Consider the following 243793-nt stretch of genomic DNA (forward strand, 5'->3'; position numbering starts at 1 on the left):
AGTTTAAAACAAATCAAATAATGTCTGAATCAAAGATAAAATTATTTTAGAAATTATAAAACGTTTGAAATTAACAGCGAGATCATTAACCATGAGATAGATCAATGTGTGAAATGCAACTAATATAAATTGCTTAGAGGTCAACGTTCATAACCTTAAATATTATGCTAAGCAACTTCTAAAATCGTTCCGCAGAATTCCACCTCCTTATATTTGGGTCCTTGCATAATCTCTTCCACTTGAGTGTGAGCTGGGCCTGATGGCCTGTTAGTAATTAATAGAATATGGTGCACATAAGGAGATGTCACAGAGGCCAAGGTATAAAAGATGTTGACTTCCACCCTGCATGTACTTTCTCGAACTCTTCTTCCTTGCCCACTCTGTTGAAGCTGCCATGAGGGCAGCTGCCCAATGTAGAGGCCCCTGTGGTAAGGAATTGAGAGCAGCCTCCAATGAAGACCCAGCAAGAAGCTGAGGCCCTCAGTCCAACCACCCGTGAAGAATCGAAATCTCCCAATTACCATATGAGCGAGTGTGGAAGTGGATCCTTCCCGTGTCAAGACTTGAGATGCCTGCAACCCTGGCTGGCACAGATTGCAGCTTTTTGGAGCCACAAAACCTGAGGAACCAGCTAAACTGAGCCCAGACTCCTGGCACTCAGAAACTAGGAGGTTACTGAATGTCGTTTTCAGCCATAAAGTTTGGGGGTAATTTGTAATGTAACAATAGATAACTAACACTAATGCATTTATAGGAAATAACAAAAGAATTAAAAATTATAAGCTAAATATCCAACTGATGAAGTTATAAACAAACAAACAAACAAAAGCGAAAGAAGAGAGTAAACCAAAAGAAAGTAAAAGGAAGGAAATAATAAAGATAATGGCAGACATAAGGGAGAACAAACAAAATCAAATAATTTGGTTTGAGTGTTTTTAACTTTTTATTTGAAATAATTTCCGACTCACAGAAAGGTTGCAAAAATATCACAGTTTCCCTATATTCTTCACCTGCTTCACCTAATGTTTACACCTTACATAAATATAGTATAATTATGGAAACCACAAAATTAACTTTTTATCTTATTTTTTATTTCTTTTTAGATTTAGGGACAGGGTCATTCTGTCCCCCAGGCTGAAAGTGCAGTGGTGTGATCATAGCTCACTGCAGTCTGGAATTTCTGGATTTAAGCAATCCTCCTCTCTCAGCCTCCTGAGTTGCTGGGACTACAGGCATGTACTACCATGCCCAGCTGATTTTTAAAAATCATTTTTATTAGAGACAGTTGCACTATGTTGCTCAGGCTGATCTCATACTCATCTCAAAGCAATCCTCCCACCTCAGCCTCCCAAGTAGCCAGAATTACAGGTACAGGCCACCATATCTATCTTAAAAATTAACATGGATATAATACTATTACCCACAGGTATTATTGGAACTTTGCCAATTGTCTCATTCTTGTTTTTATTTCTAGCCCCAGAATTCCACATTTGATTTAATTGTTACGTTTCCTTGGCATTCTTCAACCTGAAACAGTTGTCCTTTGTCTTTCATAAACTTGACAGTTTCAAAAAATACTAATGTTATATTGTAGAATGTCTCTCAATTCGAATTTATTTAACATTTCTTATATCTCAATTTAGTTCTGTATTTTTGGCAAAAATTCCGCAAAGAAAATATGCTTTTCTCAGGGGATCATAACGGCAAGTACATTATGTTAACACATTTCATTACTGGTGATATTAATTTTAATTACTCGGTTAAAATGATAATTGCCAGGTTTCTCTAATGTAAAATTACTGTTTTTATCTTGTAATTAACAAATATCTTGTGGGAGAGACTTTAAGACTATTCAAGTATTCTATTGTTATACTTTTATCCATTGATTTTAGCATTAGTTAATTCTTGCCTTTAGTTTATGACTGTGGTGATTGCCAAATAGCAATTTTCTCTTCTATCATTCTTTCAATATTATATATAATATTATATAATATGTAATCACTATTATATATATAATTAGTTATAATGATTCTCCAAGGAAGAGCTGTCCCTCTCCTGCCATATAAGAGCTGCTTAGTTGTCTTGACAAAAACTAATAAAATAGACAATATTGGGCAATAATGATAAAGTAAAAAATGAGAAAGCACAAACAATATTGGGGATAAAAATGTGAAGAGTGTCAGAGATGCAAAAATCATAGCACTTTATAACACCTTATGCCTGTGAATTTGAAAACAAGTTTAAAATGCTGTTGTATAAAAATATAAACAAAATATATTTATTATTATATATTATATATAATATATTATATGTTATATATTATTAAAAATAGAAACAAAATATATTTAATTTAATGACTTCAAATTAAATATATTAAAATTTATATTATAGATATTAAATACATTAAAATAAACATATTAAATTAAATAGTGTATGATATATTAGGGTATGGAAGGATGGGAAAGGAATGGGGATGGTTTGAGCTGTATTTAAAGTGTTCAATTTATTTTAGTGCAAAAGATATTAGAAGCAAAAAATACAATGAATTTTATTTTTCTTTTCAATTTTTCAAAGGTCTAATGGTTCCATTTTCATTTCTTGCTTTTCTGTCATATTCTTCGATATTTTTGTTCCATGGCATTTATGTCTTTTGAAATTTTCTTAAGTTACTAGTACTGTCTAAAATTATTTTTTCTCATTCTTCAAAAAATATTCTTAATCTATGTTTTGCAGCCTTTTTTCTAATTTCTCTTTTTAAATTTTTTCTTTTTTTAACTTTTATTTTAGGTTCAAGGATACATATGCAGGCTTGTTATACAGGTAAATTCAGGTCACAGGGGTTTGTTGTACAGATTATCACATTACCTAGGTACTAAGCCTAGTACCCAATAGTGATGTGTTTTTGATCCTCTCCCTCATCCCACCATCCACCCTCCAGTAAGCCCCAGTGTCTGTCGTTCCACTCTTTGTGTCTACGTCTTCTAAGTGAAAAAATGAAGTATTTCATTGTATGTTCCTGCATTAGTTTACTAAGGATAATGGCCTCCAGTTCCATTCATGTTTCTGCAAAGGATGTGATCTTGTTCTTTTTATTGGCTGCATAGTATTTCATGGTGTATATGTACCACTTTTTCTTTATCAAGTCTACCACTGATGGGCATTTAGGTTGATTCCATGTGATTGCTATTGTGAATAGTTCTGCAACAAACATATGCATGCATGTGTCTTTATGGTAGAAAGACTTATATTCCTTTGGATATACACCCAGTAATGGGATTGCTGGGTTGATTGGTAGTCCTGTTTTTAGCTCTTTAAGGAATCACCAATCTGCTTTCCACAATGACTGAAGTAATTTGCATTCCCACCGGTAGTGTATAAGCATCCCCTTTCCTCTGCAACGTCTCCAGCATCTGTTACTTTTTCAGTTTTTAATAGTAGCCATTCTGACTGGTGTGAGATGTTATTTCACCATGGTTTTGATTTGCATTTCTCTGATGATCAGTGATATTGAGCTTTTTTCATATGCTTTTTGGTCACATGTATGTCTTCTTTTGAAAAGTGTCTGTTCATGTCCTTTGCCTACTTTTTAATGGGGTTGTTTCTTGTAAATTTAAGTTTTTTATAGATGCTGATATTAGACCTTTGTCAGATGCATAGTTTGCAAAAATTTTCCCCCATTTCGAAAGTTGCCTGTTTACTCTGTTGATAGTTTCTTTTGCTGTGCAGAAGTGCTTTAGTTTAATTAGAATCCACTTGTCAATTTTTGCTTTTCTTGCTATTGCTTTTGGCATCTTCGTCTTGAAATCTTTGCGGTTCCTATATCCAGAATGGTGTTGCCTAGGTTGTCTTCCGGGGATTTTATAGTTTGGGGGCTTACATTTAGGTCTTTTATCTATCTTGAGTTGATTTTTGTGTATGACATAAGGAATGGGTCCAGCTTCAATCTTCTGCATATGGTTAGCCAGTTATCCCAGCAGCATTTATTGAATAGGGAGTCCTTTTCCAATGGCTTCTTTTTGTCAGCTTTGTTGAAGATCAGATGGTTGTAATGTATGGCCTTATTTCTGGGTTCTCTGTTCTGTTCCATTGGTCTATGTGTCTTTTTGTACCCGTATCATGCTATTCTAGTTCCTGTATCTCTTTGGTACAATTTGAAGTCGGGTAACATGATGCCTCCAGCTTTGTTCTTTTTGCTTAGGCTTGCCTTGGCTATTTAGGCTCTTTTTTGGTTCTATATGAATTTTAAAATAGTTTTTTTTTTTCTGGTTCTGTGAAGAATGTCATTGGTAGTTTGATAGGGATAGCATAGAATCTGTAAATTGCTTTGGGCAGTATGGCCATTTTAACGATATTGATTCTTCCTATCCATGAGCATGGAATGTTTTTTCATTTGTTTTTGCCATCTCTGATTTCTTTGACTGATGTTTTGCTATTCTCATTATAGAACTCTTTCACCTCCTTGATTAGCTGTATTCCTAGGTATTTCATTATTTTTGCGGCAATTGTAATGGGATCGCATTCCTGATTTGGCTGTCAGCTTGGCTGTTGTTGGTGTATAGGAATACTAGTGACTTTTGTAAGTTTATTTTTGTATCCTGAAACTTTGCTGAAGCTGTTTATCAGCCAAAGGAGCTTTTGGGCCAAGACTGTGGGATTTTTTAAATATAGGTTCATGTCGTCTACAAACAGGGATAGTTCGACTTCCTCTTTACCTATTTGGATGCTCTTTATTTCTTTCTCTTGCCTGATTGCTCTGGCCAGGACTTCCAATACTATGTTGAATAGAAGCGGTTAGAGCGGGCATTCTTGTCTTGTGCCGGCTTCCAAGGGAAATGTTTCCAGCTTTTGCCCATTCAGTATAACGTTGGCTGTAGGTTTGTTATAGATGGCTCTTATTATTTTGAAGCATGTTCCTTTAACACCTAGTTTTTTGAGAGTGATTATCATGAAGTGATGTTGAACTTTATCAAAAGCCTATTCTGCATCTACTAAAATAATAACATGATTTTTGTCTTTAATTATGCTTATGTGATGAATCACATTTATTTATTTGCATGTGTCGAACTAACCTTGCATCCCAGAGATAAAATCTACTTGGTCATAGTGGATTAGCTTTGTGGTCTGCTGCTGGATTCAGTTTGCAAGTATTTTGTTGGGGATTTTTGCATCAGTGTTCATCAAGGATATTGGCCTGACATTTTCTTTTTTTTTTATTGTGTCTCTGCCAGATTTTGACATCAGGATGATGCTGGCCTCATTAAATGATTGGGGAGGAACTCCAGCTCCAGTGGTTTTTTGTGTCTCGATCTCCTTCAGTTCCACTCTGATTTTGGTTATTTCTTGTCTTCTGCTACCTTTGCAGTTGGTTTGCTCTTGGTTCTCCAGTTTTTAAAATTGTGATGCTAGATTGTTAATTTCAGATCTTTCTAATTTTTTGATGTGGGTGTTTAGTGCTATAAATTTCCCTTTTAACACTGCATTGCTTGTACACTGATTGAATCTTTTCCTTTAAAAATGAGTGGCGTGGGCCAGGTGCGGTGGCTTATGCCTGTAATCCCAGCACTTTGGGAGGCCAAGATGGGCAGATTATCTGAGGTCTGGAGTTCGAGACCAAACTGACCAACATGGTGAAACCCCTATCTCTACTCTAAAAATACTAAAAAAAAAATTAGCTGGGCATGGTGGTGGGTGCCTGTAATCCCAACTTCTCAGGGACTGAGAGAGGGGAATCGCTTGAACCCGGGAGGCGGAGGTTGCAGTGAGCCAAGATTGCGCCATTGCACTACAGGCTGGGTGACACAGTGAGACTCCATCTCAAAAAAAAAAAAAAAAAGAGTGGTGGTATGGGGGCTGGATATTGGTGTTTGAGTTTAATCACTTACCTGCTTGTGGCTATATGAGGAGAGAACTGGGACATAGAACAGCCACAGCTCAAATGCCCCTGGGTGGAATTTCTGATCTACTACTGCATTTTAGCCTTTTCTTTAGTGCATTGTTTTCTTTTCTGAGTAGATTATATCCAGTAGCTATAAAACTGATTGTAGCCTTTCTGTTTCCTTTATCTGCAGCTCTTCAGTCTGCCACCATTCTCTTGGGAAGCTCATCAAGTAACTGAAAATAAAAATAGCTTGGGGCTTTTAGGTCTCTTCCCATGTTGGGTAGATGATGGGATCCAAGCTAGATGTTTCCTTTTCCTCCCCAGCTAATTTTTCCAAGCATATGGTTATGTGCTTAGTATTTTATCTTAGGTCAGTTTTATATTTAAATTTTTTAAAAGTCTAATACATTCTGATTCTCATCAGTTTGCTTTATTTTCTTCTCAAGGATACTTGTAACTTCTTTGCTTAATTTTTCATACCTGATTTCTTTCTCATTTTTGCATCTCTTTATTAGTAATTTTGTGATATTTGGAAGTATTTTAAATTCAAGTTGGCATCAGATTTTTATTCAAAATGGAAAAAGATATTAGAGTAATGCCTGTAGCATCTCTACATTCAGTCAATATGGTGTTTTTCTCTGGGAACAACGGAGAGATATTCTCAGACATGTAAAGTGTCTGGATATATTTCATTACTATATTCGTGATAAAAAAAAAAATGACCCAAAGAAATATTCCACAACTCACTGAAAGTAACCAAGATAGGAAATTGGAGCATTGGCACCAAGAGCTCCAAAAGAAGAAGTAGAGATCAATGGAACCTGTTAAATATGGGAGCTGTCTAAATACACATGGTACATGATTTAAACGGTCATATTTTACCAACAAGCACCAGACGTCCTCCTAAAGTAGAAACTACTTTTGTTTAGAACAATGCTTTGATAAGCAGTTTCAGATGGAAAGTAAAGACAATTATAAAACATATCTTTTTTGACAATTTACTCAGTGTTTTATTTTGTTTTTGTTTTTATTTTGAGACGGAGTCTCACTCTGTCACCCAGGCTGCTGGAGTGCAGTGGTGTGATCTTGGCTCACTGCAGCCTCTGCCTCCCTCGTTCAAGTGATTCTCATCCTCCTAAGCAGCTGGGACTACAGGTGCACGCCACCACACCTGGCTAATAATTTTTTTTTTTTTTTTTTTTTTGAGATGGAGTCTCACTCTGTCGCTCAGGCTGGAGTACAATGGCATGATCTCAGCTCACTGCAAACTCAGCCTCCCGGGTTCACACCATTCTCCTGCCTCAGCCTCTTGAGTCGCTGGGACTACAGGTGCCCGCCACTACCCCTGGCTAATTTTTTATATTTTTAGTAGAGATGGGGTTTCACCGTGTTAGCCAGGATGGTCTCGATCTCCTAACCTCGTGATCTGCCCACCTTGGCCTCCCAAAGTGCTGGGATTGCAGGAGTGGGTCACTGCACCCCGCAGCTAATTTTTATATTTTTAATAGAGGTGGGGTTTCACCACATTGGTCAGGCTGGTCTCGAACTCCTGACCTCATGATCTGCCCTCCCCAGCCTCCCAAAGTGCTGGGATTACAGGCATGAGAATCTATGCCTGGCCTACTCAGTGTTTCTCTACTTCCGTTTTCTCACTTGTAAAATGGGGTTAATAGTACCTACCTCATAGGTTGTGAAAGCCCTAAGTGAACAAATAGCTAGTGCTTGATGATGGTTAGCAATTGTTATTTATCAGTGAGTAGAAATTTAAGTATGAAGATTGGAGCAGAGCAGTAGGAGGGAAGGGAAGGGAAGGGAAGAAAAAATGCTGAGCACCTCATTGAGAAGCTGGAGCTGAGCGGGTACAACTGAAGCGTCACAAGAACATGTATTTAAGCGCATGGTTTTAGCTCTCCACTATGACACTGAAATGGACCCAACACTACCTCCCACCTCCCCACCACTAACTTTCAATTTTACACTCCCAAGACTTCAGGAAACATGACACCTACTCCTCCCTCTGTGAGTGGCACTTTGAAGGATGGCTGAATTAAGAAGAAGCAGTCTTTTTTATGTCTGGGAAACACTGGGACAGAAATGTAAAATGAATTTTGAAAATTCAGCAGAAGACACGACTCAGAGCCATGGGTAACTTGGATGAATGTACACTGCTGAAGATTTTTGAAAATCTTGGTAAAACTATAGAGTTTCTATAGATTAGACTTTGAGGAGATTCTAACAAGATCTTAAAGGACAATGATAACCCCATTGACATCTGGTATTGCAGCTTGTCAATACAAATGACAAAAATAATTACTTATGAGATAAGAAACAAGCATATGGATTTAAAAGCTTTGATTATTTTAACAAAAACAACAGACTTAGAAGAAGTAAAAACATACTACACATATCATCCTACACAGTATATAGATGATAGTTCATGCTTCACATTAATAGAGAAATACAAGTTTAATCCTGCAAGACAACACATCAGACTGAGGATTGCTTGAGCCCAGGAGTTTGAGACCAGCCGAGGCAGCATAGCAAGACCCCCATCTCTACAAAAAAAAAATTAAAATTAAAATTAAATTTAACTGGGTGTGGTGGCACACGCCTGTAGTCCCACTACTTGGGTGGCTGTGGTGGGAGGGTCACTTGAGCCTGGGAGGTTGAGGCTGCAATTAGGCATGAGTGCACCACTGCACTCCAGTTTGGGTGACAGAGCGAGATCCTGTCTCACACACACACACACACACACACACACACACACACACACACAGACATCAGACTGGTCCACTATCTTAATGACATATTTTTGAAAAGATTTGGGTTGGTGAAAGGATCAGGAACCCTAGATGACTCAATGACCACAGGCATGCTGGCACATGTGGGTAAATCTCAGAAAGTACATGATCCTGCAGGTGACCGGAAGTTTTTGAGCATTCAGCATTCTGGGGCATGTCAGGATATTTCCTTCAAAGTAAAGAACAGACTGCTGCCACTGTCATCCCCTATTCATAAAAAGAGCCAAAATACTTGATGGGCATCTTTAGGTATTAGATATGTGCTACCCTAACTCATTAATTGGATGATCTGAAAAGTTGCTCACTTGGTATAGACCACCTAACAAGAGAAGACTCTGTGGCTGTTCCATGGGGCAGGGTGCATAGATATTCCAAGTGGGTGCTTTTCTGAGGAACCTAACTGACGCAGTCATTATAATAAAACCCTGTGGTAGACTAAACCAGAAATCAGGGTTTGTGACTGTTCTAGGATGATAAGATAAAATATCAGCGATATAGCAGGAGAAAAATCTAAGAGTTTGAAATCTGTTGCTTCTGGGGAGCAACACAGGAAGGAACAGCTATTTCTCTCTACTGTTGACTTTTTAACTATACACTCATATTTTTGTGATACAGGTTTTTAAATAATTTGAAAATTGATCATTTTTATTAGTAAATTAATCAGCCAAAACATCTTATTCTTAAAAATAATTTTATCTTTTTAAAAATCTAAATGTTCAATACGAAAGTTTGACAGGGGAAATTTAAATTTATTTTTTCCTTTAATGTACAACATTTAATCAGGCTTTCATTTTTCTAATGATGACATTACTGAAACACACTTCTAGGTAATACATGCTTCCTACGCCATTTCTGTTCCTCCAGCAGAATCAAGGAAATAATGTGTTCACTAAGTTAAAACTCTGATTCTATCAAAGAAAATGTGCATGTTCTCCATTGAACTCTATGTGGTATGCTTAATGTGGATAGGAGTTGCAATGTTGCTATTTGAAAGAATTATGAAACATTGTTTAGAACTTAATAAGATAAAAACAAAAATTTTGTACTTTATTACATATTAATTATATATTTAGATATTTAATATGACATATTTTGCACTTTACATGTTTCAGTACTAAAGGTTTAGACACATCTTATGTTACACATTTTATACTTTGTTACCTATTTAGATATTCTTGCAAAGGAGTGTTCATTCACAAGTTAATGGTTTGGTGAGTTTCTTAAAACTGAAATCTGTCCTTTGGATTGCATAATCTGTAATCAATACTGGCATCATTGCTACTCCTAGTCAGCTGAGTGATGGACAGCTAATGACTGGTTTTCCAATAACACCAACCTCAAATTCCCCTTTAGATAGAGTTTTGGCTAGAGTTCAGAAACATCTTGACTTCTTGTGCTGTTTTTGCTTTAATGCAGTGGAGAGCTTTGAAATACCTTTAGAGCTTTAAAGCCACACTGTTTTTGGTCTGGTGAAGTTTCTATATCTTGAGTATTTGACCTCTCAGGTAAATTTTAATATGATGTGGCCTCTCAGGTAAGGCATTAGTTATTCAAAACAAATACGTTTTTTAAAAAAGAATAGGAGACTTTCCTTGGAGTTGGGAAAAAAAGAAAGAACAAAAATTTCTCAATCTACAGGGTCACCTTGACTAGCACCCTGCTTAAGTTGTGCACTGTCCAACTCCAGAGAGTGCTAGTCACAAAAACTGTGAGAATGGAGCTCCAGAAATGTGCATCACAGTGGCCTTGGAGTCTCCAACAAAGACAATGGACTCCCAGATCGCAAGGTGTATCCTGCTATTCAGCAGGCAAAGGTATTTCAACACTTAAACATAGTATAATTCTAATCTCCTTTTCAGGCTCAATTTAAAAAATGTATTATCTCCTGAAAAGCACAACCAAGGGAATAGAAATCATCAGAATTCTGTCACTAATATTTCTGTTAGAATTACATTAATTTTCAGATAATTGACATCTTTATTACATTTTCAGTCACCTAAGATCCACACATAATTCATTTTTCTTTTCTTTTTTTTTTTTTAAGTTTCCTTTAAATGTTGTAATTTTCTTCTTTTGACTTCCTCACAACTTTTGCCCCGTCTCTGGTTAGCTTTTGTTTTTGGTTCTTGTTATGACCAGGATCCTTTTTGAGATATGTAAATCTTCAGCTTTTGGATATATTACACTCTTCTGAACTCTCCAAAACTCATGCTGTTTACCCGTTCTTAACTTTATCCCTTGATTCTCTACTTCTGAACCCTGAATATCTACTGCTTTCTCAGTACCTAGAGGGAATCCATACATCAAAATAAAACCTTTGATATTTTATTATTTCTTGTGTTCCAACCAGAGCAAATGATTAACATTGTGTTTGAAGTTGCTGATGCTATTCTGAAAAATTCTGGTCCAAGACTTCTCTTGCTATTTTACTCAATTATTGATATTAAAGGCACAGTTCATAATACATGGCAAATCAGTACCATTTTCCTCCAAATGAGACATCCAACTTGTTAAAGAACCCTGAAACAAATTTTTCACTGGATTTTCAGTTTGAATAATGTAATTGCATTCAACTTGAGTTCCTTTAAGCATATCCTGCTATCAGTACTTCCAATGCTCCTTCCTCTATGGGCACAATTATGTCTCAGTGAACAGCAGGCAGAAAGTACATCAAAGAGAAGGACTATTTTAACAGTTCAACACAGTGAATTGGATGTCAAGAAATCTTAGTTTTGCAACAGCTAACTGGGACAATAGCATTTGTCTATAACTATGTATAAGAATCTGAAAGTTAATATTTCCGACACGAGAAAATATTTGCAATTTCAAAAATCCTTGTAGCCTTAATGTTGGGCATGGTAAAAAAGTAAATTAAGAAGCAGAAGAATCGGCAGGGCACGGTGGCTCACGCCTGTAATCCCAACACTTTGGGAGGCCGAGGCGGGTGGATCACCTGATGTCAGGAGTTCAAGACCAGCCTTACCAACCTGGTGAAACTCCATCTCTATTAAAAATACAAAAATTAGCTGGGCGTGGTGGTGGGTGCCTGTAATCCTAGCTACTCAGGAGGCTGAGGCAGGAGAATCACTTGAACCTGGGAGGCGGATGTTACAGTGAGCCGAGATCGCGCCATTGCACTCCAGCCTGGGCGACAAGAGCGAAACTCCATTTCAAAAAAAACAAAACTAAACAAAAAAAGAAGCAGGAGAATCCTCCAAAATTACATTTGAAGGAAACCTTTGAGGCCACCCATCTCCATTCCTCCAAAAGAGAGAATGTGATGCACAGATGCCTTTTTAAATATGAGAGCAAGTCAATACTGTAGACAAAAGCCAGTCCACAGATATCAACTAGAACTTAGCTACCTAATATAACACGTGATCCTGTAACTTTATTAACTACTGTTGCTTCATGAAATGTACTTCAAACCGATAGTCTACAGCATAGGAAGTTAAATGCCGTAGAGGTGTATTTTTCCTACCAAGCTCATCCATGATTAAGGGCAAAGGGAAATGTTCTCATGCGGTACTCCTCTACTATTTCAGAATTAAAAAGCCACTTTGGACTGTCTGCCAGTGGCTTCTCCACGTGGTGTAGCTCCTGGAAAATTTACTTGACACACATTTGAATATTGACATGATTACCTGAAGGTAATAAAAGTTAAATTTTAAAAAGTAAATCACAACATGTCACGTCTCTGTATTAGTTTGCTAAGATTGCCATGAAAAAGTACCACAGGCTAGGTAGAGACATTTATTTTTCATAGTTCTGGAGGCTGGAAGTCCAAGATCAAAATGTGAGCAGGGTTAGTTTCTTCTCAGAGCCTGCACTTCTGTGTCTCCATATAATCTTCCCTTCTGTGTCTGCACCCTCATTTCCTTTTCTTATAAGGATACCAGTCTTTGGATTAAGGCCCAGTCATTATTGCATTTTATCTTAATGAACTCTTTAAAGGCACTATCTCCAAACAGGTGTATTCTGAGATACCAGGGATTAGGGCTTTGGCATGAATTTTGCAGGGAACACAATTCAGTCCACAATGGTTCACTACTCGAAAACTTTCCCTGACTAGTTTTGAAAACTCTTCCCTTGTAGCTCTCCCTCTTGCTCACTAATCTCCAGTTGAATAGGCTTCCGCTCAATTACTAAAATGTGCTGAGACCTTTTCTGCAAGAGCTTTGCAAACACTACATCATCTTCCTGGAATGCTGTCTCCTCAGCTTTGCCTTACTAATTTCTTACTGTTCTTGGGGTCTCACCTTAAATATTTCTTCTCCAAAAGGTAGGATATCAAATTAGGCATAAAATATGATGATAGAAACATATCCATATATGTAAATAACTGTAATTACTGCAAAACAGACTAAATGATCCAGGAAAGTAGACAATATTTTCAGATTAGCTAAAAAGATCAAATTCCAGCTCTGTGTTATGTATAAGAAACATAAGTCTGAAAATGAAAACACAAACATAACCTATGCAAATTATAATCAAAAGAAAACTGAAGTGTCTCTATTAATTATCACACTAGACAGTTTAAACACAAAGAGGAAAAACCAATTGTTATGAGTGATAAATTCTATATCAAAATTGTGACCTTCCATTTCCCAAATTTCACCAATAGGAAAGTAAAATGACAAGCCACAAAATGGGAAAAGATGTTTTCAGAACTACAACTGGAAGAGAATGAAAATCTGTAATACATAAATAACTTTTTCAAATTAATGACAATGAGAAAAAACAGCCCACTAGAAAATGGGGATATCATTTCAACAAATAATTCACAAAAGACAAAGCTTACGAAAAGATGCTTATTATCATTAGCAATCAAGGAAATGTATTTTAAGTCACAGATGCCATTTCACATCTTCAGATTAGCAAAAAGGAAAAATGTTAACATTTTCAAGTCTTGCAAAGATGTAGGGTACCTAGAACTCTTCTAAAAAGCAAATTGGAGTATAAATTGATATGACTTTGGAAAACCACTTGGCATTATTTATTCAAGTAGAAAGTAGATATACACTTAACATGACTCAGCATTTCACTCTTAGGTTTATAATCTGGACTGGGGGGGCAATGAGCTGTGCCCCGAGGGCCCAATCTAGCCCAAGTCTTGTTATATTGCAATATATACATGTCCATTTGTTTATGTAGTGTCTATGGCTGCTTTCACAGTATACAGGCAGAGTCAAATAGTTACAACAGAGACCATATGGCTCTCAAGCGAAAAATATTTAATATTTGGCCTGTAACAGAAAAAGTTTGCCAACCTTTGGTCTAGAGAAATTCTTGCAATTGTCCACCAGAAGACATTTACAAAAATGTTTATGGCAACACTGTTTTTAACTGCAAGAAACTGGAAGCAACCCAAATGTCCATCAATAGTAAATTATTACACAGAATAAAAATATGAGTTAACTAGAGTTTCACATAACAAAATGATGCATCTCAGAAGCATAATGTTTAACAATAGAAATAAGTCTGAGAAAAATTACAGTATGGTTCCATTTACATAAAATTTATTATAGCACCTTATTATTTAGGTGCACAAACATGTGGTAGTATTATATGTAGAAGGAAGACAATGATAAATTCAAAATTCAAGATAATGGCTACGTCTGAGTGGGAATATAAAGGGAAGAGATTGTGAAAGGGTAGTGGCAGGTTTTTGAAGTTAAGGTAGGTAATGCTTTCCTCCTTAAACTTGGTGGTGGTTTCCAGGTGCTCATATTATTTTTCTTTGTATCCTATTGTTATAAACAGAATTGTATCCTCACAAAATTCGTATGTTGAAGCCCCAACCCCAGTGTCATTCTATTCGGAGATAAGGCCTTTATGGAGGTAATTAAGGTTAAATGAAGTCATAATCAGGGGGCCCTAATACTGTAGGACTGGTGTCCTTATAAGAAGATGAGGGGACATCAAAGAGTGTGTTTTCTCTCTCTCTCTCTCTCTCTCTCTCTCTCTCTCTCTGCACAGGCACAGAGGAAAAGCCAAGTGAGTACACAATGAGGAGTTAGCTGTCTACAAGCCAGAAAGAAAGTGCTTGCCAGATATAGAATTTGCAGGAACTTTGATCACGGACTTCTATCCTCCAGAACTGAGAAAAATAAATGTCTGTTGTTTAAGCCAGCCAGTCTGTGGTATTTGTTATGGTAGCCTGAGCAGACTAACATAAACGTGAACATGTTTATAAATATTTTATGTATTCAATATTTTTATTAAATATTATGATAGTAGTAAGACCTCTTGAGGGGATATTTAAGCTGAGTTCTGAAGAATAAGTAAAGGTATTATATCGAGTACAATATTTGTATCTCTCAAGTGATTGAATGTATTGGCACTAATTTTATCCGGTGTCAGTTTTGGTATTCTGTGTCTTTAAAGGACTTATTTAAATTATCCAATTTACTGACATGTTCATACTATTTCCTTATGATCCTTTTAATGTCTATAGGATCTGTAGTCATGTCTCTCTTTCATTCTTGATATTGATAATTTATGTTTTATTTTCTTTTCTTTATGAGTCTATTTAGAAATTTATTGGGCTTTGATCCTTTCAAAGAACCAACTTTTGGTTTCACTGATTTTCTATTGTTTATTCATTTTCCATTTAATTAAAAATTCTGTTATTATCATCTTTATTATTTCACTTTTTCTGCTTATTTGGGATTTTACTTTTCTTTTGAAACTTCATTAAGTGCAAATTTAGATTACTGATTTTAACCTTCTTTCTTTTCCAATATAAACATTTAGAGATAAAAACTTTCTAAGGACTGCTTTTTGCACATCTCACAAAATTTGATGTTTTCAATTTCATATGAAATATTTTGCAATTTCCCTTGGATTTCTTCCTTGACCCATTGATTACTTGGAGTGTGTTACCTAACTCCCAAATATTTGAAGACTTTTCAGATACCTGTTTTTTTTTTCTGTTCTAATTTAATTCTGTTGTGGTTAAAGAACATATCTTGTATGATGTCAGTCTTTTAATGTATTCAGACTTGTTTCATAGTCCAGCATATAGTCTACCTTGTTACACATTCCATGTACACTTGAAAATAAAATGCACAGTTGACCCTTGAATAATTCAGGGGTTAGGGGCACCGATCCCTCACACAGTTGAAAACCTGTGTATAACTTTTGACTTTCCAAAAACTTAACTACCGATAGTCGACTGTTGATCAGAAGCCTTATCAATAAAATAGTCAACTTACACATATGTTGTATGTTATGTATATTGTACACTGTATTCTTACAATAAAGCATGCTAGTGGAAAGAAAATGTTATTAAGACAATCATAAAGAAGAGAAAACATATTTACTATTTATGAAGTGGAAGTGGATCATTGTAAAGGTCTTTATCCTCATTGACTTCATGTTGAGTAAGCTGAGGAGGAAGAAGAGGAGGGGTTAGTCTTGCTGTCTCAGAGGTCAAAGGGGAGACAGAAGAGGCAGGCACACTCAGTGTAACTCTTCTTGAAAAAAAACCCGTGTATAAGTGAACCAAGTAGTTTAAACCCCTGTTGTTCGAGGGTCAATTGTGTTCTTCAATTGTTGAGTGTAGTGTTCTTTAAATGCCAATTAGGCTAAGTTGGTTGATAGTATCATTGAAATCTTTTATATCCTTCCAAATTTTTTTGTCTACTTACGTTGGAGACCAAAATAATGAGGGTCGTGACCAACTCAGTATACCACTGGAGGATATATGAGCAAACAGCAAACTATTCTCATGAATGCAGGTTGTTGGCAAACTGACAAGCTGCATCTGCCATGCAGAAGGAATGCTGAAGGCCGTTACCCCCCAGGGTCAGTGTTTCTTGTGATTATCTACAGGCACAACTGAAGCTTGTTAGCAATCATGTGAACTTGTGATCAATCAAGCAACTGACAGATCCTTACCTCCTCCTCCCTGCTCTTTCTACCCAACAAATAGGAAGGGCTGTAGAAGCTCAGGGCTGCCTTTGCTCACTAGAAACAAGGAGCCCCCAACCCCTTTTTAAAAACAAATCCTTTTTTCTTTGTTTTCATTTCTGCATTTGTCCCCCTTTACTCAGTCCTGTAGTAAAATTCACATACTTAAGCTTTTATGAAAAGGTTATTAAATTACCATCAGTAATTTTGAATTTGTCAATGATGTAAGTTTTTTTCTTGTGCATTTTAAAGTTCCGTTAAGTATATATACATCCACTATTGTTATATCAACAAATATTTTTTCTCTGATTTTGCTCCATATTTACTCATCAGGGAATGGTTAATTTTTTTTTTTTTTGAAATGGAGTCTTGCTCTGTCGCCCAGGATGGAATGCAGTGGTGCAATCTCGGTTCACTGCAAGCTCTGCCTCCTGGGTTCACGCCATTCTCCCGCCTCAGCCTCCCGAGTAGCTGGGACTACAGGCACCTGCCACTACGCCCAGCTAATTTTTTTGTATTTTTAGTAGAGACAGGGTTTCACTGCATTAGCCAGGATGGTCTCAATCTCCTGCCCTCATGATCTGCCCACCTTGGCATCCCAAAGTGCTGGGATTACAGGCATGAGCCACTGTGCCCAGCCAGGTAATGATTAATTTTTTAAAGAAATTGTATAAACAGTAATTTCTCAATGTAAAGAATTATTTTTTAAAATACAGAGCAAAACAGTAAAGCCTCTCTACCTTCAACTCCTCACCCTCCTCCACTTATCCATCTCACATCTAAAGCTATTAACATTTTGATGATAAAATCCAGGCTTAAAAAAGCTTTCTTAAGCTCCCACCTTCAAGCCATAGTTTTAACCCAGGGAAAGTTTGAGACTGAGCTGTGTGTCTTGGTCAGATGTTCAAAGTGATCATTTTGTATGCCCTCCACCATGAATCAGGTTGTAAAGGGGAGCTGTGTAGTAGTTAAGGTCAGAGAAAAGAAACTAGAGAATTCCTCAATCTTGTGGAGACTGGTTTTCAGGACATGCTTTAGCTGTTGGTGATGTGCAGGAATATCCCGGCTGACTAAACTAACACAGGAACAGAGAATCAAACACTGCTTGTTCTTACTTGTAAGTGGGAGCTGAACAATGAGAACACAAGGACATGGGGAAGGGAACAACACACACTGGGGCCTGTAGGGCAGTGGGGTCAGGGGAGGGAGAGCATTAGGAAAAATAGCTAATGCATGCTGGGTTTAACACCTAGGGGATGGGTTGATAGGTGGAGCAAACCACCATGGAACACATTTACCTATGTAACAAACCTGCACATCCTGCACACATACCCCGGAACTTAAAATAAAAATTAATAATAATAATAAAAGAAATATGCTGGCTGACATATGTGACAGGCATATGTGCATGAGTTTTTAAAATTAAAAACCACTTTGTATCATTCTATTATATTCTAGATTTGGATACTCTATCAATGGAATTAGTATGTCTCCAATACTTAAGAAGTAGACGGGTACTCATAAATTTAAGGGATCAGGGGACTCTTTCGTGAGTATTCTGTTCTCTAAATACCTCTTTTTAAAAATTCTGTGTCTGCTATTTTCCTCTCCACATTTTGACTAAGAAAAGTCCTCATGTGAAAGTTAACTACCAGTAAAAGTTCTTAAATGGCCCTAAAGTCACTTACCACTTGCACGCCCTAGTTCTATTGCTAAAGTTTGTTTTCCCTTTCCCTTAGCAAAACAAGTGATGTGGAATATTTCTCACATGAAGCTGTATCAATAGTCCAGGACATGAAAAATAACATAGAATTTTACTTTGCACTCCCAAAGATTGAGTGCTAGCTAACTAATTTCACCATTTATTTCAGGATGAACTTTCAAGGTGAAGATAGCAAAATCTGGTGCTCTGAATCTGACCCATTTCCTCTAGGGGAGAGATATGAAAGAATGATCCGATCTTATAAGTAATAGGACTCAGATATTTATGTTCTAAAACGTACATAATCTTCATTGTGGAATATAATGGTTCAGTAGGAATAGGTTTATCTTTTGAATCTATTTTCAATTTTATGAGGCAAACTTTAATGTAATGTTTCCTAAAGTCGCTGCCCTCTCAAGTTTCTAAGGATAGCTCCTCATTCTCATGTGCCAGAATTGGATAAAAGTCAATCATTTCTGTGTATCCATCGAGTTCATTTATTATACATTTCAATGTATAAATAATAATAAGTAATATGTTTGTATAGTACTTTAAGGCTTACAAGACAGTGATATTAAATGTTTCACTTGTGTCTCATTGACTCAAGCATTTTACATTTTAGCATCTCTGAAATCAGGATACATCTTACAGTTGATGGTGTTATAGTTTAACTGGTAGTGTTTTTTTTCCTTAGTTGTACATAAAATAATGTGTGTCTTATAATCAATCATATGCGAGAGTCTATGAAGCAGAGTAATTCTGACCAAAATTTTCAATTCGATGTGATAATTTTACTGATAAAAGAATTGAGGCTAAAAGAGGTAACATGTTTTTCACAAAGATAACATAGAAGATAGTGGACCTTGAATTTGAAATCTGACTCTTAAACCCATTTGTTACTACAATGGTATTCATCCAGGGTGGTCAGATGGTGCAGAAAGAATACTGGCATCAAAGAATGGTGTAGACAACAAACTGTAAATGAACAATAGAATGTGAATCATCTACTTCACATTTTTACCCAGAAATCTTTGCAGATCTTCTCCTGCATCCTCTGCCTCAACATACCCACTCAGATATTCATCCACAAATATCTTGTTTCATAATTTCCAGTCTTCCCACTTCTGTTTTAAAAGCCACAACACTAAATGTTTACTCAGATTTAGTGTATTAAATTGTCCTCCACCTTGTAACTAACACATATCCCATGCATCACACCCCAACATTGGACATAACTTTCCCTGGCATTATTTGGATTATATCATTCACATCCTATAAACTCAACCGAGCTTCCAGTCCTCCTTTTTAATGTTCTGTGGGTGCTGAATTTGTAGGAACCTTGAGTGTACCTATAAGACAAAAACAATCAAATTTTATAAACAAACAAATAAACAATACAATCAGTGTAGTGATTTTGTTTTTGTTTTGAGATGAAGTCTCACTTTGTTGCCCAAGCTGGGGTACAGTGGTGTGTTCTCGGCTCACTGCAGCCTCCGTCTCCAGGGTTCAAGCGATTCTCCTCCCTCAGCCTCCTGCCTCAGTAGCTGGGGTTGCAGAGGCATGCCACCACTCTCAGCTAATGTTTGTATTTTTAGTAGAGACAGGGTCTCCCCATATTGACCAGGCTGGTCTCGAACTCCTGACCTCAAATGGTCCGCCTGCCTCGGCCTCCTAAAGTGCTGGGATTATAGGTGTGAGCCACCGCTACCGGCCCCAGTGCAGTGTTTTTTGACATGTTAAAACCCAACTAAGATCAATGGAGAGTTCAAAATGATCAGTGACCTATAGAACAATCATAACACCTTGGAGTAGATGCCGAAAAATGATTTGTTGATGATTAAACTTTTGTTTATAAGGCAAACATGGCTTCCTCAGAATTGGAATCTAAGATTGGACCTTACCAGAATATCCACAGCACAAAGAAGTTTATTGAGATACATGTTAGAGGAAGATGTATTTTATGATCTCAAAACCATCTTACTAACTTTTGGAAGGATGCCGATGTTGAATAAAGACTAATCAAATTCCATGAAAATCAATAGTACTTACCTTCCTGCTAGCAAGAGCTTAATATGGCAGCAACTGTCTTTTCTCTGTGTGTCTTTAACACAGTGCCAGACCCATGGTCCTGGACAGAGCATTAAGATTCAGCAGCTATGATTTGTGTTATGATCTTGCTTTAAACATCAAGTCATTTAGCATCAAAATATTTTTAAATAACAGCATATTTTTAATTATGGGAAGAATTTTGCTCCTGTTTTTAAAAAGTAAACCTCCAATGTAAGAAAGCAATTTACTTTATTGGTTAAATAAATAAAAATTCCTTGAATAAACAAACTTCCTGCATTCGCGTACAGTCAATGTTGGATGAAACTTTTCCCAGTATTTTGCTATAAGTTCAAGTTGCTTAGTTGTCTAAGACAAAATGTGACAAACAGATCAGCTAGATGTCAAAAGATGCATTCTAGGTTTGGATCTGCTTTTATTTAATACCAGCTTCTGGGTCTAGAAGTCCCCAAGTCTTCCAGTCTCCTGGGGTCACTCTTTCCTTTAATATCTGAAATAAAATGGCACCAGTCTATCTGATATGCACAGCAGGAAGTTCAAGCCTTCCCTAAGATTTTAGGGCATTCCTAGAGGGACCTTACCAGTTCATGCACACCTCCCATTCTGGATTTATGCTCCTTCTGGATTCTCAATCACTGTACTTATTGGTCAATACCTGGGCTGCTGTCCTCTCTCTGAACTTCCTTACCCCATACCCGACCCCACCTCTCTTCCCTCCTTTTCTCAAAGGACCACTAACCACAGCTGTTCTGTGTAGCAGACATTTTATTGAAGGCTTAGGCTAACAGAAGTGAATTACATACAGAGAGGTTAGAATTGGCAACCACATAAAATTGAGAATTAGATATCACTGTGCTAAGATCTGAAGGTCATCTCTACTGCAGATCATTTTCTGTGGGTCCTTCCCTCCAAAATTCACTTGCTTCCATCTTCCTGGATCCTCTCCCTCAGCCATGACACGTCTTTTCCATCCCTCCCTTTCTGCCTCCCACTTCCACTGTCAGATTAGATTCTCCCAAAAACTCTTTTTATCCAGAGGAAAAAATTTCAGTTACTTCGAAAAGCAACATAATTAACTTCATTGGCCTTGATCTTAACTCTTCAGGCCATGCCCTACCGACTTTTAGTGCCAAATAGGTTATTTGCCATACAGAATCAAAAATTTTACCCTAAGAGGAATTTGGACTTTCCACCAGGTCTGACAGCTTAAACTGAAAATAAAAAGCAAAATAAACAAATAAGTAGGTTTACAAGAACATTTCTCTCATTCCCACTAGTGTTGTCATTAAGGAGTATATTTAATACAGATCATTTTAGAGAAAGGGCCAAAACTCCATTCTTCTGAAAGTTTTTTTTTTTTTTTTTTTTTGCATGAATACTATTTGGAGAAACAGAAATGTTATCAAAACTTTGTATATCTTCATTTACCTGTGTAACAAATCTGCACATCCTGCACATGTACCCTGGACCTTAAAACAAGAAGAAAATTTTTTTAAAACCCTAAAAATCTGTGTATTTCTTATAGCCCTGTGTTATCATGTGTATAATTCATTTAAAAATACTTTAGTACAGACAGCATGATATAAATAAATGTGTGTATTAATTTTAATCTACACCTTCAGGGCTGTTACTTATCCTAATTAGAAATTTATACAGAGAGAGAGAGATCAGCTAGCATTTAATCAGAAAGGCCACAGTTACCCAGGGGCTACACATGTTTATCTTCAACCAAAACTAGAAACTTTGCTAATTTACATATTGAGTATTGAAATGACTTTGTGTTTATGAAATTACTGACTTGATAATTAGCGTAAAGAATGCTAGAAATGGTTAGATTAGTTAAACAAGCGGCACTGGAGATATGTGGATTGAGTAAATTACTTTAGATATATAGGCCACAATTGCATGCACCTGCAAGCCTTTGAGATGGCACCAAGGACACAACTCCAGTACCAATTTTAAAGGCTAATGGTTGACTGTTGCCAATTACTAGGTAAACTAAATTCTATTTATTTATTTATTTATTTATTTATTTATTATTATTATTATTATACTTTAAGTTCTAGGGTACATGTGAATAACGTGCAGGTTTGTTACATATGTATACTTTTGGACTGTTGCTATACTTGCTTCCAGTGAACCCTCCATTCAAGATGTTTGCAGATGGCACAAAAGAACCAAGAACTAGGCCTTTCTGGAACTCACAGAATGAATTGTGTGATAGTTTATGCACCTGTTTGCTAAAAATGTTTGCCTAATAAATGTATACATGTAACAGAATTTGTTCTTAGACCTTGATTTCTTTAAAAACATATCCAGGGCCGGGTGCAGTGGCTCACGCCTATAATCCCAGCACTTTGGGAGGCTGAGGTGGGCAGATCACAAGGACAGGAGTTCGAGATCAGCCTGGCCAATATGGTGAAACCCCATCTCTACTAAAAATTCAAAAATTAGCTAGTCGTGGTGGTGGGTGTCTGTAGTCCACGCTACTCAAGAGGCTGAGGCAGGAGAATTTCTTGAAACTGGGAGGTAGAGGAGGTTGTATTAAGCCAAGATCATGCCACTGCACTGCAGCCTGGGTGACAGAGTGAGACTCCGTCTCAAGAAAAAAAAAAAAAATCCAGTTGGGCAGAGTGGCTAATGCCCACAATCCTAGCATTTTGGGAAGCCGAGGAAGGAGGATTGCTTCAGGCCAGAAGTTCAATACCAACCTGGTCAGCATAGCGAGACCCCGTCTCTAAAAATCAAACAAAAATAAAATAAAATAAAACAGATCATGGAGGATTAGCTAAAGCTCTGTAGGAGCTTTGATTTCAGTGAATACTAATATCTACCAAAAAGAACCTAAAAGTTGCACATGACTAAACTGATTCAGATGAGTTCCAAACTCTCTTGTAGCCAGAGCTCGACTGTGGTAGGGTCACCATGTGCTCCTGCAGCACATTGTACAGGGTTAGACATATGCATGCTTAATAAATGTAGAATGAATGAATAACTGGGGCATACCATATATCCAACTAGGTTACTGAGGAGACAAGAATGAAGAAGAAGATGCATTGTTCTTGTTCATTTCATCATTTTGGTGTGTCATGTAGAAATTTAGATATGGACACAATAGAAGTGAAATCAGCCAGGCTGACTATATCAGGACAGAGCCTCTCAGAGGAGTACCTGAATTATACACTCTTGTCAGCATGCAGGGGTGATCAGGCCCAAGAAACTATTTTGCAAAACTAAAGTGTTTGAAAACTGAGATAGGCACCAGAACTGTCAATTTGTTGCTTTATAACGAGAAATAAAAATAACATGAGCCAAAATTCTAGCATCAATGAGGCCAAAGAAGCTCTAAAAAAGACGTTAATGGACAGATAAGTCAAAATAAGAGTTACCTGGTAAACATGGGTGTTAAGCAAATGAGCTAGTAAGTCAAATGTTTAACAAACATTATATGGTTTTGTCTTATTTATCTGTACATTAGAGATGCAATATTGACAATAGAGCACAAAGTTGATGGCCAGGCCTCCTCTCTCCCTTTTGTTGTTGTTGTTGTTGTTGTTGTTTCTTTTTGTTTTTTTGTCTTTGTTTTCTGAGATGGGATCTCACTCTGTAACCCAGGCTGGAGTGCAGTGGCGTGATCACAGCTCACTACAATCTTGACCTCCTGGGCTCAAGCAATCTTCCCACTTCAGCCTCCAGAGTAGCTGGGACTGTAGGCATGCACCGCCACACCCAGCTAATTTTTCAAATTTTTTGTAGAGATGAGGTCTCACTATGTTGCCCAAGCTGGTCTTGAACTCCTGGGCTCAAGTGATCCTTCCGGCTCAGCCTCCCAAAGTGCTGGGATTATAGGCATGAGCCACCACACCTAGCTATACCTTAAATATTGTTACCATTGAATTTTGTGAGCCTGTTACTTTGAATTTTGTGAGCCTGGATCCATTGTGAGTTTGGGTAAATTTTGCATTACTTTTTATACATACCCCCTAATCTTGGTAGTAACAGCAGATAAACATCGCCCTTGATTGTCAAAGGAGGGAAACACTTATTACAAGATCCTTCACAAACAGCCTGCTTTACTTTGTATATGCTTTTGATAATCATGATGATCTGAATGATAAAGCTTGAAGAAATATCAGACGACAGTCTGCTGTAAGTGACCTTTCCTCCTTAGATAAAACATCTAAATTATTCCATCCACATTTTGTAGGGCTCATTATTATGAAAACGTTACATTAAGCTTCATGGACTATTTGAAAGAGGAACCAAAATCGTAGCCCTACTCATGAGAAGTCTTAAATTTAGTTAGGAAAACTTGGTTCAGATACACAGCACAACTAGAGAAGAGTTACTCTGAGATAGTCAGGTTGGTAGATGGTCTAGTTTTGAGTTTAAAAGCTTTATTCATTGAATGAATGCTATAATAAATGCTACTTTGTCCCTGGAACTGAAATTACAAAAGGAAAATTAATGAAATAAGCTTATAGAAATCAGCATGGGATGGAATATGGCAAGGAGATTTTATGCAAAAAGGGAAGTGAATTCTATCTCATTGGATATTTAGAATGGGTAAAATAGGTGGGGTGAACATTCTAGACTAGGGGTACAGCAAGAGGAAAGGTAGAGGATTAGAATGACCACAGTGAGTGAAGAGAATGAGAACATATAGTCAATTAGTGAGGCAGAAGCTAAGTGACTAAGGTACTCACCAAGAGAGGAGAGAAATAACAGGTCGGATCTGTACATTATGGATTAAATGAGGTCTCACAAAAATTTGGGAGGAAGGTATTAATAACCCCATTTTACTGAGGAGACTAAACTGCACACACAGACTCCCCACAGCTACAAAGCCTAGAACAAAACTCTAGGAATCAAGTACTATTGTTTCTCGAAAACAGTTAAGCAGACTGCTGTGTTCTTTTCAGGCTAAGGGACCCTGACATGACATTAAGCAAGGGTCACACATTGGAAAGTCACCAGCTACATCTTAATGACATACTCTGACCCACAATTTTTGTTTCTGTTGTTTACTTTTGTAGTTGTTCACGTCTGAATAAAGGAACATTTCTCATAAGAACACTGACTGTGTGACCACACGGGGTCTGCATTCCAGCAGGGGTAGCATCTGAGGACGAGAGCTGATCACCAACTGCTCCTTCCAGTGAGGCCAGCGCTCTCCAGTTCTCACTGTGACTGACTCCAGACACACCACTCACTTGTGTCCACTGCCTGACCCCTTTGGGTATTTGAGTTTGCAAGTACTGCATTCAGATAACTCTACTGAGTAAAACATTATGGAAGCAACAACAACAACAAAAGAGGTGACCTTACATACGTGTTTCCCAAAAGGCTCTCTGTCCTCAGAAAGTCCCTTCCATCTCACACAATTCCCAACTCTGTGAGAAATCAGCCTTGGATGGAGAAGAAACACAGGCTCTTGGGCCAATGTATTTTGTTTGCATAATTTTTCTTGAAATACCTGTCACAGAAACTGAGCCTGGTCCGATAGGCTTCTGTAAAGACAATGTAAATGAGCATGGGTAGACAAATTAGAGCTATATAAATCCTAAAGAGTCACATTTGTTATACTCACAGGCATGCCTATTTAGGGAGGCAGGAAGATGCCAATGCCAAGTCTTAAATACAAAACAAATGGGCCAGAATCACAGTTACGTCATGGAAACAGGAAAATCAGTGGTTAGAGGACTGGCATAGCTGTAATTCTACTGTTGTTTTAATGTCATTTTTAGTTTCTGAACAGAAGAGTTTTTGATTTTTATTTTGAGATGATACAAAATTGTTCCACTGATCTTAAAATTGACTTCAAAAGACATGAGATACTACATTTTAGTCCTAAAGCAGCTGGTACACAATGCAGAAATTGCCATATACAAGTTTCCTGAAACCTTTGCGTATATATTCTAGTCAAAAAGACGTGTATTTTTGTAAGTAGAATAATTAATTTTCTCTTCATCACTAAAAAGCGTATTTTAGCATCTAATTAAATCCAATGCTGTGCAAGGCACTTTACAAAGAGAATTGCCTGTACTGGCGGAGGTAACAGCAACAACAAAAACCCACACCTGTAATCTCATCCCATGATCAAAGAATGATCCCTTTTTTAAAGTACCACTGACATTTTTCATATGGACAGGTATTCATATCATTATAATCCGAGACATGAGTCTACGACTAACTCACACATGTTTGAGATAAATAAATTATAGAATAGATTTGTTTTATGAAAAGGAGCTAGCAGTTCTCTGCTTTGAGACTCCTGACTGTGAGGCACGTCCAGCCAGCCGCGTGTGCCCTGACATTGTTCTTAGCTACTGCCCTGCTCCTTGCTGGTATTTGCAAACTCTTAACTATCTTGTTTTCTCACCTAAAATGCAGTTCCGCCACTGATCTTCTCTACTGGGAGTATAAACTAAGTCTACACAATATTTAGTCCTCAGCCATATCCAAGAGGGTTTCCCTGAATTCACTCTGGTGTTGGGTGTTCACATGATAAAAATCAGTTTCCTATATGTCAAGCAAAATATAACAATTTTATTGTTATTTTAATTTTACATTTCTGTGAATACAAAATGTTACATTTTTTTTCCCATAGGTTTATATGGCAATTTCAAGTTATCTTTTGTGAATTTTCCCCCTTTCCTTTGGAATGGTTTCCTACTAACTTGTGAGCGATCTTTTTAAAGATTAACACTTTCTGGTAGATCTGTGGGATTTTTTAAAAAGAGTTTTGAATGCACATAATTTTTACTTTTTATCAAATCTATCCTATCTCTTTTTTATGTGCATATATAATTAGGAAGTCCTTCTCCATAGTAAGACTAATTAATTGCATTTACCTGTACCATATTGCATTTAATTTTTTAATGTTAAAAATTTCATTTAACTCTACTTGTATTGTATTTTGTTGTACTAGATAAGAGATAAAGACCTTTGTTCTGCATTTTCCAAATAGGTAACATACTGAACATGGACTTTAATCTTATACCATATTAAAAAATTAACTCAACAGGAATGAAAGGCATAAATATAGAGCTAAAACAGGGAAACTATCAGACAAAAACATAGGAGAAAAGCTTCATGACATCAGATTTGGCAATGATTTCTCAGATATAATACCAGAAGCACAGACAAGCAAAGGAAACAGAATAGATAAATTGAACTGCATCAAAATTTAAAACTTATTCATGTATCAAAGGATACAATCAACAGAGTCAAAAGACAACTCATGGAATGGGAGAAAATATTTGCAAGTCATCTATCTAATGAGCGAGCAATATCCAGAATATACAAAGAACTACAACTCAACAACAAAAAATAACAGCCAATCAAATTTAAAAATAGGCAGATGACTTGAATAAACACTACTCCAAGGAAGATATACAAATGGCTAATAACCACATGAAAAACTTCCCAACACCATCATTAGGGAAATGCAAATCAAAATCACGGGGAGATACCACTGCATGCCCATTAGAATGGCTACTGTCATCACACACACACACACACACACACACACACACACACACACAAACAAACAAAAAAGAAGATGACAGGTGTTGGTGAGGATGTGGATAAATTGGAACCTTTGTGCATGGTAAGTGGGAGTGTAAAATTTTGCAGTGACAATGAAAAACAGCATGGCATTTCCTCGCAAAATTTTAAATAGCATTACCGATTTCACTTCTGGGTGCATACCCAAAAGAATTGAGAGCAGGATCTAGCCAGGTGCAGTGGCTCACGCCTGTAATCCTAGTACTTTGGGAGGCTGAGGCGGGTGGATAACCTGAGGTCAAAAGTTCAAGACCAGCCCGGCCACCATGGTGAAACCCTGTCTCTACTAAAAATACAAAAAATTAGCCAGACATGGTGGCACACATCTGTAATCCCAGCTACTTGCTGGTCTGAGGCAGGAGAATTGCTTGAACCCAGGAGGCAGAGGTTGCAGTAAGCAGAGATCACGGTCCAGCCTGGGTGACAGAGCAAGATTCTAAAAAAAAAAAAAAAAGAATTGAGAGCAGGATCTGAAGAGATGTTTGTACACTGATGTTCACAGCAGCATTATTATTCATAGTAGCCAAAAGGTGGAAGCTACTCACATGTCCATTGGCAAATAAATGAAGTGTGGTACATATACACAATGGGAAAGAAATTATGACACACAAAGGTAATAAAATATGACACATTCTACAACATGGATGAACCATAAAGATGTTACGCAATGCCAGGCACAAAACAAAAACAAAAACAAAAACAAAAAACAAAAAAAAACAAATACTGTACAATTCCACTTACATGAGGTACCTAGAATAGTGTAACTCATAGAGACCAAAAATAGAATGGTGTTTGCCAGGGGCGAGGGATGAGGGGATAGGAGAATTATTGTCTAACGGGTATAGAGTTTCCATTTTACAAGATAAAGAGTTCTGGAGATTGATTACACAATGTGAGTGTACTACCCAGAATTGTATTCTTAAAAGTGGGTAAGATGGTCAATTTTACAATTAAACAATTTTTAAAAAATTGGATAGATGGAAGACAAACGAGGGTGGGCAGAATGAAAGGGCAGGGGAGATGTGCCTGATTCTTCTCACCCACAGTGTCTCAGCTTCTGCTCCTGCCAGGACACCAACCTTTCCCTGCGTACAGTGTGACTGCAGTGCTGCGGGGTTTTTCTGGTTTGGTTTGGTTTAATTTCATGGATACTTCAGTGGGAAAATGAGGCAGAATGAATCAGTCACTGTTAGCTAACCATAATTTTAAGATCCACCCTCCCTTTAAAAAACATACATATAACGTTTTACAAAAATACGCACGTCCAAAATCATGTTGGATCACTGCTGCAGGAACAGGAAAGAATGCACATTTATTTGAAAGCTAACAATATGCCAGGGCATTTTTGGTGCTATTCCTTTTCATCTGAGATCTTCTGATTCTAAACCTGGAGATCCATTTTAAAGTGCAAACACCCATATATAGAGCAAGCATCCAGGGACAGGACCGTGATTGAAGGCATTGTCCTAAGAACGCAGGCTTAGGTTAAACCCCTTTCTTCCAGGAGCTCTGTGTGTGTGTGTGTGTGTGTGTGTGTGTGTGTGTGTGTGTGTTGTAATTGCGTCTGATTCACCTTACTGGCAAATAGGGGATCTTCTCCGTGAGGATGGGAACTTGTGGTTAAGTGATTCAAAGTTGTTCCAGTTTTACCAGATATCAAGGCAGCACATAACGTTGAAGCTTAATTTTGGTCCTCACACCACTGTGTGTGTGTATGTGTGTGTGTGCGCACATGTGCGCTGGGGTGAGGTGGGTGGAGGTGTGTAGAGATGTGCAGCCATTGAATGTTTAGGGAAACAGGACACTGCAGGGTAGACTGGGGCCACAAAACCAAAGGACAAGCACTTTTCTCTTTGCTCTTTTGGAGCACACCAGGGCTCCTTGAGTGTGGTCCACAGATCAGTGCTGGTCTGCAAAGTACTTATCACCCGGATGTAATGCAATAAGTACAGAAATCCAGAGTAAGCCTTTAGACGCTTTTACAGCGATTTGACACAGATCTAATACCACACAATTCCAGGCCCATATTTGAAACAAGCACGCCACCCTGGTTGTGGTTTCACACCAAGCAGTGTTCAGGCATGTTGCCAACCAAATTGGAAGCGTGAATGTTGGTCGAGAGGAGTCTTATTTCATTAATGGTTAATTCTGCTCCTGTGCTCCTATCCCCACTCCAATTAAGTATAAAATACACATTTCAAGATTTGATGCCAAACCATAAAGGCTAGAGACAAACCTTGCCAGCCAGCAGTAAATATGAAGGGAAAGATTTAATGTAAACGGCAGACTATGGCAGTGCTGATGATTTCTCATAAACTACATGGACTAATTTAGAAAGAAAAAAAAAACAGAGAAGCCTTCAAGGAAGTAATAACCCAGAGGTAAAAAATATTGATTAGGGAAAAATATTATCTTAATCAAAATATGTCTTTTAGCTGGGAGTTGTTTGGGCTTCAGAAAGAGAGAAGAAAATATGTGTCTAAGACGCACATTTTTTCTGTGGTTTTTGTTGAATAATGAGCAATGCCATCACTCTTACTGAAGTCTTTGCTGTGTAAATCAAAAGGAAGGCTTTAATAATTCTATAGGCAATCTTATTTATTAGTGTGATCAACAGTAAGCAATATTAACCATTTTTACAGTTAACTATTTTAAAAATCTCAATATATAGCCATGAATTTGGGTATTTCTTAATGTTAGATCCTGATAAATTTTACAGAGCTTGCCATATACTATATTTTCTTCTAATGAGAGCTTGTTATGTCTGATCTCTTTTTATCTGTCTTTAGAAGCAAATAATTAAAAATAACTTGTTTCTGCTAGCATTTGTTTGGAGCTCAAGCAACTTCTTTTTAAACTCCTTTCAAGTTTAGAGCTTAACCTTTTAAACATGAAAATCAAACAATATTTGAATAGGCTACATGTTGTTTTATTTTTAGGAGTTTTCTCAGTTGAAACTGAATCTGAATCAAAGTAGATAAGAGTTACTTTCAAATTCTAACACCTCCCTAGTTTTTCCTTGATCTTATAATGTATGACTGTTCTTAAAATTTTATATACCCCAAAGTGTCATTATTATTTTCATTTGCCATTTTGACACCAAGAAGTTTATTCTTAGGAGAAACTGTTGGTGGGAATACAGGATTCCATTCTGCATCCTATACATGGAGCAGCCGAAACTGAATGCTAAGAGACGCTCCAGAGTAACGGGGGAAAAACAAAATTAGAACATATTTTCTGACTATTCACTCTGTGTCCACGAGCACAAAGTGAGAAGTTGATAAATTGTCCAATAAATTTAGTCATTATAGCCCAGAAAATTTAGGTGTAATTGATGATCAATGACCCAAATCATTCAGGCACCCAAGTCCCTGGGAACTTCAAATCCCCATTTCATGTATAAATACCGGCTCTCCCCAAGGCCTCCTTCCCTGACCTAGACATTTCCTCACGTTGCTTCTGAACACATTTGCAAAACCTTTGTGTGTGAGAACTATAGTCTTTACTTTTGCATTGAAAGTAAAAGGAAAACTGAAGATTATTTTGAATCCAATCGTTTTTCCCCTCATCAAAATATGCAGTGAGCACCCCCTGTTGGCTGCCTAGCAGCAGGCAATACACAAACACAGCCTTGTTAGCACACAAAGAAGGAAGTAAACCAAAAGAGCCAATGGTAATTTGGACTCCCGTATCTAAGAGGGGTAGAGGTAGGGAGGGATGGAGAGGAAATCAATATTTGCTTAATGGAAAAGGACAACATTGATAGGGAAGGAAGTTTTATTCCCAAGCTTTTAATAGGGTATTACAAGCACTGGGGAGGAGAAAATTCTTTCTTTCTTTCTTTCTTTTTTTTAAGCTTACAGCTGTATTTTTTTTTTCACTGTTAGATAAGTAAGAGTTTCTGAAATTATAGTGGGCAGAAAAACCAAACAAATATATTTGCTTTTGCTAAGGCCACACTTGGCTTTTTAGGTTATGCCTTTTCTCTATTCTATTTAAGTCAATCACTAAGAAATCTACTGTAAAATCTAGGCTTTCCACCATATTTTCAGGTATGTGATCTGGGCATTGAAGGCAGGAAAAATGGTTAGGAGAATAATACATAAACACATGCACACACATATATTTTCATTCTGATATCCTAAGGATTGAGTCAATAAACATGGGTTTCCTTTATATTTACTTTAAGTGTCTTAAATTTCTAACCCCTTCTAGTCTACCCGCTAAAATCTAGCTTTACTAATCTACAGGGAAGAATAGATTTTATTTTAAAATCCTGTTTAAAAAGTATGATAGTGGGTTTAAAAGTAAAATGGATATTTTTTAAATCCATTATTCCTCTTATTCCAACAACAGAGGAATAGATGAATTTTTCTCCAAGAAATCTCTTCTCTGACAGGGCACGGTGGCTCATGCCTGCAATCCTAGCACTTTGGGAGGCCGAGGTGGGTGGATCATTTAAGGCCAGGATTTCGAAACCAGCCTGGCCATCATGGCGAAACCCCATCTCTCTACTAAAACTACAAAAATTAGTCAGGCGAGGTGCCATGCGCCTGTAATCTCAGCTACTTAGGAGGCTGAGGCACAAGAATCCCAGCTACTTGGGAGGCTGAAGCACGAGACTCACTTGAACCTGGGAGGCAGAGGTTGCAGTGAGCCAAGATCACACCACTGCACTCCAGCCGGAGCAATAAGAGCAAGACTCTGTCTCAAAAAACAACAACAGCAACAACAACAACAAAAACCTCTTATTTTAGAAAAATTAAATATTCATGCTTTTATTCTCAGTTATATCTCTCCCCAGTTATAACTTTTAAATATATGGTTAGTGCATGGCATAGCCAACACACTAGACTAAGAATCAAAGGATCAGGGTTCTATCCTGGCTCTGCTGCATTTCATCCCTATAACTGTGTGGCCTTGTAACTTCCCTGAATTTTAGTTTTCTCATCTGAGAAATGAAAGTCATTAACTTTATCATTGATTCAAGATATATGGGGATGCTAATTATGTACCAATGCACTGCCAGATGCTTAACTCTAGAGGCTGTGTTGGAGAGGGATTCATAAAACTATCAATAAGCTAGATCCTAATTGCTGTAAATTTCAGTGACTTGACCCAGCAATAGAGAGGCGCTTGACTCTGGTGTCAAACAGATTGGGCTCTAATCTCATCTCTGCTCTTTTCCATTTGTGTAAACTTGGAAAACTAATTGTTTCTGAAACTTGGTTTCCTTATATGGAAACATTGAGTTGGTTCTCCCAAGTCACATGAATGAAAAATGGCAGAGACAAGACAGGATAACAACCGTGCCCTTGAGGACCACTCCTCTAGAAGGGAAATGAACACAAATAAAAAATTATGTCACCAAGCAACTTGGTTCCTTAAATTTTTATTGTACTTCTTGAAGGGACTTCAATGACATGCCAAAGAATTTAGACTTTATCTTGTGGAAGAAGGGGAGTTAGTAGAATATTTTAAGTAGGAATAGGGTAGGATCATGACTAACTCAACAGGATGTTAAGAGAATTTAAGAAACAACCATATGTGAATGTGATACATTTGTAGAAATTTTTATGGCTATATTTATCGTGGGTGATCATGCAGGGAAAAGACCCAAACACTGTATCTCTCACTCTGATGCTGGACATTTGTGTTCTAATATGATGTCCTACGGGGATAAAGTAAGACTACTCCTCTATAGGAAATTAGAACTTGGAAACTTAGCCTTAATTAATGGCTGCAGATCAACCTTTCCTGTTTTCACTCATCTCTTCCTTTGATCTGGATTCCAAGAAAGCTTGACAACTGTCTACATTGATGTGGAAAAATGGCCTCTGCCAAGAGAGGCAGCCAGGGCTGGACAGCCAGTCCTTCCCATCTAAATATTCTCTCCTCAGTGTCAACCTTGGAACATAGCAAGGTGATAAAGTTGCTGCCAGATATGTGAAGAGAATAAGGTTAATTTTGTTGTCTTAAAGGAGAAGCGCCATCCAGTGTTGCTATAAAGCAAATATAAATCAATAAGGCACTCAAATAAGCTCAATATCTAGTCCTTGACAATCAACAGGAATATGTTCCACTTAATATGACATCTCACCAGTTAATTTATTGCCAAAATGTGACAGGGTTATGTGAAACTTTGGTTATAAATTCCAGTGCATGTAGTTCCTGATATCTAAATGCTCTGCTTTAGAGTTCATTTTGGGACTGGGGGTGTGGAAAGATAGAGCATGCTTATTAAGAGAGGTCAGCATGCGGTGATGACAGTATTTCTAAATCTGGGTCATGGATTTATAAAAGGCTTATGATCCATCAAAAGACCTCTCTGAGTCTACAGAATGAAAAGAATGTAGAAAAACTATTGTTCAGGGAAATGCTTTCCCTGTTATCAAGATGTGGTCATTTCAATTATTAACTTATTCTGTAATGCAATCACCCAACTACAATTCTCTACTTAAAAGTGTATGTCTTTGGAATGTTACATAATCTTTTCAAAATAGTATGTCTTCCGTTTCTGAAAAATTCATTTCTCCAATGGATTAGGAAGCTGAGTCACTTTCCTAATCAGGACAGGCCCCTCCTCCAGGAGTGCTGTTCGGCTCCATTTTAACCACCCTGGCAGGTGGCGGCCTGGTTTTTAATTCCTTGAAATCTACAAATATACTCTTCACTTTGGAAGAGGCTCTTAGCTCAAAATGCATTTCTTTAGAAGATTCACTAAGAAGAAGTAGGGGAAAAAAAAAAAAAAAACCACCACAAAGCCATGTACTTAAACAGTCTCTTTCAAGCACCACCTAATGGTGTGGAGCTGAACTGAAGAGATTAGGATTTGACGTCTGACGTAGTCACTCTGTAGCTCCATAATCAAGGGCTGTCCAAGGGTGAGTATGGGGCCTTGGGTCTCTGCGTTAGTGTCAATTATTAAAGGAGTTTTGGGAGAAAAGGAGGAAATAGGAAGGGCAGCCTATTTCTGTGAAGAGGAGAGGATTGATACCAGCACTGGAGTGGAAACTGTAATGAAGGAAGTGGCTATCTGGTTGGCAAGGCGGTGATTGAAGGGGTCAGATCCCGTGGAGAGCACCTGCAGCAGATGGGACCCACGCCACACTTTTGTTGGATTTTGTCAGTGGGGATGGGGGGAGGTTTAGGGGAGCGCTCTTTCAGAGGCTCTTACGTGCGTCATTCACTCTAGGGGTTTGTTTTGTTTTGTTTTGTTTTTGAGACACGGTCTTGCTCTGTCACTCAGGCTGGAGTGCAATGGCACCATCACAGTTCACTGCAGCCTTGAAGTCCTGGGCTCAAGCAATCCTCCCACCTCAGTCTTCCCAGTGGCTAGGACTACAGGTGTGAGCCACTGCACCTGGTTTTTATCTGTAATTAATGCCATATTTTACCCTTCAGAAAATAGTATAGGAAAACTCCTTCACTGAACTCTGCAGGTTGAATGTTTATGGCTAAACCAGAATGAAAATTATCATAATGCAGGGTAATAGTATCAAACAAAAACATAAAAATTCTCCAATGATAGAAGGGGCCTTGGGAGGCCATCTAGGCCAACCCTATTCCATCAGCCCTTTGAACCTGACAGCACTTACCATATACAATGGGATAAGCTACATGCATTTCTGCACTCCCTGATGCATGGTGAGAGTCACATGAGGACAGGGAATCTTGGGCTGTCTCCTTTATATTATCGGTGCTTAGCATTGGGCTTAAGTAATATTCGTTTGATATTTGTTGAGAAACCATGAAACAAAAGTATATAAAATAGTGTAGTACTAATGGACTGAATCCCTATTTAGAAAAATGTATAATAATCGAGTGTGAAGGTGGTGGTGGTCATAGTGTGTGTTGAGAGTGGGAGTGGAGTTAGAAGTCAGGTAGGGTTTTTTATGACTACCTAGCCTAGAGAGATTTCTGGCTGGTAATAAGTTGTTTCATCGAAGTCTGTATGCAGTGGACTTTAATGTCTCCCTGTGCGTCAAAGGCCTCACACTGTACTTCAAGGGGCTTTTATGCATCCTGGTGGCTGCTGTCTACCCAAGGTTAGAGGAGATACTGGGACACCAGACACTCAGCAAGTGATGTGCTAGCTGCTGTTGCAAGAAAATTCTTACTGAGCCTCAATGCAAAAACAATTAACAAAATTCGTCAGCACGGGGGATGCATGGTCCTCACCTGAATGGAGTCAGGAAGTCCCCTAGGCATTAACATTGGACTCTGTTCATGGGACAAGGAGCTGGAGCAGAACAGGACAGCTTTGCCTCTGGCTTCTCCCAGCATTCTCCCACTTCATGTTCCCTCCATCCTTCATACTCCTCAACCTAGGGATTCCTTTCTGGTCTTAGAATTACAAAGATTTTTATTCATCAAATCTCTTTCATGTGCTCCTGAAGCCTGGGCATTTGAAAATGAAAATACAAGACTTTGCATTTCTGCCGTACCTTTTCCTTTCCTGAGGAAATGAGTAAAGAATGCCAAGCTGACAACACGAGAGAAGACAAGGGGTAGAAGAACTGGTGCAGGAGGAGGAAAGAACATATAAATTGATACTTACACTTTTTAAAATATACTATCCCGTCATGTAAGTGACTAAGCAGCCCATTTTCTCAAGGATGATAGAAGGGAGACAGAAGATAGCCTTTATTAATATTTTCAATATGGACACAGGTACGTGGTCTTCCCACTCACATCACAAATATCAAGCCCTCTGTGTCCGTCTCTGTTACCATATTTATCAGGACTCTTACACTTGGCAAGTAAGAAAACTGAAATTAGCCAGGCGTGGTGACACATGCCTGTAATCCCAGCTACTCTGGAGGCTGAGGCAAGAGGATCGCTTGAACCTGCAAGGTGGAGGTTGCGGTGAGCCAAGATTGAGTCATTGCACTCCAGCCTGGCGACAGAGTGAGACTTCGAAAAAGGAAAAGGAAGGAAGGAAGGAAAGAAGGAAGGAAGGGAGGGAGGGAGGGAGGAAAATTAGATTGTCTCATGTACAGGTTGCTCAAGCATTGATCCCAGGGCTCTCTCTGTCCTTGCTAGTCCTCATCAGAGCAGTCCTGATTGACTTTATTATTCAATCAGGCTTTCTCCACACAAGCAAGATGAAGGTGGCGGCAAACAGTGCAGACTCACATTCTCTCAGGTTGGTGAGCCCAGAAGAAAGAGGTTCTCTTCCACATTCATTTCAGTGAAGAACTTTTGATAAGCACACCTTGAGTTAAAAGGCCTTATCTAGGACCGGGTGTGGTGGCTCATGACTGTAATCCGAGCACTTTGGGAGGATAAGGCGGGCGGATCACGAGGTCAGGAGTTCAAGACCAACCTGACCAACATGGTGAAACCCCGTCTCTACTAAAAATACAAAAATTAGCCAGGTGTGGTGGCGGGCGCCTGTAATCCCAGCTACTCGGGAGGCTGAGGCAGGAGAATTGCTTGAACCTGGGAGGCAGAGGTTGCAGTGAGCCGAGATCACACCATCGCACTGCAGGCCTGGGCGACAGAGAAAAAATCAGTCTTTAGGAAAAAAAAAAAAAAAAAAAGTCCTTACCTAGAAGAATTACTGTTTCCTATAGGAAATGTATTATAATTGGTTCAACTTGCTCACATGCTCGCCTTGAAGATAGGAAGTCCTGGTAGTTGAGCCCAACCAGCAACAACTAGAAATTAAAGGTTAAAATGTCTTGAAAATGTTCCAGAAAGTAAAAAACTAGTTATTTCACTTACCTTGTTATTTTTGTATTTTTTAAAAAAAAACATGATCCAGTACTTTTCAAATTGCAGATTGTTGCCCAATTACAGATTATGAAATCAACTTAATGAATAGTGACTAGAATATTGTAGGGTAATATAGAACAGAATAGAATTTAAAAAATTAGCAATGTCAGTTTGCATCACTTATACTAAATGTAAGTATTATTTCATGGATATTTTGTTTCAATTATGTCTCTCTGTGTGTGTATACTCTTTGAATATACATATCAATATCTAGGTTATGATATAGAACAAATTACTTACTGTGGGGTGCAGTAGGTAAAAACGAAACAAACAAACAAAAACCTTTAAGATACACTGAGACGATCTACCTACCAGTAAGACTTTCAAATACTCTTAATTTTTTGGAGGATAAAATTAATTCTACTTAGCACTTGGAGTGACTAACGTCTTCTGTTAAGAATCCAAATTTGTTCTACATATTTAATGATAATATGCCAGTTTGTTTTCTAAAGGGTTTGGCCATGAAAACAGTAAAACAAAAAGTCCTAGGGACCTAACAATAAGGGCGTATAGTTTGAATGTTCTGAGATTGGCACTGTAAATTCAGAAAATAGAACCTCAAAGGCAGTTCATATAAGGGGTTGTAGAACAACGTAAGTAGCATACTCTAACAAATGACTATAAGAGTCTGGGCACAGTGGTGCCTGCCTATAGTCATAGCTACTTAGGAGGCTGATGCTGGAGGATGGGTTGAGCCCAGGAGTTTAAGGCTGCAGTGAGCTATGATCACACCAGTACACTCCAGGTTGGGCAACATAGTGAGACCCTGTCTCTAAAAACAAACAAACAAACAAACAAAAAACACTTTAAAACAACTGTAGGGAAAGCAGCATTAGAGTTGAATGTCTTTCACAAAGCAGGTCAACAATTTGCAAAGATCCAAGAAAACTAGTTCCAAGAGTCAGAATTGTTTTGAGGGCTAAGTTATTTTTTTAAGTTATCTATAACTTACTGATGGAAGATACATAGTAAAATATTAAGCTGTTTTCATTGTCAAATGGTAGCCTGGAAGCAGGAAAAGTTGTTATAGGCAATATTAGTCACAGAAAGCAACTTGCTCAACTCAGAGTTAAATCGTCACATGCTTATGGAATAATACCCCAGTGGCTTAAAAGAGCTCTAGCTTCCTGGGGTCCTGATTCCTTTCCAAAGACAGAAAGACCATCCTATGTTTGCAAAAAAATGTTATAGTCTCATTGCCACCAGGTATAGATACACCGGCAGCTTGAACTGCCTAAAATCTTAGGGAATTCACTACAAATACAAACCAAAAGTGAAAAGTATAGTTCCTTTAGAAGAGATTCATAGGCAATTTGTTGTTGATACATAATAATTGTACATGTTCATAAAGTACATGTGAGATTTCAATATACACATACAATGTGTAATGATCAAATCAGGATATTTAGGATATCCATCACCTCAGATGTGTATCATTTCTTTGTGCTGGGAACATTTCAACTCTTCTCTTCTAGCTCTTTTGAAAAATACAATAAATCATTGTTAACTAGTCATCTACTATGCTGTTGAACACTGGAACTTACTTCTTCTATATAGCTGTATGTTTGTTTCCATTAAGCAAACTCTTTTCATCCCCACCATATACTCATCCCAGACTCTGAGAACCATCATTTCTACTCTCTACCTTCATCAGATCAACTTTTTTAGTGCCCACTCATGAGTAAGAACATGTGACGTTTGTCTTTCTGTACCTGGCTTATTTCACTTAACATAATGTCCTCCAGTTCCATCCATGTTGCTGCAAAGGACAGAATTTCATTTTTTTATGACTGAATGGTATTTCATTGAGTATATCTACCACATTTTGTTACCATTTCATCCATTAATGAACACTTAGATACACAAGCTATGAATGATTCCCTATCTTGGCAATTATGAATAGTGCTGCATGGCAGTGCAGGTATCCCTTTGATATACTGATTTTCTTTCCTTTGGATAAATATCCAGCAGTGGAGTTGCTGAATTGTATGGTAGTTCTAGTTTCAGTTTTTTGAAAAACGTCCATTCTGTTTTTCGTAATGGCTATACTAACTTATGTTCCCACCAACAATGTGTGAGTTCCATTTTCTCTGCATTCTTGCCAGCACTTACTTTTTGTCTTTTTGATAATAGTACTTGTAACTGGGGTGAGATAATACTGCATTGTAGTTTTGATTTGCATTTCCCTGATGATTAGTAACACTGAGCATTTTTTCATATAACTGTTGCCCATTTATATATCTTCTTTAGAGAATATCTATTCATGTCCTTAGCCCACTTTTTAATGTGATTATTTATTTTACTGTTCAGTGGTTTTAGTTCCTTGTATATTCTGGATATTAATCCCTTATCAGATAAATAGTTTGCAAACATTTTCTCCCATTCTGCAGGTTATATCTTCAGGCTGTTTACTGTTTCCTTTGTCATGCAGGAACTTTTTAGTTTGAAGTAGGTTCATTTGTCTATTTTCATTTTGATTTAATAGGTAAGTTTTATTGCCATTGTTAAGGCAATAATGAATGACAGTTCTGAAGCCTGAGGCTTTATCAATCAAGTATGGAGTGGGATGGCAGAGAGGGGACAGTGAGATTCTTTTAGATAAAGCAAACCCTCAGAAATTAGAGATAGTGGGACACTTAGGGCATGCCAAGTGTTTCTGTGTGGCTGGAGAAGAGAGTGGCGGAAAGTGTGGTGGCATATGAGGCTGGAGAGGTAGTGAATATAAATCAATTGTATTTTAACCTAAGAGCAATGAAGAGTCAATGAAAGATTGTAGGCAGAGAAGTTTACAATCAAATATCTTTTCTAAAACGTCACTCTAGATGCAGCATGAATAAACAACGGAGAGGAATGGGGATGGAGAGACCAGTTAAGAGGTTGTTATAATAGTCTAGATGAGGGTCGATAGTGCATTGAACTAGGAAAGATGTGAGAATGGAGGGAAAGGTACAGAGCCACAAGTTAACAGGTGAAATTAACAGGGCTTGGTGACGTATTTGGATTTGGGAGTATATATGAAGGAGATGCAGCTGAGAAGACTCCCACCTTTCTGACTTGGGCATGTAGGTGCTGCCAATCATGAAGAAAAGAAACTCAAGAGAAGATTTTAAAGAATGGATAATGAATTCAGTTTGGGATCCATCCTCAAAAAGGAGAGAAGAAAAGAGAAAAATATACAATAATCAATGACAGCAATCAATTTGAGTCTCTGTGAATTTAGTGAATATTCTTACACTGTATGTTTAGTTGAACTGTCTCTCAATCTTTGCATTCATGTGTTTACCCTTAGTAGATGCTAATTGTTAAATAAATGAATACCATCTGTGTAAATGAGTAGGAGAAAACATGCCTTTTGAAAAATCTTCAAAATAGATTACATAGTAATAACGTGTCATTAGCATTTCTGAAAGGGAAATCAGGATGTTGGACACATTTCATAAATGAAAGAATCCAGTAAAGGGCCCAAAAATTAAATCATGGAACCTCCAGGAAAAACAGCTGCCCCATATAATCTTTTGCATAGGTGAAATAAGTCTTCCCAGAAGCCTTCCTGCTATAACCAGTGAAAAAAAACATTTAAACAGACTTTACAATGGCAATATTAACTACATGCCACCAGCTTTAGTGCACATGAATGCTCACAGTAAAGGATAGCTTCCTAACACGTAAGTGGGGGGCGATGTCAAGCAAGGAGCCAAAGATTCTTTGCTTGGCAAAGAATCCTTATCCTATTTAAAGCTGAGAGAAGACTTTCTGGTTGAAATACATGATATCCACAAGATAGCACAGATCTTGACAGTGGAATTGGGAGTCACCCTGACATAATTTTCTTTTCTTTTTTTTTTTTTTGACTCGCTCTATGGCCAGGCAGGAGTGCAGTGCTGCAATCTCTGCTCACTGCAACCTCTGCCTCCCAGGTTCAAGCTATTCTCCTGCCTCAGCCTCCTGAGTAGCTGGGACTACAAGTGTGAGTCACCACACCCAGTTAATTTTTGTATTTTTATTAGAGACAGGGTTTCACCGTGTTGGCCAGGCTGGTCTCAATCTCTTGACCTTGTGATCTGCCAAACTAGACCTCCCAAAGTGCTGGGATTACAGGCGTGAGCCACCGCGCCCAGCCTCTGACATGATTTCTAAGAGGTTCGATGAGGCTAGCTTAATTCATAGAATTTAATATGTGCAAACACAGAAAAGAGCCATTATTGTAGGATGAAAAGACTTTTTGGGTTTGTAGATGCTCTAAAGGCATTGATCTTCCAGCCATTTCCAGCAATGTGGCATTTGGAGCACAGCTTGTAACTGTTACCAATAAATCCTTTCCCAGATACAAAATTACACTGAAATTATACCAAGTCTGCAAAGAGTATCACTATTGAAGTCTGAATATTTTCTTCAATCCTGCAGTTTAGCATAAGAGTCTTAGATAGTATTTGTAAATTGTGGACCACAGTGTAAACTTAGCAACATTTTAGATCACTAGAAAGAGAAAAATCTGTAATTTATTTGTTGTTAGTAGAAAAGAACCCACCATTACAAAATGGGAACTCAAAAGAAGAAGAAATTTAATGCTCTGAGAATACACTGTGCCTTATTTCAGAAAGGTTGTATTGCAAAAAGTCATCTTCAAGTCTTGGATTTTCAGTGTTTTATTCCTTTCTATTAAAAAGCAGGAACCTTATCTCCCAACCACATGCCACTTAAACATGAGGAAACGTATTTCTTTTAACTCAAAGAATACTTATTGTATTAGGAATACTCCCAGGGTATTGCAGCTAGGGTTTTGGTTGGCTGGCTGGTTGGCCTCACGGTTTTTCTCAACATTCTCCGCTTCATAGTGATCCCACCTCCAACAAGGAGTGGGAACCCAAGGCCAGTCCTCTACTGACCTACTCCTTAAACCAGATACTTGAGCCAATATCTTTGAGGGGTTCAGTATTACAGTTTTTCCTAACTTGAAACTGAACTTCAAAATGGTGCCTGACCCTGAATCTGGCTGATCTGTGATTGCGCATCCAAATCTTGCAAAGAAGGCATTGTCAAGTCAGTTGCTGGCTGGAATTCAGCTAGAATTGGAAAAATGGCAAAGTCCTAGCCTTTGTCAGTGCCACATGCAACTGAAGAAATGTGGCAAGGGTAGATAGTAGTGGCAATTATATGCATCATCCAATGAGCAAGGAATTCAGCCCTGCTGCTGTCTCTTCTTCTTCTTTTTTTTTTTTTTTTTTGAGACAAGGTCTCACTTTGTCACCCAGGTTGGAGTGCAATGGCACGCTCTCAACTCACCGCAGCCTCGACCTCCTGGGTTCAAGAAATTGATCCTCCTGCCTCAGCTTCCCCCAACAAGTAGCTGGGACTACAGGCATGCACCACCACACCCAGCTAATTTTGTTTTCTATTTTTTGTAGAGATGGGGTTTCACCATGTTGCCCAGGCTAGTCTCAAACTCCTGAGCGCAAGTGATCTGCCTGCCTCCATCTCCCAAGGTGCTAGGATTACAGTCATGAGCCACTGCACCCAGCCTGTTTCTGTCTTTTCTAAGATACCTTTCCTTAATCTCTTAGGGCTGGAAACCAAGACTGTTTCCCTGGTTACCGAAGCCCACTTAACTAAAGCAAAGGGCAGGGAAGAGAGGATATAAAAATTGCTTGGAGAAGAAAGCCAACTTGTATGTGTGTGCATGTGTATGTGTGTGTGAACACGTCAGTTAGGCCTCTGACAGTTAGCATCAGAAAATGCATTTGAACTTGTTTGAACAAAAAGGTTCCTGGGATAGCTTATAGAGCCCAAGCATCAGGAAATAGTTTGACCTTTTTCAGTCTTAATTCCAAAAATCTCAGAGAAGGGATGAAGATCAATAAACTATATCTAGGAAGTGGAAGCCTTTGCAGGTACCTTGTGGGTGGTGGGCTGGTGGCATAGGGTGGTAGGGAGATAAGTCCTAAAGAATGGGTGCTAGACAGACAGTCCAATAGATGGTCATTACAATATATCATAAATGATTAGAATAGGACTTCTGCAACATTAGGCCTTCTCAGCTGCAATAAACAGACCCAGGATGGAAAAAAACAGGAGAAAAGAGAGGTCCATTATCTATATCAGCTGATGAAAGCCCATGACTTTCTTACTCCACACCCAATCCTATCAAAAAGGCCTTTCCCCATCCTTCTTTTCACTTATCTGCACCAATGACAGGCACTGAAGCACAATGACAAGATGGGAGGGTGTCTCTAGAGCAGGGTAATGGAGAAGGAGTAGGAACGAGCTTGTGAGAACAGCAAGAGTGGAACACAGGATCTACAGGAAGCAGTGTGAGGGAAAGGCATCAAAGGAAGAGCATTTCCAATGGCCTTCGGAGGGAGTGGGCATTGGGGTAAAGGTGGGGGAGTTTCTCCAGTACTTTCCAGTCATTTATGTGTCAGAGAAGAAGTTCATGATACATCAGCTGGTGATGTTAGGCCTTGGGTTCTCGTACTGCCATGTCAGTATTTTTCTCCAGCAGTTGTCAAACCAGTTAGAAATATCACCCAGGAGTCTAACAATGATGTTCTTCTTTCTTGGGTTCTCCTGGGTATGCTCCCTTCTTGAGGGGACAAGTCTTCCCTATTAATGATTAAAGCCATTTTCTCCTTAAGGCAACAATCTAAAGGTGATAACCTTGGCATCGCATGCAGTTCTAAGTGGAAAAAAAAAAAAAAAAAAAAGCCAAAACCTAATTTCTGAGTCAGGGGCTTGCAACTAAGGTTGTTTTTCTATGATAAGAATGCCATCAGTGCTGGATAAGACCCCAGGTTGTCACAGTCCAACATAGCTTATATAAATGAATGGAGTACAGCAGAAACACAATAAAATATAAAACATAAAACTATGGTGATTAAGTTTGGTTTTCTTTGTAAACTAATGTTCAGGTAAGTACAAAACTATGAAATGGACATTATAGGGTATTTATTTTATTTTATTACTGGTACTGCAATGGCAATAGTTTGTACTATTTCTCATATCATGTATAGATTCAACTGTATTAGGGATTAAAAAGCTTTCTGGGTCAGAAATAAGGTACAATTACTGTTTCTACAAAAATGTAAGTATTAAGATTTAATCCATTAACATACTGGTTGTGTTAAATTTCGGAACACAATTGGTGACTGCCATTGCTTTCACTTAGTGCAGCAAACCCTTCTTCTTCTTCTTCTTTTCTTCTGTTCCTCTTCTTTTTCAATTTTTCATGTCTTTATGTTAGAAGAAGGCTCTTGTGCCACAAACGTACCTTGAAATTGGACTCTTGCTGAAAAATGGATCTTGTTTTGCAAATGATATTTGGATCCAATGGCAGGATGTGTTTATGTATTTTGTTACAAAATTTTGATTGAAAATGAAAGATTTTCTATGAAATAATACACTTTTCTGGAACAGCTAAACATCTGGATACTGAGTAGATTGAATTCATGCTTTAAGTTAAAAAATTAGTTTTGTGCTTTTCTGTCAAAAATATGAAAGAAGTGCAGTAAGTGGATTGCACATAAGCATTCTATATCTGGGGAAAACTCAAACAGATGGTCTTTGAAATATTCTTTTAGTAAACATATAATAGTAATCCAAAGGATGAATAAAATATTTCCTGCATTATTCAAAATCACCACATTAGAGTATTGAAGAATATTTTGTTTTTGTTTTTGTTTTTGTTTTTGAGATAGGGTCTCACTCTGTCAGCCAGGCTGGAGTGCAGTGATGCAATCTCAGCTTACTGCAAACTCTGCCTCCCGGGTTCAAGCGATTCTCCTGCCCAGCCTCCCAAGTAGCTGAGATTACAGGTGCGTGCCACCATGCCTGGCTAATTTTTTATATTTTAGTAGAGATGGGGTTTCATCGTGTTGCGTTGGTCTCGAAGTCCTGAGCTCAGGTGATCCACCCACTTCTGCCTTCCGAAGTGCTGGGATTACAGGTGTGAACCACTATGCCCAGCCCTGAAGGGTTTTTTCTTTTTCTTTTTTTTAAGGAATTTCCTGATATTTCCAAAGAACTTTTAAGAGAATTTCAAATGTTTCAGTGACCAAACTATTACATTTCTACACATTTTTACAAGAAAATATTTATAATTTGGAGATATGCACAAGATGCAATGTTCATCACAATACAGTTTATAATGGTGAAAACTAGAAAGCAACCTAAATATTGAAAAGTAGAGGAGGATTGGTCATATAAATTACAGAAATCAACTCCATGGAAGACTATATAAGCATAAGTAATTATGTAGCTCTATATTATGAGAAATTACATTGTTGATGTATTAATAAGTTTTTGTTTGTTTGGTTGGTTGGTCGGTTGGTTGGCTTTTTTTTTTGAGATGGAGTCTCACTCTGCCACCCAGTTTGGAGTGCAGTGGCAAGATCTCGGCTCAGTGCAAGCTCCGTCTCCTGGGTTCACGCCATTCTCCTGCCTCAGCCTCCCAAGTAGCTGGGACTACAGGCGCCCGCCACCATGCCCGGCTTTTTTTTTTTTTGTATTTTTAGTAGAGTCAGGGTTTCACCGTGTTAGCCAGGATGGTCTTGATCTCCTGACCTTGTGATCTGCATGCCTCAGCCTTCCAAAGTGCTGGGATTACAGGCGTGAGTCACCGCGTCCGGGCAATATGTTTTTTAAAGATGCCACAGAACTCTAGAGTGTGATTCAAACTATGTTTAAAACACACAGAGGTAGCCCTTGTATATATATATCTGTGGGAAAAAAATCTGGAAAAATATCCCTCAAAATACTGCAACGAATATAAAGACCAAATTCCTCCTAGGGTCTCTTCTCACTCTCGTTCATTACTGAATAATATTGGATAGACCATTTATATATTGCCTCTTTCTATTTAAAAAGACATTAACCTTCTCCATTAATTTCTAATACTTCCCATCTAGACATCTGTAAATGTGAAGTATTAACATACTCTGGAGTGTTTTCCAATACTTACAATCAACTCTCGAACTCACTGGACACCAGCTAGGTGTTCAACAACTTAATTCAATTCTGATACTAACCACCCAGCGTTAGCACAGACCCTACAGCTTAAGAGCTCAGTCCCACAAAACTGCCCCCTGCTTCAAATGTCAGTTGCAAGTCCTGGGCCTCCTGTGCTTCGGGCCAACCAGATATAAATGGGAGCTTCCTATGAACCCCTCCTAAAGTTCCATAACTTGTTAGAATGACTCACAGAACTCAGGAAGACACTTTACTTACATTTACCAATTTATTATAAAGGATACAAATGAACAGCCAGAAGAAGAGGTACACAGGCAAGATCTGGAAGGGTACAGGGCACAGCAGCTTCCATCCCCATGGGGTACTCCATGCTCCCACTGCGTGGACGTGTTCACCAAATTGGAAACTCATCAAATCTCATTTTAAGAGTTTTTATAGAACTTAATCTCCAGTCTTCTCCACCCCTTCCCTGGGGGACTGGAAGTTCCAGCCCTATAATCAATTGGTCTTTCTAGTGACCAGTCCCATCTTGCTGCTATATAGGGGTCCCACCCTAAGTCACCTCATTTGTATAAACTCAAGTGTAATAAAAAGGGATTCAATAACAAAACATACTCCTATCACTCGGGAAATTCTGAAGGATTTTAAGCGCTCTGTGCCAGGAACCAGAGATAAAGACCAAATATATTGCTTATGATAGCACACATACTTAGAAGGATGATCACTTATGGGAAATTGTATAGAAAAGGGTAACTGGTAGCATTTTCTAACCTCACTATGAGTACGATACAAGTCCATATTCTCTGTAATTGTACAGAAGCTAACATTTTTGGGCCACACTCTTTCTGTATCTATAAGAGATCTCTTGAGAGATTGAGTAAAGGGGGACTCTGTACATTCCTCCAAATTTCTTTTCTTCCTTTTATGAAAACGAGTAAGACTTGAGAGTGGTCCTGTACCTCCAAATGAGGATCATGAAAAATGGAATGTGAAGAGGAGACTGCAGTGTTCCTTATGTGTATAGTGAAGTGCAGGAAACAAAATAGCAGTACAACAGTGATAAATACAACTAGGCCCCAGCCTTTGGCAAGGACCTTGATGTACATTTTCTCATTTATTTTTTGCAACAACTCTGATTGGAAGGTACTTTTAGTCCATTTAACAGCTAAGAATACTGGACTTTGGAAAAGTTAACTTGTCCTAGATTTATTATAAATGGCACACACAAAATTTGAATCCTGATCTGATTCTTAAGCTCTCAAATATCACAATGAACTAGAAAAAACAAAATGCAAATTGGTACCCTGGCAGTACTGTTCTTGTCCTATGTCCCAAGATTCCAAAACTTTTATAATCTGAAAGTTTGCTCTTCTCACACACGTGAGCATGTAATTGCTCCCTTTCTCCTGTGTCAGGTGGTCAAGTAGAAGAATAATAATTTCCTCAGGTGCAGTAGGTGATGTCTTTTGGCCAAGTCATTTCTATTCTCAAAACTCCTCAATGACTCCCCACCACTGTATCAATTAGGATTAATTCTGTCTGCTTGTGATAGGCAAGCTACAATAACACAAGGAATTATTATTTTATTCAAAATGAGTTTGGAGGCCGGGTACAGTGGCTCACACCTGTAATCCCAGCACTCTGGGAGGCCAAGGCAGGTGGATCACCTGAGCTCAGGAGTTTGAGACCAGCCTGAGCAACATGGTGAAACTGCGTCTCTACTAAAAATACAAAAATTAGCCAGGTGTGGTGGCATGCGCCTGTAATCCCAGCTACTCAGGAGGCTAAGGCAGGAGAATCACTTGAGCGGGTAGGTGGAGGTTGCAGTGAGCCAAGACCCCGCTGCTGGACCCCAGCCCAGGTGACAGGAGTACAATCCTGTTTAAAAAAAAAAAAAAAATTAGTTTGGAGGCAGGCAGTTTAGAGGGGCATGTTGCCTTCAGTCATCAGGGACTCAGGCTTCTCCTATCTTTCTGCTTCATCCTTGAACTTGGTTTTCATCCTCTGGGTCACTTGTGGGACCTGTATGGTTGCTGGAGAATCTAATCGCAGAAATGGTGAAAGGGGTATCCCCAGATGTCTGTTCCCCTTTAATAGACTTCCCTGAAAGGCACACATAACATTTCCACTTGTACGTCATTGACCAGAACTTAATCGCATAGCCACGCCTAACTGTGATGGAGACCAGGAAATGTCTTTTATTTAAGCATATTGTTGCCCCTAATATTTTAGTTGTTTTACTAATAAAGTAGAAGTGAATGGATATTAGGCAGGCATTTAAGTCTCTGCTACAACTGCCTATGGAATTAAACACAAATTTATATCGACAGACTCTAGCATCATCCTACCTAATTGGTCTTGTATCTGACTCTTTGGATGCTATTCCACATTTTTATGTCTCTTCTTCTTTTTTTTTTTTTTTTCCCGAGACAGAGTCTCGCTCTCTCGCCCAGGCTAGAGGGCAGTGGCGCAATCTCAGCTCACCGCAAGCCCTGCCTCCCAGGTTCACGCCATTCTCATGCCTCAGCCTCCTGAGTAGCTGGAGCTATAGGCTCCTGCCACCACACCCGACTAATTTTTTGTATTTTTGTAGTAGAGACTGGATTTCACCATGTTAGCCACAGTAGTCTCAATCTCCTGACCTCGTGATCTGCCCGCCTCGGACTCCCAAAGTGCTGGGATTACAGGCGTGAACTACCGTGCCCAGCCTATCTTTATGTCTCTTCTTATACTGTTCCCTTTACATGGAATATTTTCCCTTTCCTCTTACCATCAGCCTCTTACCTATCCTTTAAGGAACACTTGATGTGCTGCTTGAAGTCATTTCTGATCTTCCCAACTGATTTGATCACTCCCACCTTCAAACTCTCACAAAATGACTGACTTTAAACTTCCCAGACACCACTTTCTTTATGTCATTTCGCTGCTCTAAATCTTCAGTATCTTTTTATTTTCTCATAGAACATGTCTGAAACGTACTCAGGTGGCAGGGCACCAAATAGTCTCGTTCTCAAGAAAGCATCATGAATGGAAAGATGTTCAATTAATTAATTGATTCAGTCAACAAATAATTATAGTGACCCTATTATGCACATACACTGTGCTAGGTGCCTGGTACATGTTTAAAAGTAAGACGTTGTCAAAGCAAGCTTTATAGTTTCTTTCTGATTTTTTTTTGTTGGGATTTGTTTACTATTTTTATGTATTTTTATGTCTCAGTGCTTGTTTATAGCTAAACAAGAGCAAAAAATCAAAGATTTCAAGAAAGCATATGTGAAAACCCTAAATAAAATATTTTACCCATTAATCAATTGATTTCTTTCTGTGGATTGGGAAAATAAAGTGACTAATTTGATTTTACCAATAAAACCCCTTGATGCAAATCAAGGCACACTAATTTCACAAGAATCTAGCATGAGAACCACCACAGTGAGTCTAAACTTTACCCCTTCAATGTTCCCTCAAATCTGTATATTTCCAAAGATTCTCTCTTAGGTTGTAATACTACACAATACTATGCCTCAAATATCAATTAAAAGTAATGGCAAAAGCTGCAATTACTTTTGTGTCAACCTAATATATGTTGAAGATCTCAGATTATTTATCTCCAGCACCAGACTCCTCTTAGCTTCAAAACCAAATAATCAAATACCTACTGAACACTTCTTTTACAAGCCAAATAGGGAAAAGATCAACTTTCCCACAAGAGATGGGTAAAGAACAAGAGTAGAAAGGATAGAAGAAAGTTGAAAATGGCCAGTAAATTTATGAAAAACATCGACTCATCAGAAATCAAAGAAATATAAGTTAAAACAAAAATTAAAATATTAATACGATTTTCCCCAGCTAAACTGACAAAATGTGTAAGAAATGATAATATCTAATGTTTGATGGTAGGAGGGTTTAGAGCTCTCATATAGAGCTTAAGGGAGAATAAATTGTGAGAGATTGAATATATAAAGGGACAATGGCCAGACCATATATTAAAATAGAACCCAGACACACAGTCTGGAGCAAGCTGCAGCAATTGCCCAGGAAACCAAGCCATTGTCTACAATAGACAACCCAGGAATCTAGCCTGATAGTCAAACTGCCATCTCTAGTAACAATCCAGGAACCTTAACTGTAACCTCTGAAACAATCAGCCTAAAATGACCAGGACTTTATTGGTAGTTAACAACTTCCTTAATTTTTACCCCGACTTCCAACTAACGCCAACCAGAGAAAACCAAATATCCACCCCTAACCAATTACGTAGGTTGCCCCACTTCTAGTTAGCCCACCTGCAGCTTTCTCATGCCAACAGCTTCCAACCAGGGCCCACCTGAAGCCTTCCCTTTTTCCAGCTTTCCACTCTTGTGCCTGTCTTTGAGTCTCTGCCACAGCGCAAGTGCTGGTGGCTGACTCCCTTTCTAGAGCAAGCTCTGAATAAATCCTCAATGGCATTTCTCACTTGAATGGTTTTTATTTCTACAGTTCATACCATCTTGTATTACAGCATTTTCTAAAATTATGCACAGGTATGTTAATTAGATGTACTTAAAGTATGCAACAAAATATAATGATTATATACATTACTTTTCATAGGATGGAATTATAAGGCAAAATCATGTTTTATTAAAATCACGTTTTAGAAGAATATTTTGCAATGTTATTGGGAAACAATCTTGAAATATGACTAAGTAAAAAAAGTAAATGACAAAACTTGGTAATATGATCTTTGCTGGAAAAAGTTTTTAAATAAATACAGAGAGAGAAAGAGAGAAGGGAAAGGAGGAAGAGAGAGAGAGGAAGAAGAGAAGAAAAAAGAAAGGCATATATCAAACAATCATAATCTAAGTGGAGAAATCATGAGTAGTTTTAGAATTTTATTTTATAATTTATTGTATTTTTCCAGTTATCTATCATGAACACACAGTACTTTTGTAATTAGAAAAATGTAATTTAAAAAAATCTAATGTGGTTGCTCAGGGAAATTTCCAATAAACTATGTCTTAAAATGACATTTAGGATATTAGAAGGTAACAGGTTTCAGTGGGTACAGTTTTGGAAAAACTAAACTGCAAAATAAGCTGAGACAGTCCAAATTTGCTAAAGATATCATCAATATTCTTTTAGCTATTTGGTACAGTTAATTAAATAAAGGCTAAGATTATAGCTTGGAGTTAGTAGTGTAATGTGGTGTAAATTTGCTTGTCATTAGCTGTCAGACTTTTAGATTGAGAAAGGTAGCAATCTAAGAAGGAATGGAAGCTGAAGATTGGGAAAATAATCTACAACACATCCCCTAATTAGCAAGGGCATAAGAGTGAATTATTTTAACTTTCTCTTTCCACTCCGCTGATTTTTCAAGTTTCCTGAATTTATAAATGCTATTTAATAATGGAAAATATAGAAGCCATTCATATTGTTTAAGCAATGAAATAATGCTATTGTCATGAATAAAATGGCTATAATTTGAGTTAGTAAACTGTTTCAGACCTACGAAACAAGCATATGATACAGATCCTTGAAACCAGTGAGCCACTCTACAAATATAAGGTCTTAGGTCTGTTTTCCGAAGTCTATTAACAATTTTAGGTCCTATAGACTGAGAATGAGAAGTTGAATCTTACTTTTACCTCCATATATTTTTTGTTTTGTTTTGCTTTGTTTGTTTGTTTGTTTGTTTGAGAAAGAGTCTTGCTCTATCACCAGGCTGGAGTGTAGTGGCGTGGGCTCACTGCAACCTCTGCCTCCCGGGTTTGAGTGATTCTCCTGCCTCAGCCTCCCAAGTAGCTGGGACTACAGGAGTGCGCCACCATGACCGGCTGATTTTTGTATTTTTAGTAGAGAGGGGGTTTCACTATGTTGACCAGGATGGTCTCAATCTCTTGACCTCAGGGGATCCACCTGCCTTGGCCTCCCAGAGTGCTGGGATTACAGGCGTGAGTCACTGCGCCCAGCCCTTTACCTCCATATCTTGAAGCTGGGAGAGGGTGGATTGATTATGTGCAAGAAAAAAAGCAGGTGATTTGACACAGATTCAGTGACAGGCTGAGTACTCCTCAAACTTTAAAGTATATGCATATGACTGAGGGATATTATTAAAATCTAGATTGTGGTTAAACAAGTCTCTCAAAGGGCCCCAAATTCTTCATTTTTAACAAGCTCCTAGGTAGTCTTTGGACTACACTTAGAGTAGTTGGAGAGTACAAGACCACCTAGATAAGAGAGTCTCAAATTCTCACTTCACATGAGAAAATGGGGTTTGGAGTTCACATGTGAATTTCATCCTGTCCACTGGCCCATCATGAACCTGCTAGTTCACAGTAGGTTTCTTCCTCTAATCCAGCTTTCCATACCTGTGTCTCTTCCCTTTTCCAGTCTCTCCAAAAGGAAAGAGGCTGATAATATTTTATTGTAATCAACAGAGTATACTGAATGCGGAACAAGCTTGGGGAATTGAGAGTTTCTATGGTTAAATGAGCAGAGAAAAATCTGTAAACTTTGGCTATATCTTTAATAAGACCCATAACACCCTTTTTGAGAAAGAGAAAGAGAATAAACATTCTCATTCCGGAAAAGTAGAAAGGCCAGGAAGGCCCAGAGTGAATGGCCTTCAGCTTTGCTTGCTTGGGCGGCTTGACTTCTCACTGAAATAAAATGGAACCATAAAACAAAAATGCCCTTGTGGGTAAGACAGTGGCAATAATCCTCTGTTTTCCTTCTTCATCCCAATCTCATCTGTTCACCATAGAAGAGGAGATTGCCAAGTTGGAGAGGCTGTAGTCCTGTCACTCATAATGGGAAAGAGAAAATTGGAGTTTGTGAGGAAAATCAGAAAAGTAGAAGATCTCATTTTATCTCTCTTTCCCATGGATACTGGACTGAGAGCTTCCACAGTCTCTTTGGTCTGTATTAAAGTCTTTCTGGGATCTGAAGTTCACCATGAGCAATGTTTGACCCTGGACTGCTTTGTAAGATATTTCAGAAACTCTTGGGTTAGGTTTATACTTTCCCTAGGTTTATACTTAGGACATTGGGTGATTGCTTATGGATTTCTTTTTTCTTTTTCTTTTTTTTTCAGATAGGGTCTCACTTCATTGCCCAGGCTGGAGTGGCACCATCAAGGCTCACTGCAGCCTTAACCCCCACCTCAGTCTCCTGAGTAGCCGGGACTACAGGCACACACCATTATGCCCGACTAACTTTTGGTATTTTTTGCAGAGACAGGGTTTTGCCATGTTGTCCAGGTTGGTCTCAAACTCTTGAGTTCATGAAATCTGACTGCCTTGACCTCCCAAAGTGCTGGGATTACAGGTGAAAGCCACTACACCTGGCTGCTTATAGACATTTAAATGCCCCAGGGTGGTCTATCCTGTTGGCTGAGTGATTAGCCCACTGGAAGAGGAACCCCAGCAAGGCTTGGAGGAAGAAGATGGAGGTAAGGCTGTTTAGGCCCTGGGGAGAAGATAGGTGTCTCAGAGATGATGTCACCTTGGCTTCTGGGCAACTGAGGAATCATGGGTTGAGCAAGCTACAGACAGAGTACTGAGTCCATGACTTCCTACTGGGTCAGACTCAATGAGGCACAGGGAGTCAAAAATGTACTGAGGCAACCACCACATGCTGCCATTTGCGATGCCCTCTACTGGTCACTAGCTACTCCAGTGAATGGAAATTTTTAAATGTCTGTCTTTGGATAAGGTGCTGCAGATTCCTGAGGATTAAGAAGAAGAATTCATAATGTTCAGAAACATGGAGAGAGGATCACTCATTCTGAAGGCTGGAATACAGTGGTTGTGCAGATTTGGACCAAAGACAACTTCATATTGTGTCTCCACTTGAACATTTACCTATTGAATATCCTCAACAAAAGTTTAACATTTAATTTATTAAACAATAGAGATTCTTTTTTAAAATCAATGTTCATATGACAGGAGAAGACAACTTAAAGTAGCAAGCAAAAATAATAATATTATTTGTTGGTGTATAAATTTTCTCTGGCTCTCCACTGCAAAGTCTGCTTTATATTCACTGAATGTACTTAAAAAAGAGAGAGAGAGAAAAAAGGATAAGAACACTTTTAGAGTAAGCAGCATTTGGCAATCACAGAGACTTTGGCATCAGACAGGGCTGAATTGTTACTAGTTCTGCTTCTTAATAGCTGCATGACCTCTGAGCTACGGTATTCTCCCCTATAAATGGTGATGATGGTAGGAATTGCTGTGAGGATTAAATGAGATAATTTATGCAAAGCTATAAACCCAGGGCGTGATATAGTTAAGTCCTTAATAAACACTAGAATAACTACAGAAACAAGAACAACAATAAAATAAGCTATAGTATTAGCAATGGTTATGTTCAGATTCTTCAAAGCAGAACTCCATTGAGTTTGGAGAATTGGCAGCAGAAATGAGCCCCAAGAGGTCCGTCCCCTAGAAGAGATTTCCAGGCTCAGATGAAGCTAAAACTACATTTCCCAGAAGGCCCCGGGCCCAGGGTCTGGTTTCCTCTCATTTCCGGGTGTGTCATGTGATTCTCCGGTCGCGCCATGGCGGAAGCAGAGGAGCAGGTAAAGGGTGCAGTTGGTAGTTGAGGGCACAGGGATATGGAGACTAGGGTGGGCTGTTTGGGGAGGGTGGAGTGGAGTGGGTGGAGGTGCGGAGCTGCTGGAAGAGGGCAACGCAGGCCCGCGGCAGGGCGGGATGGGACGGTGAAAGTTGCTTTCGGAGAGCAGAGAGGATGCCAGCCCCGGGAGGGCACCTGGGGAAAGCGCACCGACACACCCCCGCCTTCGGGAGGCGGCCTTTCCTCGGGCCCCATCCCTGTGCCCTTTGCCCAGTGAAATTTTGGCATGAAGGCAGGCCAGGCTACCCCAGGGACTGACTGCCTGTGGGAGGCGGAAGAGAGGCCAGGTGACTGAAATTTACGTTGCTTTCCACTTGAAGTAGGACAGTAAGAACTAGGAGAGAGTAGACGATGAGTTTTGTTTTGTATCGGATTTAGGTACAGAACTGGAGCACTGTTGCGATGCAGCAGGGATTAAGTGCATCGGTTCTGGAGCAAAAATGCCTGGGGTCCAAGTGCTGGTTCCTTTTCTTACTCAATGTGTTACTTTGAGCTACTGATTTAACTTTCTAGTGTAAGATGGGGATAATAATAGGACCGTCCTCAGAGTGTGGTTTAAGATGGAGAGCGTTTATACACAAAGTTAGAGTGCTTACAACTATTGGGCTCAGTAAAAGTTAAATGGGATTATTTGTGGCTGGCAGTATCCAGTCAACAACTGGCAATGTGGCACTGGAGTTTAGCGTAGAAATTAGTGATGGGAATACGGATTATTTTCATATAGCGGTAGTGGTAATCCCACGTTTTATGAAAAGACGAAGTAAAATAAAAAAGACAAAAAAGTGAAGCAGACCAAAAGAGAGGCTAGAACTTGGGGGAGATAACCTGAGTTTCCTTTTCCAGTGTTATTTCAGTTGGATACTGTTTTTCCTCACAAGTTAACAGGGCTGTTAGCAGTGATTGTCTCTAAACAGTGACTTGATGGGCTGTTTAGTGTCGTAAGACATTTACCTAGTTCAATAATTTTTACTATTTTCAACATACTTCATTTGTTTTTACTTCATAGTGAAAATTTGCTCTGTATATGTTTTACATATGCCAATAATTGAGACATTTCACTAGGATGAAATTTGGTTTGGCTGGTCCTTGTGATAACAAGATAACAAAATCTCTTATCTAACACTAGAACCTCACATTTCCATTCTGGCAATTAAAAGGAAAACGCTCCATAAGAACGTATCATTTCATGACTGCCATTGCTTGTTTGAATAAGGGCGAGATTGTTTTTCACATTGTGCATCTATTTCATGTTGAAATGTTTGTTTCATGGTTTGATTTAAAAGCAAAAAACTGAGTTTCATATGTTCTTAGATATAGTATAATAAAAATGGAGAGAGTTGCTCTTAGAAAAACCAGTGTTTTTTCTTCCCTTGAAAAAAACCTGTGAAATATTTACCACTGTTTAGTGCCGAAGAAGAATTTGACAAAGTTGTTGGATGTAAAAATGACGCATACAAAGTTAGGGATATAATAATGTTTCACATTTGTACATTATTTTCTAGTTTTAAGACCCTTCCATATTGCATTTGGTCTTCTAAAAGAATTCTGTGAGGTAAATGTTTATTCTTTTTTTTTTTTTTTTTTTTTGAGACGGAGTCTCGCTCTGTCGCCCAGGCTGGAGTGCAGTGGCGCTATCTCGGCTCACTGCAAGCTCCGCCTCCCGGGTTTACGCCATTCTCCTGCCTCAGCCTCCCGAGTAGCTGGGACTACAGGCGCCCGCCACCTTGCCCGGCTAATTTTTTTGTATTTTTAGTAGAGACGGGGTTTCATTGTGTTAGCCAGGATGGTCTCGATCTCCTGACCTCGTGATCCGCCCGTCTCGGCCTCCCAAAGTGCTGGGATTACAGGCTTGAGCCACCGCGCCCGGCCGTAAATGTTTATTCTTATACATGGGTGAAACACCTTTGATGTTCCAGACTTTCTAGTGGCTTCTAATCTTATTCAGAGGAAAAGCCACAGCCATTACAGTAGCCTGGTTGCCCCACAGGACCTTGACCCAGCTGCCTCTAGCCACCTTTTCTTGACCTCGTTTTTCCAACTACCCTTCTGTGATTCTGCATCGACTGTACTGGCTTTCTTATTCTTCAAAAAGCCAGGCAGGTCCTACCTCAGGGACTTTGCTCATGCTGTTTCTTTTTGAGGAACGCTGACGTTTACAGGCTTAATTCCTCATTTCCTTCGTGTCTTTGTCCAAGTGTTCTTTTCCATTGCGACCTTCCCTCACCATGCTTTGAAACATTCCTGCATTATTTTTCTCTATAATGTGCATCACCGTTTGACATACTGTATTTTAAAATTTGTTGTTTTTTTTCCCCCTGTATATTGCTGTGTACCTCTCACCACAGAGCTTGGAACATCATGACAAGGATTTATTCACTGTTGTATGTCCAATACCTAGAATATTGCTTGGTACTTAATAAAATGTGTTAAATGATTGACTTTTACTGATAAGCAAATTGAAATTCAGGCAACTTGAGTAACGTGCTCAGGCTTATATCTATAATATAAATCTCCAGTCCTCTGTCTCCAAAGCTCATGACTTTTCATTAGAATATCCTACCTTTTAAAAATATATGTAGGAACCTCAATCTAAATTGTTATTTTTTAGTTTGTAAAGTAGCATTAGCCCTTTTCATTTTAATGATTTTCCCTCAAGCCATCATTCCACCTTTGATACTTTAACAGCCTAATATATAGTTGGAATGGGCATTCTCCTCTCCAATGGTGTGAATATCTTTCTTAAAAAGACCAGTGGTGGGCCAGGCACAATGGCCCATCCCTGTAATCCCAGCGCTCTGGGAGGCCGAAGTGGGGCGATTGTTTGAGCCCAGGAGTTCAAGACAAGCCTGGGCAACATAGCAAAATCTTGTCTCTGCAAAAATTACAAAAATTAGCGAGGCATGGTGGTGTGTGCCTGTAGTCCCAGCTACTTGGGAGGCTGAGGTGGGAGGATTGCTTGAGTCAAGGAAGTTGAGGTAGCAGTGAGCCATGATTGTGTCACTGCACTCCAGCCTGGACAACAGAGCAAGACCCTGTTTCAAAACAAAACAAAACAAAAAATCCCCCCCAGCAGTCTATTGTAAATGGCCGAAAGAAACAAACATTTACAAATTGTTAAGTTCTTTTTTTTTAAAGAAAGCTAGTAATTTTACCTAATCTTATCTTTTATAGATTAAAAATGGTTAAGCTTTTCTCTGTTTTTTGTTTTTTGTTTTTTGTTTTTTTTTTGCATTTGACAGTAGGAAGCCATTGAAATCTGATGGCGGTAGTAGGGCTTTATTATATCATTTTTTAAAAAGCTAAAAGTGTATAAAAATGGAGAAAATTGGGCTGGGCTGGGTGCGGTGCGGTGGCTCAGGCCTGTAATCCCAGCGCTTTGGGAAGCCAAGGTGGGTGGATCACCTGAGGTCAGGAGTTCGAGACCAGACTGGCCAACATGGTGAAACCCTGTTGCTACTAAAAATACAAAAAAATTAGCCAGGCAGTGGTGGTGGGCGCCTATAATCACAGCTACTCGGCAGGCTGAGGCAGGAGAATCACTTAGAGAACCCAGTAGGCAGAGGTTGCAGTGAGCCGAGATTGTGCCATTGCACTTCATTCAGCCTGGGTGACAAGAGGGAGACTCCATCTCAAAAAGAAAAAAAAAAAAAAAAAGGAGAAAATAAACTGTTCTATTGAACTTTTTAGAAAACTTGACATAATTTTTTTTCTTGGTATCATGTATCATGAATGCCAGTGATCTCCAGAATTAGCAACACAAAACTAAACGTCTCCACATTATCTTTCCTGAGTGGTGGTGTTTCTCTCATGATTGCTCCCCTCCCCCTTCATTTTCAGAAGAACCAAAATAGTGACATCTGCACTGAGTTATTGTGATATAAAACAGCTCAGAGGATCTAAAACTAAAAACACTTTTTAGATATGAATGAACATTTTTTTATAAGTCTTTGGGAAATCCTTGCTTTTGCCTAATATGGTAAAGGTAGTTGTCAAAAGTAACTACATATATATTTTATAGTTTACAGAAAAAACGAATACCCTGCATTCTGCCTGGAAATCTTCTAACCAGCAGTTTTACTTAGCTCCAAAACGATTTATAGTTGACCTTCATAATCACAGATGCCCAACAGTATTTGTCCATATCTTTCTTATGAATAACATTCTGCTTGAAGTCTGGTTGTTTGTGTATTTGTCTTATCTCTCCTAGAGATTGCTGAGTCTTCAAGAATAAGAACAAGAACTTACTCATGTCTGTATCTTCCACAGGGCTAGTGCTTTCTAGGTACTAAGTGTTTACTAAAGTGTTTAAATGAATTTATTAAGGGGAAAATAGCATTTCAAATTGTCAAATTGTAAATTAGTAGGATTTGCATGAAATTATTTTATCTTACTTGAACCTTTTGTAAGTTATTAATTCAGATGTAATGTGGATTACATCTCTCCTATAATGTGGATTACATTCTATACTTTCTTTACTCTTGCCTGCTCCCCAGGTATCCTTTGATCTTTCCTACTCAACCAGCCTGGACCCTGCCTGGTCCATTAAAGTATTTCCACGATTAGACCATCTATTTCTTAACCACGTAGGAAAGTTTCTACTTTGAATTCTCCTTCTGCATTTTAGAAATTAGGGGATTTCTGTCCTTATTGTAGATTACTTATGGATTATTAGATATCACATTTGTCATGTATATCCCTGTGTGATTATGTTACAATAAAAATCAAATCAATACAATTTTGCGTGCCTCAATTTTCTTGCCTGTAAACTGGGAATTTTACTCTCTCAAACTTTGGTGAGTATGAAGTATGTCAAAACTTTTGTGAGTATAAACTATGTAAAACTGGATAGGTTGAAATGGTCGTATAAATAAGACAGGTTAATCATCGAAACCTGGACTTGGCTTACGTACGCCCAATTCTTTTTCTCACAGTTTGGCTAAGATAGATATTTTAAAGGCAGCGTTACTACTAACTAAAGGAAAAATAAAACCCAAACAAGAAGTTTTAAAAGTATAGAATCAGACAGATTTTTAGAGGGCGCACTCTCCCATCATGTAACTAAAATGCAGTCACAAATTAGTTTTGCTTTACTTGTGGATTGCTTTATTAGTTTTTCCACTTATTTTCACCTGAGTTGGTCGGCTAGAGGCCAGTTCACTAGTTGATTATTAGTAGCCTCCCCCACACCCACATTAACACCTTGGAGAGAGGACACTCATCAGATCAGGGGCTTCTGTGTCTCATGCTACTTCCCATTCATGGCTGTGCAGTCCCCTGTTGCCTCTGTATCTTCTTGATGCCTGGGCCTCCTTATGGTTTTTTTTGTTTTTGTTGTTGTTAAAAACCACTTGTGATTCCAGGCTCTTATTTTAAACCTACTGAATCAGAATCTGTGAAGATGGAGTGTATTAGTGGGTATTAGCTAACTCCCCAAACTGAGTTTTGATGATTCTGATGCAAAGCCAGATTTGGGACTGGATCATCGGGTCGCCAGGTTTGTCCTTTTTTCCACGCTGGGGCAGACATCAAGGTTTTTCTTCATTTGCAGAATAACATGAGTGCAGTAGCTGAGCCCAGTGGGTGGAGTGGGCTTGGTAACCTGAGTCCTCATCTTTCCTACTCCACCAGTGTAGTCCCTGAGTATCTAAAACTGGCCACAACTCCTTTGAGGTTTTTGAAATTGAAGCTCTGTGACAACAGAGATATCACGTACGTACCACACAAAATATTTCCTCCTTCCTCTGCCTGTATCAGACAGTGCCTATATCAGAACTCCCTTTCTTATTATGCTCAGCTAGGGCACACAGTTTGTTGGAAAGAGAGAGAAGGTGGCAGTACCTCAGTGAGTGTTCACATGTACCTCCAGGCATAGATGGAGATAGATGATTTCTTGGAGCCTGGTCTCTGCTCGTTTTTTTCCTGCAACACAGAGCCAGGTGAGCCCTCCTGCAAAGTTTGGAGTGGCCTTCCTCAGGCCCCAGCCTACCATTTCTCCCCCAAATTCTGTTTTTCTTTCCCGACAGTACGTGGGCACTTACAATTCTGAGGACTTCACAACCCAGGCAAGTCCTGGATCCTCTTTCCTGGGCTGACAGTCTTCCTTTTCACCACTCCTGACCTCTGAGGCTAGCTGGGCCAAGCCTTCTCCCAGGCCACTGTCATAGGGTTCTGTGCTGATGGGAGGATTAGGGCTGGGGGTTGGTTAAAAGCCTATATTAGAGAAGTCTTCTAGGAGCTTAAGTAATTATTGGAATTGCTGCATCCTTGTTTGATGCTACTTTCCTGCAGTTCCCTTTCTGTAACTGTCCTACAGTTCATAAGCTAATAATTCAGATGTGAATCTGGAGAAAATATGCTTGTTATTGCTCATAAGGGAAAGGCAATATATGGAGGAGGAAGAAGATTGTTCTAGATTGGCAGCTTATCTCATCATCATCACCAGCAACATGTTTTTCCAGTAGGATATTGGGAGACAAAGAGGGCAAAGCCTTTGGGTTTATCCACAGCATATATGTAATGAGAACTAGTAGGACAAGGCATTTAATATTAGGTGCTAACTGAGGGGCATGGGAAGAAATGTAAAAACCAAGATGTTGAAGAGAGAGTGAAGGTCCTCAGGCTGAGTGCCTGGCAACCCCTCCCTGGGGTATCCCCGAGAGGTCCACTGAGCCTGTAGAGCATTCCATCAGGATGAGTGCAGGATGGGGCCAGGGGCCTTCTAAATGGAGGGAATGACATGAGGAAAGTAAAGAGCAAGCAGCACAAACTCAGGCAGGCAGGTGGTGGTGCACATGAGCAGGAGTGCCTTGGTGTTGGAAACTGGGAGTGGTGGGGGTGGTGAAGTGCATTCTGTCCTGGGTGTATGTTATGTGGAACTGTGGATCCTATGTAGACATACAGTCAGAAGTACAGGTTTTTATATGGAAGCTTTTTTAAAAACACCATCCAGGCCAAACAAAACACCTGCAGGCCATATCCAGACCCCAGGCCACTGATTTGCCACTTGTGGCATAGAGATACAAGCAGTGTCTCGGTGAGGGGTCCCCCAGTGTGGCTGGAGGGTCTCAGGTTTGTGGAGAAAGTGGGGAGTGAGGCTAAGGGTCTGTTGGGGGCCAGACTGAGAAGGACTTTGACTGCTGGGGAATCTGAAAGCTATTCTTCAGGCTGGGGCACTACTGAGGGTTGTTTGAGGAGGGCAGTGGCCATTTGGTCTGTGCTTTGGGAAGATAATCCTGATGGCAGATGATGAGTATATTAGGCCACATGTCAAGGCACAGAAATCATTAGGTAAAGCTGTTTGGGTAGGTGATTGGGCTTAAGGGATTGGTTGGCAAAAGAAAGGTAAAGTGAAATGTTTCTGAGTTTAGCTGTCAATCTGTTACCCAGAATTGGCCCAGCTAGACATTTGTATCACTGGGTATCTTCCAGCCTATCATTTTTGCTTTGATCAGAACAGCACTTTTTTTTTTTTAATTGTAGTAAAATATTCATAGCATAAAATTACCATTTTAACCATTAAAAAAGTTGAAAACATTTTTTTGTAGAGACAGGATCTTTCTATGTTGCCCACGCTGGTCTCAGATTCCCTGGCCTTAAGCAGCCCTCTTGCCTCAGCCTCCCCAAGTGCTGGGATTACAGGCGTGAGCCACCCCCGCCTTAATCATTTTTAAGTGTATGATTCAGTGACATTAAATATACTCACATTGTTGTGCAACCATCACCACTGCTGTCGTTTTGATGTTTGTCCACCTAAAATCTCATGTCCCCCCCAGTGTTAGAGGTGGGCGGTGTTTGAGCCATGGGGGCAGATCTCTCATGATGGCTTGGTCCCATCATTGAGACAGTTAGTTCTCTCTATGAGTTCCCACGAGAGATGGTTGTTAAAAAGAGCCTGGCACCTCCCCATTGCCCTCTTTTCTTCCTGTCTTGCCATGTGATCTCTGCATATGCCAGCTACCCTTCAACCTACTGCCATGAGTAGAAGCAGCCTGAGGCCCTCATCAGAAGCAGATGCTGGTGCCATGCTTCTGGTACAGACTGCAGAACCATGAGCCAAATAACACTCTTTTCTTTATAAATTAACCAGCCTTAATTAGGTGTTCCTTTAGAGCAACGCAAATGTGCTAAGACAACCACTCTGCCTCTCTAGAACTTTTAGTCCTCACAAACTGAAACTCTGTACCCATTTAACAATAACTCCCCGCCACATCCTCCCTCTGCCTTTGGTAACCTCTGTTTTATTTCTGTGTTATATAAGTGGAATTGTGCAATATTTGTCATTTTGTGTTTTGCTTATTTCACTTTGAAAACAGCATAATTTTATAACATATCTTCAGGATTTGAAGTTAGATTCTTTAAATGAGAGTATGAAGCTTAAAAAAAGTTTGAAAACCACTGACTCATTCCCAAATTGTTACCATTCTCGAAGTTCAGCCTTCTTGGATTTCTTACTGAGGGCATTTACTTTATGTCTTCTTGTTTGCCTTTCTGTCTCTAGCACGTTAATTAGAGGGCTTGATGAATGAACAAAGCTAAAAAATAACAGACCAGCCTAATTCTTGACATCACTCATGCATTGCTTTGGTAGGATTGTGGAAACAAGTTTTTTTTAAGGTCACCTGTCTGTGTGAGATGTTCGCAGTGGTGCTGAGGGCAAGTCTCAGAGTTTCCTAGGGTAAATGTTCTCCATCAATTCCGTAGCCAAAGAAGCTACTCTCAGGGCCCAGTTTTCCCTGAAGATTCGGATCTCAGATCTTCATGCCTCAAGGTGTCAAATTCTGGTGTGGAGAAAGAGTGTAATTTGATTTTGAGTTTTTGGATTGAAATTGCTGGTTGGAGACTTGTGTTTTTTCTTTTTTAATTTATATAAATTTAAGGGGCACAGGTACAATTTTGTTACATATATTGCATAGTGGTGAACTCTGGGATTTTAGTGTCACTATCACCTGAATAATGTATATTGTATCCATTAAATAATTTTCTTATCATCTACCCTTCCCAGTCTCCATGGTCGGCCATTCCCTACTCTTTGTCCAAGTGTACACATTATTTAGCTTCTACTTATAAGTAAGAACATGAGTATTTGACTGTTTCTGAGTTGTTTCACTTAAGATTTTTTGTTGTATTGTTTTAATTGAGACAGGGTCTTACTCTGTTGCTCAGGCCGGAATGCAGTAATGCGATCACAGCTCACTGCAGCCTTGACCTGCTGGATTCAAGTGAGTCTTCCGGGTCAAGTGGTCCTCCCAAGTAGCTGGGACTACAGGTGTACGCCACCACACCTAGCTAATATTCTTTTTATTTTTTCTAGAGATGAGGTTTCACCATGTTGGCCAGTCTGGTCTCAAACTCCTTACCTCAGGTGATCCACCCACCTCGGCCTCCCAAAATGCTGGGATTACAGGCGTGAGCCACCGTGCCTAGCCCAAATGTTTTTGTTTTAATGAAGAACATAAATGGGGTATTCACCCATTTACCTCATGTGCATACTTGAGTGGATTCTATATGAGGAAAAAAAAATTTCCTTAGGTTTAATGTAATTTTTCTGAAAAGAGTAAATGTCTTTTTAGAATTGTACATACAGGAGATAGGAATCTAAGTGTACTTTATTGGCATAGTTATCAAAGCCTTGTATTGCTGATGCTAATAACATAATATTCAGCAACTCCCAGAGATGGAAAGGATGTTAGAAGTCATTAAACTTAACCTCTAAGCCTCACTCTTCCGACCCCAGTGGTGTTAGGAAAGTTTATAATGTTGCGGGTGGTGAATGGAACATAATGAGTAGTTTATAATAGATGTTCAGTAAAGAAGTCAGAATACTGACTGTTAATGTTAAAGTGGACTATGTCCACAAGAGAAGGATCAGTAGAGTAAGGGGACTAAAACCAGAAACTGTGATGGTGAGTGCAGAGGAGAAACATTTTAGAAGGTGGAACATGATACATGTCATTAACTCTCTGGACAGCTATCATGTAGTGGAATAATTGGTTTTTTTATGTAGTGCTAAGAACAAAAATGTTACTGTGGATTATTGTAGCTTCAAATGAATACGAACTTTATGCGACTTGGATTGACATTAAGCTAAACAGGCTGCATTGAGATATAGAGGAGATTCTAATATTCATTGTGGTTAATGATACAAGTATAATAAAATTCTTAATTACAAGGAACATATCCCCATTTTACGCATGGCCTTTGAGGGCAAGGACTGTGTTGTCCTCCAGGCTGTACTTTGGAGGGTGCCTGCCACCTGTCAGGCTCTTGCTGATTTTTAATGAATGAAATTAAAATTATTTTAAACACCAGATTTACATTTATCCTGCTATCCAACTTGTATTGAGTAATATATGCGTCTGATCTTCCTTAAAATGTTCTTTTTTTTCTTGAAAATATATTAGTTATATCTAAAATGTCCTTGCCCCATTTTTTCTTGTTCTTTGTTTGTCTCATGGATTGTTGTAAAGTGCTTACATTCAGTGTCAGCATATTAGTTGTAACCTTTTATTGCTATTGATATCTATAAGTACGTTAAGTAAATCTTCATTTTGCTGACCTCTTTGAGGATGCATGGTATCAGCAGATTCTCTCTTTCACTGGACAGGTGAGAGATTAGCAGGATCAAGTCAATTTTTCCCTTTTTGCTTTGTTTCCTTCAGAGCAGCAAGATTCATTGTCTAGCAAGAGGGAAACTGTGTTAAATGGCGGAATTTGTCTTAGTGGTAATGGTTTAAAGAGTGCATGTAAATTATACAGCTAGTTTACACAGGGTCTGATAGGTACCACTGCAGGAGATTCTTTTTAAAAAGCTGTTTTAGCAAGACAATCATTTTAACTCAACCAGATTAATAGCATGATAATTAATAACACAAGAGCTTTTCAGTATAAAAATTGGCTTGTAGATAACATGAGATGGCAGTTTCCTCTTGCCTTCTGAGATTAGTGAGGCTGCTTTGCCAGATGGGTTTCCATTATTAACAAGGGAGAGAGTCTTCCAGGGCCTCAGATGACAAGTTCCTGGGGTAATTTGTTTACCTGTTAACTCTTTGAGGGAAAGCAGCAGGATCTGCCTGCCAGGGTGTGGAGAAGTTGTAGGAGACACGTGAAAGTCAGAGCATGTGGTCCTCTAAAGAACAGTTTTAGATTCTCTTCCAAAAAGGGCAGATGGGTGGTGATAGGAACACAAGGATTCTTTCCCCTTGCAAATGATTGTTATTCTTTTATCATCTCTTCTGACCATTTTCTTTTTCTGTGCTTTGTAGGAAACTGGGTCCCTTGAAGAATCTACAGATGAGTCTGAGGTAAGGTGGTGACTCAGGAGCCCTCGGATTTGTAGCTCACCACGTTGTTCTCTTGAGTTGCGCTGCTTTGCTAAATGCAACATTCGCAGGGGCTGAGGGTGTAAAGCAGGGCCGTAGGTAACTGAGCCGTGGGGAAGAGCTTTTAATATGCCAGTTATCTTAAAAAAGATTAAATGGATTAGCTTAAAAATTAAACAAGAAAAGGAACAAAAAGTTTTCATCTGGAACAATATTTTAACTTGAAACATGTTGGCAGTGGGAAAATTGATACAAAGTTTTAGAAATTTATCTCAACACTTTAACATCCCCCTTGCCTGCTTTTTAAAAATAGCCACTGTAGGTTTTATGATGTTTATTCTTTCTTTGTTCTTTTAATGAATGTGACATGTTTATTGGTATAATTTTTGAATCATTGAAATTGGAGTTTGCTTCTTAAAAAGGGAACTACCTTAAAAGTTGTTAGGGTGTTGTGATAAAAATAGTTTCTTAAGGAGAATAATATATGAGGAAGGACTTTAAAAAAATTATTTTCAAGTCTGCATAAGAAATGTTTAAGTGTAAGGTTTTTTTTTTGTTTCTTCTTTTTTGAGACAGAGTTTTACTCTTGTTGCCTAGGCTAGAATGCAATGGTGCAGTCTCAGCTCACTTCAACCTCCGTCTCCTGGGTTCAAGTGATTCTTTGGCCTCAGCATCCCAAGTAGCTGGGATTACAGGTGCCCGCCACCATGCCCAGATAGTTTTTGTGTTTTTAGTAGAGACAGGGTTTCACCATGTTGGCCAGGCTGGTCTCCAACCCTTGACCTCAGGTGATCTCCCTACCTCAGCATCCCAAAGTGCTGGGATTATAGACATGAGCCACTGTGCCTGGCCCAAGCATAATGTAATTGGCTTATCAGTTTTCCAGATGGACTCAGAAGAAGTACATTTTTCCTTTTAATATTTTGTTTCACTCAGAGAAATGAAAATGTACCTGTGATAACCTGGAAATACACACTGACATGACTCTAGCCATGATAATCTGTTACATTTGGGTTGATATTGCATAAGCTTATGTGATTTTTGTTGCTTTTCCAAGGAAAAGTTGGGCTTGTGCATGTTTCTGTAGAGAACAGCTTATATATCAGGGATGTCCAATCTTTTGGCTTCCCTGGGTCACATTGGAAGAAGAAGAATTGTCTTGGGCCAGACATAAAATATACTAACAATAGTTGATGAACTAAAAAAAATTGCAACAAAAAATCAAACAATGTTTCAAGAAAGTTTATGAATTTGTGTTGGGTCACATTTAAAGCCATCCTAGGCCACTTGTGGCCTGTGGGCCATGGGCTATATATTATGTCATTGCGTAGTCATGGTTTCTAACATTTTCATTGATAAGGACTTCCATTACTGTGGGGCTCCTGGTAAGGCATTTCTGAGTTTGCTTATAGATAGGGTATATTTGTTAATTTCTCGTAGAGTATTGAAAAGCATTTTAGGTTACCTTATTTTAGAAATCTCTGGTTAACTAAGATTCCAGTGTTCTTAGAATCATTGGTACGGAATCATACAGTGTTGGAACTCTGTCCCGGAATTTCATATGACAGGTGAGGAGGGTGTTGGCAGCCACCTAAATCTAAATCTTTCCACACATGCTCCAAATACTAAACAGCTCAACAAGGAGAGCAAATAAAAGCACACACAATCTAGGCCTTCCAGTATGATTAGCAAATGGGGAGTAACACAAACTTCAGTGCAAGTGGAGAAATAAACATCCAAAGCCAGCAGAATCGGCTCTGGAGTTGACACTGGAGCTGACAGTCAGATGGAGACTGGGTAGAAATGAAGAGAGTACAGCTGAGACCCAGCCAAGGCAGAATGCACATAAAAATCATGCTTAGTGAGAAGGGGGCCCCATTCTTAGTGGGGAAATATGAGAACAGATGTGAGACTTGGTAGATTTGGAGAATTTAAAGAAAGGAACTTGAAAGTATATGGGACTTTAGGTGACAGAGTTGGATGGTGTTGCTTTTGGGAGAGTTGGGGGCGGCATCCCTTAGAGGCTTGGCAGTGAAAGAAAAGGACAAAGCAGAGGAAATTAAGGGTGCCCAGAGACAAAGAACATCATCAGATCAGGAGACTTACTACTCACCACGAAAGGATGCCACTTAGAAAAGAAAATGCAGAAACCTGGTAAACCACACAGATGCCTCACCCCTTCTTCCCTAGTAGCATCTAGTACTGCTATCCAGGAAAATCCAAGTCATTTAAAAATGAATTGAAATGACAGGTAACATCCATAAAAAGCTGCTATAGGAAGAAAATAGAATCAGAAAGCAGAAAACAATAACATAACACTCCATCGTGAGTAGAATATCTATCAACAAGCATTTGCAGATACAATAAACTACCTTAACATGTTTTTTGTTTTGTTTTGTTTTGTTTGTTTTGTTTTCTTTTTTGAGACAAGTCTCACTTTGTCACCCAGGCTGGGGTGCAGTGGCACGATCTCAGCTCACCGCAACCTCGACCTCCCAGGTTCAAGCAATTCTCATGCTTCAGGCTCCTGAGTAGCTGTGATTACAGGTGTGTACCAACACGCCTGGCTCACTTTTGTATCTTTAATAGAGACAGGGTTTTGCCATGTTGGCCAAGCTGGTGTCAAACTCCTGGCCTCAAGTGATCTACCTGCCTCGGCCTCCCAAAGTGTTGGGATTATAGGCATGAGCCACCGTGCCTGCCCACAGTAAAGTACCTTAAATCAGATATTTAAAAACTATATTAGAAATGGACAAAGAAACTAGGAAGTTAGGGAATGAGAGTTGGCCAAACTGAGGAGAGAAATGGAAGGAAAAGGTAGTTATTTTAAGGTTGAGGAAAGTGAGACCCAAATGTGGCCTGATTGTCTAATGTCCTACAGCTGATGAGTGGGAGAAAGGGATTCCAACTCTGGGCTCTTTCCATTGTCTTGCTGTCTAGCCTCCAGTGCCTGCTGCTTTGGATAGTGCTAAAGGACTGGAGGTGGACCCTCATTTGTCACTTGGCCATACCTTGTGGTTTTTGTGTGACCTGGGCATAGCGCTTACCTCCTGTATTCTTCAGTTTCCTCGTGTGAAAAATGGGGCTTGTTGCTTGCCTTGTAGGGTTGCTGTGAAGATTACATATGATTAATATTCATAAAGCATCTTGTATAGAGCCTAGGACATGGGAAGCACTTCCTAAATATTAATGACCTTCAGTTTATATTTTAGATATTGTCATGGTGGCTCATTTTCCAACTTGGTGCTTCAACCTGAGGGCTTAGAGAGATTCCTCCCCCACTTCTCCCCGCCTGACCTCCGCACCCCCGCCGCCACTAGCTCTATGAAAGCAGTTACTCTTCTAGATACTACCGATTCTACTGAGTTTATGGACCAGCAAAGTAGTCAGAATGTTGACAGACCAGGTTTAGGCCTTGTAAGTGTAGTAAACCTGTTTGCAGTTGAGCCTTTGAAGACTTTGGAGTTTTTTTACTCAGTTTGAATCACTTTCCAGTTCCAGGAGCAATATTTTGAGACACCGCTCAGTCTGCCAGAGAATCCTCCTTCATCCATTTCTTTGTTCTCTATTATCTCTTCTCATTATGTTTTGTAACTGTTAAACTTTTTTTGAAGGACAGGCATTTTCCTTATATAGTTCTACCTTTTCCTTATTCAAGTGCTAGGATAATTTCCATTTCCATAAAGAATAATGTGTAGTGTTTTCAACCATGTAACAGTTTATATATCATTTTATGAAATGCTGCATTTCATGTAAACTGTGCTTTTATAGTATATCAGGAAGACTTTTAAGTTTATCTGAAGGTCTTATTTTGATATATGTTTGGGAAAAGAATATTGTCTACCTAAAACTGGCCATATGTTTTTCTTTACTCTTGAAAACTGCAACCAAATGAAATGAAATTGTTGAGTTAGTATTATTAATGTAAAGGAAAGTGGTGTATATACCAATATATAATACTTTAAAAATTTTAATATATTTTGCAATTAAAGTAGAAATGCAAAATCATATTACAACCAAGATAGTTAATATGTCATTTAATAGGCTACATAGTTAAGGGTCCTGCATTTACGGTAATAATTGGTTGTTGCAAAATTCTGTAGACTAACTAAACTGGTCCTTCCAGCTAGGATTTTTTGAAAAACATGCAGTGTACTGTTTATTTCACCTTGATATTATGAGCCAGATTATTTCTTAGATGGTGTTTTATTTTGAAGAGCATAACAAAGAAGTACATTATCTTCAAAAGGATTTCACTCCTATTGTGAAGCACTAAGATCTTTTCAATACTTACGGATGATTGCTCTTGTGTACATGGTAGCATAGTGAGGTGGGAGCACAGGGGAGTGAGTGAGTGGTCAGGAATGGCTTCAGTTGGAATCTTCAAGAGTGAGTATGCCTGGAACCTTGGGAGGTGAGTCTGGGCAGCGAAGCTGGGTGTCTTTGGGAAGGAGGGAATGTATGTGCAGAGACTGAGTCGTGGAAGAGTACGTATGTATGCATGTTCAGCCAACCATGAGGCACTCAATGTGGCTGTAGTGTAGGAGGAGGGTGGGAACAATGAGGCTGGCGAAGGAAATTGGTGTGGTTGTGAAGCCCCTAATGTATCAAACCAGGAAGTGTGGACTTGATTCTGCGGCCATCAGGGAGCCACCCCAAAGCTTGATTGTTGAGGGTAGGGAAGGGTTATTGAGGGTATTGTTGGTGACAGATGAACTGGAAGGAGAGACGATAGCAGGAAGACCATTCATGAGGTTCTCATGGAAATCCCCATAAGAGATAGGAGGAATGTAGGGGTCTGGGCAAGGCAGTAGCAGAAGACAAAGAGGAACTGACTCCAAGAAGATGCTTCTTGAGTCCAGTCAATAGGAAATACAGGGTAATGTGGAAGAGATGAGCTAGATGGGGAGTCAGGAAGATTCCAGTGTCTACTTCAGCCTTGTTACAGGAAAGTGAGTCCAGTGTAAACAGTGAGAGGAAAAAGATGTTCTAATCCTGAATTCTGACCCTAAAGATTGATTTCTTTTTGTTTAGATTATTCTTTTCTTTAAAGTGGTACATTGCAATCCATTGGTGACCTCTTTTATATGGTTTTCTTCAGGCTGAAACAAATAATATGCTTTTGTATTAAATATGTTTTCAAAGAAAAGCAAATAATCAAATTAATTTCTGGGATTTTATCTTATTTTTTAAGTCCTACAAGTTACTGCTTGTTAGAGGCAGGTCTGAGCCCCCTTTGGAGCAAAGGTGTAATGGAACAAGTATTGTGTGAGAAGTCTACTCTGATGATGATGATTATTACAAAAATGAACAGTTATTTAGTATGGAAAACAGTGCTGGGCACTTTGGTATGCTCTTTAGGTATCTTAATCTGCCCTGTGACTTGGCCACCATGATCGCTTCTGGTTTACAGATGAAGACACATACTTCAAGTTTTCGGAAACTTGCAAGGCTACCCAGTTGGTAAATGGATTTGGATCCCGTAGTTTGACTCCAGGGCTCCAGCCGCTAGTTATACTGCCTTTAACTTCCTTGTGACTTTCTGATTTTAGGCCAAACTCTTCTTCTGTGTACCTTTATAGAATTTGACAGGATTAAAAAAAAAATCTTTGGAATTTTCCCTATGTATAAAAATGAAATTTTTGGGTAATATTACAGATTTTGATTTGTTCAACTTGTAGGAAAATATACCAATTTCAGAATTGCTTTCTATTCTAGAGAATAGAGAATAGTTGATTTATATATAATATTAATTGTTTAATAAAGTTCCTGTTTTACTACAAAATATATAATGCTGTTTATTTACAAAACAATTATAAAAATATTTATAAAATAATGTTAACTATAAGTGAGACCTCCTTAAAAGTACTCATTTCTATATTTAGAAATTTAGCTATAAGAGCATTCATTTCTTTGTATAATACAAAAATTTGGAAACAGGTTAAATATCCAGAAATAAGAAATTGATTAATAAAGGTTTATTCATATAATCCATATAATGGATTGTTATTCTGCCACTAACTTGATTAATGGCATTAATATTTAAGTAAAGAAAATATTCCTATGTCCTTTTTCATGCTATCTTTATAATTTAAAAAGCTTTTTATAAAAATGCCATTAAGAACAGGAGTTGACAGGCGTTTTCTGTAGAGTTCTAGGTAGTAAATATTTAAAAGCTTTGCAGACAGAGGCAATATGGCACATATTATGTAGGTATGTAACTGCAGAAGTGTAAACATCATGCTTCGTTTATGGGCTGTACAAAAACGATGCTTGACTGGAATTGATCTGCAGGCTGTAGTTTGCTGATTCCCGATTTAGGATGTGTACTGGTTTCTCTCCATCCCACAAAATCCATATATAAGCAAAGGAAAAAAGCATACAAGACCATATTATCAGTGGGACATGTGCTTTTTATTTTATTTACTATCATTATCTAAATTTTCATTTTCTAAATTTTCTATAATAAATATGCATCACTTATATACTTAGCAAAATAACTTTTTTTTTTTTTAGCAAAACATATTCATCTTTATACATATTATAGGTGTCTTCTGTATTGATGTTTGGGTTGCAGAGCTCTGGAACCCAGAATGAAATGGTATGTCTTTCCTTCCCCGTCTCAAACTCTCTAACAAGGGAGTTAGGAGAAAGATTTGGTTTATTTCTTAGCCAATTTTATTGTATTCAAGATTTTCTGTTAATATAAAGCCAAATTTGTTTGTTGTTTTACTACCCTTTTTTTCCTTGAGATATTAAGTTAAAAAAATCATTTTGAAATAACTGTATATTCACATGTAGTTAAGAAATAACACAGAGGTGGGAGGTCAAGGCGGGAGGATCACTTGAGGCCAGGAGTTTGAGACCAGCTGGGGCAGCACAGTAGACCCTGTCTCTACAAAAAATTTAAAAATTCACTTGCCTGTAGTCCTGGTTACTTGGGAGGCTGACGTGGGAGGATCACTTGAGCTCAGGAGGTTGAGGCTGCATTGAACCACGATTATGCCACTGCACTCCAGACTGGACAGCACAGCAAGACCCTATCTCTAAAAGAAAAAAAAAGGAGGAAAAACACAAAGATATTCTGAATACCCTTCACTCACTTTCCAAAGGGTAACATCTTACATAACTCTAGTATAATATCACACCAGGAAGTTGATACTGATACAAGGCACAGACCCTATTTGGATTTCACCCGTATTACATGCACTCATTTGTGTGTGCATGAGTTTGTGTGTACTTAGTTCTGTGCAGTTTTGTCATGGTAAGATTCATGTAGCCACCACTCCACTGCTGTGAAAATACAGGACAGTTTCATCACAAGGTTCCCTGTGCTCTCTTTTTGTCGTCACAGCCACTCCTTGCCGCATGTCCAACTCCTGGCAACTAGTAATCTGTTCTCCATCTGTATAATTTTGTCATGTTATACATACTATATGCATCGAACCACATAGAGTGTAACCTTTGGAAATTGGCTTTTTTTGGTGCTCTGCTAGTCTTTTAACTAGTTGTAGGTAGGCCACTCACATTTAAAGTATTGATATGTTAAGGCGTAAGTCTGCCATTTTTTGGTTTTCTGTCTGTATCCTCCGTTTTTCATTTCTCTTGTTTCTCTTTCCTTTCTTTCCTGTGCATTACTTGAGCATGTTTTAGGATTCCATCTTAATTTATAATATTTTTTAGTTACTTTGTATAATTTTCCTAGTGGTTACTCTAGGTATTGAAATATATGTACATAACTTATCACAGTCTACTGGTGTCCACAACATTTTGCCACTTCCAGTGAAGTGTGGAAACCTTACTTCCATTTAGTCCCTTTACCCTCCTTGCTTTTTAAGTGCAATTGTTTAAATATTTACTTTACGTACTTTGAGCACCACATCAGTTGGTATTGTATTTTTTGGCTCCAACTATCAAATGTCGTTTAAGAAACTCATGAAAAGAATAATCTATTATATTTACCCCTATTTTCACTCATCTCTGTGTTCTCTTCTCCTTTTTGAAGTTCTAAGCCCTTTTTTTCTGTTATCGTCTATCTCCTATCTTCTCTTCCTTTCTGTATAGAAAACTCCCATTAGCTACTCTTTAAGGATAGGCTTGCAAGTGACAAATTCTTAGTAATTTGAAATTTTTTAATATGAGAGTACCCTTTATCTTCTCTTCAGTTTTGAGGTGGTTTTTGTTTTTGTTTGGTTTTGTTTTTTAACCAGATACAGCATTTGTGGTTGGCAATTCTTTTCTTTAAGGACATAAGGTATGTTGTGCCACTTCCCTCTGGCTTCTGTCATTTCAAGTGAGAAATCCATTTTCATTTGAATTGGTGCTTCCCATAAGTAATGTGCTGTTTCCCTAGCTGTTTTCAAGATTTTTTTTTTTTTTTTTTTTTTTTTGAGGCGGAGTCTCGCTCTGTCGCCCAGGCTGGAGTGCAGTGGCGCTATCTCGGCTCACTGCAAGCTCCGCCTCCCGGGTTCCCGCCATTCTCCTGCCTCAGCCTCCCGAGTAGCTGGGACTACAGGCGCCGCCACCACGCCCGGCTAATTTTTTTTGTATTTTTAGTGGAGACGGGGTTTCATTGTGTTAGCCAGGATGGTCTCGATCTCCTGACCTCGTGATCCGCCCGTCTCGGCCTCCCAAAGTGCTGGGATTACAGGCTTGAGCCACCGCGCCTGGCCAAGATTTTTTTTTTTAACTTTGGTGTTTACAAGTTTATAAGGTCTTTGGGCATAAGTTTCTTTTATTTTTCTTATTTGGGGTTTGCTCAGCTTCTGAGATCTGTATGTTTATGCCCTTCACTAAATTGTGAAAATTTTCAACCATTTTTTCTCCAAATACTTTTTCAGTCCTATTCACTCTCCCTGTGGAACTGTGATAACATGAATGTTGGCCCTTTTGTTATTTTTTTCACAGGCCCCTGATAAATTCTTTTTTTTTTAAATTATACTTTAAGTTCTGGGTTACATGTACAGAACATGCAGTTTTGCTACATAGATATACAAGAGCCATGGTGGTTTGCTGCACCCATCAACCTGTCACCTACATTAGGTATTTCTCCTAATGTTATCCCTCCCCTAGTCCCCCACCCCGCACAGGCCCCAGTGTGTGATGTTCCCCTCCCTGTGTCCATGTTTCTCATTGTTCAACTCCCGCTTATGAGTGAGAACATGCGTGTTTGGTTTTCTGATCTTGTGATAGCTTGCTGGGAATGATGGTTTCCTGCTTCATCCATGTCCCTGCAGAGGACATGAACTCATCCTTTTTTAAGGCTGCATTGTATTCCATGGTGTATATGTGCCACATTTTCTTAATCCAGTCTATCATTGATGGACATTTGGGTTGGTTCCAAGTTTTTGCTATTGTGAATAGTGCCACAATAAACATATGTGTGCATTTGTCTTTATAGTAGAATGATTTATAATCCTTTGGGTATATGCCCAGTAATGGGATTGCTGGGTCAAATGGTATTTCTAGTTCTAGATTCTTGAGGAATTGCCACACTGTCTTCCACAATGGTTGAACTAATTTACTCTCCCACCAACGGTGTAAAAGTGTTCCTATTTCTCCATATCCTCTCCAGCATCTATTGTTTCTTGACTTTTTAATGATTGCCCTTCTAACTGGCGTGAGCTGGTGTCTCATTGTGATTTTGATTTGCATTTCTCTAATGACCAGTGATGATGAGCATTTTTTCGTATGTCTATTGGCTGCATAAATGTCTTCTTTTGAGAAGCGTCTGTTCATATCCTTTGCCCATTTTTTTGATGAGGTTGTTTGCTTTTTTCTTGTTAATTTAAGTTCTTTGTAGATTCTGGATATTAACCCTTTGTCAGATGGATAGATTGCAAAACTTTTCACTCATTCTATAGGTTGCCTATTCACTCTGATGATAGTTTCTTTTGCTGTGCAGAAGCTCTTTAGTTTAATTAGATCCCGTTTGTCAAGTTTGGCTTTTGTTGCCATTGCTTTTGATGTTTTAGACATAAAGTCTTTGCCCATGCCTGTATCCTGAATGGTATTGCCCAGGTTTTCTTTTAGGATCTTTGTGGTCCTAGGTCTTATGTTTAAGTCTTTGATCCATCTTGAGTTAATTTTTATATAAGGTGTAAGGAAGGGGTCCAAGTTTCAGTTTTCTGCATATGGCTAGCCAGTTTTCCCAACACTATTTATTAATTAGGGAATATTTTCCCCATTGCTTGTTTTTGGCAGGTTTGTCAAATATCAGATGGTGGTAGATGTGTGGTATTATTTCTAAGGCTTCCATTCTGTTCCATTGGTCTATATATCTGTTTTGGTATCAGTACCATGCTGTTTCGGTTACTGTAGCCTCGTAGTAAAGTTTGAAGTCAGGCAGCGTAATGCCTCCAGCTTTGTTCTTCTTGCCTAGGATTGTCTTGGCTATGCAGGCTCTTTTTTGGTTCCATATGAAGTTTAAATTAGTTTTTTCCAATTCTGCGAAGAAAGTCAGTGGTAGCTTGATGGGGATAGCATTGAATCTATAAATTACTTTGGGCAGTAAGGCCATTTTCACGATATTGATTCCTCCTATCCATGAGCATGGAATGTTTTTCTATTTGTTTGTGTCCTCTCTTATTTCCTTAAGCAGTTGTTTGTGGTTCTCCTTGAAGAGGTCCTTCACATCCCTTGTAAGTTGTATTCCTAGGTATTTTACTCTTAGTAGCAATTGTGAATGGGAATTCACTCATGATTTGGCTGTTTGTCTGTTCTTGGTGTATAGGAATGGTTGTGATTTTTGCATATTGATTTTGTATCCTGAGACTTTCCTGAAGTTGCCTATGAGCTTAAGGAGATTTTGGGCTGAGACAATGGGATTTTCTAAATATACAGTCATGTCATCTGCAAACAGAGACAGTTTGGCTTCGTCTCTTCCTATTTGAATACCCTTTATTTCCTTCTCTTGCCTGATTGCCCTAGCCAGAACTTTCAATACTATTTTGAATAGAAGTGGTGAGAGAGGGCATCCTTGTCTTGTGCCGGTTTTCAAAGGGAATGCTTCCAGTTTTTGCCCATTCAGTATGATATTGGCTGTGAGTTTGTCATAAATAGCTCTTATTATGTTGAGATATGTTCCATTGATACCTAACTTATTGAGAGTTTTTAGCATGAAAGGCTGTTGAATTTTGTAGAAAGCCTTGTCTGCATCCATTGAGATAATCATGTGGTTTTTGTCGTTGGTTCTGTTTATGTGATGGATTACGTTGTTGATTTGCATACGTTGAACCAGCCTTGCATCCCAGGGATGAAGCCAGCTTTATCTTGGTGGATAAGCTTTTTGATGTACTACTAGATTCGGTTGGCCAGTATTTTATTGAGAGTTTTTGCATCGATGTTCATCAGGGATATTCGTCTAAAATTCTCTTTTTTTGTTGTGTCTCTGCCAGGCTTTGGTATCAGGATGATGTTGGCTTCATAAAATGAGTTAGGGAGAATTTCCTGTTTTTCTGTTGATAGGAATAGTTTCAGAAGGAATGGTACCAGCTCCTCTTTGTACCTCTGATAGAATTCGGCTGTGAATCTGTCTTGTCCTGGACTTTTTTTTGGTTGATGGGCTATTATTGCCTCAATTTCAGAACCTGTTATTGGTCTATTCAGAGATTCAACTTCTTCCTTGTTTAGTCTTGGGAGGGTGTATGTGTCCAGGAATTTATCCATTTCTTCTAGATTTTCTAGTTTATTTGCATAGAGGTGTTTATAGTATTCTCTGATGGTAGTTTGTATTTCTCTGGGATTGGTGGTGATATCTCCTTTATCATTTTTTATTGTGTCTATTTGATTCTTCTCTCTTTTCTTCTTTATTAGTCTTGCTAGTGGTCTATATATTTTGTTGATCTTTTCAAAAAACCAGCTCCTGGATTCATTGATTTTTTTTTTTGAAGGGTTTTTTTGTGTCTCTATCTCCTTCAGTTCTGCTCTGATCTTAGTTATTTCTTGTCTTCTGCTAGCTGTTGAATTTTTTTGCTCCTGCTCCACTAGTTCTTTTAATTGTGATGTTAGGGTGTTGATTTTAGATCTCTCCTGCTTTCTCTTGTGGGCATTTAGTGCTATAAATTTCCCTCTACACATTTAAGTGTGTCCCAGAGATTCTGGTACATTGTGTCTTTGTTCTCATTGGTTTCAAATAAACTTATTTATTTCTTACTTCATTTCGTTGTTTATCCAGTAGTCATTCAGGAGCAGGTTGTTCAGTTTCCATGTAGTTTTGGGGTTTTGAGTGAGATTCTTACTCCCAAGTTCTAATTTGATTGCACTGTGGTCTGAGAGACAGTTTGTTGCAATATCTGTTCTTTTACATTTGCTGAGGAGTGTTTTATTTCCAATTATGTGGTCAATTTTAGAATAAGTGCAATGTGGTGCTGAGAAGAATGTATATTCTGTTGATTTGGGGTGGAAAGTTATGTAGATGTCTATTAGGTCTGCTTGTTCCAGAGCTGAGTTCAAGTCCTGGATGTCCTTGTTAATTTTCTGTGTTGTTGATCTGTCTGATATTAACATTGGGGTGTTAAAGTCTCCCATTATTACTGTGTGGGAATCTAAGTCTCTTTGTAGGTCTCTTAGAACTTGCTTTATGAATCTGGGTGCTCCTGTATTGGGTGCATATATATTTAGGATAGTTAACTCTTCTTGTTGAATTGATCCCTTTACCATTATGTAATACCCTTCTTTGATCTTTGTTGGTTTAAAGTCTGTTTTATCACAGACCAGGATTGCAACCCCTGCTTTTTTTTGGTGCTTTTCATTGGCTTGCTAGATCTTCCTCCATCCCTTTATTTTGAGCCTATGTGTGTCTTTGCACGTGAGATGGGTCTCCTGAATGCAACACACCAATGGGTCTTGACTATCCAGTTTGCCAGTCTGTGTCTTTTAATTGGGGCATTTAGCCCATTTACATTTGAGGTTAATATTGTTATGTGTGAATTTGATCCTGTCATTATGATGCTAGCTGGTTATTGCTCCCATTAATTGATGCAGTTTCTTCATAGCGTCAATGGTCTTTACAATTTGGCATGTTTTTGCAGTGGCTGGTACTGGTTGTTCCTATCCATGTTTAGTGCTTCCTTCAGGAGCTCTTGTAACATAGGCCTGGTGGTGACAAAATCTCTCAGCATGTGCTTGTCTGTAAAGGATTTTATTTCTCCTTCACTTATGAAGCTTAGTTTGGCTGGATATGAAATTCTGGGTTGAAAATTCTTTTCTTAAAGAATGTTGAATATTGGCCCCCACTCTATTCTGGCTTGTAGGGTTTCTGCTGAGAGATCTGCTGTCAGTCTGATGGGCTTCCCTTTTTGGGTGACCTGACCTTTCTCTCTGTTTGCCCATAACATTTTTTCCTTCATTTCATACTTGGTGAATCGGTTAATTATGTGTCTTGGGGTTGCTCTTCTCGAGGAGTATCTTTGTGGTGTTCTCTGTATTTCCTGAATGTGAATGTTGACCTGTCTTGCTAGGTCGGGGAAATTCTCCTGGATAATATCCTGAAGAGTGTTTTCTAACTTAGTTCCTTTCTCCCTGCGACTTTCAGGTACACCAATCAAATGTAGATTTGGTCTTTTCACATAGTCCCATATTTCTTGGAGGCTTTTTTTTTTTTTCCCACTCTTTTTTCTCTAATCTTGTCTTCTTACTTTATTTCATTAATTTCATCTTCAATCACTGATATCCTTTCTTCCACTTCATTGAATCAGCTATTGAAGCTTGTGTATGCTTCACGAAGTTCTCATACTGTGGTTTTCAGCTCCATCAGGTCATTTAAGTTCTTCTCTACACTGGTTATTCTAGTTAGCCATTTGTCTAACCTTTATTGAAGGTTTTTAGCTTACCTGCGATGGGTTAAAACATGCTTCTTTAGTTTGGAGAAGTTTGTTATTACCGACCTTCTGAAGCCTACTTCTGTCAACTTGTCAAACTCATTCTCTGTCCAGTTTTATTCACTTGCTGGCGAGGAGTTGTGTTCCTTTGGAGGAGAAGAGGCGTTCTGGTTTTTGGAATTTTCTGCCTTTCTGCTCTGGTTTCTCCCCATCTTTGTGGTTTTATCTACCTTTGGTCTTTGATGTTGGTGACCTACGAATGGGGTTTTGGTGTGGATGTCCTTTTTGTTGATGTTGTTGCTATTCCTTTCTGTTTGTTAGTTTTCCTTCTAACCAACAGGCTAGTTAACAGAAAAGGTTAACTCAGCTGCAGGTCTGTTGGCGTTTGCTGGAGTCTACTCCAGACCCTGTTTGCCTAGGTATCACCAGCAGAGGCTGCAGAACAGCAAATATTTCTTCCTGATCCTTCCTCTGGAAGCTTTGTCCCAGAGGGGCACCTGCCTGTATGAGGTGTCTTTTGGCCCCTACTGGGAGGTGTCTCCCAGTCAGGCTACCCAGGGGTCAGAGATTCACTTGAGGAGGCAGTCTGTCCGTTATTGGAGCTCGAATGCCATGCTGGGAGAACCATTGCTCCCTTAGAGCTGTCAGGCAGGGACATTTAAGTCTGGAGAAGCTGTCTGCTGCTTTTTGTTCAGATATACCCTGCCCCCAGAGGTGGAATCTAGAAAGGCAGTAGGCCTTACTGAACTGCAGTGGGTTCTGCCCAGTTCGAGCTTCCCTGCTGCTTTGTTTACACTGTGAGCATAGAACCGCCTACTCAAGCCTCAGTAATGGCAGACGTCCCTCCCCCCACCAAGCTCCCGCATCCCAGGTCAATCTCAGACTTCTGCGTTACCAGCGAGAAAAGCTCCATGGGCGTGGTACCCACTGAGCCAGGCACGGGAGGGGATCTCCTTGTCTGCTGGTTGCGAAGACCATGGGAAAAGCGCAGTATTTGGGCAGGATTATGCCGTTCCTCCAGGTACAGTCACTCACGACTTCCATTGGCTAGGAAAGGGAAATCCCCCAACCCCTTTTGCTTCCTGGGTGAGGCGATGCCCCACCCTTCTTCTGCTCACCCTCCATGGGCTGCACCCACTGTCCAACCAGTCCCAATGAGATGAACCAGGTGTCTCAGTTGGAAATGCAGAAATCACACATCTTCTGCGTTGATCTCGCTGGGAGCTGTAGACTGGAGCTGTTCCTGTTTGGCCATCTTGGAAGTGTGGACCCTTCATTTTTAAAAGCTGGTTTTCTCTCTCTCATTCAGAGGGTATGCATTCTCTTGATCTATCCTCAGATTCAGTGGTTCTGTCCTGAGTCATCTCCACACTGCTATTGAGCCCATACAGCGAGTTATGTCTTTTGGTTATTGTATTTTCTAGTTCTAAAATTTTCCTTTTTAAAAAAAAAATTCTATTTCTTTGCTGAGATGTCCTATTGTTTCATTTGCTTCAAGAGAATTTATAACTACAACAATTTTCTAATGGCTACTTTGATATTTCCAACACTGGATTCGTCTCATGATAAACATTTTAATGCAAGACAATATTTAAATCATGAAGAATCAATTGCTTCAATATTTCCTATATGCCTCATGTTGTGCTGAGTGCTTTATGTGGATTATCTTATTTAATATGGACCACAGTCCTATCAGGTAGTATATTTGGTGGGAGAGGCTGGTTATGCTTAAGTAACAGACAGTTTCTAAATTGTAGTATCTTAACACAACATTTATTTCTAAGTAGAATTAGTAGTGCAGGGAGAGGAAATTGAGCCATAAATAATATAGAAATGTGATCATTTTCTGTAGTTTTTTTTCTATTTATGGAACATAAACAATGTGCTATGGAATACATTGGTGATAGAACTGGAGACTAAAGCAGGTCTGCTTCATGGAGATAAGTATTTTTTTTCTTTTAAATCCTGCATCTTGGCAGATCACGAGGTCAGGAGATCAAGACCATGCTGGCTAATATGGTGAAACCCCGTCTCTACTAAAAATGTAAAAAATTAGTCGGGCGTGGTGGCATGTGCCTGTAATCCCAGCTACTCGGGAGACTGAGGCAGGGGAATTGCCTGAACCTGGGAGGTGGAGGGTGCAGTGAGCTGAGATTGCGCCACTGCACTCCAGCCTGCACGACAGAGTGAGACTCCGTCTCAAAAAACAAAACAAAACAAAAACAAAATCCTGTGTCTCTGAATAGGTTCTTGGTGTATTATATATTTATAAGTATATCCCACCTTTCTCAGAAGAGTTTAGAGTATTGTACAAAGAACTTTGCTATACAAACCTCAAGTTATTAGCCTAACATTTCAAGATTACAGTTGAACAGCAGAGAGAAAAATAAGAAGGGATAAAACAGGCTAAAGAGGAGTGTCAGGGAAAGAGAAGAGCACCAAATAGCAAGTGAAATGTTTTGAGGTCTGTTTCGTACCAGATGAGGGTTCCAGAGACCTTTGATTTGTGAACGCAACTGAATAGCTAAACTAGGCTTATTCTGCCTATAGTTTGTTCCATTGAAGCAAAGATTGTATGTGCGTTTTATTACTCAGAGCCCAGGCCAAGGCAGGTAATTACAGAACAGTTAATTGGTGTAGGCCAGGTGCAGTGACTTACACTTGTAATCACAGCACATTGGGAACCTGAGGTGGGAGCATTGCTTGAGGTCAGGAGTTCAAGACCAGCCTGGGTAACACAGTGATCCTTCCTCTCTACAAAAAAAGCAAATTAAAAAAAATATATATTGTGTCACCTCTGTCTTTACAATTTTTGTTAACATTATTAAATAAGCATTGCCTTATTTCTTAAACATTATAAATACATGACATTATTAAATAAGCATTTAATAACATATTAAATAAGCGTTGCCCCCTAAACAGATGTGTATTTAGTTCTGGTTTAATTCTTCCAAATACCAGTTAGGAGTTCTTAAATATGTTAGATATATAAATTTTAATAAAACCAAGTGGACTGACAAATACTTGAAATTATTAAAATAAACCTGTATGCTATTTAGTTGAATGAGAAATTAATTTTAAAATAAAATGCAATTTCTAGGTGTATCAGCCACAAAGAGAGTTCGTTTTCAGTTTTATTAAAATGAAAACCAGTCATTGTGAGAAATCAGGAGATAGCTTTTTAAATCAGGAAATGTATCACACAAAAGTCATTTATTTATCTCACCTGGTGGGTAGAACATTTATGAATCATTTATTGAAAATTAAATTGATTCTTTATGTGTATTAATTTTAATAAACAGATTTATGGCAACTAGTAACAAAAATGGTAATGCACCCTGTTATGAGATTGATTGCTGAGAAAAATGGAGCATAGGGTTATAGTGTCCACATAGCTTCCACATAGCACTTGGCTTATAAACTTGATCTTTCATTTAATGAGCTATTAATATTAACAGGTTCTGCTGATTATTGCGTCATTCAGGCATGGATAAACATTCCCTTTGAAGCATATATTGTAAAAATTATATGTTTGAAAACTTAGTAGATACTTTCTGGGGGCAAGATTTTTGAATCTTTATTACTGCCCTTTCTTAGAGATTGAAGAAATGAAAACAAGTCCCCTGGTATGATATATATTGGAGCAGAATTTATAATTTCACTACCTAGAAGAAAATTTATTTTAGGCAGTCCAAGATTGACTGGTTGATCATTTTATTCATTCAACAAATATTTATTGATGACTTTTATATCTTGGATGCTGGGATACACAAGTATTTCATGAGGAAGGGAGACAGTAAACAAAAAAACTTAAATATGTAATAAACCAAGTGAAATAACACTAGGTAAGGGGACTACGGAGTGGTCTGAGGAGTTGCTGTTTTATGCTGGGTGGTTAGGGAAGGCCTGTCTGTTCAGGTGACATTTGAGTAAATATCTGAGGAAAAAGTCTCATAGGTAAAAGGAAGAGCAGACGCTGTGCCCAGAGGTAGAGGTCATGCTGGGTGTCTTCTAGAATGTGAATGTGGCTGGAGCAGAGTGGTGGGAAATGGTGTCCAAGAAGTAATGGGCAGCTAAGAATGTTGACCCTACAGGTCAATTTCTTGTCTTTGTTGTTTTATTTTTTGTTTGTTTTTGAGAAAGAGACTCACTCTGTCCTCCAGGCTGGAGTACAGTGGCTGATCTTGGCTCACTGCAACCTCCGCCTCCTGGGTTCAAGTGATTCTCCTGCCTCAGCCTCCTGAGTAGCTAGGACTACAGGTGTATGTGACCATGTCCAGCTAATTTTTGTAGAAGTAGAGATGGAGTTTCACCATGTTGGCCAGGCTGGTCTCAAACTCCTGACCTCAAGTAATCCGTCTGCCTCGGCCTCCCAAAGTGCTGGGATTACAGGAATGAGCCACTGCGCCCGGCCCTTGTCTTTGTTTTTTACTGTAAGCTTTGTTTTAGTAGGATCACTCTGGATGCTGTTTTAAAAAATGTCTAAGGAGGATAATAAGTAGGAATAGGGGAGACCAGTGGGGAGGCTTTGTTAAAACTCTGGGCTAGAGGCGATGAAGGCTGTAGTTGCTTTTTGTTGTTAAAGTATAGCCAGTAGATTTCCTGACTAAAATGTGGGTGTGTAAGTGAAAGGGAACAGTCAAGGATGAGCAGTTGGAACGATGGGGTTGCTGTAACTGAGGTTGGGGAGGACTCTGGCTAGAGTTAGTTTTGGTGCTCAGGGTGAAGGCGGTGGTGGCAGGGTAGGTTGGAAGTTCTACTTTGCATATTTTGAGTTGGAGATGTCAGTTAGACATCCAAGTGGAATTGTCTAATAGACCTGAAAAAGAGTAGTTCAGATCTGGACTGGAGGCAGGAATTTGTGACTCAGTATTTAGATGGTATTCAAAACCATGAAACTGGATGAGATCATTTAGGACATGAGGACAGATAAAGAGGCCTGATGCCTGGACCCTGAGGGGTGCTACCACATTTTAGAGATCTGGTAGATGAAGGGAAATCAGCAAAGGAAACAGAAGAGGTAACCAGTGAGGTAGGAAGAGAACCAGGAGAGAGTAGTGCCCCAGAAGCCAAGGGAGGAACACATCTCTGGATGAAGGGCACCATCATTGTGTCAAATGCTGCTGAGAGGAGGAATGAGATGAGGTCTAGGGATTCACTGCTGGATCTGCAAAAGTGAGGCCACTGGTGATTCTAAGAGCAGTTGTGGTGACCTGTGATGGTGGGCCTTGACTGGAAGGAGCTCAGGAGAGATTGAGTTGGCACAATGTCTTTGAGGTGCCCTGAGAAATTCTTGTACTGTGTATTACAAAATGATGCAATCTAGAATGCTTGTATGGGACACGTTTGTTGAGTGACTGTTAAAGGAGATAGTGTGTATTTGGCACCTTGTCTGGCATTAAAAGGTATTCAGAAAGCATGCTGCTGCTATTTTATTATTTTCTGTCCATATGTATGCCAGGCACTTTCATGAGGGTAGGGACCCTGTCCCCAGTATCTAGTAGAACTGCTTGTCAGTGAATAAATGAATTGATTTTATTAATTCTCTCAACAATTATGTCAAGCTGGTGTTGCGTCCTTATTTTGGAGTTGGTGAAACTAGGGCTTTGAGAAGGCCTTTGTCAAACAGAAACAAGGACCACTCCTTGCCTCCTGGCTCAACCCGAGAATTGTTTTATCCCATGCCGTGTCCTCACAGGGATCAATATTTAATTTAGGAGCAAGCAAATGAGAAGTTTTTTTATTTAGCTTTGGATTTGGCTCAGGGTTTCCAACTCTTTCGCTCACCATCATTTTTATCCTCTCTGATCCTTGTATTATTCTCCGTAACAGGCAGAATAATGGTTCCCCAAAGATGTCTACATCCTAATCCCTGGAACCTGTGAATATGTCGTGTTACACAGCAAGGGAGAATTAAGGTTGCTAATCAGCTGACTTGAGAGTGAGATTATCTGGGCAGGACCAGTATAATCCTAAGGGTCTTTATAAATGGAAGAGGGAGGCAGGAGAAAAGGCTGTGATGTGGTAACGATTGAACCTGCCTTTGCTAGCTTTGAACGGGGAAGAAGGGCCCACAGCCAAGGATTGCCGGCGCTTTGGGAAACTGGAAAAGGAGAGGAAAGGGATTCTCCCACCAGTTTCCAGGGGAGGGCAGCACTGCTGACACCCTGATTTTAGCCCAGTGAGATCTGTGTCGGACTTCTAACCTACAGCATTGTACGATAACAAATTTGTGTTGTTTCACACTAAGTTTGTGATTTTTTTTTTTTACAGCAGTGATAGGAAACTAATACAGTAAATAATTTGATTGAATGACCTTGTCTCCTTAACACTTTTCATTAGGCTGCATTTCAGAGTTTTGGGAGTCAAATACAGCAAGGAAAATATACAGAAAATGGTTGTGACGGAACTGCTAATACTGTGGGGAACTGTATTTATAAAAATGTGTCTTTTCTGATGATCGTTCAAGAGTGTGTTTAAACGATCATTTCACCTGACAATTAGGACCTGATTCTATGCTGTCAAGGCTTTAAGGCATTCCTGTCTCTGCAGGCTCAAGGAATGCTATAACAAATCTAAATAACACGAAGGCTTCTTTCATCCATGAGCTATTTCAGTTTCAGTGCAGCCGTTTTTAAATACAGAGATTCACAGGCATCCATGTCATCACAGTCGTTTACTTTAGAATATGACTGTTTTCCCCAAAGACCTTGGTAGATTAAATACGTCTCTCAGAATCGTATCAGGGAGGGATGGAAGTGGGGAAACCTCTGATAGAGCTTAAGGATTTAGTCGGTTGTCATCATTTCCATCACCAGTGTTTGGGCAGTTTTGAGGGATTTGGGCTGTAATGGGCTACTTTTATGTCCTTACAGGCATCCAGGAGAGGTTCTTGGCTTAAATAGGAGATGGTAGTATTTCCTTTTACATTCCTAATAACAAGATTCACGCTTAGATGTGTGTGAAAAAAAATTTTTTTTAAATGATGTGGTAAAACAAAAAGTAATGTATCTTCATCTTTTAATAGTTTAAAACAATGAGGTAATTAGATGAGAAGTGTTACTGTTTGGTTTTATGGTCTCGTCATGTGATAGGAAGTAACTTAGAAGGGAGGCTGTGAGTTCTGCAGTGTGAAGTTGGGGTTGTAATACACCTCATGACCGTATTTTTAGTATTTGACATTCACTGGGTATTACCAGATACTGGGCTTTGTGCTTGATGTACATTTATTACATTTAATTCTTACAAAAATCCTCTGAGGTCCAGGTTATCATTTCCCTTTCATAGAAGGCAAGGTAACTGAGGTTTTAAGTAACTTGTACAGTGTATATGCACTGCATATGGTAGAACTGGCAAAATAAAAATTTTAGTTTATTTTGTGAGTGGCTCTTGATTATAAATTTCAGTAGGATTTTGGATAATTCTCTCCTTTTTCCTTAAAAAAAAAATGGCATTAGTGACCTTTATTAAGATACTTGATTGTCCTTACATCTCATACCTTTTTCAGCAGGGGTCTCCTACCCGCCGGTCCATGTGCGCAGCAAGGGAGCAAGCATTACCACCTGAGATCCATCTCCTGTCAGATCAGCTGCAGCATTAGATTCTCACAGGAGCATGAACCATACTGTGATCTGTGCATGCAAAGGATCTAAGTTGCACTCCTTATGAGAATCTAATGCCTGATGATCTGAGGTGGAACAGTTTCATCCCCAAAACAAGACCATCACCACCACCCCCACCCTGGTGGAAAAATTGTCTTCCACGAAACCAGTCCCTGGTGCTCAGAAGGTTGGGGACCACTGTCTATAGCAGCCTCTGGATTTTTTTTTCCTGTTGTTTGAATACTTCCTCCAAAAATACGATTTAGTGTGGGAATTTGTGAGATGATTCTTCTGAGCCTTCATGAAGTGCACTTTGGGTTAATCCACAGAGGAAGCAGACCCTAACAACCATCTCTGCTTGTTAGGAGGAAGGGAGAAAATGGAGGAGTGAATGCAGCTGGCCAGTCCTCACCCCTGTGAAGCTGGGCTGTTGCTGCCCATTTCTGTAGTGAAGGGGGCAGCAAAACCAGGCACACTGGGGAGAGGCCTTTGCTGGATCTGCCAGCTTTCCTTGACCCTCATCCTCACTGTTGCCCCTGGCTCCCCACTGTGGGTCGTTTCAGTGCCTCCATAGTTTCTTACTTGGGCGTGTTAATTTCTGGAATCTCTCTTTCCTCTCATTTTTATCATGTCTTCAGGGCTGAGTTGGGAGTAGGAGACCAGCAGCGCAGGTCAGCTCTCTGTCTTGGCAGAAGCTGTGTTGTGTTCTTTCTCGTCATACTGTCTTCAAATAAGACTATACCAACAAGGATCTATTTATTATGTTTTCCATTTTCTTGTCTTTTGCCTTGGCTAAAACTTCTAAATTGGTTTTGAAAAAAGCAGAAGTGATTGTTGGCACCTGTGCGTTGTTTCCTGCTCATGATGGGAATGTTTCTCTTACTTCTTGTTCCGTATCATGTTGACTTCTGATTTCAAACGGTCATTCTTGGCTCTTCATTCTTAGCTCTTTGGTAAAGAAACTTTTTTATTTACTGAAAGCTTTTTTAAGATCAGAAACAAGTGTTGAACTTTATAAATGCTGTCTGCAGTGTCTGTCAAGATGGCCCTGTGTTTTTTTTTTCTCTGCCTTACCAAATGACGTCAGATTTCCTAATGTTCAGTCTTTGTGTTTTTGCAATATTTGATCTTCAGTGTTTTCTATTAATATATGCTGGGTTTGATTTATGATATTTAGACTTTCTACATTTAAATTCCTACGTGAGATGACAGAATTATATGTATATTTTTTGTTGTTTTTGGTGTACTCTTTGGGAGTTTTGATATCAGGGTTACAAAAATGAATTTGTAAGTTTTTATATTTCCCTCATATGGGGCAGCTTAAATAAGTTGGGAATTTTCCATTCTTTGAAGGTTTTTAATAGAACTTGCTTAGCACTAGAACAGTCTGAGCCATGTACCTTTCTGCATGAGATAGATAGTACTTTAATGGCTTTTATTTTCTCACTGTTTGTTTGTGTGTGTCATATTCAATTTGTCTTTAAAAGGTACTAATGCTTGGACTTACTAATTTTTTTTCTCTGGTTTATTAATTCATTTTAGCTTTACTTTTGTTAGTTTTCTCTGGTGCCTGCAGTGCCCACCTTCCTGCTATTAGAGGTCCTTTGGTCCTGCACTGCTTAAGGCTGGACTCCCACACCATGGAGGGCACTGCCCAGGTGATAGAGGTTTAGAGTCTCAGCCTGTGGAAGAAAGATGTAGAAAGATGGTGGTCAGGGCTAAAATGTGTGAGGATTGGAGATACAGTGGGCAGAGGCTGCAAGCACAGTTCTCCTTCTGGAAAAGAGTAGCTAAGGGGTAGGACAGGGGTCAGCTCTGTGAGGCTGGGGCAGACTCAGCCCCAGTCTTGGGCACAGAGGGTTGGTGAGAGAACTAGAAATCATCTGAATACCTTTCGCTCAGGGGGGTTATGTTTCTGGAAACAAATCAGGATATGTCAGGAATTTAGATTCAACCAATGTGTCAGTTTCTCCTTGATTTTGGTAATCATTTTAATGCTTACTGCTATAGTGAGTTTTTGTCTGATTTTTCTGGGAAATTATTGAGAAACTGGAAGAGGCTTTGGTAGGGGTGGTTAGCAAGATGCTTCTTTGCACTTGGCTTATGGGATGTGCAATTGGAAATGCTTGAGAGGTATTTAATCTCTCAAACAAAATAATTTGAAGAACTTCAGCATTGTCCTTTTTCGTATAACAACATAGATTTATTAGAAATAAGTGTTAAGTTTTTCCGACAACTGAGTTTGAAGGACCTCTATTTGCTTCTACTGCTAGAAGATGGTATAGTTCCACTTCTGTAAATTTTCTATAATTCTAGTTTACAGTATTGCAAAATTGCCAGCCCTTTCCTTCTGTTTGGTGCCTCTACCTCCTTACTCCCCCTTTTACCCCTCCCTCTCTGTGTCTGCGAAGTAACACATAGTTTAGATGATCTCTGAGGTTCCTTTGGTTAATATTCTATGATTTGGATTTTCCTGTGTGGAAATCTAAATGAGAATGTCTTAGAAAAGCTGCTTACCAAACCTGGTCTGCTGTTACTACATACGTTTGTTTTCACTGGTCTTTATTAGGTACCCACAGTTCTGTTAGGTGAAGTTCAGAACAATGAAAAGGCATAAACTCTGCTTCTAAGGATCTTGTGATCACTAAGGGATATTGGCAAGAAAGGAAAAGAGGGTTATGTTGGCTTTAGTGGCGGAAATTGTCCACCTGAATGGCATAGCTTGAAGATTGGTGAGGTTATTCCATATGGCTAGAAGGAAATGAAAAGCTTATTTGCTTTTCTCATTTTTTTCCCCTTTTCTATATATTCTTATCACTTTCCCAATATAAACTAAATGATGGGAGTTGATCCTGTTTATGGTATGTGGCTTAGGGCATGGGAACCTTCACCTTATTTTTTCCTCCTTGAATTGAACATGAAATTCTAATACTACAGGGCACAGGAGAGACCAGGGTTTATGAAGACTGCATATCTTGACTGAATCTTAAGTAGAGCTCCTCAATTATTAGGGGCTCAACTTTTTCTCAGTTTTCTGGTCACTGTGTTACGGTAAAGGAAAGCAGCTTTGAGAGATAAAAATCTTAGCTCAGTGGATACAAAGTGTTGAAGAGGATGTTGAACCATTTATTTTTATAATAAATATGTTTGTTTTAGAAAATTTAGAAAATATTGGCACTAGCTCACAACAGTGATTTTTTCATTTGCTATCTTCAATAGTTACAGCAAGCCAGTGATGTGATTTCTATGATCATCCCTATTCTACAGAGGAAGAAACTGACCTTAGGGAAATTACCATTTTGGTTTTTATTCTTCTCATCTTCCCCCCATATATGCATATACATTTCTTAAATAATATTTGGATCATACAAAGCAGGTTTTATGAACGATTCTTTCACTTAGCAAGACATTGTGAGAACATTTCTTTTTGTTATTAAATTGTCTTTGAAAACAGATTTGAATGTACATGTAATATTTTATCTTGTGAAATTTACTTAATCCAGAATTTTTCAACCTTGGGGCTACTGGTACTTTGGACTGGATAATTTTTTGTTCTGGGAGAGTGTCTTGTGCATTGTAGGTTGTTTAGCATAATCCCTGGCCTCTACCTGCTAGATGTCAGTGGCACCTTTCCCCCACCCAACTGTGACAACAAAAATGACTCTAGACATTGCCAAGTAAATGTCCCTGGGGGACAAAAATCACCTCTGGTTGAGAACTACTCATTTAACTGTATGTATTTTATGCTTTAAATAAGAATATATGGGTATAGTAAACTCATGGTGAATTTTCTGTTTGAAAAAGTAGACCCATGCCGTCCAGATTACATTTATCAGCTCCTAAAATCAGCTACTTTAAAAATTAATATTTTTTTCCTTAATAGCAATTTTGCTTGTAAGTTGAAAATTTAACAACATTATTTGCATTCATATAAGAATGTAATTGCCTATCTCTCCGCAGTCTGATGGAAAGGCATGCCGGGAGCTTTGACCACAGTTATTTTACTGTAGATGAATTCCATTATCTTCATGTCACTTTCTTAAAAAGTTTGGTCATTGAGGCAACTATAATACCTGGAGTTATTAATGGAAACCAGAAGTTACTCTTTCAGCTTATTTATGTAGTTTTCTTTATACGTTTTGACACTTTAGAAGGATCTATAAAGCCATCTTTCCTATCAGATAGTCATCTTTGTGTGTAAATAAAATGATCTTTCTTTAATAGAACTATAGCATACAGTATTAATAGTTACAGTTGTCCTTTTAAGGAACTAGCATTCTTTCTTGGGGTGAGGTGGGGTGGGCAATACAAAGCTAATTGAAGACTTTACTCTTTGATTAATTTTGAACTTTACCTTCAGGTTCTTTTTTAGGCATTCTTTTTTTCTCATCTTGGATCTTTTCTACACTTTATGGAAAACTTTAATACGAACATGACAAATTTGGAGATGTCCCATATTATGCATGTACTTTTAGTGATAACGTTATAGTTTCAAATAAATGTAAATATCCAATAATATGTAGCTCCTGTCTATGTTGCCTTTTGTGCATGTTGATAATATGTTAATATCCTATGGTAGTGACTAGAACTTTTCCTTAAAATATTATTATATATTGGCTGTGCATGGTGGCTCACGCCTGTAATCCCAGCCCTTTGGGAGGCTGAGGCGGGCAGATCACGAGATCAGGAGATCGAGACCATCCTGGCTAACACTGTGAAACCCCATCTCTACTAAAAATACAAAAAATTAGCCAGGCATGGTGGTGGGTGCCTGTAGTCCCAGCTACTTGGGAGGCTGAGGCAGGAGAAAGGCGTGAACCCAGGAGGCGGAGCTTGCAGTGAACCGATATCGTGCCTCTGCACTCTGGCCTGGGCGACAGAGCGAGATTCTGTCTCAAAACAAACAAACAAACAAGCGATAACGATATATATATATATATATATATATATATATATATATATATAGTTATATGTTTTTGAATCTCAAGATATGTTTTGATTGACTTGTATTAATTTTAATTATGCTCTTAAAAATTTGTATTTAGTACCAACTGTGTTTTATCTTTCTATTCTCTCCTCTAATAAATAGTAATAGCAAAGACATATTTTAGTTTAGGGCTTCTACAAATTGAATTATTTGTAAAGAGAGAATATTTTAAAATGCAAATTTCCTAAAATTCAAATGTTCTGATACAGGATTTTGATAGCTGTTTTTATATGTTAAGCTTGTAAGGTCCACTACCAATTTTGGATATTTCAATTCCCCATAGGTAATTAGAGTTCTAGAAAGAATGTTCTAGAGGAAGAAAACCTGTATTTTATAGCTTCATCCCCAGGGTTGGTTATCGATTTTCTTTTTATTAATAGTTGGTTTTTTTACTGTGGAAGTTCAAACTGCATGAAAGTTTTTTGTGTGTGTGAATTTCTTTTGAGGATATTAGTGTTTCCCTATTGTATCTAGCTTTAAAACATTGGATATTTATTAAAAGGATTTGCCCCTAGTCAGATGTAGTTGATGACATGAAACCAACTAAACCATTCATCTTATTAAAATTCCTGGAGGTTCAGCTGAGGTCTTTCTCAGGTGGAGCTGGAGAGGATGAAGGTCATCTCCACAGAGTGCGATGTGAATAGTCCAGGAGTGCTCCACTGGTGGTGTTTTCTACCAGCCTAATTTGGGCTTTGTAAGATATCTCACCTTTCTCCAACCAGTATATTGAGTATCATTTTATTTTGTAAAAACAAAACAAAATTGGATTTTAATAAAGAAATGTTACCCAGAGATGACATTTTAAGTTTTGTATAAGTAGTAACAGTAGAAAATGTAATGATCTTTCTCTTAACCCCTAGAATTAATGTGACAGACATTTTTAAAAAGTAAAATTCAAGTCTTCATTTGGTCTGTAACAGTGATGCCATATAAAATGTACTAATATGTGAAAAATACAACGTTTAAACAAGGTGAAGAATGTAGAATCCATTCTACACAATTATTTTTGGTTGTAAACAATGAAAAAATCAGTTTCTTGTACACAAATTTTAAATTATCAGGTGAAAAGAAATATAAAATATTCTTGTTGGTGTACAAGACCAAGTTAGGTAAACAGGACTTCCTCCATGAAAATGTACCCGATGGTAACACTGTAACAACATTACTAAACAGTTTTTCAGGGAGAAGTCTTTAATTGCTTTAATTTGTTATCCTTAAAAGTAATTTCCCTCCTCCTAAGTCCAAAACTCAGTAAGATTGACCATGATGTGACATTTATTTTCAGATAGTGTTTAGAATTCTGTAGCATGGTATAAAGGACTTGTCTTTAATTAAAAGTGCTCTACACTTAGTAAAAATCTATGTGAGTTGAGGAATTGATTCTTTTTAAAAGAAAGCCGCAAATTTTTCTTGTATGGGTAAATGTCACTCTGTTCGTATCTCCGCTTAGCTGCAAGTCAGGACTTGTACTATTCCACTAGGTTGTCATAGAAACGCAGTTAACTGTCATCTCAACTCAGACTGTTGATGGTTTTATTTGTAGGTTTGTAGGATTATTAAAATTTAACAAAAATTATTGATTTGCTTTTTATTAACACTGGGTTGTTTACCATGGAAGTCCAAACTGCATGGAAACCTTTTTTCTATTATTATTATTTTTTAGTTAAAGAGAAACTCTATAATCTACTAGATTTTTAAATGTTTTTTATTTAAAGTATGATGTGGAGTCTCCAGTAGCAGAATAACCTCCATGAATCGTATTTTTGAATCACTTTCTATTTTCTTTGTTTATAGCAAGGAGAAAAAAAAAAAAAACTTAAAAATTCACCTTTACCCTGCTTTTAACTTAACATAAAAGATACTTGTCAGAAAAGCATGAAAAGGTACATCAAATGCCTAATATTGGAGTCTTCATTTTATTTATGGTTTTTGAAACCCAGTAAGGATGCTTCACTGAGCTGTATTGTGAAAGTATTTATTTTTGTATATTTATGTGTGAGAAATTATTTAGTTTTCACTTATAAGTAAGACAGGAAAACCTTATTTACAGTGACTTTATCTAATGGTCCGTGGATGAGTGCTTTTATGCAAAATAGTCAAGAGGCTAGAATTAACTTTTCACATTGGATGCACATTTGATGTCCCGACTTGAGCAACATGTGGCATCTTATTATAAAGACTAACACTCAGGATTCAATTTGTATTTAACATGTTTACTTCAGAATGCACACATCATCTGTGCTACATTTAATATTAACTTTGTAATGATTTCTCTTTCTTGCTACATAAGTAGAAGTGTCTGTTGTTTTTTGTAGTTTTCTTTTTTCAGTGTTTTTAGTCTTGGCTAATTAGCTATTTTATATTTTCTGTTAGAAACAGGTCAGTTTTGGGGTGTAACAGCTCCTTGGTTTGGGTAGATTATCACTACCTTTTCATAGAAATGTGTAGGCCCTGTGGATAACTGTGCTTATACTTCTCTTTTGTTGCCATTAGTTCTTCAAGTTATTCTTGGAAAGTTAATAATAGGTATATCATCTTTGTTTTTAATACTTGCATCCGAAATAAACAGCTAATAGCTTATGTATAACTAGGGAATTAAATTTAAGACAGCTCATCAGTAGACATGAAATACTGATTTTAACTGAGCTTATGGCTCTTAAACTGTTATTACTGTTCTTGTAGCTAGTCTGCATGATGGCTTCCAGTGACCCTCATCTCCTATTCCTGCTCTGTGCTGCCCCTCCCACACTGACCTGTGTGATTGAAAGGATATTGTAGAAATAACAGCATTCCATCTGAGGCCGTATAAAACATGGAAGGGGCTTCCACTTTTTTTTCTTTTGGATCACTCTTGCTTCATGGACCCCTCCACAGGGCTGCTTGATCAGAACATGGCAAGTGACTTCCTTCAGAATGAGTGATCCAAGAGTGTTGGCAACTTCTGCCAACAGTGAGGACCAACTTGCCAGCCACTTGATTGAGCCATCTTGGAAGTAGATCCTCTAACCCCAGTTAGGCCTTCCGATAGTTGCAGCCCTAGCTGACATCTTGTCTGCAACCCTGTGAGAGATCCTCAGTGAACCACTCAGCTAAGCCACTTCTGAATTGCTTACCCATAGAAACTGTAAAATAATACATATTTATTGTTGGTTTAAATCAGTACATTTTGGTGACCAGGAGTGTGGCACATGCTTGTAGTCTCAGCTACTTGGAAGGCTGAGGCGAGAAGATCTCTTGAACCTATGAGTTTGAGTCCAGCCTGGGCAACATAATGAGTCTCTATCTTTATAGAAAATAATAAAATAAGTAAATCAGCAAATGTTGGCATAATTTGTTACACAGCAATAGCTAGCTAATGCACCTGCTAAATAAACATATTTTAAAATGTTTTCTAATAATCACATAGTTTATAATTATTTCTAGGTTTAGGATAGGCTTCTGTTGTGGTTTGTAGAGTCATTTTCATAGGAGATTTTGGAGTGTGTTATAGAAGGTATTGACTTTAGAGCACTCATAGCTGAATTTGAATTTTAGCTTCTCCTCTACTCACTGTATGTCTTGAAGAAATTACTTAAAATCTCTCATCACCAGTTTTTGCTGAAAATCTGTAAAACAGGACAATTATACTTAACTCTCAGTAGGGTTTTTTTTTTCTTTTAAGTCAGGTTGAAATGAGATTTCTGATATTAAGTCTCTAGCATGATGCTTGATATAGTCCATCATTTCCATTAATCCACAGATTAACCCCTTTCCATGTGAAGATATAATCCTTTGCCCCAGAGGTGAAGACTTCTGTAAGAATTTGAGTTTGCAGTCTCTGCCTAGTCTGTCCTCTCAGTCTTATAGTCTTCCGCAGGCAGAGCACTTACTACTCTACAAGTCGTTTTTCTTTTGCCTAATTTTCTTTTTACTATGATGCACCTTAGGTGTGACTTTATATTTATCCTGCTTATTGCAGAGCTTCTTGAGTTTGTAGATTGATGTCTTATCAGTTTTGGAAAATTCTGTTACTGTCTCTTTAAATGTTGCTCTTGTTCCTTTCCATTTTTCCTTATCCTTCTGGGACAGTAATGAAAAGTATGTTAGAGCTTTTCACTGTGTTCTATATGCCTAATAGATTCCTTTATATATTTTCTTTCCATTTATTCTTCTCTGGGGTTCCCTTTGGATATTTTTTTTACTCATTTCACTTATTTTGTCTTCCGTTTTACTAATCTTCTATTAAACCATCTATTGACTTCTTAATTCAGTTAACATTTTCAGTGTAAAAATTTTCATTTGATTCTTTTTTTTTTTTTTTTTACAGATTAGAATTCTGTTGAAAATTTCTATCTTTTCATCAGCTTTCTGTCTTTTTCTGTTTTTTTTTTTTTTTTTTTTTTTTTTTGAACATGTAGTTGTAGTTATTTTAAAGCCCTTTACTACTAACTTCAATGTCTAGGTCACCCATTTGTTTATTTTTATGGTCTTTTTTCATCTTGATTTTTGGTCATTTGGTCCTGTCTTATGGCATACCTGGTAATATTTTATTGAATCCTTAGTACTGTACATGAAGAATTGTAGAGGCCTCGGTAGTTTTCTTTCTCCAGAGAGGAGTCACCCTTTCCTTCACTAGACAGATATGTTGGGCGTTATATACCTCCAATCAAAGATTGAACTGAGTCAGAGCTCTATGGGAGTTAAGTTTTTGTGTCCTCTAGGGACCAGGGGTTCCGACTAAGACTGTGATATTCACCAGGATCCAATTTCCCGATGCCTCTTGAACTCTTATTCTTATCTTCTTAACACATCAAGGCAGTTGATTTGCGTTTTTCTTTCTGTTCAGCTTTTCAGCTTCATCCTGTGCCGTTTTAGAAATTGACAGTTGTCTTACAGGGAGAAGTAGCTGTGTAACAAGCTTGTGTCTCTGCCTCTTTTCCACTGATATCTTGGCCCCTCAGGTCTCTCTCCAGTTTTGTCACTCTGTCCCCACAAGTGCCAGAAGGTGTGCTGCTTTCCCTACCCCCAGCAGTGGCTGCCTTCCCAGGCAGAGCTTGGGTTCTCAGCCTCTTGTCCTACACCCAGAATTAGTAAATGCCTCCAGGAAGAAAGTGGCTGAAAAATGCCAGTGCAATTCTTTGCTGCCCTGGAATCTTGACCCTTCTAGTTGAGGTTGCCTCAGCAGCCCTTTGATGCCTTGGATAGATGATGTTGTATATTCCATTAAGACTTTCTGGTTATTTGGGTGGGAGCACTGATGTCCTCAGGCTACTCTAATATTAGCTGCAGGGTGAAGACTATGTAATTATGGTGGTTTGTATGGTGTTTTGACACTGCAAACCACGATAATTCCATAGTCTTCACCCTCTAGCTAATGTTAGTAAGTAGATTATTTTTATGGACTTCTGTTTTGGCTAGCTTTATGCCATCACAGTTTTCTGTATATAAACTTTTTGTTTCTCATTACTTATTGATGTAAAATAAAATCTTACTCTGAATCATAGTAACTTTTACAACTCTCCTTGATTTATTAATTCATGGCCATTATAGGAAATATTGATTACTAACTTTCTTCCATAAGAGTGAGGATTAAGAATATTTTATGAAGCCGTACCAAATAGTAAGTTTCAACATGTAAAGTTAGTGACAATGTAACACTAAGTCTGTATACTCTTGTTTTCAACTTTTGAATTTATTTTACCAGTGAAGTTGTAGCAATTAATATGCCTAGGCAAAATGAAATATGAAGATCTTAAACTTTAGCTGTAGTTGGAATTATTAACATCGTTGAAGGAACCCTCTCTGATTCTCTCGTAAGAAGTGTATTTTGAGGTTTTCAAAACAAAAGTGTATGACGCCAGTCATTTTTCTTTGCCGTTTGTGCAGGAAGAAGAGAGCGAAGAGGAACCCAAGCTGAAGTATGAAAGGCTTTCCAATGGGGTAACTGAAATTCTTCAGAAGGATGCAGCTAGCTGCATGACAGTCCATGATAAGGTAAGGTGGCACTTTCAGAGGATTCTTCTGTAAATTGTTTCTATTGTAAATTTGCTTGTGCTTTGGAGTCCTGATGCTTTTGGTGGTGGCTTTTTACAGTGATCCTGTCTCCTTGCCGCTACTCTCTTCCTCCTTGCCAACAAAAAACGAACAAAAAAGTCCAAATATTTTATATGTGTGTACACGCCCATTCACACACATACAACATACTCCAAGACTGTATTAAGTAGAATGTAGACAGTGATCAAAGTCAAAGATTTATATGAAATGGTTTTTGGAAACTCTATCGCTCACTTAATTCCTTAAATTATAAGGATTCCATTAGGAACCTGTTAAGATTAGAAATAATGTGAAGCTCAGTGCTTTTATAGGGGTAAAAGGGATTATATTGTAGGCGTTATGAATAGTAGAAATGCCCCAAATTACTACTTATATCAGTGAATGAATTTATTCCACATCTGGGTCCTTGCTGTAACAAAGCTCCAACCAACTTTCTGAGTGCAGGGTAAGTACTGGATAGCACCCTTAGCCTACTCTTGGACCAAAACAGTTTGTGTCATAGTCAGAATATTGGGGGGCATGTAGCTTCACCCATTGCTGTCTTCTTCCCTATGACCTTGTAAGTTTTAGTCCTTCCACAAAAAGCAAACTGCTCTTGTCTGATCCATCGCCTGGCTTTATCCTATGTTACTAGAAGTGTGGCTCATCCTCCCCCTTGCTTCCCACCCAGTTCCTTTTTACCTCAAATTTTGTTTAATTGTAAATAGAGTCCTGTACCCACAACACTTTATTAGAGTATGTGCCTTCTTTCTCATGTTTTACCAGCAGCCTTCTCCTTTGAGGTGTCTGCCATTTGGCTGCAATGCCATTGACCCCTTTTCATTGCTGCCATTGTCCAACTTCTGGTCCCTTTTCTTCACTCATTGAAGACTGCCTTTGCAGTTCTTCAACCAAATTTCATTCCAGTGACCCTTACCTCTTCCCTGTTTCATCTCCCCACTGATAAGGCCACACTTTGGATGGTGTCAGCACTGGAACTTGAGGATCTTAGCCTCTGTGACACTCTTTGTTGACCCCTGTTATTCTTCAACCTTTTGTGCTCATTTTCCCACAAGCTGTATGACTTTATGGAGTCTTGATCTCTAATCCATTCATTCTTTTTCTTTTACTTTTCTGTGCCTGTGAAATGATTGATTATCCTAACTCTATCTTACCAGCATCTTCAGTTCTTTTACATCCCTGTCTTCCCATTGTGCACCTCAGCCATACTCTCAACCCTGAATTAGTGCTTTCGTGACAAGGACAGCCATGTGCTGTTACAGACTCACACACCTAGGTAAATTTGTCACTAAAAATTATTCTGAATTATTTGTCCTTCGTCAGTTTCTTTAGTCCTCAGTCCCTCTTCTGAACCACTGTCCCTTCTTTCTTAGAGGATGATGTCATTTCTATGTAAGAAGATTGAAATTGTCAGGTATGAACAGCCTCAATTCCTGACCTCTTTTTCACACCCATTCTTACCCATGGGAGATTTTCTTTCTTTCTTTTTTTTTTTGATTTGGGTATAACTTTATTTATTTATTTATTTTGTATTTATTTATTTATTTATTATTATTATTATACTTTAAGTTCTAGGGTACATGTGCATAACGTGCAGGTTTGTTACATATGTATACTTGTGCCATGTCAGTGTGCTGCACCCATCAAGTCGTCAGCACCCATCAACTCGTCATTTACATCAGGTATAACTCCCAATGCAATCCCTCCCCCTTCCCCCCTCCCCATGATAGGCCCCGGTGTGTGATGTCCCCCTTGCCGAGTCCAAGTGATCTCATTGTTCAGTTCCCACCTATGAGTGAGAACATGCGGTGTTTGGTTTTCTGTTCTTGTGATAGTTTGCTAAGAATGATGGTTTCCAGCTGTATCCATGTCCCTACAAAGGACACAAACTCATCCTTTTTTATGGATGCATAGTATTCCATGGTGTATATGTGCCACATTTTCTTAATCCAATCTGTCACTGATGGACATTTGGGTTGATTCCAAGTCTTTGCTATTGTGAATAGTGCCGCAATAAACATACGTGTGCATGTGTCTTTATAGCAGCATGATTTATAATCCTTTGGGTATATACCCAGTAATGGGATGGCTGGGTCATATGGTACTTCTAGTTCTAGATCCTTGAGGAATCGCCATACTGTTTTCCATAATGGTTGAACTAGTTTACAATCCCACCAACAGTGTAAAAGTGTTCCTATTTCTCCACATCCTCTCCAGCACTTGTTGTTTCCTGACTTTTTAATGATCGCCATTCTAACTGGTGTGAGACGGTATCTCATTGTGGTTTTGATTTGCATTTCTCTGATGGCCAGTGATGATGAGCATTTTTTCATGTGTCTGTTGGCTGTATGAATGTCTTCTTTTGAGAAATATCTGTTCATATCCTTTGCCCACTTTTTGATGGGGTGGTTTGTTTTTTTCTTGTAAATTTGTTTGAGTTCTTTGTAGGTTCTGGATATTAGCCCTTTGTCAGATGAGTAGATTGCAAAAATTTTCTCCCATTCTGTAGGTTGCCTGTTCACTCTGATGGTAGTTTCTTTTGCTGTGCAGAAGCTCTTTAGTTTAATGAAATCCCATTTGTCAATTTTGGCTTTTGCTGCCGTTGCTTTTGGTGTTTTAGATATGAAGTCTTTGCCCATGCCTATGTCCTGAATGGTACTACCTAGGTTTTCCTCTAGGGTTTTTATGGTATTAGGTCTAACATTTAAGTCTCTAATCCATCTTGAATTAATTTTCGTATAAGGAGTAAGGAAAGGATCCAGTTTCAGCTTTCTACTTATGGCTAGCCAATTTTCCCAGCACCATTTATTAAATAGGGAATCCTTTCCCCATTTCTTGTTTCTCTCAGGTTTGTCAAAGATCAGATGGCTATAGATGTGTGGTATTATTTCTGAGGACTCAGTTCTGTTCCATTGGTCTATATCTCTGTTTTGGTACCAGTACCATGCTGTTTTGGTTACTGTAGCCTTGTAGTATAGTTTGAAGTCAGGTAGCGTGATGCCTCCAGCTTTGTTCTTTTGACTTAGGATTGTCTTGGAGATGCGGGCTCTTTTTTGGTTCCAAATGAACTTTAAAGCAGTTTTTTCCAATTCTGTGAAGAAACTCATTGGTAGCTTGATGGGGATGGCATTGAATCTATAAATAACCTTGGGCAGTATGGCAATTTTCACGATATTGATTCTTCCTATCCATGAGCATGGTATGTTTATCCATTTGTTTGTTCTTTTTTTTTCTTTTGTGATGGAGTCTCACTGTTGTTGCCCAGGCTGGAGTACAATGGCGCAATCTCGGCTCACTGCAACCTCCATCTCCCAGGTTCAAGCAATTCTCCTGCCTCAGCCTCCTGAGTAGCTGGGATTACAGGCACCCACCACTACACCTGGCAAATTTTTATAGTTTTAGTAGAGACAGGGTTTCACCATATTGGTCAGGCTGGTCTTGAACTCCTGACCTCAAATGTTCCACCCGCCTGAGCCTCCCAAGGTGTTGGGATTACAGGCGTGAGCCACCACACCCGGCCACCTACAGGAGATTTTCTTTCTCTTATTTGTGAATCTTTTTGTCCACTTTTGTTGTTCACTTCATCACATTTCCTCCCTTGTTTCCCAGCAATGCATACTATGTCATGGAGCGTACCTAATTCTACCTCCAAGTAACCAGGAATCTACCTTGTATCTATATAGAGTTGCCTATTTTTGTGTATTTCATGTAAGTGCAGTCAACATTATTTGATCTCTTGTATCTGGTTTCTTTCACTTAATGTAATGATTTTGAGCTTCATTCGTGTTGTAGCACGTATCAGTACTTCATTCCTTTTTATTGCTGAATAGTATTCTATTGTATGGGTATGCTATGTTTTGTCTATCCATTCACCAGCTGGTGGACATTTTGCTGATTCTGAATTCTGGATCTCACCTTTCTTCTCAAAACTTCTTTATCGTGACACCATTCTTTTCCTATTTTCTTGATCATTTGTGACATTCCTTTGTTTCTTTCACTTTCCTTTCTTTGCCTCCACTTTTCCTTTACATGTTGGCTTTCCTAGGATTTGGTCCATTATCCACATTTCTTCTTAATTTGTACTTTATCTTGGTTTTAAATCTCAGGATTTCTGTGACCACCTGCAGACTGACCTTCACTGGAATAGTATGCATATTTACTTATGGTCCTCTTAAACATCTTTATCTGCTGTTTGTCTTTTTACCTGAACCTCAGCATGTCCATAATGAATTCATTTTCATTTCCCTCTAAACTTGCATCTATCTTTATTCTTTATCCCATTTGGTGGCATCACCACCTCCTTTGTCACCTAAGCCACAGATGAATCCTTCTTCCCTTTCACTCAGCCGTTTCCTAAGTCCTGATGATTTTCTTACTACTCTTGCTCTGGCTTAGACTCTTATCTTCTCCTGCCTCTACATAGTAAATAAAAGAATCTCTTGTGCCTCTAATTTTTCTACTTTAAACCCATCTGTCACCTGGTTGCCAGAATGATCTGCTGAAAATACAGATTTTAAAACTCTTGTATGATTTTGCATCAACTATGAAATAAGACTTGAGCTCGTTAATGTTGTATCTAATGCTAAGATCTTGCTCCCTCTCTGTTATTGGCTTGTTGTCTTACCACTTTCTGCCATAAGTGTGGTGCTCTGGCTACAACACTTGGCTGTTTCTACTCACACCCCATTCTGCTTGATCCACACACGTCCGGAGCCCTTCTCTTCTGTTCAGGTATTCTTTATTTTTTCCTGGGAACTAATGCACATAACTGCGAACTCGTCTATTTTACTTCAGATTTGCTTTCACCCTAGTCTGTTCATAACATTCTACTAAAGTAATCTTCCAGAAACCTCAACCTGATCATGTAATCCTCCTTCTTAGAATTCTTTATTGGCTTCCTGATGACTTAATTATTTGGGCCTTCCCACCCTGATTTCCTCTACTTTCCTGCCTTTCATCTCTCCATAAATATTTGAATGCCTCTTATTAGCTGACCTTTCAACCTTATCACCTGTCTCTTCCCCGGGCATGAATTAGATGTGTCATCCATAATTTCTGGACTTTGTCCTGCATTTTATGTGTCTCCGTGCCTTTGAGCAAGTTGTATCCACTCTGCCTAAAATTGTTTTTACTACAAGCCTACCCTGTCTGCCTTAGTGTCTATTTTCTAATTTCTTTTTTAAAGTTCAGCACAGCTGTCAAATACTATGTTCCATAGGGTCTTAGAGATACTTCCATTTTAAGCATTCTCTTTAAATTTAATTGTAATTAAATTTTTATGTCTGTTTCCCTCATTATACCATAATCCTTTTAAGTCACACTTGGTTATTATCTAACCATATTGTAGTGTTTTTTGTGCATTTGTCGAATGAACCAGTGAATGGATGAAATGGAGAACAAACTTTGCCTGCCTAGAGGTCAAACTTTATTAACATTGTACTTAAACCAACTTTGCCAAAGAGCCTGATGGTTGGGAACTGTAATCAATGCTAACTTTTAGAACATGCACTCTTTATCTGAAGTCCATGTTTCTATTTAAGAGGATTCTGATCCAGTTGAGTGTTTTAGCTTTTAATTCTGGCCCTAATTCTGCTACTCATCGACTGTTTCCTGGGAAGTCTTATCAACTTTCTGAACTTACTTCCTCATGTGTAATTGAAGGCACTCCCTGCTGTAATGCTTTGAATACTATAAAACACTATGTGAAGGTAGATGATATTAGACAGTTGACCAGATTTAAAATGGTCTACTTCTTGTTTCCTTTGCAATGTCCAAAGGACTGCTTATCACCTTTTCTACTTGTTTCGTTACATAAAGTCCAATCTTTATGGATGTACATATATCAGTTACTTAAGTTACTTACATGAAGTTTAAGGTAAAAGCAGTTGTGCTTAGTGGATGATGCCCAATCTGGTAGTATAGAAAATGAGTCAAGTTTCTGTAATTAAACATGAAAGGGTCTAGTGAAATTATATTTATTCTTTGCTCATCCTGAATTTTAAGTACATTCAGGTTAAAAAAAAAAAAAAAGAAACAAAACTCAGTAGTTACAAAAGTTCAGCTTTTAATGGCTGGAAGGTGGGTAAAATTGGAGAATTTGTATTTATGTTGTCACATTTGTGGCCATTTTGCATTTTTTGTTTTATTTTAAGTAGTGGAAAGTATTAGTAAATGATGAAAATACGACTCATCCATAATATTGGTAGTTAAATAACTATCATTGGCTTATTAAACCTTTTTTTGAAGAGTATATATTTCTAAAAATGGATAGCACTGATTTATCTAATCTAATAATGAAATGTTTTCCTTAGCACAAGATAGCTTGTCAAAAGAATCCCTGAATCTTTTTTTCCAAAATGTTCTAACATAGTTTTAGTTTTAGGATGAGACTAAAGTCAAAATAATTATTTTATGTTTTATTTCTATTTTAAAGATTAAATGAATGAAATTAGTAATTTAGAAAAAAGAAGAGAAGGGATTAATATACTTGGGTAAATTACGTAAAACTTGTAACTTCCATAAAATAAAATGTAATTAGAAGTTCAAAAGTGGCCTTTACAGCGGTGTCAGAGAATGACAGCATTAAAGCATTTTAAAGATCCAAGCTCCCTTCTCCCTTAGTTTCCTAACAAACTAAATATAGTATTTATGAGGAGAATCAATATCGTGAAATACTTGGGGTGCAGTGAGCTTTTAAGACCCGTTCTTTTACCACAGATAGCCTCAGAATGGAGTATTGTTTGTTTTCAATTCTTATCATATGTGGTGTTTTTCTATTTAAATATTGTCAGTGTCACTGCAGCGGTAAAATTACAATCATTCGAGTCCTCTATTTCTGATTAGAACATTCTTTTGCTTTGGAGGAAGCATTCCTGTTTGTTTTAACTATTCAGACTAATTTCCCCCCAGAATTACCTATTCCCCTTTCCCTTCCAGCGCCCAAGCATTCTGTTTTCACCAGGCTTGCTGTCTGCCCTGGATGACTAATCGTCATGGCACCTGGTGCATTCAGGCAGGCCTGTGCAGCGGAATCGTCATACCTAGTTATGTCTGCACACCTGATGTTTTATTAACCAGTATTGATTTTTTTACCCTGGGGACTTTTTTCTTCCTGAAAAAAGGCAACCTTGCAGGAGTGAAAGGCATTGCAGGGGATGAATTTCTAATGAACTCCTTCTTTCCCTTTTTGTGACTCGTCTTTAATGTAGCTTCATATTTTAAGTGCCTGAACTGAAATTTCATTTTAAGCAATTCCATTTTGATAAATCCTTTTCAATCTTGACTTTCTGTAAGGTTATTTTTTAAAGATTGTGCTGCTTGACTGAAACACTTAGTGGTGCCTGTAAATTTGAGCGTTTCATTATGGGTTGCAAGGAAGCATGCTCACATGCAATGAAATACAGAGAATTTTGGACTATTTGAGTAATGCTGAAATAAATAAAAAGGGCGAAAACTCTCATGTCATATTATAGGTAGTCCTAAAGTTTCTTCCGGTTTATTTAAGGTTAGTTCAGATAATTAAAGAAACAGTAGGAGTTACGACATAAAATGAATATGTAGCTCAACAGTTATTTTATGACACAAAAGGGGTTTTTATTTTGCATGATAATATAAACACTAACACTCAACATTATACATTAACTTTTATAGAAGCATCCTAAAGCTAACTGATGGTATGAGTACACCTGAGATTTTCGGTTTCTCAATATGGCATGGATTTTCCATTTGAAAAAATAATTTGTTGTTTGTGTATGTGTGCAGCTTAAGCGATAGCACTGATTTACACATTTGCCATAAATTAGGGGGAGTTTCTGAATCATTCTCTTCTCACTTTGAGTTCAACTGTAGGTTGGTCGTGTTTTCACCGCTGCATTTTTAATTTACTGCCTCAGTCCATCAGGCATTGTGTATAGACTGCATACACACCATTAGTTGTCAGTAGATGAGGGTCCTCATGAGTCATTCTGACAGCTGGCTTGCACTATCACAATAAAATAGGCCCTGTTCTGTTATTTCCCTGAAGCTGGAAGCAAGCCTTCTCCAAGGAATGCATATCTTCTGAGACATTGCAGATCATTTATACATTAAGCATCTTGTCTTTAAAAATGGTTTTATTACTACTTGTGTATTAATAGTATTATTAATTAATTAACTGGCCCCTTTGTTCTTCTTACAGTTTTTGGCATTGGGCACACATTATGGCAAGGTTTATTTACTTGATGTCCAGGGGAACATCACTCAGAAGTTTGATGTAGTAAGTATTCTGTATAAAATAATGTATGAGCTAAACTTCATGTTAAGTATTTGTGTTTTAGAATATTGGTTTACCAGTTTGTTTTAATAGCATAAAGAGGATCTTTATTAATTCAGTCAGAGTGCTAAGAGTATAAAATTGAACTTTATAATGTAGTCTAAAAACCTAAAGGTGAACTTATAAAGAAAGGGGTCTAGATACATGCATTATGTATTTTGACCGGGTATCTATTATATGCAAACTCCATGTAAAAATCTATACATCTATTTAATTGCAAATTCTTAATTATAGCCATCTATTTGGCTAATTTCGGGCATTTAGAATACTTCTGTGTTCTTTTAAAATTGTGACAGTGTAGAATGTCTAGATGAATTGTTGTTAAAAGAAAAATTGCTGCGTTGTTAGTGAATAATAGTGCAAATTTACATACTCTGGAAGTTTGTGGAATCCTTAAAGTATGAACCCCCTCGTTTAGTGACTAATGTCAGTTGTAAGTACATGCCCTGTCTTCTTATTGAGATGCCAAATGTAATTGAAAGTTGATTGATCACCTTGCTGAATCAGTTTATCTCTTCTAAATATACAAAGAAAATATTTTATGTGACTCTTTTGATGCTTGGACTCTTAGGGGATTATATTGATTGAAAGCAAAGAACCAGGCTTTCTTTTTTAATTGTGCTTTGGAATCATTGAGGATGAAGATACTATTGAATTTGAAGCTTGATTTTGGTGTGTAAGGTGTACCTTAAAGGTGTCAAGAACTTCCATGGTTGTGTAAATATGACACAACCGTTTGGTATGAAAAAGGTGCTCATTTCGGGGTAAAGGTGCTCATTACTACTTTTTTGAAGAAAGCATCAGCACTTGTCAAAAGATCCATCTATTGATGTAGTTTAGAAAGGAGATTACAGTTTCTAAAGCTGACACATTGTGTGGGAAAGGAAAAGGGATGCCTTGTTTTGCTAAAAAGAAATAGAACCCTGGAATGAGGACAATCTTTGGAGCAGCACAGACAGGGAATTATGTGCTCTAATCATACTGATGCATCAGGCAAATCCCTTTGAGGTAAGAGGAATATACTTTTGACTCTCCCTCATCTTCCCCCTGGACACTGGACATGCTTCTTGATGACCAAAGCATTTGGCCTTTCAGGTGCCATCCATTAAAATGTGTACCTGGTACCGGGCCAGGGCTCGTTTTTGTGGCATTGTGCATGCCCCCTCACCTTTAAAAAGATTGGCTGTATAGTTTCTCAAATTTCCTGCTCCCATTAAATGAGTCCCTGAAACTCTGCTTCTGTCTTTTTCATATTAAATAGAAATTGCAGTGTTTGCTTGCTAAGGTTCATGGGCATATACCATTGGTTCCATTGCCAAAAGGTTCATGGGCATATACCATTGGTTCCATTGCCAAAAGTCAGTCCTTGTATCTGTTCCATATAAGCCTTCAGTTATATCTTCTCTCATGTCTGTTTTATGTCGAGTATATCCTACATCCATCCTCTTTCAGGTAATTTATGATATCATCCATAAATTTGTACAAATCTGTCTTCAATTCTTTTTTCAGTCCTGACTATATGACATCTTTGAAAATGAAGCTCTCTATAGCTTTGCACCTTTTATTTGGCAAGGGAGGAAGATAGTTTGGTGCTATTTTTGTGTGTTTGTTTACCTTACTGAAGAAGTTGATAGTCTGTTTTTGAAAGTTCTCCTTAGGCCATGGCTTCTTCGTGATCATTGGCAGAATCTACTGCAGCCAAGCGTCTGTCTGCCTAATGACCTGGCAGTTTGCACTCCTAAGTACATATTCAATAAAAATACATGCAGTGCATATGTCCACACAAAAAACAGTTTGTTAATAATAGTTTAAATCATAATAGCCTCAAACTAGAAACAACTCAAATGTCCGTCAATAGTAGAATGGATAATTGTGGTGCATTCTTAGCAAATTGAAAAGAACAAACTATTGACAGATTAATTTCATAGACTTAATGTTCAGCCAAAGAAGCCAGACCCAAATATGTTCATGTGGTATGATAGCTTTTATATGGTCGTCAAGAAAAAGCAAAACTAAATTACAGCAATAGAGTTCAAATAATGGTTTGACCTGGGAGGGAGCACAGAAGAGTCTTCTGGAGGGCTGAAAATACTGTCTTGGTGGTTTTCTCATGATCTACATATGTAAAAATCACTAAGCTATCATTTGAGATCTTTGTACTTTATATAAATTGTTCCTCAATAACACGCACATACTTGCACAAACACCTATACATGTGTGCATGTCTTTGGTTGAGCTTGAGCAGTGCTCAAATTATCCTGGTTTGTTGAAGCAACCCCTTTCTGCTACTTAATTCTGAATAATAGTAAACTTCCTAGGTTGATATCCTGTTCAGAGATCATTTTGTACATCAATCATGACACTGAGGTTATTCCCATGGCTGTATATTCTAAAGTTACATAAGAAGGTTGACAGGATTCTGTTTTGTACAGCCATCTTTTGTTAAATGAAGAATGACAACTGCTAGAGTGATACTTTATTATGCATATTAATCCTTAGTTTTCAGAATATTTGAAAGAATATTCAGCATATGTTAATTCAAACACTTTGGCCATAAATGTTTTTTTGAGATTATTTCTAGATATAGCTTTATGTTAACTCAAAACTTAATTGCTAAAGCAGTTTTACTTAACTCACAGAGTAAAATAACGTGACTTCAGAATTCTTACAGAATCTTAGATTCCTTCTAAATTCCCACAATATTTATGCCCATATAACCACATTAATCATAGTATAATCATGCGTCGCTTAACAGTGGGATGCATTCTGAGAAATGTGGCGTTAGGCAATTTTGTTATTATGTGGACATCATAGCCTCTACTTACACAGATCTAGATTGTACAGCCTACTATACACTTAGGCTGTATGGTATAGCCTGTTGCTCCTAGACTACAAACTTGTACAGCATATTATTGTCCTGAATACCTTAGGCAATTGGAACACAATGGCAAGTATTTGTGCCTTTAAAGATACCTAAATATAGAAATGATACCATAAAAATATGGTATATAAGATGACAAATGAATGATACATCTGTATAAGGGACTTACCATGAATGGAACTTACAGGACTGGAAGTTGTTCTGGGTGAGTCAATAAAGGAGTAGTGAGTGAATGTGAAGGCTTAGGACAGTACTGCTGTAGACATTATTCATCCGGTACACTTGAGCTAAACTCAATTTATTTAAACATTTTCTTTCTCCACTAACATATTAAGCTTAGCTTACTGTAACTTTTTTTACTTTATAAGCTTTTTAATTTTAAAACTTTTGGCTTTATAATAGCACAGCTTAAAGCAAGCACATTGTACAGCTGTACAAAATATTTCTTTATATATTTATTTTATAAACTCTTTTCTATTTAGTCTTTTTTTTTCTTTTCTACTCTTAAAACTTTTTGTTAAAAATGAAGATACAAACACACACATTAGCCTAGGCCTACCCAGGGTCAGGATCTTCAATATCCACCTCCGCATTTTGTCCTGCTGGAAGGCTTTCAGGGGCAGTAATGCACATGGAGCTGTCATCTCCTGTGATAACAATGCCTTCTTCCTGATACCTCCAGAAGGACCTGCGTGAGGCTGTTTTACAGGTGACTTCTTTTTTTATAAGTAGGAGGAATGTATTCTAAATACCGATAAGAAGTATAGTATAGTAAATACATAAGCCAGCAACACAGTCATTTATTGTCATCATAAAGTGTTATGTAGTACATAATTGTGTGTGCTAGACTTTACATGAGTGGCAGCTCACTAGGTTTGTTTACACTAGCATCATCACAGACACATGAGTAATGTGTTGTGCTGTGGTGTTACTAGACTGCAATGACACAGAGTGATAGAAATTTTCCAGCTCCGTTATAATGTTTTTTCATCTAAATATTTAGGAAAAGATAGCTTGTAAAGCATTACAGTCTTATGGGACCACTGTAGTCTATGATGTAAACCAAAAATAAAATTCTAAGCTTCTCAGTCTACTGAATGAACTCCTCCTCTCAGGATTCGTGGAAAACTGGTTCAGGCCATGATGGGAATGGGGATTCATACATGCCTCATGATATTCTCTTCTTTTTGGAATTCAGGCACAACTGCCCAGCATTAACATTAAGACAGAGATCTTAAGACTGACAAAACAGAACTCTTTGTAGTGTGAAAGGAAATAAGATACCAAATTCCAACCTGACTCTAATATGGCATCACGTGACAGATAGCAGGCCCTGAAAGAAGTCCAAGTATTTTACTCTAATATATATTTCTTTGACATATTTTGAAAGAGCTGTGTCAAGCTGTCTCTTTTGGGGAAAATTTACATTCTGTAGAGAATCCCCTTCCCTTTCCGGGTCTTTTTCTGATCCTGAAGAGAGTAGCTTCAAGGTCTGAATAGGAAACATTTGTCATGTGTTACCTCTAAGGGTGCCACCTATGAGACTTCTTCTGCATAGTAAGAACCTTGGTCTTCACAATTCCCTATCTTAACTCAGATATGCCTTTCTGCTGATTCTTTCTAGTGATAACTCTTTCAAGCAGTTGCCAATCAGAACATCTTTGAATCTATCTATGACTTGTAAACATCCCTCTTTCCTCTCATCTCCTCTTTGAATTGTCCCAAACCATTGGTTTTTCTGGACCAAACCAATGTGTACCTCACATGTATTGATTGATGTCTTAGGTCTCCCTAAAACATGTAAAATCAAGCTGTAACCCAGCCACCTTGGGCACATGTTCTGAGGATCCCTTGAGCTTTATTATGGGTCATGGTCCTTACATTTGGCTCAGAATAAATCTCTTAGAGTATTTTACAATTTGGCTTTTTAGTCAACAGTGGGTATATGTGGTCTCTTGTTGACCAAAACGTTGTTATGAAGTGCATGATTGTAGTTACTTTTTCTTTAATAGCCTCCAATTTATTTAAGCATTTTAATTAAAAACTTGTTAATTAAGGGTACTTAGTTTGAAGCAATGATCAAATTATTATGCCATGTCTCTGTTAAATATTTAGGAGCATTAGGCCATGTGTTTTAAATATTTATTCCTTTAAGTGTGCTACTGAGAGAGCAAAAAACTTGCTGATCAAACATAAATTTCTACTGTTTACCTTTATGTGTTTTTCTTTCTTTGCTAGAAATAGAAAATGATGAGGTTTTGCTGTAAGGCACTATGGTAAGAGACATTATATAAATATTTATATAATGGATGATTATGAAAAAAAGGGGATTAAAACAAAACAGGAGCTTAGTGGGCATTTTGTGTTAAGATAAATATCACATTTTTGAAATTAATCTCTTGAGGCAGAGGTGGGATGATGATTCACCTTGTCAGCTAGCAGAATCTATTAGTATTTCTATTCCTGTTTTTGATTTGAGATTAAACTAACAGACTGTATTCCTTAGTTGCTCACACCTTTCATGTTCATGTGCTAGTAAAAACACAGACTTCTGTCCATCTAACGGTTGTGTCTCTGAGAACATTTCAGAGTTCTTTGTTACTTCCCACATCAAGTCCTAACTATCTAGCTAAGCATTCCAGACCCTGGTCATTTGGTGAAACCCACCTTTCTAATCTTAGTTTTAATTTCTTCCCCTCTAGTAATTTTTATCTGTTCACCACCTTCTAAATTTTGCCGTGGGCATGCTTGTTTCTAAGCTTTTGATCACTTCTTTTCTCTCTAGAATGCACTTCTGTGAATCTCCATTCTTTCTGCAAAGTACCTCCCCTGGATTGTAACCCTGAGGTGTTTTCTTCCTCTAAACTCCTGTATTATTACTATTTCACTTGTAGTGTGGCCCCTCATAGTGTCAGTACCAGCCTCACATTCATATTTGAAGTCTTGGAGGATAGTTTTCATGTCTCCTGGTATAATCCTCTCCTCTTCCTCACCTTTCTCTTTTCTCTGGTGCTATTTGGTATCCAGTAAGTATATATTGGCTGGTAATATTGTTTTGAAACAAAGCCATGGAACTGGTGATTTTCTGTTACTACCTTTCAGGAAGGCCTCTGGGAGCCAGTTCTCTGTTCTCCTCTGTATTATTCCACCTTCACTTGCCCATTGGATGTATAATTAGAAATTTCATACTGAGAGCTACTGCAGACTGAATTGTTCCCCACCTCCTAATTCATGTGTTGAAGTCCTAACCCCCAGTGTGATGGTATTTAGAATTGGAGACTTGGGGGGTAATTAAATTTTAGATGAGGGCCAGGCATGGTGTAAACTCAGGAGGCTATGGCGGGAGGATCACTTGAGCCCAGGAGTTCCAGGCTGCAGTTAGTTATGATTGCACCACTGCACACTCTAGCCTGGGTGACAGAGCAAGACTCTGTCTCTTAAAAACAAAAACAAGTTGAAAACAATTTAGATGAAGTCATGAGGGTGGAGTCCTCAAGATGAGATTAGTGCCCATATAAGAAGAGACAGGAGAGACCTTCCCTTCCTCCCCTTTCCTGCTGGCCATGTAAGGACACATCAAGAAGGCTGTCTGCAAGCCAGGAAGAGAACTCTCACCAGAATGTGACCATACTGGCAGATTGAGGACCTCCAGCCTCCAAAACTAAGAGAATTTCTGTTGTTTAAGCCACTGTATGATATTTTGTTATGGCAGTTCAAGCTGGCTAATATAAGATAAGAGTCTTAAATCTTACTTTTGGAAAGTAGCCCTTATATTTAGCAGTATTTAAGTTTTTAATATATACTTATACCTTTTCTAGTTGCTATGGGTAATGTGTAAAGTCATCAAAGCGTAGAAGCTAAAGAGACTTTAAAAGATCATTCCCGGTATAAAAGGTACCAGGGAAGAAGTGTGATGTAAATTGGGCTTGAGCTGTTCTGGTTATGTATTCCATGCCCACTACTCTTCCACCCTTATCTCCTTGTACATTCAAGACCTCTGTTACGTAGCGAGACAGTCTTATTAGGGCACTTCCCTAACTTAAGTATCAAAACATGTTTTTGTGACTGGTTCCTCATCTATGAGTGATGATGGTTTCATTTTTCTCCCTGGACTTTGGAACTCAACCATCTTTTGGACTGTACTCCTGACCTTTTGTTGCTTTCTTTGACTTAGAAGAATTTATTTCTAATATAAATCAGCTCCTCTTTTCTCTTTCCTCTGGATTAATATATGAGTGTTTGGAGGATCACCCATCTCTCTTTTCATGTTTCAGCAAAAGAAATGCTCATCTTCCTTCTCTCCTCTCTCTTTGACAGTATAATCCTGAAGATTCAGTGTTCCTTTAAGCTGCTTAAATTGCATTTTTAATATTCACAACACAAACACCTTTTTTTTTTTTTTTGAGACAGAGTCTCAGTCTGTCACCAGGCTGGAGTGCAGTGGTGTGATCTCGGCTCACTGCAACCTCTGCCTCCCAGGTTCAAGCAATTCTCCTGCCTCAGCCTCCCTGAGTAGCTGGGACTACAGGTGTGTGCCACCATGCCCAGCTAATTTTCATATTTTTAGTAGAGACAGGGTTTCACCATGTTGGCTAGGATGGTCTCAATCTCTTGACCTCATGATCCGCCCGCCTCGGCCTCCCAAAGTGCTGGGATTACAGGTGTGAGCCACCACGCCCAGCCCACTTTTTTTTTTTATCCTTTACATGGCTTAATCATCTCCTTCTTTGTGTTACCTCCACTTTCCTTTTTTTTTTTCTCCACTTCTTGAACATACGGTACTTTTGTCACAATTATTTGCCTCAATGTCATTTTCCCCATAGAATGCTAATTTCCTGAGGACGGTTTGTGTAATTTATCTCTGCATCATCAGTGCTCAGCATAAAAGCTAGTGAACTGATAGAAATAAGAAATTGATGGAAGTTGGCTGAACTAATCCATAGTTCCAAATTTGCAAAGTTTCACATATTTAGACTATTTTCCAGATAATCAAGGTTTTTTTATACTTTCCTCTCCCATAATCAGGATTATTGTGTGTACATTATAGGAAATTGTTTGGGCATGACCATCTCTTTGACAGTTAATACAGATGCCATACATTCATTATTCCCCTAAACAGCCTAACTGTTTTGGGCTTATTCATAATGTGGCCAGTGTGATGTTGGGTGACTATTCATTGGAAGAATCTTTGGAGCAGATCTATAAACTTAAGCTGTGTATCCTTGAACAAAGAACCATGCTCTACTCTTGGTCTAATGGTACTCACTTATCGACCTGAAGCAAATACCATCTGTAGTATGCTGTTCTAGATGTGACATCATTAATTGACAAGCAGGGCATGTATCTTTTTGATATGATCAAAGTGGTTCATTGTTGGCTCAAATGTGCGAGTGCCTGTAATACTTGTTTAAGACTGATTGACAGGTCTCAGATTCTTGTGTGTTTAAAGAACTTGTTTTCTATATTTGAACTCCATATTTTGAGTGATAAGAGATGTGTCAAAGGAATTGAGAATTACTTAAATGGAAATCATTGTAACTTCTGATGAATGATGCCAAGGCAAGTCATATTTCCATTTGTCTGCATTAAAAAATAATCTCAAGTTTGTGGGTTAAGTATTTATAGGTAGCTCGATAATTTTGATGCATTAAAAAATAATCTCAAGTTTGTGGGTTAAGTATTTATAGATAGCTCGATAATTTTGATGGCTTCTATGCACCAAAGTGGCTAAGAAAACATGGTCAGAATTAAGGATGCTTCTCTCTTTTAGAGTAAAGTGTCATACTTACAGAATGTTTTAATGTCTGACCCTTTAATGGTAACTCCATTTAGGCGAATATGCCTTAAATAGCTAAAATTGAAAATGCTCCTTCACTGAATGAAATTACCCTGGTATTTCACATATTTCAAAGTCAGGGTTAAACTAATTTTAACTTTGTGGAACATGACTCTGAATTGGGTAGTAGACTGGGGCTTAGTTGTCTGAAGCCTTTGGATTTCATTCTTCAGTACAGGGTACTCTCAGTTCTGGTGCTTCGTTCTTTGGGGTTCAAGGCCATCATTGCAAAGTAAGAGCTTTAAAAGGATTATGAATAAGACGTAGACCTAGGGGAGGAATCTCCACTTTTGTAAGTGGGAGATGGGGAACCTGTAGAAAGTGAAATTTGAGGTGAATCTGGAAAGATGCATGTGCATTTTCCAGGTTGTTATAGTGGAGTTAAGACAGTGATAACATTCTTCTTATGAAACAGGGAATCACCAAAGGGTGAGGAACATTTACCATGGACTTTTTATCTTCATATATATTGTGTTAATTATCTAGTAGTATCTTGAGAATAAGGGAGTGGAGAGGAGAGAATGGATGGTGAGATGCAATGGGAGCAAATTATTTGGCAGGTTTCGCCAAAGGACCAAAGGAAAAAGAATGGAGTGATTTCAGGGGAGTGTCTTTGTGGTGACTGACTTTGGAGTTCAGGGTATTTAGGGAACTAAATGAACCAGAAGGATGATGGTAAATCAGATGTCAGGGACTAGAAGGCAGGGGCTTTGTATGTGAATAGGGTTTGAGTGTCTGTGCATATGGTTTAACAACAAATAATTTATACCTTGAGTTTGTTTTGTTAATAATAGACTTCTTAGTCTCTGGGAACCATGACAGGGTATATTTCAAAATGATGGTGTATGCTTCTTTCTTAAACAAGCTCTGTTTTTCTGTTTGAGTAGCTTTGTTTGAGTCACCTTCTCTAGAACTTATTTATTTGGCTATAATTCCTAATGTTTTTCATTTAATAGGATTATGATATATTAGGATAGATGAATACTTAATGGATATTTTTCATCTATCCACTCAAGACATGAAGTTCTTGTTACCCACACAACAGGTTGGTTTGATTGCTGGGCTAGGTATCAATGACCACAACCAAGGAGATTTAGTAAGATTTAGTATTTAGTAAAGGGATTTTATTGGTTGTAACAAGTAAGGAGAACACCAGGGATAGTTCTCAAAGCAGTGTCTCTTGAAGCTGGGGACTGGGTCAGGTTTTATAAGCATAGGGTAATGAGGTGTGATCTGATTGGATCTTGCAATGAGGTGATGCTGGGAGGCCTGATCTGACAGGATTCTGCCTTGGGGTAATGCTGGAGCTCCATCTGATTGGATCCTGGATCCTGTTGTGTGGTGTTCACTTCTTAATTCATCCTGCTCTTAGATTCCCCCTGTGGTTGCATGCTTGGTTCATCTGGGCATGCTCAGGTTACATGAGCTGAGGGTCCATGGCAAATGAAAACGCACAGCCTTGTTACCCAGAAGTTGAATCATGTTGTTCTGGTGCGACTATACTTCCACAACATTCTTGTCATTTGGTTGCCCAATCTTTATTTTATATTTCTATTAAGATGAATTTCGTTATTTCCATGGGCAGCTATTAAATCTTAACACTTTGACTTTTTTTTAAGTTTAATTTATAGCAAGGAAAAAAATCATATTAAAACTAATTAAAATGGAATAATTCATACCACTAAATATACCTTTAGAATGGCTGAAATTACAAAGACGAATCATACCAAGTATTGGTGAGCATGTGGAGGAACTAGAATTCTCATACATTGCTGGTGGATGTACGATAGCATAACAACTTTGGAAAACAGTTTGGCAAAATTTTGAAACATGAAACATATACCTATCATACAGTCCAGCCTTTCAAACTTAGGAAATGAACACATATACACCTATAAAGATTTCTACATAAATATTCATATCAGTTTTGTTTGTAATAATCCCAAAGTGGAAACAGTATATATGTCCATTTGCAGGTGAATGGGTAGACAAAATGTGGTATATCCAAACAATGGCCATTCAACTCACAATAAAAAAGAATGAACTATTGATTGTGCTAAGTATGGATGAATATCAGCTCTATAGTGTTAAGTAAAAGAAGGCAGATTCAAAAGGCTACATATTATAATATTTGCATTTAGATAACATTCTAGAAAATGCAAACAAATCTGTAGTCACAGAAAGCAGATCAGTGGTTGCCTGGAGTTTCATCTCAGAGGAAAAGAACTAAATGCCGTGTGGGATAGTCTAAAAATCTGATTTCATTTTACTGATGTGGAAAAAAGATTAATATATTACTCAGGGCTCTCTTCGTTGCTTGGTGGCAGACATGTGTGTGAGTCCTAACCTAATCATATAGAAGGAGTTTCTTACAGAAAAAAGCAGGTTTGTTACTGCTTTAAGCTGCCCAGGAACCAACTTTTCAGTGTCCCGTACACATAGTGAGTGATGTGAAATCTTTGGGTGGGGTTGGGATATTGTTACTGACTCTTTCCTTCGAATAAATTCTATGGAAATCACCTGGACAGATGCTGTAAACATTTTTAGGGTTCTATTGCAGATTGCTACATTTCCCTGCAGTTAGGTTACACCGAAATTATGTTCCCACCAGCAGTCTGTTTATCATTGTATCTCATCACCAACATTGGCTGTTATTATTTGAAAATTCATTGCTGCTTGGATTTCTAGAAAATGGGAATTTGTCAATTTAGTTTGTATTTTTCTGGTTCCTAATGAGGCTGTTTACTCTTGAGAATTGTTAGTTTATATACTTTGCCAGTATATGTGTAAAGTTCTAAATTGATTTGTAATTAAGGAGTTCATTGCTTATAAGCAGAAATAACATTGATTGGGGTGGCTCATGTGATGACTCAAAATCAGAAGAATTAAGTCGCTACCAAGTCAAATTTAACACTTACCAGTCTTCCTATTATTAAATAAAATCCTATGATTTGCTTTTAGGAAAACATTCAATTTCACACTGAATTATTAATATTTTAAATCTGAACTTTTTTTCATTTGCTTGTGCACTTGTTTTGATCTTTAATTTCTTTAAAAGCTTAATTAGAAGGTGTTTGTACCAAGTGTTAAGAGTATATATATTTTTGTTAAAATGTTACTTACATAAGGAACTCTTACAGATCCATAAGGAAAACCCAAACAACTCAGAATGAAATTGGGCAAATGACATGAGCAGGCGGTTCTCAGAAGAACACCAAATGCCCGGTAGCTGTGTGAAAATATCCTTGATTTCTATAGTAATCACAGAATAATAAGGGAAATGTGAAATAAGACAATATGGTACCATTTTATACCCATCAACTTGGCAAAGCATTTAAAAGTCTGATCAATACCAGATCCTGGTGCTGGGCCAGGGAATTGGGAGCTGTTCTCCAGGTTGGAAGGTATAGAAAGTCTGGACACAACTTCTTATTTGAAGAGTGACAAATATCTGCTAGTCTGTGGGCTTATCTTTCAGTTTCCCATTTATGGTGTTGTAGGTTCAGAAATTTTTTATTTTAATGCAGTAAATACGTATCAGTCTTCTCATTTAGTTTGTGTTTTTTGTGTCTTCTAAGGGAAAATTGTATTTGCTCCTACAAAGTTGTAAAGATATGATACGGAAGGCGGGCAAGGAAGTTCTGGGAAGAGAAGAGCATGTCTCTGGCTAGGGCTCCACTCCTGGGCCTATACCTAAGGACCTAGGTGAGGACAGGAATTCCTGTTTTCCTGCCCAAACATTGCATTTCCGGAGATCCCCCTGTCCTGCCACCACCGCCCCCCAACAACCTGTGCCTATAAAAACCCTGAGTCCCTAGTGGGCAGAGACAAAAGCAGCTGGACGTCCAGAGGAACACATCAGCAGAAGAACACACAAGTGGGACATTGAGAGGAGCACATCGGTTGAAGAGCATGCCAACAGGCACCAGCAGACACCGGCACCCTGGCCTGGGAGGTTGGAGGAGAGCCTGGGCTGCTGAGCGGCCAGACTTCAGGGGAAAACCATCTCCCTTTTGGCGCCCCCATCTGCTGAGAGCTACTTCCACTCAATAAAACCTTGTACTAATTCTCCAAGCCCAGGTGTGATCTGATTCTTCGGTACACCAAGGCAAGAAACCCTAGGATACAGAAAGCCCTTTATCCTTGCGATAAAGCAGTGGGTCTGATTGAGCTGGCTAACACAAGCCACCTACAGATGGCTAAACTAAAAGAGCATTCTGTAACCCACCCCCACTGGGGCTTCAGAAGCTGTAAACATTCACCCCTAGATGCTGCCGTGGGGTCAGGAGCACCACAGCCCGCCTGTCTGCATACTCCTCCTAGGGGTTTGAGTAACGGGGCACCAAAGAAGTGAGCCACATTGCCATCACATGCCCTGTGAAGGAGATAAGGGAACTTGTCTTGTTTCAATATTCTCTGTATGTCCTTCTAAAGTTTTAAAGTTTTGCTTTTTACATTATCTTCACTTTTCCTCAAGAAAAAAATTCTCACTGGACTGTGAGAAGAATTTATTCCTTGATATTGTGACAGATACTGAAGTTCTTATCTTGCCAGAAAAAAAATTACATGAAAATGAGTCCCCTGAACCTACTGATTTCCCATTTTCTTTCCTTAGCGCCTGTCCAGCCCTTGACCCTATTGCATTAGTGGAATCTACTATCCCAGATTGGATATAGAAAGAGCAGTGTTGTTGGAATGATTAGAGAAGAAACTCTGGCGGGGCAGTAATGTCCAGCAGAAGGATGGTTGGCGGGTTCTGAGGTGGCAGCACTGCATGCAGACCAGGCTTGGGGTCAGACGTCAGCCAGCCGTCCCTGCCCCATGTTCATTAGCTTGATGTGTTACCACACTTTCTTCATTTGTAAAGTGTGGATCATAGTCATACCTCTCATTTAGATGATGGTTTTGAGAATTATATGAATGAATACATGTAAAACATGTAACACAAGGCTTAGTAAACATTAGTCATTATCAGAAGGTAGATCAAGCTAAGAGTCCAATTGAACATGTTTACTACACTTCCTGAAGAACTGTTATTTTTGAATTTATTCATATGGTTGGCTTTAATAATGTTCAGTTGCATATGGGGTAGGGAAACCGAAAGGGAGGTAGGGAAGAAAGAAGGAAAAACGAAGGGAAAAAAAGAGAAGCTTCTGCGACACACCCGTTCTTACACCCATTTTGCTACCTCCCCATCCCTCAGCTCCTGTGTTTATTTGTGTTTATTCTTTTATCACATGACACAAGTAGTATTTTAAGAACATTATTAAGCTTGAGTAATTAGGTGTGTGAAGTCGATCCCAGTGCAGGTCTAGTGAGTTGACTTCCGAAATGTCTTTTCGACATAGCAACATTGCAACATGGCTTGTAAGATGCTTCTTTTGAAAAGTTTTGAGAGACTACTTGGAAAATGATTTAATGGAGATTGATAAAGCAATGTTTTCACACTGGAGAGAATTATAACAATAATTTCTGTGGTGGAAGTAGAGCCGAATTTGTGAAGTGTTCAGTGGTCTTTCTTCATCATATGTTGGAAAAATAAATTAGGCATTTTCTCTTTGATTAATAACTTGGTTTCAATTATTTAAATTATTTGTACTCCCCACCCTTTTTAGATAAGTGACTTTTACTAACGTGGAAAACAAGGGCTTTACTCTCTTAAACATTTAAATTTTAGATAAATAGAATGCATTAGCATTGCTGCAGCCATTATTAAATCAAAAATAAAAGTGAGAAAAATAAGAACACACCTTTACTCCTAACAGATTTTCCCTTCATTGTTGATGGTATCATTTACGTGTATGTTGAGAACTTAAACAGGGATATTAATGGGCCCTGCTGAGATGTTCGTAAAACTCTGCAGCCTTCGTGGATCTGCTATATATTTGGCTTTCTTTAGCTGCTTTTAGTAGTGGAGTTTGTCCTCAAATGCGTGGCATAGCAGATCCTTAGGATTAGGATAGCCTAAGGATCTGAGTCTAAGGATCTGAGACTTAATTTTACAGAATATTAACATACTTATAATTTCCTTTTTAGTTATATCGTCTCAGGGATGACAACCCCGTTTCTGCTGCCTTACTCTTAGAGAAAAAAATTTATTACACTCCTAGGGAATGTTCTCTGGGAAAAAGGAAGAATTTTGTTTTCTGGAACTGTAGTGTTAGATGCCCTGTGGACTAGGAATCTTAAGGCTATGGCCAACTACTGGAGGATGCTGTATTTTTTTTTTTAACAAACCCATTTGGATACTAAAACATCAGTGTTTATTTCTAGGCTAAATTATCATTTAAAATAGTTCAGATCAGTTGGGTTGTATGATGTATGAAAATGTCTATTTTGTGAATCACAGTTGGAATGGAAGGGATTGTCCCTTCTCCACTGAGTTCTGGCTCCACAGACAACACTGAACTATTCCCAGCAAGGTCCTGCCAGTGGGACAGCCCTTTTAATTATTAGACAGCTTATCTTTTTTAAGTCCTTGTTTCTTTTTCTGTGTGGTCTACTGGGCCAGACAAGGTGAAGTCTCCTACTCTTTTTTAATCTAAATACCGGGCCCAAGAAAAAGCCACTCTTTGCCTAGTTGCAACGACTGTGTTTCCAGACTCCTGATGAATATTATCTCTTTAGAAGGCCTGTTCTCTTCTACCCTCAGTGTTTTCTTCCATCTCTGTGACGTTTTATCCCCTATCATCTGCCTCCATTATTCCCCGTATATCCTCCTGATGCTTCTTTTAGCTCGTTCTTTCCTTTGCTGGTTCTTTATATTGCCATCATCCTTGTTCACGTCTTTATTGAATCTCACCTGGGTTATTGCAGTAAAACCCAACTGATCTCCCTGCCTTGTGTCTCCCGTAATCCCTCTTTCACACAGCTGCCCAAGTAATCTTCCCAAAGTAGTGCTGGGATTTTGTTATTCCCCTCCCTGAAAACACTCGACTGACTCCTTGATGCCTGTGGAATAAAACTTAGCTCTTCTGTGAGGCACTCAGGACTTCTGCTTTCTGTCATAACAGTGGTCCCCTGCATTGCGCCTACACTGTATCCAGACTTCGTCCTTAGGCTCTCATTGGAATGCACTTTCTTGTCTTTGCTTACGCAAATTATCGGTGTCATCTTCTCTGTGACACGGTCCTTGATGACTCCATGCAGAAGAATATGTGTTTGGTATTCATTTAGTAATTGCTACTTATTCCTTCAGCAAACAGTCTCCAAGGATGTGCTAGGGATATTAGACAGATAAAACACAGACCCTGTTCTCAAGTCACTTGTGGAACTTGCCATATAAACAATGGTTTGTAATGTAATGTGTTAGAGTATAAAATAGAGTTGTGTTCAGAGTACTGGGGCTACAGACTCTGTACACAAACATCTTGTATTCGGGCCCGGTTTTTTTTTTTTAATTCTCTTTATATCATGTTGGGTGTTTGGTACTATTAGTTGCTTTTTTGTTAAATGCTGTTATTAACGAATTCTGCATTATTCCCTTGCAGTAATCCGGTGACTTGGTCATTTCTGTGTTTCTCTATCACTCTTTCTTTTGTATCTTTGTTGGATGTATGTACAAGCAAGGAAAATATTTACTTGGTTTAAAAACAAATAATTTTTTAAATCATATTTGACACATTGTATGTCACCATTTTGAAAACTTAGTTGTCTTTCATTTGAGGTTACTTATATATGGAAAAAAAGTTTATTCTTTTTAAGAATGATATTCTTTTTAACAATGATATTCCAGTAAAGTGGATTGTTTCACAGTGATATCAGAACCAAGTGTAGGGTTTGGTTTATGGCAGGTGCTTGGCAATTCTTCATTGACAGTGCGAATACTAGAAAGAGAAACTTTGTTGGCTCCTTATGTCATTGCTCAGACTGGTTTTGATTTACATAAAAGGTCCTATTAGTTTTCTCTCTTCCCTGCCAAATTTAGTATTGTAAACAACCATTCAAGACATCATCAGGAGACCACAGTGCAACTTGTCCAAGGTGTTGATCTGAACTGTTAGGGAAATTTAACTTTCTCTTAGTAGCAGTAGGATATAGGCATTGCAGACTCCGGGGAAAATGAGCTCCAACTCTAGATTTACTGTTCATCCACCTCACTGTACAGGACAACTTTAGGATTTGTAGCATCCCAGAAGGTGACTATCTTCAACCTGAATGTATTTCAGTGATTTGTAAGCTTAATAAGGGCAAGGATCACATTTGTTTTGTGTACTACTGTGTATTTGGTATCCAGCACAGTCCCTGGCATGAGAATAAAAGAGATAATTTGTACCAAAAGCCTCTTTTTTTCCTTTTATTGAAGTAATGTTTTGAATATTTCCCAGATTGTGAATAACTGTCTTGAGTATATAGTCACTGTCTGGTGCCGTGTGCAAGCCAGGCTTCTACCATTGTCCATGGGCATGTGGCAGGCATGGGCAGAAGATGAAATTTAACAAAAAGAAAACAGCTCAAGGAATCAGCAGTATGCCAGCCTTTTAGGAGGCAAACCCTTCAAATCCTCCATGTGCTTTTAAAGGTTGTTAGGATTTAGAAAACCAACATCTATCTAATGAGTCTTCTGTAGGCGGAAAGGCCGTTCTGTGCCCCTGCCTCTGTTGAGGTTCTACCGTCCTGGTGGGTGCAAGAGCAGGTTGAATATCTGAGCCTTTTACCTGTCAGCCATGCACACAGGGCTGTTGGTCTCAGGCACAGAGTAGAGACAGCAGCCTAGGGCTTTAGGGGTCAAATGAAGTTGCAAATGGTCATTGCCTGTGGTCTCATAAGTTTACAACATATAAATGCGCTCGTGGGGGAGGTGGTTAAAAACTCTTGATTAGAGAAAAAGTTAAGGAAAAGAGTAGGGATATTTTAATGAATAAACAGAGACTGATATATAAGCATTCTCATAAATACAGAAAATTTAAGCTCCGTTGTTAAACAGGGATGACGTGGATGGGCAAAATTATTTTCTTTCCAAACAAGATGACTCTTCCTCAGAATTTCTTTCCGTTCTTCACATTCTCAGATGATTTTTATTTTTTTAAAGATTATTTCCAAGATGTTAGAGTTTAATCAAGGATGTTTATATTCTAATAGAGTAATTTGATTTTTAGATCATTAGAATGGAAGTTTAAGTGGCTAAAGTTTCCTAACAAATTTACTTTTTTCAGTCTATGTTAGAAGTTAGAGAATATTAGGGCTATACGGAGATACATATAAATGGTGCAGTCGTATATCTTGAAGTAATCGTTTTATATTATTCACTTTAATTTTGTAGCATCAGGGCACAGCTCTGATGAACCATAAAGCCACTTGAAGCACTGCAGCTAGTTTGAAATCACTGGGAAGGAATCGTCTGCAGTTCAATCGACTGTGGTATTTGGGAAACATTTGTGCACTCTTGTATTAGGAGTATAAAACTCATCGTCTCAAATAATAGACATGTTATTGTTTCGTATTATTAAAATAGCAGTATTGGTATGACTAATTTTTAGCTACTATATAACTTAAATAGATACCTTTCGCTTAGAAAGCAGCATTGCTTCTATATATAAATAGAGGTGAACTTTTTAAAGTATACATTTATAGTAGATAATCAATAGTTGTTTTTGGAATAAAAGGATATTTCAACCACATTTTCATGCAGTATATTAAATGTAACATAACCTGGCCATGCCACATTTTATCACTTACCCCTTCTGTTTATAAATTGCTGCCTTTTGAATTTCCTAATTATTTCTCAAGTTGGAATGAATTGTTACTGAGAAAGCATTATTTCCTCATCTGTAGAAACAGCAGCTTCTGTTAAAATCTGGATTATCTTGAAAGAGCTTCCATTTAATATAGTCATTCAGTTTTAAAGGCGTAGAGTCATCTTTAACACCTCATAAGAAGACTTTTTTGCATATTCATGTTAGTTCTGAAATATAATTAGTGTTACGGGGACCTGATTGCCACATGTGGACTGTCAGCTCTTCATCAGCTACTCAAATCTGATCAAATCTTTTCAGTTGAGTATTGAAAACCTTGGGTCCCAAAAGAACAGGGGCATGTCAGAAGTTAACTCTTTCCATTGAACTTAATTGAGGCTTTATCATCCTTAAAATTTTTTCTTATTTTTAAGAAAATAACATTTTAACAAAACTCTGCCTCTGCTTTTATTCCGCTCTGTAGTTGTCTTTTTCTAGAGCTTTTGTTTATTTATGTATTTGCCTGTTTTCTCGTTACATGAGATGTGCTTCAGACTCCGAATGATTGTGGTTCTTGTTCTCTCGGGAGCTTCATTGAGCTTTTCTATGCCAGATGCTGAGTTTAAAGTAGATTTCTGCTCTCTTGGGCTCACAATTAAGTGCCAGAGACAGGCAGCAAAGTGAGTTATTGTTCTGAAACAGAAATGCTTGGATAGAGACTGATGTGGGAACACACAGAGGGGTATGCCATCCTGCAGAAAGGAAGTTAGGGGCCTTCCCATAGGAGGTGATGCTTGCATTGAATCTTTTAGAAAGAGCAGGAATTAGCCAAGTGGTGGGCGACAGAGGCTGTGCATGGCCTATTCTAAGCCGAATATATAGAGTTAAAGAAAACATTTTAAAAAACCGGGATATTTAGAATCTTGTGAATCTTTAGGATCTGGCTGGAAATGAGCCTGAAGAGATAGGTGGAGCCACACAATGAAAAATGGCTTTATCAGTAGGACGACTGTATATTTTACTATTTAAATGAAGATGAAAGGGCAGCTCTTAATAATAATACCTGGGCAGCCGTGACAGACACTGACAAGGGCAAACTGGGATGTATGGTTATTCTGTTTAAAAGCCATATTAAGGAATTTACTTTAAACAGAGTAGCAACATGCGTAATTTGCTTTTAGAAGACTAACTTTGGGATTCGCAGTGTGGAAAATGGGGTGTTGGAGAAGACGAGTATATGTCAGGGGATGTGCTTGTGGGGCTTGTTTGGGGAAGTGGTGTGAATTAAGAGACCATCTGCTACAGCAGTGGGAAAAGGATGGATTTGAGAGGTATTAAGAGAGATAGAAGGATAGGACTTAGTGACTTTTGATTGCTTGTTGGGGGTGTGAGGGAGAAAAATTTCTCTGGGATGACTCTTAGTACTCTGGCTTAGATAGCTAAGTGGACTGAGGGTCATTAGGTGAAATAAAGAATACAGAAGAAGGCACTGGTTCTGGAATTGACAGTTTGACATAGAGCTGTAGAGTAGTTGTTAATGTGAATATGCAGCTCTAAAGAGAGGCCTGAGCTGGATTGAAAATACTGCGGTTTAAGAGGCAGGCTGAGGATCTACAACCTGGAAGGGTGACTGAGAAGTTGTGAGTAGAGGCCGGCTGCGGTGGCTCATGCCTGTAATCCCAGCACTTTGGGAGGCCAAGGTGGGTGGATCACCTGAGGTTAGGAGTTCGAGACCAGCCTGACCAACATAGTGAAACCCTATCTCTATTAAAAATACAAAAATTAGCTGGGTATGGTCACGCATTCCTCTAATCCCAGCTACTTGGGAGGTTGAGGCAGGAGAATTGCTTGAACCCGGGAGATGGAGGTTGCAGTAGGCCAAGATCACGCCATTGCACTCCAGCCTGGGCAGCAAGAGCAAAACTCCATCTCAAAACAACAACAGCAACAATAACAACAACAAAAGTTGTGAGTAGAAAGGCAGGAAGGAAATGAAGAGAAGTGGGTGTAATGGAAGCCAGTGGAGGAGAGTTTCAGGGGCCAGAAAGTCATGGGGACTGAAGGGCATCCACTGACTTTGAAGCTAAGAAGGCTTTAGCAACCTTTCCCCCAGCAATTTTGGTGGTGTCATTCAGGTAGAAGACCTGTTTCTTGTCTACTAGTAAATGAACATAGGGAATGAAAGGAAATAGGCAGCCATTCCTTTGTATACCTTGGATGATTGGTTCCTTGGAAGTATCTTTTCTCATCAATTGGCAAAAATGGTAACTTGAGCAAGAGAATAGTGAGGCATGTGTATATATATTTTCCACATCCACGCTCATGAGGAATGAAGTACATCTGAGGCTGGCCAGCCAGGCTTCTTTGTTGGTTAAATGACTGTGACGCAATATAAACAGTATTTGTAATACAAAAATTGGTTCTTTTTTATTTCGTAGTCTGGCTCTGGATTCTTCCTAGATACTTACTCAATTCTAAGTGTAGTTATTTTAAAATCTAACTAAATATTTTAAATTGGTTTTAAATGAGAACAAAAGGGGGAAGGAAGATGAGTTGCTGCCAACACAGTGGCGACTCTCAGCTGTTCAGGGGCAGAAGGGCGAGGTCACGTGAGAAACTTGTGTACTTCAAGTGCAGGAGCGGTGAACTGGACCAGGGAGTAGGTGGGTCTGGTCTTTTTCACTGTCTGTTCCCGGGATGAAAACATTAAATGGTTTTACTGTTTCAATGAAGGAAGTCATCTCTTCTCACTTTTAAGCGAAAGCCAGCAGTCTGTCTGGTAATTAATATGATATTTCCATTTGCCAAGGGGACTGAAATTTTCAGCGTCTTAATTTTTGTTTCTTTCATTTTACATTTAATGTTTACTTTTGCATTACTTTGTTTTAATTCTGAACTCGTTTTTCATTATATGTTTAGTAATCATTGTTTCTGTTTTTTATGTTGAACATTTAAAAATCTTCATTTACTTAACATTTATAACATATCCAGAATTTAATATTGCTGTGACACAGACTAGGAGTGTATTCATTATTTTTTCTTGTGGGATTTTTGTTCAGTCTCTTTCCTAATATTTGTGATGATTGTTCACTTGAGAGCTAAAGTCTTCTCCCCCATTTCCCTAAGGGGAAGCATATTGTAATAACTGTCATTAAATAATTTCCCCACAAACGTGTGCAATAGGTTCATGTTTTTATAGCCTATTTTTTGGTGGGAAGGAGTACTGATGTGCTAGGTAAGAATGATGGATTTTGCTTTTGTCATTGGGCCCATAAATAACAAAAATATAACAGAAAATAAAAACATAACAATAGTTTACTTATTTTTTTACTCAACAGTGTTTATATAACTCATTGTTATCAATGCTGAGGGAAAAGAAAGTTGGAAGGAAGCAGTGGGTCAGCAGCATCAGTGTCACAAAGCAGTCAAGGATGGGAAGGCTGAAAGAATTCCCCGTTTGCTTCAGCCTCTGAAGTTCTTGGCAACCTTAGGGAGAGCAGTTGGCGATGGAAGGGTGGACAGCAGCTAGCTGCCATGCTACTCAGGAGTGGCAGTGATGGGAGGCCCCGGAGCACTGAGTGGATGGCTCTCCTAGGGAACTGGCTGGAGCCCTTCCATCTTCCCTTTTGCGTTTACTGAACCTATATTGTGAGACTTTCAAGAAAGCTTCATGAGAGTTCTCCAACTTCAGGATTGATTGTTTGATTAATATATTCTCCATCTTGAATCAAAGAAGGGTTTAGTGCTGGAGAGGAAATCTTAGAGCAACTGAAAAGATTGGAGAGTTTATAGTTAAAGAATATACTGTTCTGGCCGGGCGAGGTGGCTCACACCTGTAAATCCAACACTTTGGGAGGCCGAGGCGGGAGGATCACCTGAGGTCAGGAGTTTGACACCAGCCTGGCTAACATGGTGAAACCCCGTCTGTACTAAAATTACAAAAAAGTTAGCCAGACTTGGTGGTGCACACCTGTAGTCCCAGCTACTCAGGAGGCTGAGGCAGAAGAATCGCTTCAACCAGGAGGCAGAGGTTGCAGTGAGCCGAGATCACATCACTGCGCTCCAGCCTGAGCGACAGAGTGAGACTCTTGTTTCAAAGAAAAAAAAAAAAAGGATATACTGTTCTGGTTTTAAAATAAGTCAATGAGAAAATATTTGTATTTGTTTTTGTTTTTGTTTCGTTTCGTTTTGTTTTGCAGATGTATAGAAAACCTGCTATTAGGTGTGTTTTTCATAGGCTCCTTAAATCCAGGTGGAGGTCTTGCTTCCCTCCTGGGTACATCATCAGTGGAGAGTAAAATAAGCAGTAAAATGAGCTTTTCCCAAGTATGAAAGAACAGACGTTTGCTTTTCACACATGGAGTGTAAGTGTGGTGTGCTTGCTAACTGTGACTAAAGAGCATGAAGCTGCATAGGCAACCATGTGGATGTTAGGATTGCTAACTAGTGGGTCTCTGAGAGAACGAAAATGAAATCCTGGCTTCTATTTCTTATTCATTCCTCTCTGTGTCCGTGGGGATGCAGCATTTTTGAAGGAATCAATTATCCATTTGTTAGTCAGAGGAGCCTTACAAATTATACATTAGCAGATTGATTTCTTGGGTTCACTGTTGGGGGACTGATAGCTTAAGGTGGGATGATGAGGAGTGTCAAGGGAAAAGAAGTTGCCACAAAGAACACCATTAAAAGCAGCTTTCGAAATGACCGTGAATTTATTCCTAATTGAAGAGCTGACATAATCCATACTAAGTGTATTTATTTCAAGCATCTTACATTAGGTAATTGATTATCACATGAGGTGTACATGTTGGTAATTTTGCCTTTTCTTTAAATTTAAGAACTCGAGACCACCTGTAGTGGACTTAGATTTAGAAGGTGTGTGCTAGTCCTTGCCCCCTCCTGCTTACTCGGACTTCTTTTTTTATTCCATTAAGGAAACATTTTTGTATGTTCTATAGTGTCAGCTTGACATTATTGATTTTTGAACAAACTCACTTATATTGTCCAGAATTCCAAACATGTCTCCATTAGTAATAAAATTGTAGCTAATGGAAAATACAGCTGAGGCCATTTTTCTCTGGTCTTCTTTTCTCTGGTCACTCTCTCTTTCCTATATTTATGCCAGTATTACATCTTTGCAAACACACACCCCAAAGTGTATGTTTAGATGTGATGCTTTCTGCTCATTGCTGTTATGGTGAAAGGTTTAGGAAAATCAGTCATTTTAGCTATGTAGAATCTTGTACTGGAAGTTTTCCCTCTATGTTTGGGAATATCCTGTACCCTTTCTGTCTTTCCTGTTGTTGTTGTTGTTGTTGTTGTTGTTGTTTTCCTGTCGTTGCTGTTTGTTTCTTTGTTTTCAGTATATAGAAATGACAGATGTGTGTAAGACATTTGTTTCTTTTATAGGAGGAATGATTATGGATGCCAGGCTAGTTGCATGCAACATTGACAGTTGTAATATTGAAATCCTCTTGTTTATTTGTTCTTTATTAAATGTTATGGAACTGTTATGGAAATGGAATGTGCGTAGTAATGGTATTCAGTTATCACTCAAAAATATGCATGTGAGTTCCTGGAATCCTGGTTTTAAATATTATATTTAATATCTGGTTTCTTTTTGTTTTTAGATTAATGAATTCGCTACCTTGCCATATTTTAAAACTATCTTCTGATTAGAAACAAAATAAATATTTTTTTTGTAGAAATCTAGTAAAACATAGAAAGGAGTAACCCAAACAATAATAACTTAGCACTCAGATATAACCAATGCTAATATTTGGGAGTATCTGCTTCCAGTCACATAGGTGATATACAAATACTCCAAATACAGTAATATTCGGTTAACCTGGAGTTAACCAAACTTCAAAGTTTGAGAGCACAGTTCTCCTGACAGCCAAATCTACCGAAGCCTTCTGACACACACTGCAAATTCTGGGGATTCCCAAAACCACCCTCATGTTTGATAGGTAGGAGACTCACAGAACTCACTAAAAGCTGTTGTATTAATGGTGCTTTATTACAGGGAAAGGATACAGGTCAAAAATCAGACAAAGGAAGAGAGAACATGCAGGCTACAGCATGGGAGAGTTTCAAATGTAAAGCTTTCATTGTCCTCAGGATGTGCTACCCTCCTGGTATAGATGTGTGCTGTCCAGAGAAGCTCACCTGAGCCTCAGTGTTCAGGATTTTTATGTAGACTCTATTACACAGCATGATCGATTGAGGATTATTCATGTGGTTAATCTCAGCTGCCAGGTTGACTGACACCACTCTGACCCAAAGCCCCCACCCACTACATGATTGGTCTTTTTGCTTTGTCCAGCTCCCACACTAATATGATTGGGTATGGCAGGCCTACCCTAATGTCTGGTCTGGCCAGCCCCCTGCCTTTGACTTAAGATGTTCCTGTCTGTTACACAGAAACCAAGGGCAAAGACTGAACCTCACATTGGACAAAGCCAAATACCTTAGTACATAATACCTTTTTGTTAACTTAATTTCTAAGAATTATCATTTAGATGCTTTGCTTTTAGAAATTTAGATAATTTCTATTTTTTAGTATCTTACAAAAGAAACTTGTTGTGAAAAGGCCCTTGTGAAATAATCTTTCTGCTTCTCTTTGGTCATAATAGGTAATGTATATTTTAAATAATTTTGATACACATTTTCAAATACCCTTCAGAAACATTTTCCAAATTTGAATTATTACCAGCAGCATGAGTATCCTTTTTTGTGCTTCTTTACCAAAACTGTTTTTAAAAGTTTGCTATTTCCAAAGGTAAAATATATTGTTTTGGTTTTCATTTTGTTGTTGTTGTTGTTAAATTGACTCTTATTCTTGTTTACCTACAATTTATGCACATTGACTGTTTACTTGGTTTGATTTTGGTGACTAAAAAATTCAAATTTATTCAAAAATCACTCCAAAGAAAATTTTAAAATGTGTAATAAGGTACAAAGATGTTTGCAGTCTGCATGACATGGGGTAAATCTCCTTAAATATCCTTAACCTATAATGACTTCTTATAAATCAGTTTAAAAATTACAGACATCTCAAAAGTAAAATAGTTTCTGCTCCTGGATTCCTTCTTAGAACCGATAGCTTAAGACTGCAGTTTTTACTGATGTGTTAACTAGCTTTTCTCTCCAATTCTATTTAAAGTGACCCAAGAAATGGAGAATATTTATACTTTCACTTTGAAACAGAGAAGGGAAGACTGTAGTAAATAATCAAGTATTAAATAATGTGATTGCATTGATTTTGAGGAGGCATAAATCAAGTATAATTTATAATAATTTAAAAGTAATTGCTAATAAGATAAAAGTAGATCAACATCATCTAATTCTTGGATAGAAAAGAAAAAAACTTGAGTAATATAGCAAATAATAAAAAATGAAATGGGGACACATAAAAACTGTAAAATAATGTAGTAACTAAGCCAATACTAAATGGATCAGATATTCTGTTACTATTAATTAAATAAAAATAACCTTAGCTTTGAAGGACACATATTTTATAAAATGATGAAAGTGAAAAATAAAAATGTGAGCAAAATACACAGTAAAAAGCCAAACAGAAATCAAGTGTGTTGGTGGTAGAAATGTGACAAAAACTAGAATTTAGAGCAAAAGAGCATTAACAGCAGAAGGCATAGTATATTGATTACATTTACAAGTTAAAAGGAAGATTGAGTATAATCATTTTACCCTTTGATATGCCAAATTATAGGGCATCTAATATCTGGACCAAAATTCATTTGAAATTCAAGGATAAATGAACAAAACTACAATTGGAGTAAGAAGTTTTTAAAACTTGTTTTTAATCAGTTTCGATAGATGAAGGAAGAAAACAGTAAGTATATAGAGAAATTAAATAATATAAATAGCATGATTTAAAAATACATATTTTGAGCCTAAAATGGAGAATATGCATTATTTTTGAAATTATATCTTAGGTTACAAAGAGAAATTATTAAATTTCTAAAAACAGATTTTATACAAACCACATCCACAGACCACAATTCATTCACACTAGACTTTATTAATAACTAGATTAATGGGCAAATACAGCATCACCATCCTTGGAAATGAAACAAAATGTTATTTTCTCAAAAAGGAAATAATTATTGTAATTACACGTTAACTTTTGTCCTTTGGTTTGTGGCCAGTGATAATCAAAAGCATTTTATTATATGACTGACAAATGAGTAATTATAATTATTAGGTAGTATATTAAAGTCTGGAAATTTCAAGGTGGTGAACAAAATTGTTCTAAAATAAAAAGGGAAAAAATTAAGGAAGAATAATAAGAAAGTAATAAAATAGAAGAATTTTAAAATAAAGCAAATTGATGAAAATATTGTTTCTGCAAAGAGGCCACCAGTACAGCGGATATACACCTGATAATGATAATCAAAGAAAAAAAGGAAACAAAGTACTTATACCTGTAAGATATCTGTATATTTGCAAATATGAAATAGGAAAAGTAATAGTACCTACCTTATAGAATTGCTGTGTTAAATGATGCATGTATAAAACTCATAGAATAGAGCCTGATGTATAATGACCATATAGTAAATATTAGTAGTAATAGTTTTACTATTTATTCTTAGTAGTATTAATATCATCAGTATTATTAAAATAGTTAAAGAATAAAAAGTAAAATAAAAGTTATTTTCATCACTAATGAATTTAAAATGTGCTATTTTTTTTTTCTTGGAAAATATAAATGACCAGATTAGATTGAGAACATTTGAGTAGCTTGACAATTAAAGTGGAAGAAAATGAAAAAAAGATCTCAAAATTTAAGAAATAACCCATTAAAGATGTTGATCTCAGACATTTTTATGAGCCGGTTCTTTTTTATCTTCTTAAATTTTTAATGTTTATTGTGAAATGTAACTTTACATAAAACGTGTAGTAAAACAGATCGTCACCATGCAAACAGTCACAAAACTACCACTCGGTTGAGAATAAACCATGTGACCCTTCCTCATCACCGTGTTCTCTCTTCCCCTCAGAGGTAACCACTATACTGACCTTTATAGTAATAACTCTCTGACTTCTCCATTTTATTTTACAACCTGTATGTGCACCCCCTACACACTCTGGTTTTGCCTATTTTTGTATGTTGTGTAAATGGAATCACACAATACGTGTCAGGAATGAGGAAAGGATGCTTCCTGTGATTGCTGCTCTTGAATAAAACTGTCAAACGAATGTTAAGACCTCTCAGGGGAAACATATAAAACTTTATTTAGAGATATCGAAGAAGACCCAAATAAATGAAGAAATGTTCCATGTTTGTGGATTGGAAGATTCAATATTACAAAGATAACAAAGGGAGAGCTCTCAACATTTTACCATTAAGTGCAATATTTTCCTTATCATTCAGAAGACATTCTTTAAGAGGTTGAGGAATTTTTCTCCTAGTGTGCTAAAAGTTTTTTTTTTTTTTTAAATACCATGAATGGATATTGAGTTTCATCAAAAACTTTCTGTATCCATTGAGATAATTCTATGATTTTTTCTCATTTATCAATATAGAAAATTCGTGTTCATAGGTTAAATCAGCTTTGTAGTTTTGGAATAAACTTGGATTTTCTCTATAGGTTGGCTTTGTTAATCGTTTCTTTAGGATTTTTTCATTTATGTTTGTGGGTAAGATTTAGTTGTACTTTTTCTTTCCCCTAATATTCTTGTTGAGTTTTATTAGTATAAGGTTATCCTAGTCTGTTAAAATGGGTTGAGGAGCATTTCCTTTTTATTTTTTCTCTGGAAGAATTTATGTTGAATTGGAATTTTTTATTCTTTGAACATTCTCTCATGAAGTTAATATTCTAGTTAGTGAATTTGAAAATAAGTAAGTAAAAGATATGCTAAGATAGTGGCAAGTGCTAAGGAGAAAAAAGCAATGAGGAGTTATGAAATGTTTGGGTAAAATGTTGAACTTTTAGATTGGTTGGCCAGAGTCTCACTGAGAAGATGATTACCAGCACAGAGTAGGCAGAAAAGCATCCCAGGCACAGGGTGGACAAATGCAAAGGCCTTAAGGCTTGAGAAGCAGCAAAAGGTCATCAGGACTGGAGTAGAGAGAACCAGGGGGAGAGGGGATGAATTCAGAAGTTGGAGGGAAGGCAAAGGCCAGATAATTTAGGACTGTCAGGTCATAGTAAACATGTTGGCTTTTTTCTTGAGATAGGAGGCCATTGCAGGGTTTTAAGCAAAGGAACGACTCTTATTAACCTGTTAACAGTGTCACTGTGCAGCCTTGGGATTGAGAACAGATTTCTAGGGGAGTCAGGGCAGGAGAAAGTCACTTAGTTAGGAGACAATTATGATAATCCCTACTAGAATGATGGACCAGGATAGCAGCTGTAGGGGTGGTGAAATGTGGTCCAAGTCTGAATAAATTTCATCAGAAGAGGTGATAGGAATTGTGAAATATTAGATATAGAGTGGACATAAAGACAGGAATCAAAAGTGACTTGAAAGTTTTTTCTCAGAGCAACTAGAAGGCATTAACTGAGGTGGGGAAACCATCAGGAAGAGCCCTTTCCAGAGGGAATATTGGGATCTTGGTTTTAGATATGTTTTAGATGAGGTGCATTTTAGGCATCCAAGTACAGATATAAAAGAAATCATCTTAGATACTGGTCTGGAATAGGGAGAGGCCCAACCTGGAGATAAAAATGTAGGGGTCATTCCATGGCCTGGAGAAAATACTATGTTTTGAGTATACATGTAAAAAAGAAGAGGCGCAAGGACTGAACCATGAGATGTGGGAGTCAGGAGTTACCAGTGGTGCTATGTGTTCCAATTAGGTGAAGTAAGTTAGGATTGAACAAGGACCATTATGTTTAGCAGCATTGGGGTCATTTGATCTCAAAATTCACAAGAATAAATACTTGAGAAAAGCCAAAGAAAATGTGAAAAATTGTGACTGAGACTTACTAGATATCAGAACATACTGTGTACACCCTCTATAATTAAATCAATGCTGAATTGATATGGGAATGGACAGAGACCACAACTGAAAACCCAGAATGTTATGTGAAAATTAGCTGGACATGGTGGCACCTGCCTGTAATCCCAGCTACTTGGGAGGCTGAGGCAGGAAAATCACTTCAACCCAGGAGGCAGAGGTTGCAGTGAGCTGAGATTGTGCCACTGCACTCTAGCCTGGTGACAGAGCTAGAATTCGTCTCAAAAAAAAAAAAAAAAAAAAAAAGAAAGAAAATAAATTCTGAAATGTGAAAGACTTAAATATAAGAAATAAAGTAATAACCATCATGCAGAAAAATAGGAGACTGCATATACAATGTCTGGATAAATATTATACTTCATACCCTAAAAATAGAAAAGAGCTCTTATAGATTGACAAAACAACAAACATGTTAATAGAAAAAAAATGAGTAAGAGAGGTGAACAAGCAGTTTACAGAAGAGCAAATTAATTGGCCAATAGACTTAAGAAAAATGCTTAAGTTTATTAGTAGTCAGGGAAATGAATCAATGAATATTGATTGTTGGCAGAAAAAAAGTGAAAAAAAAAAAACCTTCTATTGCTAATAGAGGTACGTGGGAAAAAGGATTCTCTTACCTTAGAGGTATGATTTTTCCCCCCATAATGTTGCTAATGTGATGGCACAAATGGTTTCCATTCAGTGAGAAACATGTTGTATTGAAAACTTTGGTTTATTTGCACTTGGAATACTATTGTGTGGTATGCATTCCTTAGTAGCACTGTGGCTGTAGACACTCACATAAATTCTTGAAGCCTCATTTTCCTCATTGTGAGATGGAGATAACCAGCCTTAGCTGACTACTTTCCTCTGGGGTTCAATAACAGATCTTGTATATGCCAGGTCTTTGGAAATGATATAATGTGATTTACAGAATATTAGGATAGGCCATGAGCTTTTCAATACCAGAGTCCAAGAACGAATTACATAAACACGTATATAGAAAGAAAATCTACTAAGTGTAACTTGCAGTAAAGAAGAGCTTTGTAAAGAAGGCTTGATGTCTTAGTTGCTTTCATTATTGGGTGTCAGTTTTCTAAGCACAGAACAACGCTGTCCAGTAGAACTTACTGCAGTGATGATGTTCTGTGATCTGTATTCTTTCCAGTACGAGTCACATGTAGTCGTTGAACATTTGGCATGTGTTAATGCAACAGAGGAACTGATTTATCGAATTTTAATTTAACTTTCAGTTTTAAAGGCTGCGTGTGGACAGTACCATATTGGACAGGAAACCTAGGCTGCACACACTTACTAAATTATAATTTGAGGCAGCTTACAACCAGATGCCAAAGAAATTACAATCAGAGGTTTTTGGAGTTTATATTTGCCAAGACTAAAATCGATATTAAAAAATTGTTGTTTGATGAACCCACAATCTGAATAAGGAAACTATTAACAGAAGATACTCAATTTGAGGAAGGAATTTATTCAAAGACTATAGAAGTTGAGCATTTAGACTTCTCAGCCAGAAGTCCAGACATGCTGGTCTAGGTGCTTTCCCAGATCAGCTTTTGCTTTCTTTGTAGATTCTTTGCTGCCCAGTGCAGTATTTTTCACTCTTCCCAGGTTGTAGCCCTGACTCCTCTGTTTTCTCTGTTTTGATTCCCTGCTATGAGCTTCAGTTTATTCTTCTACAAAATGGATCAAATATCTATCTTCAAGGACCTTTACTCTTCTAACATTCTAGGAACTTTAAGGAGCTAGCTTATTTTTCATGGGCTGCATCTCAGGAGTGTTGCTCGTGTGGTGATTTAGGGATCAAGATGAGAAAGGATTTTGTAGCCAGGAGTCTCATCTCCATGTCGGAATGTCTTTCAGCAGCATCAATCAGTGGGTGGCCTTTTTGAGGTCTGGGAGCCTTGGTCTGCCCTGACCTTTGCCTACTTGCTCTATATTTTTCACTTGAAGATCCCAGATTCAACTTTGCATATTTACATTTATTTTATCAACAAGCCAAACCATTTTAAGGCTAAATATTTTTTAAAAACTACTTCGCAAGCTCATGTTGTAGCTGCTGTAGGCTTACTTTTCTTCTCATAGTTTCTACTGTGCTTTGTGTAAGATAGTTGGAAACTGTCATTATTTAATAAGAAAACAAAGAGTTTACTATTTTACAAAGAGCAAAGACATTTGATTGTTGATACATATGTTCATGAAGTTTCATCTTTTTCTTTTTAGAGTCCTGTGAAGATAAATCAGATTAGCTTGGATGAAAGTGGAGAGCACATGGGCGTGTGTTCAGAGGATGGCAAGGTATGGCAAGAATGTGGTCATGCTGAGAGTTCTGCTGTGGCGCCAGCCCCAGGTGATCGGAACAGCACCTTGCTTACTATATACCTGCATTAAGACAATCTTGATTATTCTTTCTGAGTATTGAACTTGCTTCTGATTGGTCATAATTAAAATAAAATATATTTTGCACAAATGTGCCTTAGGAAAAGTAATTACAAGAATGTCAATAATGTAACTTGTATTAAGCTGATTAACAGCTGTGGCAGGGTGACGTGTCACCTTAATCATTACTACCGTGCCACTTCTACTTCAGTGACTAGTCTGCAGTTCCTGCAAGATAGTAGTTTAATGCCTTTCTGCCATAAATCCACAAAATTGGATTTTGTGGGCATGATTTCTGTGGGCCAGTGGTTTTCATTTTCACACACAAGTTATGAATGTTTCTCTTGAATTATAGAATCTTTTGATAAGCAATCATAGTTTATCAGAAGAATAAAGTGTCTTACAATGGCCACATTAAATAAATGTAAAATCAATATATGTACAGTTTTCTAAAAACCTGGTGCCTACTTCCTCAACCAAGGACATACATCATTTGTGCAGTGTATAACTAACAATATCAGTGCTTCTTGCTGATGTTGAGCTGTGACATTTAATGGTTGTGGTGATTGATTTTCCACTTATAAGAATGTCTTTTTTGTTTTTAAGTCGATGGAAATCTTTTCTAATGTTGGTTTGCAATGATAAAATTCTAATGCACAGTATATTTAAGCTACTTTTCTAAAATAACAGTTTGAGAGAGTGCATTAAGAATCATTATAGATCTTTACATATTCCTTACTGAGTAAAGCAGATTTTCTAATCTAATTTTGTGTTTTTTATGTGCCCTAAATTCAGTGGGCCATTAAGATGGGTAAATTAAAAACAGTAAAAGTTTAAAAGTGTAAAAGAGTAATATATATATCTTAGTGTAAAAGAGATATACCCATTTAATCTGTTAACAAAAAGCAACATGAAGTCTCTTGACATACAAGAATGCATTTTATAGATCTAAGCCTAATGTTGCCCAAAGAGTCTTTTGAAACAGTAATTGGAACACTAGTGCTTTTCAAAAAGCACTGTCAAATTTTCAGTACTTTCAGAAATTCTGAGCTTGTCATGATTATCAGAGAGAGATGAGGGAGGAGTTGGTTTGTGCAGAAATTGAGAAGAATTATCCACACCGCTGAAAAATTTTTTGTGTTCATGTATTTGTAAAGAAAGATAATCTTCATTTTGTTTTCTTAAAGGTGAAGAATTCCTTTTGGGCTGTTATCAATTTAACCGAACTAATTTGTTCAAAGATAGTACTCTTTTTTTAAAAAAACTGGAAACGAATTTTTACTAAATACTTCATCTAGGAATTTTCAGAGCTTTAAATGTTGAAGAATTATTATTTAATGCACCAAAGTGGAATATGTTAGCTACTCCATCTGGTGGATAAGATGAACCTCAGATTATCTCGTGGTACCATTCTTGTCAAACACCTTTGGTTTCCTATTTTGGTGAAATTTATAGCTGCCATATTTTGGTGTGGAACTGTGATATATTTTGGGAAATGATTTTCCCATATTTTTATTAACGTTGATAGAATTGAAAATAAATCTTTTAGTACACATACTTATATGTAAGCTACCCCCTTACCATGGGTTAGTCAGTATTGTGAAAGTTGAGAAGCTAGTATAGAATGATCTGGTAAAGTGGTTAGTGATGATAAAAACATAAAGACATTACACAAATATATTCCAGATATCTAAATCTAATGCTTCTTTAAATAGGTTTTGTGGGTATTTTTTTCTTTTCTTCAGTCTGTTAAGGATCCTTGTTAAACAATTATTTATTAGGTTATTTCGAGGGTAACCTTTGATATTTGCATTCAGTTTTCAAGTCATAATTCCATCAGTTGTTTAAAATTTACTCTTTATTCAGCTGGTGGTCATTTTCAATCTTTTTTTGTCATGACTTTTCTACACTTGAGTTCTGCATTTTGAGACACACACATATATTGTGCGTGTGTGTGTGTGTTCAGTTTCAGTTTACTGGCATATGTTTCTAGAAAACTTTTAGGATAAGCACATAGAAGGTTTATTTTGGGATCGCTTGCATATGTTGCTTTCATGTGTAAACTATAATTTAGTATAAAATTCTGGGTTGGAATATTTTCTCTCAAAATTTTGGAGACGTTGTTCCCTTTTTTCTGACATTTATTTTTGTAGACATGTCTGAAGCCAGCTTACTTTTGTTCTTTTCTAAAACCTTTACAATTTTTTTTTTGGTCCTGCCTTGGAACTTGGACTAATAATAATAATTACAACAAGAACAACAACAGTAATAAATGGTTTGTGTAATTCAGTTTGCTAAGTTATGTCTAGTTCTGGTCTCTTTCCATTAATTTTGTCTGGTGCACAGTCAGTCCTTTTGATCCATACACTGAAGTATTATTTTCATTTCAGAAAAGTTTACTTCAGTTATAATTTTGATGATTGTCTCAGTTGCATTTGTTTTCATTTCTTCAAAGAAACTCAATAGTATAAAGCTGAAGGCAATATCGCTTAGAGGCTAAGTGCATAGCTCTGTATTACAGCTGCCTGGGCTGGCATTCCCACTCGCTGTGTGAAGTTGGGCATGTTGCTGGGCCTGGCAGTGCCTCCCTCTCCTCAGCTTGGCAGTGGGAGGCCCCTGAGGAGTGTTGTGAGGTGCAGAGTATATGGTGAGCTGTCAGTTATGTATTAATTGTTTTTATTGCTAACCATTCATTTTTAATCCATTGCAGTCTGGCCTCTTCCTGTCTCCCATTCTTGTACCTGAACTTTTCAAGGCAAGAGGGTGAACAATCAAAGCACTATTTACCCTTCTCTTCCTTTTGGCAGTACATAAGTTGTACAGAAAAGTGTTCATTCATATTGTGTGATGTCTCACACATGTACTTTGCTTTCTCATTTTTAGCTTTTTATTTCTGTGTAGTCAGGGAGAGTTTCTCTACTTGTTTATGCCCTTCGCTGATTCACTTTTCTTCCAAAGTCTGTTTTGTGTCTTACTACTTCCTGGAGTAGATTTTTATTCCATTTTGCATTTTTAATTTTTCTGAAAGCTTTCCCAATTCTGTTTTCATATCAGCCTGATATATATTTAATTTTTTAAAAATTACAACTTTTTATATGCCATGGAGTGTCAGGTGGGTGTTGTCTAGTGGTTAGCAGTGGAATTATCCTGTCACTTTTTAGCTGTGTGATGTCTGCTAAGTTATTTATACCTCTTGTGCCTCAGTCCATTTCCTCCCCTGTAAAATGGGGATAATAACAGTACCTACTTATTGGGAGGATTAAATGAGTTAATATATGTAAATTACTTGGAATAGAACCTGGAACAGAAGAATCACTTATTAATTGTGAGTTATTATTATAATCATTGTTGTCATCTTCCTGTTTTTCTGCTCCAGGTTCATAGAGGTCTGATCTTCTTATTGTGGTTGCCAAACAGTTTTCTAGTTTTTCTTTGGTTTCTGGTTAATATGATTTATTAAAACATGGTTTTTCTCCCTTTGAGTCTTTGGAATGTTCTGCAGGACTTTTTTAATAGACCTTGACTATGCTTTTTGTTTGATTTGTTTATTCATTCCAGAACAGGGAGATCTCCTTCTGAACCTGGGTTAGCAAAGAGATTCAATGTCTAACTTGCCCTTGTTATTGTTTTGGGTATTTTAGAATCACGCTAGTTCAGTAACAGGGACCCTAAAATGAGCTCAGTTTCCAGTAACTAGATGAAGGCAGCTCTCTAGGGGGAACTAGAGGCTTCTGTCATCACTCTCTGGTCTCTGATAGTTAACCTGGGTGGAGAATATGAAAACCAGCAATCTTGACCACCAGAGTCCCTTTAGCTACCACTGGAGGTATGATGACAGTCCACATGTCCACCCTATTTTGATTTTTAGTGTGTTGTTTGGAAGTGGAAGTTTGAAAGAGGCTGTTACAAGGGAAGTCTAACTGGGAAGGTTGTATAGCACTCTGGCCACCTCTGTCCTAGTTTCTCTGCATCAGGGCTGTTGCCCAGTATTCTGGTTGGCAAATACATAGAGTTTCATGCTAAAGTGGAGAATGATTACATCCCTTACTGTTTCATGAGGGTAGGTTTCCTCTATTTCAGGTAATAAAACACATACTACGTACTTCTAAGGTACATGGCTCTCTGGTTTGTAGCTAATGAGAAGTTCCCCCAGGACTTTGCAGGAGATTGGTTCTATGGCCAATTGTTAGGAATTTTCTCTTTTTCTTCATTAGGTATTTTTGTTAGCAGATTCAGGGAAGTTGTTAGGGCTTCTACAGGAGATACCATTTTCAAAAGGGTCCTCTCTCCTGTAACCTTTAATTACGTGATTCTTATCTCGGATGAGCTCTTCCCAAAAGCGAAGGGATTCCCTTCACAGATAAGTGTGAGTTTCACTGACAAAATGGCAAAATAAATAAAGAGGGAGAGAGAGGGGAAATAAATGAGAATTGTTTTGGATTTTATTAGCATTAGTGGTATAACCTGTGACCAGTTAGTTTGGCATGTCGTAGTACTGAAATGAACCAAAACATTGAAGGTGTTACAAAACACCCTTGTGCGGATACTGACAAAGCTTATGAGATTTGTCTTGTGAAGTTATATTTTTTGATATTGAAATAGAATATAAGAACAGTTGAGGAAAATGTTGCTCAGATAAGCATAGTAATAGAAACTGACCAGAGAGTTCTGTTCTTGATTTGCCACCTTCAGCAGTTACTCCTCCAGCCCCTGCTGTGGGTATGACAGTGATATTTTTGCCTCTGGCAAATTCTCAAGGATAGTGATGCATATCGGTGCCTGTTTACTATGAACTTGTTTGATTTTGTTCTCTTTTTGTTTATTCCTCTTTATCACTATACTATTATGCCTTCAATATGCATTTTTTATTTTTAAAGGGACATTTATCCTTGGCAATTCCTAATTTAATTTTCAGCATTACATCCACAATCCCGGTATTTATCCACACATTTACTGATCTGTCAGTCTTCTTCTGCAGGCTTATGCATCATTTGTTTACATCTCATATACTTTTCTGCGTAATAGAAATCGCTTTTCTCTAAAAATTACCTTTATCCCATCTGTAAGGCAGAAGGAAGTTTATCCATTTGAATGAATAGTTGGCTTCATTTAATTTCAATTTCTGTCATGGAGTACCCTTAATTCAAAGTCTGATACTCATGTTCTTTTCAGTTTGGCACATATTTAAGGCTTTTGAATGTTTTTTATTGTGGTTCTATTCTACTCTTCTTACACTTTATGTAAAAAGATATCTTTCTTTTTTTGCAAGTTTCAGTTTATCCTATATAAAGATAACATGTAGAAGAATAGGATTTAGAATGCCTGGGTTCTGGTTCTAACTCTTCTGCTTATGATTTTTGTGACCTTAGGCAAGTCATTTTTCTACAGAATTATCTGTTCAACAGGCATAATGATGTTTGCTCTCAGACCTAGCATTTTTGCTATGAGGACCAAATGAGGAACAGCAGAACATTGCCAATTGTGCAGAACTTCAAAAATATCATTTCACCTCACCAGAAAGTTTGATTTTGTTTGTTTGGAGTGGGATTTGGCCATTAGTTTCCAGGGATTTTAACTGTACAGGTGTGTTTGAGAACCACTGAGGTAAAGCATGTTGAAGCATTTAGGGATGTCAGTTAGTAGCAGTAGTGTGAGATTTCACACAAGACCATGCAGTACATGACCTTATTGTACTGAAAAGAAATAGATTATGTTAGGAGAAGTTCAGCGTGCTAGTTGAGCAGGTGTTCATACTGAGGTAGCTTCACCAAGGTGGCCACTTGTTGATTTGCTCTGTTAAGATTCACATGATTCAGGAGCCTTCTTCCTTTCACCTAGTTTTCTTAGATTTGTTGGGGTCCATCAAGTTAAACTTCCGCAAGTAAAGTGAAACCCTGAATGCAGTGCTTTCCTTTTCTGCTTCTTAGCCATTATTTTATAAGATGTTTGTTATATTATCCTATACCTTTATATTTCCATAAAAGTAATGACTTTATAGCCTCTGAACAATGAGAAGCCAGATGATGGGGGGCATATGTGTATTTGCCATGTCAAAAATACATTTCAAGGCTGGCCTCAGGAAAAATGAAATTCCCTCTGTTTTGCATTATATTATCGCTTGTTTGTGGGACCCGAATAACAAACTTGGCACAAGTATATGAAAACAGTAGTTACAATATGAGTGGATGGTCCCAGAAACTTTAATTTTAATGCATGAATCCATCTCCCAAAATTATAACATAAGTGAATTTCCTGCTTGGGACTTGAAAGAATGAACCACTCAGAACTTACCAAGATTAAAATAAGAAGAAATTAAAAGTTTGAATAGCCCTATATTTATTTTTCAAATAGAATTTATAATTGGAAACCTTTTCACAAAGAAACTATCTTAGTCCATTTGTGTTGCCATAACAAAATACCTTAGACTGGGTAGTTTATAAACAACAGAAATTTATTTCTCACAGTTCTGGAGGCTGGGAAGTCTAATTTCAAGGTGCCAGCATTTGGCATCTGGTGAGGGCTGCTCTCCTTGCTTCCAAGATGGCACCTTATTGTAGCTTCACATGGCAGAAGGGATGAATGATGTGTCCTTGTGTGGCAGAAGGCAGAAGAGCAAAAGGGCTAGCTAGTTACCTCAAGCTCTAGCTAGTTACCTCAAGCTTTCTTATAAGGGCACTAATCTCACCTATGAGGGCTACACCTTCATAACTTAATCATCTACTAAAGGCCCTACTTCTTAATACCATCACCTTGGAGGTTAGGTTTCAACATAATGAATTTGGGGAGAATACATACATTCAGACCATAGCAAAGCTAAGACCTAGATGGCGTCACCAATGAATTCCCACAAAAGTTATAGAAGAATAATACCACTATACTAGAGACTAGAAAGAGAGTGTGAACATATTCAAATGTTAGGAAATAGTTCTCATTGACTCTAGTACTATTTGTTAACTCCAAGCTAACAAATAGATCTCATGGAATTCTCATGCTGAGAGTATAAATAACCATCACTTTGGAGGTTAGGTTTCAACGTAATGAATTTGGGGGAACACAAACATTCAAACATTCTCATGGTAAGAGTGTAATTAATTTGAAACCACTTTGTGAAATGGTTTGCCTATTAAATGTGAAGGTGCACATAAATTATGACTCAACAATTCCATTCTGTTATACATCCTTCATAAATATGTGTATAAGTGCACCAAAAGATTTGCAAAGTGTGTTCTTAGCAGCATTATTCGTGATAGCCACAATCTGGAAACAACCTAAGTGGTCATCAGTGGAAGATGGATATGTGAATTTTGATGTATTCATACATCGAAATAATACACAGCAGTGGCAAAGAACCAACCTCCACTATATGCAACAGTGTGGCTAAATCTCACAAAGAAAATGTTAAATAATGAATGAAATAAATCAGTGAAATAGAATATGATTCCTTACTTATAAAATTCTAACACCAGCACAACTTATCCATGGCAATAACTTTGAGGGTAGTGATTAGTTGGATGGTGTTATATATTGGAAAGGGAAACATAGGAGCTTATTGGCTTCTATTTCTTGATCAGAATGATGGTTACAGGGATATGTTTGTGTCGTAAAAATTTGTCACACTATGAATTTATGATTTGTATTCTTTATAGCATGTGTTTTATATTTCAGTTTTGTTTTTGTTTTGTTGTTGTTAAGTAAAGCACTCAGAAAATATACTAAGTATGAATAAAGTAGCCTGGAACAACTTTAAGGGAGACACTGATAAGCAGGAACTTAAATCTATTTCTGTGTTCTCAGTAGATTCAGCATAAGGTTGTGAGTTAAGTGTGGTTCACCTAATCTCTTACCATATTGATCTACGTGGTTGGTTTATTTTATATATAAGACAAAGACTTAAAAAAAAAAAAGCTTCCCTTTCATTTAAGGGATGAAAAAAATAGTTCCTTTAGGGATAGCTTATGGAAGTTTATAAAAGAATATTAATAACTTGTTCAAATCTGTTTCATTTTTTTAATGGCATGCATTTAATACAATTTATGGTGATTGAAGGGAACTCTATCCGTGGAATGCTTATAAAAGCTTAATTGCAGCAAAGTACCCTCACCCTGATGGGATTTTCTTTTTTCTTTTTCTTTTTTTTTTTGAGACGGAGTCTCGCTCTGTCACCCAGACTGGAGTGCAGTGGCGCGGTCTTGGCTCACTGCAACCTCCGCCTCCCAGGTTCAAGCAATTCTCCTGTCTCAGCTTCCTGAGTAGCTGGGACTACAGATGCACACCACCATGCCCGACTACTTTTCATATTTTTATTAGAGACAGGGTTTCACCATATTGGTCAGGCTGGTCTTGGAACTCCTGACCTTAGGTGATCCACCCACCTTGGCCTCCCAAAGTGCTGGGATTACAGGCATGAGCCACTGCGCCTGGCCGATGGCATTGTTTTCATTAGATATTTACTAGAGGTCATAGGGCCTTAGAATTATTAAATGTTCTACTTTTCTTATTGATAGTATGTGTTCGTACTGACTCAGTAACCTTCTCTGTTGCTGTCATGGTGAACTGATACAATCCATTTGCTTTGTAGGTGCAGGTATTTGGACTGTATTCTGGAGAAGAATTTCATGAGACTTTTGACTGTCCCATTAAAGTAAGTATTCAGCAAGTTTTACTTTTTCTAAGGGTTTTCTCAAGTAAGGCAATATGGATTACAGTAATTTGAACATTACCACTTCTGTATTAATTTTGTCAGTAAGTGTCTGTTCAACACTTCAGATGTACTGGATACTATTTAGACGCTATGAAAGAAGACAGAATATGTATTTTGTTATTGTGATCTCAGTCTGTCTTCAGGGGTATTTTATTATAGTGAGTGAGATCACACACACACACACACACACACACACACACACGGTCTGTGATAAAAGACTCAAAGAGGTAGAAATAATAATAAGCATTCCAAATCTGAAAGGAATCACTTTTAGCTGTTCTTGTCAGTGATGGCTTCATTGGTGGAGTGATATTTAACTTGGCTTTAATAAATGGAGAGAGACTGTTGGGAGAAGCTGGTTTTCCATGTGGAAGAACGGCATAATAGAAATGGAGAGGCTAAAAAGTTCAACTTGTGTTCAGGAAATAGCAAGTGGTCCATTTTATTTGGTACATAAAAGACTGATTTGACAAGAGAATGTGGAGGAAGATTGGGCTGGCTTTACATTCAGGCTAAAGAATTTTGATTCCATTTGGTAGATAAGGAGAAATTACTGAATATTTAAGAACAAAGCAAATAAACTGAGCTAAGCTTTAAGAAAATTAATACGGTGACTGTACACAGTATTGATTGAAGGACAGATAAGAGTCAGGAGGACTAGTTTTAGATAAAAAATATGGTAGTTGAAATGTCTATTATAGTTGTTGAAGGAAGAGGTCATTTATTTTTTTCACTTGTTTATTCAAACATTTATTGACCAGCAGGGAAAGGAGAGAGAGGGTCTGATGTATGTTTTAAAAAGTTGAATTTGCCGAAGTGGAGGGTGATATAAATAGGAGAGTGACTAGGGACAAGAGACAATTTAGAAGCCTAATATAGTACTCTAGGCAGGGCATTACATGATCTCAATGAAAAGAGTGATAGTGAGTGTTCAAGATGGAGTGGATGAAATTTATTTGGACAGCCTGTGCTAAATAGACTTAGGGAGCCTAGTGATGGCTTGGATGAGGGTGATAAAAGATGGAAGAGCTCACTGTCAGTTCAGGTTCTCACTTTGGGATGGGGTGTTGAATGCCATCAGTTGCAGTAGGGTATGTTTGAGTAAGGACATGGCTAGTTTGGTCTTGAGTTTAGGTAAGTGTAGTACATCAAGTGGGGATGTTACAGAGGTTTTGGAAACATGAATATGGGCCTCAGGATGGAGATTGGCCCTTAAACACAAGCGTGATAACCGTAGTTGAATAAGGTGAAGCTATTTTAAAAGATATTACCCAATTTCGAGCTGTAGAGTGAGAAGAGAAGACTGATGGTGACATTTTGGAACACTCTAACTTGAAGACTCAGGCTGTGGAAGAAAAAACAGCAAAGGAGTCTAAGAAGAAGCAGTTAGAGGGACTGGAATGAATCCCGAATAATGGTGTTGAAAAGCCAGCGGAGAGAGGGTTTCTACGAGGAGGAAGTGGTCAGCAGTATCAAATGCAGTGTGGAGATTAAATAGCGGGAAGGACTCAAACAAGGATGTTCTACATGGTAATTATGAAGTTACTGGTGACCTTGCTGAGGACTCTTTTCAGAGCAGGAGGGTCACTATACATGAAGGAGTAAATTGGAGGTGAGGAAGTAGAAACAGCCAGTAGAGACTCTTCTTTCAAGAAATTTGGTAATAAAGAAGAGACATCATCTGGTAGAGAGAGGGGCCATGTCCTGGGAAGATTTCTGCCAATCATGTTTTGGTTCATGGCAAAAACCAGTAAGGAGGAAAAGATTAAAAATAAAAGAGAATGCTTCTTGGAGCAGCACTAAGCAATGAGATCAACAGCTTAGGTAGAGAAGATAATCTTCGAAAAGAGTCCTAGACCCTCTGCCTGTGAAACAGGCATGAAGGAAGTGGACTGAGCCCAACTATTGCAAGTTCAAGTTAGGCAGTGAAGGAGGAGCACTTGTGGGCAATGATCCCAATGGCTTTATTTTCTTACATCTGAAAGGAAAGAAAAGGATAACATAATGTGATTGAGGAGCAGAGATATTTAGAATCAGTCACAGATCTACAGTTATGCATTACGAGAGAGCTAGGGGGAGATTTTAAGAATGTGAAACAATAGAATGTGTGAATCCTTCAGTATTGGTATTGAGGATGGATTAGGAAGGTATTGAAGGGAAGAAGAGCTAACCTGGGAGGGAGGAGTGGTTAGAGCAATGAAGGGTCATATGCTAAGCCTTAAACATGACACTGTAGGAAGAGGAATCTATTCCATTGTAGGAAGGAAATATATCAATTAATACAAGTATAAAATATGTTTAATTGAAGGTTTATAGAAGTATAATTGTGTGGGATTTTGTGTGTGTGTTTACCTAAAAAAATACTCTCTATGTTAAATTAGAAAAACATAAAATTAGTTAAGTTGGTGATTTCATGAGTGGTTTGGGGATAAAGAGAGAAGGAGGTGGAGTCTATGCGAGCTTACAGCCACAACAGATGAGCCCCAAAGATGGAGATGTACTGAGTGGAGCCACGAGGGCTTTTGTTTTCACCCTCTCTCCAAGATGTTAATGATGCTATGTAATCATAAAGCCCTTGCAAATGAAGGAAACAGTAACAAAGGTGGTGGAGCAACCTTAAGAGAAACCTGGGTAGCAAGGGGCTGGGGAAAGATTGGATGAGTGGGAAGCAGATGAGAACCACAGGAACAGGTTGTATGTAAAAAGGTAAGTCCTGAATGGTTAGCTCTTTGGGCCTGTAGCTCTGTTATCTCTCCATTGATGGGGTCTTGGTGTAAGTTGGCTAAATATCTGGGAGGCTGCATTGCTACTTGGTGCCGTCTGTCACTGGGAGGCATCTTGGACAATGAGTTAGTTGGCTTCTTTGTTTTTTTGTTTGTTTGTTTTGTTTTCTGTAAATTGTATACAGTTAGAAATAGTTGTGACATCTTGCTGCCTTGACCGACCTCCCTTGCTGCCTCTGTACAGGGGACATCCACTCATAGGGGTCCTCAGCCAGAAACTAGAACTGACTTATCCTACTCTTTGAGCTTTGACCTGGCTTCAGAGAAGAAATCTTTTTACACAAGAAGAAAACTCAGATGTCATCAGTTGTTGTAAAATATTATTTGAATATATTACTTCCTACCAAAGTTTCAGGATAATTTTTAGATCATGCTGCTTGAACTGTATTAGGGGTTTTCGTTCTGTGCTTTAGCCTTGACTCCTAAACCAGAGTTGGGTCCTGTTTCTCTTGTAGATTATTGCTGTGCACCCACATTTCGTGAGATCCAGTTGCAAGCAGTTTGTGACCGGAGGGAAGAAGGTAAGTGCTGTGTGTCTCTACCTTGGTATGTAGCCTTGAGGGGTGTTGTATGTTTTCTCTATAATTTATCCTTAATTTAATGTCTGGCTATTCATTAGGAGAAATTCGAGAAAGACAGTTGTAATGAAATCTGATGATCATCATCTCTTGGGGGAGTTGTGGTTTCACTGTTTCTCACTACATTGCTTTTTTTGTTGAGATGGAGTCTCGCTCTGTCGCCCAGGATGGAGTGCAGTGGCGAGATCTTGGCTCACTGCAGCCTCTGCCTCCCAGGTTCAAGTGATTCTCCTGCGTCAGCCTCATGAGTAGCTGGGATTATGGACACCCGCTGTCATGCCTGGATAATTTTTGTAGTTTTAGTAGAGATGGGGTTTCGCCATGTCCCTACTAAAGACATGGCCGGGCTGGTCTCGAACTCCTGACCTCAGGTGATCTGGTCTCCTCGGCCTCCCAAAGAGCTGGAATTACAGGTGTGAGCTGCTGCGCCCAGCCTTTCGCTACATTTCTTTGAAGTAGATATAGGACAAGAAAATAAGAGAGCTGTTACATCTAGAGCTTTGAAACATTGCCCCTTCCATTAAAAATAACAAAAGCACACTTAAACTACCGATTTTTTTTTTTCCTATTTTTTTTTTCCTTGTAGAAAATCTCTTGAGGGCCTTGATAAACTTTTAGAACAGTTATGGCTACTCTTCACTGACATGTTCATGGCACATTTTATTATCTCAGTGCTATTTTAAAAATAAGAGATTAGGCTGGGCATAATGGTGGTTCACTTCTATGATTCCAACACTTTGGGAGGGCAAGGTGGGAGAATCACTTGAGGCTGGGAGTTTGGAACCAGCCTGGGCAACAGAGTGAGACCCTGACTCTACAAAAAAATTAAGAAATTAGCTGCATGTGGTGGTGTGCCTCTAGTCCTAGCTATTCAAAAGGCTGAGATGGGAGGATCACTTGAACGTAGGAGTTTGAGGCTGCAGTGAGCTATAATTGCGCCATTGCACTCCAGCCTGTGTGAAAGAGGGAGACCCTGTCTCTTAAAAAATGTAAAGAGAAATAAGAGAGAAAAACTTTCATATATTAACATTTTTCTGTTTATAGATATAGTAAATTCTCAAATTAAAGAATCGGTCTGCTTATAGAATAAGTCAAATTAGGTTTTTTTTTCCTGTTTTTATTACCTAGAGATCTTTTAAAGACTATTTTTATCGTAAATGCTATCACCATACTGGAATTCCGAATATTATTTACTGTTTGGTTTGGAGCCAGTGAAAAGGAAGTAGTCTGTAGCTATTTCTGTAATAGTAGAGAAGTATGGAGTAGCTGCTTTGAGACCCAGCTACTAAATGCTTTTAAATGTTTTATACTTATCTGTCATTTTCCCTTGGTTCAGTAGTTAATAGAGTGATAGGGCAGGAAAACCTTCTGGTCTTTCCATGACTTGTCGTAATGAGTGGCAGGTTGGTAGATCCTGATTCCATTCCACGACATAAAGCCAAGATCACGCCGGCTCTGATTTCTGCTAGAGAGCCCCTCCGTCCCGCATCTCACAGTCCATTGTTATTCTTAGGCTGTAGTCGCATTCACCTTATGTAAAAATGTCCAGGGGACTAAGTAGTGGGAATTACAGACCTAATCTCACATTCCCTAGCTTAGATCTGCAGCTGATCCACTCCTGAAAAAATAACTACCTTACTTGTCTCTGTCTTTGTCAGCCTCAGGAAAGAGTAGCATTAACATTCCTCTCGTATTTCTTAACTAAACACTTTTTGGGTTAAGAAATTTTGTGTGTGATTGTGTTAGGGTTCTCTAGAGGGACAGAATTAATAGGATATATATATATATATATATAGTTATATATATATATATAAATAGTTTATTAGGGAGTATTAACTCACAAGATCACAAGGTAAGGTCCCACAATAGGCCGTCTCTGCAAGCAGAGGAGCAAGGAAGCCAGTCCGAGTCCGAAGCTGAAGAACTTGGAGTCTGATGTTCAAGGGCAGGAAGCATCCAGCATGGGAGAAAGATGTAGGCTGGGAGGCTAAGCCAGTCTAGTCTTTTCACATTCTTCTGCCTGCTTTTATTCTGGCCATCGTGGCCAGATTAGCTGATTAGGTTAGATTGTGCCCATGCAGATTGAGGGTGGGTCTGCCTCTCCCAGTCCACCAACTCAAATGTTAATCTCCTTTGGGCAACACCCTCAGACACACCCAGGAGCAATACTGTGCTTCCTTCAATCCAATCAAGTTGATACCATCACAGTGATATAGCATAAGTTCACAAGGCTGAAATTTAAACCCAGGTGTTCTTAGGACTGAAGATCTGGAGGAGAGATTTTGCTTTGTTGGTTTGTGTGTTTTTTTTTTTTTTTTGAGACAGAGTTTCGCTCCGTCGTCCAGGCTACAGTGCGGTGGCGCAATCTTGGCTCACTGCAAGCTCCGCCTACCGGATTCACACCATTCTCCTGCCTCAGCCTCCCGAGTAGCTGGGACTACAGGTGCCCGCTACCACGCGTGGCTAATTTTTTGTATTTTTAGTAGAGACGAGGTTTCACTGTGTTAGCCAGGATGGTCTCTATCTCCTGACCTCGTGATCCACCCGCCTCGGCCTCCCAAAGTGCTGGGATTACAGGCGTGAGCCACCGTGCCCGGCCTGTGTTCTTTAATAATCAGTGTATTCGTGAAGTTTAATAATTGCTTTTCTGCTGCAAGGGATACCTGTAGTCTCATCAAGTTTGCCATATTAATTCTACTGCATGAATGTCTTGTCTCCCTGTAGGATGTCTGGGTGAACTGTGTCAGTAACATATTCTTCATCCTTTTACTTAGCATATGATATCATTTGCAGACATCCATAGAAAGGACAGTGTGCAGGCAGTAGTCTGGGTCAGAGTCCATTGAATAGATCCATGAGCAGTGTAGGAACAGCAGAGTAATCTAGCATCTAATTTTTGGTGAGGTAACATGGGAAGAGCTTGGAATTTATAGAAAGTTGGACATTGTGATAAGCAATAAAATAAGTAGAATTCAAAAAGTGCTGAACAGGCAGAACATCAGGGGTTTGGTTTGTCTCTTTGGTTGTCACTGACTACTTGACAAGCTGTTCTATATTCAGTCTTCTGTGAGAGTAATTTTTTTTTTCCTATTCAGTTCTCCAAAAATGCATCTGTTGACATCTCTTTCCAAGCACACACAAAAATGTTTATGTGTATATAAAATGAGAGTAAAATAAAAACAGTTAAGGTCATCTGGTGAAAAATTGAATTAAAATTGATTTTGTTATTAACTTACACATTCGGGACTAAAATAATTTAAAAGGAAAAACACACTGAAGAGCTTCGTATATTGTATATAAGGCTTAGTATGTGGGGCATGAGAAAAGCACATGTATGATATTTTAAAGTGAGGAATCCCGTGATTACCCATGTCAGTGTAAGTAATTGGTATTAAGTCATCTATTTTTGAGATGTTTTAAAATAGCTTTATTGGTACATAATTTGCATACCATGAGGTTCACCAGATGACAGTGTGCTGTTTAATGGTTTTAAATATATTTACAGTGCTTTGCAACCATCAACATAATCTAACTTTAGAACACTTTCATCACCCCAAAAAGAAACCTCGTACCCATTAGCAGTCATTCCCCATCTTCCTTCCTCCCCTCCTCTCATCTCTAGGCAACCACTAATCTATTTTCTTTCTCTATAAGTTTTCCTATTCTGGTTATTTCATGTAAATGGAATCGTGTAATATATGGCCTTTTTGTCTAGTTTCTTTCCTTATTTTTCTAGGCACATCAATGTTGTGGCATGTATTCATATTTCATTCCTTTTTATGTCCAAATAATATTTCATTGTATAGATCTATGATGTTTTATTCATCCGTGTATCACTTGATTGACATTTGGATTGTTTCTACTTTTTGGCTATTATGAATAATGCTGCTATGAACATTTTTGTACGGCTTTTTGTGGCTATGTGTTTTCATTTCTCTTGAGTATGGAATTGTTGAATCATATGGTAACTCTATGTTGGACATTTTGAAGAATTGCCAAACTGTTTCCCAAAGTGATTGTTCCATTTTACATTCTCATCAGAAATATATGAGGGTTTTAATTGTCTACATTCTCACCAATGTTCATTCTATTTTCTCTTTTTGATTATAATCACTCTGGTGTGTGTTAGTAATACCTCATTGTGGTTTTGACTTGCATCTAATGACTGATGATGTTGACCATCTTTTCCTGTGCTTATTGGCCATTTGCATATCTTCCTTGGAAAAATGTTTATTCAGATTCTTCGCTTATTTTTTAATTGGGTTTTATTATTATTATTATAGAGTTGTAAACTTTAAAAAATAAATTCTTGGCAGATATTCCTTATTAGATACATGATTCGCAAATATTTTTTCCCAGCCTACGAGTTGTTGATGGTATCATTTGAGGCACAGAAGTTTGTAACTTTAATAAAGTCACATTTATCTTAATTTTTTTTGATACTTGTGCTATTGGTGTTGTATCTAAGAGATCATTTTCTGTTGCCTATTCCAAGGTCATGAAGATTAATGCCTGTTTCTTTTAAGACTTTTTTTTTTTTTTTTTTTTTTTTTTGAGACGGAGTCTCGCTCTGTTGCCCAGGCTGGAGTGCAGTGGCGCAATCTCGGCTCACTGCAAGCTCCGCCTCCCGGGTTCACGCCATTCTCCTGCCTCAGCCTCCCGAGTAGCTGGGACTACAGGCGCCCGCCCCTGCGCCCGGCTAATTTTTTCTATTTTTAGTAGAGACGGGGTTTCACCATGGTCTCGATCTCCTGACCTTGTGATCTGCCCACCTCAGCCTCCCAAAGTGCTGGGATTACAGGCGTGAGCCACCACGCCCGGCCTTTTAAGACTTTTGTATTTTTTACTCTTAAATTAGGTGTATAACATATTTTGAGTTCATTGTTGTGTATGATGTGAGACAGGAGTCCAAATCTATTCTTTTGCATGTGAATATCCAGTTGACCCAGCATCATTGTTGCAAAGACTATTCCTTTCCCATTGTCTTGGGCCCTTTGTGGAAAATTGGTTAACCATAAATGTTAGGGTTTATTTCTGGACTCTGAATTTTACCAGTCTATATAGCTATCTTTATGCCAGTGTCCCTTTTAGGTTTCAAAGCCACTAATTTTTCTGTAATTAGTTATGGGATGATAGCTGAACTACAGATGCTCCTCAGTTTACAGTTGGGGTTGTCCCAATAAACCTATTGTAAGTTGAAAATATCATTAAGTCAAAAATGCATTTAATATACCTAACCTACTGAACATCACATCTTAGCCTGGCCTACCTTAATTGTAGTCAGAACACTACAATTAGGCAAAATCATTTAGCACAAAGCCTATTTTATAATAAAGTATTGAATATATAATGTAATTTATTGAAAGCTAAAAGTGAAAAATGAGTCATTGTATGGGTACCATCATAAAGTTGAAAAATCGTTAAGTCAAATAATCGTAAGTCAAAGACTATGTACTCTTAAAACTTTGGTTTGGGGGTCTTTCCCTTTAAAAAGCCATTTTATATATCATCATTCTTTAAGGAAAACCTGTTTTTATTCCCAGTACGATTAAAGCACCCTAAGGTAATACAAACAAGTTATTTCCACTTACTAAAGAAGATATGTATATGAGATCTGTCTATCTATGTATCTAGATGGAGGGGTATGTGTGTGTGTGTATGACAAAACAAGTCTTTTAAAAGTGTGATAATAGTTTATGATTTAGAATAATTTATTTAAAAAGCCATTATAATTTATTTTACTTATGTTAAAGGCTTTAGAAACACGTAACTGTGTCCACAAATTAATGACTTGTAACATACAAACTTTGATTTATTTGGATCCATTAAATTTTACCATGTAAATATGTATTTAGTAAGTAGTAAAAAGTACCATTTACTTGATAAATTATAATGATCTGTTTGCATATGGTTAAATGGAGATTTTTAAAACATGTATCATCCTGGTGTGATTTGCAGAAATCTCCAGAGAATTTCCTTTTTCTACATGTTGTGTGGTATATACTTGTAAAGATTACTGATGCTACATGCTTTTGACATTAGTGTGTTTTGTTTTGAAATAGATTTATTTAGTTGAGGTATGTTAGGATGTGTTTTTCTAATTTCATTAAGAAATATATCTTTGATGTTAAAAACTAAAGGCATGTAGAAGGTGACATTAAGAAAGGAGGACTATTGTGAAATGATCACTTTCATTTTGAAAGTGTTCGCAAATTTTTAGGAGGAGCTGCTCTTTTTGTAACTGAGTTTTAGAGGTTTATATCTTTGACAAATGAGGTAAACGACTACATTGGCTCAGTAGCTACTCAAATCCTTTCAGCTGCAATTTTAAACTAGCAGCATAAACTAGGCAGAACAATTTTGAAAAGCCCAACATTTAGCAAATGGTTATAACCTTGCAATAATCATATGTCATAGATACCAAGATCCCTCCTCTGTTGAGAACAGGTGGCAGATCACATAGAGGGAAAAGAGAATAAAGACATATATCAGATAACTGGAGGTTATGACTTTCTGCCTTTAAGAAATAATTTAATCTTCAAAAAATTGGAGCAAAGACTAGCCAAATGAAGGTGTAATGTGGAATAAAGACATTCTTAACCCTTAAGAACACTGATCTCTAGACTGACAGCCAAATAAATCCTTGGAATTATATGCCACCTTCTACAAACAATGGGTTAAAGTGGCACAGAGACTAGAAGAACTAAGTAGAAAAGTAGAGGACCACTATGAGATATTCATGAAGTCATAAGAAAATTTGAGAGAGATGTCTATTAATATTTAATAGTTGTTTAATCTTATTACAATTTTTGATTCCTATAAAAATTATTAAAGTAATTAGAACATACTTTTCAAAATAGTACTGCAGAACATAGCAATGTAGCAGAAGAAAACCTGAAACTGTAGTTTGACAGATATTTCCTTTTTAAAGTTCTCCTCCTTAGGTGTTTAGAGGTAGCTCCTTATCCACCAGGGACTAGGACTAGGAGGCTATAGTTCTGTCTGGCATAAACTTTTATTTTAGGTTTTCAAGGTATCTTCTTAGTAGTTGAATGCAGTAGCTGGATTTATGGACTCCAGTGCTTGACACATGAGCATAAAAAGCTTATTCCAAATTCTGTTTTCTTTCCATCTTGAAAAAAGAAAGAAAAGAGAAAGCACATATCTTAAAAGTGCCATTGGAGAGAGCTTTCAAACATGTGAACCAATGAATTTTTTTTGTAAGTGTAACCTTCTTGTGTAGCAAGAATTCTAATACAGGAGCATGGCAAATGAAGTTTCTATTTTAGAAATAAATCTGCCAAGTGAATCTTGTCTGGAGTTTGTTTTTTTTTAATTGTCCAGCTTTCCCTCTCAGCAGGTAAACTTTAGCTTCATAGGACCTTTACCTTTGAACTCTGAAATACACTTTATAATAACTGGTTCTACTACTTTGACAAGTCATTAAATTGTCGTGATGCCGTTTGCAGTGGAGTTCACTTTTAGAAATGAGATAGTCAGCTGTTTGGCGTTATGGTGGGATAGAATGAGGGGACCTGGCCGCAGGGACAAGTTGCTTTGTAAGCTGGAAAATGTCAGTCAGCAAACAAGGCAAGGACCAGAGTGAATGAAATGAGGAAAATTTGAAATGGTAAATTTTACCTGAAGGATAGAGATGGTAGTGTCAACCAGCTTCTGTAAGCTTCCAGCAGTGATCTGCAAATAATGAATTGGATTTTGAATCCTTTTTCAAAGAGGAGTCAATACGGGAAGCTTTTTATAAAACTGTAAATATTTAAAAAATTATTATTACGATTATTTTTAAATTTTATTTCTTTTGCCCTTGTTATCAACATTATTTTTATCTTTTTCTAGCTTAATTGAGGTATAATTGACAAATGAAAATTTCATGTGTATATATATATAGAGAGAGAGAGTGTGTGTGTGTGTGTATTTTTAGTAGAGACTGGGTTTCACTATGTTGGCCAGTCTGATCTCGAACTCCTGACCTCGTCATCCGCCTGCCTTGGCCTCCCAAAGTGCTAGGTTTACAGGCGTGAGTCACCACACCCAACCAAATTATAGATATTTAAGTTACAATGATAATTTGATATATACCAAATGTATTTAGTATTTATTGTGAAATGATTGCCATATTCAAGCTAATTAACATTATCAGTTGCCTCACATAGTTACCATTTTTTTGTGTGATGAGAATACTTAGAATCCATTAGTAAATTTTAAGTATTTAATATAGCATTATTGAAAATAGTAACCATCGTGTACATTAGATCCCCAGAATTTATTCATGTTAGAACTGAAAGTCTGTGCCCTTTTGGCCAACATCTCCACATAGCTCCCAGTCCCCTGGCTACAAATCTTTTTAGAATCTGGATAATCTGGTGAGCCTTTTCTTACCACTGCCATCCCTAAACATGAAGTGTAGGGATGCTTCCTAATGTGTTTGTTCATCTTTGGGTCAGATTGGAGCTGGGGTTTTGATGGCTAGAAGGGTTTTGACATTAGCAGTTCCTCTCTGTCTCCTGTCCAGTGTTTGGATCTTTAGGATAATATTTCCGCAAGTTGTCAGATGCTTGATTGTAGCCTTCTACCTGAAACTTCCTTCCACGTTACTTACCATTGTAGTTTTCAAGTGAATCGTCTGAACATTTTTAAGAATTAAAATTAAGGCTTCCTAATTAATTTACAATTACACCACAGGCAGCCACCAATCTAATGGTTGCATATTGAGGCATTGTAAATACATACCTTTATTTCTTCTAGGTACTGTGTTGTAAGTTGTAGTTCCATTCCTAGGAATTTATTTCATGCTGTCATCAATGTACCAAAATTGATTAAAAACCATTGATTAATAGGAAGTAAAACACAAATGTAATCTTCACAAGCATTTTTTTAGATATTAAAAATGAAGCAATAAAACAGCTCTATTAAAGTATTTTTTGGTGAGTTTTCCTATGTATGCTAAGCTATCTGAGGCTAAAAATAGAAATATAACACTTAAATAAAAATCGTTTTCAGTCTGAAAAACAGGTGTTCTTCATTGCTGATTGCTTTTTTGATGTCAATATGTAGGACTCCTAGAGTATTTGAATGGTATCTACAGTGGTTGGGGTGGGAGAGTTGGGTCCATAGCAACTTAATTTTCCTTTATGATTCCCATTGTCTCATATTCATCAAATGCCTGTTAAAAATATACTTTTTTCTTTAATGAGTTCAGCTAACTTTTTCATATAATATTTCCATACTGATTGTAGCTTTCCCCTGAACTCGGATGTTAAAACTACCATCTCTCTTCCTGGAGTAGTCAAACCATCTTTTGCTCCTTGCTGATAATACCTTTTGCGTATGGAGAGTCCTGTGCATATTCTTAAGTATTTTGGGGAATGACCGCAAGTGTCATTGCCAGTTCAGAGATGTTCATTAGATTTTCTTGTGGAATTTAACCTCAGCTGATTCTTTAACACTAAGAGTTTCTCTTTCTCTCTTTTGCTTTAAGATAAGGCTGTATAAAGCAAGGGGTCACAACTGCAGTCGTTGTTAGTTGGTGTCACGGTGCAAACTAAATCAGTCATTTCCTAGGAGTATTTGGTTTGAATCGGCTTCCTGAATACAACTTTGTGTCGTGCTTCATGTTAGGTGCCATGAGTACACAGGATCTTGATTTCAGAAATGGTGGTAGGCTTCCAAAAGCATACAGGCAGGATGGTGTAGGTAGAATATAGTTAATAAGACCATTAGTCAGAAAAGTGGTTTGACAGGAAATGAGTGTGTTTATATGTTCACATACAACACTATGGGGTAAATTTACAATCCTTTATTTGTCTTTAAGCCTTTTGGATCCCCCTCAGCCTGTACGGTTGTTTGTTTTCCTTTTAATTTTCTAACTCAATTTCAGCCAATTTTCTTGATGTTTGTAACAGTGAAAATTGGTGCAAGCTAACTGTCTAACAATAGTGAATTAGCTGTGTCAGTGTCCTACGGCCAAAGATCACCAGGAGCACCCCATATGGTTTTAGGAAGATGTTAGAAGAATTGTAGGATTTAGGCTGGTATGAGGTGATTTGGGGGAGGTTTAAGGCATCAGGGCTTTGCTCTAGATTGGATACTGTCATGCAGTATGAGTAATTCTACAGCTGGGCATTTTAATAAATCTTATCTAGAAGGAGAAAAGGCTAAGCCAAAGCCAAAGTCATAACTGGTAAAGAAGCAGCAGTCTGTCATTTTAGCCAAAGTGGAAGGTGTTTGGTCGTTGCCACGACTTGGAAAATGTTCATGTCTGGTTTGCGTTCAGACGTGATTATGGAGTGGTCTTGCTTCTGTCCTGGGCCTTCACGGTCATGCAGTGGCCTCGGCTGATATTGGTTTTCTGTGAAATTGTTTATATTCATAAGGAGAACATCAGGGCCCTGCTGTGGGTGCCAGGCTAGCTTCTGGATGTCAGCTTTTCTCTTTCTCAGTTGGAATAAATAAAATTCTCAACATTTGATAGATTGCTTCTGTTGAGATTCTTTTCTAAAATATATGTATGGTTCAATTATCCTTTTTTGTAGAAATAAAATTATGTATGTAGATATATTCATGGAAGGCTGTACACCAAATTATTAACAGTGTTTGTGTCTGGGCAGGATTATGAATGTTCTTTCTGACCTTCATTGACTTTTATTTACTTTTTTGTAGTAAGCATACATTATTTTTATAATAACAAAAAGCAAAAGAATGTATAGGGTAATCTCAAATATTTTAGATCTTGTTTTTAACTTATGATTGTACATCATATGAAATTCCCTACATTATTGACGTCTATTCTTGGCTCAGTGTTATTGAATAGTTGCATACTATTGTATCTTATGGATCTATTTGATTTTCTTAACCGTTCTATCTTTGGACCTTTAGGTTATACCCAGTGTTTGGCTGTCATAAATCATGATGTGGTGAAGCTTAGAATCTTTGGGCTTTCATCTGTTCCTCTGAATGTTTTCCTATCATTGATTCTTAGGATTAGAATTACTGAATCAAAGGTTATGATTATTTTTTAGGCATTTAATATGTGTTGCCAGGTAAAATTGTATTCCAGAAAACTTTATACAAGTTTATATCAGCTATGTGTGAGTACCTATTTTACCACATGCTCATTGCCAATCTGATATATAGAGATACTCCATTTTTCTATTTTGTGATATATTTGAATTGTTAGTGATTTTGAACATTTTTATTTATTAGCAACTTCTGTATCTTCCTTTGTGATTTGTCTGATTGTATTCTTTGCTTAGGGCAGCTTTTAATATTACCATAGAAGCCAGGACAAGGAAGGCTGTCCAATTGATATTTACTGTCAGTTTGAGCACAAATTATTGCTGCTTACTGAATAGCCTGCAGCCTTTTCTCCAATTTTGGCCAAATCTGGAATAATTATTCTTGTTCCCAGGGAGGCATTATATAGGAGTCTAAATGAGACTTTAGACCCTGAAGTGTGTAGAGAGGATGAACATATATTACCCCGTAGATGTGAGTCTGCCCCAAAACCGTCAATTCTGCCACTTCTGTGAAAGCTATCAGTGCTGACCGGTGTGTCCAGTTAATGCCAGTTTTTCAGAGATGGTAAGAAAGTGGATTATAATGCTCAAAATTGGGTTCATTTGACTCCATTTCTTCTGCAGATAGTGTCTTGATTTTTTTTTTTTTTTTTCAACTTTTGGGCTTACTTTGTTTTGTTTTGTTTTTAGTTTGGGTTTTTGTTTTGTTTTGTTTTGTTTTGTTTTGAGACTGAGTCTCACTCTGTTGCCAGGCTGGAGTGCAGTGGCGTGATCTCGGCTCACTGCAACCTCTGCCTCCCAGGTTCAAGTGATTCTTCTGCCTCAGCCTCCTGAGTAGCTGGGGCTACGGGTGCACACCACCATGCCCAGCTAATTTTTGTATTTTTAGTAGAGACGGAGCTTCACCATGTTGGCCAGGGTGGTCTCCATCTCTTGACCTTGTGATCTGCCTGCCTCGGCCTCCTAAAGTCCTGAAGCCACTGTGCCTGTCCTGTTTTACTTTGAATTGTGTGAAGGGCTTGTTCAAATACATAAACCCATGTTTTCAGGTAACTGTCTACATTATTCAAGACTTAGCAATTTTACATTTCTTTTTGATATGCTCACTGTGCAAGGATTTTCACCAGTCATCAATGATTGAGATTATAGGTAGTTAAAGTTAGAGATATTTGTTCATTGCACAGAACATTAATTCAAGTTTAATCACCCAGTGGATGACTTTTGTGTTATCTCTACCCTGATGATGAGGGTGTTTGACCTTGAGCCCAGCCCCGGGAAATGTATCCTCGGATAACTGCAAACTGAAAAACAGACTCAAGGTGTTTGGTATGAACAGCCAGCTCTATTAAATTTGTAGAGTCCATATGGAAGATTTTTTTTTTAAGTGGTAAAATTACTTAGAAAGTGTCCTAGTCGTTTCTGAAATCACACTTGTAATTATGTGCTTGCATTTGCAGAAACTGCAGATTAGTAGTTTAAATAGGGGCCTACCTCACATGCTGGCTTGATTGCCAAACCCACATAGGTGTGTAGGTAGATACTGCATAGGTGGGTAGGTAGATCTAGCTGTCATCTCTGGTTTTTTAATGCAAAGAAAGCTGCTCCTAAATGGGACCTCCGGTGTTTAATTTATTTTGTTCTCATGGAACCTTTAGCTTAGATTTCTTGGTTGCTGAATTGATTGTTACCTTGTGTTGATATAGTATTTTTTAAATTTCAAAGCATTGGTCTGTCTATATAGGTTTCACAGAATTAACTGCAAGGGCCTGTCCAAAGCCTGTGTTGCTAATGCAGGAACAGAAAACCAAATACCACACGTTCTCACTTGTAAGTGGGAGCTAAATGATGAGAACACATGGATACATAGAGGGGAACAACACACACTGGGGCCTATTGGAGGATGGAGGATGGGAGGAGGGAGAGGATCAGGAAAAATAACTAATGGATACTAGGCTTAATACCTGGGTGACAAAATAATCTGTACAACAAACCCCTGTGACACTAGTTTACCTATATAACAAACCTGCACATAAACCCCTAAAATTAAAAAACAAGTAAAAAAAAAAAAAAAAAAAAAAGTCTGTGTTGCATGGGAATGGTGTTTACTAAAATATTGTTTGTAAGCAAGTGCCATTTGAGTTGGCTCTAGGAACCCTTGTGCACACAAGTTTTCTATGGTACCAGCATTTTGTCCGTACTGAACTTGTTTTAAACATGTTAAATTCAGATAAAGGAGATTGAAGCATTATAACTTGTTCAGAAAATAACCACTGAAGTTAAGGCAATAATATATTTTGGAAGTTCTCTTTTTCTTCCCACATGTTTATGTTGTATCTTGATGGACATAGTAGAGCTGTTGATGGTGTTTAGAAAAGCTGCATGTTTGAAACTTTGGCACTAAGCCTAAGCACGAAGCAAGACAAAGACACTTACCTGCTCCACATGGATTCCTTGTCATTCCTGCCTCCTTCAGGATTCAGGAGCCCATCTGCTGTCAGTAGCCAGCCACCATCCTAGGTCTTCTCCACACTCATATTTTTCTCACTTGCCTTCTTGACTTTTAAAATTTTGCTCGTGATCTTTTCTAATCTTGAATATTTAAATCCTTTTGTAACAGGATGTTCCCATTGTTATGCCTTTGTTTATTTTTATTGAGACAGTTTTTTTTGTTGGGTTTTACTTTTATCTATTTCTCTATTTTATTACCTGGATCTTCCACACCTTCCTGACCTAGCGCAGGTTCTCGTTTGTGAAATATTTGTTTTCTTTAAGCCCCTTGGTTCTCCCTGTAGGAACACACGTGGTATCTAAGCCTTGACCCTGGACTGAAGCCCCTGCTGAATCTTGCCCACTTTCTTGTCTGCCTCAAAGCTAGCAGTGTGGTCAGTATTTAGGGAACCTGAAGGAGCCAAGTGATTTATCAACTTGAAAGATTACAAGATGATTAAAACAGGGCCAACCATACTCTTTTCAACTCCATCAGGGAAGAGTGAGTGACAAGTAATGATGGACGTTAGGTGACCAGAATCGGGGACTTCATTACAGCCCGATAGGAATCTTGCCACACATGTGGGAGATTCTGGGCTCCGTGTCCTTATAGCGCTCTGTAGAGTAGGAAAACACTAGATAGATTTATCAGCACAAAACAGAGGAGAATAAAGTATATTGCTGAGGATGTGAGGGCTCATATTGAAATATAAGTACTGAGAGTGCTGACTGCCAGAATGTGGATTTATGGGAAATAAAGCCCTAAAATACTTTCTCCAACAAAAAAATAGACCTCTTGGAAACAGCTTTTCCTCTCTATGTACTTAGCTCCCATTGAGCTTAAATTGCTCTTAGTATTGTGATAATGACAATTCAACATTACAGGGTATGGAAGATGAACCAAATAAATTAACCAGCTGCTTTTAAGGGTAGTTTTTTTCAATGGCTTACCCCATAAAATGCTTTGTAGAACATTCGTGCTCAGTAGGTCTGTGGGCAGTTTTATGACTGGAAGGAAAAAATGGGTATTATTAAATGTCAGTGAAGTACAGGCAAATAGTTTTGTGGTAGTTAAATTAGTATAGAATGTTTGTAAGAAAAGGAGTTCATCTTTTCTTAAATCACCAAAGCAAAGCTTCCCTTGGCATTCCTATCAGAAAATATGTTTCTGCTTGAAATTCACGGAGATTAGGATAAAAAAGCCAATGGAGAGTGGATCATTTGGCCATTGTCCACTTATGAAACTCTATGTCAAATCAAAGCGAATCCTGTATGAGAGTTTCAGAGGTATAGAAATGACTCCGTAATTATTAGTGAGCATTTAAGGTTTTATACTATGTAGGATAGGAAAAGTGGACTCACGAGTAAAGAATAAAGTAGAGTGGAGAGGAAAGGCAGAAATAAATGTTCGACGGGGCCAGGCTTGTAACATCGAGGAGAGAAGCAGGCCAGGTGCCAGAGTGCCTGGAGAAGTAGGCGCTGTGGCAATCCAGAGAGCCTTCTGCAGGCTTGCAGACACATTTCAGAAATTACCGTTCAGGCCAAATGTGCGATCAGTTCGTGTCTCTGAAATAAAGGAGCTGCAATTACTTAAACCTAAGAGAGGAAGGCTAACCTTAAAAGCAGCTTTCAAATTTTTGACAAGTTGTGCACAAATTCTGTCTGCTGGCCTTGAGCGAAGGGAAATAAAGTGACATTACGTGCCTGGATGAGATCCATAGAAATGAGCTCTTTCTAAAAGCAAGGCTGTGTTGATTGTATAAATTAGTCATTGGGTTCTTTAAATTTTTGAGATTGGAGTAGATTCCAATATGTTCAAAATACTTTAGGAATATTACTAACTGTAAAGATAGGCTGAGTAACAAAGGTTTTGGGAAATTGCATAGCTCCCCCTGTAGCAAATGCATTGTGTATATGGTCAGAAAAGGAAAGAATTAAGACTAGTAGACTAGGATAGTCTACTTAATATTTAATATTTATTATGCCTGTGTGTCTAGCAAAGTATAAGATATGATCCTTTTCCCCAGCACACTGGTTGGGGAATTGCAAGGTAAACACGCCAATCTCAGTGCACAAGATTTAATAGAGTTAGTTGTGCAGTGAGAAAACCAGTGTGACCATAAAACATATACAGAACCAACAAATTGGGGGGAGATTATTTGACTTACAAAAGAATTCTCCTAAATAATCACTTTCCTTAGTATGTTTATGATGACCTGCTTTATTTACAGATATTTTCTTATTTTTTTATCCACAAAATATAAAGTGATAGGGACTTAGGCTATTTGAAAAACGTAAGAAAATAACGTGAATCCTGTCAAAACTTGTAATGTTAATTAGTTAAAATTTGTTTCATTTACAGAGGTTAATTTTTTATTCCCCTCCGTTTTTGAGCACACATCAGCTGCATAGAATGGCATGTGCCTGTCTGCATTGTAGAAATAATCACTGGGAGAAGCTTCTTTGCTCTTTTGATTACATGTCAGAGCAGGGTCCACAAGATTTTTGGGAATCAATCCTGAGATGGCCTGGATTCAGAATTCTTCTGTCCTTCCTTTGCCTCCTCCCCTCTGCTGGAAGTTTTTCGTTTCTTGTTTTGGGAAGTAGAGTAGGAGACAGAAGGAGGCCAGAGTTCAGCCACCTCTACTTCTTCCCGTAGCTCGAAGCACACAGAGTGTATAGAAAGGGTCCGTTGGAGTGAGCTTACATTTTGGTGGGAACTGCAATAAGATTTAATTAACAGTTTTCTGAAGAAGTTAATGTTTTATTTGAAAAGTATATACAGTTTATGTAAATTCATTCTAATATATGTTCAGTATGCCTCAAACATTACTTCTTTAAGTTCCAGTGAATTTTTTTTTTTTTTTTGAGACAGAGTTTTGCTCTTGTTTGCCAGGCTGGAGTGCAATGGCACAATCTTGGCTCACTGCAACCTCCTCTTCCCAGGTTCAAGCGATTCTCCTGCCTCAACCCCCTGAGTAGCTGGGATTACAGGTGCCGGCCACCATGCCTGGCTAATTTTTTTTGAATTTTTAGTAGAGACGGGGTTTCACCATGTTGGTCAGGCTGGTCTCAAACTCCCGACCTCAGGTGAGCCACCCACTTCGCCCTCCCAAAGTGCTGGGATTACAGGCATGAGCCATTGCACCCAATCTCCAGTGAAGTTTTGATATTGCTTTGTTGTTTCATTTTAACTATTCCCCTAAATTTTCCTGATTCTAAAAATAAGAGAATGGATTTTCATTCCCATTAATGTATTAACATTATAAAAATATTCATATATTTAGTGCAGAATAATTATAACATAGAAATAATATAAAATTTCAGCACTCATTTATACAATTAGGATTACTTCATTATGTATCTTTTAGATTTTATAATATATGTGGATACACATTCACATTTTAAGGATATTGTGTTGAATACTGTAATTGTAATCTACTTTTTTATTTAATATGCCCTCATAGGTTTTTGTGTTAATGAAGATACATGCATAAAATAATTTAATAATGGATACATACTCATCGTGTGTGCTCCACTGTATTATGCTCCGTCATTCCTCAGTTGTTAGTCCATTTCTGGTTGTTATAAATAGCTTTACATGCATCTTTACTAAGTCGTCTGATCATTTCTTAGCGTAAGTTTCTAGGTAGCAACCTCCTGGTGTCATGTTTTTTTTTAAAGCTTTGAGTCCATGATGCCAAACGATCCTCCAGAAAGCTGGTGTCCAAGATCACAGCTCAGTAGTTTGAAGATACCTCTTTCTCTGCACACGCTCCGCTCTACCCCTCACCCCACATACCATTCCTGACCATGTCATTTTGATTCATCTTTATCAGTTCATTCTTTTTCCTTCATCTATCAGTTCTAGAAACATTGCTGGACTGTTTTGAGTGTAGTTTTTATAAAAATGTTTTTACTATCTGGACAAATCCATTCCTCCCCCTAAATTACTTGATAAAAAAAAAATTCTTATTTTTTTAAGTGAATTTTTAGCATTTTTGGAATTTCTAGAAATAATCCCTTTGGGATTTTCTTTGGACTTGCATTAAAATTATAGGTTAATTTAATGAGACTTAAACTCTTTAGTGAGAACTGGAGTCTTTCTATCCATGAATATAATGTGCCTTTCTGTTTATTGAGTTCTCCTTTCGTATCCCTCAATGAAATGTTTTTGTTTTGTTGTGTAGCGACTTGTCATGTTCATTATTAACTTTTAAATCTAGATTTTCCGTTTTCTACAACTTTCTATCCCATAAAGTTTCGGTTTATAGTCTTTGTTTTCTCATTTTTCAAAGTACTCTGGTTACCATAGGAATTCATCTTTTACCCAAAGATTGAGAAAATTTTTTGTATCATTTTTGTTTTGTTTTGTTCTTTCTCTTGTTCTTTGTTATTAATTTCTTAATTTTGCTGTTACATGAGAATTACGATGATAAGAATTAGATCTTTTAAGTTACTTTGTTTTTTTCAATGTCGTCTTATTCATATGGAGTCACAAGTTGGGGATTACTCCCTGGGTAATTTGTGTTATTTTCAAATGCAGGATTTTTCCATAGGTGCCTGCCTCTTGTCAGAGTGCCTGCTTTCCTTCCCACCTGGGACAGCTACAGTGCTGGCTGCATGCTTGGGGACCCAACCTTTTGTGTTTCAGAGTGAGACTGGCCACTCCCCTTTGTTCCTGCCCCATTACACTGAGTATCGGGGGTGTTGTAGCATTCTAGGACCTGCCTGACCAACTACTTCCCAGGCAGGCTTTTACTGGGGGAATGAGTTAAATCATGGCTTTCACTGGGGTCTTACTATTAGCATATTTTACAGAATTTTTAGCTTAAAATTTGGAGCGTATTTAACTTTTTCAACACAGGTGCAGAGTTTCTCCTCCTAGTACTGCATTGGTCATTTCTAGGTGGGAATTGGTGAGGGAAAGGAATTTGATGTTGTGTCCCACCATGCTGTTCTCCTGGCCATCCAGCCAACCCTTCATTGCAGCAGGTGGTTATTGAGCACTCACTGTGCTTTGCCCATTTCGTACGATCACCTCCATCAGATCCAGGCCACAGATAGAAGATAGACATTTTGATCTTATCAGTTCATCATGTTTAATTTCTTAATTTTATGTATGAAATTACAGGGCATGGTTGCTCACACCTGTAATCCCAGCACTTTGGGAGGCCAAGACCGGTGGATCACCTGAGGTCAGGAGTTCAAGACCAACCTGGCCAACATGGTGAAACCCCGTCTCTACTAAAAGTACAGAAGTTAGCCAGCCATGGTGGTGCACACCTGTAATCCCAGCTACTCAGGATGCTGAAGTAGGAGAATCACTAGAACCCGGGAGGTGGAGGTTGCAGTGAGCCGAAATGGTGCCACCGCACTCCAGCCTGGGTAACAGAGCGAGACTCCATCTCAAAAATAAATAAATAAAAAGAATTGTTTTTAGCTGCCTGTCTTTAGTGGGGCATAATCTTCTCTGTAGCAGGAACTGTATGCTCAGCCTTTCTCCCCCTTTCCTAGATTTTGAACCTGCCCTTTCAAAATACTGAACACATTCATCATCCCTCTGCATTTGGGCTGACACAGGAGCTTCCCTAGCTCTGTTCTCTGCAAATGGCAGAAAGAGGCTGAATCACAGTCAGGGGACACTCCCGAAGGCCTCTAACTGGGGGGTAGGGAGGCATGGTAGTAGTGACTTCTGAATTGGAACCTGGGATGGGAGAGGACAGGGTGGGTTAGAAGGTCTCTGAGAATATATAGGATATATCTTAATGGGAAGATGGGGCTAAGTATGGTCAGAAGAATCCCTGCCTCCAGTCTCCCTGTGGAAGTTGTGAAGTCACACAACTTCAAATTGTTATAGCATTTTAAAGTAACTGTACTTTGCTTACTTGTGATGATGGACATCATATTTAATTTTAGGGATTTTATTTTGTGCTTCCTCTGCCTGTGTTAGTCTAACTATTGAGAAAGATATACAGGAAATACAAATAAAATGTGAATTACTCTCTTTCCCCGTTACCTGTTTCCCCTGTCTCTTTTGGGGTGGGTAGAGGACATAAAATATACTAAGGTAGACTGAAATTGCTTGTAGTGGTAGGAATTTTAATAATTCTGTTATGGAATCTGTTGTCAGCATTTGCTTTTAAAGGGTAAACATGTGTTTCAGGATTGCATGCCTTAAGTTATATACTGTATAAATGTCTTTTCTTAAAGGATTTAAATGGAATATATCAAGAAAAATATTTATAGTGTTCTTAATAATGTATGACTTCCTAGAATTACATCTTCATTAATCTTAGAGGTTTTTGACCAGTTATATTTTATATTAAAATTTATCCAGCAGGTTTTTTGAATGATGGAATCTTCCCTTTAAAATAAAGACCCTAAATACTATGAAATTTCTAAAGAAGCTTAATTCCAATTTTTCTTATTTTGTGATGTGAATTGCTGTTCAAAAGTCGTTGTTCAGTTATTTGAGTTAAATGAAAAACATAGACTGCTTCTATTACAGTTTAATCTGTGACTAATATCTTATTTTCAGTGAAAAACTTAAGAGGTTTTGATTTCCCGATTTACAAAATAAATTAGTTCCCGGACAATCATTTGAAGAACTTTTGTGATACAAATCTTTTGATTAACTAATGTGTGTTATTTTCCATGAATCTTGGTGTGTTGGTGCCACCCTGTGGCTTGGCCTTGTAGTAACTTCAGCACTCCATTTTAAACAACGTCCTGGGGAGAATGTGATGTGCTAGGAATTCTTTCCAGGGTACAAATAATATACTACTATAAGTTACATTAAAGTTGTCGAGAGTGGACTTGTTTGTTATTTTGTCACAAGGATAGGTAAAACTAATAAGTAAAGAACCTGATACATGATTTTCAGTTTCTAAGATTCTTTGTTTATGCTCTTTGTCCCTAGCTGCTACTGTTTGAACGGTCATGGATGAACAGATGGAAGTCCGTTGTTCTGCATGAAGGGGAAGGGAACATAAGGAGTGTGAAGTGGAGAGGCCATCTGATTGCTTGGGCCAATAATATGGTAAAAAATACGCCTCTGTCTTCCTAATGCTTGTTCAGTGGCAGAAGAATGGCCAAGTTGATAGGGCTGTAATGAGGGGAAAAGATGCCACTCGCTGTGGTGGTGATTTCTAAAAGGTGAAAGGACGATTGGTATCGTACCTAGGAGGTTAAAGAAATTAGATTGCTTTTGGCTTTCATAATATAGTAATTCCCAACATATTCTGGACTCTATTTTAGAGTAAGAAACCTGAGGCATGGAGAGTAGCCAAGAAAATGAAAAGCTATCTTAATAATTGAAGGACTGCATTGGGAATGGGTCTTGAAAATATCATTTGCCTGTTGGCCAAAGGCAAGTAAGAGTTGATATGAAACAAGTGCAGAATATTGCTGATTTCTCTTTTACTCCCAGTATAATCATAGGCAGAAGTATAGACCTGCCTGTAAGAAAGTGAATTGTGAATTTCAGTGCTGCATTTTAACTTAAAGTTTACTTGCTGTGAATTGGGGCTAGTAGGAAGTTTTAAAAAATGGTCTTTTTGACATCTGGCATATGTTTTGGAACATCAAGGTATAATTTAGTATATCAGTTCTATTCAGTTTTAGATGGTAGAAATCTGGCTAGACTCTACCTTTTTATTCTGGACTTTCCTTACTTCTCCTGGGTCACAGTGAAGGTAAAACAAACCTGTGGTCTCTTGGTTCATTTTTAGTTAGCTGCTTGCCTGATGTTTTCATGTGAGAACTTTAAAATGTCAGATGTAGTTTTCTTTATATAGGTGGCTTTTCAGACTCAAAGTCGTTCTAAAAAATGAACTTCATTTTTGTGGTGGAACGATAAAATTAGAAATGTTACTTGTCTGTCATTTTGGAAATGCAGCTATTGATGTCTGTACATTTCATGTTTCTGTTGGATTTGAGTCACCCATGCCATCTAAGAAAATCTCCTTTGTCCAGAAAGAAGGGTGGAGGTTTCCTTGTGGTTTAAGTTCCCATAGGGTTTGTGTGGAGCAGGAGCATTTTCCTTGCATGCTCAGTAAACACTGCTAATATTTCTCCGTGCTGGTTGTTGCTAGTATGTAGCAGGGGCTGTTAATAAGTTTTCTGTTACTTTCCTCCTGAGTAGAGGATGCTTACTACTGTTTTATTTTCCAGGGTGTGAAGATTTTTGACATCATCTCAAAGCAAAGAATCACCAATGTGCCCCGGGATGATATAAGTCTTCGCCCAGACATGTATCCCTGCAGCCTCTGCTGGAAGGACAATGTGACACTGATTATTGGCTGGGGGACTTCTGTCAAGGTGGTTTTGCTTGTCTTTATAATAAGTCCATGTTATTATAGATCCACTGAGGGAGGTCCAAAGGACTGTGAGTCTTGAATGGCTTCTAGGACCCAAATCTTTTCACCTGGATGTTATTGTGATGTGATTACCATTTAATGCTCAAATTATTTCCTGTGCATAAGTTTTAAGATATATTCTTTCTTTTCCATGGCATGTAAAACTATTTGTGAACTTTTTCATGTTCAGAATGGTGCTGTCTTTTTCAATCTTCTTTTAATTTCTCACATCCCGGCTGGCCTTAGCTATTTACAGAACATGGGGTTCGTTTTGTTGTTTAGTCAGGTTTTCTTCTCTTTATTATTCTTTCCATTTTCCCTTAGCTTTGACCCTTCACTTCTTCATTAGAGTTATTGATAGTGGAGAGAGAAGGTTAAAATTAAATCATCCTGCTGCTTGGTGATAATTTGATGGAGTAGAGGCCCAGACTTATCATCAATAATAAGATTTGGGAATATTTTCTGAAGTTTAATTATCTGACCCTTATGTGCCTGGGTAAATGAAATTTAGCTGCTCTGCAAAAGGGGGCCCAAAGCTCATTCACATTTATTTTATGCCTACTAGTGCTTCTGTTATATTAGATACTTCAGTGCCAAAAGTTGTTTCTCTTTAAAAAATAGCTAAATTCAAACAAAATAAACTAAAAATTAGTGGAAGTGTAAAAATGGCATGAGAGAGTATCCCAGCAATAGCCTCATGGAAGAGCTTAGGCTTTGAGGCCAGACAGACCTGGGATCAAGTGCAGCTTCTCCATTTTCCTTTGTGATCCTCTGTGAGCCTTACTGTCCTCATCCACAAAATGGTAGTGCTAATTGTTCTCACATCACAAGTTTTGGGGAGAAAGAAGTGAGCTAATGCACGTAAAGAGTTTTGCATAGAATCTGATGTATTGTAATTGCTTAATAAATGTTAGCTGTCACTATTATATAAAGTTCTAGAAATGTCATGAAGGGGACATGGCTGTTTAAAATTTACTCTTCTCTGGAAAGGGAAAGTGGAAAAATTATTAATGGAATGACTGTTATTAGCAAGACAAACATTTGTTACACTTCAGGCCTTCCCAGCCCTTATTTTATTATCATTCAGGTTCTGTTTTCTTCATGTGTTAAGTGAACACAACCTGATTTATATTTAGGGTAACAGGAAAGAAGCTGTGCCTATAGCATAGGATGGGAAAAGTGATTCCCTGTGGGCTCTCTGTCCCATGTGTGTGGTTACTCATCCAATAAATTTATATTCTTACTATTTTAAAAATCCCTTAAACGGACCAGGTAGCTTGTTAAAGTTCTGATTTTCTTTTCTTATGGTGAAAGACAAGGAAAATTAGCCTATAAGAATATGTAACAAGTTCACTCATTACTACCAGAAATTCTTTCTCTGGTATGCTGAATGATGGCCCCAAGGATAGCAGGCCCTAATTCCTAGAACCTGTAAATGTTTCTTTATATGACAAAAAGGCAAATATTTCTTTATATGACAAAAAGGTAAATATTACTTTATTTAGCAAAAGATATGATTAAGTTAAGGATCTTGAGATGGGGGATTAACCTACATTGTCTGGGTGGGCCCTAAATGCAATCACGTTTATCTTTATGAGAGGGAGGCAGAGGGAGATGCTAACATGGAAGAGAGGAGGAGAAGGCAGTACCACTGTGGAGGCAGAAATTGGAGTGAGGTGGCCAGTGAATGGTGGCAGCCACCAGAAAGCTGGAGGAGACAGCAGATTGTCCCCTAGAGCCTCCAGAGGAAGTACAGCCCTGCCAACACCTTGATTTTAGCCCAGTGAACCTGATTTCAGACTTCTAGCCTGCAGAACTGTAAGAGAATACATCTCTGTTGTTTTAAACCACCAAGTGTGGCAGTCTGTTATAGCAGCCATGGGAAACAAATACCCTTTCTCTATGCCTAAGTTAAGATCCAGCTTCTATACAATTTTTATGTCAAATATTTCATTTTATTGGAGGTTCCTTTTCTTCAAACTCAGTTCTATATGTTGAGCACTTCTCAGTGTAGACTCTTAGTGAGTTCTGTTGAAGGAAGAGGAGATAAGGACATGGTCTTTCTTCAGAGAGACAGCAATCTTGTTGAGGAGAAGCAACCAGAAACAGTATAATAAAGTGTGCAATTGGAGCTTACCATTTACTTCATTCATTCATTTGCCCAACAAACATTTACCAGGTGCCTGCAGTGTGCCAGGCAGTGTTCTAGTGTTGCAGAACACAAATAGACAAATGAGTAAGTTCCTTCCCTTGGGAAATTTATGTTCTAGTGAGGAGGGTGGACAAAAACAAGTAAGTATAGCATGTTGAAGGTGACAAATAAAAAGGAGGACATTTTAACAGGATAATAGGAAAAGGGATTGGGGTAGGTACCATTTACTATAGGGTGGTCCAGGGATGGCCTGTCCAATAACTAATATGTCGTTTGGTCAGAGATCTGGAGAGAAAAGTTATGCAGCTTTGTGGGGGCCTGGGGTAGGAGGTGTTAGCAGAAGGAGCAGGAGTGCAAAAATTCTTGAAGCAGGAGTGTGATTGGTATGCTTTTGAGGAATAGCAAGGAAGCTGTTTGTGTCAGAGTGAGTGGAGCAGGTGTGGAGGAGAGGGATTTAAGTGAGGGTGGAGGAGGATAGGGTGGAGGAGCAAATGATGTTGGAGCCCAGGGGCCGTTGAGAAGTCTTTGGCTTTTAATTTGAGTGAGGTAGGAAGCCAGCACAAGGCTTTGAGCTGTTGTGGAGTCAGTTAAGTGATCTAACTTGTGTTTTAGAAGGATCTCTGGTTGCTGTGTGGAGCTAAATAGCAAAGGGGCAGCCAAGAGGGGAGACCAGTTAGGCTACTGCAGTCATCTCCATAAAAAATAATGTTGTCTCGGATCAGTGTAGTGCAGCTGGTGAGAAATGACCAGATCCTGGATATATTTTGATGGTGGACTCTGCAGTATTTGTTGACACTTGCATGTGGGGTGTGAGATCACAGTCACCTAACATAATGGAAGGTGAAGCTACCTTTTGCTGAAATGGGAAAGACTATTGATAGAGCATGTTTAGAGTGAAAAAGGCAAGAGTTGGTTTTAGGTGTGTCTAGTTGAGAGATGCCTGTTATCCACCCATATGGAGAAATGGAGGAGACAGTTGGAGGAAGCAGATTAGAGTTCATGGGCAAGAACCTACCTGTCAATGGTAAAGGGCTCTTATAATAATTGATTTGTGCTTATGCAGGACATGAGCTTAGGGCAGCACTTACCTATTCACCCACCTTTACCTGCCACTTTCTACCTATGAGACAGGTGCTGGGTGAGCCCAGACTGCAGAGCTGAGGAGTACAGTAGAGCCATGCCCAGCTACCAGTAGTGCAATGCGTCCTTGTTCTCAAGCTGTGGCATGGCCAACAAGATACCAGTCAGGCCTTGGTGTGAATTCCGTCTCTGACCAGGCAGTCTGGCATCACTCACAGAGCTTCAGTGTCCTCATCTAGAGATTAGACATAATAATGTTGTCTTTCAGGGGTGTCTGAGTGTCGGAAGACTGTCAGCCCTCCAGTTCTGTCAGTGTTCCCCAAATCTCTGCACTTCATCTTCCTGTCAAGTCTTTTTGGTGCTGGTTTTGCCCCAACTAAATCTGTGCTCAACAGTGTAGTTAGAATAATCTAAGTGTGGGTCAGATGAGGTCAGTCCCCTCCTTGCCCATAGGATGATTGATCATAAGCATGACTTCCAAGGTTCTGCGTGATCTGCCTCTCCATTCCTCTCCAGCCTCAGCTCTGTATCCTTCTTCCCCCATGCCCTCCATTTCTGTCTGATTGAACTTCCAGTTGAAGGCCCTACGCTGTCACATCGCCCTGTTCTCCTGTGCTGTCTCTCCTGCTTCAACTTACATGTCACTTCTTCCAGGAAGTCTTCCTGCCCTAGCAGGAGATGCTCCTGCTCTGTACTTCCCTGTCACACTTCAGTAAAGTGCCTTATTTTTGTGTCTCCCCCGCTGCACCATAATCTTAAGAAAATAATGATATCTGTTTCACAAAGGGCTTAACTCAGGAGCGGTGCCAGTAAGTGCCCAAAAAGTGTTCACTAATATTGCTGTTACATTTGCTTTTTTATTATACTTCAAACCACTTGAAAGACTGTTCCTCATGTACTTATATCAGCACATTAAAACAGTTGTCCATCTGGCATTGTGGAATGTGCCATTAGATGATTTAATAGTTCCCTAGTAAGTGTGGAAAGAAGAGTGGATCACTTATAAGCTCAAAAGTCTACCAGAAGGGAAGAAAATTGGAGAGCGGACAGGAAATTATATGAAACGGACAAGAGACAAATGGCAGAAAGCAATCAAGGAAGAAGACAGCGGTTGCTTCTATGTGGTGGCTTCTACCTCTGTAGCCATGGGTTCAAGCCCTGCATTAGGGAAAGTAAGCACTCTGCATTCACTGAGTTGCTGCAGTGTTGCTGGGCAGCAATTCATTATACTACGTATATTAAAAAACAAAACCTTACAAAAGTGTACATACCCATTGGTATCAATTCAACTTCTAGGAATTTATCCTAAGGAAACAAAAGTCCTGAAGTTTTATATATAAGTATGTTGATTGTACTATTGCTTACAATAGATATAAAAACAAAAAAACTATGCCCCCAAAGGGGGTTGATTAAGTGTAGTACATTCATGTAATAAAATGTAGTCATCCCTCAGTATCTGTGGGGAATTGGTTCCAGAACCCCTGTGGATCCTGGGCTCCTCTGATGCTTATATAAATGATGTAATATTTGCATATATAAAATGATGTAGTGTTTGCATGTAAGCTATGCACATCCTCCTGTATACTTTAAATCATCTGTAGATTACTTATAACACCTGATACAGTGCCTACATATCACTGCATTTGCATGGACTTAATGAAGTAGTTGGTGTGCAGCAACTGGTCAAGTTTTGCTTTTTGGAATTTTGTGGCATTTTTTTTTTCCCTGAATATTTCTGATCCTTGTTTGGTTAAGTCCGTGAAGGTAGAATTCATGGATACAAAACCCAAGGATGTGGAGGACCCGCTGTATTATAAAGACTTTACAGAATTATGTTGTAGAAGAATCTTTAAATGACATACCGAATTACTTGTATTAAATTGTTAGGTTAATAAAAGTAGCTTTCATAAAAAAGAAGATTATTAATGGTGTTCTCTTTGTGCTGGGACAATGACTAATGTTTGTTTTCCCCTTTGAGTTTTTCCATATTTTAGAATTTTCCATATTATAGTTACAGTTATGGTAGCAGTTATAAAAGAACACTATGTAAAAGAAAAAGGAAAAAACCCTGATCACAGACAGAAGTTGTACTTGGATTAGTACTTGACTTCAGGTTCAGTCTCACCAGGAAAGCTGAACTTATGTGAATAAGGCTTTACTGAGGAATAATGTTGGTGAATATAAATAGTGATCGCTATATGTCATTTACATTAATTTCTGTCATTTAAGTCATAGGGTAGCACTCCATCTGCAGTGCTACATGGTTAATTTAACAAAGATACCATATATTGAATAAAATGTTATGAAGAATTTTCCATCAAATGAATAAAATAACCTGCAAACTTATTTTCCAGATATGCTCAGTGAAGGAACGGCATGCCAGTGAAATGAGGGATTTGCCAAGTCGATATGTTGAAATAGGTATGGCTCCAACACTTGCCTTCTGTGGATGTAAAACTTAATTCAAAATTTTCATCTTCATTAATCTCACCCAGACTGCCATAGTCTTTTGCCTGGACCCCTGCAGCAGCCTCCTAACTGGTTTATCTTCTTCCACTGTGAATTACTCTCATCTACTCTCCCCTCTGCTGTCAAAATACAGATCAGATCTTGTCATCATCCTTCAATTCCTCCACATCATTCACAGGGTGCAGGTGGAACTCCTCAGTGGATCACAGAGATCTGTGTTGGCCCCTACCCGCCTCTCCAGCTGTAGCTTACACCAAGCTTCTCCTTGGTCTCTGTGCTACAGCCACACTGACCTTTCACCTGTCCATGCCTCTCCTTCCCCTTGTCTAGCACATTCTTCGGCTCGAGTGTTGCTTTCCTGGGAAAGCCACTGGACCTCCCTGACTGAGTCAAGTCTTCCCATTTTAGGCAGTACAATACTGCAGGCCTCCTCCCCTTCCTAGCACTTGTCATGGGTGCCAATGATCCTGTGATTATTCGATGCATTTCTGTCTTTTCTACCAGATTGTCACCCCCTTGTGAGCACACACAGGGTCTGTTTTTGCTCACCGTTTGTATCTTAAGGACCTGGCACAATACTTGCATGTAGAAGGTGCTTAATAATATTGAGTTGAATGAATCAGTGACTCTGGTAAACAGCTGTTCAGAAGTATGCCCTGGATGATATACCATGACTTTTATAATTTAGTTTGAAAAAATTATTCTGAGGAAAAAAATTGCCATATTGTAAGTCAGCTGAAAAGCTCATTTGCCCATTTGCTTGGTGGATGGGTAATATAAATTTGGTGGGTTATTCTGCCAAGGTGAAGTTGAAATAAATTATTTGCACATGACTATATTTCTGTAAACAGAAAGACATACATTACCCACATGGCTAGTGTAGTTATAACATTTAAATCTGGGCTATTTTGTACTTGAAGTCAGAAGTTGGCAGTAGAGTTTTAATCTTTTTTTTTTTTTAACTTTAGGAGGATAAATACATAGTTCAGATTGTGCAGCATAGGTATATGAAGAATGTAGTAGTGCTGAGAAAAACTGAGGACCAAGATAAGAGACAAGACTTATAACTAGATTATATAGATAATTGTTTCAATATCTTTTTATTCTTTCCTTGCCTACCAGAAAATTAAAAAAAAGCATCTCAACATCTCAATGCAATGTCCTGAGAGATTAGTATTTGGATATTTTAAATTGCCAGAGAGGTATAAAAATGTGGCAATTGTCATCTTCTTTCCTTAGTTGATATCTATTGATCATATGCTAGGTGGAGGGCATTGTGCTGTGTACATAAACTGCAGTAACTCACTTTATCCTCACAGGAACTCTTGAAGTGCAGGTAGTTTGCTTTTTATTCTATAGATGAAGAAATTGAGGCTCAGGAGGTATATGACTTGTCCAAGATCTTACTACTATAGCGTTAAAATTGGGTAGAATCTAACTCTACAGAACCACCAGAAAGCTTCCAGGGAGGCAAGGAGGTTTGCTGAAGTGTGTGATCTTGATGAGGTTACTTTACCTTCTTGACCATCCTTTTCTCACCTGTTAAATGGAGGTGATAATATCTGTCTTTCAGGATGGTTGTGGGAATTAGACATGGCATAAGAAATGTGCCTAACATGGTACTTGGCACACAGTAGATGCTCACTAAACCATGATGGTTATTATCACCATGCACACTTCCATCCCAACTCTGTGACTGCTGGTAGCTGGCTCAGTGGTGGCCCTATTAGCCTAGAACCCTGGGATCACATTATTGCAGTGTGGTTCATCCGTACTGTAATTTATGTGAAATAGACCATATGTGGGTACTAACGGTATCACATTACTGACATTTTACTACTATGGTTAATGGCTAAGTACCATTTTTTCCCCTCTTAAGAGTAAACCTTTAAGAATATAAGCCATTTCCACAGCAGGAGGCAAAATGGTTTGGATAAGAGTCCTTGAGTAGGATAACAGAAAGGGAAGTATTAGGAGGTCTGGATTACAATTTCCTTTAGCCCTGAATGGTGTGAACCACTGTTCTTTGGTAAATGAGGTGAAAATGGCATTAAGGTTAAAGAAATATGTATGGCTGTACATTTCTTAGAAACCAAATGTTTGTAACTCTTTCACTTACAACTCAGATTCTCAAAAATAGCACAAAAGTTATTCCTATTCACATAGGCTATTGATTTATTCTGTTAAATGAAAAATAATAATAACATAATGAAGATTAAGCTTCTTGGACAATCACCAACACATGAAGAGATTCTCTATACATAGGGCTTTTGGTACATTATGTTTTCTTTCAGATTACATTGTTAAAAATAGATTGTAGTTTGTGCCTGGCATCCATATTTTAACTTCACTTGCAACTCTTGTATTCTCACAGGACTCCCTGACCCTCTGGTACTTTTCGCCAAAGTCTTCCATGATCTCTGTGGTATGGTAATTGGAGAGCTGATGTCATGATATTGGGAAATGAAGCCAATGTTTGTGTGTCATTTTCTGGGTGTTTTCTGCCAGGGGCAGTTGACTTAGATGCAAGGAATTAATGATTGACTTCTTGGTCTTAATTTCATATGGAATTTTGTTTAATAATTGAGATTAAACACCTGTATGAGAACCTATATCGAATGACAAGCCAGGAAGAAAGGGAAGAGAAAAAAAGGGAAATCCTTTTTTACTTTCAGTATTGTCTGTATCTTCAGTTGATCATTTAGTGTGGTCTTAGAATTTAGCACATCGTTCTTTTTTCAGTCTCTTAATTGATTGAAAAAACAATGACCTGAACATTGAAGATCTGTTTTCATAGTGGAGGAGAGTTGTGAGATAATTCTTTCCTGGATCTAAGTATCTCTCTTTATCCACCTGTTATCATTTTGATTCAGCTATATGGGTTACAGTAGTGGGATCTTTCTGTGTGTGTGCCCAGGAGTGATGTGGTTTCATCTCTTAGTGTGAGTCTCAGTAGAAATGGTGACAACTGGCATTCTTCAAGGTGTTTTTACTTGAGGGTCTAGGTATGTATGGTTTTCTGTTCTGTTATAGATAGTTCAGCATAAATCTTTGTAATATATTAATTCTTCTGTTCTGCATTGAATTTTTTTCTAACATATTATTATGAAACTTTCCTTAAAGACCTTTGTAGTGCACAGAACCTCCAAGATTCTGCAGTTAAGATTTTACTATATTTGCTTTATTACATATCTGTTCATCTATTCCTTCTTTTGGGAGGGATGTAACAACTCTTTCCCCACTCAGTACCATGGACTCAGGTTTTTGTTGTTAGGAGTGGAATTTGAATGTTTTTGTTGTTTTGTCCATTAGCCATTCTTTTCAATTTCACTTCATGTATCAGGTCTTCTCCATAATTTGCTGATGTAAAGCATTGTAAAGTCAGTTTTACTTTAATGTGTCTGCTTCGTAGCACAGCCCTGAAGCTGTTGAAGTGCTGTGATTTCCAAATGTATTTTCAGTGATAAGTGGTCATACTGACAGAATGTCCAAACTTATTGAAAAGTCTGTGGGCATTACATCCAGTTGATTATAAAATACTAATATCTGGTGACTAAAGGGCCAGAATCTCTTGGGAACAAGACACTACCTATCATAAAGGGCCCTCAATGTGTTTTCATAAATGAATATAAGACAATGAAAGGTATTTGTTCTTATTTTTAAATTGCTTGACAGACTTTTTTGTTTGTTTCTTTAAGAATCATAGAAGCTAAGATCTGTGGGATGTCACCTTATTTAACTTCAGTAAAGAAATCTGGGTAACATTTAGCCAATGGACATTTGGGAACCAATAAGGGGATAAGAAATGGGGGGAAAAGGCAGTGCAAGTTCTGTGTACCGCAGAGCTTTAGCCCTCGCAGTAGCGCTACAAATTCAAGAGAGGGCCTGGGGCACCCTGACTGCGTGCAGCAGAATCACCAGAGAGCCCTCACTTCTGTTCTTGCCAACTGCAGTGTGCTTTGAATCTAAGCATCTCTGAATTCTTATATTCTTCCCCTTCCCCCCACCTTTCCCCTTCCCTTTCCCGCTCTTCTTCCCCCTTCCTCCTCCCCCTCCCTCTCCCCCTCCTTCTTTTGGTATAGGGTCTTGCTCTTTGCCCAGGCTTTAGTGCAGTGGCATAATCATGCCTTACTGCAACCTCAACCTCCTGGGCCAAAGCGATCCTCCCACCTCAGCCTTCTAAGTAGCTGGGACTACAGGCGTGCACTACCACGCCTGGCTAATTTTTTAGTTTTTTGTAAAGATATGGTCTCCCTAGGTTGCCCAGGCTGGTATCGAATTGGGCTTAAGAAATCTTCCCACCTTGGCCTCCCAAAGTGCTGGGATTGCAGGCATGAACCACCATACCCGACCCTGACTTATATTTTCTCGTGTGACTTACAGTTGGGAAAAAGAAGACTCTTGCCTTCCACTTAAGTGACTTTAGTCAAGTTACTTAACCCCTCTGAGCTTCCTTGCCTCTCTAAAATAACCATGGGGTTGTTGTGGTGAAAAGCGATATTTAGGATACTGCGTCACAGCATAGTAATGTTCATTAAATGGGAGCTATTATTAATATTAGTATTATATTTAGTTACAGTGAGAAAGATGAAAATTCTGTTTTATAAAAGTAATTGAAAGAAAATTTGGGGAAGATATAAATAAGGGCTTGCTGAATGATTCTGAGGAGATTGATACCTTTTATAATTGCATTTTTCAGTAAAATCTATAAACATACATGACAGAGGTACAAGTAATAAGAATATTGATTTAATGTTGTCTCATAGGTCTGAATACACAGATAAGTAGTGGGATAAACTAGTTGGTAATTATTGGAGGATGGTTTTTTCTTTAAACAAAATTTTGATTTTTATCCTTTGTAATCTAATATCCATTAGGGTTTTAAGCAATTTTTTTTTTTTTTAAATGAAATGAAGAGGTTGTTTTCTCTTATGTTATGCACACCATTTCTGGCTTAAGGGGCTTATGGTCATGATTATTGCTGCTCTTTCCACCCTCATCCGTACCTCCTCAGAAGCTAAATTTTCCTACACTGTACTATTTTTTGTTTAACACCTGTTCCTGTTTTTCTCATAGCATGTGGTATTTTAATTATCTCTCTTTTTTTTTTTTTTTTTTTTTTTTTGAGGTGGAGTTTTGCTCTGTTGCCTAGGCTGGAGTACAGTGGTGCGATCTCAGCTCACTGCAGTCTCCGCCTCCCAGGTTCAAGCAGTTCTCTGCCTCAGCCTCCCAAGTAGCTGGGATTATGGGCACCTGTCACCACACCTGGCTAATATTTGTATTTTTAGTAGCGACGGGGTTTCACCATCTTGGCCAAGCTGGTCTTGAACTTCTGACCTCATGATCCATCTGCCTTGGCCTCCCAAAGTGCTGGGATTACAAACGTGAGCCTCCGTACCTGGGCTAATTATTTCTTTAAATATGCAGACTCATAGTCTCCTTTAAGTCAGGGTCAGGTCTTAGTCATCTTGATGCATCTAGAAGAGTGTCTCATGTGTAATTGGTACTCAGTTACTCTTTTTTTTTTTTTCTGAGGCAGAGTCTCGCTCTGTCACCCAGGCTAGTGTGCAGTGGCAGGATCTCAGCTTACTACAGCCTCTGCCTCCTGGGTGCTCGCAGGTTCAAGTGATTCTCCTGCCTCAACCTCCCAAGTAGCTGGGGCTACCGGTGCATGTCACCACTCCTAGCTAATTTTTGTATTTTTAGTAGAGACAGAGTTTTACCATGGTGGCCAGGCTGGTCTCGAACTCCTGACCTCAAGTGATCTGTCCGCCTCGGCCTCCCAAAGTGCTGGGATTATAGGCATGAGCCACTGCACCCAGCCTCAGTCACTCTTCATTGAATTAAGTTGTAACCCTCAGAGATTATTAGACCCAAGGTATGAGAAAGTTCTTTCATATTAATTTTTATACCAATCCTGTGGCATTCATTCTGAAACTGATAGTGTGTAAGCTATCGAGAGCCAGACACTGTTGATCTATTTGTGACTCTCCTGCTGACTCCATTGCCCTGGGCAATGTAAGGTTGATGTATAAAACATGTATAACACCATGTATATGTGAAACATGTATAACAACATGTATATGTGAAAATTTTGTGGTTAGAAGATTCTGGGAATGTGGTGGCAGTGGCAACATAATTTTTCAACTACCTGAGTCCTCCCATAAAAGCAGAACAACTTGGTCACAGAACCAAAAACCCACAGACAACATTTACAACAAAACTTAGTGACAAAGGTAGTCCTAAGAGCCCCAAGACACAAATTAATGGGAAAATAAAACACTGATAGCTGCAGGGTGGTATCAGCATCTCTGTGAGAGAAATCAGAGGGGAGCAAGTGGCTATCTAGCAGACTTGAGGCCAGGGGAACTCCAAGATAGCCAGTTGGCATTCATGGAAAGGCCAGCAGGCTGCTCTGAGAACAGTGGGTCCAGGACCTGCAGTTAGGTGTGAGAGGCTAGGCAGCCCAGCTACCCCTGGGAACTCACACTGTGGAGCAGCCAGGCCTCCTCTCTCCACTGAGGAGACACTGCTGGGAGCAGAAGAAAGCCTGAACGAGACAGGGACAATAGAAACAAAAGAAACAGGTGCAGATAACACCCAGGAGGAGCTGAGCCAGGAATTCTCAGAAAGCAAGCTGCCATATTTTTCAGACCAAATGGAAACAGCAGAAGAGGGAGCTCTAAGAGTTCAATAATGGTCATTTCCCCTAAAAAGCGAGCAAGGTCAAATCCATAATAAGTTTTAAGAAAAAGTGAATAAGAAGCAGACATACCAGAAAGACACACCTACACAATAGATTACAACTGTAATTTCCTGTTTCAGAAGGAGCTACAAGACATCTTTAAAAAGTGATGTAAGAAATCAGAATTTGAAAATCTCAAATTAGGTGGCAGGCTTCAGGAAGAATTTATAAATAAAAGCTCATTTCAGAATTGAAGACTGAACCTGAAGGAAGACAAGAACAAATAGACACAAAGATAATGTTGGTAAGAGGAATAGAAGGGGAGCAGGAGGAAAATTGTAAAAATCACGAAGCAATAAGGACAAAAAGATTTAAGGTTAAGTGATAAATACTAAAGACAGGCAAAGATGATTCATAAATAAAGAGTCCCTGAGGAAAAAATAAGAGAATGGGACAAATGCTATAGACAATGTCAAGAAAAATTTCATGAAAATGCAAAGAAACAGAAGTTGAAATTATAAATTAAAACAGCAAACTCTGTATCTGAAAATAGTGACCCATAAAGAGCACCACCAAGATACGTTCTAATGAAATTACTGGACTTCAAAGACAAAGAGGGAAACTTGGGTGTCTGGACCTGCACTGTCAAACGTGGTAACCATTAGCCACTGTAGCTGTTAAGTCTTTGTGGTATGGCTAGTGTGGATTGATTTATGCCACATACAGAATTCCAAAGACAGTCTAGAAATAAAAAGTAAAGTATCTCATTAATCACTTTTTGTATTATTACATGTTGAAATAATATTTTAGGTATGTTATGTATTATTAAAATTTCACCTCTTTTTTGAACTCTTTTATCGTGGTATATTAGTCCATTCTTGCGTTGCTATAAAGAAATTCCTGAGACTGGGTAATTTATAAAGAAAAGAGGTTTAATTCTCACGGTCCTGCAGGCTGTACAGTAAGCATGATGCTGGCATCTGCTTGACTTCCGGAGAGGCCTCAGGAAACTTAAATCATGGTGGAAGACAAAGTGGGAGAAGGCACCTCACATGGCAAGGGCAGGAGCAAGAGGCAGGGGTAGATGCCACACACTTTTAAACCACTAGATCTTGTGAGAACTCACTGTCATGAGGACAGTACCAAGAGGATTGTGCTAAAACATTCATGAGAAATGACCATTCATGTGAAATTCATTTCTGTGATCTAATCACCTCCCACCAGGCCCCTCCTCTGACATTGGGGATTACAGTTCAACATGAGATTTGGGCAGGGACACACATCCACGCTATAGCACATGGCAACTGGGAAATTTTAAATTGCATATGTCATTTGTGTTTTGACCCACGTTATATTTCCATGGGGCAGCTGATCAAGAACTCTAGCCTCCCTTTTGGATGAGGACTGCATATAGAATCGTATTTATCTCATCCTCATTCTGGATCTAGAAGACCTTGCTGAATAGAATTTTCCTGTGAATATAGTCCTTTTGAAACTCTCTTTCTTACTCTACTAGAATCTCTGTCTTTTTTCTTGAGTTATTTCTAGCATGTCTAGGAATGCTTTATCCTCCTGAATAAAGCAGAATGCAAAAGTCCTTCCACCTCCATCAGGAGGAGGAAGGCTGTGCCTCAGGTGTCATGCCCACTGTAGTGTAAGACCATCATCTCGGTGAACATAGCACCTCCTTGCAGGGCCCGCGAGCCGAGCCTCAGCTGGCTGTCTAGATGACCTTGATCTGAAGTAAAGCCACTGTCTTTTGTGGCTACCTTTAGGAACTCTGCCTGCATTTTTCACTACAAAACAACAAAACAAAACCAAAAACCCTCTCCAGCTTTTGCTTCCTGTTTTCATATATTTCCTCTCCAGCAGAATTTATGTTTATTTTCTTTGTGATTTATCTTTTCCAGATAATCAAGTTAAAAATGAGCTTCTGTAGTATTAGACCTGACAGCCACCTGTATTCAAACTGAGTCTCCTTTAGAACAAAATACTTTCATTTAAATTAGTAGAGTCATTTTTATGTGGAATAGAATAGAATTTTAGTAAAAGTAAATAAACTGAAACTTCCATTCGTTGGCTGAAAATTCGAAATATAAAGTCTATAATTACTTGAATATATTTTACAAAGTCAGTCCATAAGCTTTTATATATTTTATGTGTATTTTTACAAGAATACATATTGTCATTCAACATTTTTCTCTCTCAATCTATATGAAGAATATTCCTTATACCTTCATGCTCATTTTGATACCACTGTCTGCAGCCAGCCCTTCTGTGACTCAGCATTAATATAAAAAATAAACAGAATCTTGTTAAATCTAAAAGCAATTATGTTTTGCTGCATTAGTAAAGACTAATGGAAAAACAATACACCACGATTTATTCTAAAATATCTTACTTTGTGGCAGAATAGCTGCAGACATTTCCCTAAATCAGCAGCTCACTTTAGAATTGAGTTCTTTTTTACATGATATCATTACTAGTGGGTATTAATGGAGACGAATTGCTGAGTGGGAGAGTACTCAAAACCAGATAAACGGACATTATTTTGGAATTCTTAACTTGAGAATCATGCTGAGTATTACTATAATTGCAATTTTGTTTTCTATAAGAGATTTTTATTGATATTAGGGAATTACTTTAACAAAAAGATAATTTAGTTTCAGTTTTATCCAAATGTTGATTACTTGCTTACCTGTGCATCTGGAAGTCTTGACAATATTATTTTCATGTACCACATCTTTTCTTTATAAATAACATTTTTGTCAGCTTGTAATTTAGCCACTGCATATAGTCCATGTCCAAATTATTCTCAGTTAGCAAAATTTGGCAAGGTTTAGTACTTAACAAGTAAGCATTTATTACAACACCTGAAATTGAGAAGTGAAACAGATATGTGATCTGCAGTTTTTCTTTGTTTTGTTTTAGAACACATTGGAGTTTCTATCATGTTCTTAGTTAGAGAACAGGTAATTTTCTGTCTTACTCATACAAGCTATTGTGGACTGGGGAATTGGGATGTAGAGGAGGAAAGATTTGGGTAGGATTTTTTGTAGCTTCTCTGTTCTGTATCTTGGAGCTCATCCTCAAAAACCAAGGCCTTTGATGTATATTTGGTTACCTTTAGGAGAAATACCGGCAGTGTCTGTCAGTGAGACTAGGCAGCCTGTTTGGCATCCCAAGTGGGGAGAATACCTCCTTCTCCCACCATTTCTTTTATGATTAGGAGATGTTTTCCCTTGCGTGTCTATGGCAGACAAGCACAGCAAAGCCTGTGATTCCTGTGAGAATCTCTGATTCTCTGCTCTTCACCCAAGATGCTGGTAAGGGAACTATATGTGTAGCATTTCGAAAATGAAATGTGATTTAGTAAAACAGAGCACAAGCCTGGAGATTAGTAACCTCAGGAGTAATGACAACCAAAACCTCTTGTTAATATGCCGTATGTCTTCTAAAATGTGAAGCTACCACCTCTTTCATCACTGGATCCTCTGTGGCCCCATACTGTTTAATATCATCTGTACATTCCAGCTCTCCCCTGCCCCCTACTTCACTGCCCACATGCATACACAGCACTGTGAGCTTCTCTAGAATCTTCCCCAGCCTGGTTATGCTAGAAACACTGTCTGCACATGTGGTGGAGGTTGAGATGGTTTTCCATATAAGCTCTTTTGTGAACATTTATCACATTACCACTTTACCAAAACTATTCTTAAGTACCTGGATAAACACATTCGGTTCAAGCCCACAGAGGTTAAGGAAAAAATGTGTTCGTGGCAGAACTGGGACCAGAGCACCTGCCCTTGGACTTCCATTGTATGGTACTTTAATTGAGGACAAGGCAGATGAAATAATGTCTTTTTGTAAATTTATGTTGCTAACTATTATATCTTTTTGGTCATCCACAATTTTATTTTGGTGCAAACGCTAAATTGTTATAACAGCTGTGTAAGGAGGATCATTAAAGGTCAGCAAAGACAAGGAACACTAAGTGATCTGCAAGGGAAAGAAAGAGGAGGACAAAGGAAAGTTCAGTGTTTCATCTGTATTCTGGATTTTATTTCTACTGTCATTCCTTTCTCTTATAGATGGGAAAAGTTAAAATGACTTGTTCAAGTTCAATTTAGTAGAAGTTATAACCCAAATTTCCTTATTCAGCATTCAATATTGGTTCCAGTATGATACACTGAGGTCCCCTAATTGGGAAAAGAGTGTGGAAATTAACTAAATCTGCAGCTAATACCACAGAACCATGGAGATGATCTGAATGAAGAAACTCTTAGAAAATGTGGTGGGTCCGAATGAGAGTTTACTCCCAAATGAATCTGTTAAGTGTAAAGTATGGTTTCTGGAAGGATCTCTGTAATACCACCACTGTATCAGTTAGATTCTGCTTGAAACAAGCCACTCCCAAACTCAGTCTCTTAAAACAATGATCTTTTATATTTTATAGCAGTTAATAATTAGAATCATATAATAATAATATGTGTACTTCTAAGCTTTCTGTCAGATCTTTGGGGTCCAGTGCAATTAAAGTCATGTGCTTCTTAAGTGATGCAATATGTCTTCTAGATTTTAAAAGGGCTATTTTTTAAAAGGAAAGAGAAATTTATTATTTTTCTCTAACCTTTATTTCACTTAAGAAATAGTGACGTTTCATCATAATCTGTATTTATGCATCTTTCTTTTACTTCAAGTTCTTTAAATAATATCCCTGTTCTCCAAAATAGTGTTTTATAATTACAGATAACATTCTTTGTGACCTTTGTACTACTGTAATGCCCCAATTGAGAAAAACAAACTCAGGAATTTAAAAAAAAGTATTACTGTTACCAATAATGGTTTCCATTTCTTTCTATGGGTTTCAACGTGTCTTCATGTCGTCTATGTCCTTTTAAACCACCTGAGCACAGTGTCACCCGTGACCATTCATGCCGCTTGTTATTGTTGGATTCATTTTTGTTTGTGATGGGAATTTGCAAGTTTACTTTTCCACATATTCTTTTCCAGGACTGATCATGGTGAAGCACTTGCAGTGCTGAGTCATCAAAGTATGTTCAACGGTGTCCCCTTTATGTTAGCTTTTAAAAAGGGGTCCACTAGCATTCCCAGTTAGTGTGTCCCTCCAGATAGATGTGTGCTGCCGTTTGCTCCTGTTAATGATGGCTCCTGTATCCCTTTTGTTTGCAGTGTCTCAGTTTGAAACTGAATTCTACGTCAGTGGACTTGCACCTCTCTGTGATCAGCTTGTTGTACTTTCCTATGTAAAGGAGATTTCAGAAAAAACGGTAATTATTTTCTCCCCAAATGCAAAGGCACGTGGGGGTTCACTTCTTTAGCATTACACCCAGATCAGGTTGTTCATCAGTGGCGTACGCTATAATCTGAGCAGAACTTTCTGACCTATAAAATAAGGTTGGCAGAGATTACCCTTTAGACCTGACATATTTACTTTCCGAAACTCTACTCATTGCCTGCCTTTGTTCCTATTGCTGAGCGAAAAAGAGAGTAATTTTTTTTTCCTCTTTTTTCAGTCTCTCTTGGTATATTAGTCAAAAGGAATGAAGGATTCCTCTTGCTGAAAGGGGAAGAAACTAAGCTGACACTGTGCATTAGCAGAAATGACAGCAATGAAGTTGATCGGCAGCAACCACAGGGGTCCCTGTGGTCAGAGGGAATTACAGAAAGGGCATTTCATTATTTTCGTTGGTCCAGACATATTTGTTTACTTCCCAGTGGCCTGGTGATTCTAAGTAGCTTGATTATGGCTTTGAAATGGATTGTTGTGAAATCTCAGTTATCAGTGCAAATAATGGTACATCAAAATCTGTGGCTAATAAAAAGCAGCAGATGATCTAAATTTTGTTGTGCGTGTCTTTGGAATAAGCTTATATATTGCCCAGCGGAGGGGTATCCACACCCAGTCTCTCTTCAAAGCTGAGGATGGCCCCATTCCGAGCTTGTCTTTATTATGAGAATCCAGGGGTCCTGCCAGCACAAGAATAGGGGTGGCTTCAAGGCATAAACAAGGAGAGTGTACTGTAAAGGATTTTCTTTTGGATACTGTATATAAAAGAAATTGTAATTGATTCTCTAGTCCTTTACAGTAAGTAGGCAAGTGGGCTATCCTTGTTTGTATCTTTTTTTTTTTCAAATGGAGAGAAATAAAATGGGGGAGAAAAACCCTGGGAGCCCTGGTTTTGAAGTGGTAGCTGCTCTTGAGCATTTCTCTGAGCAAGCACTTGCATTAGGAAGCCATCACTATAGTAACCTGAAGCTCTGGGTGCCCATGTTGCTAGGCAATGAAATGCTATAGACTTAAGTGAACACTCAGACCTACTAAAATCGATAGGGTTGGCTTCTAGCCCGTTGCAGGACATCAGTTTGCTATTATTTTATTTATTTTTTGAAAATAAAGAAAAGCAGTGGCTCCTGGGGGAGTAAATACAGTGCTTTTTGAGGAGGAATGCAGGAAGGATTGAGAATGTGATTGGAAGAAATAAAGAAAGAAGCGGTAAAATGAAAAAGGAGAAGCCTAATAAACAACTGAGCAAAGAAAGAAAGGAAACCTTTGTTAATAAAAGAGTATTTGAAGGGAATAAATGCCGAAGACAGGCCAACCTCATAGAGCACATAGAAAATGGATTTTTCTAGATGAAGAAGTGAGGGTTTGGGAGATAATTGGAAAATGTGTGTGCCAGTATATGTAGATACTCATTTTATAGACCACTAAAGTACACCTTAAATCCTTAAACACAATAAACTAATAAAATTAAGGCAAAAGGAGCAAAGAGGTAAGCTCCCCTTTCCCCTTTATTTTTTCATACTGAAAAGATGGTTTAGTGACATTGAATAAAATTTGTTTTATATCATTCCGTATTATCCCCCAAATATTATCCCCCAGATATCCACGTGATACCTTTCACATACATGCATGTCTTCACATAGTTGGAGGGATAGTCATATGCTACTCTGCATTGCCCTGTTTCCATGGGCATTATTCCATTCTGCCTGCGTATGTCTGTGTACTGTCCACCATCATTGTGTTTAGTGGTTCTGTACTGTTCCAAATCTGCTTGGTACACTTTAATTTATTAAAGTGTTCTCCCAGTATTTTACTTTTCTTTCATTCGTTGATAAAGCACATGTGTGTTATAAATTGTGCTGGGCACTAGGGATCAAAGATCAACAAAACCAGATTTCTGCTCTTAGGGAGTTCACAGGCAAGGGCTGTTTGGCCAGGGAACAAAAGTATAAAATGAGATTCATATTGCTGATGCTTTTCTTATACATATAAAAGAGCCTTTTCTATGGTCTAGTGAAGTGATTTTCTTTTTATTTTGTTCAAAATATTTTTTTTAATTTGGCTATTCTGATTTTGATATTTTTATTGTTACAGTGGTCAATTTTTAAATATATTTCAGTTTTCTCCACTTTTTTTCAGTTGTTTCAAAGTTTAGCAATTTATAATTTCTCCACAGATCTGATAGGTTTTTCTTCACTAGTTGATCTTTTATAGTTGCTATTTTATTTTTGGAAAGTTTTCTGATTGTAAGTTTCCTGAGGCCTTTCCTGCCAAGCGGAACTGTGAGTCAATTAAACCTCTTTCCTTTATAAACTACCCAGTCTTGGGTATTTCTTCATAGGAGTGTGAGAAGAAACTAATATGTATGGCTAACTAGAATTAATTTGTGTAACATATAGAAATGTAATTTAAATTAGTGTTTCTCTCTTTTCCCCCACTAGGAAAGAGAATACTGTGCCAGGCCTAGACTGGACATCATCCAGCCACTTTCTGAGACTTGTGAAGAGATCTCTTCTGATGCTTTGACAGTCAGAGGCTTTCAGGAGAATGAATGTAGAGATTATCATTTAGGTAAGAGATATCAAAGATCTGGCTAATATGATTTTTTTGTGTTTTTTTTTTCCCCCTTCCTACTTGCACTAAATGGAATTTAAATTAAGGTGCTGAAAGAATCTTAAGAGAATACCTGGGTAGACCTCGTATGCTGAAAACAAGGACATTTGGATGCAGAGATGTTGCAGAACTTGCATAAGCTCCTATAGCAAAAGGGAAGACTAGAGTTCAGACCAGGACCGGGGGGAGGATTGGGCTCCTTGTTTTTTGTTCTTGTGTTTTTTCTATTGTCCTGACTATTTAATGTGACACATAATTTAATGTCAAGCCGCATGGCTCCATGGTTGTCATATCTCTTCCATTTTATGTGTCAGGAAAGTTCGCTCTGGGATGGCAGAGAGGTTCTTTCTTGTTTGTAACTGAGTGCTCAGAGCCTGAACGACTTCTGGCACATTCTAGGTATTCGGTCAATATTTGTTGAGTGGATGGAGGAATACACTTAGTCACTGCTCATAAATACAAGGAGAACCATTAATATTTAGTCATACCAGAGACGTCTGTGTTTGGCTATTATCATACCTTTGTAAACTATATTAATTAAAATAGAACAGTTAAGCTTTGTAGGAATGCTGTACTGCTTTAAACACAGTTGTCATTTTTTGAGAATATTTTCAGTTCTCATTGTGGCCAAAGGAAATGAAGAAATATTCTATATATATTTAAACTTTCTTATATGAAGACCCTAATCTGTTGAAAAATGTAAGAGTATATTCTAGACTTGGCAAAAAGCAACTGTGATTCACAACTGAAAGTGTCCAATCGAGGTATTTGGTTCAGAGCAAACTCTGCTGCACACTTAGAAACCCTTCAGAGCAGGTTTTATAATTGAATTCTGCAGGAAACCCTCAGATTGGCATTGTGCACAACATGCTGAAATGATAGATTATGTCCCTAGGGCTTGGGCGTCTGTCATTTATGCCTTAGGTGGCCTTGACCTTGATGAAGAGGAAACATTTATCGCCGACTGTGGGGTGTAATTGTTCTGTAAAAATAGAACAGTGCTGTAAATGGCCATAAATAAAATTTATATACAGTAGATGAATTCTAATATGCAATAGACATGGAGAATTTTTAACACTTTTTCAGCTGAAGTCAGAGTGTTAATGTATTAAATGTAGAATTTTAAACTCACCTTATTTTTTTTCAAGTTTTTTAGTATGTCATTGCCTCCCTTCCTGTCCCTCTCCTTCTCTCCCTTGCTTTTTTATCAAGTATTTTTACACTTAAATATTTTTAAAAGCACTGAAATATGCTTCTGTCATTCTTTACCCTGTCTCCCACACTTACCTTCCAACAGAGCCAAACACACAAGAAAGATAGACACATTTTCTGTTCCTTCTTGGGCTGGGTAACCTAACCAGGTCCTCTGAAACCATTGCCAGATTTTCTGCTGTTGAGTCACCAAGTCGTTCCTCTCTTTTCTCACCTATAGAGTACTCTGAAGGGGAATCACTTTTTTACATCGTGAGTCCGAGAGATGTTGTAGTGGCCAAGGAACGGGACCAAGATGATCACATTGACTGGCTCCTTGAAAAGAAGAAATATGAAGTACCCTTGATTTTATTTCTTTGAAAGTATTGACTCATCTACAGCATAGAAAGGATAAAATATTTTTGTAATAAATCTTTTATGTAGTCAAAGTAGAGTATCCCTAGCCAAAAATATGTAGGAAGTTAATAACTTTCCAGTATCCCCTTCAGAAATTAGAGAACCAAAAGATTGCAATGGATTAACTGGCTTTACTGCTAAGTGGGGGAGCAGTTGGGAGTGGAAGGAGGAGGTGAGTTAGATCTAGACTGTTGGAAGTTTTATTTTTTGATTTTGTTCAAGGAAATTAAAATAGAGCTAGTATTTCAGAGGTGTCTATTTGGATTTAATGAAATCATTTATTTTGTGCTTATCACATTGATACTCACTTAAGATGATTTGAACTACCAGTTTGGATAGAATGATGATGTCCACTTCATTGAGTTCTGGCTTAGATTAATTTGAATAGATAATGCCCAATATCGCTTAAAAAAAAAAGAAAAAACCATTTTTCAACTTTAATAGCTATGAAGTTATGTTATGTAGATGGGCTTATATACTAATTTAAAACAGCATCAACAATAAATAGTCTACGTATTTGTTGCACTAAGTTTGTAACCATCTGAAAGGATTTGGAAAAAAGAATTTTTTTTCACTTATAAACCATTTAAAGTCCAAGTATTGATAGCTAGTTCATAACCCAGTTATTACCATGTTACTTTAAATCCAGTAGTTTCTCAGAGAAGTAATTGTATGTTTTACACATTTATGTTAATGTAGTATTTGTAAACTTTCCAAAATTAAAACAAAATCAGAGATTTTTCAAAAACTTAGTTTTAGATATACATAAACATATGCATATAATTCACTTTTTTATTGAAGCATAAGGGGGAATGCTCCTTTATCAATAGTGTCATAAAGATTTAGAAAACAGCTGCCTTTTTATGTATGGAGACTAGGAGACTTTGTTGTATTTTGATTTGTGTCTGAAATGTGATTCCAGTGTCCTAATGAGGAAATGAATTCAAATGGAAGTAGGAGAAGTCTTCATTTTGGTTGACTGCTTTTGAGTTTGAATTCAGTGAGGTTCATTCAACCATAGTATTAAGAATTCCAGTGCTTCAAGCAAAAGCCATGGGAAAATGGAGCTTTATTCGTGTAGTGCAGAATTCTAAACCATAATAACTGTAGTGTTTATAACCTCAATATCTTTTCTCTCCCACCTTCTCCCATTTTCCCTCCCTCCTTTTCTGCTTTTTTTTTTTTTTAATCATCCTTATGTTTGGAATATAGGAAGCATTGATGGCAGCTGAAATTAGTCAAAAAAATATTAAAAGACATAAGATTCTGGTAAGTGTGCAATTTGTTGTTTGAAACATAACTTTATCTTTCAGTAAGTTATAGTGAGACTGAAAATAATTTGAAAAGAACAGGTTTTTCCTATCTTTTGAGAATTTATTTTAAACTAATTCCCTAACCTATGAGGTCAAAATATTTTATTTTATCGAATCAGTTTCTGCTTGTAAACAAGAGACTTGAACGCTTGCTAGAAGGCAAGTTTAGGTAATTTGGAAACTGTATGTGTGAAAAACACTTTAAATACAGAGCTTTCTAGATATGTGTATGAAAGTTTCTCTAAATCATAGGTAAAAATCACATTATCACAAAATTTATCAAAAGAGAGGTTTCATAAAACTGCATTGCTTTGGTGTTTCCATAATAACAGACTCAGTTGATTTTGTTATGGAAACTAATCTAGAACATCAAATACATTTTTAATACATTTTGGACTCAGGAAAAATAGAGCGACTGAAAGCCCCTTTCTTTGCTAACTGTGACAGTGAATGTGCAGATGGAGAGCAGAGAGGAGCTCATATCCTTCACATGTGAAGGGTCCTTGGAGACCATCTAGCCTAGTTCCCTTGTTTACAGGTGAAAACTGGAGGCTTAGTGTTTTATGGCTATTTGGGTTTCGGCACAGATTCTTTCTGCCTGCATTTTCCCTACCGTAAACTTCTCTGTAAAACTCCACACTAAAGCCTGAATTGCCAAAGAGTGCAGAAGCAAAATAATTTAGGAATAACAGGAGAAAAGAAAACCAGAGCATCTTAAAAAAAAAAAAAAAATCCAGCCAAAATTGTGGAGAATAAGCAAGGATTCTCTAGAATTGGAAGAGAATGCATTCCGGCCCTTAGAGTAGTTAATATATGCGAAGATGCAGAGATGTGAAACAGCTTGGCCTGCTTGGTTATGTGGGCAGTTGAGGGCTTTTATTTTATTTTTATTTTTATTTATTTTTGAGACGGAGTTTCACTCTTGTTGCCTAGGCTGGAGTGCAATGGCGCAGTCTCGGCTCACTGCAACCTCTGCCTCCTGGGTTCAAGTGATTCTCCTGCCTCAGCCTCCCAAATAGCTGGGATTACAGGCATGCGCCACCACGCCTGGCTAATTTTGTATTTTTAGTAGATACAGGGTTTCTCCATGTTGGTCAGGCTGGTCTCAAACTCCCGACCTCAGGTAATCCTCCTGCCTCAGCTTCCCAAAGTGGTTCACGATTACAGACGTGAACCACTGCACCCAGCAGTTGAGGGGTTTACTACACGGTAGCAAAGACCAGATCCTGAAGTGCCATTCATAATTGAGAGCTTGGTTCTCTCTTGGAACATCTAGAAGTCAATTTAAGCTTTCAGACATCAGATTTCCCCATTAGAAAGATTCTCTGATGGAGATGGGGCCAGAGGAGGGCCAGCTGAGATGGAGATCAATCAGAAGGCTTCCTAATCCGGTGGAAAGTGATGAGACTTACACACAATCAGGAGGATTGGAGAGGTGAAGATAGATGGAAGATACAGTAAATTTGAATCTTTGGGATATGGTGACTGATGCTGTGTGGATGAAAGAATAGGAATAAAAATCAAGACTGACTCCCAGGCTTTGGGCTTGGGACTCTGGTTTGGTGCTGCTGTTCACTGATTGATAGAGATACCCTGTGGAAGGAGGAGCAGGATTGGGAGAATTGATGAGTCCTGTTTTAAACACATTAGTTTTAGGTGTCTGTGGGACATCATAGTGGAGCCCAGGAAAGAAATTTGGACTCAGAAATAGATTTGGGATAATTATCAGCAAACAAGTGTTACACAAGCTTGGATCAGCCCACATGGGGTGAGTGTTATGAACAGAGGACCATGAATGGAACCATCAGGAATGCCGTCATTCAAGGGATGATGCATACATAGTAGATTTGGAAGAGCCAGAGCAAGGTCATTTCATGGGAGCTGAGAGAGGAGAGAACTCCAGGGTAGAGTTAAATACTTGAGTAGTGGAGGTAAGTAGGTCAGAAGGTTAAGATGAAGTCAGCTGGTCAGTTGTACACTGGATTTGGTAATCTGAAAGTAGTGAATTTTCTGTATATGTATTATTTATTCTCAACATGTTATAGGGAATGAAAAGTGAATAGGAGATTATAAAGATAGACTATCAGGTTAGCTGTGAAGGGGAAGAGGGTGAAGGCTGTAGCTGGGGGCTATGGCATCGTGGGATGATGGTAGTTTTTGGGTATTTTGTGTAAGAGAGGCAATTAAACATGCTTATGCTGAGGGAAAAGAGGTAAAATAGAGTTGACATAAAAGGTTGATGTAAAAGGAGGAGGAGGAGTGCAGGATAAGCTCCACAGTGGAGAAGCATGGACACGAGGATTGACTCTGAAAAGGAGACGTTCTTTCTCTGAACCTTGATGGAAAGATCCTGTATAGAATTGTTATGTGTGATCTGTTTCCAGAAAAATAAGGAAGTTAGACACTCTTTCTTCACTTGATGTCTCATATAGTAGTTATTAAAGTAAAAATTTAATAAACTAAAAATGATGGGTATTTTCCTTCACTGTTGAAATGGGCATGTCCTATACGTTAGTCCTATACATTAGTTATGAACAGATTTTTTTCTCTTAGCATGATGTAATTTCATACCAGACATGCAGAGAAGGAATGGGCTGCTGCCACTTTTTTTTTGCCATACAAGAAGGTGTTTCACATGCACCTTTTTGTATGTAAAGTAAAAATTAAAATCCAACTTTTGTTATATAGAGAGAGTTTAAGCTTCTGGTGAAATACTTTTAGGTGCAAGTAGTATATGAGAAGATTAGTCATAGGGAGCTCAAGCAAGAACTGTCCTCCCATGCCTCTGGTGATGTTGGCCACCCAAATCCTTTCAGAACGGAGGTAGAATAAGTGAATAAATATGAATACTCTGAAGCCAGTCACTTCCCTGCTTTCAGCCCAGTTTCTTCTCCTGTAAACAGATAGGTTTGAATCACAGGTTTTTCAGAGTTCAGTTTTACTTCAGTATCAACTTTAATATTTCCTATTTCCCTTTAATATGATAGTCATTATTTCATTTTTCTTATACCATCTTTTCAGACTTGGGGTAGAAGAAGCAGGTAGCTTGCATTCTACAGATGAAGACACAGGAAACAGAATTTTATATCCATTGACAATGTGGAACTGTTGGATCATGTTTCTAATATCGAATACCACCTTTATGAAAAAATCTCTTAAAGGGGGCAGATTAGGAAGCTTTAAAATACTAACATTATTTACTTTTTTTAGTGACCTGACCTGTGAATTGTAAAATGTATGAAAATACAAATACATTTAAATATGAATATGCTTAAGAAGCAAGCATAATTACATAAAGCAAGATAAAAGTATAAACAGGTTATAGTCAGTAGTGCCAATAGGATCCTAATGTTGTGCTGTGTGCAGAAACTGAGACTGAACTTTTTAGTTATTCCGGTTAAATTTTGACATTTCTTCATTTGACTTTCCCTAGGATATTGGCTTGGCATATATAAATCATCTGGTGGAGAGAGGAGACTATGACATAGCAGCGCGGTAATGATGACATTTTCAATTATTTTAAATATAAATAGAATTGAGCGTTGCTAACAATACAAATAAGCCATTCTTTGCAGTTGACATTTTATTTTTGTACATCTTTCTAACAAGGGTAATTTTTGAATATTATTTTTGAATATTAATGATTTCAGGTATATTATTTTCCAAACTATTTCATTTTTACCAGAGGAGAATTGTTTTTCTCATTATTTAATGAGAAAGGTATCAAGAACCATGAAGGGTCTCAGATTTTACCTATTTATGTCTAACAAGTTAGCTTGTCATTTCCCTGGTTGCTGGCAGAAGACAAGAGACTCCCAGGGCAGATCTAAAGGACTCTCTGAGCAATAGTACCAGCCAAGGTACTACTACAACAATAGCAGTCAACCAGAGTGTCAACATTTGCCGCAGTCCCCAAGCCCCAGTTCCCACAATGCAACAGAGGGTGGACATGCAGATCCTGCCCATGCAGTGGGCTATGATACGGGAGAGAACCCCTGAGCTTAGGGTATCTGAATCTTTTCTAGTGACCAGGAACCCCATGTATTAGTACATTCTCACGCTGTTAGTAAAGACATACTCGATACTGGGTAATTTATAAAGGAAAGAGGTTTAATTGACTCACAGTTCAGCATGGCTAGGGATTACTTACAATCAGAAAACTTACAATCATGGCAGAAGGGGAAGCAAACGTGTCCTTCACAAGGCAGGCATGAAGGAGAAGAACGAGAGCCCAGTGAAGAGGGAAGCCCCTTATAATACCATCAGAACTCGGGAGAACTAACTCACTATCATGAAAACACAATGGGGGAAACTGTCCCCATGATTCAGTTTTCTCCACCTGGTCCCTCCCATGACATGTGGGGATTAATGCTAACTACAATTCAATTTGGTGGGGACACAGCCAAAGCCTATCTCCCTGCCTGCCCTTTGTCCCAGAAGGCATCATTTTACCTTGGTTATACTGGGCAGTAAGAAACCTTCCCTTTCCTCTGGAGGAAGACACTATTTGTATCCTCTCATTTCTAGAGCTGTTTGCTTTGTAAGCATCCTTGGAAGATAGTCCAGAACAAAGTGCCTCAGTTTATGATTCAAAGAAAATTTTCCCAACCAGAGGATGACAATTAAATAGAAGTGACCAGACCACAGCATCCTGGGTTGCAGAGGTCTGTGATGGGCAGAACATGTAAACGTTATGCAGTGGTGTGCAAGTCTGTGTGAGTGGTTCCCACTGGAACTGGGCAGTGCCCACTGCGTGACTGCATGGCAGCCCTGGAAGAGTGGCCTCAAACCTGCTTCTGGTCCCCTGAGGTTATTTAAGAAAATGTGTTTCTTTGATATGTAAAGTAAGGTTTCATTCATACATAATCAGTCCTCCAGGTTATATAGTAGGATAGGATTCTAATTTTCTGAAGTCTGATTTTGTAGTGCATAATTTAAAGCCATTCAGAAAGGATCTGGCACTTTGGGGTATGACGAGTTTTCTTCAAGGCAAGAAAGGTCCCCCGAAACCAGCAGTGCTCATCTGGATAAACGGGAAACTTAGAACAGGCAGATAGTTGGGAAAACCCCTAGTTGTAGTCTTCTGAAAATGATTCATCTTTATTTATAAGCTTTTTATATTAACTTTTATAAGTTGTGTTAACTTATGTATGCAACCAAATGAGTAACAGTAATACCTTTATGTTCATTGGTACTTGAGATAGAAATTCATCAAAACTCTGAGAAGAGAGAGTTCTCTAAACCTCTGGGGAAAATGTCCATTTATTCTGTCTCTGTTTTTGTTTTTGTTTTTTGCTTTCTTTCTCCCTGGGATGTTTTTACTGCCAGCAAATGCCAGAAAATTCTTGGGAAAAATGCAGCACTCTGGGAATATGAAGTTTATAAATTTAAAGAAATTGGACAGCTTAAGGTAAGCAAAGCCTTATTTTTAACTCTCAGTTTCTGCAAGTAGTATATTAATAATGCAATGGAAACAAAGATAATAGTACTCAGCTCTTTATTGGGAAGTGATTATTATCTCAGATGGAAAGAAAAATCAAACTTTTAGAGATCAGTTTCAAAATATAAGCCTGGTGTAAAAAATATACATATATATAAGATTATATTACATATACAATGTGTTCACTTATTTCTTTCCAGTTCTGTGTTTAGACGAAGTTTTCATGCTCTTTTTAATGACTTTTGAAATAGGTGGAATCTCATCCAGTAGGTTATAAAGCATAAGACTTTTTTTAGATTTACTGAATAATTAATGTATTTTTCAAATAATATTTTACATGCTGAAAGATGGAAAAAATTGACCACCTAGCTCTAATGAATAATTTTGATGTTTCTTTTTTAAATCTTTCAACTTGGTGCACAACATCCTAATCAATCAATAAAGTATTCCTATGTTTGTTTTAAACATTTAAAACATGTTCAGTATTTGTGGACCTTTTGAACGCTCTCTTGGAGTTATAAATATGCTTTAAAAATTCCCAGTTACTCAGCTTGTCCACCGTGTGACTCCTCCTCTGTCTGCCCTGTAAATGTTACACTTCTCATTGGATTTATTGGGCTATTCTGGAGGACTTTATCCAGTCCTGCCTCCCTGTTTACTTTAATGGCTGTGTAACTCGGACCTCTTTTTTGAATATCATGTCATGGCCATTTCTCCTTGTATATACTGCTGATAATGATAATTCAAGTTAATATAAATCCATTTCCTTCCCAAATTCAGTCCTTTTCCATTTAATCTGTTTATGATACACAATATACCCATTCCCCAGGGCGCAAAGCCACTGTTCTTGATTAGAACTTATTACACCCCTCCTCATTCTGTTTAATCTCCACTTCTTGTCAGTTTTATCATGTCAATACCAGTCGGGTCTCTTCCCCTGTGGTACCATTGCCTTCACTCTTGCCTGAGCCATTGCAAATGCCTTCTGATAGATCTGTGGGCAGCCCTAGCCCAGAGTTATCTGCATAAAAAATAAGTCTTGACTCTCACTTCCCTAATACCTGTTGCTTCCCTCCTGCCTGTAGAATAAAATCGGAATTCCTCTCATGATCCCACCTCCCCTTCCTCTCCAGCCTCATCTCCCTTCAGTGATGCCATGTCGCATCTCTGGGCCCCTCTGACCTCCCTGCACACAGATGCATGTTCATGGCTCTGCAACTTTGCTCATGCTATTCCCCCTGCCAGATGTCCTGCCCCTCTCTTATTTTTTCCTGAGAAACCCTGGGCTTTAGTAGGCAAGGTTCTCCTCTGCTGCTGCAGCACTATGCCGACCCTTCTCTTGTAACACTTACCACACAATACAGTTATTGTCTGTTTAATTGTCTGCATATCTTTCTTCTAGGACTTGTGAGCTCCTTGGGGATCGTGACCCTCTCTGTCTGTCCCCAGTATAAAGCATGATGATTGGATCATAGGGCATTATAGTGACAGTATTTGGAAATGGACTTTTAAAACAGCACTGAAAATATCTGAAGAACCCAAGATGTATTTTTCCTAATTTCAAAAGATGATTATGCATTGGTAAAGGTTGATAAACTCCAGTTGAAGGAAAGAAAGATGAATAGATTACCTATACTCCTTAATTACTTAAGAAGTTGACTTTTTTCATCTCTGTGACTTTATCCCTCCTATTATTTAGATTTCTATTAACTCATCAGGAAGAACAGAGAGATAAAGATTAACCGAGGCAACTTTTAAGTTCATTCATACATGTATACTTTTGAAAATATATTATAATTTGTTGTTAGAAAGTAGTGTTCATTTAAATCCTCCTCAGAACATTTTTTTCAGAGTACTGTATTGCCTCACATTTTTAAAGTAAAAATATACTTTATGTTTTCTGCATAATTGGAATGCAGTTTTGTTTTGCCATTTTTTAAAGGATTTTTTTTCCTTTTCCTTACCTAGGCTATTAGTCCTTATTTGCCAAGAGGCGATCCAGTTCTGAAACCGCTTATCTATGAAATGATCTTACATGAATTTTTGGAGAGTGATTATGAGGTATGGTATTGTGATGTGATCATATTTACTTGTTCTCGATGGGAAATATTAGGAAATCTAGAAAGGAATACAATGGAGCAATGTCTGTAAAGGAAACAGATTTGTAGTTTGCATGTGGCAGGTGAAACTGAGCTAGAGAAACTCCAGTGATAACTCACGTTTATGTAGACAGTGAAAACACTTAGTCCTTGTGCATTTTAAGGAATTCCTTAAAGTTATCTTCTTTCTAGAACTAAAGAAAAAGAGCTAAGTACTATTTTGTGGATTTCATAAATACAATAGCAGCTGCTGTTCCATCTTTGATATCATCCCAGGAGAAAGAGAATTATGAGTGTTCTGTGAAAATGATGGAGAAAAGTACAAACTTTCTTTACAAATGCTAAAGTATATTATAATTTGCCTATTTTTAAAGTAATGTAATTTAAGCAATTTAAAAAATTTATTGTTTTTATGATTCTGTTACAGTTCTTGCACATGCTCGAACTCTTACTTTTTCATGAAACTTTTAAAAATCCTGTATCATCAAAGTTATCCTGTTAATTTCATATCTAGAACAGTTTTTACTGAGATGGAAAGAAACAAGCGTGACTTAACCTTAGAGATTGTAGATGTTTTCTCATGAATGTTTTAGGATGTCTGTCTGGTCAGTACTGTTAAGGAGGTTGTAAATAATTTGTTTTTATTTTCATAAGCTCTTATATAATTCATATTTTACCTTCCCTTATTCTCAGCTTAATATTTAATTTTGAATTAAATTGTCACATAATCATTCAAATAGCTGTGTTCCCTAACAACACTTTTGATCACATATGTGGAGAGAAATTTTGTGTTGCTAAGCAGAGCACTGAAGGTCGGATTACAAAAAACAAACTGTACTTCTCTGGAATATTGACTTGTCAATTTTTTTTTTTTCTCCCTAAAAAGATTTGAAGTAGTATTGGAGGTAAAGGTGCTTCATGACTTCTTTTTATGGGGTTTCTAGTCATATGCCTGTAGCTTTGCCTATTAATTTACAACCCAGCAGAGTTATATTAAACAGTTAAGCTTTGTTTAATATTAACAACAAATGTGTAAGTATGTTAAAAATGGGATGATTTCTATGGCATTTCGTTTCATGAGTACTTTCTAGACTTTTACTTACTATAATAGGCACCGAGGTTTTCTATAACTTTGCTCATTCAATCATAACAGGTCCCTAGTACCTGTGTCCTCTAATTAATAATAATGGCCACAGGATAGATTTTATAAATATTTCTTGGGTAGCACATTTATTCAAGGGTACACAAAGCCAGTTAAACAGAGAGACGCCTGACATGAAATATGATAGATGTTTATTTCAGTTTATGGTGGGGTCATCATGCTTTTATCACACAAGATGTTTGGTCATTTTGTCTTATTTTGTGTTTGAAGTTGGCAGCACCATGAGGCCCTTGCATGATAGTGAAAAGAAAAAAATGGAGCCAAACTTTCTTCTTTCCCTGAGCATTGTTATGAATGGTCTAGAGGCTACTGTGAGCTGCTGGTATTGGGGTAGAAATCTTTTCAGACTATTTTATCTTATGTAGTCTTAAGAAAACAGGGCTGTCACAGTGGCTTACATCTGTAATCCCAGCACTTTGAGAGGCCAAGGTGGGAGGATGGCTTGAGCCCAGGAGTTCAAGACCAGCCTGGGTAACATAGTGAGACCTGTCTCTACAAAAAACTAAAAATTAGGTGAGTGCCGTGACATATACCTGTATTCTCAGCTATTCAGGAGGCTGAGGTGGGAGGATCACTTGAGCCCAGAGGATGAGGCTGCAGTGAGCTGTGATCATGCTGCTGCACTCCAGCTTGGGTGACAGAGTGAGACCCTTTCTCACAAAAAGGAAAGAGGCCGAGTGTGGTGGCTCACACCTGTAATCCCAGCACTTTGGGAGGCTGTGGGAGGCTGAGGCGGGCGGATCACAAGGTCAGGAGATGGAGACCATCCTGGCCAACATGGTGAAACCCCGTCTCTACTAAAAAAGAAATACAAAAGTTAGCTAGGCATGGTGGCATGCACCTGTAGTCCTAGCTACTCGGGAGACTGAAGCAGGAGAATCACTTGAGCCCGGAAGGCAGAGGTTGCAGTGAGCCAAGATCGCACCACTGCACTCCAGCCTGGGTGACAGAGCAAGACTCCACCTCAAAAAAAAAAAAAAAAAAAGAGAGAGAGAAAGACAAAGAAAGAGGGAGAGAGAGAGAGAAAGAAACGGAAGGAAAGAAGGGAAGGAAGGAAGGACAAGGAAAGGGAAACAAAGGGAAGGAAGAAAAGAAAGAAACTTGATCTGAAATATTATTTTGGTTCTACAAACATTTTAATGTTCTGATTGAATCCATTCCCCAAATTTCTGAAGTAAAATTTCAATCATGTTAATATATAAGAAGGTTGCAATCTAAATGGAAAATATGTGGTCTTTTGTTCTGGTCTCTTGCCATCCTTCCAGGGGTTACTTTGATAGAAATTGGGTAGAACTTGAATGAAAACTATATTACTGAATCTTTTGCGATTTTCTTACCAAATCCTGATGCATTACAGAAGCAACTTTACGCTGTTTTCATTTCTAAATATTATTTAAACAAATTCACAGTAGTTCATTAAAGTATTAATGGAGTTATTTAATAGTAATAATGTACCTTTTTTTATATAAACCAAAAAGTGACCAAGGCAGATCTCAATTGATTTAAAGGTTTATTTTGCCAAGGTTAGAGACATACTTGGGGAAAAGAAACAGGGTCTGTGTCCTGTGCTTTTTCCAGAGAGAGTGTTGAGGACTTCAAAATGTAAAGGGGAAAGAGCAAGCAGGAAGAGAAGGAGGAAATTTTAAAAACAAATAAATAAATACATAGGGGGAGAGTAGGCAGTGAGGCACGTGGTCACATACCAGTGATGCTCTGATTCGCTCAGGGAATCTACGTTTTATATGTAAAAAGAGAGAAGTGGGGAAAAAGTCAATTATGCATTCATCTCTTGCTCAGTAGATCTACCTTTGACATGAATAAAAGAAGCATGTGAAATGACAGCTCTCTGGGAACAAAAGGAAGGCAGTTTTTGCATGACTCAGTTCCCTTAACTTTCCCTTTGGCCTAGTGAGTTGGGGGTCCTGAGAATTTATTTTCCTTTCACATTTAATAACGTGGACATTTTAAATTCTCTTTACTGCCTTACGGATATGTTTTTGTTCTAAACGTTGTCAGGGATCAGTAAGTAAACTGCTCCACCATATTTTGAGTTATAAAACATGAGGGCTAAAGTCAGGAATCAGGGAGTAGAGACTGAGCAAGATACTGGCCCAGAATCAGCTCCGGGAGGAAACAGGATCAAATCAGGGAACCACAAAATTTGAGATCTAGAAATAGCCAGAATAAGAGCCAGGGGATAAGACTTGAGCCAAAGTCCCAAATTCCAACATAAAACTGGCATTAGAAGCCAGAGTGGAAGGAGGACCAAGATGGTGACTTGTTAAAGGTATAGAGTGCTGGACAGTTTCATTGTGGGAGCAGTCCTGTCCCAAGCAGGCCGCCTCGTACAGTTGTGCTGGCTATACAGTACACAACTGCATAACCAGTCGCACCCAGCAGCCCAGGCCTAAGTGCATTAGAGGACTCTTGGTGGTGGGGAACGTAGCTGACTTGGGTAATATCTGTAAGATGTTAAAGCTGTCATCCAAATGTTACAGTTAGTCCAGAATGGGGATAGAGCAAGTCCAACCTAAACTCTTGTCCATGCAGTGAGACTTTATAGAAGGAACAGGATACCTTTCTTAGTTGTACATTCCGTAAAACTAAGGACCGAAGTAGATGGCACAACCTGCCTCCCAGGAATGCTAAATGGAGATTTATTGTACAATAATATTCCCTGCAACTCTTCACTACACCCAAACCCATAGTCTGAAAATTGATGAAATGTTTATTGAAGAAACCTTTAATCATATAATTGTTTGGGCTGTTATGTGACTAAAAGTGAATACTTTTAGGGATGGTTTAAATTGTTTGATTTGTTTTGAGAATTTAGGAGAAACCAAACTCAGTTTCTCATGCTATACTCTCACAACACAACGCTTCTGTGACCAAATGTGTGGATTTTTCTGCTACAGACTAAGAAAGAAGTTAGTTCTGCTGTGGACACCAGCTGGGTGTCCTCTAATTCAATTCAATTCTGACACTATCTACATGAAGATAGCATCAGATCCTGCAGCCTGAGGGCTCAGGCCCATAAGACTGCCCCCACTTCAGATGCACCAATCGCAAGTTATAGGCTGTTATCTGTACTTCTGACTGGTCAGCTATAAACTGGCATTCCCACTACCACCTCCTTAGATTTGACTCATTTGCTAGAGCAGCTCACAGAGCTCAGGGAAACATTTTACTTATATTTACTGGTTTATTATAAAGAATATTGCAAAGGATACAGATGAACAGCCAAATGGATTAGATGCATTGGGCAAGGTGTGTGGGAAGAGGCATGAAGCTTCCAGGCCCTCTTTGGGTGCACCATCCTCCAGGAACCTACAGGTGTTGAGCTCTTGGGAGCTCTCCAAAGCCACTCCTTTTGAGTTTTAACGGAAGCTTCATTACTTAGACATGATTGATTTAAATCATTGGCCATTGGTGATTGGCGTAACCTTCAGCCCCTCTCCCCTCCTTGGAGGTTGTGGGGCAGGGGTGAGGTAGGGCTGAAAAGTTCCAACCCTCTAATCCTGCCTTGGTCTGTTCTGTGACCAACCCCACCCTGGAGTTACCTAGGGGCTGCCAGCCACCAGTCAGCTCATTAGCATAGAAGAAGACACATCATTTTGGAGACTCCAAGGATTTTAAGAGTTATATGCCAGGAAACAGAAGGAGGACCAAATGTATATTTCATAATATCACAACTATTATTCTGTTGAATGAGTGTTCTTTTTCTGTTTTTCACCTTTGGTTAGGGTTTTGCCACATTGATCCGAGAATGGCCTGGAGATCTGTATAACAATTCAGTCATAGTTCAAGCAGTTCGGGATCATCTGAAGAAAGATAGTCAGAACAAGACTTTACTTAAAACCCTGGCAGAATTGTGAGTATACTTAAGTGTTTCTTTTTCCATATCAGTCTATCTTGAAAAGTTTTTCGTACTTTAGATTTAGCACATAAGTAGAGAGGATGCATTTTATACCATTTCCTACATTCCCTCTTAGTAAAAACCTTCATAAACCTCAAATGAGTAGGAGAGAAGGACATATGTGAAACTGTACAATTGCAATGTAATCTGTTTCCCAGAGAAGAGAAACCCTAACGTGCAGCGCTTGGGAGAGGCAGTGGTTAGGAAACAAAAGGGTGCCAAGTTAAAACTTGCATCACTCAAGCATAACAGTTTCCCAATGAGCGAAGCTCTGGATTTTGCTCTTCTAGGGGCTTCAAGTCAGTTAATTTAATTTCTCAAATGTCAATTCCTTATGGGATAATTTTAAGCTTTAAAAGAGATGTCATAATAGAGGACTAAGTGCACTGCCCTGACCCTGAGTCAGGGCTCAGAAAATGGCAGCTTGGTTAATATTTTTCATATTTGTTGGGCACATTCAGTGATGCAGACTTTGTGCGAGGTGCTTATGATACATAGATAAGATATGCTCTCAAGTACCTTCGACCTAGGGAAACAAGAAGTATACTGCAGGTGTAGCCAAGACGACCATCCCTGCATCCACCTCTCCTCAGTGCCCCCATCACCTCAGACCACTCCTCTCTCTCTTCTTTTTTCTTCTTTTGCCCAAAACCAAGAAAAGTATACCAAAATGACCTAGAACTCTGGACTGTATTGGATTTTCCACAGAGGAGGTTGTGTTTATGGCATTCTGAGTTGAAATGCTGATCATTTTCTCTTGGAAACGTCCTGTTAGATGCCCTTTAGAGTCTGCAGTACCGTTCGTAATGGACCAACAGTACAGCTTCAGTGCAGTGAGCTCTCAAGAGCTGGCTTAGGGACTTAATGTGAAAAACATTGTTTCAATGGAAAAACACATTTCAGTTAGACACAGCTCCTTTAAAATCAGCTTTTGGAATATTAGCCATTTGTCAGCTGAATACTGCTTGTAAGAATTGGAACGCATGTTTCTTTTACCAAAATGAGAACTTCATCCTGGATCCTAGTTTCCTTGCTGTATGGATGTTTGTAAATCTTTTGAGGCTGAGACCCCCCAATAAAGACCATTTTTATTACTTGAATATTGTGAATTTTCTGAAATTTTGGCAACAAGAGAGGCAAAGTTCTGAGAAAGAAACACTTATTGGTCATGTATAGTTAAATCCCAAGGAATTTTTTTTAAATGAAGTTAACTTTTCTCTCGAAAGGAGTGTTTCCATTTTTAATAATGTGAACCATGATCTCTCTGTGTGTGTTTTAATTAGAGCTCTTGATGAATATTAATGTAAAACATTTGTATTACCAGGTACACCTATGACAAGAACTATGGCAATGCTCTAGAAATATACTTAACATTAAGACATAAAGACGTTTTTCAGTTGATCCACAAGCATAATCTTTTCAGTTCTATCAAGGATAAAATCGTTTTATTAATGGATTTTGATTCAGAGGTAATGTGCTTTTTATTTTAGTACTATCAATTATTTTTACTGTTTCAAGTATTTAATACTTAGATATCTATCCAAATGCTGGATTGGTGAACGAATCACATAATTTGGCTGTATGCTGACAATCTTTAGAACCCTCTGACCCTCACTAGATGTTGTTATTTTAGTTGTTTGGCATTCAGGAATCCTTTGCTTAATGTGGTTATTCTGTGAGAGCAGTTCAAATTTGATAGAGAACTTTTAAAGTTGTGTGTGTGCGCATATAAAGTAATTTCTTGCTAAAACAATTCGTATAATTGATAGAAACAAATCAGGTATATACTTTGACTCATTTTTCCCTCCTAACCTGTGTTCCAGAATTTAAAAATTTAAAAATTAAGTGAACGTCTGTCTTGACCCACTTATTACTATTTTATTTCTTGGTGTTCACGTATCCACCATGTGGGATTTCCCCTGGTTTGAGTTGATGCTCATGTCTAGGACATGTGGAATATGTTATTTTATTGTGTGACAAATTTGAATACCCTAATAACAAATTTAAGCAACCTAATGAGTGGACCCAGCCACAGTGCACATTGGCTCTTGCAAAGTGATGCAAGCTCTGTGTGTGTGTGTGTGTGTGTGTGTGTGTGTGTGTGTGTGTGTGTGTAAAAGAAATCTAATTATGGTCAGGCGCGGTGGCTCACGCCTGTAATCCCAGCACTTTGGGAGACCGAGGTGGGCGGATCACGAGGCCAGGAGATCGAGACCATCCTAGCTAACACAGTGAAACCCCGTCTCTACTAAAAACACAAAAAATTAGCCGGGCATGGTGGCAGGTGCCTGTAGTCCCAGCTACTCGGGAGGCTGAGGCAGGAGAATGATGTGAACCCAGAAGGCGGAGCTTGCAGTGAGCCGAGATTGCACTACCACACTCCAGTCTGGGCAACAGAGCAAGACTCCGTCTCAAAAAAAAACATCTAATTACAATTGCTCATGACAGAAATAATGAGGTTTATAAACGGTGTTCTTATTCAAAAAATTGAAATTTTAGATAAACCTAAAAGTAGAACCCTAAAGGCTCCAAAAGGATTAATGCATTTTTCAATTATATTGTACTGTATTTAGAGATATTGTGTGCTGTATTAATCTCCACCAACGTAATTTAGATAGAAGCTAGATCTACCTTTTTTTCTCAAAGATGCTTTAGCCCTTTTTAAAATACTGAGTCAGGTCTTTAGGGACTACAGATTTGCAAAGAATTATGTAGCTCCAAGGAAGTTCAGGTAGAGAGGCTCTGCTTGTCTAGCAGAGGATGAGATGCTTATGTAAAAATTAATTACATTTTCCTCATATCTAGTCTCCCCTCATGCTCTCCCCTCCATTGTTCTCCAAAGCCTCGTTTTGCATATGTAGCTGTGGAAAAAAGATGAATGAACTGAAACTAATTGCTATTAGAGAATGTGATCCAGATGTAAGGAATCAGTCTTCTGGTTAGAGGAGACCTTAGGGGTAATCTACTCCAACACCCTCGTATTTCAGAGAACAAAAGTAACATTTGGAGCAGACAGCTAAGTAGCAGCAGAGTCTGGAACAAGGCCCAGGTGTTCTGTGTGAGGCTCAGTCTAGTGTGCTGTTTTCCCTCTTCCTCTTGACATAAACTGTCTAATTTGTGTTTCCCGAATGATAAAAGTGGCTAAAGTAAATTCTGAACGTTCAGAAGCTTTGTGTCATTATGAAACTTCAAGTATCTCATTCTCTTCCTGGCTCTTATATTCCCTTCTCCTCATAAAGCCAGCTCCTTCTGTCTGTGGCGTCTTATAGGGAGACTAGGTCAAGGTTCAAGTAGCCAGAAGAAAAGCTCATTTTCTTGATATACCGGTAAAGAGATGCTCTCCATAACTACTGAGAGTCTCATGAGAAGGTGTGAAGTATCCGAGACATTGAGGGTGGGGGGCTAGGATATGGGCAGTCAAGATGTTTTGTATTTGGTAAATTATAGCAAAGCACCATTTTAGTAGTATGCAAAACACAAAGACTTCAGATTGAGATGCATTTGAAAATGCATTTCTTCACAAATATCATTTTCCATAAGGGCCATTGTAAAGCTAAGGGCCTCTTTAAGTATACAAAATAAGCCCTCCACCTGTGAACGGTGGTAACTACACTGCATTGTGTTTAGTCTTCTCTTCTTAAATAACAGATTTCATTGACTGTGGCTTTTTTTATATGTTTCAGAAAGCTGTTGACATGCTTTTGGACAATGAAGATAAAATTTCAGTGAGTGTCCTTTGTTTTTATATGTGTTACCAGATGAACATCTGGGACTCCTATAACTGTGAAGAAGAGAGTTTATCAGATAATTTTGCAGCTGTCTTTCTATCCTCATAACTGTACCTTGAAACTTTTCTTTTTTATCTAGATTAAAAAGGTCGTGGAAGAATTGGAAGACAGACCAGAGCTGCAGCATGTGGTGAGCACGGCAGTGTCCTCCTTTTGCCCTTTTGATTGACCAGTGAGTGAATCACCTTTCAGTATTGGTACGAGGAGGATACTGGAGTGAATTCTTCAAGGAGGTTAATATTCCAGTTGGAGGTTTCACCACAAACAATGTTCTGTAATTACCAAAATGCAGCATATGTTGTGAATTCAAGAAGGTCAGGGATTAATTGTAGATCAGGCACTTGAATTTTGACCCACAATTGAATTGTGATGGAAAAAAGTTACCAATCTATTATATTACTATAATATAAATATATATAACATAGCTATATATTTAACTATAATGAATGTTTTTGTGTTATGCTGTGTGTAGGAGTAAGCACTCTCCGTCTGTAGTTCCATTAAATATAACCATGGTGTACATCACAGTAAAGGCCAGTATGGCACTGCTGAAACTGTACCAAGTTCTCCTGCTAAGGAAATGTCAGACAACCATTCCATATCCAGGACCACAGGGCGATAAAAGGGCAGAGCCTCATTTCTTTTGTCCCTTACCATGACAATAGCTAATTCCATTTTTCTTATGTGCTACTGGTGGTTGTGCAATTCAGGCCTGTTATTCTAAATTTCTTTGGGGGGCTACTTCGATTCTCTGCATTGCATCATCATGAGAGTAAAGCAGGAATAGTTGTTGTATATGTCCTTTAAAACTTACACAAGAGAAAACTTCAGCAGACATAAGGACTGTGGGACTATCAGTAGGACTATGGGTATCAGATACAATAAGTGCACTTGTGTCTTTGCCTATCTCCTTGCACCCTAGGAGGAGGCTTAGGGAATAGAGCATTTTTTTCAAAAGTCAGTTTTCTGCTTTGAAGCTTTTGAAGACTGCAGGAAGGGAATGAGAGGCATTTCTCTTTTGCTCAGATGCTATTGCTGCATTGTTCATTATTGGAAATCTCAAGATTATCTGCTTCCCCAAGCAAGGCTCCACACTGCTAGCCACCTTGGGAATTCATTTATAAAGCAGTGATTTCTGACCTACTTAAGCCACGAGACAGGATTACGGGCAGTAGCTATCTGTGTGACAGTGTAATCAGTGCAATGGTGAAGTAGTGGCACAGCCCACAGTAACATGGCTCATCTTCCCTGCCAGGCAATGTCTTGTCTCTATAAATTTGACTCAGCATTCATGTGACAGAGCCTCCCTGTCCTGTTTGCACTCTGGGAAACAGCACCACGTTTCCCCGCTCACACACTGACCCCAGTGCCAGTGGACTGGCGGTGGTGCTCATTAGACCTCAGCCTGGCACTTCAGTTCAGTCTACTGCTTGTACCGCTCCGTTTTGCCTTAGGAAGAGGTGAACAGGAAGCCTGAGGATTGGTTTCTTAAGGTACATGTGTCCATGGTTAGGCCTCATTGTGACCAGATGCAACAGCGATGACAAACATCAGCGCATTTACAGTCTCAGCTGCAGGGTGGGCTGGTGCTCTGTGTCTGTTATAAACCAATCCACTTGGAAACAGCCACCCAAGGTTTAATGCACATTGTGGGATTGGTGATTAAGTCTTCCTGTCTTCAGTAGATTGTGGGGTTTTTGTTTACGTTTAATATTCGGTAAACATTGAATTGTTTTCTGACTTCTGAGGACTGTATTGATAGACTTAATCTTGCCTGTGAGGAGAAAGTGAATTACTGATTTCCTCTGAAGTCGATTAACTTTTTTTCAGACAGCTAGGGTAAGGAATCAGTTTTGAAAACTGTTTCACAACACGTGCATTCTTCTTGATTTTTACTTTGTATTTTTGTTTTTGATGTTACCAGTTTAGGCAGCATTTCATTTGAAGACTCAGCAACGAGGAGATGCAGAATGTATGGGAATGAGTTTAGTGCCCGCTACTTGAGTTTTTAAGAACATATGCTTGTCCTAGGACTCTGCCCTCTTTTATATAAAATAATTTTTATGATCTGGGAAGACCGCTCATCTTTTTACTTCTGAGCCAAAGCAGATGGCAGTGAAGATATTGACAATTGCTGTCATTAACATTTCTGTAGTGCTTGGTGTGTGCTAAGTTCATTGGTTCTGAGTGATTTTGTAATGGCAACTCTTTTAATTGTCACAGTAACTCAATAAAATTTTTGTAGATAAACTGAGTCTCGGAGAGATTAGTGACTTGTCTGAGGTCACAGTTGGTACGTGGCAGAGTCAGATTTCTGGGCCCTTCTAGAGAAAGTATCAGAATTCTTTGCTCTCCCAAACTGTTTTCCTTTCCACCTCTCCATCACCTAGAGGTTTTCCCTGAAGAATGCTTCTCCCCTAACCATGTTTAGAGCTAAAAATAGCAATGTTAGCCAGGTATTGCTTTTCTTATTTTAATGGGTCACGGCTTATCTTTTGTTCCTTTTAGTATTTGCATAAGCTTTTCAAGAGAGACCACCATAAGGGGCAGCGTTACCATGAAAAACAGATCAGTCTTTATGCTGAATATGATCGACCAAACTTACTTCCCTTTCTCCGAGACAGTACCCATTGCCCACTTGAAAAGGTAAGGCACAGACGTCCCCTACTTGTACACTTTGGATGAAGAGGTTGTCATTGATGGTAAGTTGTTTGTCTTTCTTCTCTTCCTGTCTCTGCTCATCCATCCCTGTCCAAGGGGAAGACTGTTGCTCTCAAAGAAGTAGGTTTTTGCTTAGACCTGCTGTCAAGAAAAGGAGGTCTCATTGGATTAGACTTTGGTGAAGAGCTGAAGCATTTCTGTGACAGGTTTAATTGGAAGAACAGTTTAATCTAGGGCCTAGGACATAATCAACCATCAAGCAAAAATGATGTATTAGGAGTCTCAGTCCATCTCCCAGGGTCAGAGTGACACCTCACAGAGTCAGAGCCTGGTAGGGAGACACAGACTGTCCTAAGCCAGAAGCAGTTGCTCCAGTCAGGAATCAGGTTTGATAAACCAAGGTCATAGCTTAGGTCCTGCATCCTATCTTCTTTGAGTGTCTACCTTGTGTTTTTCTATATTTCTCCTACATTCTACATTCCACTATAATTAATCTACTTACTAGTCTCTCTCTCCTGTAAATTCTTCAAAGACAAGGAATTTGTCTTACCCGTTTTGGTAAATCTAGTACCCACCCCACATTAGACATTTACTAAGTGTGTGTTTCATCATGAGTGAGAGAATGAATGAATAAATTAAATACATGCAAGGTCCTAGTTAGGGCTAAATAAGGACTAGTAAGTTTTATGAGACTGCTGTTTCAAAATAAACTGAAGCACTTAACTATATATGTGCTAACAATTGGGCAGCCTTAAAGGCAACAGTATTATGTCCCACAGTTCTCGATACCATCTATCAGTAACATCTACAAATGTCTGACTAAAGTTGGATGGCCAGATACTTTTTAAAAGTTAGTTGTGTGACCACCAAAATAAAAAAAAAAAGACATATTTGACCCATACGGGATATGTGCAAAGAAGCTGGATGATAACACAGTTTATGTACTTACAACTTCCATGTTGCTTCTTTAGCCCATGATGATTAAATGCATTGGAGTTACTGTGAACCAGTTTTAGCTCAATGGATTTTTAAAGTCTACAATTAATGGAAAAAAATCTTGCCTGCCTGTTAACTTATAAAACAACTTTAGTATTTTATATTTGTGGCCCTAAGACATTTTCTGAGGACTTAATTTGGAAATTCATTATCTTACTCTAAAAATAAAAACAGATATTACCCTCTTCTCTCACCATAGGCCTTTATAATCTGGCGATAGAGTGAGAATTGTATTCTTTAAACAGTGCTCCTTCATTTGTTTCTCAGTTTTTAAGAAAACATTGTATATTTGCAGAGAGGATGTGGCAGTCTCCTGAAGTCTCCAGTTGACCTCTGAGACAGACAGGTCACATGTGGGTGATTAACAACCGTTCTCATTCCCTAAGCACAAGGTGCAGAGGCACCACCCAGGTTCCAGTATCTTTATATTGCTCACACACTTTATGCCCACCTGGTTTAAAGTTTTTGGGTCTAGTAGCACTCAGTGGAAGACGCCCTGTTCCACCCAGTAGGGAGCAGCAGAACGTTGCAGACCTGCACGTGAAGCTTCCTACACATGTGGCTTGCTTAGAGCGTTTGTGTAGACCTTGTAGAATTTTTTTCTCTCTGGGCCACTGAAAACACCATATTGAATGTAAAAGAACTCAGCACAAGCATAGTAAAACCAATTATGTTTTAAACACAGTTGTTTTTAAAAATTTATCTCGTGTGTCCCACTGAAAGAGAATTTTGAGCATGGACTAGAGGTGGTAATGGTGGAAACAGACCATTATGAGATAATCAAGTAGTAATCCGTATTTTTAGGACTCCCTCAATGGGTTTTCGTGTTTCAGGTTATTGAGACTTCTTCATAAGAGATTATCTCTTTGTCAGGATCTATTGTGGGAAATCTGTATATTTGTAGAAAACATAGCACTCTACCCTATCAGGTACCCAAAGCTGTCTTAAAGGAGAGGTCCATGACAGTATTACTAACTCAAGATTCTTACCCTTTTCCTTAAAAATAAGTTCTGGTTGGGTGTAGTAGCCCACACCTGTAATCCCAGCACTTTGGGAAGCTGAGGTGGGAAAATAGCTTCAGGCCAGGAGTTTGAGACCATCCTGGTGAACATAGCAAGACCCTGTCTCTACAAAAATAAAAACTTTAGTCCAGTGTAGTGGTACATGCTAATATTAGTATCTCCTCAGGAAGCTGAGGGAGGAGGATGTCTTGAGCCCAAGAGTTTGAGGTTATAGTAAGCTATGATTGCACCAGTGCACTCCAGCCTAGTTGAGAAAGCAAAATTCTCTTTAAATAAATAAAAAGAATAGTAAGAAAGAATTCTGTATATACTCAGTCATCTTAGAAACAAATCCCTTTTATGTTTACATGTGACATGAAAAAGCTATCATATGTACCAATTTGTGAATGACAAAGTGAATTTCTCCAATTAAATGCATCCCAAGCATGCTAGTAAAGGGCATGGAATACATGTCTGCCTGTTTTGTGTAAAGAGCGACTCATAGAAAATGTGGTCTCTTTTCCTCCTGAATCTGAAATTGAGAACTTTAAAATTCTAATGCCTCCCTTTCCCCAAAGAAATTTCTGTCTGCTTCCTTAGAATTTAGAGATTGTTGAGTCCTATTGGTACAAGAGAATTTTTTTGTTCTTTGTTTCTACTTTAAATGAGAAGTGTTTAAGCTTTCAAAGGCATATTCAGAACCTGTTGATCCACTGTTGTTTATAATTTACCTCTGGCAGAATAACACTATATCTTTCTAATTTTTGGTTGTCTGCCTTTGCTGGGGATTGGCTAATTGTTGAAAGGAGGTGATTTCAGATTGGCAACTGATTGAAATCTTCAAGAATCTACGTCAACCTTATTTTGAATTGATTGAAATCCCACAATCAGTAGTATTTGGCCCAAAACTTTGTAAAGATCCTGATGTCACATCAAAAGCCCTAGTTATGGTTTTCAAAAGCTGAGGTTCAGGATTTAAAATCACCAAAATCGCCACGACTCTGAAATTCAAAAATTAATCATAAACTTTTATGAAATTGTTTGTTCTAAAGGAAATACAGAGTGTGTAGGAATTTATAACATCTACAGCAATTTTTAAAGATGATAAAAATTATATGTATTTTCTTTTGTGCTTTATAATGTATGCTGTGCCTTCATGTATATTGTTTCACTGAATCTGTACGAAAGTGCGGTTAGGTGGGTAGAGTCCTTTTATACATGACAAGCCAAGTCTTAGGGAGCTGGAAACAAGCCTAAAGTCTAGAGCTAATAAGTTGAGGGACCAAGACTTAGAACTTGGATCACTTAACTTTAGGCTCTGTATTTTTTCCACTATGTTGGGGAATCATTTTCAGGTTTAAAAAGTTAATTGAAATAGTAACAATCACTAAAGCATTTCCTAGTGTTGCAAGAATCATGAAAGATTTTTTTTTTTAACTGTTAAACTGTCCTTCTGTAATTTACAGATATGGTCATCAGGCCCTGGTTTTCATTTTGCAAATCTCATTTGCTTGTGCCTAGAGTGGTTAAAAGCAGATCATCAGTTTTATAGTTTGGCAGATTTATACCCAAATTTGTGATCGCTTTCATATCTAATAGTATTCACAAGGTGGCAGTATTTCTGAATTTGGAAGAATAAAGCTGAGAGATGCCAAGTTTTGCAGATTTTCATTAAAGAAATTTAAAGAGAAGATTGGATAAAAGATGACAAGATCAAGGATAGGTAGAAATAATTATTTAATTTACATTTGATAAGGTTCTTATTAGTTACCCTCAGTTTTCTAACTTGGTTCTTTACCTTCATACTAAATTAGAAAGAGGAGAATTAAAATATTATTTTTGCATCATTTTTTACTCAAGTTCTATTATTATTCTGACTTTTCAGTTTTATTTTCACTACATTCTCCGTGTGTGTATGTTTGTGTGTGTGCTTGTGTTGTGTGTCTGCTTTAAAAATCTTAGTTTCCCTACTCTCTCCTCTAGAGGGAGCACCATGGTCCAGGAACATTCAAGAATCTAAATGCTTTCTTTTTATACTTTACTCAAAATTTCTAGAGACCTCTAAAGTCCATTCTCTCATTTGTGAGAAGAGGATAATTTAAGATACTGTTAGAAACTCGTCATAAAACATCTAAAATTATGTGAAATTGAAATTTCAGAGACTCAAATTATCTTTGAACTTGGTGAAACTCATCTGCTTGCATTCCATGTCATCCCTAACTTCAACTTGCCTTCAGACATTTCTTCCCACATGACTTCCTTTTTGATAGTATATACAGGATTTTATAGCCTTGCTATTCTATGGCATATTCTATGGCATATTCTACAGCAATGGAAATGTTTTATAATCCACTCTGTCCAACATAGTAGCCACCAACCACATGTCACAATTGAGTATTTGAAATCTGGCTGGTGCTACCAAGAAACCGAATTTTAATTTAATTTCATTTTAATCAATTTAAACTTAAATAGACACATAGAGCAAGTGGCTGCTGTCTTGGATAACTCAGATGAGGCTTCAAACTGCAAACTCTTTGTGGTTTCAGACTAGCATGTTCTTAGGCGTTCTCATGTGCAGAAGAAAACGGGTCGTGGCTCTGTTTGAAATCTTGAATGGTATTTTAAAGTGTGTAAGCGAATTTCCAAGTACAGAACTGATTCATGGATACCCTTTAATAATAAATAATTTTAAGCAGCATAAGTACTTATCATTATTCAGACTTTCTCTAAACATTCTCCTTATTCCGTTGAATTACAGTATTCTGTTTATCTGTGAATGGCAGTCCCACTCAACTATAAACTCTCTGTATCTTAACACCCAGAACAAATCTAGGCACTCGGTTGACTTCTCAGTGATTTCTTGTTTGAATCCCATGTCCTCTGATGTTTTTGCTGTGTTCTGCTTTATTATTTAACTTCTTACCTATGTTTTTTGTCTCTGCAGTAGTATCGCTGCAGGAGAGTGAAGAGTTGGTAAGAAAGTTTCATCATTTACAATGATGATTGACAGGCAAGACCATATAGGAATAGGTAAACCATGTTTTTAATCAAAATAAAGGAAGATTTTTTTCGGTATTAGCTAGGGATTAGATTCAACTGTGAGTGATAAAAAATCCCAAAATAATAGTGGCTTAACAGAGCAACAGTTTCTTTTTCTGTCACGTGGAAGTGTTGGTTGAGTGGCCCTGCTGAGGGCAGCATGCCGCAGGGTCAGAGACCGGGGCTCCTTCCTCTTGTTCATCCACCTTGGGTGACCTTGACCTCATGACATAAGGTAGTGCCATCCAGTAGTGGAGAGTTGGGGGTAAGGGAAGCATTTCGGGCAAGGGGACGCAATGAAGAGATGAGCAGAGGGAGGTGAAGCTGCACAGGAATTCAGGGCTAGGTTGTGGATGCCTTGTAAGTCGTGGTAGAGATTCTCAGCTTTAAGTCTGAGTGGAGCAATGCAATAGAAAGTTTTGTATGCAGGGTGTGAGATAAGGTTTCCCAGCTGCGCTCATTCATCCTACTGCATCCAGTTCAGATGCCACTTCCCCTTGAAGCTTCTCACAAGAGGACCACACAGTTTCAGTGTCCCGCCTCTGTACACATGGCCCTTTGTTCATGTTACTCTAATCGTGGAATAATGCGTTGTCACATCTCTTGTCACTTCCTGGACCCTGAGCTCCCAGGGGTGGACTCATGCTGCTAATGCTCCTACTAAGCCGCCTCCTTTATTCTCTTCTTTGTTGTCCTCTTACCTGTAATCATCACTAACATTTTTATTATTGTCATCTTTCCATCTCTATCTAACCTGACCCTCTAGCACCCAGCACAGAGCATATAGTAAATGTGTTCTGATTAATTTAGAATCAGTAAGTAATTTATCAATATGTAGGAGGTCTTTTTTTTTTTTTTTTTAAACACTAATGGAAATGCTCTCATCTGCATAGTTGCTCCTTTTTGGATCCTTGATCATCAAAGGTATTTTTTTCCTTCCCACCTTTGACAGATCCTTGCGCAGAGTTCTCTTTCAACCCCTGTGTTCTGGCAGTACAAATATTCGTAGTAAATTCATTCATTCATTCATTCATTCGTTCATGCAGCATGAAATCATATTTTCTGAGCATATTGTATGCACAATACTGGGAAAGTTCAACCATGAACAACATTCATTACATCTTAATGGAGGTAAACAGAGCTTAAACAAATGACTACAGATTTGGAAGGAAGCAGTGCTGTAAAGAAACCTAAAGTAGTGTAAAGAGAGAAAGCTTAGTGGGAAAGGCCCTTTCTTTTCATTTGGTGTCCTGTTTTCTACTCTTGCTCATGAAATGTTCTGAGTAGCTTCAAATATGTTTTAAGTTGAATTGTGTAGAGTCCAGTACCTCTGAGAGGTGACCGAGTGCAGCCAGTCTAGGGAGCTGTGTTCCTTATTTGTTTGCTTTGTTTTATTTTTAAAGAAAAGCTGTGGAAAAATTCTTTCAAGTGTAAGTTTAAATGACTTTATTACTATTTGTTCTTATTTGGTAGCCTATAGTAACATTTTTACCCTGCTTTAATTGAAGGCTCTTGAGATCTGTCAACAGAGAAACTTTGTAGAAGAGACAGTCTATCTTCTGAGTAAGTAGCTTTTGTTCATTTTGGTCGCCATAAACTAAGAAATGGGATGACAACATGAAGTAAATTGTCTAAGAAAGGACATAGGTTTTAGACCAATGTAACACAGAATTTGAGCCTATTTTGTACAATAACTTAATATATGAAAACAGACTTCACAGCACAGTAAAGAAGGAAGAGTTGTTTAATAAATGTTGAAATAACATATTGGTAATTTATAATCAACACATAAAAATTTATCAGTTTATACCTCACAACATAGATTAAAATAAATTGTAGATGAGTTGACAAGTTTTTTCATTTTTAAAAAAATTATAATCAGCTTATATTCCATCATATTGGTAGAAAATAAATAATCACTTTTAGAAATCACACCCTAAATAACTGGAGGAAATGCAATTGAATAGCGTAGTTTTGGAGAAAGAGGAGAGCTTTTTAATATCATCTAGGTGTCAGTGTTCCTGGTCTTCTGGCTCCTACCTCCACATGAGTCACAGTTTTTGTACCATGCATACCAAGAAACAAAACTTGTCATCTTTTCACATTCTTCCAAAATGAGCCACGAGCATGACAGCAATGTGGGTTGTACTGAGGATTGCATAATGTGGCATATAACATAACATTCATATCTGGTGTTTCTCCATTGTCACTTCCCTGCTGACCTCAGTAGGGTTTTTCCGCTTTACACCTTTCCCTTATACAACACTCACCCTCATTGGCCTCTTTGCCTCTGTTGAAAAATAATCCAAATCCTCTATTCCCATTTATGTGTATGCAGATTCATGGGTGCTCAGCCACAAACCCAGAATTATCCAGTTGTAGCACCTTCCCTTCTTAGGAGAAGTGCTTTTGGGGCTGCATTTTGTTACTTCAGCATGTTCCTGGGGTTCTAATCACAATTTTAAGTAGCTCATCAATTCACTAATTGCAAACAGTGTTCTCCCCAAGAAATATTTTGGTGGAATACATTTTTGTCATATTGTCTTAGAAGCAGTAGAGGACTTATAGGGACATATAGTCGGATTTTATAAAAACTTGAAAATCCTGTAAACATTTTAAATAACTAACCATTTTTAGAGACGTAGGCTGTGGAAATAATATTTGTAAGAAACACAAAATGCTATGGAAGGGGTATTAAATGGGATATCATTTCATTCACGAACCAGCTTTTATTGGTTGATTATGGCCATGTACAGTGAGAAAGATTCAAGATCCTTTACTAGTTCCTGTGCAAGCCCAGAGACAGCGGTAAGGGTGACAACCTACAACCAGGCAGTTGCTGTCCCTCCACTGAGTAAGGCTTTCTTACATGTACTATATTAAAAACTCATGGAAAAATTTAAACTATTAAAATGCCATAGATCAATGAGCAAAGTATGTAAAGAAGATTAGCCAATAGAAGCATGGTTGATAAATACTTTCATCTCATGAGGGTTATTGAAAGACTTTCCCCTGAACTTGGGAGAGAAGAAAATGAGGTAGCCCTTTGATAATCGAATTTGCAATTGGCACAAAGTGTATCAGAAAAGCAATATGCACAGCTACCTCATGAGGCAGAGTGACTTTAGGGACTTTAAAAGTCTTAAGTGTATCTGAATGTGAAGGTATTGACCTCCAGAATATATATAAGTCTACCAAAAGTAAGTCAGAGTATGACAGACCTGGCTTCAAATTCTGGGTGTACTATTTAGTAGTTGTATGATCTTAGCAAGCTACTAACATTTCTATTTCCTCTTCTATAAAAGAGGAATATTAGTAGAACATGCCTCATAGGATGGTAGTGATGGTTAAATGATGCCATTTATATGAGGCACTTAAATGAGTACTCAGCACAGAGTAAACATCCAGTAAATAGGAGATATTTATTTTACTATGTTATAGAGAGTAAATGTTGTTGTCACATGAGAAAATAGCCTTGTCTTAGCTTTCCAACTATGTAAACAAATTAAGAGATATGCAGTTAAAAAAAAAATCATTAAAATAACCTTAAATGAACTCTTTCTCCCATCTTCACCCCACCTAGGCCGAATGGGTAATAGCCGAAGTGCCCTGAAGATGATTATGGAGGAATTACATGATGTTGATAAAGCAATCGAATTTGCCAAGGAACAAGATGATGGAGAGCTGTGGGAAGATTTGATTTTATATTCCATCGACAAACCACGTAAGCATAAAAGCCATCTGTGGTTATAACTTTTTTTCTATCAGTGTAGCCAGTTATGTCTAGATTAAAAACTATCTCAAGATACATTGGGTTAAAAAAATGGCAGTGTACCTACAATAAAAATAGGCCAGGTGTGTTGTAATGATTTCCAGTACTCCTCCTGTGCTGGAAAACCTGGAGCCTCGTCACTTTGCATTACCTGAATGTGATGAAGAACAGGTGGCTACACAGTTTATTAATTGTGTCCCCATGAGGCATGTTTTTACCTGCTGCAAGCAAATTGAATAAATGTCATCTGGGTTGTGTTGGTGTGGTTTTTTTTGTTTGTTTTTAGCTTGTATATGGGAGTGTTTATAGTTTAAGTGTATAGACCTTACCAGTCTTTTTTGGAAACATGTAACTGTTCTGGACATTGATGATATTTGGATGTTTGCGTTGTAGCATTTAGCCTCTTTCCTGCACTATTTTTATCAGTACAGCACCCAGAGTTTGTATTTGTTGGTCCTCAGCTTGACTATTTGTATTGGGTCTCCCATTTTGGAAAGGAATAAACAAAAGCAGTCACCTACCAGAAACCTGACTCTTTTGAAAATAACTAACAGTAGTGATTTGACATTTCCTCTTTCCTTTTTTTTATTTTTTTTTAATTTTTAAGTTTGGTAGGAAATCTTTATGTTCATGTAACTACCTTAATCTGAAATTGACTTTAATAACTATCCTCTTGACAATATAAGGAGTCTCATTTGTAACTAGCAAGATAAAGAATAGTTTAAGAATCTCAAGAGGCAAAGTGATGTCACAGAACACATCATAAACTTGAGGCTGGCCTGAGTGAATTTGGGCACATTACTTCTTAGCTGTGTGACCCTGGAAAAATTAAACACCCCATTTCCCTTGTCTGTAAAATGCGACCACAGCATTCCTACCTTGCGCAGTATTTGAGGAAAGTGTATATAATACCTGAACGGTAATCAGTTGTCAATAAATACTGTTTGCACCCATTTGATGCTAAAAACTGTCATTTGAAGGCAAGTAATCATTTGTTCAGCTGTTTTAAAACAGTTCTTATTTACTTTCTCCTTCATGCCTTAAGGAGCGTTAGTTCTTGGAAGTTTAGAAGATTAATTCTTAAGAGTTTAGAAATTTAAATGGTTTTAACACTTACTTTGAAGGAAATAATTTTTTCTTTGAGTTACTTTTGGTCTAAAATTGCATTATGTGCAAATTATGTGCAAATAAAATTGCATTATAATGTTGCTTTTATGTTCATTATTTTATGTGATATTTTGTAGCATTTATTACTGGCTTGTTAAACAACATTGGCACACATGTTGACCCAATTCTACTGATTCACCGTATTAAGGAAGGAATGGAGATTCCCAATTTGAGAGATTCCTTGGTTAAAATTCTGCAAGACTACAATTTGCAAGTAAGTATCCTTTCCTGGACAAATGAGCATGCTGAATGAGTTGACTTCGATTGGATAAATATTTCTAGGGTTTATGTTAGGTGTCAGTTAAAAAGTTTCGATTTTATGGTTACATTTTATTTAGGCCCAGATATTTAGAAAACTGTTCAAACACAGTAATTAGAAACGTCACCTTTAAAATTGTGTTGTCCAGTAATACCTCAAAGGCCTTAAGAAGGCTATTTGATTCTTTAGCCATCTCCAATTTTCACTTGCTTTTGAGCAGACATTCTTACATTTGTATGGTTAATATAACATGAAATTGAGGTATGAAAGCAGTTATAGTGGCCATTAGATCAGGCCACCCCAACATTTTTAGGGAGAATAAGTATTGTGTCCGTTTGAGGGAATTAACAAAAATGTTTTTCAGTAAGGTAATAATTTTTTTTTGAAGCCATTCAGTAATCTGTTGCCTGAAAGCTGTTAAAATATAGGATTTTATTTAACCTTTTGTCTGTTTTCTAGAATAGTGCAACTTTATTATCCTTGTTAAATCAGAATTTGTGATAAGAACAGTGGAACTCATTATTTTCATATAAATTATTATACTAATTACAAAGCATCTTAATCTTTTCCTTAAAAAGACTCTAGCGATTACTATTTTTCAGGAAGCTGGTAGCTTCTATAGAACTTGAATTAAAACATTTCCTTAAAAATTCAGACTGTTGCCCGGGTGCAGTGGCTCACGCCTGTAATCCCAGCACTTTGGGAGGCCGAGGCGGATGGATCACGAGGTCAGGAGATTGAGACCATCCTGGCAAACACGGTGAAACCCCGTCTCTACTAAAAATACAAAAAAAAAATTAGCCGGGCGTGGTGACGGGCACCTGTAGTCCCAGCTTCTCAGGAGGCTGAGGCAGGAGAATGGCGTGAACCTGGGAGGCGGCGGAGCTTGCAGTGAGCAGAGATTGCGCCACTGCACTCCAGCCTGGGCGACAGAGCGAGACTCCGTCTCAGAAAAAAAAAAAAAAAAAAATTCAGACTGTTGTTCTTCCTCTAATTCACTTGAAAATGAGTTTTTGTTAATAGTGGGTGAAATTGCTTTCCTAGAAACAATTTTTGCAGGTAAAGCCAAAAGAAAAGGCTATTAGCTGAGGAGCATTGTGATGTGAGATCCATTGGGCAAGGATTCACCATGCAGGTTGCAAAGTAGAGGTCTGCCTGCACTCAGGGTAACAGCCTTAGGTAAGAGGCAAGGTGGAAAGGAGAAGATATTGCAGGTACATTGGTGACATCAAAAACAGATGTAAGAGATGAAAGGGATGGCAGAGCTGCAGGGACAAGAGGTTGTGCCAGAGAGTGTGACGTCATTAATGTTTCTGAAGCGGAGTCATGGTGTATACATGTTCAAAAAGTGGGATGATGGTAAAGGTCATTTGTGTAGAATTAGTAGAGAAACTGAGGCCACAGCCTTTCTGAGTCATCCTCATGGACATGAAGGCCAGGAGGAAGAAACGAGGTGCCCTAAGCCAGGCCCCAGCTTCTCATTGAAGAGTCCACAGGGGACAGTGGTATTAACTGGACAACACCACTTTAAACATGAAGAAGTTTGAAGATGGGGGTGGGGGTGGGGATGAGGGTGTGAGAGATCATGGAGACTTCACTCAGGAGAGCTTTGTGAGAAATTGGGTTCATGGGAGAGAAATTTGTATTCAGTTAAGCCAAAGAAGTAGATTACCTATTCCGCAAAAAGCTTAATGATATACAGGCATGTATTTCCAGTGGGATTTGGAGGTGTGCAGATGACCCAGGGGAAAGGTTATTGGAAGGAGAATGAGAAAGGCAAGAAGGAAATAAAAACGTGGGAATGGGTTAATAGGCAGAGAGGTGAGATGAGGAGCTGGCCTTTTATGGCCACGCCGTGGGAATCCAGAAAGGTGACGTCCCTGCCTGGGGAAGTCACTAATTTAAAAAGTCAGAATTGGGCTTTGATGAAAGTGGTTTCAGTGTCAGACCTTATAAGCCTCTGAGTGTGAGTGAGCTTGATAATGACCTGTACTTCACTGGCCCTTACCAACCCCAGGCATGCCAGAATATGCTTTAGGTTTCAAATCCACATTTGATGAGAAGTCATTTAGGTGTCTCTGAACAACCCTCCCCCAAGGGAAGTAGTCAATAATTATCCCTCTGCCTTTCGCCAGTAGTGCAAGAAACTTGGCCTCCAGGTTAGAAGTTGTGCCTTTCTTTTTCCCAGCCTCCACAATGACTGCAAAACCGCATAGTGCATACCTCTGACTAGGTCATTCTTCCAGAGAACCAAGCTCATGGGCACCACTGTGGTCTCCGTGTTCATTCATTTTTAATAAATAAATTTGCATCGTTCTGAGTCAGCTGGAAATAAAAATGAAATTAATATTAGATGCAAAATGAATGCCTAACATAAAAATTTATACCAAAGACTGCTAAATCAGTATTTTTTCTTAACTAGAGCTTTTCCTTAAGATATGTAAGTCTGTAGTTTGGTAATGTGTTAAGGAGGTTCAGAATTATTTAGCCAGTGGGTCCAAAAAGCTGTGGTTGCCTATGAATCCCCCAACCAAGGAGTGGCTTCTCAGAGGGTGGGGGAGAGATGAACAGGGAAGGCAGCAGAGCCTACAGAAACTGCTGCATCTGGAGTCCCCACTGGAGCTCAGGCATCTTGTTGGAGAATGCAAACAGAAGATGCTCTCCGGGGGCAGGTTGTTCAAATAATTCCAGGTGTTATTTTTCACTCACAGATAAAGAGTTTAAAATATTTCTCTGCTCTTTTTACATAATATATTAATGACCACTTAATGTGTTTCCTTTCTCTAGGCAATCTATTAGAGTTCACTGTAAAAATAAATCTATCTAGAGAGTATTTTGCACTTTCCAGAAGGATTTCACATGCATGTTTTTGTTTTATTCTTTTTTTTAATTTTGTATTTCATTAAACTATGTTGTTTTTCACATACTCTCACCTAAGAAAGTAGAAAATTAGCAACCCTATTCAATCTGAAAATTCGGGAGAAATTTTGCATGTTCATCAATTTCCAGGAATCTGGAACTGACTCTGTGTGTGATGGGGTTGGGTGGGACAGTAACCCCAGGGGATATCAAGAACCATTCAGTAGTGTAGGGATCTGTGGTTAGATGTTGGGGAAATGTTCTCACAGGGTTTCTCAGCACCTTTTCTTGCTAGTATGCGTTGGAAATCTCTAAAGGGAGATTGACAATAGAGCATACAGCATTTAAAACTTACTTGGGCACTGCTTTGGGAGATCATTCATTAGCCAGTTGTTAACTGGAAGGTGGGTGAGAGAATGTTGTGGGAAAAACTTGAAATGAGTAACTCTTCTGCTTTTGGTTTCACGTTTTCTAAAATGTAACAACTTTCTTCAACTGAAGGTTAGCATCATTAGGTTTGTTAGATGCCTATGACATGACATAGTTTAAGGAAATAGTATAATCAACCACATTAACAGTGTTTAATTTCTTTAACTTTCTATGTTTTTATACCTAGCTACCTTGTTAGTGTAATCACTGCACAAATTTTAAAAGCTTCATGAAGTCAGTAAGATGCAAGTAGCATGTATTGCACGTCATAACTTTAAATGTTTCTAGGCCTGATTTCAAGGACAAATAGCACTTATTTTGATATAATTTACTTCCAAAACAATATGGTATCAATGATACTTCAGTTTTTACGTGAACTGACCAGTTTCCAAATGAGTTTATGCTATAAATTTCTAATGTTTTGTATTTTCTATTTTTAAAACATTATAAATTTAGCATTTATTTATTTAGTATTTATATCCATTTTTGTAGTTGGAGGCTTTTTTCCCTTAAGAATTTCAGCATCTTTGTTCTTTTTTTTTTTTTTTTTTTTTTGAGACGGAGTCTCGCTCTGCTGCCCAGGCTGGAATGCAGTGGCCGGATCTCAGCTCACTGCAAGCTCCGCCTCCCGGGTTCACGCCATTCTCCTGCCTCAGCCTCCCGAGTAGCTGGGACTACAGGCGCCTGCCACCTCGCCCGGCTAGTTTTTTGTATTTTTTTTTTAGTAGAGACGGGGTTTCACCGTGTCAGCCAGGATGGTCTCGATCTCCTGACCTCGTGATCCGCCCGTCTCGGCCTCCCAAAGTGCTGGGATTACAGGCTTGAGCCACCGCGCCCAGCGCATCTTTGTTCTTAAACACTTTTCTTGATGGTTTTATTTGACAAACATTTCGTCTTCACAACAGTTTTGTAGGAACTATCATCTTTGTTTTACAGATGAAAAGACTGACTCTCAGAAAAGTTAAATGATTTGCCAGTCTGAGAAGGTGATGAACTGGGTTTGAACACAGATCCTCTGACTAAATCTCATGCCTTTTTTAAATCCATGACTGCATTACCTTTTGTAGCCAAAAGTAATCTAAAAAATCTGCTAATTAGAGTGAGGTCTTAGGATTTTTCATTATGGGTAACACCTCTTGGGAAAAGAATATAGCAAGCATGTTTTAACTTGCTTCTAAGGAGGTGTCATGGTGCTGTGGAAATCTCACCAGGCTAAGCCTCCTGAGTCCCTGGTGTGAGTCTAACCCATAAGTAAAGTAGCGGATGATCCTGAACAAGTCATTGCACATCCCTGGACCTCTGTTTTTCCTAGAAAAATAAAAGGGAACAGGGGCTAGATTAAACATCCATCTTAGATGCTTTAGGGGCTGTAGACATTCCTAAGGCTAACTGAAGCTAAGGCATTAGGTACAAAGCTGAATTGCCTTTAGCCAACACCTGCTTAGTTAGGTTTCTCTACATTTCTCTCTGGAGCAGGATGTTCAGCTTTGGGCACTGGTTTGGGTCTCCTGATAACAAAAATCTCGAAGATCACTGCAGAAACCTGTGACTTAGCCTTTACAAGATGGACACAACATTCAGGAGTTTCCACTGTGATGGAAACTCCTCTGAACTTGTGTTATTGTGGTGATCGACCCCCGTATTTGTATCCTTTTATACTTGGCAGAATCACGCCACATGGTTCTCCCAGCAGGCCCTCATCCCTGCTCTGCAGATGAGAAAGTTGAGGCTAGAAGATGTTGCGTGATTTGCCCATGTCATGCAGTAGAGCCAGGATTCCAAGCCTATGCACTTGGTACTGCTCTGCCTCCTGCCATTTGGCAGTTTTATGTTTTCTTTTCATGGGTAATGCTGTGAAGTTTTGTTTTTATTTTTTATTTTTATTTTTTTTTGAGACGGAGTCTTGCTCTGTCACCAGGCTGGAGTGCAGTGGCGTGATCTCGGCTCACTGTAACCTCCACCTCCTGGGTTCAAACGATTCTCCTGCATCAGCCTCCTGAGTAGCTGGGATTACAGGCACATGCCACCATGTCCAGCTAATTTTTGTATTTTTAGTACAGACAGTTTATCCATGTTGGTCAGGATAGTCTTCGTCTCCTGACCTCGTGATCTGCCTGCCTCGGCCTCCCAAAGTGCTGGGATGACAGGTGTGAGCCACCGCACCCAGGCTGTTTTTGTTTTATTTTTTTAAAGATAGATAATTATCTCCCCAGCTACCAATCTAAGAGAAGCACTGCCCGACTTCCTTTTCCACCAGCTTTCAAAAGTGGTGTGAATGTAGAATCTCTGCTTATTGAGAATAAGGTCAACTCACCTGATGAGGGAGGGAAAATCCACCCTGTACTGTTCTTTTTCTTGAGATAGAAGCTTTGTAGATGAGATTTTCCACTTGCTATAATTAGGTGTAACTGTTTATAAATGCTTTTGTTTTTAATCCATCTATAAGACAAATATGTGCCAAAACTTTTTGGTGCTCATGCTTTCAGTTTTACAATTATGATTTTCATCCTCCTTTCTATAGCAGTGTCTGTGAAGTTCTGTGTGCATGCCTAGTGGTACTTCGTTTATGTTATCTCTGGATAAAAAATGGACTATCTACATAGTGCTGTTGTGTGGCCTTCCACATCATATCTCGTGTATCTCTCACTGCTGGGCCCGTTTGGTCTCTGGAGATGCATTCATTGTACTGGCAGTTTACACCAGAGTCACATACAGAATTGGTATGGAAGACAAATAGGCAACTGTTGTCTTTTAAAGAGCAATGGACATGGTATTTGCAGACCTGGGCTCCAGTTCTGGCTTTGCCATTAACAAGCCTGTTGAGACTTTGGTAAGGCACTTCAGCTTTCTGGAGCTTGGTTTCCCAATTAGATTAAGCCAGTGTTTGTGAAGCCTGGCTGCACACCAGAATCATCTGGATTCTTGTATACATTACATAGTTTGAGGCACCCAGCCCAGATCTGCTGAATGAGACTCTCTTGGGAAGGACTAGGGAACATGTCCTGAAACCACCTTGATATTTCTTACTCACCTAGTCTGGCACTAGTCTGTGTATTGAAATTTTAGAACCTTGAAATTAGATGATCTCTAAAATATTTTTTGTTTCTAAAGTTCTTAACAGAGGCATTTTATAAATATGTCTTTACATATTGAATACAGCTGCATATTTAATGTTAACCTAATATTTTAATGTAAGTCTTAATATTTATTTTGGGATCTAATAAAGCAGCTTAGATTTTTAGGTATAATTGGGGTTTATTTTTCACGGTTTTTTCTTTTGCCTCAAAAGTGACATTTATTTAAAGAAAAAAAAAAAACGACAAATTGTCCATCCCTTGGCTCCCTTCCCTCCCCTGCCCTGTTCCTCCCAACTGCCCCTTGGATTGAACCCTGGCTGGGGCTGGGTAGCAGGACAGCTCCTCTCAGATGAAGTCAGCAACACTGATGGGCGTCTCCTTAACAGAGGGGCTGTCAGAGGCCTTAGTGTCTTACGGAATAGTTGTTTTCAAAATGCCATATACTTGATGACTTATAAACCCATTTATTCAAATATGTGAGTATCTCCTGTGTCAGACAGTATGTTATGTGCTAACAGGGCCTCGACATGTGGTCTCATAGACCTGGAGATGAGCGAGACGCAGCCCTTTGTTCATGCAGCTCATGATCTGAATTAATGTTTCTGGGAGAAGTAAAATGCCTTAACACTTCTGTTTTGTTAAACTACATGCACCATGCACACAGACACAGACACGCACACAGACCATATACACATGTACACACACACAGACACACACATGTACACACACATACCTCATGCAAACTGGTAAGCTGATTCCAGACATCTCCATGCCTTCCAAAGTTATTTTGCCAAGTTTACATTTGCTGCAGTCCCCATAGTCCTTTATTTCCCATATCTCTACTTTGCAATCCAAATGGGATAAGAGGAAATAACGCTTCTTTCTTACCAACCTTTTTTTTGGGCCTACATGGATTTCTTTTTGACTCTCAGTATATAAGCTCCTAATTTTCTTCTATGTGAGAGTTTTTGAATAAACTCTCTCATAGAAGAGTTCATGAAATAAACTTTTAAGACCAAATGAGATTTGTTGTTTTCCTTTTGAAATTATTTCAGTTTTGCCTTATCACAGCTTTTAGGTGACGTAGGTGGCCTGTGACAACAAGGTGTAGCTTTTAAAATTAATTTGGTACATCCATACCTTGTGCTATTAGAAATTTAAATACAATTGTGTTTATAAGATTGTTTCTGAACTCCAACATAAGACCTTAGGATCTCTTTGCCTTTGTATTTCTCTGCAACTCATTATCTTTATAAGAATCCCAGCCAAAAGCAAAGCTTTTTCAAGAAGAATTCAAGTTCCATAGCATTGTGACCTAAAGGAAGGATTAGAAATGAGGGGAAAAGTTTCTCAGTCTAACCCCGTGTCATATTGGGGGCTTTTCAAACCAAGTAGCTGTCTGTCATTTGCAGTTCTAATGACAAGCATTGCAGTATGAACAAGGCAATGTCAGCAAAATGTTTGGTGTTCGAAGAATCTTTTAAAAGAAAAATTTCAGAATTTTTATTTTACTTATTTTATTTTATTGCAAATTTTTATACTTGTAGTAAGTAATTATTACAAATGTAATAATTATAAAATGTGTAATTAAGTTTATATTATTTTATTACACATTTTTATTTGGCAACTTTTGATGGCATTTTTCCCATGGCCGCCATTTCTAATGAACCATAACAACTTTGCTGATATACAGTTCTTTTATTGCTTTATACAACTTCTATGGGTCTGGTGTTTTGCTTTTGGTTGGGATTATTATCAGTGATGATGAACTGCAGAGAAATAAGGAGAAAAGGGGAAGCTAAGGCAAATCTAAGTTGTCATGTTGGTTTTCAACAGTTGTATTATAAATTCATTCTTATTTAAATTTACAGTAGCACAAAATATAATATGTAACAGATTGTTTATAGAAGCCATAGCTGGTTGACTTCAAAATGATGAAAAGGAAAGAATAAAGGTCTTGTTGATAAAATATGTAATTTAGAAAAACTTAGAACTATGGAAGGAAACAAAGTAATATTAAGAAAACAAGAATCCTGGAGTAGGATGTAAGAAGAAATTGACCCCTAGATTTGAATAATCTTGGAAAAATACAGGAAAGTCCCGTAAGGAAAATAAATCTCTGAAAAGTAGTATTGTACTTTCTAGGCCATACCTACAAGTATTTTTTGAGATGAGAATTAATACTGTTATGAAGTTGAGGAAAGAAAAGCCTGGTGTATCCTCAGTGAAATTCTTTTTGTTTCGTTTTGAGACAAGGCCTTACTTTGTTGCCCAGGCTGGAGCTTGGCAGTGGTGCAGTCACAGCTCACTGTAGCCTTGACCTCCTGGGCTCAAGCGATCCTTTCACCTCAGCCTCTGGAGTAGTTGGAACTACAGGCATGTGCCACTATGCCTGGCTAATTTTTGTAATTTTAATTCTTTGCTGAGGCAGGGTCTCACTGTGTTGCCCAGGCTGGTCTTGAACTCCTGGGCAAAGAGATCCTCCTATCTCAGCCTCTCAAAGTGCCGGGATTGTAAGTGTGAGCTACCACACCCATCCGATTGTCAGTGATATTCTAATAAGAGATATAGATTACAAAGCAAAGGTTAATAATGGTGCTGTTTAATTTACCAAGTAGAGATATTTCGTAGAACAGTTTTAAGTTTTAGTTTTAAGTTCTGAAAGTGGTATCAGAGTCTGTCCAACACAGAGAATAAGAAACCAGGGTAAAACAGGAGGAAACAGGTGAGAAAGTTTTTAGTGGGTTAAAAATGATTATCTTTGAAAGGCCAGTTAGGCATACTTTGGAAAACAAAAACTACTTTTGGCGGGGAGGAGGACATATCTTCAAAACTGCATGCTTATAAGCTTCTGTAGTCCATAAACATTCAGGAAACATCACAAAATGTATTTGCAAATTCCGTAAAGTTGGAGAAAAAGGCACAGGGAAACAATCAGCATAACCATAAAAAACAAAGTTCATGCAGACTAAGTTTTCAACACCTAAAGTAAGCAAAGAATACAAGTTTATATCAATATCTTTGAAAACTCAGAAGAACTGAACTATTTTCTAGGAAAATAATAAGTTATAAAAGTTTACTCAAGCAAATAGAATAAACCTGTAGTCATTAACTAAATTGGCAGTCAAAATGTATAGCTACAATAAAGGCACTTATTCCATAGACAGTTTTAGAGACAAGTTTTATCAATCCTTTTAAAAAAATAGGTGGCTGGATACGGTGGTTCATGCCTGTAATCTCGTCACTTTGGGAATCTGAGGTGAGCAGGTGGCTTGAGCTCAGGAGTTTGAGATAAGCCTGAGCAACATGGTGAAACCCTGTCTCTACTAAAAATACATAAATAGCTGTGTGTGATGGCTCATGCCTGTGGTCCCAGCTACATGGGAGGCTGAGGCAGGAGGACCACTTAAGCCCAGGAGGTCAAGGCTGCAGTGAGTTCTGATCATGCCACTGTATTCCAGCCTGGGTGCAGAGCAAGACCGTGTCAAAAAAAAATTAATTAAAAGTAATAAAACTAAATAAAAACAGGCAACCTCTGTTTTACATTTACTTTTCCAGATAATAGAATGGAAAAGTTCCTCAGTTCCTTATGGGATGCTAGTATAACCCTAATACCAGCATTACGTGAGGGCAATATGGGAAAATTATAGCCCTATCTTTTTTTTAAAACACAAATGCAAAAATAATACATAAATCAATAGCAGATTGAACTTGACCATTTATTCAATTGTTAAAAGTGCATCCATATCATAAATGTTATTAGTTCTCCCTAAAATAATCATCTGTATGTTCAATAAAATTTTAATCAAAATCTCCAAAGAATTTTTCATGGAAATTGATAAACTGGTCCTAAAATTTACATAAAAATTAAGAGTTAGATTATTATTCAAGAGGGAAGGTATTTTTATTAGATATCCAACTTAATATGTGGGAGTATAAAATGGCATATAACCACTTTGGAAAACTGTTTGACATTTACTTGAAAAATTAAACATACACCTACTCTATGACCCAGGAATTTCACTCCTATGTATTTACTCAAGAGATGAAAATCAGTTCCATAAAAAGGAATGTCCTTTGGATTTCCTTAGTAGCCCTAAACTGGAGATGGCCTCAACATGCATCAACAGGAGAGTGTACCTCAGGGTTGTTGCCTCTTGGTGACAAAGTAGATGCCGTATCAGTAGGCTTTACAGCCACACTCCATATAGCACATGCAGGAAGCAAGGGGTTTTTTCCTAATGAGGCTTTGCTTTTTATTTGAAAGGGCCGCTTTCCCAGGCTTGATGTTTATCTTTTTGACCAGATTTATGTTACATGAGCCCCAGCCAGCTGTATATTTCAGTCGGACACACCCTAAACAAAGTTGGAGTTGTGTTTGAAAAGAAGGAGCAGGAATGGTAGAGGGCAAGAAGGTGTCAACTGTGTTTGTAATACTTTATTTTCTGGAATGAGATCTGAAGCGTGGGAAAATATCAACATTTGTTAAATCTAGGTGGTAGGGACTTACTTGGGTCTTTTTTTCTTTTCAGTTTTTTTTAGTATTTCATATTTTAAAAAGAAAAAGAGCACAAAGTAATGAAAGATAGTGCTCAGAGCAAGAGCAGCAGTGATCGGTGCCATTCTGGTCATTGAAACCTGAATAACAGAAGAGAGTGCATGTACCCTAAATATGTGAAGAACATCACATTTGCAAGTTAGAAGGGAGATGGGGAAGGTGATGATAGGCTATGGCTGGGAAGATAGGCTGGGTAAGATGACCTTGAAACATGGCAGTGATCCAAAATCATGAATGTGAAGGTCAAAAAGGGGTGAGGATGATCTGCTTACGCCAACTGCTGTGGCATCTGACTTTCGGCCATCAGCGTCTTTATAAAAAGGACACTCATGGGAAATTCCAAACATGAACTTTTGAGGGTGAAATGAATGTGAACAACAGCACATTTTTCATGAGTCACTGGTGGACTTGCTACTAGGAATCCATAGTCAACATAATGCCTTGTCATACAGCTGATGTTGAAAGCAATACCTGTAGATTGTCATACATTATAATCTTGTACTGTCTTCCTTCACTTATCACCTTTAATTGCCTTCAAATTATTACAGATGTTATAGAATAAGTGATTACATTCTATAGAGGATAGTCTCATATTTTGAAATACCTGCCTGGGATCGTATAAATGAAACTTAAAATGTTTTCCTGTTTTTCTGATTTGGAGCCTTGGATTTTGACCAAATGAAGTAGTAAATAGCAGTAAGCTGTATTTATGTACTTTCCCCTCTCCTGGCTATTTGCCTCTGAATAATGAGTTTTCCTAGAAAATGCTTTCTGCAGGCAGACAGATTGTACCTGTTTAGAAAAATGTAATCCTGCTGAAGAGATGGTTCCTTCCTGGTTTGCATATCTTGCTGTGTTCCTTTTTAGCTTACAGACACAGTGGCCTCTGTCTAGACTGCTGCCTCTGCCCTTCTCTTACATTATTCATGCCATGGACCTGGAGCACCCACTGAGAGTCAGAGCCCCTTTTTTTTTTCCAATTATTTTATCTGAGATGTTGTGGTCAAAACCATTACTCTCTGTTTTTTATTTTTTATCTTCAAGGCTAAGCAGCTTTATATGTTTGCTTTTAAATTTACTTAAAGTTTTCCTGACATCAGTATTTCTTAGCTATCTTTCTTACTGTATTGGTTATTTTTCTCTTCTACCTGTATGTTTTAATGCAGTCTGTTAAAATTTTAATGTGTTTTTTTTAAAAATCCAAAAAACAGCACTTTGGGAGGCCGAGACGGGCAGATCACGAGGTCAGGAGATGGAGACCATCCTGGCTAACACGGTGAAACCCCGTCTCTACTAAAAAATACAAAAAAAAAAACTAGCCGGGCGAGGTGGCGGGCGCCTGTAGTCCCAGCTACTCGGGAGGCTGAGGCAGGAGAATGGCGTGAACCCGGGAGGCGGAGCTTGCAGTGAGCCGAGATCGCACCACTGCACCTCCAGCCTGGGCAGCAGGGCGAGACTCTGTCTCAAAAAAAAAAAAAAAAAAATCAAAAAAATTTGATTCCTGGTAGAATTTTAAACAAGAAAACTTCATAGGCAGTTTCTCAATTAATGTAGGAATACTAAAGTCATGTAATCTTGTTTATCAGTACTAGAAATGGCAGGCATAGAACTTGAATCTAGACATTAGTTTTGTTTTCCTGAATATTAATTTGTCTTTGTATAATTAGGGGGAAACGGCTTTTGGCTGGATTCACCCAAAGCCAGTGCTCTTTGGGATTTTCAGAGGAACACGTGGACCACTGAGGATAGAGGGCTGCGGTGGGCTGCTCCTTTACTTTTCTCCCCCAGTGGCATGAATTTAAAACTTATGAAAGCAAAATGCCCATGTAGGTTGTCGAGTCAAGAGTAACTTCAGTATGAAGAAAGCCAGAGTGCCCCCTCTAAACAGCAGAACTTGCCACTGAAAGACACATGCTTCCCAGCCTCGGAGCTGCACTGTGGTGAGACAGCGCTATCTGTTATGTGAATTTCTATGATGTGACGTGTGTTACTGCACATAACCACGTATGATAAGACACATAGGCCCCGAAGGGAGAAGCCACAGGCACAGCCCCAGAGCGTCTCTGTCCTTCAGGCCTTGAATTTCTCCCTCTGAAAAAGCAGCAACAAGTTCTGGTTAAAAATAATAATAATAAAATATAAAATGACGTCTGGCTTATGTGCACCTCCTGGGCCTCTCTCAGTTTCCTACTCATACCTAAGAAAACCCAGCAAAGGGTGGAAGCTCACACTCTGCCCCACAGAATGGGCACGAAAGGTAAAGTGTTACCTGCCCCTGCTGTGTCCCCACCTAAAAGCAGGGAGACTCTTGGACCCCATCATGTCTCCAGTTCTGAAATACAACCTTGGTACCAGCCAAGTGGAGGGCATCATCCTCCACTGTGTGCTTCTGACTTCTGAGGCTGCCAAAGCATTGTGATGTCTCTTGTCGTTCTCCAGGCAGGAAGGGGGGAAGTAGTAAAAAGCCTACAGAGGAGTAAGAAAAATGTGTCAAGAAACAAAAGCTGTAATGCTGGGGTGAAGAATAAGAAAATGACTCTTGTGTCAGAATATTCATATCCATGGTTTTTTTTTCAATTGTCAGCCCTCCCAGGAGTCACCGAATTTGAAGGTTATTATAGTCAGTTAATACCACACACACACACACACACACACACACACACACACACCCACCCCACATTCATAGCACTATGCTGAATGGTTTGGATTAGATTTGGTAAGAAAAAGACAGGTTGCAGCCTGGAGGGGATTTAGGACAGAGATTGTATCTGTTTAGTTTATTATCTATACCCAGTACCCTGTACGTGATACGGACCCAGTACTTATTTGTGCAGTAAATAGATGAATTTATGAAGTAAATGGATGATTTTGGAATAACAGGTTTTCACTCTGGGTAAAGATCTGAAGAATGGAATGAGCACATGATGTAGGAGCCAAACTCTGCCCAAGAGAATCTGTATAAGGAAGCCCTCTAAAGTAACAATAGGGTTAGTTAATGTGGGGCCTTCTTTGCCAGACTTTGGAATGTATGTTTGATTATACACATGCTACAGGAGCCAGTGTATGGTTGGAAGAAACGATGCACAGTGTAATGAGTGGATCCTGGCTGGCCAGGTCAGCCTGGCAGTGGTTTGGCGGGAAGAGGGTACTGAGGGCAAGAGAATCAGTGAGTGCCCCTTTAGAGTATGTCAAGCATGCCAGCTTTTGGAATCCCCAGTACCGTGTCCCTTCACCCCTCAGATTTGAGTCTATTTAAGATGACTTTTCTTTTAAAATGTGTGCATTAGATTTTGCTTCGTGAAGGCTGCAAGAAGATTCTCGTAGCTGACTCTTTGTCCTTACTGAAGAAAATGCACCGAACTCAGATGAAAGGTGTTCTTGTTGATGGTGGGTAAAATTGAAATAATCATATGGACTACATGCCCTGCTTTCAGAAACGGCCGAGCAGGTATAAACAGGGCATAATCCAAAGTGTGTGTGCTTTCTTACAGAGGAGAACATCTGTGAGTCGTGCCTTTCCCCTATTCTTCCATCAGGTAAGAAGGTTTTCCCAAAAACTTTCCCAAATATATATTTTAATGATGAGTGGAATCAAAATTTTGGAATTAGCCAACTACCGTTTATAAAAAATGTATAACTTTCAGAATAACCCAGTGGAGAGAAGTGTTGTGGCTCGCATCCCGCTCAGTGGAATGCGGGTGTTGCCATTGCTTAGAGCTGAGGTTCTCAAGCTGTAGGGTGAGTCAGCATCACCCACCAGGCTTGTTGGAACCCAGATCGCTGGCCCAGTCAGTCTCCCTAGAGTCTCTGGTTGCAAACTTCCAGGGCAGGAACTGAGAAATCTAACAAGTTCCCAGGTAATGTTGATGCCACTGGTTCGGGGGCCCTTCTTTTAGAACTGTAATCTAGGATAAAACAAAATGAAAACTAACCATCAGCATTTAAATTTCAAGGTAGGAGAATCATGTATGTGTCTGGGAAAAAAAATTATAGGTAGCATTCTCTTTAATCTTTTTCTCTGCTATATGGTTCTACATGCCCAAGTTATCTCGCATTTCAATGGAAACATACATAATACCTGCCATCTAATTGGAACTGCCAGTCTTTAAAAGACATAAGCATTTGTTTATTTCTAGTTCTTAGCAGATATATATATATATATATGTCTTCATCTGTAATGAAAAGCACCTTAAGGTTCATTATGACATAAGAAATTTGCATAATTCGAAAGCGGAAATTAACAAAGCATTGTCAGGATGCTAACAAATGCTTTTCAAATGTAAGTTCAGCATAACAAAGTACTAAAAGACCTTGTTGACCTCATATTTACTTAGCATTAAAGGATTATTTCGTGGGTCAGCGCATGAGAAGTTTTTCTACTTAGGTTCTTTTCTAGAGGAATTAGATTTGGATGTTTACGTGTGAATTAGATTTGGATGTTTAAGTGCTTCTGTTGAAAACTGCAGTGGGCTCAGATGAAGAAGTGAGCTTCCGTAGCGTTTCAGTCAGTGTTGCAGCAAAAAGGAACCACATACATTCCCACTCTACAGTTAGATTTAATTCCAAATTTAATCTGCTGATGACACTAAATCTTACCAAAAATAAGCTGGCCACACAGAGCAGAAACAGATGAGGGGATTTGCCCAAGTAGAAGTGCAGTAAAATGCAAGGTCACAGCCTGGGCTTGTAACCCAGGTCTGCCTCTGAAGTCAGTGTGTGGTCTTGGCAAAGGTAGCGGGTGGACGGGGAAAGCATTTTTATGAAGCCACAGACTTGACTTCAGCTGTGGTGTATGATGATTATAGGGGTTAGGGGCATGTCGGCACATACACATGCTGGTTTTCAAAATAAAGGTTACTGCAGTTTGTCCTCAGTGTAGTCTTGGTAACTGGCACAGAGGCTAAGCAAGTAACCTGTGAACCACATAGCAACATGATTATAATACCTGTTTTGTGTCTGATCATAACACCCCTCAGGAATGCTTTTGTAAATAAGCCACTCTCCAAAGGCAGCTTATTGCTGAAAATTAAACTGCAACTGGACTTTCAGTTGGGATTGGTTTAAAATGATCTTGCTTGTTGCATTGAGTTCTCCTCCTTTCTCTGCCCTCCTCGCCAGATGCAGCTAAGCCCTTCAGCGTGGTGGTCTTCCATTGCCGGCACATGTTCCACAAGGAGTGCCTGCCCATGCCCAGCATGGTGAGTTGGCAGCTTGGTACCTATCAACAAGAGGGAAATTAACACACTTAGAGGAATGTGCTTGAATCACAACCCGTCATCCTTATGGCTGTATGGCTTAAAAAAATATAGAGAGATTCATATCACATAACAAAAACTAATCTAGTTTTTAAATGTAAAAATATTCAGAAATGTTTTGTATACTATAGTAAGTATAAAAGCATACCCATTTGAAGGAATTCATTCAGGCCAAATTGACAGCTGTCGTGCTTGAAGAGATGAGCAACAACAGTAGAGAGCCATTGTGTATCTTATGTGTTTTCCAGCCTGATTTGTGTTCCATGATGCTATCATTTTTTTAGTGTCGTGTTCCCCCAGGTCACACTAGACTTATTCTGCTGTTGGGTGTCCTTTGAGTCGCAGAGTAACAGCTGATCTAGACTGAATCCTATGTTAACCAGAAATAAACTCCAGAAAAAGGAGTGACATTGTATTACTTCCTCTCCACCCCCCGGCTAATGTTACCATAGTATTTCTGAATATGAGAGTAGAAAAAGATCATGTTTTAAATCTGTGTTTTTAAATTGCATTTTTAGAACTCTGCTGCACAGTTCTGCAACATCTGCAGTGCTAAGAACCGTGGACCAGGAAGTGCAATTTTGGAGATGAAAAAATAGCTCATTTCTGCTTGTCAGTCTCCTCGTCACCACTTTTTGAGACTGTTTTTGCAACAACAGAAGCATTTGTTGACACTCGTGCTGTTAAGAGATTTGTTTATGTTTATATTATGCTCAAAAACAGTTTCTTCATCTATTCCTGTGCTAATGGTTTCTCTTTGCAGTTGACAGAGAATTTGGGGCTCTCTTCATGCCTTGAAATTTTGGGGTCCATATTTTGTTATTTATTTGTTTGGTTCATTCTTTATATAGTAATGGAAACATAAGTCTAGGAGTTAGAAATGAATTTTTTAGACCTTAGTAAAACCATTTAACCATAAAATGGACTACTGAGAATTCTCCCAGCTGCCTGAAAGCGTCGCCAACTGTGGTTATCCTGCAAGCTACTACCTGCAACCTGGACCTTGTTTCCATGTGCTCTGCTGGCTACCGTTCTTGCATTCTGGGTTTGACTTTTTTCTATGTCATCATCTATGGTTATCCTCTAAATAGGCATTTAATGAAACATTATACAAATTGTCACTCATTTGGTGACATCTGGGAATAACAGCAGGCTGATGTCCTCCACCATTATGTTTACTAATCACATGTTCTGTGTGCTCTGACGACTGGCAGATTATCCGGCCATGGCAGACACTCAGCATTTGTTGATTGAATAAATGTTAGCTCTTCTCATTGTGAAGGACTCACTTTTAGTGGGGTGAACAAATGCAATTAAGAATTCTGGCACCCTTGTAAGGAAGAAAAGAGAGTTCAACACCTTCGAATCTGAGCGCTTGTGGCTAGGGTTTGCCAGGAGGGAGGAAACCAGTGACCCTGAAAACTGAGGGTGTCTCAGGAGCAGTAGGACAACCTGATGCTGAAGGACGGGCTAATGATGTTTCCTCTGGCCTTCTCTGGTGCCTCCATTGCCCTCATGGAACAGAGCGTATCATAGAGGGAGAAAAGTCAAACTTGTAATTGTGTCTTACAGTTATTGGCTTCATCTTCCTTGGGATATATGGTCATCCTCTAATGAATGTAAAAGTGTGCAAAACACATCCTCATTGTTCCTGTTCTCTTTGTCCCATGAATGGGAACAAATACAGCTTTCTGCTTCTGTCTTTTTGGGGAAAGGACGGGGTGCTAGTGAGTACTGACAGCATGCCAGCTACCGAAGTCACCCAGCCATTCCCGTTAGCAACAGTTCATTTAATTATCACAGTGTTGCCAGGAAGAAGATCTGATACACCTTGGTGTACAGATGAGGACATCAAAATGTAGAGATGTTTTTGAGGTCACAGAGGTGACTGCCTAACTTCACAGCAGGGCTCCTGATCCCTTTAAGAAATCATAGGGCCAGCCGGGCATGGTGGCTCATGCCTGTAATTCCAGCACTTTGAGAGGCTGAGGCAGGTGGATCACCTGAGGGTCGGGAGTTCAAGACCAGCCTGA

General features: G+C 38.3%; 1 protein-coding gene across 1 annotated transcript; it reads left to right on the forward strand.

The window, feature by feature from the left end:
* Nucleotides 1-55191: 55191 nt before the first annotated feature.
* VPS41 (VPS41 subunit of HOPS complex) lies at nucleotides 55192-243037 on the forward strand. The gene is made up of 29 exons (XM_015133685.3): nucleotides 55192-55229; nucleotides 66547-66585; nucleotides 98880-98987; nucleotides 107224-107301; nucleotides 138957-139031; nucleotides 147691-147753; nucleotides 151052-151117; nucleotides 171617-171736; nucleotides 172870-173016; nucleotides 178641-178707; nucleotides 190634-190731; nucleotides 193190-193319; nucleotides 194794-194909; nucleotides 196182-196238; nucleotides 199716-199777; nucleotides 201611-201692; nucleotides 203691-203783; nucleotides 208727-208854; nucleotides 210224-210368; nucleotides 212583-212624; nucleotides 212767-212817; nucleotides 215196-215333; nucleotides 221893-221947; nucleotides 223968-224108; nucleotides 225401-225537; nucleotides 239793-239892; nucleotides 239997-240041; nucleotides 241624-241703; nucleotides 242279-243037. Exons 1-29 carry the CDS (start codon nucleotides 55209-55211, stop codon nucleotides 242357-242359), a joined length of 2565 nt encoding a protein of 854 aa, XP_014989171.1. The 5' UTR covers nucleotides 55192-55208; the 3' UTR covers nucleotides 242360-243037.
* The last annotated feature ends 756 nt before the right edge of the window (nucleotides 243038-243793 follow it).

The sequence above is a fragment of the Macaca mulatta genome, chromosome 3, assembly GCF_049350105.2.
Source record: "Macaca mulatta isolate MMU2019108-1 chromosome 3, T2T-MMU8v2.0, whole genome shotgun sequence".
Taxonomy (NCBI): domain Eukaryota; kingdom Metazoa; phylum Chordata; class Mammalia; order Primates; family Cercopithecidae; genus Macaca; species Macaca mulatta.

Excerpts from the sequence above, each read along its gene's own strand:
- VPS41 (XM_015133685.3), top strand. The coding sequence starts at position 55,209 with ATGGCGGAAGCAGAGGAGCAG. Across the intron at positions 151,118-171,616 it reads TTGTGACCGGAGGGAAGAAG|CTGCTACTGTTTGAACGGTC; the intron begins GTAAGTGCTGTG and ends CTTTGTCCCTAG. Across the intron at positions 194,910-196,181 it reads TTGAAAAGAAGAAATATGAA|GAAGCATTGATGGCAGCTGA; the intron begins GTACCCTTGATT and ends TTTGGAATATAG.